A 213,333-nucleotide genomic window follows, 5' to 3' on the forward strand; every position below is an offset into this window, starting at 1 on the left:
AAATATGTTTTGTATTGCAATCCAGTGTGGGCACACGCACACAAACACACAATAAAAATAAAATAATTCCTACTATTACAATTGACATACACATATTTTCTCTATTATTTTATCATATTCTATTACATTTTTTAAAATGCTGTTTTCATACCACCAATTTCATGACACTTAATTGGTCATGGACTAGAGTTTGAAAAACACTGTCCTAGACCATATTTGTTATGGCTGCTGTCAAGAATTTATCATAGAAGATGGGCAACTTAGAGGATGATGGTCTGGAGCACTAGCAATAGAGGCTTTTCACATTAGCTCAGGGTCAGAGATAACAATGGTCTTGACTGGTACTCATGTACTTCCTAGGTTTTAAGGGTTTACATGACGCTTTTCAACTTAACCCTGGAGGGAAAATATTTGCTAAAAGTCATCTTTGGCTCTTTTCTCCTTTTTGTTCCTTACATTCAATATTTCACCAGCTCTTCTGAAATATCTCTTGGACTTTTCCTTTCCTTTCTATTACCTTTGTCTTCACTCCAGTCCAGTACCTTATCACCCAATACCTAGATCATTGCAGCAACCCCTTGTTGCTCACCCATCTGCAACTGCTGCAAGATATATCTTTGTAAAGCATTGTTTCAATTATTTCATTCATTCTGATTAGAACTCCATAATGATGCTGTACTTCCTAACATGTGAGGAGAGCAAACGAGATCAACATTTGCAGAACATTTACTTTATACAAGGAATTGAGTTGTGTTCCTTTTTACTCAGTATTTTCTGTAATTTGGAAAACTATCCTCTAAGATACATAATAATTAGCTTGTCTACAGCAATTCGGAAAGAAACAGAATTATAGTTTTCTAAAAAACAACCACATGGAGCATTTGTCTTAACTTCCTATTGCTATTGTTCTCTGAAAAGTACAACGAATTCAGAGAACAAACACCACAAACCACAAATACAAATATAAATTTACTACCTTATAGGACAGGAAGTCAGAATTCTCACTAAGCTAAAATGATGGTGCTGGCAGGCCTGCATTGCTTCTGGAGGCTCTAAGGAAGAATCTTTGCTTTTCCAGCCTCTAGAGGCTGTCCATGTTCTTGGGTTTATGGCCCCCTACCATCCTTAAAGCCAGCAATCATATTTTTCCAATCTCTACTATCATTGACATCTTCTCTGACTCTCCTCCCTCCCTTTTATAGTCCTTATAAAGGAGTAGAAGAACCACTGTGATAACATTATGCCTACTCAGTCAACCTAGGATTTCCAGCTTCTAGAGGCTGTCCACATTCTTGGGTTTATGGCCCCCTACCATCCTTAAAGCCAGCAATCATATTTTTCCAATCTCTACTACCATGGACATCTTCTCTGACTCTCCTGACTCCCTTTTACAGTCCTTATAAAGGAGTAGAAGAACCAATGTGATAACATTATGCCTACTCAGACAACCTAAAATAATCTCTCCATCTCAAGATCCTTAACTTAAGCACATTAGCAAAGACCCATCTTCCAAATAAGGTAACATTTGCAGGTCTCAGGGATTAGGACCTGATATCTTTGGGGCCGTCATTCAGCCTCCTGCCAGCAGAATAAATGTTCTTTTTAAGTGTACATGAAACATTTATTTAAATAGACCACATTCTGGTCCATAAACCTAGTCTCAATATCTTTTTTAAAATTTGCAATATACAAACTATCTTTTCTGACAAGAGGGAAATTAAACCAGAAATCAGTATGAGAAACATATCTGAAAAAAATCCTCCAAAAACTAAAAGTTATATAGTGCCAAATCATTCCAAGATCAAAAAATAAGTCACAAGGAACATTAAAAAATATTTTTAACTGAAGAAAATGGAAACGCAACACCCACAAAATTTTGGGATGTTACCGAAGTACTGCATTAAATGCTTATATTACATTAAAAGTGTCAAAGTCAAATAAAAATACAGACACAAATCTCTAGGCAAAACATTTTTTCTGGGAATGCACATATATAAAAACAGAATTGCAATTCGGGTCATACACACAGACCAGGGTAGTCTTTGGTACATTCAAAGAAGAAAAGGTTGAGAGTTTTATTAGAAAGAGAAATGTTACATATTGTTTTGAAAGAAAGCTAGGGCCAAGAAAGTTTGGCACTAGCAAAGTTTTGGGGAGCTGGCAAGCTCTGACTGGTGAATGATGGCCGTAGGTAAAACCAATCTTGGAGGCACGGCACGTTGTTTAACAGCTACTAGGTAAACTGGTACTGGGGCTATAGCAGACTGTTTCAGTAGTTAGGCTTGCAGATAATTCTTGGAACTGGTGCTACATTCCCTGAGTGATTTTTCCTCCTGGCCCTTAACTCTGATTTAGTTCAGTATGACAAGAATAACACAAGGTATATAATTAATTTTCACAAAAGAAAGGTCTAAAAATCAATAATCTACATTTCACCTAAAGAACAATAAAAAGGGGGGAAATTAAACTCGAAATAAGTAGTAGGAAGGAAATACTAAATATAAAATCAGAAATCAAATAATTTATATCTCTAAATGCCTATTTTGGGGGTTCATTCTAAACGACCTAAAGAAATTTTTTACCCTTTGACTGAATGAAAAACCTTACCAAATTCATGTGATTTTAGCTACTGGAGACTACCAAGTTCATTACAGCTGAAGCCTAAACTACCCATCATAAAAGCATGTAAATTACCTAGAATAGCCAAAGCGATTTTTAAAAAGAAGAATAAAGTTGGAGGACTTAAACTATCAGATTTTAAGACATGTTACAAATATAAAGCTCTAGTGTTAATATTAGATTTAGTATTAATATAAAGCTCTAATAATCAATAAAGTATGGTAGTGGTATAAGGGCATAGATAAAGAACAGACATACAAATTTGAAAAGAAGATTTCAGAATAAAATATACATATATAGTTGAAAATTAAGTATTTATACCATGGAACACTATACAGCCATAAAAAAGAATAAGACCATATCCTTTGCAGAGGCATGGATGGAGCTGTAGGCCATTATCCTTAGCAAACTAACACAGAAACAGAAAACCAAATACTGCTTGTTCTCATGTATAAGTGGGAGCTAAATGACGAGAACACATGGAAACATGGAGGGGAACAGCACACACTGGGGGCTTTTGGAGAGTGGAGGATGGGAGGAGGGAGAGAATCAGAAAAAATAACTAATGAGTACTAGGCTTAATACCTGGGTGACAAAATAATGTGTATAACAAACCCCCATGACGGAAGTTTGCCTATGTAACAAACATGCACTTGTACCCCTGAACTTAAAAGTTAAAAAATAAGTATTTACTAGTTATTAATTATCAATTTTCAACTATATATATTCTACTTTGGACTCTCTTCTTTCCCATTAACTTCTACATATTATATATATGTGTACACATATATATAAAGTGTGTATATGTATACATATATACTTAATTTTCAACAAAGAATCCAGGACATGTGAATGTGAAAAGGAATGTCTTTTCAATAAATGCTGTTGGAACCACTGGATATTCATAAGAAAATAAATGAACCTAGACCCTTAATTGACACTATAGACAAAAATTAACTCCAAATGAATCAGACTTATATGTAAAAGTCAAAGCTATAAAACTTCTAGATTAAAACAAATCCAAAATCTTTGTGACCTTGAAGTAGCCAAAGTTTTCTGAAATAGGATACAAAAAGCATGAACCCTTAAAAATGTTGACAAACCGGATTTATATAAAAATTTAAAATATCTGCTCTTTGCAGAACACGAGAAAATAAAATACGAGACACAGAATAGGGAAAAAACGTTTCCAATAAATGTGTCATACAGACAAGATATCAGGTTTAACAAATAAAAACAAAGAACATCCACACATCCAAGGGTACACGTGCAGGTTTGTTCCATTCACATTTTGGATACACAACAAATGATTTTTTGAGCCTAAGTTTGTCTCATGTAATATTAGGACCATATATTTACTGACACATTATTCGTTGTTTATCTGAAAGTCAAAGGGAACTGGTTGTCCTGTACTTTATCTGGCAATCCTGCTTACGAACAGTGTGTATTCAGAATATATAAAGAACTCTTGATATGATTAGAAGACAAGCAACCCAACAGAAACTGAGCAGGGGATATGAAGCCAATGATATGCTTAGATGTTAGTGGTGGAGATGAAAAGTTCTAAAACCACTTTGGGAAATAATTTGCCAGTCTCTTATAAAGCTAAACTTATACTAGTCATACGACTTCATAATTTCACTCCTAAGAATTTACCCAAGAGAAATGAAAATATATGTATTCACAAAGACTAGTAGACCGATGTTTACAGCAACTTTATTCATAAATGTCAAAAACTAGAAACAACCTAAATGTCCATCAATGAGTAAGTGGATAAACAAATTGTGGTATATTGATAAAACTGAATATCACAAAAAGAAACTACTACTCATATACACGACAATGAGAATAAATCTCAAAAATATGCTGTGCCAAAAAGCCAAACACAAAAGAGTCACATTATATTAATTATATTGACCCCTCCTTCCCCACAAGGAAAACAATCTAACCTAAGGTGAGGCAAAGCAGAGTCATGGTTATCTGGGTTGGGGAGTGAGGGTGGGAATGAGAGGCAGAGGTGAGATCGAGGCAAAAAGAGCACAAGGGAAGTCTTGGGAGTGATGTAATGGCTTCATATTGTGTGATAGTCACACAATTGCTCAAATCAGTCAAAACTCATCAAAATGTACAACAAAATATGTGCCTGTTTTCCTATAAAAATTATATCTTAATGAAGATAATCAAGAAATAAAGATATATGTCATAAGTCATTGTAATAACCAGGAAAATAAATCTTTCAAATCAGTAGAAGAAAATTTGATTTAGCCAAACAAATGGAGAAAGGTGAAAATACAGAAAATAAATTTGAGCACAGTGGTGCACACCTGTAATCCCAGCTTCTTTGGAGGCTGAGGTGGGAGGATCGCTTGAGTCCACGAGCTCGAGACCAGTCTGAGCAATACAGTGAGACCTCATCTCTAAAAAAAGTGTTTTTTTTTTAATTTGCCAGGTGCAGGCTATTTCCACCTGCTGAGCTGAGGTGGGAGGATCACTTAAGCCCAGGAGTTCAAGGTTACAGTGAGCTGTGATCATGCCACTGTACTCCAGCCTGGGTGACAGAACAAAACTCTGTTCCTAAAAGAAAAATAAAAGAAAATACAGAAAAGAAAGTATGGTAAATAAAAACTGTGAAATGAAATTACAGAAATAAATTTCTACAGTGTGATAAGTGAGTTCATCAAAACTCACTTGGTTTATCAGGAAAATTTGATACAGTTGAACCAGTTCCTTCTAGGACCCTGCAATCTTCCAATTTTCCTTCTACTTCATTAACCTGTCCTTAATCACTCGTACAGATTTCACCTCATCTCCATGGTTTCTGAATATTCTAGTACTCCAGATCTCAAACCTTGAACCTTTCCTCTTCACTGCACTCAATTCATTCTGTGGTATCATTCTACCCCAAGGCTTTAAATACCATCTACAAGCTAACAACTCTTAAATGTACATCTTCAGCAATTTTCCATTGAGCCCTCAACTTGTGTGTCTAAACTGCCTGCTCATTAGTTTCTTCTGAATGTCTAATTAGAATCTCAAACTTAGCACATACTGAGCAAAACCAAAACCCGACCTCTATCCTCCTCTCAGACACACTCTTCTTGCTGTCTCTTGCTGATATTGGCAACTCTCTCCTGTTGCTTAGGAAAATTAAAATCCTTGAAGTCATCTTTGTCTCTGCTTCCTCTCACAACACATCCAATCCATCATCCAATCCAAGCTTTCCAGCTCTGCCTTCAAAATATATTCAGAATTTCATCACTTCTCAGCACCTTCACATGAGCACACTGGTCCAAGCCATCACCTTTCCTCACCTGTATTATTATTTTATCAATCTTCCCTATTTCTACCCTCTAGAATTCATTCTCAACAAAAAAATAGAAAGAATCTGTTAAAATGTAAGTGGGATCACATCAATCCTCTGCTCTAAATCCTGCACTGGCTTCCAATCACAGTAAAGTCCTTACTTGGTTGTACAAGACCATACGCATTCTGGCCTCCCCTGCCTTCTCTGCGTTCATCTCTTACCACTCACCATTCAGTTATTCAATTCCAGGCACACTGGCCACTTCTTTGTTCCTCTAGTTCACATCTGGGTTTTGGCAATAGTTTTTTCTTCTCCCTAAAATTCTCTTTCTTCAACTGGACCCTGACTCACTTTATTACCTCTTTCAGGTCTTTGCTCAAATCCCACCTTATCAAAGAGGCCTTTTCTGATCAACGTCCTCCTCTCACTACTTTCACTTTCCTACTTTATTTTTCTTTATAACATTTATCATATTACTATATATTTTACTTAAACATTTTGGTGGGGCTGTGTGTCCCACCTAGCACACACATTCCACACAACAAGGATTCTTATCTGTGATCAATGTCTGACACACAGTAAGCATACATAAGTATTTAATGAATATATGCATGACTTGGCCTAAAAGCAGAGACATTCAAAATTGGAATTTAAAACATTCAGAGATATTTTCAACAAACACATACTAAAAACTAACTAATATAGAATACTTAAAGTAAAGGAATAAAAAAGATATACCATAAAAATATACACCAAAAGAAAACTTGGCTTCAACTTAAGATGGAAAACATTATAAAGCACTGAGATGGATACTCTTACAAGTAAAATAAGTAACTGATCAAAAAGTTTTAATTATCCTGAATAAATATGCATGTAACCATGTAACTTCAAAATACAAAAAGGAAAAACTGAAATAACTATGGAGAGATACAGGCAGAACAACAACGGAGTTACTAATATTAATGAATATCTTGATTATTAAAGCAAATAAAAAATACATGAAAATGTAAATATGAGTACCATGATTACAAAGCTCATAGTAATAAAAAGATTTCCCGAAATATTTATAAAAATTTCATGCTCTGGGCCACAAATAATCCCAGGAATTCAAACTCAAAGAAACTAAATTCTCTAATCATAATACAATAAAAAATAAATAAAAACCATTAACAGTAAAAAAAAAATCAGAAAAAATACACAAGAAAACAATGTACTTTATGAGTAAAGATTCAATACAGGATGCAGAAACACACTGAGTTATAGAATGATGATTTATTATAGAAGTTAAACTTCATTGTAGTAGGAAGTGCGGAACCAAGTTTCCAAGAGGAAAGTTTGGAGACCAGAGGAGCCCCCAGTCAATCAATCTGAGAAGCCTAGCATATTTTGCCATCTAAATCAGACTGGAAGGGGAAGACTCCTGAAAAGGTCTATGAGAAGCTGTCCTTTTATGTTGCTAACACCTCTACAGTTTTGCTCCTAAGAATCTGGTGATGGATCTGGGATTGCTATTAGTCAATAGGGTCAGCAGTTGGGAAGAGCTGGATGTGAAACAGACAATACTGAAGATAAGCTGGAACCCGATGCCACCTCTGTGTCTCTTTGTCACTGCAGCTAAGCACAATAACTGTCAGATCATAATGACCACTCCTCACTTCAGCTTTCCAAATCTCACACAAACTCCTCTTTTGACCAACTCTAGACAATATGGAAACATACAGGGAAAGGAATTCTGAGAAACATAGTTCCAATTTGACCAAGCTGACACAATGCAAAGTACTACAGACACCGTTCATTATAGTAACAGAAACAAAGAAACAAATGGAATTCAGGAATGAATCTAAAAAGAATGCACAAGGAGACTTCATGGATAATTGTTAAAGTTTAATTTTAGAACGTAAAAAAATAAAATAAAAATAAAATCTCAATAAATGAAGAAAAGATTACAATGTTCATGGATGGAGTGACTTAACCTAATAAAGATAATGATCTTGCTCCAAATTTATCTTCAAATTCTTTACACTCCCGTATTAGCCCATTCTCACATTGTTATAAATAACTAACTGAGACTGGATGGTTTATGAAAAAAGAGGTTTAATTGACTAACACTTCCTCAGGCTGTACAGGCAGCATGGCTGGGAGGCCTCAGGAAACTTTCTGTCATGGCAGAAAGGCGAAGGGAAAGCAAGCATGTGTTCACATGTCAGAAAGGGGAAGAGAGCAAAGCGGAAAGTACTACACACTTTTAAACAACCAGATCTCATGAGAACTCACTCACTATCGTGAGAACAGCAAGGGGGAAATGTGCCCCCATGATCCAATTACCTCGCATCAGGTGTATCCTCCAACACTGAAGATCACAATTTAACTTGAGATTTGGGTGGGGACACAGAACCAAACCCTATCAACTCCCAATCAAAATTCAAAATGAATATTTTAAAGACCCTGACATACGTATACCAACAACTGTGTAAATAACTATTCAAAAAAAAGCTGAGTCAATTTTGATAAGGAAGAACAAATAGGAGGGACTCCAGCCTAGCCTATGAGATGTTAAGATGCACTACAAAGCCATAATAATAAAAACAGTATGATATCGATAGAGGAATTGACAAATAGATCAGTGAAACAGAATAGAATGCTTGCCAACAGGCCAACATATTTATGGAGATGTTCTACATGCTAAATATTATACTATAAATCATTGAGAAAAATGGATTGCATAGTTGAGGGGTTGGGAAAATTGGGGCTTATTTTTTGGAAAAAAGTGGATTTCAATCTTAAAACATATGGCAAATATGAATTTGAGATAAATATTTCAATGTAAAAGGTAAATCTATAAAGTTTAAAAAGAAGAATAATGTCTTTGAAACCTTTAGAACTTAAGATGCTAAAAACATGAGCTCTAACTTGAAAAAAGATGCATATTTATTAATTCACTGCAATTACATTTTTCAGTTCAACAAAATATACTACATACAAGGTTAATATGTGAGTGACAGATTAGTAGACTATATTTGTAAATATCTAAAACTGATGAAGGATTAGTATCCAGAATATATAAGGAACTCCTGCAAATGAAAAATAAAAAGCAAGAAATGTAAAAGAAAACAAACAAACAATATAAATTGGCAGTAAAAACATTCAATATGTAGAGATATTAGCCTCACTCAACATCAGATAAAAATAAAATAATAATGAGATACCACTTTATGCCAAGAGATTGTAAGATTTAGGAAGATGGAAACAGAAATTTCATGCACTGCAGGTGGGAGCCTACCTACAGGGCAATTTCTGTCCATCTGATGACCCAGGATTTCCACTCAGGGGTATACACCTGAAAGAACTGAACAAGGATATGCATTATGGCACCAACTGGGGGCATCTTAAGTGTTCATAACCAGGAAATGTGGAAGGGTATTTGGTAGATGTATACCTTGTAGTGTTATGTACCAATTAGAAATAAAACCAATAAAGGTGTACATAACATATGAATTGTTCTTAAAAAGCATTATGTTGACTATTCTGAAAAAAAGAATAAGCAAGTTTGGGTGTTTTTGTTTTTGTTTGAGATGGAGTCTCGCTCTGTCACCCAGGCTGGAGTGCAGTGGTGCAATCTTGGCTCACTGCAATTCTCCTGCCTCAGCCCCCTGAGTAGCTGCGATTACAGGCACCTGCCACCAGGCCTGGCTAATTTTTGTATTTTTAGTAGAGACGGAGTTTCACCATGTTGGCCAGACTGGTCTCGAATTCCTGACTTTGTGATCTGCCCGCCTCAGCCTCTCAAAGTGCTGGGACTACAGGTGTGAGCCACGGTGCCCAGCCTTGTTTTTGTTTTTGAGAGAGAGTCTCGCTCTGTCATTCAGGCTGGAGTGCAGTGGTGTATCTCGGAGTCAACCTCTGCCTCCCAGGTTCAAGCAACTCTCTTGCCTCAGCCTCCCACGTAGCTGGGATTACAGGCTTGTGCCACCAGGCCTGGCTAATTTTTGTATTTTTAGTAGAGACGGGTATTTCATCATGTTGGCCAGGTTGGTCTCGAACTCCTGACCTCAGGTGATCCACCCACTTCGGCCTCCCACAGTGTTGAGATTACAGGCTTGAGTCATTGTGCCTGGCCCAAGAATAACCAAGTTCTATAGCACAATGCTACTGTAAATATAAAACCCATATGTACCAAAGCAATATATATATTATGAGAATACACAAATCTAAAATGTGTACATCTATCATAACAGCATATTGTACCCCATAAATATATATGATTATCTGTTGATTAAAAATTAAATTAAATTATTTAAAATGTACACATATATCCAAAGATATAGATCATGCACTACATGCTGGTCTAAGGAAATATAAAATAAAACAACATAGAAACCCCTATGGACTGAGGATGAGAGTGTGCCATGAACTGAGAAAGATGGTTAATGCAATTATCTACTCTCTGAGAACCGAAAGAAAAAAATTAATGAAGTGTTCCCAATGAGTGTACTTTTTTTTTCAGTTCTCCAAGGATACAAAGATGAATGGATGAGGGTGGCTCTGTTAAGTTGGAGTACATTTAAGAAGATGAGGCATCTCCCTCATGGTAAAGGAATTCAAGGAATGTGTGAAATATTTCCTTCTTTTTAAGAATACACAGTTATTTGGGGCTGAGATATACCACAGAACTTGAGTAAGACCCATGTATTCTTACCAAATGTATGCCAAACGATAAAAATACAGGATAAAGATGTGCAATCCATGTTCGTGGTAGTGTGGGTGATCACTTGTTTGCCCTGAGAGGCCCAGCAACTTGCTAAGGAGTTGGCTACATATCAAAGACTACTTGAGAACCACCCCAGGCTTCCCTTTTAGGTATAACTAAACAACCACTTACATAAATTTATATGTGAACAAGTTTTCTAAATGAATATGCTTTTGTAAACTGGAAATAAACAGATATTCAATTGTGAGTAGAATTAGACATTTTTTATATGTGTTACAGGTTAACCCTGAGTGAGCCTTGGCAGAAAATTTTTCAATATCTGATGAGGAAAGACTGAAAAGAAACTAGGCTCAAATTCAAGTAAACTAATCTTGGCTGAATGTTGATAAACAATTGTAGGGCTATTCAAGCCCAAATAAGCATGACTTTAGAGAATACACGATTGTGAAGCCATTATGTGACTATTCTGTCAGGTTCATAGGGCCATTCATGCTTCAAGAGTTAGAGCTGAACTTCCCCTCAAGGTAAAGAAAATTCTCATTGAGATCATCCTAAGAATAGGTCAATATAGAAGCATACAATCTTTGCCCAAGACATACACAAAAATGGAAAGACCTCACATATTAATGGATTGGATGAATTAATACTGTTAAAATGGCCATACTACCCAAAGGAATCTACAGATTTAATGCAATCCTTATCAAAATACCAATGTCATTCTTCACAGGAATAGAAAAAACAATCTTAGAAATCCATATAGAACCACAAAAGACCCTAAAGAGCTAAAGCAATTCTGAGCAAAAAGAACAAAACTAGCATCATCACACTACCTAACTTCAAAATATACTACAAAACAATAGTAACCCAAACAGCATGGTGCTGAGATAAAAACAGACACATAGACCAATGGAACAGAATAGAGAACTCAGAAATAAATTCATGTATTTACAGTCAACTGATTTTTGACAGTGGCACCAAGAACATACATGGGAGAAAGGACCACCTCTTTAATACATTGTGCTGAGAAAACTGAATATTCATATGCAGAAGAATGAAACCGGACCCCTGTCTCTCACCATAAACAAAAACCAACTCAAAGTGGATTAAAGATTTAAAACGTAAGACCTGAAACTACAAAACTATTAGAAGAAAACATAGGGAAAATACTTTGGCAGTCATTGGACTTAATATCTTCCTATACTTAATATGTTATTTTTCCCTGGCTATTTCAGTTTTTTCTACTTTTATGTAGTGTTGAGCAGTGTAGGATGTGCCCAGGGATGATTTGCTTTTTACTCTGTGTGCATTGGGTTGAGCTTCTTAAATGTGTAAATTTGGGACGTTTTTCAGCTATTATATTTTTTGCCCTCATTCTTTCTCTCTATGTCCTTCTGTAACTCCAATTATACATATTCTAGACCTTCAACATTGTTGCACAGGTTCCTGAGAAACTAGTCAGTCAATGTTTTTCTCTCTGTTCTTCACATTTGGATAATTGTTATTGATCTATCTTAAAATGTACTGGATCTTTCCTCTATTGCATTGAATCTGTTGTTAAGCTCAATTAGTAATTTTTTTCCTTCAGTTATTGTATCTTTAGCTCTACAATTTCCATGTGGTTCCTTAATAGTCTAATTATCCACTGAAAATTCTTATCTTTTCACTCATTGTGAACACACTTTTGTTTATGTCCTTGAGCATAGTTATAATAGCTACTTTAAAATCCGTGTTAGAGGGTGATGTCACCAAGATGACAGATGAGTAAACTTCAGTTCCCCACAGAGACACTGACATAACTATAGCAATATGTGCACAAGAATACCTTTGTGAGAACTCTAGGGACCAGTTGAAAAGCTACAATACTCAAGCCAACATCAAATCAAGAAGCAATCCCAGTGAAAGAGGTAGGAAAATTCATTGCCTTTTATGCACCCATATTTGACCCTCTCCTACCCAGCATAGAGGTGCCACAGGAAGAAATATTTCATACTAGGGCTCCTCCCTAAGGACAGAACAAAAGAATGGACTGTGCATCCAGTCTTCTTGTTTGTCTGGGAGCTGCAAAGGGACTGCCTGACTTGAAGTGCTGATGGGACTGGCAGCATAGTTTGGAAGCCACTGAAAACAGAGATGAGTGCTGCAGCATGTTACAGCTACAGTTTTGTAGGCATATGCTGGGGAGCAAGAGATTACAGCCTTCTGAGAAGAAGCAGGGGCAAGCACTTTAGGGAATTTAAGACAGCAAAAAGCACATGCACAACTCAGAGAAAACACGTCTCTGGAAAATGTTTCAGAGGTCCTAGAACCTCTAGCAGGGCTGAGAGATGAAGGTCTTCCCCTGCATAAAGCCATCCCATAATGACTGGGAGAGGTGGTTGTTTTTTCTAATGCCCCAATTTCAACAAAAGATTACAAAGCAGACAAAGAAACAGGTAAAGATACCCTGATCAAAGGAACAAAGTAAAACTCAAAAAAAAACTACCCTAAAGAAATACAGATTTATAGTTGGCTGACAAAGAATTGAAAATAACTCTTTCAAAATCCTTGTCACCAAATTTCAAAACATGGTTGAATTAAGCCTCAGGGTTTATCTCCATTGATTGTCTTTTCTCTTGAGAATGGGTCACATTTTTCTGATTCCTTGTATGGTAAGTAATTTTGGATTTTGTCCTGGGTATGGATAATGTTATATTGCAAAGATTCAAGGTTACGTCAAAAATCCTCTAAAGAGGATTGTTTGTGTAACAGGTAATTAGCTTGGTTGAACCCAAACCACAAATGACAGCTCAAAACCCTATTCAGTTATTTCATCCTTAGTCGAGCATCTTTGAGTCTGTCTCACACATACACAGTCCAGGAGTCAGTCAGAGATTTGGGAAGAATTTATGCACAGAATTAGGTGTACTCTCTGGCTCTCTTCTTTCCAGGATTTTCTCCTCATTCTTTTATTTTCCAACACCTGTGGTTGCCCTAGACTTTGGCTTCTGATTCTTAAATCCAGAAATACTGTGGGTTTTCTATTGCAGTTTTAGCCACCCAGTACAGCACTATCTTTGGTCTGCCCTCAGGCTAAAGGCCACATAAAATGGGCAGCTCACCCATGTGGCTCCCGTCTTCCCAGTGCTGACTACTCTCCTGCATGTCTGCTTTTGTTCACTCATCAGTGCCTTCAGGTTGTTGCTGTTGTTGTTGTTAAATATGTATTTCTTTCAGAGTTTACAGTTATTATCTGTGAAAAGACATGGTCCAATAGGAGCTTACTCAACCATGCTAGAAGTGGAAATCTGAGATGATGTGCTATAAAGTACTAAAGAGAAGCACCATATTCCCCGCCACATGAGGCTTCGGTGTTGGTATCAGTATTGACCACCTGTACAGGACAGTTCCGTATAGTAAAGAAGAAATTTGCCAGGGGCTGATGGCACCACAGATGACAAGGAGGATGACCTGAAGGGTCCATCCATGAGAAAAACTTGAAGGGTCTGGTCCTGAGAATTTGGGAGGCAGTGTCTCAATAAATTCCTAATATTAACTAGAGAACACCTTAACAAGGACCCACTTCTGACAATAAGCCCAGATGGAACTTATTCTATTTTAGTTTAGGTCGTACAAGCAAAGGAAGGGAGCTGTATCCTTGTAGATGAGCTGAACTATTATGTTCACAAAACCAGAAATATTGAAGTAATCTCTACTTAAATTACATGACAATCGGATTAAACAGGAAACAAGCTAATGCCAATGTGGAGGACTGCAAATTTAAATTAATATGCAATAAGCAGTATTGGTCTTTCCAACACAGCTATAAAGCTTTGAATCATTACAGACCTTTAGTAATTAACATTTACCTGGCCTATAAACTGAATTTGACATCCCTTTATGTCTGTCTGTTGGAAAGGTTTTATTATTAAAATATTAGAAGTTATATCACTATTAGACCCATAGTCTCCAAATATTTATGTGTTCAATTAATGAGGGTGAATTTTGAAGTGCCAGAACTAATTAAACATATAAAGATATCATAAAAAGTCTACTTATCTTACATTTGAGGAAGTAAATGCCACTTTCAGATGTACAGATGTGGCATTCCTTGTCATCATGACCTCGTAAAAATGTAAAAGTATAAAATGTATAGTCTTATAGACATGTTTACTATAAAGTATAAACATTGAAGCAGAGTGGTTTGAGTATAAAGACCTTGGGTAAGTTTTCCTTAAACTTACTACCTTAGAAATCTAAACAGTTCTAGGACCCTTAGACAAGCTAAGACAGCTTATTATTACATAGCACCACAAAGATGTAATAGTGCAAGTAGCTAAAAGCTCTAAAACCTTACAAATTTGGGGAAAAGTAAAATATCTCAGCATTATGGCTTAGCAGTCAAATGGTATAGTAATATGTGTAATCTGTCACTTTTATAAAAATGATTGAAAAGAAGTGAAATTATTCCAGAAATAATGATGCATTGAAAAGGGAAGGCAGGTGAAATTATTCTGGAAATAATGTATGAGAAGCAGGAATCCCTACACCATTTTATTTGCTTTAACAAATAAAGAAAGAATAAATATAATTGGAAGCAAAAACATGCTAGAGCTGTAGAGAAAGAGAGGGAAGGTCAAAGAGGCTTAGGTATTCCATCATTATTTGAAAGTACTAAGAGATCTTGGAGATATAAGAAAGAGATATTAGAAAGGGGATATAAGAAAGAATTGCATAAGAAAACATTTGTGTGCTTGACAGCCATGGCCTTTCTAGACAGAACATTTTTTTAACCTTCCTAGAATGCATTGCAATTTATTGATTGAGTGAGTAAATTTATATTGAGCATCTACTATATGATATGTTAGAGAACAATAGTCTACAAGAGGGCTCTGCCTTCTAGAAGTTTAGATTTCTGTGGTAGATACAGGCAAGCAAAAGCAAAATTTCAATACCATATGATGGGCAGGTATAGGCGAACTGCCTTGCTCCATGGAAACACATAGGGAGAACACTTAACCAAAGCTGAGAAGGATATTGAAGGAACACTTCACCAAAATAGGCTTAATAGAATATGTTTTAGAAACACAGAGAAGAATACAAAAGAACTGGAGCCTACAGAGTAGATATGAGGATAATGGGGCAAGAGCTGAGGCTGGAGAGAGTGCAAAGCTCAGTCAGTGAAGGATCTTGTACACTATGCTGTGGAGGCTGGTCTTTACCTTGAGAACAGTGGGGAGCAGAGGAAGCATGATCAGATTTGCACAGTAGGAAGATCACAGTATGAAGAATAGATAAGGGAGTGGGGCAAGGCTTGAGCCAAGGTGCTTAGAGAGCTCTTGCAATAAGCCATGGAGAGAGGCTGGTGGGTTTACCAAGGGTAAGAGCAGTGAGGATGCAGGAAAGTGGAAAGATTTGAGAGGTACCAAGGACACAGAACCACCAGAATCTGGTGATTAATGAAATGTTGGGAGTTCGGAAGAGGGAAATGTGAAGAATACTGCCGAAAATGCTGTTTTGGGTCATAAGATGAACAATGCACCAGTTATTAAATAAGGAAACCAAAAAAGAGGGTCAGGTTTAGAATAGACAACTAGAAATAATAACATCATTTTAAGGCATGCTCACTTGAGGCTTCTGTGGGACATGCAAGTGAAGATTGTGAAGACAGAATATAGAATGATGGCTGAAAGAGACAGAGAAAGAGAGACAGAGAGACAGATGAAGCTATGGGATTAGAGGACATCTACCAGGGAAAATATATGGCATGAGAAAGAAAAGAGCCAGAAACAGATACTGGTATGAAACTACATTTCGGAGTTGGGAAGAAATTACATTTCAGAGATGGGAAGAGGGCAATGATCTGGCAAAGAAGACTGAGAAGAAATATCTAGAGAGAAAGAAAACCAGAAAAGGGTGGTATCATGGGAGCCAAGGAGAGTCTTGTGGGAACATGGACGTGTTCAAAAACACTGAGAGAGGACAAATAAAATGGAGACTATAAAATATCCATTAAATTTAGTGACATTTACACAAATAATAACTTCCCTGTGTTGCAGACCAGTGGATTCCTCCTTTATAGAGAGGAAGTAAGCTGTTTTTAATGACTCGCTGTGACCTGCCAGCTGTCGAATTGTTCAGTCTGCTCAGAAACTCCAGCTCTCAGTATGCTTGCCTCTCAGACACGTTAACAAACGCTAGTGTATGTGCACCATCTCAGCATCCGGCATTTGCAATGATCCCACCAATAGCTACAAATAAGCAAATAAAGAAATCCCTCCTTTTGTCAACTGTTTTCTCTTCTTCTTTTCCTCTTCCTGTGATTCTCTTCCTTTTCAATGAGGATTCAGTACTAAGGAGTCTTAGATGTACAGGTTTGGGAAAGCAAAGCCTCAAAATCAGAATAATTCATCAGCATCTAGAAAAAAAGACCAGTGTTTGAACACTGCTCCTATTTTCTACTGCAACTCATCTTTTTTACTATTCTAAAAGTGTATGCTGTGGGCCTTGCTTTTACATTGCAAGAATTATCTCCCTAAGGCTTGCTGCAATGAAAAAGACTTAACCATAGTTAGCAGCTCATCACTGAAAGAGATATCAGGAGGAGACCAATCCTCACCTCCTTATACATACACACACACATACACACACACACACACAAGCACACACACAGTTCTCTTATATCCCATTGCCTACTGCCTAAATCCTCACCTCCTTATACAAACACACACACACATACACACATACACACATACACACACACAAGTGCACACAGTTTTCTTACATCCCATAGCCTACTGCCTAATACATCCTCTTTGGTGAATATTCTCTCTTATATCATAAGTGACTCTTTACTTGCTTGTTTCCCACTCTGTATTTAGGCTTCTTCAAAATAGGAACAGTTTCTTGTACTTGGATCCTACCAGCACCTAACATCATGCCTTGGACATGGTGACTACCTCACATATAGTTGTCAAATTTAAATTTATTTAATGAATTGATTAAAAAGCTTATCAGTGTTCTTTTGGTTCTCAGTTCTTTACAAAGATTAGAAAGTATTACAATTTTTTTCAATTTCTGAAATAAATTATCTCCATTAGAGGCCTTATATAAGGATTTAACTTACTTTGTGGCTTATATCATTAGGTTATATTCATTTTGTTATTTGACTCTTAGTGAAGTGACATGTAATAAGGCACTTTAAATATAAAGCAAATGTTTCAAAAGTACAATAGTGAGCTCTTTGAACACTAGTGTCAGGAAATTCATTGAGCTTTGGGTGCATTTTCTTTCATGTAAATTATATCTTTCTAAAGTTTATTTTAAAAATTACTTTTGAATATACCAATAACTAATAATAAGATTGAATCAGCAGTCAAAAACCTTCCAAATAAAAAACAAAACAAAACAAAAAACACAAGACCAGATGGCTTCACTGAAGAATTCTATCAAATACTTAAAGAAGAATTAACACCAACCTTCCAAAAAATTGAAGAGAGGGAATACTTCCAAATTTATTCTATGAGGCCAGAATTACCTCAGTACAAAAGCCAGTTGAGAAAAGAAAACTACAAGCCAATAACCCTGTTGAATAGATGCAAAAATCCTCAACAAAATATTAGAAACCAGAATTCAACAGCATATTAAAAAGATTATACTACATACCGCATTATACCACAACCAAGTGGGATTTATCCCTGGGATTTAAGGATGGTTCAATATACAAAAATCAAAGAATGTAATGCACCACATTAACAAAATGAAGGACAAAAACTAAGTGATCATCTCATTTGATGCAAAAAAAATTTCATAAGATTTAACACTTTTTCCTGATAAAAATGCCCAACAATTGGTAATAGAAGAAAACTACCTGAACATAATAAAGGCTGTATGTGAAGAGCCCACAGCTATCAGACTCAATGGTGGAAGACTGAGAACGTTTCATTTTTATGATTAATGACAAGACAAAGATGCCCCTCTCACCACTTTTATTCAATGTAGTATTGAAAGTCCTAGCCAGAGCAATTAGGCAAGAAAAAGAAATAAAAGGATCCAAATTTAAAAGAAAGAAGTAAAATTATCTGTTTGCAAAATGTGTGATCTTATATGTAGAAAATCCTAAAGATTCCATACACAAAAACCTGTTAGAACCAAGAAGTAAATTCAACAAAATTGCAAGATACAAAATCAACATGCAAAAAACACTTGTTTCTATACACTAAGAATGAACAACTTGAAAAGGAAATTAACAAAATAATTCCATTTACAATAGCATCAAAAAGAATAAAATACTTGGGAATCAACTTAAGAAGGTGAAAAACTTGTTCACTGAAAACTACACAAGAAATGGAAAAAAAACCCACAAATAAATGGAAAGACATTCCATGTTCATTAATTGGAAGACTAAATATTGTTAAGATATCAATACTAACCAAAGCAGTCTACAGATTCAATGCAATTCCTATCAAAATCCCAATGGTACTTTTTGCAGAAATAGAAAAAAGGATTCTAAAATTCATATGGAATCTCAAAAGACCCCGACTAGCCAAAACAATTTAGAAAAAGAAGAACAAAGTTAGAGGACTTATACTTCCTAATTTCAAAATGTATTACAGAGCTACAGGAATCAAAACAATGTGGTACTGGCATAAAGACAGAATAGATCAATGTAATAGAATAGAGAGCCCAGAAATAAATGATCTTCAGCAAAGATGCCAAGACCACACAATGGGGAAAGGACAGTCCCAACAAACAGCTTTGGGAAAAGCAAATATCCACATGCAGAGAAAATGAAGTTGGACCTTCTCTTACACCTTATACAAAAGCTAATTCAAATGAATTAAAGACATAAACATAAGACCTAAAATTATAAAATTCCTAGATGAAAACGTAGGGGGAAAGCTCCACAACAGTATATTCAGCAATAATTTATTGGCTATAACACAACGCCAAAAGCACAGGCAACAAAATCAAACATTGACAAATGAGACTACAACAAACAAAAAATTTTATGTGTCAATTAACACAATCAACAAAGTGAACAGTAACATACAAAATGGGAGAAAATACTTGCAAATCATGTATCTGATAAGGGATTGATATCCAGAAGATATAAAGAACTCCTACAACTTAACAATAAAATAATAAATAACCCATTTAAAAATGGACAAAGGCAGCACTAGAAACAAATGAGCCATCAAGCCATGAAAATACTTGGAGGAAACATAAATGAATATTACCAAGCAAAAGAAGACAATCTAACAAAGGTTTCCATATGATTTGCACTGCATGACTTTCTGGAAAAGTCAAAACTATGGAGACAGTAAAAAAGAGCAATGGTTGCCAAGGGCTGAGAGAAGAAAGGAACGAGTGAGCAGAGCATGAGGGATTTTCAGGGTAGTGATAATATAGAGGTGGATCACTTCTATTATAAATGTGTCTAAACCCATAGAATATACAACACCGATACTGGACCTTAATATAAACTATGGACTCTGGGTGATAATGATGTGTCAATGCAAGTTCATCAATTGTAACAAATGTACTGCTCTAGTAGGAGAGATTGATAATGGGGAAATCAATACTTGTATGAGGTCAGGGAGTACCTGGACACCTCTGTACCTTCTTTTCAATTTTGCTGTGAATCAAAAATTGCTCTAAAAATAATCTTTTCTTTAATGGGCAAAGGGTTTGAATAGGCATTTCTCCAAATACAATATACAAATGGATCAACAAGCACATGAAAAGATTCCCTGCATCAATCATTAGAAAAATGCAAGTCAAAACCACAATGAGATACGACCTTACATCCAGCCGGATGTCTATTATTGAAAGAAACAGAACATAACAAAATTTATTGGCGACAAAAAGTACTGGTGAAGGAAAAATTGGAACCCTTTCTGCACTGCTGGTGGGACTGTAAAATGGTGCAACTGCTGTGAAAAACAGTATGGTGGTTCCTTCAAAAAATTAAAAATAGAACTACCATATGATCCAGCAATCACAATTCTGGTTATACACCTAAAAGAATTGAATGCAGGATCTCAAAGAGATATTTGCACACCCATGTTCATTGCAGTACTAGCCATGATAGCCAAGGGCCAAAGGCAAACCTAAACACCCATCAATGAATGAGGGGTAAGCAAAATGTGTACAAACAGTGGAATATTATTCGGCCTTAAAAATGAAGGAAATCAGTCACATGCTACAACATAGATGAACCTTGTGAGCATTATGCTAAATGAAGCAAGCCAATCACTAAAAGAAAACTACTGCTAAATTCCTCTTATATGAGGTATCCTAGGTAGTCAAAATTCATAGAAACAGAAGTAGATGGTGGTTACCAGGATCTGGGATGAGGGAAAAGGGGAAGTTGGTGTTTAATGGGTATAGACTTTTAGTTTTGCAAGATGAAAAAGTTCTGCAGATCTAATGTACAACAAAGTGAATATACTTAATAGTCCTGAATTGTACACTTAAAATGGTTAAATGGTTGAGGCGGTAAACGTTATCTATCTGTCTATCTGTCTATATATTATTAAAAAATATATAATATTATATATATATTTTAACCATAGTTGAAAAACAATTACTCTTGCCAGAAGGTAAGAACAGCAATATGCCTGCAAGATAACACAAATCTTGAAATAACAACATGCTTTTTAATGCAATTTGTCCTCCTTTGCTAAATCTTGCCTCAATTTGCACCGCAGAGAGAACTTCCGCAGCCACGCTCTCGAAAATATTCCCTTTTCAGTTACCATTCCCTTTTCTCTACTTTGTCTTCATAACACTTCAAGCACTACCTGACATTAAATTATGTGTTTCTTTGTTTAATTTTTATTGTCTGTCTTTCTATTGAAATGTAGATTCCATTAGGACAGGGACTTTATACTATTTTGTGATATACACAACACCTTGAAGAATGCCCAACACATTGGCAGGCTTGCAATAATTACATAAATGAATAAATTGACATTATTGAGAGAAATAACTTCCACATAAGAAAGGGAAATTTATCATCTAATCCATCTATTTCAATTGCTTTTTACATCACAAATGCTTATAGTATTTCTGACCTGTTTAAATTAATGAAATAAGTAGATTTCAGCATGGCAAATCAATTCATGTAGACAGTTACAGCTCATCACTTTTACACTGAATCAATAAGCATGATCTACAAAGACAGCTAAGGCAATGGAATCATCCATATGGCCAAATGTTATGAATAAATATGTAGTACTTTGATCAGAATATTTTTATTATTAAGATAACTAACCACCAAAGTTCTTATGTTTCAGGCTCTTTTGCAGCTTGGCTACATCCTTTATATTAGGATATTAGTCATTGTCTTTGCTCACTCATTATTTATTAAACTAGTTAAATTGTATGCCACTTAATTGTTTTTCAATCTCCTCTAAAATTTTGGAGCTTCCAAGAAATACATATTAAACAGTAAATATCAGGTGTAGAAGATATACTATTGACTCCTCTGTGTACCTGTCTACTGTAGTTGCAGAAAATATAGTCCAGTAGATTATAGTTTGATGAATGTATTCTAATAGAGTCAGCAAGATCAACATTTGAATGGAACTCTGCCACTTACTAGCTAAGTAGACTTGGGTTACATTAGGTAAAGCTCACTGATTTTTTGATTCCTCAACTGTAAAATGTACCAATAATACCTATGCTACAGGTCTGTTTAGAGAACTAAATAAAATAATATATGTGGCAGTTCCTGACTGCTCAGTGCTCAAGGAATGCTCTGTTTTCCTTAGTATTTTGACCCTACCCTTTTTTTCTTAATTTCAGTTATATTTTATTGAAAATTAGTGTTACTTTAAAAAAATTTAATGTTTATTTAGTTTAGAAGAGATTTTGATATTTTAAGAAATTTTATGATGAATCATTTTACTATGAAAAAAATTTCTTTATAAAGCAATTGTTCACATCTTTTTATATTTTGAAGTTTTCCTTAAATTGATGTATACTTGTATTAAGTGCTTTTAGTCAGTGCTATGTTTCTTCACTTAACTTCCTAATTCAAAGAAATGTTTTCATAGTCTCTGCAAGTGAGTAGTAAAATGAATAATAATCTCTTTATATCTACAATTTTTCTCTCTTGCTAATTATTAATTAAATTTTGTCAGTCCATATTAATTTTTGCTAGTCACATAGGCCTCAGAAGCTATGAAATAAAACTGAACATATCTCCATATCTAGACAAATCTTTAATTCATAGAATCTTTGAATTATTTTCATTACATGGGGATTGTTTTCTTTATACAGTTAATTTAAACAATAATTTTTTTCTTTTACTTTTTTTGTTTGCTACTATTTTACTTCTGTCAAGTAATCAGGAAAATTAATCTTATCATGTTTACCTAATAGACTCTCTTAGGCATCCAGAGAATCTGGTAGATAACCATGCTAGGATGAACGATACTTAATTAATAACTCCATGAATAATCTAAATGTATATTAATGTTTATTAGCCAAGATCTTTTTTACATTTTTTATTATTTTCTTAAATTCTAAGGATGTCAACAGCAATAAGAATAGAATTTCTTTTTGGTTAATAAATAGTACATATGTGATTTGCCATTTTTTATATTTCTGATTTTTCTAATTCTCATTTTCAAACAAGCCAGATAAAATGAACAAGTACATCAGTATTTTTTATTTTACATAATGTCTTCAGCTGTTTGTCAATTCCTGCTTTTCAGCTGCCTGAATTATTTTTCACCCACTTGAGAAGTGACTATAACTTTTTAAAATGTGTCACAAATATCACTAACTTGATTGAACTGAGATTTTTAGTGGATAGACTTCTCTGCAGCTTCCTTTGTCCTCCTCATTTACCACCTCACTCTTCCCCTCTTCAAATCCTTTTTTATTGTCTTTCATGATCTTAGAATGAGAATGCATCTGCATCTGGCTGTCCTTATCTATCCTTGCACTATATCTCTACTCAGCCTCCTCCCTTTTTCTCCTTTCCCAGGACACTTTCTTTTGATTCTGTTCTTTATAAAGACTTTAGATAATTATTAATGTTTGCATTCTTCCTTTCCAAGGGAATTGATATTCTTATGCTTTACTGTAACTAACCTAAAATATTCTAGAATCTTTCTGATATTATAACCACATACTTCTGCCCAAATGTCCCTGAGAAGCTAAACTCTGCTTCATCCACATAAAACACTACTGCAAGTATTTCTACCTTGAATCGAAATGGCTTCACATGAAGATTTAGAATTATTCCATTTTTACTAAGTGAAATAAGCCAGACACAGAAAGACAAATATCGACTGCATAATCTCACTTATATATGGAATCTAAAAAACTCATCATAGAAACAGAGAGCAGAATGGTGGCTACCAAGGGCTGTGGGAGAGATGGGAAATTGAGAGATGTTGGCCAAAGGGTACAAAATTTTCGTAGGATGACTAAGTTCTAAATATTAATTTATTTATAATTAATAGATAATATTATAATAATAATTATTATTGTGACTACAGTTAGTAATAACAGATACTTGAAAATTGCTAAGAGGGTAGATTTTACATGTTCTCACTATAAAAATAAAAAAGGTAAGCCCATGAGGCGATGGATATGTTAATTAGCTTGATTTAATCATTTAACAAGGTTACACACATCAAAACATCATGTGTACGTATAAATACATATGATTTTTATTTGTCAATTTTAAAAATTTGAATAATTATTCTATTTTAGTAATACTTTTCATCCACTTAAGAGTAAAAATAATTTATTTAGGTGACTATTGTTAAGGGAAAAATATTTTCTGCTTGTGAAAACATTATGCTGAAAATTCAGTTTTATCTTAAACATATTTCACACCTAATCTGGCTTTGTCTCATGTTTTACCTGAGGATGCAGTTTCCATGAAAAAACTTCTATTCCCAGCACTTTTGGAAGACTCTTGGCTTATGATAATGTCAGTAAATATTTGCTGAATGAATCAAAAGAAATTGAAAACTAAAATGCAAGGCTACAAATTGATTTCTGAAATGAAGCGCAATTTGTATTTTGACTAACCCTCTGAATTTATTGTTATTTAGACCTGATTCAAAGCTCTTTCTACTTTTGAGGCAGGATAGAACAGCAGTTAAAAATGTATACCCTGGAACAGGAATGCTGGGTTTAAAGTCTAGCTCCCCAATTTCTAGCTGTGTGATCTCAAAGCAATCATGCAACCTCTCTGTGCCTGAATTTCCCACTCTATAGAATAGACATAATAATTGTCACATCTACCTCATACGTTAGTTGCAAGGATTAGATGGATTGATAGATGCAAAAATGCTTGGAACAGCTCCTGGCTCTAAATGAGAGGTACATAAGTTACTGATTGTAGCTACTATTATTATTGAAAATTGGTTGCTATGTTTAACACCTCTAAACCTGCCCAACCTGAGAAATCGACCTTGGTAGTATACAGTGAATGAGGAACACATGACCAGCACTGCGTGTTGAGCACTTCCCTTGCTGTGGGAAACCAGCCGAGAAGGGGCCTCTCATTTCTATGCCTAATAAAGTGATATCTTAATGTATACTTGAGCAAAAATCACGTTTATTAGACTATTTTGTTTAATTTGTCTGATTAAGAGTGTTAAGACTCCATCAGTAGGCATTAAAATGTTTAGATCTTAGGTGTTATATGTTATGAAATATCCAAATGATAAGTAAGAGAAGTAGGAAGAAGGGAAAGAAATAAGTACGGTATCCCTGATGTTTTCCCATGAACATTTGCAGGAGTCTTTCATTCCACTTCATAAGTATGATTAACTTATATGCTTGCTCTGTAAACAAAACAAAATATTAATTTTTGCCTTTTCTAAAGAACTTTTCTTCCCTGTGAAGACATCATTAGAAAAGCAGCTTAAGGGTATCTGTCAAGGTTTTAAGGATTTCAAAATCACCTTTTTAAAAGATATGATGCTTTGTGCTTTTAGGTTGGGGCTCTCCCAGCTCTCTCATGTGAAGGCCATTTTCCAGGTTCTTCCTGAAATCTTTCTGGATTGATGCTTTTGGAAGCAGGTGAGGATATGTGAGCATGAGCAGGTGAGAGGGTGGGAGTGTGCACTGACTCCACGCCTACTACATTAGTCTGTTCTCACACTGCTATAAAGATACTACCTGACACTGGGTAATTTATAAAGGAAAGAAATTTAATTGACTCACAGTTCCACATGACTAGGAAGGCCTCAGGAAACTTACGATCATGGCGGAAGGCAAAAGGGAAGAAAGGCACCTCTTACATTAGCGCAGGAGAGACAGCGCGCACAGGGGAAACTGCCACTTTTAAACCATCAAATCTTGTGAAAACTCCCTTGATATCACGAAAGCAGCATGGGGGAAACCTCGCCCATGATCCAGTCACCTCCTACCAGGTCCCTTTCTCAACAAGTGGTGATTACAATTCGAGATAAGATTTGGGTGTGGACACAGAGCCAAGCCTACCATATACCAACAGCACACGGTGCTTTTCCTGTAAGATATGATCCCTGTGTCCAGCTCAGTCCAAAGTAGCAGAGCCTAATCAAGGATGCCAACTACAATGAAAACAGCAATAATAACAAACTAACTGCTAGAGTACACCAAAAGTCAAAACTCAACATGAATTTTGTGCTATGATCATTAAGGAAAATGCTTTCCTTTCAGTTGCTTCTGCACACGAGGCAGGCTCCACGTATGGGCAGCAATCCACGCTGTCCAATTTAGTGGCCCAAGAAAGCCCCTGTCCCTCACATGCTTCTCCCTGAACTCTCCCTAATATCTGAAGCATAACATCTGCCAGTCACCCATTCCTCTGGATTAGCATCACCGTCTTTGTCACTTTTTCTGTTACTTTCCTTTAGCATAAGAAGTTAAGGGTTTCTATAAAACTGAGGACCTAGAGGTGAGAAGAACACAGGTGAAGAAACATCTGTCTGAACTGGGTGTTGGAAGAACTAAACTCTATGTCACATGAATATTTGGACTGATTCTTGCCACCAAATTCTTGAGCAACTCCAAAAAAAATCTATGACCAGTTCACAATGACACTGAGAGACAGACGCAGCTATTCACAATTTATACAAAATAAAACCACATGAGAATTTTCTTGCATAATTTTCCAATCTATTTTTGAAAGTTTTTAAAATAAATTCTACCATTATTTCCCCAAACCAATGAATACAGGCAAAGCATGTAAGGGAATTTAATCACCTAGCGAAAGTCTTTTCTCATACACTTATTATTCAATAATTTGGACCAGAAAATGCAAAGAAATCACATCCTGCTCATTCCCAGGTCCTCTGAGGCTAAGAGGGGCTGAGGGTGACACTATAACCTGACAGGAGTCAATGACTTTGGGTGTAAAAAAAAAAAGTGCTTCAGTGAAAAATTTCCATCCTTTTTATGAAAAAGGCCTAGGCTAGTGAGCTTTGGCTTTGGATAGAGAGGTTGTCTGAGTGACAGTCATTTTTGGAGAACAGAATGAAAACCACACCCCAGCTGTGGTAGCGGCAGGAAAAAGATATCTTCCCAAGAGAGTTCATTGCTTGTCCATTAGAAGGCTTCAGCCAGAAATCCCACAGTGGAGAAATCTAAACAAGTGTTATACAATAGCTAGGCTCCCCCTGCAGCAACTCCTAATGTGGGCAGAGACAGCCTAATTACCACCCAAGCTGTTCCTATGCTGACTACACGGTGACACGGAGAGAGCAAAGGGAAGGGGAGGGAGAGACATGTAACACGATCTATTATTTTGCAATTAACAGGAGGCTCACTCCCGTCTGTCCACTGTCAACATCTATGCATGAGTGAACACACACACATACACACACACACAGACACACACAGCCGAATCTCCAGAAACCCTAAGTCAGTTTCTCCCCTGCCTCTCACCCTCAGAGGGGCTAGGTCACCTTCTTCTCCTGCATCAAAACCTGGTTCTAAGACCCCAAGGACCAGGGCACCAGGCTCTTTTTTCACCCAAGAGAAATTCAGCTGAGATTTCATTTATGTAGATTTATTTTCCATCATTGCTTCATGATGCCTGTTACATGGTGTAGATTTCATTGTGCCTAATACAATGTAAACTCTATGTAAATAGTTGTTATGTTGTTAATTATCTAATTATATAATACTTTAATATTTTAATCATTTGCAAATGCTGACTTTTTCTCTCAGGTGAGAGAAGAACCTGGCCCACTGGTCCTTGGGGTCTTGGAACCAGGTTTTGATGCAGGAGAAGAAGAAGGTGACCTAGCTGTGCTGAGGGTGAGAGGCAGGGGAGAAACCTACTTCGGGTTTCTGGAGATTCAGCTGTGTGTGTGTGTGCGCACACACACACACACATACATACACATGCGCACTCCTGTGCACATATTTTCAAATGCAAAGGATTAGAAAATTCAAGTATTATATAACTATATTCAGCTTTAATTACAACTACTAATTGGTCGAGCCTCCTAGAAAAACACTGCTTGGCACCAATTCTACTTCACCAGAAAGCAATGCTTATTATCTTATCCATACCAGCTAATTAAGTAAAAACACACTGCTAAAAATCTCAAACAGGCTGGGTGCGGTGGCTCACACCTGTAATGTCAGCACTTTGGGAGGCCAAGGCTGGCGGATCACGAGGTCAGGAGATTGAGACCATCCTGGCTAATACGGTGAAACCCCATCTCTACTAAAAATACAAAAAATTAGCCAGGCGTGGTGGCATGTTCCTGTAGTCCCAGCTACTCGGGAGGCTGAGGCAGGAGAATCGCTTGAACCCGGGAGGCGGAGCTTGCAGTGAGCCGACGTCGCGCCACTGTGCTCCAGCATGGGCACAGAGCGAGACTCTTGTCAAAAAAAAAAAAAAAAAAAGACGTCAAACAGATTAGAATTGCTTGGATAATTGAAATTGTAACGAAAGTGTAAAAAATAAAGAGATTGACAAATATTGTAAAAGAAAATACAAAGTATCATTATTTGTACCTCTCTATCAAACCCCTCCCCCAAAAAAACTACTAGAACAAATAAATTTCAGAAAGGTGGCTGATTGTGAGCTAAATATACCAAGAAAAAAATATTAGTGCTCTTATATACCTATGGATGTAATTGAAATATATACACTTTCAGCCTTCTGCATCTGAGGGTTTAGCATCCATGGGTTCAACCAACTAGGGACACAAAATATTCCAAAAAAATCACATGCCCACACAAAAAATAATACAGCAATAAAAGATAATTACATAAATAAAAATATAACTATTTATATAGAGTTTATACTGTATTATGTATTATAAGTAATCTAGAGATGATTTAAAGTGTACAGGAGGATGTGCATTAAGTTATAAACAAATATAAAGAACTTCAGTATCCACAGATTTTGGTATCTGCAGGAGTTCTGGAACAAATCCCCCATGGATACTGACAGACAACTTTGCCCCTCAGTACGCACACACACACACACACACATATATGTACATATATATGTTAGTAGAAGTATATACATGTATACACACACATACATACCCATATATGTACATATATGTTAGTAGAAGATTCCACTGGAAATAACAAAACATATATAAATTACTTGTATTAATTTTTTAATATGAAGGAACTATATTAAGAAAATGATATGTCAAAGAATTGAATAAATGAAACAATATCCTGTGTTACTAATTATAAACATTATGTTAAAGATATTTATTCTCCTGTAATTAATTTTGGAATTTAACTTAACCCCAGACCTCCAAATGCAGTGGTGCAGGGGTCCTTCAGGAGATGCCAGGTCTCATCTGATAGCTCTAAACACCCACCTGGCCCCAGAGTTGAAGAAGATGGAGGAGAACCTGGCAGGACCAACCAGGTGGAGTAGCAGGTGGTTGACAACATGCCTAAGCTGCAACAGCGCCTGCTGACCCTGAACCAAACTTTTGAGCATACAGGCAAATATCCCTCCTTTACTTTCATCTTCCAAATCTCACACAAAATGTCTCTTCTGGCTCAGGCAAACTTGGAACTATGCAGCGGATGGAATTCTGTCAAATGTACTTGCAAGGAGCTAAGCTGACACAGTGAAAAATCACCACAATCATAAAGGTACAAATTTTTCAAAAATATCAATGTATAGAGCTGGGAGTGTATAGAATAATTTTTCATATGTGGCACTAAAGGCAAAAGATAGGAAAGACTGACAGATTTGACTTCATAAAAGTTATTTTTTAAATCGTTAACAAAAAAAGTAAGCAAACAAGAAAAACATTGAGGGTAATATTTTCAATACAGCGATAGGCAAGTAGTCTATTTTTTTTTTTTTTTTTTTTTTTTTGAGATGGAGTCTTGCTCTTTCCCCCAGGCTGGAGTGCAATGGCGCGATCTCAGCTCACTGCAAGCTCTGCCTCCTGGGTTCACGCCATTCTCCTGCCTCGGTCTCCAGAGTAGCTGGAACTACAGGCGCCTGCCACCATGCCCGGCTAATTTCTTTGTATTTTTTAGTAGAAACGGGGTTTCACTGTGTTAGCCAGGATGGTCTTAATCTCCTGAGCTCGTGATCCGCCCGCCTCAGCCTCACAAAGTAGTCTGTTTAATACTTTTAAAGTTTTCCAAATCAATAAGAGACAGATGAGCATCTGTTATTTTATTTTATTTATTTTTTAAGAGATGGGGCCTCACTTTGTTCCACAGGTTGCAGTGCAGTGGCATGATCATAGCTCACTATAGCCTCAAACTTCTGGCCTCAAGGGATCCTCTTGCTTCAGTTCCCCAGTAGCTAGGACTAAATTTAAAATAAATTTTTAAATTATTTTCAGAGACTGAGATCTTACCATCTAGCCCAGGCTAGTCTCCAACTCCTGGGCTCAAGCAATCCTCATTCTCCCAATGTGCTGGGATGACAGACCCGAGCCTCTGTGCCTGGCCTTATATTTTATATATACAAAGGATAAGGACTGTTAATTCACAAAAGAAGAATAAAAAAGAAGTAAAATGGCCAAAACACACTTTTAAGTATAAAATCCCACTGGAAATCAAGTAAAAGCAAATGGTTTCCCCCAACACATTGGCAAAGGTGTGAAAATAAATATATATTCAATTTGAAGAGGATATTGGAAAAATCAATACTTCAATGTATTCATACATTTTGACCCAGATTTTTAAAATTCTATTAATTTATCCAGAGAAAAACAATAATGGAATGACTATCACATATGCCTAAGAAAAAAAGGTGCCTAATAAATATTTTTGAATAGATGTATAAAAATACTTTTGCAATAAGAATGTTTATAATAGCAAAAACTGGAAAAAACTGAAATGTCCCAGGATAAGGCATTAAATAAACTGTTATCTCCATACAGTGAAATACTGGGTAGCCATTGGAAATTTTCGATTAAAGGTGTGGAACTACATAGTCTATATATAAATAAATAATAAACCATTTAAAAACAATTTATATGATTTCATTTTTTTCAAGTGTTATGTATCTACACATACATACTCACTCTCCTACAATAAATAAAAGTAATGGAAGGATTTTTGCCAAAGTATTCATAGAAGTACTGTCGTTTTTATTTTCATTAAATATGCATTACTAACCTAGTACAAAGAAGCAATAAATGTTATTTTTAAGTACTGGTAAAAGTGTTGAATATTTGATAAAACTTTCTTTCCTCCTCCTTCCTTCCCTGAAATGTCTGTACACTTAGTCAGTGTGTGAAGTGTGAAAATGTTGAAAAGAGAATGACGAATTTAGCTGGAATCGATGGAGGAACCCTTCCTGTAAGAGGAGTCATTTGAGGTAAGTCTTAAAGGATGAGAACATTTTGAATGCAAGGGTAGGGGAAGGCAGGAAACCCCAGAGTGTGTGGGAGAAGAAGAGATAAATTCAGTTTGAGAGGCAGGTATTGAATTGTGTGTTAGACCTGAAGCTGAAAGGTAGCTGGGGTTGAAACCACAGGTAGGCTTCTCCATCCTAATAAGAAGGCTGAATTTCTCCATAGGATACTTCCTCGTTCCACATTGGTGACTCACCTGGAGCAGGGCTTGGGAATTGTGTCTCTGCCTGGAGCTTTTTTTTTTTTTTTTTTTTTTTTTTTTGAGAGAGTCTCGCTTTGTCACCCGGGCTGGAGTGCAGCGGCGCGATCTCAGCTTACTGCGAGCTCCGCCTTCTGGGTACACGCCATTCTCCTGCCTCAGCCTCCCGAGTAGCTGGACTACAGGCTCCCACCACCACGCCCCGCTAATTTTTGTATTTTTAGCAGAGATGGGGCTTCACCGTGTTGGCCAGGATGGTGTCGATCTCGTGACCTCATGATCCACCCGCCTCGGCCTCCCAAAGTGCTGGGATGACAGGCGTGAGCCACCGCGCCCAACCTGCCTGGAGCTCTTTAAAGGGCTCTGAGCCTGGGATTCTTGGGAGAGTTCCATTGCATTGTATGGTCACGGAGATTGACACAGGTGATTTTTTTTTTAATAGAAAAGTGTTATCACTAACCCTTCTCAATATATTTTCTGTCCGCTTATTTTTTTAAGATGTATATCTCTAATCTAGGTCAGAGGAGGAGTGTGGTATGCCAAATTCTTTTGCTCTGGCTAACATGATTGGTAAATAAGTGAGAATTGACACTTTTTTTGTTCTTCTTCATTCCACATATTATTCTTGTATGACACTTTTCTCTGTAATGTGAACATGTCACTCTTGAAAGTAAGCCCAGGCCCATACATAGGTACAGGACCTCATTGCAAAGAGACAGTGCAGCTCCAAATTCGTGGGAATCCATCTCCGCGGTAGATGCTCCCTTCAAAACCCACCCTCCCAATTCTGAGTCTCCATCTGAATATGCTCATAGTTTGCCTATATTGACTAAAATAAGTAGTTATTTCAGGTCAAAAAAATTATTTGTGTCTGTTGTTGTTGTTTTGTTTTGTTTTTTTGAGACGGAGTCTCACTCTGTCGTCGCCAGGCTGGAGTGCAGTGGCGCGATCTCAGCTCGCTGCAACCTCCGCCTCCCGGGTTCAAGCGATTCTCCTGCCTCAGCCTCCAGAGCAGCTTGGACTACAGGCGTGTGCCACCACTCCCGGGTAATTTCTGTATTTTTAGTAGAGACGGGGTGTCACCATATTGGCCAGGATGATCTCGATCGCTTGACCTCGTGATCCACCCGCCTCCACCTCACAAAGTGCTGGGATTATAGGCATGAGCCACCGCGCCCAGCCAATTGCTTTTGAAAAAAGAATGATAACTAGTGTCCGCCCAATTTTATAAAACCAACTGATTCAATCAATTGGGTCCAACTAATTTGTACCTATCTTGAGAAAGGATTCTTCATCATTCATCAAGGGAAACCTCTGTGTTGTCACCCCTTTACAGACCCCTCTGTGTGACAGCACAGGTACTGTGGCTTGTGATGACTATGTAGGACAACATTTAATGCTCCATGTGTACCCCCAGCTAACCGACACTCAGGAGTAGAGATGAATCCCCCCAAATAATTACTGTATTTCCACTGATAAAATGAAAAACGCCATTATCAATGATGCTTCACCTTTAACTTCTAGAAATAATTCCAGAAAATCATTTTTTATTATTTCTTTAGGTCATCCTCCATACTCTTGAAATAATGTTTCTTCTTCCAACATTCTCCAAACTTAACTGACTCACCTTTTGTGTCATTTTCTCTAGTGTTCTGATGCTTGGTCAGTGAATGTAAAACACTAGCTAAAGCTTATATAATAAACAAAGATAATTATTTGAAATAATCTCTTCTAAATTAAAAGTATCTCCTCCAAGTAGAATTTGCTGTTTAACCAAACCACACAAGCACTGAATAATGAGCGTTCTGGTCTGTGGACTAGTCTAAAGGTGATCACTTCTACTGGTTAGTCACTGCTTATACTGCCAACTTATAGTCTCTGATTTCATTTCTTTGTATTGAGGCAAACTCTAGGATGAGAAAGAAAATAGGTTATGAATTCAACTGTTTGAAAATTTTGTATTATGAGCCATGAATTGCAAATGCAAAAAGCCAGAAATACAATGAATAGTGTCTTTAACATTGAAGAAAGAATTGACTTTAAATCTCCTTGTCCAGATGCAGAGCTAATCATCAAAATTCCTACCAAAATTACTTACAACTGTAAAAAACACACACATACACATTTTACACATGTAAATCTAAAAAGCTGTTAGAGGCAGTTATGAAAATTACATGCAATTATCTTGTAACTGGGATTACGAATCAATTTTCCCAGTGTTCTATTCTTTGCTTTCTTACTGCCTTCCAGAGTTTGATGTTTCTCATTTACAAAAAAAGGGATATATTTCATTTAGCAAAAAAAAAAAGCTGGATTTAACTCTATAATTTATAAATATTTATGCATATTTCCAAAGAATCCATCAGCTTAACTAAATTCTTCCCTGATTACTTATAGGTCTAATACATCATGCTAGATTTCACATGTTGCACTTTCACAATAAAATGTTCAGATGAGAAGGCGATAACCAAAACAACCTGACAACCAATCAGTGAACACTCAGAAAAAATAAAACCCAAAGGTAGAGATTATCTATAAAATGGGTGTAGATTTAATTTGAAGGCTGTTTTCTACTTAAAATTTAAAAAGTTGTGTTTAAGGATAAAATTTTTGTTCAGATTTTGCAGAGAGTTAATAAAACAGCCTAAAAAAATGACCAACTGGTGTCAGTGACCCTACCCCATTTCTCTTCCACCTTCACGCACATGGCAAGTGGAACATGAACACTTTGTTCTGCATTGTATTCAAAGATGACACTACTGACAGTGATTGCTCCACTCTCTGTGTGTGACTGAGAAGCCCAATATGGTACCAGGAGTCCTTCCTGTAGTTTGCACATATGAAGCTTGTTGGGAGATTTGTGACTACAGCTGCTTTTAACAGAGCTTGTCATTGTTTATATCTCTGCCTCCAAAATACAAAATGGTCCGTTGCTAGGAATGAACCACTTCATTTCCTGACCGCTGCAAGCCAGACCGTTGTCTCTGTTGTTCTTTCCCAGATGTTCCCCAGCATGGCCATGTTGCTTGAAGCTGTGCTTTGCCTCTGTCTGAGATGGATAAGATAAATTAACTTCAATTATCTGTTCCCCTCTTGTTGAAGATTGTAGGCACTGCAGAGATCTAACAGTAAAAACTGAGAACTAATCCTAAGTACCTACTATGTATTATATAGTGGTGATTAGTGGTAAGCAGAAGACAACGAAGGATGGGGTCTAGTTTCTGCCATCGAGGTACTTATAAGGTGGACACACTCCCCAAATAGTGAAGGTCAGTGAGTGACAGGGCAAGCTGCTTGTCAAGAACTCCTATGGAAGTTATCTAGAGCAGTGGTCTCCAACCTTTTTGGCACCAGAGACCAGTTTCATGGAAGACAATTTTCCCATGGGCTGAGGAGGGGGATGATTTCAGGATGATTCAAGTGCATTACATTTATTGGGCACTTTATTTCTATTACTATTACATTGTAGTATATAATGAAATAATTATACAACTCACCATAACAGAATCAGTGAGGTCCATGAGCTTGTTTTCCTGCAACTAGATGGTCCCATCTGGAGATGATGGGAGACAGTGACAGATCATCAGATATTAGATTCTCATAAGGAGCTTGCAACCCGGATCCCACGCATGCGCAGTTCACAATAGGGTTTGTCCTCCTATGGGAATCTAATGCTGCTGCTGATCTGACAGGAGGTGGAGCTCAGGCAGTAGTGCCAGCGATGGGGAGCGGCTGTAAATACAGATAAAGCTTCTCGGGGTTACCTGCCACTCACTTCCTGCTGTGCCCCCTGGTTCCTAACAGGCCATGGACAGCCCCAGGGTTGGGGACTCCTGCCCCAGAGGGAGAGATCATTTCAGGTATGGGTGTAAAGAAATCCTTCATGGAAGACAGTATTTTTGAAAAAAGATGATCAAAGTGGATACTTTCAGCATAGAAACTGTGAAAAACAATACCAAGTAGTAGCAAATTGATATGTTTTGGGGATGGTGAGTATGCAGGTTTGACCTTAAAGAAAGACTACAGGATATAAGAAAACAAAGTGGATGAAGCCTGGATAGGAGGGTTTAAGCCATTATAGAGATTTTATAAAGGCTTTAAAACTAATTAAATAAAGGACCAATAAATCCATGTACCTAATCCTAATTCTGGCTACTGTGTTCAATATCAACAACTGTGATATTGAAGAAAGGATTTAACCTCTCAAGCACTCGACTTAAATCTGTAGATTAAGAAGGCAAGAATAGAAAAGCAGTTCTAGACATCTGAGTATAGAAGTGTTTGGAAAATTATGAAGGAACAACTATGGCTCCCACAAAAATTTGAGACAGAAAAGTGATGCTGGCATCTGATGGACCTGGCCAGGGATGGTTGATGTCTTGTTATGTACAGAGCAGTCCCAACCTGAAATGTACACACAGCTTTCAAATGTTCCCCTCGTGCATGCGGGAAAAAAACCATTTATTATTATCTGAGCCTAGAAGCCAATTCTGCTTTGCATTAAAATATAAAGTATTTAATCAAATGTTAATACAAAACTTTTCCTAGAAATATAAAGCTTCTTCTTGTGTTTGAGTTGCTAATGAAATACACCCATATCTCTGCATTTTACATTATCATATTCATGGTGATATGTAAGAATATAATTATTTAGACCATATTCCAAAATGCCAATATAGAAGAAGGTATTTACAGCATGAATTTGAATATTGTCTTCATTTAAATACAAACCTATGCACTGTAAGTAGGTGCAAGCCTCAGACTACTTCATAGTTTCTTCTAGTGTAGTTGCACCTATGTTGTCACATTTTGAAAAGCATGTTGCTGATCTATAACCAGAAATACCATTTGACCCAGCAATCCCATTACTGGGTATATACCCAAAGAAGTATAAATCATTCTACTATGAAGACACATGCACACGTATGCAGCACTATTTACGATAGCAAAGACTTGGAACCAACCCAAATGCCTATCAGTGATATACTGGATAAAGAAAATGTGGCACATATACACCATGGAATCCTATGAAGCCATAAAAAAGAATGAGTTCGTGCCCTTTGCAGGGACATGGATGAAGCTGGAAGCCATCATTCTCAGCAAACTAACACAGGAACAGAAAACAAAACATCATTCTCAGCAAACTGTGTTAGTTTGAACAGAACACAAAACAAAACAAAACAAACACAAAACAAACTCATAAGTGGGAATTGAACAATGAGAACACATGGAAGGGAACATCACGCACCACAGCCTGTTGCGGGGGTGGGGGACAAGGGGAGGGAGAACATTAGGACAAATACCAAATGCATACGAGGCTTAAAACCTAGATGACGGGTTGATAGGTGCAGCAAACCACCATGGTGCATGTATACCTATGTAACAGACCTGCACGTTCTGCACGTGTATCCCAGAACTCAAAGTAAAATGTAAAAAAAAAAAGCATGTTGCTTTATTTTAAATTACTTTTATTTCTTCTTATTATTATAGTTGGGAAATTTATTAAAGTTTTTTAAATGATCTGTGTACATGAAAAAACTATGAGTTTTATTTCAGATTTTAAAGAGGGCAGTACAAAATATATGTAATTAAAAGAGGCACGATGTTTGCTGTGATTGAGAATTAAAGGGTGAGTGATCTCTGTGGTCTTCTAGATCCTGTCCTGCTGATGTGAGAGAGTCCAGTGCACTGTCAGATGCTTTGTGTACTACATTTTTAAACAAATACAGCCATAGATTAGTAAATGATTCCTTGATGAACTGAAAGAGCAATGCCAAAAAAAAGTCTATCTTTCACTAACAGAATTATATTTATCCTTAGGATATTTACCATTGGGATAAATGTAAACATGAAATCCTTGAGGATTTTTTAGTAAATTCCTCACCCAAAATAAAAGACTGTTTCCTTTACTTTTCCGAAGTATGCCTCTGGTACCCCGTGCCTCCTACACAGTCACTTACTCATCTGATCATTTTAAAATGATATTTGAAATGTCACAATACATATTTTCTTCCCTTCCCATTCCCACTCTGCTTCTTGCATGACAGCAGTCCTGGCAATGACATTTTTCACCATGTCTTCAGTTCAGCAAACATTGATTTAAGGCTTTACACTTTCAGCATGTCCTGGACTCTCCTCAACACCTGTGGGCAATACCCTGGCCTGCAGTGGGTACAGGCATAACGCAAAGCCTCAGCTGTAACAAGACTTCTGTTTTTTTGCTGGCTGTAGGATGTTTGCAGGGGCCTCCTGGAGATGTTCTGCTAATAATGAGTTACAGGCTGCCTCATCTATCCAGTGCTTTGACTATCTGCCCAATCTTTGTAAGTTTCTAACCTCATGCTTCCTTCTTCCTCCTACTCGATGTCCTTCTGGGAGACATTGGATATGGGGATGAAACATTCTAATCCTAGGGCCTGCGGTCTTGTCAATGTGTACAACCCAGGGGTCTGTTGCTTTGTTTATCTTTCCTACTTGTCTAGTGGGAGGTTTGGCAAAATGGGGAGGCTCCAGATTGTGAGTCTTGGAAAAATATCTGAGTGGTCTTGTTGTTTTTAAAATTCCAGTCATTCATAGCAGACGGCTGAAACTCACTTGAAAATGAAATTGTGTGCTTTGAATATAGCAATCTTTTCACTCTGAAAGGTCTTTCACATTCTATTATATTCTTTTAAAACTGATTGTGCATCAGTTAGTGAGTTCTTGCAATTTGAGGATAGTAACCAAAAGTGTAAGATATCCTTATGTTAAAGAAGCAAAAATGTTATTTCCAAAGCAAAATCTTGTTGACCCTAGGTTAAGCCATGCTTTGTTTTCGACAGACTGAAAAAATTGAAAGAAGAATTTGGGGATAGAAATTTTAGGAATTCCATTTTCTAATAATTAAAATTTCATTTCACCTGGGAATTTATGATTTATTAAAAAAAAAAACCCTAACCAAGTCAGATGGTGTTTTAACATGGATGCAATATGAAGAAAACTGAAGCAAAGATGCTCCTCAATTAAGGATGAGTGTTGTGAAACCTGATTACTTGCCCTGCCTGGGTTAGAGAGGCTTGTAGATCCGGTTCCCAGGCAATAATAATGTGGATAATTAGAGTTAGACTGACTCCTGACCTTTGATGTGGCCACATCTCTCTCCTGAGCACAGAGGCCTTCAAAGGGGCCTGTTCATGGAGGAGGTTTTTGGTGAGGAAGGGGATGGGACATCAGTTGAATAATTTCAGTCTCAGTGGAGTTGTTCATCACAGCTAAGCTTTGTGAGTGTTGGAATGCTGCGTGTGTTATATGCAGGGAGGATCTGAGCTTCAAAAGCTGTAAAACACAGTATGTGTTATCTTACATCACTTCTCAAATCTGTGCAAATTCAGATTTCTCTCTGACAAGGCCTTCCCATTAGAATGGGAAGTTCAAAAGTCCAATGCGGTTTGGATTCACTATTCAATAATAAACATCCCTTGTGAATGAAAAAGTCAAAAGCAATTGATAAATATGCTAGTCCTAAGCATTAGATACAAACCTCTGTCACTTATGAGATATCATTTATCCATCAACTATAATGTACCTTCTTCCTTCTACTCATTTCTTCTTATTCTGTTTGATAGACAATTATCATTACATCTTTATTAGCCGGAACCCCAGAATCTGCAATAAAAGTCTTATGAACTGAAATAGCAACACAATTTGTTATGCACTAAAATTTTCCTCTTTCAGAGAGACTTTGAATTAACACATAACTGAGGTGCTCCTTTGTCTAAACTTTATCCATGGCCATAAAATAGGAAATGGAGAAAGGGCTAGAACCATGTTTTAGTTGAAAGGAAAAAAATGAAAAGTATTCTATAGTTCAAAAGACTTCTTGGGTAGATAGCCTATCACATCTATGCTGGGCTGCAGCTATGGTTAAATAACTAGTTCTCACTGCTAATCTGCAGGGTTGCTTATTAATCACAGAAAGTGTAATCAGTTAACCTAACCAGGAAGTTGATGTTGGGTATCATTCTTCTGCTGTATTGCAATCATTCAGTATTTTCAACAGCTCTACACACACTCAGTTCATGATAGGGCCCTTTCTCATAAGATAAGCATTCTTGAAAGAGTAGCTTGGGAGAAAATAAAAAGCATTTGGAAAAACATATCCACTGACATGACTTTCTATTATGTTAAAGAGTTCTTTATTAAAAAATTAAAAGCAAAGAAAAAGAACAGAAAAAGAAAGAAAAAATAACAATGACAAAATCGTATCATGGTTGTGCTTCTAGCAGCAAAAGAAAACAAGAAAGCCATTGATTTGGAGATCTGGGTTGGAAGACTAGGCAGGACATTGAACCATTCCTTGGTGGAATGGGAGGAATAGAAAAGGTTCTAGGTTGTTAAGGCCATTTAAAACTAGAAAATTCTACGACTTAAACATTTCACATTGACTTGAGCCCCTTCATCATGGGCCAAGTTACTGACGGTGCTTGGGACTGAGCCTGGTTGAAGAAGGGCCATGTTTTCTGGAGAGCAGTTGTCTAGTGAGCAGAGCCAGGGCCAGACACTGGATAGTCAAAACAGCTGGACTTGAGCCTCATCTTTAGAAATAACAAATATCATGAATCCTTGTGCTTTCTGTGTGTCCAATAACAAACCTTGATTCTGAGTTCTTTATTTTGTTGGTTTAACACCAAGTCTTACATTTTAATATAGAAGCAGTAAAAAGGACAGTAATACTGAGAAATCTTGGAGGTTTAAAATATGGATCTAGTGACAAGTTTGATGATTCCATTATTTTTGATATGCTACCACTCTGATCATTCTTACCTTTAAATAAATTACTTATCAAAAAAACACATTTTAGAATTATCAACCAGAAAACAAAAGGCTCTTTAAACTTATGTGCATTTATTGACTCTTTAAGGGAAGAGTGGTGATTACTGTCCTGTCTCCTATCCTTAGTTCTTTCTGATGTTCTTACACTACTAGGTCAACCCGGCACCCTTCCAGGCAAAGCTGGAAAAATCAAGCACTTTCATAATTAGTCCTATTGGAAAAATAAACTTATAAAAATTAGATTTTACTCCAAATTGATTGTAAAATGGCTAGATTTGAGTGGAGTATTATACATCATGACTCCCTTAATTGTACTAAGGAATATTACATTCTGTGGAGTAAGAAATATTTTGAAACCAGAATGCAACGAGAAAGAAAAGAGGCAGAAGTTGTTTCATTCCCCCACATCAGAAAGGAAATGTTGGAAAGGAAATGACGATGGAAAGGAAAAATAGTAGTTATAAGCAAGGATTTTCCTAGCTGTGAGAAATGATTCACTTGCTTGGGATGGTATGGAAGCCATAAGAGACCTAACACTCAAATCTCGCAAAACCTTTGCTTCATAAGAAACTTAGGGTCAGGAAATTTTCTTTGACTTTGAGCTGCATTCAAAGGGTGGGTTTTCAGGTTATTGGGATGAAATCTGAAGGAGCATGACAATTCTTTATGGCTTAGGAACACAAGTCTTCTCTCCCTTTGTTGTTTCTTTCATCTTTTTTGTATTCCATCTGCATTACCTGAGCTTCCTTTCTCTCCAAAAATGCAGTACAGAGGGGAAAAGATAAAAAGCAAATTGAACAATTGCATATTTTTTAATGTTCAGAGGCTTTGAAACTACATTTTTTTCCCCAGAAATGTTTTCAAGGTCGGGGGCCAAAGGACCCTGAGTTAACTCAAAGATTTAGAGCATCCAACAAATTAAACTCCTTCCTTTGGCATGTATGTTAGAGTCTTTGAGTCCTTAATGTAATTTAAAGCAATTGTCCCTGTAGGGAGGTCTAACATTTTGCACAGTTACGTTGTAATAGTTGACCTGCCTGAGGAAACTAGAAGAATTTCAAGGGTATATTTCAAGACTCTGTTTCTCTTGATAATTGTGTTCCAGAGTTTATATTTATTAATATTGCTTTATTTTGGGCAGACTCCCACAGGAAATCCTGAGGAGTGTACGTTTCTGGCATATTTTATCTTAGATAGTTCCATCCCTTTGGTCTCGCACCCTGACTGCTAGGCTGAAGTGTACCTTTGAAAGCCTCTGCTCCTTAATAGAGCTGAGGATGACAACAAGCAGGAACTTCAACACTCTAGGAAGACAATCTATCTACTTTCTCCAGTTATCATTAAAATGTCTTTTAGACGTAGGTCATAACTGGAAACCTATAAATGATGTCTGTGTAGTAAGCACTTCCCACAGAGCTGGAGTCCCAAGTGATTAAAATTTATCACATTGTTCTTATGGTTACAAATACTGCTGATATGTGTCATTACTTAGAAAGTACTATTCATAACATTTTGATTTCAGTCCAAATAGCTTTTTTTTTCTGAATTTCCCATAAAATGCTCTTGATCTTTTTCTAAAAAGGTCTAATCTCCTTCTCCTTTGAAACAACAAAGAAAAGGGGTTGATTGTTCTTTAGTTTAAATTTTGTTTGGTGTGATATATTTATTGCCTGGTGGAGTGCATCTAATTTTCCATTAGCTTTTCTGAGAAAGTAATTAGGACAGAAGTTAATCCTTTGCCACATGCAAGCTCTAAGCTCTTTCATGAATTAAAAATTATGGTGCATAGTGTGTAGCTCTATTAAAATGATATGCAACCACAAGACCTCATATTTGAGCAGTGCTTTTTTTCAGACCAAAAAAATGCACGCTTTGAATGTACAGATTTACTCTTCAATTAGACAACATAGGGTGCACTGAAATGCTCTAGAGTGGGCCCTACATATGATAAGAGTTTCCTAGAACATGGGATAAGAGGGCAGCCTCTATTTTAGTCTCCTGGAAAGGTGAAGATGTAAAGTTCTTTCAATATGATTGTCTAACCTTCATGCATTTTGCCATTCCCCTGGGAGTTTATATTATAAGGAACAAGGTTAGTGCAGCATGTCTCCAGATATTCAGCTCTTGCTAGGTATTTTACCTGAAAAGCAGTGAATTGAACTGGCTTGTATTTATTGAAAAAATAAGACTCAAGGCAACATGCTGTCTGCTTTTCTACCTAAACACTGAATCCCTGAATGACAATTTGAGATGACCCTGCCAGGACAAGTCTTGTTTCAGATTTTTGTAATTGATTTCCAAATTCTGGGACTAAATATACAGTGTAATAATATTAAGATATCGAGAAAGGAAAGAAAGATACTAATGAAATTTAATACCAAGAGTTTCAGCAAAGGAATATATCGAAACTCATATCATTATTTTGACTCCTAACTATAAAAAGTTCAGTACATACATTGCATTCTAACCATTTAACCATCTAATTTAGCTAACTAGTACATACACTGTTGTACTATAATTGAACATTTTACAATACTTTACATGGGATGCTATTTAAAGATATCCCCAAAATTTTACTTTCCTAGTTTTAGAAATAAATGACAAAGTAAAGGCAAACTTCTACATGTGGAGTTCTGGAGTCAAGTGTTTTGGGGTTAAGTAGACAAATTTTCAGATCTAGGATTTTTTTATTTTCAAAACAAAATGTACTAGTTCTTTCCATTGCTGACATAGTTGGCTCCATGTAACTTTTGGAACAAATTTCTTTTTGTAGAATTATCTTGCAGTTTAGAGTCATTTTGTGGTGGGAAAAAAAAGCCAGCTGGTGACTAGCAAAAATGAAACAGAGGGGGTGTTGATAGGAAGAAAAAAAGAATCATAGCATTGATTGTATTAATCTTATTAAAACAAACTCCAAGGAACTAACTTTCTTATTTTCTCATATGGATGTTTTATAGTACCAAATATTCCTAAAAACAAGTGAACAATTGGCTGGGGCTTGACAAGTATTTGTTATCTAGAGGTTTTTCATTGTATGTTAAAAGGCTGGAAAGAGGCAATAATATATAAGTGCAAGGAACACAAAATTCTGATAGCAATGAAATTTTACAGCTAATGTATTCTAAGAACTGCTTTCATCAGGGTTTTTTGTGTATTTTTTGCAACCCATTTTGCCTTTTTATATGGAGTATTACATTGAAAAGGCCTGTATGTGGGCAAGGTGACCCAATAAGCACAAATCAAGCTACATCTCCCAGATACCTACCCAGCAAAATAGAAACTTCCAGTCAATCAACCAGCTGCTTTGTCTATGTAATAACAAAGGGTAGATTGGTAAGGGTGTTTTTTGTTTTCTAATGTCATGAAATTTCCTGAAATAATTGATTGGTCTAGAAGTTATGTACACCAAAAATGTATATAACTATCCTAAACATCCTTAGAATCACAGAATAGCAGATTGGGAAGAGACCACAAAGTTCCAAATCTAGATGCAATATGTAAATCACCTTTCTCCAGCCTCTCCAACAGGTGAGGAATGCTGATGTCCATATCCACAGAATGGCAGACCATTTTATCTACAAAGGATTGATTGCAAGTAAGTCCATTCTTATACGGAAACTTCTATACATTGTTCCTTGCAGAAATTCAACATCAGAGACAATAAACCTTTTCCTCTTTAACAATGAAGCTCTTCTTTTCTCCAGGTAAAACATCTTCTATTCCTGTAGTTTTCCTTCTTTTTTTTGTTTTTGACATGGTCTTATATCTTCTCATCAAGTACATTTTTTTGTTTTTAAAAGTATGCTTTTAAGGTGTAGTATCTAGATATAAAGTCAGTATTTTTTAAAAAAAAAGTTTTGCCCACTATGGAATGTAGATTTGGGGTTATAACTTTCTTAGTCTGGCAAGCTTGCTCTAAAATTGATTCTAAATCCTATTAGACTTATAGCAGCCCACCACTCTCTTGACTTATGTTGAACTCGCTATTATCTAAAAGCCCTAACCCATTGTTTTTCACTGTTTTTCAATGTGAACTATTTTTCCAGTTGCTTTTCTGAATCCAGGTAATGGGCTATGTGTTTATTGCTTATTCCTATTAAACTTTATCCTGTGAGATCCAGCCATTTGGGCACCCTGTCAAACTCATTTGGAGCCTAATATTACCATTATCAGATTCAATAAAACCCCAGCTCATTTGACAAGATGCCTGCCAAATCATTAAGAGAAGACAACCCATTCCAACATGTTACACTCTCCCTATCAAAGATTTGTTTTTCTAACCCCTAAATCATTCTTGCTGAGGTTTAAATCCTTTCCCAGACAAAGCAAAATCTCAAACCATGGTTTAAAATTTAACTTACTTGTTATGAACTCACATCCTTGATTACTAATAGCACTTCATTTTTAAGCAGAAATAACATGCCTACCAAAGTAAAAATAATTCAGGAAAACATAACAAATCAGAAGTCATTCATTATGACCAGCATCTACTTTGGTTATTAATCTGTCTTTATATGAAAGTGTTAATAATGAAATTCAGATTGTGTTTACCACAGTTAGATTTTTGTCTTTCCTTAACCTCATCTAAAGCAAAGAAAGGCTTAAGCAAAGGACAATGAAATACCCTACTAAATGAAAATGAAATGAAATGAAATGAATGAAACTTCTCCAAGTGAATTAGAATTTTTATATCTAACGGTTTTCAAAATATATATGTTATACTATGTTTGGTTCCCATGGGATTTATTACCATTGTTCATTAGATACAATGAAATAATAACAACAAAAGTAATGATTACCATAACTTTCCTCAGAAGCAAACACACTCTAATTATAAAGAGGTCTTTGCATTTAACTTTAAAATGTACAATCATCAAAACACTTGAATGGCCACATGCGTAGGAGTGATAGGTCTCGCACATATTTATGAGCTGCCCTAAATCCTTTCTGGAGTAAGGAGAAAAGTAAACAAAAGATGCAGTCACATATTTAATGAGGAGGGAGAGAAAAATCTAAATTGGTATGCAGTCACTGCTCTCACAAGCCATTTTATTTTCTAAACGTTATATCGAAATGTTTAGATGCTGCCTTTCAACCAATACCACAAATGTAGGAGACATGCTACATGAGCCAATGTTACAGATACCTGGGACATCATTAAGAAAAAAACGCAAAAATAAAATACCTTTTTAAACAATCTGTGACCCTCAAATTTTAAAAATTAAAAAAAATTAAATCTTTTTAGAGATGAAGTCTCATTTTGTTGCCCAGGCTGGTCTCAAACTCCAGACTTCAAGCTATCCTCCCATCTTGGCCTCCCAAAGTGCCGGATTACAGGTGTGAACCACCATGCCTGGCCAAATTTTTAAGTAAATGTAACAGTGGTACCTGCCATCCTCCAGGTGATTCCCACTTGTCCCCAGGCTGTGCCGTCTTCTGTGACTCTGGGAAGAATTCCATGCTCCTGAGTCAGAGTAAAATATCTTTGCTTTAGTTTAGAAAGGATTTGCACAGGGATAATGCAATTTCATCTGTCTTTTTTGCCCCACTTAAAAATTAAACAGGAAACACATATATGCCATATAAATGTATCTGTTTTTTCTCTTGCTGGTTTTATTTAACTTTCTCCTCCCTCTAAAGCATTTCTTCCCTTTCTCATACATTTCTCTTATGGAGAAAAGAATAATCAGACATTAGGAATTAATTTGAAAGTTTGTTATAAGTAATTTTATTACATGACTCCTTGAGCAAAAAAGTACTTTTCATTTGAGACAATGCTTTATTCAAACTGTGTTTTTAACTGATAAGTGGCATATATGACCTACTAAGCCATAGGATAGACAGACATCTATTGTGTAGAGTAAAGCTATTTTTAATCCTATTTACCAGGTATAGCAAAGACCAGTTTCTCCAAGTGTAAGCCTCAACCTGACTCTCTCAGCATCCCTCCTGGTGCCCCCAGCCTTACACGCTACACTCCAATGAAGCCCGAATGCCTAGCATGGCCAGATTTAACAAACTAAATCACAGAATGCTCAGTTAAATTTGAATTTCCAATAACCCACAAATAACGGGTTCGTATATGTTCCAGTTATTGCATAGGATATACTAAGCCATTATTTGTTGTTTAATGGGAAGTTCAACTTCAACTGTGTGTCCTGCACTTTATCTGACAATTCTGCAATCATATCCTCCATGCCACTGTTTCAAGCCATCCTGGGCAGGCTTTTCCCTCCATCTCAGGTGACCTACTGTGCCTTCTCTACAAGGAAGACCAAGCTCAAATGGCTTTTTCTCCTCCTCCATAAAATCTTGGCTGACCTGCTCCACTCAGTCCAAGCAGAGCTGATCATTCCCCTCTTTGTGCCACAACAGTGCCTGGTACGTACTCCATTATGCCCCGAGTCACAACCTGTATCTCACCCATTTGTGTGTGTCTGGATGTGAAGTCAGTGGGACACAGTGTGCTTCACTCAACCACATCCCCAATACCAGAAACTAGTAGATACCTCAGGAGAAATTTTGTATGGGAAAGGAGCAGAGGGTCAGAGCCAGACAAAGCTGGATTTGAACCCAGGATACTGTGCCAATACATTTACACTCTCAAGGCTTAAAGTTCCTTTTCTACACTTTGAAAAAAATAAATAAATAAGACATCCCTGGTGAAGTAACTGTTGAAAATTAAATTAAGTTGTTTATATGTAAGAAACTTGTCACTAAACATAAAACCACCAAAATAGTTAGTTACTTTCAAATCCCATGCTCTTTCCTAAACTAAAAAATCGTTTCCGGGGTTATAATGTCTTTCCACTTAAAAAAACCTGCAGAGAACTTCACTTTTAGTTTTTCAATTAAGCTTTAAATTTTGTCTGATTATGACCTAATATACTTAATAAGAAGGTAAGCTCAACTTTTCATAAGATATCTTATTTGTTCTTACTAATTTACCTGCCCAATTTTCTTCCTTTACAATTAAATGGTACTTCCAATTAGACCATATAAAAAGAGAAAAACTCTGCTCCCAAAAGCTTGCAAGAGAAGAGAGTTTCTAAAAATTACTCTTGTCTCAACTGTCTGACTCACATTTATCTAAAAATAAAAGAAAAGCTAGGAGAAAAAATAAACGAACAGAGGATAACATGCAGCCTCATGTCTCTGAGTCAGATAACAAGATAATTTTTCTGCATGGTCTATATTTCACTTTTCTTTTCAAAATGACCTTTCTACCCCCTAACCCTATCACTAGAATATAAATCCATTAATGAGGAATCTTTTCTTCCCCTGTCCTTTTTCATATCAATTGCAGCAGGACATTAGACTGTTCTTTGAGTTCATTCACTTTATAGCTATTAGAAAGAAAATATAGCCTGGAGACAGCCTGTCTCCAATTGGTTAAGCACAAGTTGAAAAAATAAATTCCTGAGTTTCTTTCATCTGCCACTGATTTTCCATGTGAAACCTAGAGAAGTGTCCAAACTTCATTTTTTAAATCTGTGAAATGGGTGAATCATTAAAAAAAAAACAAAAAACACCTCTTTTAATGTTCATTTTTGGCAGAAAATAAAAAGGTCTTAAAATATTACTGTTTTATACTTAATGATTTTAAAATATGCTTGCTTCACTTTCACTCCCATAGAATTAAATGACACTGCTCATTAGGTGTTATGAAATAATAAAAATAATCATATTAATAAAATGTAGTTGTTAGTGTAACTTTCTCCAGAAGTACTCACATTCTAATCTAACTTCCGAAACTAAAAGAATCACTGAGAAAACTATGTAGGAAACTTTAGAATAAATTGACAGATATCTTAAAAGGTATATGTAGAGTGGTGCCAATCCATTCAACCATTTACTTATTAATTCACCAAGTGTTTAGCTCTGTGACAGACTTCTCCTGAGTTCCATTTCCTCAGTTTCCTGACAATCAGATTGGACTAGGAAATGTATAAACTATGTAACTCAGGGGTTTATAGCTTAATGTTCCTAAATTAATCCTCTGATAATTTTATTAATACTAGTATTCACCGAGCTTTGCTACCTTTCAAATAACATTTGCACTTTTATTGCAGCATGGCCTTCTCCTGAAGACACAAGTACCTTACACTGGACATGTGCGTGCCCAGTTGATGGTTAATGTATGTCAGGGATAGATCTTGAGTCCTCCAACAAGAGTAACAACAAAAGCATGACAATTGAGTTTTGAAGAAGACTTTTTGCTTGAGTTAGAACCCCAAGAAGTCTTTCACAGGCCCCGGAAACTATGTCATGTCCCTCAGCTATCCTTGCTCGAAGCCTTCCTTTTAAAACAGGTCTCTCTTCCCCTATTAAACCGTCAGAGCTATGAGTGCAGGGATCAAGTCTGTTCTTGTTCATCCCATATATTTATGCTTAGCACAGCACCTGGTCTATAAGAAGTGTGCAAAAATGGTGAATGAACTTTGACGAAGCTTTCTCAACACATTATCCCATTTGATCCACTCCTCTTACACCCTCTTCACAAGATCATTTTCAATGTCAAGACCCATAACTGCAGTATACAACATACTCAGCAATCAATGAACAGTCATTTCTCATCGTCTCCTTGCTGTGGGAGGGTGGGGAATGTGACATCACAGTCAAGCAGATGTTACAGTGGGGCAAGAAAAAAAGATGAGCAGAAAGAAGGCAAAGTTTATATGGAAAATATTCAAATCAAAAAGTCAAGTTAGGAGAAAATTTTCCTAAGGGAGCAGCACTGGAGAATAAACCAGCCCAAAACATTTCCAGAGTACCAGTCATATTGCCTTCTCTGCAAAGTAAACTACCAGGGGTTACCAAAAGCTTAAATAACCTCCTGATCTTTAAATTTTCTGATACTAAAGAAGTCTGTAAAGGAGGAGGCTAACCAAGGCACCCAGTTTCTAAAGAGCTCAAGTGCTGGCCTGGCTCTGATGTCCAGCAACAATATCTATTGTCTGCCTACTATGTGCAGTGATGTAGTACATTTCTCCCTCTTCCAGATAGATATCACATTCATAAACCTAAAGCAATGAAAAACTCAAAAGCTTCCCCAGAATGTCTATTCAATGACACTTAGTAAGACATAATCCATACTAAGAAAAGCTGAACAATACTTTCAGATCCAAAGTGTAAGGATCCCATGGGTATCTTGTGTAATTACAATTAATAATTGTATGCAGGTGCACACAACTCTTAGTGCTTTCCTAACTTTTCCAAAACGGCTTAAGAATTTGATCAGGGGAACCACATCCACTCATATACCCTGGAATGTCAATTTGTACTTTCCCTGTGAAGATCTTACCAGTACACAGACTCAGGGGACACACATGGAGTGGAGGGAGAGAAAGAACAAGAACAGCCAGTTCAACCCAGAGTATCAATAGTTGTCATAGCTGCATGTTCTTACATTTAGGTAATTTTTTCCCAATGTAGGAAGAGAGATCTTGAGATAGCAAAACCTTGCCATCAAAATCTAAGCAGAACACTTGGAAGATCCAGCTCAGGCCAGCCTGTGGCATGAGGGAGCCTCTGAAGCCAACCTGGGCCACCCTGTCAGAAGTGCTGTCACTTTACATTGTTTGCAGGAACCACAAAAATGAGACCTCATCTTAACCCTAAAAGGGCGATCCTGATGAAATTCCAGAAGGCAATCTAGAAGAGATTAAATATACTATGACTACACTGCTTGGATTGTTCTGTAATAAGCATGCATCATTTTTACAAAAACAGTAAAAACATTTCTAAAGATAAAAAAGAAAGGAAGGAAGGGAGAAAGAAAGAGAGGGAGAGAGGGAAGGAGGGAAGGAGGGAGGGAGAGAGGGAGAGAGGGAGGGGGAAGGGAAGAAGGAAGAGCACATGCTTTGCTCTTTTATCGTTGGTATTCACAGAAGGCTGGGGATTGCATAATTAGAAGACTTACTGGCCCTTTAACCACATGCTTCACTAAAGCACATCATCATTTCTGAACCCAGATGCTTGATTTCTGAATACTGCGGCTATGGAGGTTAGTGCAGAATCTTGGATCAGCTCTCATCCTCCCTTAGTTCCTCAAAAATTCACTTTGGGTCCGGCAACATAAAGCACTGGTAAAAGGAAACAGAACTTCCTACAACTTCAGAGAAAAAGATGAGAGGGCTCTCAAAGTCTTCTGTGCTAATGGGAAATATTCATTCTTGACCTCTTTTCCTCTCCCTCCCGAGGCTCATGGCTCTTTATAGACACAACTAGGGAGTTTGAACAGTTTCTCTCATATTTCTAGGTCAAGAGAGCAAAGCTAGAGTTGTTCAGATATTTACTGAATGCCTAATAAGCACAAAACCTAGTACTTAGCACTATAGGGATCCAAAGAAATAAAAGATATAGTTCCCACTGGAGCAAGAATTATATAAGCAAAAGTTAAATGATAGATTAACAGCAAAACATGAGATTTAACAAAGTTGTTGCCAAAGGCAAATGTGCAAACCGTGAGAGCTCTTCTGACCAAGGTAACGTATTTAATATACACTGCTTTCTTTAATAATTAATCATGGAATACGAGTATGCACTTTGGTAAAAATAAATCAAAATAAATAAGGGTTGAAAAACTACCTATCAGGTACTATGTTGACGACTTGGGCAATGGAAAAATGAGAAGTCCAAGCTTCAACATCACACATGTTGTGATTTATTACCCATGTAATAAACCTGCACATGCATCCCCTAAATCTAAAATATGAAAATGAAAAATAAAGTTAAATTAATAAATAATTGATTTATCAACATCTGTTACATGAATATACACACATGCACACATGCAATCACCAGTCTGTTAAGATAAAGTTGAAAAAAATCATAAATATCTATGAATTTTAAATATGTAGAAAGCAGAGATTAAGCAAAGATGGCATTTATTGAGCATTTTTACTGTGCTCCAGGTACCGTCCTAAATGCTCTAAATGCATTTTTCTCAATTAATTCTTGTAGCATATTAATGGGATAGAAATTATTACCTTTTATATCTGACTTAGGTTTATTAGAAAGGTTTAAGTAATTTACCTAATATGTCACAACTAACCCCATATTTTTGAAACATTGTACATTACATTACAGAATTGGAGTGGTCAGCGTTGTACAGAAACAACATTTGTCTGTCCTTAGGAAACTTAGCATTTCATAACAAACTCAGGAGTGTCACAGGGTTGGCTTAACTATTCACATAAAAGGACAATTATTATAAGAAAGACTCAAATATGTATTGGTAAATTGGCTAAGGAATAGACTTAACTAAAACAACTTTTTGGAGGGAGGTGGACATTTAAACCAATTTGTAAAGAAAGTCTATGAATAATTCATTCATAGCTTCTCAGACACCTGGTATGTGTAAGTCCAACCCCTTATGATGACAGAAACAGGAATAAAACAGCTAGAATCCCTGCCTTCAAGGAGCTGATAATAATCCGGTGTGAGGTGATGGGATGGTGGGAAGGTAAGGAGGAAGAAGACAGACAATACAATGGGTAGTAAGTCCTGTGATTGAGATATGGACAAAGGGATGTAGAAGAATAGGGATGGAGCCACGAAGTTCTGCCTGTGGGAGCTGGGAATGGCTTCACTGAAGAGGTCATAGCTGATCTGGGTCTAAGTAGATTGGCAAAACTTTGCCTGAAAAATAAGTGGTAGAAAACATTTGTAACAGAGAAGAAAGTAGGTACAAATGCATGAACATTATGAAGCAAGGTTTTCCAAATGAGAAAAGTTAAACACCTCTAAAATAGGACAAAGCCAGGAGCTATTTCAGGTAAGCTTGGCACTAATGGGAAATATTCATTCTTGACCTCTTTCTCTCTCCCTCCAGAGGCTCATGGCTCTTTGTAAACATAACTAAAGAGAGTGAACAGCCTCTCCCATATTTCCAGGTCAAGAGAGCAACCCTAGAGTTGTTCAGGTATTTACTGAATGCCTAAACAACCTTAGAGAAAACAGGGAAATGAGGGAAAGGCAAGACTAGTGAGTGTAAGAAGAGGGAAAAAGGGAAGAATTGTTAAGAAAGTATGGCTGATCACAGGAAACTAGGAAAAACCAATGCTTTTCCTTTTCCACCTAGGGGAAAAAAGTCATAATTTATCCAGTTATTCAACCAGAAACAGAGGTATCATGCATGCCTCCTTCCACTCTCTCATTCCCTAAATCTTATCAATCACTGAGCGTTATCAATTCCACCTCCTAAACCTGTCTCTTGTCTACCGGCTTCACTGCAGGCTCAATGCTACCAAACTAGAACAGGCCTCTTGGCTGGGCTAATGCAGCAGCTTCCTAACTGTGCCCCACCAGTCCATTCTCCTTCCTTTAGCCAGCGTGATCTTTTTAGACACACAAATCCAATCACATTACTCTTCCAGGCACTTCCCAAAACCCTCAAGGTGAAGTTCAATCTGAGCCACGTGGTTCACAAAGCCCAGTGAAGCCATTACTTATTCTGTTCCCCACCCCACCGCCTAGTCCCGCCCTCGCCTACTAAACAAACACACACATGTCATGATCTACTAATGTGGAATTCCTTTCCTTTCCTCAGATATGCCATGCCCTCTCTTCTTCAGACTTCTACTTACCCCGAAGCACTCTCTTCTGCATCTGAAGCACTCTTCTCCAAGTGTCACTTGGCTAACTCCAACTCATCCTGTGGACCTCAACTTACATGCCATCTTTTTCAGGAAGCCTTCCCTGATGTTCAGGGCAGGATTATGCATCCTCCCTTGGCGACTACATAACACAGTGTTCTTTCTCTTTCCCAGCACTTAGAGATGTGTAATTGCCTGCTTAGTGATCTGTGTTCCCAAATAGACCTTAAGTTCCCAAAAGCAGGGCCACATCCATCTCATTCATTATATCTCCCTTAGCAGCTGGTGCATATTAAACCAGGAAGTACATGACTGAATGAATCCTACTCTGGGCCAATACTGAAGGAGGATGAAAGCTTGGTAAACAACAGTGACTGAATCAAATGAGATTCAGTTAGCAACTCTGTGACCAAACCACGCAATTCAGGTTTAATCAGCATTGACTAAGCAGGTTCCAAGCAAAATGAGACCAAGTTGTTTTGCCGACCTGGATCTGACTGTGCAGTTTAGTGAAAGCCAAAAAACTGAGTGTCTATTCAGGGCTGAAAATGGTTCTCTTCCCACCTTGGGTCCAGAAGGTAGGAGTTATACAAATAAAAAAGCTGGAACATGAGGCTTGAGTCAAGGTGGGGGTAAGAAAATGATCCCAGCACTTTGGAAGGCCGAGGTGGGCGGATCACGAGGTCAGGAGACAGAGACCATCCTGGCTAACATGGTGAGACCCCGTCTCCACTAAAAATACAACAAATTAGCCGGGCGTGGTGGCGGGCGCCTGTAGTCCCAGATACTCGGGAGGCTGAGGCAGGAGAATGGAGTGAACCCAGGAGGCGGAGCTTGCAGTAAGCCGAGATTGCGCCACTGCACTCTAGCGTGGGCGACAGAGCAAGACTCTGTCTCAAAAAAAAAAAAAAAAAAGAAAAGAAAAAAAGAAAATGATCTTATTTGGCAGATTGGAGAAATACCAGGCATTGATTTTTAGTTCTCTACCATAAGAAAATACCTAAAAGCAGTACAATAAGTTGTTCTCTATAGTACTGTTTATAACAAGATGTCCCATATTTAAATTACAATTACTTATTAAATTACAATTTATTCCATAAAATAATATGTATTACATACTTCAAAAAATGCAAGAACTTACTTTTATCATCTCCTAAATGTAAATAGGCTCTTTTCCCCTTCCCTCCACTTTGCACCTAAACCTTATTTCATTCTTTCACTGTGATAATCTTTCGTGATGTTTTTCAGAGTCCTTGTACTGGTTTGAATAAAGTGGCAGACAAGGCCAAATGAACTATAGCTACCTACCCTCCATATATAAAATATAAGGCTGTGCATGTGGCATAATAAAAATTCCAATAAATACTTGGGTATTTGGAAAGGCCAGAGGAGTGGGCAGGAAATGACATGAGATAGAGGAATGCAGTGATACCTGGCGAAGGCATCAGGAAGGTCTATTGCACTTCTGTGCTTCAGATCTGTATCTCTGCTGAGCAGTTGTTGATTGGTCTCTTTGTAGCAGCATCTGTCTAGAGGTAAGAAAAGCTGGTCATTATCTGGCTTCCAATTGTGTACAAAGTCTGATAACACTTTCTGTTTTTCAAGAATAATTAAAGCTTTTCTGAACTTTTTTGGGTAAAAGCACACTTAATCATCACGCAGCAAAGCTGGCAGCTGGCCAAAAGCAGGACAATCAAAGGGCTTGCTCTCAGAAAGCCCCAAGCAGATCCCTCAGCTTCGGATAAGTACTAGTGGGAGAAACGCAAGGACCCTGGTTCTGGAAGTCTTCAAAACCCTTCTGAGTAAAAGCAGATCCTTCTACACTTCTGAGTAAAACTTAAGACTAGAGCATGAAAAGGAGTGAAGAGTCCATGAATAATAATTTTTATTTAATAAATAGAGAATATAGAACAGTTTACAGTTGTGAGCCATAAAGATAATTCTTAAGCAAGAATTTCTTTTTTAATTGACTTGTCTGAATATCCGCCCTCCCTTCCCCCCTAAAATAAACCAAAGTATTACTAGCTCTGGCAGTTTTATACTAAAATGCAAGGTTATATTTAATCTGGGAAAACCTAAGATAAGCACATCCTTCCTAATTGCCTCTTTCTAAGTTATGTTTCTTGTAACTCCTCGAGTTAGAGGCTCAAACCATATTTTCAAGGTATTTATCACATTTTATGCCTCTAACTCTGCAGTGTTCATCCTCATGGGGCCCATCCTAGGGAAGGTGACAGAAAGACAACCTAAGTGAATCCCCCCTTCCTTAACAAACCACAGAAGCTGCCAATGCACTGATGTCATCAGCTAGATTGCTTTGTTCCTCCATTGATAATAAAGCAGTCATTTTAGTTTATAATAACTGTGAAAATAAAAAGAAATCAAAGACTTAGAAATGTGTTGGGTGATGGTCACTGGCTCTAATCTTACTGTATGTATGACCCTTAATTAATCCCACTTACCTTCTTGCCTCACTTTGTTCACTTTACAACTAGGTGTTTAGGCTCCTAGAACATTATCAAAACCCCCCACTAAAATTCCAGGAGTTCTTGGTCTATTTTAGAGGTACCTTATTAAAAAATACATAAAATTTGTCCTCCATGGCAAATATCACCTGTTGCCTTCAAGTTTCATGTTTATTTTGCATTTCTTTTTTAAAAATATTCACTTGCACTTTAATACTTTCGTATTTTAATTTTTTAAATGTTGGTCCACCTAAACTTTTTAACATTATAATTTAATGCAAGGCAAAAATTATATAGATCTCAAATATTAGTTAAGTAAACATTAATACATATTTTAAAAACATAAAAGCCTTAAAGAGCTTTGAAATTACTTTTAAGTTTTTAACTTCTAGAAATTTAGCTGAACTGTGAAATATTCATAATGTAGTAAAATAGACTGAAGAGGCAAACACCAAAATCACATGATTTTTTTAGCACACTGGGAAATGATGCCAACTTAGAAAATATAAATTGTTGGGTGACCTATTGTATTCATTTTGCCTACTTTTCATTTGGTACATTATTATCTCTGAGATTTATCGATTTGGCACAATCCACAAATATTATATGAGGAGAGGAACCCTTTCCTAATCTTTATGTCCATGTATTCCTATGAATATCAACATCAAAATGTTACTGTCTTGAGTTCAATCAAGTATTACATTTCCTTTTTGAAAAAACATTTTCTCCATTTTATCTCCTTTGACTCCACTCCAATTTTCTATCCCATGTTACAATAACCCCCACTATTTTGAGAATTTCTGTTACAGATTTTTACCTCTTTGTAGCTCCTGCTTTAATGGAATAGACTTTCATTCATCTTCCTTCAATAAATATTTATTGAATGCTTACTATTGCTAGCCAGTGAATTAGGTGCTGAGGGGGCATAGAGCTAAATAGACACAATCCTTGCCCTCAGTAAATTGACATTCTCAAGAAGCTATCCCTCCTCTCTAAAGCCCAGTTCCTTCATCCATAAAATAGGGTAAAAATAATTACTGCATGAGCTGTTATGAAAATTAAATGAAATTACAACTTTTAAGCACTTGGCAAAATACCTAACTCTCAGTAAATATTGTTTATTCCATTTTCTTTCTTAGGTGCTATAATAGAAGAAACTCAACCACAGACATAATATTTGAGCCATGTCTTGAAAAGGGTTGGTTTTCAAAGGAAGAAAGAACAAGGAAGGAAAACATTCCAGATACTGAGTGTATCCAGTCTGTACATGAAAGAGCATATTACATGCTGTTTTAAAGAAGTAGAAAGCTGCCCCATAAAGCTAGGAAGAACAAGCAGGACATGAAACTGGAAAGCTGAGCTGGTTTAATGAATTTAATCCTGCAGAAAACAAAGAACCACAAGGGACTTTGATGAAAAGAAAATAACATGATTCCACTTGTGTAACGGAAAGATCACTATGGAGAATGGGTTTGTAGGGCAACAGCCCAAAGGGAGTGAAGTCAAGTAAGAGATTCCCAAGATCAGATTAGAGAAGATGATGTCTGAACTAAGACAATGACAGTTACTGAATGATAGAGATTGAGTTGAGAAATAATTTAGAGGCAGCATCTACCATATGTGGTCACTGACTACACCTCGGGATAAGAGTTGACCCTGAGGTTTTCAGTTTGGTGGTCAACCAGATGAATACACCGTTAACTAAAAGAAGAACTACAGAAAAAGAATAAATATATTGGGGAAGCAGAGGATGAGGATTTGGAGAAAGTTGGAGATTGTGGACATGATTCTAGACAGAGAAAACACCAAGAGAATACCAATCCTGAGAGGGCAGGGCAAAGGGAAGGAACCAATACAGAAAGTCTATGAAGAAAGGTTATAACCATAGAGAATAACATATTGGGAGCCAAGAGAGCAGAGAGTTTTCAGAAGGAGGAATTAAAGATTTGTGCCAATATCACAGAGTGGTCAAGTAAGAAAGCTAGGAGAAAGCTGGTTTAATCTTCTAACCCCAGGACTTGGGGAGAGGGAGAATGGACAGTATCCCCTCCAGCTGGGTTTGAGGAAGGGAGTGCCATTAGAGCAAATTCATGTTTTGGGTAAGCTGAGAAGGCAAAAGGAGCACTCTATAGAAAGTTTAACAATCTGGGGGAAAATTAAAGATCCAGTATTGCAATGGACATGTTTGAGAGGAGAGCCAGTGGGTGGAGGAGAGAGAGGTCACTTGACCACCAAGAAAGGACAAGACCATCCTGGATAAAGATAGAGCATGAGAGGATTAATAATGAGGGAATTCTGATTCTTTTTATCTTTGTCTTAAGTGAAATAATTCTTAGCACTTTGATTACCTATCTGATATTACATTAACTTAATAATTTAATACTCTGGCTGTTCTTCAATTCTTTCCTTGTATGTGAAGCTGCTATGCCAATCTAGGCAACAGGGATGCCAACCTCCATAATGAGAAAGCACTGTCAAGTGGGTCCAAGATTCCAAATGCTTTTCCCATTCAAGTTGAAAGCCACTAGTTCCCCTGTGAGCTTCTCAGGTGTCACCTCTGGATGTAATGACAGTTTTGATATGCTACATGGATGCCTGTTTACAGTAGACTCCAGTCATTTTCCCAACAAGGAAAACCTACATCTGCATTCTTTTGATTTAGCTGTTTATCTTTGTAAAACATGTATAGAACCGTTACTTACTAGCCAAGCCAAGACATTATCCTGCAGGAGCCGCCTGAAACCCCACCATAACTGCATTTAAAAAAAAAGAGAAAGAAAGAAAGAAAAGAAAAAAACTGGCAGAGTCTAGGTGTGCCCCTTGCAGTTATTTAATAAGCTAAGAGAGAAGATTGGGTAAACTAGATGTCTAAATTGAAAGATAAAGTTCTGAAAATTGTTTTTGTCACTAGATATGCCTTGTTGAGGGCCCTGTTTTCTTTTGCCAACATGCTGAGTCTAATATTTTACAGCCAGCTTTTTCAGCAGTCCTGTGGTTAAAGAAAAAAGATGGACTGCTAGAGATACCACATTTGGACCAGCTGCAGGAATAACTTAATCAACATGGCCTGAAGGACATTGTTCAAGTGAGTAGTTTGCTCTACTCTCAAATTAGTGAACAAACAGATTATCAAGGCCATTTGTTGATACGCTTACCCTAGTGTGGTAATTTAACGTATGGGTCAAATATTTCTTGACACTCATATCAAAAGGTGGGATCTATGTCCTATCCCCTTGAAACCAGAAAAACTTATGATTGCTTTAGCCAATAGAGTATAGTGTAAGTGATGGGGTTTCCAATGCTAAGTCAGAAACAGCCATACAGCTTCAGTCTGGTCGTCTTGGAACACTTTCTAGAAGAAGCCAAGCACCATGAAATAAGTCCAACTACCCTGCAACCACCAGGCTGGAAAGGCCATGTGTAGGCATTCAGTAAAAGTGCAGGTGAGCTCCTGTTGAAGAGCCAACATCAATTCCCAGTAATATGAGGGAGGCATCTTGAACATCAAGCCCAACTGAGCTACTGTATCCCCAACTGAACTACTGCATCCCCAAACTACTGTATCTCCAGCTGATATCTGCCTGCAACTGCAGAAGAGATTTCAAGCAAGAATCGCCCCTCCAAGCTCTTTCCAAATTCCTAGCCCATGAAATTATGAGCAAACCAAATATTAAGTTGCTAAGTTTCAGAGTAATTTGTTACACAGCCATAGTAATCAAAATAGAATTAGTTACCTAGAAGTGGGTTACTGTTGAAAACAAAAATAACAACAACAAAACCCAAAAAATGTGCACTGACTTTGAGACTGAGTGCTGAACATTCAGCTTGGGTGCTGAGAAAAAGCTGGAAGGATTAAGGAGACTACTGTCAGAAGTCTAATGGCCCTCGAAAATACTCCGTGAGAACTTAAAAGTAATTGAGAAAAATGTTACTAGAAGCTGGAGGAAAGGGGATTCTTGTTCTGTAGTGGGAAAATTTAGCTAAACTGTTGCCTGCAGTAACAGAAAATAGAAAATGTGCCTCAGGAACTGATGGATTTGGCTAAGGAGACTGCTAGACAGAATGAAAAAGCCAATTGGTTTCTTTTAGCCATATATTCATAAGGCATAGATAGAGCAAGATGAGCCAAAGAAGAAAACGTTCAGTTTCCAAGATTATGTGGAGAAAATAGAAAGCAGCCAAGGCTTAATGGACTTGAATACAGCACTGTTTCCAATCTCTCCCAGAAAAAGATTCTAAACATAAGAAAAGGTCTTAGGATAAATATTGAATCTGGAAAAATGTGGTCTTATGGTCAATACGAAGACTATGTTGTGACTGCAATTTTTAAAATTTCGGAATCATTTTAGATGGTACCTCAGAGACATTTTCAAACAAAAAAGCCTTTTAAGTATCTTAAGAATTGCCTGGTGAGCCTTTCTGTTAAATAATAAGGCTTCTAAGACTACTAAGAGTGTGGTCTCATAACCACCTTATAGGGAGCCCAGGGTACAGAAGGACTTGCCTGGGAGAGATCTGCACATGTGGATTTTATCTAATGGAGTGGATTTTAAATTGGTACACAAGAAGCTTACAGAGTTTCTAAAGGAATTGTATAAGCTTGAACTGAAATGAACATAGACAGTACAAAATGGAGGGATGCCCTTGAACAGGCAGCAGACTAAAAAAATGACTCAGCTGCAACACCAGCCATTTCCTGTGGAAAGGAAAGATGAATCAGACAGATAGAAGCAAGATTCTGAGGGCAAACCAAAATCTACAGACAATTAGTCCCAGACAACAGTGCTGATCCCTCATTTAAAACTGGCAATTTGTGCTCAGCTTATTCCAGACAAGCTATAAATCAGTGGCGATGATCATTTCCATTCCCCCCTTTTTAAATGAGAGCATCTCTAAGTTATCTAATTTCTATTCCACCAATTTCTACTGGGAGTGTGGGAGTAGATAATGTGTTCCTTACGTCACAGATCTTCAGATCAGGAAGAATGGTACTCACAGAGCTGAACCCAGGGAACAATATCTGAAGAGACTCCATCCTAGAATTGGTTTAGTTAAGAAGATTCTGAATCTCCAAGCCTGATGCTGAAATGGGATGATACGTGGTTGGGGGGATAAAGAGGAGAAGGGGAATCTTGAGAGGAGATGACTGTATTTTGCATGTAGGAGAAATAAAAATAATTTGTGACCAGAGCATAGACATTGATTGTTTAAAATGGATCCAAAACTTTTTGACAGAGGTAGGATCTTCTATCCAGAGGTAGGATCTATGTGGGTATATTTATGACTATTTCAACCAATAGAGTATGAAAGAAGTGATGCCATGTAACTTCTGAGTCTAGGTAAGAAAATATCATGCAACTTCTGCCTGATATTCTTGGACTTCTCACCCTAGGGGAAGCCAACCACCATGAAAGATGTCCAATTATGCTGAGCCTGTCATGCTGGAGAACTCACCCATAGGTACTCCAGTCAACATCACCAATAGCAAATGCCAGTCATGAGAGTAAGTTATCTTGAACATTGAGCCAAGTCAAGCCTTTAGATATTGGCAGCCTCAGCCAATATCTGATTGCAACCTCATTAGTAACTCCTAAATTCTCACCCTCAAAATATGGAGCAAAATAAAACGAATATTTTAAGCCACTGAGTTTGGGGGGTAATTTGTTATTCAGCAGTTCTAAGTGAAATACCTATAAATATTTTTCAATGATAAATGTGTCTTTTTAGGATGAAAAGTCTTTCTTCGGGTTAGGTCAGAAAGAAAGATCAAATATGTAACATAAATCATAAGACCAAGAGGCCAAACGGAAGTCAGAAATAAAAGCTGGACAAAGTGAAGGTTTAGTTAATGAGAGGATGCATAAATAATGGTATGTTTACCAAATAGAATATTTTGAAACTATTGTTGAAAATTTGGGGCCATATTATTAGATTTGGAAGAATTTTTATGAGGTAATGTTAAATGGGAAAAATAAGACAAAAAAGGATGTTAAATATCTCCCCTCATATATGTGTGCACGTATACATTTGAGTGTGTATTTCTGTGTGTGTGTGGTGTGTGTGTAGAGATTATTTTCTGTGTTCTGTATGTACAAGTGTATATTCTAGATGTATGTGTGCATATGATTTTTAAGCACAGTTAAAAATATGGTAGTATACAAACTAGACTGCCAATATGGCTACCCCACAGTTGGGAGGCAAAAGGTTTGGTAGTCAGAAAGGGAAGAGGGGAAAGGGAGCCAAATAAAAAGAAAAAGAATGATTGTATTATGAATTTGTGGTCAAATATTTATGAATTTATACACTATATATATATGTTTATATAAGTTAAATAATTCAGATATGTGTATGTGTGTGCCTATGGGGACACAGAGCATAGATTATAGATGAAAGTATTATTACTGGCTGTCAGCAAGAATAAAGACAGAAATAGAGGACCAAGATAGTCATAGCAAAACAAAGCACAGAGGCACAGTGTGAAACTAGCTCAATCCAAGCAATAAACACTAATGTAATGGTGACTAATTGAGGAACACATAGATACAGGTCAAAGCAAATATTAAAAGTAACTGGAGTCAAAAGAAAAGAGATACTGAAGAACAAGATAAGAGTATTGGGCAAAAGTACGAGAGCCAGGAATAAGAAAATCTGAAACAATAGAAAAAGTAGGGCTAAGTACTGAGGCAGAGACAAGATTCAAGAGCAAGCAAGAAGTCGGAGAAGAAAATGCTAGGGACCACCAGCCACAAAAGACCTTAATAACTGATACCATGTCTTATCTTGGCCAAGGAACTTACAGATAAAGTTATTTGTGGATTACTTGGGGACAGGCAGTGTTACATAGGAAAAATGTGTCTAATTAGTGACAACTAGAAACTCAAAAGCTACTAGAGTGAAGCAGCTTACTATGGAAATAAGCAGCATTTTCTGAGGTGTGGAAACCCTTCAGAAGAGCTCTGAAATGTGTTTTCCAGAGGCAAGTGCTAGGTTCTGCCTATCTACCCATAAATTTGACAGCAAGAAGAGTCATCACTACTTTCCCTTGAAATTTCATACTGACTTTTGTCCAACAATTAGTTCAATTAAGTCATATTCACTCATTTCTAGGAAGCTCAAATTTCTTTCTCTAGAGATAAATAACACTGTACATTTACACTTACTGTTTGATCCATTTTGGAATCACAAACACGCCAATAAAAACTTTTTGGTCCATATGTCAATTTACTAAGTTCTTCAGGTGGAAATTGTAAGTATAGTAAAGCTTGCATTAGTAAAAAGAAAACTCTCTTTCCAAATGTGTCTATGATATACATCATCCAAAAAAATTATTTCAGAACTGCCTCTCTATGCTAGAGAAAACTGCAAAACTTAGTGGAATAAAGTGACAGGCAAAACTGTTTAGGGAAACTGTCTCCAAATCATTTTAACAAATTTCATACAAACAGAAATACAGCTAGGCCAGGCAGAAAAGAACTAGTTATTCTGACATGAGAAACGAGTTATTCTCATTTCTCCTAGTCCATGAGAGAAAGATCATATTTTCACATCTTTTTATATTTTGTGTTATTGGATTCAAAAACCATGAGACACATGCCAAAATGTTAACAAAGCCTCCCCTAGAAAACAGGAAGAGAGGTAACAGAATTGGAATTCTTATTCTTTATTTCATTCTGAATTTTTTAATTTTTAATGAAGAGCCTCTGTTATTGATGTATTAAAAAATTTTAAATAATTTTAAAAATAAAAACAATCTTATAAGAAATAACATTGTCAATAGTGTAACTACAATACCCTGCTTTCTCTTAAACAACATATTTTTAAATTGTTTCCAGCAAATTGTGTTATGCGTTATAGTACTAATAGCCTTTAAAATTTAGGCAATATTCAATGATGCATCCATTGCCACTACTTGATTTTTGACTTTGCAACAAGAGGTCTTGCCATTAAGGCACATCATTCATCAAAATGACAATTCTTCATATACACTTTAAACGTACGTTGAAATCACTGTCATGTCTTTTTTTCTTACCCTAACATTGATAGGGTAATGTTTTCTTTCCTCTCAAACTCTCTTACAATGCATTTTATTATTATTTTTTTAGACGGTCTCACTCTGTCACCCAGGCTGGAGTAGAGTGGCCCGATCTCGGCTCACGGCCACCTCCACCTCCCGGATTCAAGCAATTCTCCTACCTCGGCCTCCTAAGTAGCTGGGATTACAGGCACCCACCACCATGTCCAGCTAAATTTTGTATTTTTAGTAAAGACAAGGTTTCGCCATGTTAGCCAGGCTGGTCTCGAACTCCGGGCCTCAAGTGATCAGCCCTTCTAGACCTCTCAAAGTGCTGGGATTACAGACATGAGCCATCGCACCCAGCCAGGATGCATTTTTTTATAATGGAAAATTTAAGTCATTTTTTCTATTGGAAATTTGTTGACATTTGGTATAGGTTTAAATTTTTTTTTAGTGAAGAACATATTCAGAAGTTCATGTCAAAATTAGGGAATCCAAATCCAAAATTCAAATTTCAAAAAAAGTCACAGCTCAAACTTGAAATTCCAGATGCTTAAAAAATTATTGAAGGTGGAAAATATTTTTTGTCTCTGAAGGGTTTATTTTTAAGCCTATTTTTCAACTCCACTGAGTTTGGTTTCAAGCCAGTTTGGACTAAACCAAAGTCTGAAAAAGAGTGGGAAAAAATCAGTAATTCAAAGTCATTTCAAACTTGGACATGTGACCTAGCATGACTCATATGGGGAGAGAAAACTGTCCAAATGTCCAGGGCCTTACACAACTCTACATTTTCGATCTTGGCAAATCCTAATGATTCACACTTGGCTTAAAAATATAAGCACATAGAAGATTTCTAAGCCCATACTCAATATAAAACTATACTTTTTATCTATTAAAAAGATATAGTTTGTTTTATACAAACTTGGTTTATATACAAGTTACATTTTTACTCTTTTAAACTAAAACAGATTTATATATTTGACCCAGAGATTCTTCAGAATTCATCTTCCACTAATACAGAGTGAAATGAAGCCAGATAAAGAACATTATTCAAGTGCATGAAAACAATATCTATATTAGAACTGACTGGTATTTGCAGTGGTATCAACCACATATTTATACAGTTAAGTATTCCAACAATACCACTTAAACTGAGCAATAAAAAACATCATTTGGATTTTTGACATTGCTTTCCTAATTCAAATGCAGGGCTATAGTAAAACATAACTATAATCTTTAATTTTTGTGTACTTTTTACCTGCAGTATATATGTTCTATAAATGATGTGTGTGTGTGTGTCTGTGTATAGTGTCTTAAAGCCTGAGTTCAAAATAATAAAAGACTTTGTCAGAGATAAAAATACAAGTTAAAATCCTAGAAGAAAAAGAAAGTTAAGTAATGCCGGGTAGAAACATTTATAAATATACATACATTATTTTATGAAACAAGAAACAGATTTGAGGCCAATGTTTTATTATTAAAGAAATTAAATAGAATTTGTCTGTGGTTGCTGAATGTCAGAATTTACAATGTATCGACATTACTATGTGCACTATGAAAAATGATAAGACACAAAAGATAAGAATTTATTTCAAAAATTCTACATCTGTTTGACAAAGTGGCACATAGATTCATGATAAATTGAATTACTTAGTTTAATCTGCTTATACTAATCTTGCTCACAAAGGATCTAAGATTTAGAAAAATTTAGCTATTAATAAATATAAAGTGTTTATATTCCATATTCTCCAAAGGATTTGAGAGAGGGAAAGTTAATAATAGAGCCATGTTTATAATACAGGTAAGAAATTATACAAGGTAAAATGCTATAAGTTCCAAATGAAAAGAATAGACAATAGCAAAAGGGGAAGAGAAACAACAGCAAGACTGACACAATACGATTAACTTATTGATCCAAGTAACACCTCATAATAACAATTAGCACTTTATAGTCATCATTTCATTAATTGTCTCATCAACAACCACCTTGGGAGAGCTTATAATTATCTGTGTTCTGGCACAGCCAGAAACTCAGTGCAGATTGTCTTCTAGGTCAAAAGTCTGAGCTCCATGCATTAATTAAGCTATTACACAACCATATCTATTTTATGTCCATCTCTGGTTTGCAAGGCCTCTAAAACATTTAGAATCTCATCAGTACTTTTCCTCTGGTGGCAGGGGTACCACAAGAAAGTAATTATCCAAATGAACTCAATTTTTTTTTCCAATGATCATTGAATGAACAGTGCCAAGCCACTCTAGAAATCAGAGTCAGATGGGCATTTTGTGTTTCTTAGGAAAAGTAAAACCAGTTTTAATGTTGACCGCTTGTCAAATTGCATCACATCAGGAATATACTTTTCAATGATAGGCAATACTACACATGAGAGCTGCTGCCTCTCTTCCAAAGACAGTGGTGTTGTCACTGTTTCTTCAAGATACCATCCTGGTGGAAATGTTTCTCACTCTGATCCAGGCCGTGAGGACATCTTCCAGGCATTGAATATAAGCAAGGTTGTCCATGACTGTGGGAAAGGTTGTCAGTTCTGGGGAAATTAATTCTTATGAGAGAACTGATGTATACACATTATTTCAAAGCAAGTTAAAGATTCCTTTTAAGGATTCTGGATTCATTCCTTTCATCCCTGAGAATGCGAACTCATTTCTGGTATTTAAAAGAAGTGAAACTTTCCACATGAAACTACATATTTTCTTGTCTGGTTTGTCTTTCTTTTACAATGACTGAATACCATGCTAAGTAAGTCAGTGCTTCTATGAGATGACTGAAAATTATAGATAATCACAATAAAACACTTTTTAAATTAGCAGTGATGCCTAAATTTAGACTAATTCTTGAAATTAGAATAAAGTAGTTCACCAAGAACATAGGCTTATTTCAAAATTTAGGCTTCATTTAATTTTTTATCTTAAAAAATAACATGTAAGAGTTGGAAGGTATTTATTGGTACTGTTACATTTACTGCAGGAATGTTTTATGTGTGTACTTTTGGAATATTATATGCATAACATAAGTCTATATCAGAAGAAAGGAAGGGAAAGAAAAATGAAGGGAGAGAGTGAAGGAGAAGTTGAGGGGGATGAAGAAAGAAAAGAAGAAAGAAGAAAGAGAAGAAAGAAGAAAGCAGTGAGGGAAAGGAAGAGGGAAGAAGAAAGGGAAGTGGGTAGGGGTAAAAGACAAAGAGAAAGAATGTTGAAGAATTTTAGACAAAATTACAGACTACTTTGACCACACTTGGAATCCCACCTCCCAGTCTCCCCTGACGGAAAGTATCCCCTTTCATGGGTCTGATGTGTATCATTCTAGTCCACTCTGAAGTTTTATGTTTGAGATTCAGTCCATCATACTAATCACATAGGCAACATCATTTGATGAGTCACTTTGTCATTCTGCATCATGATTTGAGTACATTTTTGTAGGTTGTATGTGTCTAGGAATTTATTTCTTCTAGGTTATCCAATTTGCAGATGTATAATTGTTCATAATAGCCTCTTATGATCCTTTATATTTCTGTGGTATCGGTTGTAATGTCTCCCTTTACATTTCTGATTTTATTTATTTGCATTTTATTTTTTCTTAATATGGCTAAAGGTGTGTCAATTTTATATTTTCAAAAACAACTCAGTTTCATTGATCTTTTCTATTGTTTTTCTAGTCTCTGTTTCACTTATTTCTGCTCTACTATTGTTTCCTCCCTTGTACTGACTTTGGGGTTAATTTGCACTTCCTTTTCTTCTTGAGATACTACTTTAAGTTGTTAGAGATCTTTCTTCTTTTTTGGTATAGGTGTTTAGTGCTAAAAACTTCCCTCTTAGAACTGCTTTTCTGCATCCCATAAGTTTTGGCATGTTGTGTTTTCATTTTCATTTGTCTCAAGATATTTTTTAATTTTCCTTTTTTTTTTTTTTTTTTTTTTGAGACAGAGTTTCGCTCTTGTTGTCCAGGCTGGAGTCAACTCACTGCAACCTCTGCCTCCCAGGTTCAAGCGAGTCTCCTGCCTCAGCCTCCCAAGTAGCTGGGATTACAGGCATGCACTATCACACCCGACTAATTTTGTATTTTTAGTAGAGACAGGGTTTCACCATGTTGGCCAGTCTGGTCTCGAACTCCTGACCTCAGGTGATCCACCTGCCTCAGGCTCCCAAAGTCCGGGGATTACACAGGCATGAGCCACTGCACCCAGCCTAATTTTCTTTTGAATTTCTTCTTTCCCATTGGTTGCTCAGGAACATGCTGTTTAATTTCCACCTACAGAAGTGCCTCAGTATCTGTCGGGGATTGGTTGCAAGACCCCAATGGACACTGAAATTTACAGAAGCTCAAGACCCTTATACAAAATGGCATAGTATTTGCATATAACCTCTGCACATCCTCTCAGATACTTCAAATCATCTATAGATTACTCACAATACCTAATTCGATGTAAACACGATGTAAACATTTGTTATGCTGCATTTTTTATTTGTATTACTTTTAAATATTTTTCTCTGTATGTTTTTGATCCACAGTTGGTTGAATCCATGTGGAACCCACAGATAGGAAAGGCCTGCTGAATTTGTGAATTTTCCAAAATTCCACCTGTTACTGATTTCTAGCTTCATTCCATTCTGGCCAGAAAATGTACGTGATATGATTTCAATCTTCTTAAAATTGTTAGGACTTATTCTGTGGCCTAATATCTGATCTATCCTGTAGAATGCTCCATGTGCACTTGAGAAGAATGTATATTCTGCTGCTGTTGGATGGAATGTTCTGTATCTGTCTGTTAGGTCCATTTTGGTTGCTTAATATTATAGTTAGCACCTTTACATCTACATCCTTAAATACTGATTGCTGTAATTTTCCTTTTCTGCACTATTCTGATCCAGTTTTAAAGTCAGTTTTTACTAACCACATTTCAAAAGCCAAACAGCTATTTTTCTATTTTCTGTAACAAGTCAAGGAATTTGGTAAACCTCATCTAGAAACTTTCTGGGCCTGAGGCTTATAATTGGGAGTGAGTGGGATATTTTTCTTCTACTTTGATTTTTTTAATGGTTATTAATGTACTCAAGGTTTTTTTTATTTCTTCTAGTGTCAATTTTGGCAATTTATATTTCTGTAATTTTTCAAATTTGTTCACATTTCTTTATAAATACTTTTACTATATTTCCACGTTTCATTTGTAGTTATTTATTCTATATGTAATAACATATCCTCTCTCTCTTTCTCATTCCCTTTCTCTCTCTCTCCCAAATCACTCTGATCAATGCTTTGCATATCTTAGTAATGTATTGGTTATAGTACTCCATTTTTTTTTAATTTTTTATTTTACTTATTTATTTATTTATTTATTTATTTATTTATTTATTTTTTGAGACAGTCACCCAGGATGGAGTGCAGTGGCGGGATCTCAGCTCACTGCAAGCTCCGCCTACTGGGTTCACACCATTCTCCTGCCTTAGCCTCCCGAGTAGCTGGGACTACAGGCGTCCGCTACCATGCCTGGCTAATTTTTTTTTTTTTTTTTTTTTTTTGTATTTTTAGTACAGACGGGGTTTCACCATGTTAGCCAGGATGGTCTCGATCTCCTGACCTCGTGATCCACCCGCCTCAGCCTCCTAATGTCCTGGGATTACAGGCGTGAGCCACCGCGCCCGGCCAGTACTCTATTGTTTACTTATAGTTGTGTTCTCTATATCCCTGATATTTACATGTATCTTTTCTATATTTTTCTGTCTTGTTTACTTTTTTAAGTAAAACATAAAGAATGGTCACATGAGCACACTTACATCACTTCCTAGCTTAGGAAAGTAAACCTTACTAATAGAATTCAAACCCGTTTGCTCTTCCTCAAAGAAATTTTCTATGCACCCACACCAGAGCGAGGTACTATTCTGAATTTTCTGTGCATCATTCCTTTGCATTGCTTTATACTACCACTATGTACATAGATTTTCCTGAGCAATGTATAGTGCTGTTTTGCCTATTTGTAAAGTTTGTCTTATTGAACCTGTATCTGTGAGATTCATCCATGTTTCTTGAATCATCTCCCAAATACTGGAGGCACTGGCTTCTCTGCCTTAGTGTCTCCTATTAGGGGAAACCAAACTAGGATGCTTTCCACTACCAGTGCACTTAGAGATCTTTTACATTGTTTATCATAAAGAAGTGTTTAATATTTTAATATTTCTGCATCTTGTGAGATGATCCTTCATCTCTTATTTGAAGAATTAAACTAATTCCTCTTTTATTCTTTTCATTATTTTATTTTCAATAATCCTCTTATTCCTGGGAAAACCCAGTTTAAACTTGATCTAATTTTTTATTTTTTTGATAATATTTTATTTAGCATTTGACATCTATGATCATAAGTGAGATTAGCCTGTAATTTTCATTTCTAGTATTTTCCTTATCCAATTTAGGTAGCAAGGTTATACTAGTTTCACATAAAACCATTAGAAGATGTCTGACTTTTTGATCCTCCAGGAAAAATTAGGGTAAAAATGAAATCATGTTTTTTGACTCTTTGATTTAAATTACCTCTGAAATCATGTGGAACTGGCTTTTGTGTGAGTACATTTCCAATCTTAATTAAACTTATATAATGAGAAGAAGACTCATGCATTTTATTTTGTCTTGAATTCCCTCTTAAGCTGTAGCTTTTCTAAGAAATTCTCACTTTATCCAAGTTTTTGTGTTTGTCAAAAGTTAATTTCATAGTTTTATCTTTTTAGTCAACAGTATCTATAGCTGTCTTCTTTTTCATTGCTAATATTGTTTATTTGTGTTGTTTCATATTTTCTGAGAGCCCAAAAATGTCTATTTTATTAGTTTTTTCAAAAAATGAACTTTTGCCTTAGTTGATTCTCTCTACTGTATATTTGTTTTTCATTTAATTAATTTCCCCTTATCTTTATAGTTTCCTTCCTTCTGCTTTCTCTGTGTTTATTTTGTTGTTCTTCTAACTTCTTAAGTTGCTTAGCTCATTTATTTTCAGCTTTCTCCTTTTCTAGTACAAGCATTTAGAGCTGTAAATTCACCAGAAAGCATGCTTCAATTGTATCTTGCAATTTGGGCATGTATTTGTTATTATTCACCTTTGGCTATGAGTTATTTAGAAATGCTTTCTAAAATTAATTTTCAAAGATATACATTTTTCCTATACAACTACTTATTATTGATTTCTAACATGGAAAAATGGTCTAGATGATAAAAATTCTACAAAATTGTAGATACGGTTGATTTTGACAACTCTTCCTTGTATAATTGAGAATATGGTTTATTGGGTAAGGTTGATTTTGAAAACTGCTCCTTGTATAATTGAGAATATGGTTTATTCTTTCATTGGGGGTCATTTTTCTTTCATCTCAAGCTTGCTAATGATGTTATCTAAACTTTTAATACACTCATAAAAATGTTTTGCTGCTTGATTCATCAGTTACTCAGAGGAGTTTGTAAATTCTTACACTGTTATTGTAGATTTGTCCATTATGGCCTTATACATTTTGAGGCTATGCTAAAAAGTTTACAGGTTGCAATTAAATGTTTATCATCATATAGCAATACTCTTTATGCTTAGTGATGTTTTGCCTTGAAGACTATTTTGACTGGCCTATCTCTCCACCATGATGTTAGTGAATTGGGGTGTAGTATATCTTTTCCCCTTTACTTTTGACCTTTCTGTGTACTCAAAATTTAGATGTTTCTTTCATTCTCCTTGACAATCTATAACTTTTAACTGTCAAGTCTATTAAATTTATAGTAATTACTATTACTAATAGATCTAAATTTATTTCTACAATTTTGTTTTGTGCTACATCTCCTGATTTTGCAATAGTTTTCTTTGTTCTTTCTTTTGGTCTAATTAAGTTTTGTTGTTTTACTCCAATGCTCCAACACAGTGTATCTAGGTGATGATTTTTTTTTAAATGTATCCTATCGGAGATTTCCAAATGAGCCACATTTTTCATTGGTTCAGAAAGTTCTGCTTGGACATCACCTTTCCATCATTCTCTATTACTGGATGTCCTGAAATGTGGAAGGACAAGTCTACCATCCCCAACTTTCATGAGTGAAGGCTTTCAGGCCTGATTACTCATGTCCTAGTTCAGTTGTGGCACTGTAATGAGAAAAGTCATAAAACAGAAGAAAAGATCAATTGAGATATGCATTTAAGGTTTGTTAGGCATTTGAGGAACTATAGTGTCTCCTACAGCTTTTCTGTGTTAAAAACAAAAAGATCCCTACCCTCACACTGACCCATTTGCCACAGCCACCATTAATTATACTGTGACAGATACAAGTGATTCTATGAAGGAAACAAGGAAGCTTCATGTTCAATATTAAGTGTTAGGGACATGTGATGACATCTGTGGTCTCTCATAGACTGGGAATTAAGAGATGTGGTTTTTTAGGGCACACTTCTGTCATATGCTACAACTTTGCCTTGGCCCATAATATACCTTCTCGGCGCCTGTGAAACATGTCATCACTGTATTTGGAAGATTAATAGATTTGCAGATTCACAACCAAGAAGTGGGATGGAAAAATCTCTACAGAGCACTTATAATATGAAAAGCATATTCATTATTATAATAGGATTTGGTGACTTCGTATTGCTTTCATAATATGAAATAGAGAGGGTGGATTTGCCAAATTCCTCTTGCATGGTGAAGGCAGTTGGCAGTCAGACTTTTAGTTAAAACTCTAAACCTGGTAAATAATCAGGATTATTTGAGAAGGTTCTTACAAATACTCTGAGGTGACTCTCACCGTAGGCTTTAAATATCATCCATCCTCTACTCCAGGCTAAACCTTTCCCAGTTACCTTTGGTGTATTTTCTTCATCGCTCTTTCCACAATATGTGGTTAGATTTTTGTTTGTTTGTTCATTTCTTTTAGGACAGTCTTCCTCAGTGGACTGTGTGATCCACAAAGACAGAGATGTTGACTGTTATTGTCTTCATTCTGTACATAAAGCTTACCCTAGGGCCTAGAACCTGGTAAATGCCCAATATATATGTGAAGGGATGAAGGAATAATTTCTTCCAACATTCCTGTTGGATTTCTGTAACAAATCCACTCCTGCAGCAAACTTATTCCTGGACATCCAGGCACTTCCATACATCCCCTGAAATCTGCGTGGAGGTTCCCAAACCTCAATTCCTGACTTCTCTGCACCAACAGGCTCAATGCCATGTGGAAGCTGCCAAGGCTTAGGGCTTGCACCCTCTGAAGCTATGGCCTGAGCTGTACCTTGGCCCCTTTTAGCCACATCTGGAGTGGCTGGGATACAGGACACCAAGTCTCTAGACTGCACACAGCAACGGGGACCCTGGGCCCTGGCCCATGAAACAATGTTTTCCTCCTAGGCTTCTGGGTCTGTGATGAGAGGGGCTGCTGCAAAGGTCTCTGACATGCCCTGGAGACATTTTCCCCATTGTCTTGGTAATTAACATTCGACTCCTGGTTACTCATGCAAATTTCTGCAGAGGGCTTGAATTTCTCCCCAGAAAATGGGTTTTGCTTTTCTATTGCATCATCAGGCTACATATTTTTCAAACTTTTATGCTCTGTTTCCTCTTGAACACTTTGCCACTTAGAAATTTCTTCCTCCAGATATTCTAAATTCTCTCTCTCAAGTTCAAAGTTTCAAACTTTCCCACATTTTCCTGTCTTCTTCTGAGTCCTCCAAACCATTCCAACCTCTGCCTGTTACCCAGTTCCAAAGTAGCTTTCACATTTTCGGGTATCCTTATAGCAGCACCCCACTCTCTGTCGTACCAATTTACTGATTCAGTCTGTTCTCAAACTGCTATAAGGACATGTATGAGACTGGGTATTTTTTAAAGGAAAGAGTTTTGATTGACTAGTAGTTCCACAGGGCTGGGGAAGTCCACTGGGGAGATAGAAGGGGAAGAACACATGTCCTTCTTCACAAGGTATGAGGAGAAAGAATAATGAGAGCCGAGCCAAGGGGAAAGCCCCTTATAAAACCATCACATCTCATGAGAAATTGCTATCACAAGAATAGCATGGGGGAACCACCCCCATGATTCAATTACCTCCCACTGGGTCCCTCCCATCACACATGGGGATTACGGGAATTACAATTCAAGATGAGATTTGGGTGGAGACACAGCCAAACCATATCAGTGTCCATGATGCAAAAATGTTTTAAATCTCAGTTGAATTGTGAACAAGTGGCTTTATCTACCAAGATGTGAGATATTAAGACATTTTAGACCAGTGCCATTCTTGTAGTCTTAGAAGACCCTGGCCAATGGGTGCCAATCGAACTTGAATCTTATAATTCATGAGCCCCCAAACTATGAACTATAGTCAAAAACCATGTCAGGACAATCATCTGGGACAGTGGTTTTCTGAATGTGTCAATAGTGGTTAGGATTCCATGGATGCCTCGGGATTTTCTGTATGGGTGAAAAACACAAAAACATGAGGACCAAGATGGGGGATCCACTTCCAGCTGCAAGCACATTAATTCCTTTGTTATATGGTTTATAGACTGCAGTTACAATTCAATGCCAGTTTTTCAAAATTCTATTAGCGAAAGAAGGTATTAAACTTTGCTTTAAGGTTTGAAAGTTACAACTGTAAGATGTCACAGCTCCTTTGTTCACTGATGGTGACTACATAACTTCACCAGTAACCATTACTGAATTTATTAATAAATACTACTATCAGCATATACACTACTGCAAATAGAACTCTTCTCATGTTGATTGTAGCCAATTGGTGGAGGACACCTAGAAGACATTCCTTAGAAAGATTCTGAGCCAGGCTGGCTCAGCAGAAAACAGGGCCAGTAATAATGTCTACCATGATCTCAGGAAGGTATTGTGTATTTCAGACTCCTATTCTGGGTCATCTGTGGAGAATAGCTGGCCTGAGCCTGTGCTGCACAAAATATGAATTCCAACATGGTTATTTTGTCTCTATGAAAACCATAACTTAATCTCATAATGATTTTTTATTGATTCCGTAAACTAAGCTCCAGAGCCTCCACCCTTCCCAGCCTCACTTCTGCTGCTTTGCCAGACTTGACCTTGGGCACACAGTTATCATTTACATTGGTAAATGTTAAGAAACAATTGAAGAGAGAAACACCCTGACTGTGTTCTGCACAGAAAGGAGTATTAACTTGTAAATGGGGAGTGATGTGGCTCAGATTGCCAAAGCAGTTATTAACTCTTAGTCAACCTTCCAATCTGAACTCTAGGGAAGTCACTCCTGACTCCAGGCTGATGAGTGATTTCCTTTACTCCTCTGAGTTGAAAGTTATATATGTGTATATGTGTGTGTGTGTGTGTGTGTGTGTTTGTGTATGTGTGTGTGTGTGTGCATGGATGTGATCAAATATGTCTGTCCTACTAAGCTGTAAGCCCCAGGAAAGTCTATTTTTTTATATTTTTAAAATTGATATGTCATCATTATACATATTTTGAAGGTACATGTCATATTTTGATACATTGTCCAATTATTACATCAGGGTAATTGAGATATCCATCTCCTCAAACATTTATCTTTTCTTTGTTTAGGAAACATAATCCTTTTCTTCTAGTGATTTTGAAATAATATAATAAATTATTGTTAACTGTAATTTCCCTACCATGTTATCAAATGCTAGAACGTATTCCTTCTATCTAACTGTACTTTTGTACCCATTAACTAACTTCTCTTTATTCCACCTTACTTTCCTTCCTAGCCTCTGGTAGTCACCATTCTACTCTCAAGGTCCATGAGATCTACATTTTTAGCTCCTACATATGAGTGACAACATGTGATGTTTGTCTTTCTGTGTCTGGCTTATTTCATTTAGCATAATCATCTCCACTTCCATCCTTGTTACTGCAAATGACAAGATTTTAATCTTTTTTGTGGCTGAATAATATTCCATTATTTGTTGGTCCATTGATAAACATTTCATATTTTGAATATTTTGAATAGTGCTGCAGTAAACAGGTAGCCCTTTGATGTACCTATTTCCTTTCTTATAGATACATATCCAGCGGTGGAATTCCAGGATCATATGTTAGTTCTATTTTTAGTTTTATGAGGCAACTCCATATCGTTTTTCATTTTGGCTGCACTATTTTACATTTCTTCCAACAATGTGCAAGTATTCCAAGTATTCCCTTTTCTCCATATCCCCACTAGCATTTATTAATTTTTGTCTTTTTGATAATAATCATTCTAACTGGGGTGAGATATCTTATTGTGGCATTGATTTTGATTTCCCTGGTGATTAGTGATGTTGAACATTTTTTCATATACCTGTTGGCATTTGTATCTCTACTTTGAGAAATGTCTATTCAGGACTTTTGCCTATTTTTTATTTTTATTATTTATTTGCTTATTTTAAACTTTTATTTTAGGTTCGGGGTACATGTGCAGGTTTGTTATATAGGTAAAATCATGTCATGGGTATTTGTTGTACAAATTATTACATCACCCACATATTAAGCCTACTACTCAATAGTTATTTTTTCTGATGCTCTTCATCCTCCTACCCTCCACCCTCAAGTTGGTCCCAGTGTCTGTTGTTCCCCTCTTTGTGTCTGTGTGTTCTCATCATTTAGCACCCACCTATAAGCGAGAACATGTGGTATTTGGTTTTCTGTTCCAGCATTAGTTTGCTAAGGATTATGGCCTCTAGCACCATCTATGTTCCTGCAAAGACATGATCTTATTCTTTTTTATGGCTGCATAGTATTCCATGGTGTATAAGAAGCACATGTTCTTTATTCAGTCTCTCATTGATGGCCATTTAGGCTGATTCTGTGTCTTTGCTATTGTAAATAGTGCTGCAGCAAACATACGTGCATGTGTCTTTTTGGTAGAACAATTTATATTCATTTGGGTATATACCATAATGGGATTGCTGGGCCAAATGGTAGTTCTGTTTTTAGCTATTTGAGGAATTGCCACAGTGCTTTCCACAATGGTTGAGCTAATTTGCACTCCCAACAGTGTATAAGGGTTCCCTTTTCATCACAACCTTGCCAGTATCTGTTATTTTTTAACTTTTTAATAACAGCCATTCTGACTGGTGTGAGATGGTATCTCATTGTGGTTTTGATTTGCATAACTTCAGTGATCAGTGATATTGAGCTTTTCTTCATATGCTTGTTGGCAACATGTATGTCTTTTTTTTTTCTTTTTTTTTTTTTAGATGGAGTCTCACTCTGTTGCCCAGGCTGGAGTGCAGTGGCACCGTCTCAGCTCACCCCAACCTCCTCCTCCCAGGCTCAAGCGATTCTCCTGCATCAGCCTCCTGAGTAGCTGGGACTACAGGCACATGCCACCACACCCAGCTAATTTTTGTAGTTTTAGTAGAGACGGAGTTTCACGATGTTGGCCAAGCTGGTCTCAAACTCCTGACCTCGTGATCAGCCCACCTTGGCCTTCCAAAGTGCTGGGATTACAGGTGTGAGCCCCCGCACCTGGCTGGCAACATGTATGTCTTCCTTTGAGAAGTGTCTGTTTGTGTCCTTTGCCCACGTTTTAATGGGGTTGTCTATTTTTTACTTGCAATTCAAGTTCCTTAAAGATGCTAGATTTTAGGACTTTTGTCAGATGCATAGTTTACAAATATTTTTCTGCCCTTTATGTCAGTTGTCTGTTTACTTTGTTAATAGTTTATTTTGCTGTGCAGATGCTCTTTAGTTTGTCAATTTTTGCTTTTGTTGGAATTGCTTTTGGCATCTTCGTCATGAAATCTTTGCCAGTTCCTATATTTAGAATGGTATTGCCTAGATTGTCTTTTAGGGTTGGTATAGTTTGAGGTTTTACATTTAAGTCTGTTGTCCACCCTGAGTTGATTTTTGTGTATGGTGTAAGGAAGGAGTCTAATTTCAATCTCCTGCATATGGCTAGCCCATTATCCCGACACCATTAATTGAATAGGGAGTCCTTTCTCTCTTGCTTGTTATTGTCAGCTTTATCAAAGTGGTTGTAGGTGTGTGGCCTTATTTCTGGGCTCTCTATTCTGTTCCATTGGTCTATGTGTCTGTTTTTGTACCAGTACCATGCTGTTTCTGTTACTGTAGCCCTATACTATAGTTTGAATCAGGTAAGGTAACATAATGCCTCCAGCTTTGTTCTTTTTGCTTAGAATTGCCTTGGCTATTTGGGCTCTTTTTTGGTTCCAGATGAATTTTAAAATAGTTTTTTCTGGTTCTATGAAGAATGTCATTGGTAGCTTGATAGGAATAGCATTTAATCTGTATATTGCCTTGGGCAGTATGGCCATTTTAAAGAATTTGATTCTTGCCTATTCATGAGCACGGAATGTTTTTTCATATGTTTGTATAATCTCTGATTTCTTTGAGCAGTGTTTTATAATTGTCACTGTAGAGATATTTCATCTCCCTGGTTAGCTGTATTCTTAGGTATTTTATTCTTTTGGGGGCGGTTGTGAATAGGAGTGTGTTCTTGACACTTGACTTGGCTGTTGTTGGTGTATAGGAATGCTAGTAATTTTTGTATGTCAATTTTGTATCCTGAAAGTTTGCTGAAGTTGTTGACCAGCTGAGGGAGCTTTTGGGCTGAGACTACAGGGTTTTCTAGATATAGAATCATGCCATCTGCAAGCAGGAATAGTTTGACTCCCTCTCTCCCTACTTGGATGCCCTTTATTTCCTTCCCTTCCCTAATTGCTTTGGCCAGGATTTCCAACACTATGTTGAATAGGAGTAGTGAGAGAGGGCATTTTTGTCTTGTTCTGGTTTTCAAAAGGAATGCTTCCAACTTTTGCCCATTCAATATGATGTTGACTGTGGGTTTGTCATAGATTGCTCTTATTATTTTGAGGTATGTTCCTTTAATACCTACTTCATTGAGAGTTTTTAACATGAAGCGATGTTGAATTTTATCAAAAGCCTTTTCTGCATCTACTGAGATGATCACGTGGTTTTTGTCTTTAGTTCTGTTTATGTGATGAAATCATATTTATTGATTTGTGTATTTTGAACCAACCTTGCATCCCAGGGATAACCTACTTCATAAGGGTGGATTGGTCTTTTTGATTTGCTGCTGAACTTGGTTTGCTAGTATTTTGTTGAAGATTTTTCCATCAATGTTCATCAAGGATACTGGCCTAAAGTTTTGTTTGTTGTGTCTCTGCCAGGTTTTGGTATCAGGATGATGCTGGCCTCATAGAATGAGTTGGGGAGGAGTCCCTTCTCCTCAATTTTTTGAAACAGTTTCACTAGAAATGATACCAGCTCTTCTTTGTACATGTGGTAGAATTTGGCTGTAAATCCATCTGGTCCTGGGCTTTTTTTTAGTTGGAAGGCTATTACTGATTCAATTTCAAAACTCCATTATTTGTCTGTTCAGGGAATCAATTTCTTCCTGGCTTAGTCTTGGGACAGTGTATATGTCTAGGAATTTATCCATCTTTTCAAGGTTTTCTAGTTTTTTTGGACAGAGGTGTTCATAGTAGTCTCTAGTGGTTGTTTGTATTTCTGTGGGGTCAATGGTAACATCCCCTTTGTTATTTATAATTGTGTTTATTTGGATCTTCTCTCTAGTCTTCTTTATTTAGCTAATAGCATATCTTTTTTTTTTTTTTTTTTTTTTTTTTCAAAAAACCAACTCCTGGATTCACTGATCTTTGTAATGGTTTCTTGTGTCTTTACCTGCTTCATTCAGTTCAGCTCTGATTTTGGTTATTTCTTGTCTTTTGCTAGCTTTGGGGTTGATTTGCTCTTGCTTCTCTAGTTCTTTAGTTCTGATTTTAGCTTGTTAATTTGAGGTCTTTCTAACTTTTTGACGTTGGCATTTAGTGCTGTAAAGTTCTCTCTTAACACTACCTTAGGTGTGTCCTAGAAATTCTGGCATGCTGTATCTTTATTCTTATTAGTTTCAGAGAACTTCTTGATTTTTGCCTTAATATCATTATTTATCCAAAAGTCATTCAGAAGCAGGTTAATTCCCATGTAATTGTATGGTTTTGAGCAATTTTCTTAGTCTTGATTTCTATTTTTATTACACTGTGGCTCAGAAGAGTGTTTGGTGTGATTTCAACTATTTTGCATTTGCTGAGGATTGTCTTATGTCTGATTGTGTGGTCAATTTTAGAGTATGTGCTACATGGCAGTGAGAAGAATGTCTATTCCGTTGTTTTAGGGGTGGAGAGTTCTGCAGAGGTTTATCAGATCCATGTGATCCAATGTTGAGTTCAGGTCCTGAATTTTTGCTAATTTTCTGCCTTGAAGATCTGTCTAATACTGACAGTGAAATGGTGAAGTCTCCCACTATTATTGTGTGGGAGTCTAACTCTCGTTGTAGGTCTCTAAGAACTTGCCTTATGAATCTGGGTGCTCTTGTGTTGGGTGCATATATATTTAGTATAGTTAGGTCTTCTTGTTGATTTGAACCCTTTACCATTATGTAATGCCCTTTTTGTCTTTTTAAATCTTTGTTGGTTTAAAGTCTGTTTTGACTGAAACTAGGGTTGCAACCCCTATTATTTTATGATTTCCATCTGCTTGGTTCCATTTGGATTTTCCTCCATCCCTTTATTTTTATTTTTATTTTTATTTTTTTGAGACAGAGTCTCACTCTGTCATCTGGGCTGGAGTGCAGTGGCACAATCTCAGCTCACTGCAACCTCTGCCTCCCAGGTTCTAATGATTCTCCTGCCTCAGCCTCCTGAGTAGCTGGGAATACAGGTGAACGCCACCACACCCAGCTAATTTTTGTATTTTTAGTAGAGACGGGGTTTCACCATGTTGGTCAGGCTGGTCTCAAACTCCTGACCTTGTGTTCTGCCCACTTCCACCTCCCAAAGTGCTTGGATTACAGACATGAGCCACCATGCCTGGCCAATCCCTTTATTTTGAGCCTATGGATGTCATTGCATGTGAGATGGGTCTCTTGAACACAGCATACCACTTAGTCTTGCTTTTTTGTCCAGCTTGTCACTCTGTGCCTTTTAAATGAGGTATTTAGCCTGTTTACATTCAATATTAGTATTAATATGTGTGGATTTGAACCTGTCATTGTCTTGTTAGCTATTATGCCGACTTGTTTGTGTGGTTGCTTTACACAGTCACTAGTCTATGTACTTAAGTGTGTTTTTGTATTGCCTGGTAACAAACTTTCCTTTCCATATTTAGTGTTCCTTTCAAGACATCTTGTAAGGCTGATCTGGTGGCAACAAACTCCCTCAGATTTTGCTTACCTGAAAAGTATCTTATTTCTCCCTCACTGAGGAAGCTTAGTTTGGATGGATATGAAATTCTTGGTTGAAGATTTTTTTTTAAGAATGTTAAATATAGGTCCCAAATTTCTTCTGGCTTGTAGGGTTTCAGCCAGAAGGTCCACTGTTAGCCTGATGGGGTTCCATGTGTAGGTGACCTGCTTTTTCTTTCTAGCTGCCTTTAACATTCTTTCTTTCATTTCAACCTTGGAAAATCTGATGATTATATGTCTTGAGGATGATCTTCTTATGTAGAATCTTGCAGAGGGTCTCTATATTTCCTGAATTTGACTGTTGGCCTCTCTAGTGAGGTTGGGGATATTTCCATGGATGATATCATGAAATATATTTCCAAGTTGTTTACTTTTTTCCCATTCCTTTCAGGGATGCCAACAGTTCCTAAATTTGGCCTCTTTACATACTCCCATATTTTTTGGAGGTTTTGTCCATTCCTTTTCATTCTTTTTTCTTTATTTTTATCTGTCTAATTTCAGAGAGCCAGTGTTCAAGTTCCAAAATTATTTCCTTAGCTTATTCTGCTGTTAATACTTGTGATTGCATCATGAAATTCTTGCAGTGTGTTTTTCAGCTCTATCAGATCAGTTAGGTTCTTTTTTATACTGGCTATTTCATCTGTCAGTTTCTGTATTGTTTTATTGTGATTCTTACTTTTCTTAGATTGGGTTTTGCCATTCTCCTGAATCTCGATGATCTTTGTTTCTATCCATATTCTGAATTCTATTTCTGTAATTTCAGCCCACTCAGCCTGTTTAAGAACACTTGTTGGAGAACTAGTGCAGTTGTTTGGAGGACATAAGACATTTTTGGAGAACTAGTGCAATTGTTTGGAGGACATAAGACATTCTGTTCATTTGAGTTGCTGGAGTTCTTGTGTTGGTTCTTTTTTTATCTCTGCATGTGGGTGTTCTTTAACTGCTGGGCTGCCTCTGATCGAAGTGGTCAGGTGGGGTCAGGATGGTTGTGCTGGAGTCCCAGGTGAGATGGCCCTACCCAGTGAGGAAAAGTGAGGACCAGAACCTGCATGGAGAACTGTCGGCCTCTTTTCCGTGAAGTGAATGCTCTCTGCTGGGGGTCCAGACCAGCTCCTGGTCCCTGTGGACTCTCCAGAGCCTGGCAACAACAAGGGCAAGGGTTGTGAAAAAAGCAAAGATGGCAACCCACCCCTCCCACTGGGAATTGCAGAGCTGCTACTGTCTCGACTGCCCCAGCAGAGTGTGTCTGGAGACCCAGGACCCTCCTAGTGAGGAGATACAAGATCTGGGGCCCATGTAACAAAAAATCTGCATGCTGGGGGTCCACTCCAGTCCCTAGTCACCTTAGATTTTCCAGCACCTAAAGGTATTAACAGTGAAGGCTGCAAAATAGCAAATATGGCAGCCTTCCCCTTTCTCTGGGAGCTCTGTCTCAGGAAGGTACAGACCTGTTGCCAACCTAAACACACCAGTAGGGGTGGTTGTAGTCCTCAGTCAGGAGATTCCACTCAGTGAAGAGAAACAGGATCTGGGACCCCCATGAAAAAGCAGTGTGGCCACTCCTCCGTAGAGCTGTTGCACTGTGCTGGGGGACCACTCCAGACCCTAGTTACCTCAGACTCCCTAGAGCTTGAAGGCAACAATGGATTAGGCTGTGAAACAGCAAAGATGGCAGCCCATTCTTCTCCCTGGGAGCTCTATCCCAGGGAGGCTCAGAAGCACTGCCAGCTGGAAAACACTGGTGGGGGTGGCTGGTGACCCCAGTTGGAAGGTCCTACCCAGTGAGGAGAAGCAAGTTCAGGGATCCATGTAAGAAAAGCAATCTGACTGCTTTTCCTACAGCAGCTTCACTGAAGGCAACAAGGGCTAAGGCTGAGAAACAGCAAATATGGTGGCCTGCCTCTCCCTCTGGAAGCTCCATCTCAGGAAGGTGTAACACTGCTACTGGTGGCTGGCTGTAGTTCCAAACCAGTGGGTCTTATCCTGCAAAGTACCATGGAAGTGGGTGGGGCCTGAAGATCATTGCTGCTCAGCCCTCTGGATTCAGCCCCTTTCCTAGGAGTTTTTAAAGGGGTCTATCCTCCTGCTTTGCCACAGTTGCAGCCACTTTTGCTAGGAAGCTCAGATATCTAAAGCTCCCAGGGCTCCAAGTGTGCCTAAGCAGCTGCTCTGCTGAGACTCCACATAGCTCTTCGTGTCAGACAGCAGGCCCTGGTGGAATGCCTTCACAAGGGGATCTCCTGACCCCAGGGTTACAAAAATCCATGGGAGAAGCATGGATCTCAGAGTCACTCACTGCTTCCTTGGGTAGGGGAGACTCCTCTGGCTCCATGTTGCTCCTGGGTAAGCAGCCATCCTGCCTTGCTTTTCTCCATTTTCTATGGGTTGAGTTGTTTTCTTGATGAATCCCAATGTGTGTACCTAGACGTTCCAGTTCAAAATCCTGTATTTACTCATGCCTTCTATTTCTCTCCATGAGAGCAGCACACATTAGCTGCTTCTAGTTGATCATCTTGGCCAGGCTCTTATTTATTTATTTAAAAATGAGGTCTCCCTCTGTCACCTAGGCTGGAGTGTAATGGCATGATCGTAGTTGATTGCAGCCTTGAACTCTGGGCTCAAGTGATCTTCCTGCCTCAACCTCCCTGAGTAGCTGAGACTACAGGTACAGGCCACCATACCCAGCTAATTTTTTTTTATTTTTTAGACACAGGGTCTCACTATGTTGCCCAGGCTGGTCTCAAACTCCTGCCTTCAAGTGATCCTTCCACCTCAACCTCCTGAGCAGTTGGGATTACAGGTGCAAGCCACCATGCCCTACACTTTTGCCAATTTTAAAATCAGATTATTTGTTTTCTTGCTATTGAGTTGTCTGAGTTCCTTATATATTCTGGTTATTAATCTCTTGTCAGATTAACAGTTTGAAAATATTTTCTCGCATTCTGTGGATTGTCTCTTCACTTTGTTGATTGTTTCCTTTGCTCTGCCAAAGCTTTTAGCTTGATATAATCCCAATTGTCTATTTTTGCTTTTGTTGCCTGTGCTTTTGAAGTCTTAAACAAAATATCTTTGCCCAGACCAATGTCCTGAAGCATTTCTCCAATGTTTCCTTACAGTAGTTTCACAGTTGCAGGTCTTATATTTAAGTCTTTAATCCATTTTCAGACAATTTTTGTATATGGTGAAAGACAGGGATCTAGTTTCATTCTTCTGCATATGGATATCCAATTTTTCCAGTATCACTTATTGAAGAGACTGTCCTTTATCCAGCATATGTTCTTGGTACCTTTGTTGAAAATGAGTTGGCTGTTAAGTGTGTGTATTTATTTCTTGGTTCTCTATTTTGTTCCTTTGGTCTATATATGTGTTTTCATGCCAGTATCATGCTGTTTTGGTTACCATAGCTTTGTAGTATAATTTGAAATCAGGTAGTGTGATGCCTCCAGCTTTATTCTTTTTGCTCAGGATTGCTTTAGGTATTTGGAGTCTTTTGTAGTTCCATACAAATTTTAAGGTTGTTTTTTCCACTTCTGTGAAGAATGTCATTGGTATTTTGATTGCATTGAGTCTGTACATTGCTTTGGGTAGTAGAAACATTTTAACAATATTAATTATTCCAATCCATGAGCATGGGATATCTTTCCATGTCTTGTGTCCTCTTCAATTTCTTTCATCAATATTTTATAGTTTTCCTTATAGAGATCTTTCACTTCTTTATTTTTATTGAGGTAACATATACATATATAATTTACATCTTTAACATTTTTAGTGTATGGTTCAGTGGTAATAAATACATTTATATTGTCTTAATTTCCCTCCTCTCCCTTTTTCCAAGCCTCTGATAACCACCAATCTAGTCTTGTCTTCATGAGATCCACTTTTTTAGCTTCCACGTATGAGTGAGAACATGCAATATTTGTCTTTCTGTGCTTGGCTTATTTTACTTAACATAATCACTCTAGTTATAACCATATTACTGTGAAGGGTAGGATTTTATTCCTTTTTATGACTGAATAATATTTCATTGTGTATATATACTGCATTATCCATTTCATCCATTGATGGGCACTTAGGTTGATTTCATATTTTGACTATTATGAATGGTGCTACAATAAACATAGGAGTGAAGGTATCTCTTTTATATACTGATTTCTTTTCTTTTGAATATATAACTAGTAATAGGATTACTAGATCACATTGTAGTTCTATTTTTAGTTTTCTGAGAAACTTCCATACTGTTCTTCATGGTGGCTGTACTACCTTACATTTTTATCAACTGTGTATGAGGGTTCTTTTTTCTCCACTTTCTCACCAGCATCTGTTATTGCCTCTCTTTTTGGTACAAACCATTTTAGCTGGGGCAAGATGATATCACATCGTGGTTTTGATTTGCATTTCTCTGATGATTAGTGATGTTGAGCATTTTGTCAAATACCTATTGGCCATTTGTATGTCTTCTTTGGAGAAATGTCTGTTCAGATCTTTTGCCCTTTTTTACATTGAATTATTATTATTATTATTATTGCTATTGAGTTGTTTGAGTTGCATATATATTCTGGTTATTAATCCCTGGTCAGATGAATAGTTTGCAAAACCCCCGTTCTGTGGGCTGTCTCTTTGTTGATTGTTTCCTTTGCTTTGCAGAAGCTTTTTAGCTTGCTATAATCTCAGTTGTCTATTTTTGCTTTTGTTGCTTATGTTTTTGAGGTCTTAAACAAACAATCTTTGCCCAAATCAATGCTTTACAGTGTTTCCCCAATGTTTTCTCTTCAATTAGTTTCATAGTTTTAGGTCGTAGATTCAACTCTTTAATCCACTTTTATTTGATTTTTGTGTGTAATGAGAGGTAGGGGTCTAGTTTCATTCTTCTAAATATAGTTACCCAATTCTTTGGTTAAATTTATTCCTAAGCATTTTATTTTTCGTAGCTATTATAAATGAGGTTGCTTTCTTAATTTCTTTTTCAGATTTATTGCTGTTAGTGTATAGAAATGCTGCTGATTTTTGTATGTTGATTTTGTATCCTACAACTTTACTAAATTTGTGTATCAGTTCTATGAGTTTTTTAATGGAGTCTGGTTTTTCTAAATATAAAAGTATGTCATCTGCAAACAATAATAATTTGACTTTTTTTCAAATTTGAATGCCTTTTTCTTTCTTTTTCTTGCCTAATTTCTCTGATTAGGACTTCTAATACTATGTTGAGTAAAAGTGGTGAAACCAGTGCAGTATGATATTAACTGTGTGATTGTTATATATAGCCTTTATCATCTTAAGGTATATTGTTAATAGAATCGAAAACAAAAACCATATAATTTTTTCAATAGATGCTGAAAAAGCATTCAATAAAACTCAGAAAAGTCTATTTTGCTCACCATTTTACCTTCAGATTCTTGCATAAAACATCTCATCATACTTATTCCATCCTCTGAAGAGTTACTTCTACTAACTTGTTAAAATTAAACCTTATAAAGTGCAAGGGCAGACAACAGAAGGAGAGAAGATGACAACAGAAAGAGTCATGACAAAAGAGGTGGAAAATAAAAGTAAAAGCTTTACATGAGAACCTCATCTACCCACCAGAGCTTGTTATCTTTAAGATCAAGAAAGATTGCTCCAGAGTATGACTGGGAAAGCCTGAGCCACTCCATTTTAAAACCACCACTAATGTTCAGTTTTGTTGTTTCTCTAGAAGAACTCCCAAGGGCAACTCTGACCTTAGGTTGGCTCCAGACTAGCTGTCTAGACCTTGAAATTTTCTGATAGCCCCTCTTACTTTCCCTGAGCAGCCTAAATAGTTCCCAATTTTTCCAGCCTAGCAGCTCCCTATTCCTCGGCCCCATACCATTCTGTTGGAGTTACGCAACAGGAAGTCTGAAGTCAGGTTGGGAAAGAGATAAGCAATACCAAGAAAGTGGTGTCCCAGATGCCAAGAAATAGAGGTGTTTTAAGGAGAGAGTAATGTAAATATAACAATGAATAGAAATTTTATTAAAAGAGATAAAAAATAAACCACCAAAATTGAATAAATAATTAGGGTCAAATGATGATAAGGGAGATGAAGAAAATGAAACAGGGATGGGGAGAGAAAATGGCCAAACAGGAGGACAGCAATGTGTTGAATCATGCAATTAGGGAAGTCCTCTTTGAAAAGGTGACGTCTGAGCAGAGATCTGAATTATATCAAGAAGTGGGAGAAGAGCATCAGCATTAAGCGAAGAGGTGTGGAAAGGCTCTAAGGCAGGAAGGAGCACAGATGGTTTGAAGAATGTCGAAAAGGTAAGCACAGCACAAGCAGAGGGAGTCAAGGAGAAAGTAACAGGAGAGTTTGACCACACTAGATAATGCAGAATAACGGGCTTTATTCCAAATGCAATGGGAACCAATGAGAAGCTGATCACAGAAATGGCACAGAGGAAGCATGAAGCCCAGTGAAGAGGCTATGGTGGGAGGCCAGGCTTAGCTTGACAGTCAACTGTTCCAGAATGGGTGGGAGCAGTGACAACAGTGAGAGGTGATCAGATTCAGGATGTATTAGGAAAGCAGATCCAACAGCGCTGGTTAATGGATTGGGTATGGAGGGTAATAATATAAAGAATTATGTTTTGGACATGTTAACATTTGAGATCCCAATTAGACATTCAAGCAGAAACTGAAAATAACTAGTTACACCCACAAATCTGAATTTCAGGAGGGAAGTCGTGACTGAAGAATATAAACTTGAGCATACTGAAGGTGTTTAAAACTATTACACAGGGCTGGGCACAGTGGCTCATGCCTGTAATCCCAGCACTTTGGGAGGCCAAGGCAGGTGGATCACTTGAGGTCAGGAGTTTGAGATTAGCCTGGCCAACATGGTGAAACATCATCTCTACTAAAAATACAAAAATTAGCCAGGCGTGGGGGCAGACGCCTGTAATCCCAGCTACTCAGGAGGCTGAGGCAGAAGAATCACTTGAACCTGGGAGGCAGCTGTTGCAGTGAGCTGAGAGCTGAGATCACGCCACTGCATTCCAGCCTGGGTGACAGAGCGAGACTCCATCTCCAAAAAAAAAAAAAAAAAAAAAAACTATTACACAGAATAATGTCAGCTAGGAAAAGTGTGCAAATGGAAGAAAAGGAGAGCTGAGGCCTGAAACCTGAGGTGTGCCAACATTGAAAGGTCAAATTTGGGAAATAAGCTAGTCAGGGGAAGGAGCAATCAGTGAAGTAACAAATCCCAAGAGAGCGGTGTCATCTCAGATGCTCAAAGAAGGAAGTGTTCAAAAAGGTGAGAGTGGTTTACAGTGCCAAATGTTACACAGGGCACAAGCCAGGAGGTGACAGAGAACTGACCTTTGTCTTGTCAAACTGAGAGGTGAGTGGTTTTATGAACAAGAGCAGTTTCTGTGAAATACTGAGGGTGAAAAGCTGATTAGAGTAGGTTCAATATATTAAGAATATATTGAGTATACCCAGTCATGGTAGGAATTTTACTAAAGAAGAGCAAAGAAATGGGCTAGACATGGGTATGTGGTCAACAGAGGGTTTTTATTTCAGACAAATGGCCTTATACTTGAAGCCTCATGGGAATAATTTAGTTAGAGAGATAAAATAATGATGCAAGAGAGAGATGATAGTTGTGGAAGAATGGATGGGACCAGTGACCTTAGAGGAGCACAGAACTCCTCATTTTAACAAGAGAAAAGTTGATATACAAGCACATGTAAAGGTTGGTCAATTTGGTGATGCAAAGATGAGGTCATATTCTTCTGAATGCTTCTGTTTTCTCAGTGAAATAACAAATGAGGTCACCAGCTGATAGTGAAGAATGGGAAAGTGAAGTTGAAAGTTTGATGACAGAGGAAATGATATCAATTTGCCTTCTCAGAGATGAGGAAAGCAAGTACACCAGGGAAATGGAGTAGGGCACACAGAGATCACTTTCCCTGATTCCTTTCACGGCTCACGGCCAATCCTGAACAGACTGCCCACTTCCACAAATACATGATTGTTTTAGAAAATCTATAGAATCATCCGTCAGAATTGAGATGGGTTTTGAGTAACCATTAGCCTCAATTTACTCATTGCCAAGTGCATAGGAAACTTGCTTCTTCCTAGCTTATGAAAAGGCACACTGATCATATGAATAATGAATAGGAAATCCCTTGAGAGGAGAATCATCTTCTGTACGTCCAAGACAGAGGTGGGATCAGCCAAATATCTTTTCAGCAGAAGGAGTATCCTTCTCTTCCTGAGTGAAACTGACTAGAGATGTGAAGTGAACAAAAAAAAAAGTAACCTTTATTAACACTAGTGTATCAAATTTTTATTTTTCATATTTTTCATTTAACTAATGAGGCATGTCATGATTCAATTTCCAGCTGTTGACATTAAGGTTAAAATGAAAATGCATTTGAAACAAGTTAGGGAACTCCATAAAAGGCAGATTAAACCCCAGTACTATGTTTTGTCAGCTTTTGGGGGCCCCCAAATAATTGAAATGCAGCAGTTACTGTATTAAATTTAGTTACAATCAAAATAAATTTTTACACATAGAGCCATCCAGCCAAATAAGTCTAAAAGATAGGGAATAATATGATTAATGCCTTCTACATTTTTTACTTGTGGTTATATTTGGAAGATTTGAAATAAACCAGTGTCCATTATTTCTATGGAAATATGTGAGAATGTAGTTTTTAGAGGAAATCTGCCTGATTTAAATAATGAACAGACATGATATCTTTCTGCTGGGAAATGAAGAATAACTTGAGGTAAGAAGCAAACACAAAGAGGGTGTGTAAAGCCAAAGACCCATAAATGTCCGCTGAGTTGTTTGTAAATATTTTCTTTACTTGTCTGATTTCTCTGTAACTTAGCAGTGTTATGAGGGAAATGGCCAAAATTCCTAGAAACTACATTATACATACACACACATTCAAGTTAGCAAATCTTACAATCCCCTTGGCAAACCCTTTATGTTTTCCCTTTGGAAATATGATAAACTTGTTTATTCTATTTGTCAGTTTTCCGTTTCTGAGTTTCTTCATTGAATTTGTTATCTTCATTATGTAACCAAGCTGTCCCAAGCATTCTATGGCCACAATTGCAAAGAGAAATTAAGCATATGCATAATAATAAGGAATAATAGTTTGCATAGCACAAGGTTTTGTTAATTGTAAACAAGATGAAGCAGTTATTTTAGCTTTAAATCATACTACATATTACTTAAAATATGTCTTCTGAATTGCCTTTAGGAAGTACATTTTTTCCATCTCTGTGTAACAAGATGGAGTTTTTCCTGAACTGCACTGAATGTCACATTCTGATGCTGGGATGTGAAGGTTTGGGAGAAGACTGGCACAGTATGTCACTGATATGGTTAGGCTTTGTGCCCCCACCCAAATCTCATCTTGAATTGTAATCCCTATAATCCCACGTGTCTAGGGAGAAACCTGGTGGAGTTAATTGAATCATAGGGGCAGTTTCCCCGATGCTGTTCTCATGATAGTGAGTGAGTTCTCATGAGATCTGATGATTTTATAAGGGGCTCTTTCCTCCTTGCTTTTCATTCTCTCTTGCCTGCTGCCATGTGAGAAGTGTCTCTTCCACCTCCGCCATCGTTGTAAGTTGCCTGAGGCCTCCCCAGCCCTGCTGAACTGTGACTCAATTAAACCTCTTTTCTTTATAAATTACCCAGTCTCGAGTATGTCTTTAAAGCAGTATGAAAATGGACTAATACAGTCACCTAGGCTGGAAACCCTGCAGACTCAACTCTCTTGGCCCTCAGGTCTGCCAGAGAGAAAATGGTATGAGCGTGCAACTAAGGCAGGTGAAAGTAGCACAGGGAAACCAGACTGGAGAAACCATAAGTCAGCTAGCCATGGTACTGGAGACCCTGTCATTGAAGGACTTTTTTATTTTAGTAGACAAAAATGAAGATACCACTAGAAAGACCAGAACATCTGTGTTTCAGTGACAGTCACAGTGAGACTACTAAGCTCTCCTGTTCTCTCACTGGGACAACAAGAAGTAGGACAGACTCACTGGACTATATAAAAATTTCAGGGAGGATCTCGAAGTTATTGTTGGAAGAAGATCTCTGGGAAAGAGGTAAGACATTCTCTTATTGGTAGACCACATGCTCAGTCATTTAATATAAATGCTATATATCCCAAGGTGAAAAAAGAGATATCATTTATATCTGCTACCTTAGAAACACAGGGAAAATAAATTCCTTTATTATAGTAATTCAATAAGGGTCTAATAAATAGATTCTATCTAGATTTTGTAATACATCAAAAATAGGATTAAAGAAGTAGCACCAACCTTCTGAATCATGGTATTAATTAGATTTGCCTCTTTTCTTTTAAGGAAAAACAATTCTTTGCACATCATGACCACTCAACATTTTTTAACTGAAGTATTCTGAGATTTTAAAGAATTGTTGAAACATGTTGCATTATTCCTAACTAACCATCTTGTCAGCTATAAAAAAATCAATCATCAAGTTTAATAAGAATATTGTTGAGTAAGTCTTACAGTTCCTTGAGAAACATTTTTTTTTGCATCAGAATGAATCTTTACACTTAGATCTGCATATAATTTTGAGTTCAAAATACTTAATAGACTAATTAAATGTATACATTTTCTTGAGTATACAAATTAGAAAATCTTTGGATTAAGTCAATAAATTATTTCCAAAAGATAATTGTTAATGTGTGCTCAGTATTTTAGGAAGTGCTTTCACATACATGATCTCATTTGTTATTCATGACAACCTCATGAGTTGGGAATTTCCGTATTTCACAAATAAGTTAACAAAGCCTCCAAGAAGATAATTAACTAAGACATTAGTAAGAGGCTAAATGTGGTTTCTTTGTATCCAGATGCCATATCTTTCTTATGTTAATGCATAGTCTGACATAAAATAATGCTATAAATGTGTGGCAAAATTAAAAGGAGAACATAAGCATCCTTCTTGTAATCCCAGGGTTTACCCAGTCATCTAGCCTACCTTGCTTTTAAGCTACCCATGAGTCCTTTTGCTACATGACATTTCATGGATGATCAACCCTTGCAGTGGGTCTGGATCTCTACAGTCAACATCTAATAGGACAGCTTCCCTGTCATATTTCTCTGGCTCCCTGCCACATGTTTACACCTGATAGCCCTATTCCACTGGTCCTAGCTTATTGACCCAGGGGTAAATATCTTCTTCACGTTGAGCCCATCAAATTCCTTCTAACTGAAATTTGGAATTGGGACCATAAAAGAAATAATCAGTGTCTCCTTTACTCGACCTAAATCATATATATCCTGAACCATGGAGTGACCAAGTTCCTCCTTCTGGACTACAGGAAGAAAGAAACACATATATGAATTCCATGAACTTATCCTCCTAATAAATCCCACTTTTTTTCTCAAACCAGAGCTGCCGAGATTTTATTATTTGTAACTAAAATCCCAAATAATGTATCTGATAATCCACTAAACTCATCTACTCATCTTCATCACTTCATCCTCAACCCTTGAGCAGAACTTCCAAAATTCATTTAGGTAGATGATTATGAGCAGACGATAAAAATTCACTTACTATAAACTGTGAGAATTTTTAAATTGAAAATACTACAGATGAATTTGTGGTAAAGAATTTAGCCTTGCCCAAAGAGAGGTCTGGCCTTGTCCATGGCTACTTGGAAGGAATCTCTGAGCTCCTGGAATGTCATGCTCAATAGGAGTGTCTTTGTTTGCCTGGCAGACTTGAATCACACTGGATATCCTGACAATTTGATTTAGAGTGGGGGCTGGAAACACCAGGTAGCCTTATTAGGCTACTGATTGAGTTAATAATAACAATGTCATTAGGGTGGGGACTTTGGGTCATATGGTATCGATTGACCTCTGGAGAGACAGGAGACTGAGATCAGCTATATGAGCAATCAGTCATGCCTATAGGATGAAGCCCCAATAAAAACTCTGGACATCAGGTAAACCTCCCTGACTGGCAGTATTCCATGCATAGACACTCATTGACACTAGTGAAATAATGCTGTCCTGAGTCAACCACAGGGAACAACTGGAAGCTCCCTCTTTGATGTACTCCTATACATTCCCCATGTGTCTCTTCCTTTGGCTGATTTTAATCTGTTTCTTTTCCCTTCCAAAAACTATAACTGTGAGCATAACAGCTTTTAGTGAGTTCTGTGAGCCCTTTTCACAAGTTATCAAACCTGAAGTGGTTTTGGGAATCCCCTGAATTTGCAACTGGTATCAGAAATAAGGCTGGCCTTGTGTGCACTGATCCCTCTAACTTCACAGTTAACTTACACAATGGATGACCCTACTTTACTAGACAAAGCAAGCTGTTTTCTATCACTTCTTTTAAAGACTAAGAATAGTCCTCAAGTCTATCGGCAGTCTAGAGATCCAGAAGACTGCATTTTACACATGCTTCTACAATTGACTTGATAACTGTGTTCACTGAATGTGTTACATTTCTCTCTGATCTTCTTGACTATAATGTTCTTGAAGACAGAAACTGTGTCTTCTTACTCATTTCAGCTCTAGTTCCTAGCATAATACAGATACATAGGTGGCATTTAAAAATGCCAAGTGGCCTGTGGATGGATGACTAGAAGGAAGAAAGAATGGATAAGTGGATATATAGATGAGTGGTTGGTTTCATATCACAATCTTCTAGAGTTACAGTTAGATGTACAATGACCCAGTGAAATTCCTGTGAGGATCAGAATAAGAGCTCTCCTCTTTTACTTTGATAGCCAGGTTTATAGAGGAGCTTACCAGGGAGTATTAGGGAAAGCCTGCCCTATAGTTCTGTGTTTTTCCAGGTTCAGAACCAACCTGAATAGTGTGAGAAAATTGAGAATTGAAACCAAAATCACTTCATGGACACCATCCCCAGGCATACCCGTAAAGAGATAATTCAGTCCTGGACTTTCAGGAAAATGCCTAAGTCAGCATTGAAAAACATTTGCGTTGATTTTTTTAAAGCCCTGATATGTAACTATTTTCATTATTACCTCCACTAGCTCCCATTAATTTGCTGAATATGTCATACATTCTTATTTACTTCTCATGACAACCCAATGGCTTCAATATTATTAGTCCTGCCCTTAAGAAGCGTATACCCCAACATGGGAGGAGAAGAGGGTGCACAGAGGATGGTCCAATGCAAGCTGTGGAAAAGGCTGAGCAGCAGGAGAAAGCATCACAGGGCTCCTTAAAGGTCCCTGGTTAATGTGGTCAGGGAAGATTTCCTAAAGGGAATGGTATAGAAACTCATGCTTGAAGACAGGGCAAGGGGTGGCCAGGTGCAGTGGCTCATGCCTGTAATCCCAGCACTTTAGGAGGCTGAAATGGGCGGATCACCCAAGGTCAAGAGTTTGAGACCAGCTTGGCCATGATGGCGAAACCCCATCTCTACTAAAAAGTACAAAAATTAGCTGGGTGTGGTGGTGTGTGCCTGTAATCCCAGCTACTCAGGATGCTGAAGCAGGAGAATCACCTGAACCCAGGAGACGGAGGTTGCAGTGAGCTGAGATTGCACCATTGCACTCCAGCCTGGGCAACAAGAGCAAAACAGAAAGGAAGAAAGGAAGGAAGGAGGGAAGGGGAGGAAAGGGGAGGAAAGGGGAGGGAAGGGGAGGGAAGGGGAGGGAAGGGGAGGGAAGGGGAGGGAAGGGGAGGGAAGGGGAGTGGAGGGGAGGGAGGGAGGGAGGAAAAAAGAAAAGAAATTAGGGTTATTTGGGCAACGTACTCCTTTTTTCCTATAAAGGAATGCCTGAGACTGAGTAATTTCTAGGGAAAAGAGGTTTCTTTGGCTCACGGTTCTGAAGGCTGTACAAGCATGGCACCCACAACTACTCAGCTTCTAGTGAGACCTCAGGAAGCTTTTACTCATGGCAGAAAATGAAGAAGGAGCAGGCGTGTCACATGGCAAAATAGGGAGCAAGAGAGAGAGAGGAGGAGGTGCCAGACTCCTTTAACAACCAGATCTCATGTGAACTAATAAAGCAAGAACTCACTCATTACCAAAAGGGTGGCAGGGATCTGTCCCCACGACCCAAACACCTCCCACTAGGCCACCTCCAACACTGAAGATCACATTTTAACATGAGATTTGGAGGGGACAAATATCCAAACCATATCAGGCTGAATAAGCAGAATGAAGAGAATCAATATAAAACAGAGCATATTAGCCCAGTTTGGATGAAGTATACAAGTGAACATTTTGAGCCAGCTCTCTTTCTCTCAGTAGCTATGTAACTCTCGCTTTCCTGAGCCAAACTTTTCTCCAAATATCTATATTTATAAAAATAACACCTACCTCAGGCAGTTGTTATGTGGATTAAATAAGGAAATAACAGAGTGGTGCAGACTCAATAAATACATGTTGTCTTTTGTTAATGGTGTAGTCATAGGAGTTCTCAACCAGGGACAGTCTTCTTCTCCCTTCTCCAAAATTTGTGGACATGTTTATTATTTTATAATGCCCAGAGAGTTCTCCTGGCACTTAGTGGATGGGCTCAGCGTGGCTAAATGCTCTATAATTCCTGGGACATTATGGTTCAACCAATAATATTCCCTCCCAAAGGCCAATATTGTTTGCATTAAGACACGTGGGTAAGAATAATAGAAGAAAAAGCTGGAGACATAAAATGAGACTAGGTTACAGTAAACTTTGAATACAAGGCTACAGAGTCCACTTTGATAGATAAGGAGAAGCCACTGAACTTAAGCAGGAAGTAATAACACCAATGCTTTCAGAAGGCTAATATAACAGGGGCTGGCAGCATAGACTGAAAGTGAGGGAGGCTGGTGGGAATGTTATAAGTTAGCAGGTGCTCACCATTGCCCCTGCATGAAGCACTAGAGGATTGTAGTGAACCGAGATCATGCCACTGCACACCAGTTTGGGAAACAGAGCAAGACTCTGTCTCAAAAAATATACATATAAAATGAAAATTTAAAATAAAGTAAAAAGTCTGTGAGGACAGAGAATATATTCATCTCCTGCACTTTATCTTCATCACCTTCTATGGTATCTGGCACCTAACTAGTATGCAACATTTGCCAAATAAAGATATAGCTGAAGCTATAATTGTGAAAAAAGTTATCTCAAAAATAACTATTTAAAAAAAGATGTGAAAGAAAAGTATATTTCAACAATAAAAAATGATTACTTATTATTATTATTGCTGTTGCTACCATTTGCAGAGCACCTGTTACCTAATCTTCACAACCACACTGCAAGGTTGTAGATCTTATTAACCATAGTTTAAATAGGAGGGAAATTGTACCTCTAAAATTTACACTACTAAAATTTAGCATTTAGCCCCCAACCTTTTGACTCCCTATTCCAAAATCTTTCTAGAACATTAAATTCTCTTCAGTGAGGGAGGGATGAGGAACCCTGACTATTGTGTTGCAACGTAGAAAGAGAGAGAACACATCAAACAGTTACAGAGATAAGTCAGGTGGCTTGGCAGGTTTAGCTTTCTAGGGTTACTTTGGCAAATGAGCAGATCTGCCTGAGAATCTAAACCACCCCATATAACAACCTGCATTGAATGTCAACTTAGTTGCTTCATTCAAGGAGCCTTCCCAAGAGAGATCCCAGCTGTTGCTGCTCACCTTAGCTTGGCCACTATCTTGCCTTAACTTTGGCTGTTCTGTTTCTGATTGAAATTTCTGGCATACAATGGCCCATTACCTGTCTACCTTCTTCAGCAGCCGCCTCTGCTGATGTCACATAAATGCCATGTACCTTTCAACAAAGAAGAAGATGGGTGCCTCATCAACTTAGGCTTTTGCCCATACTTCTAAGGTTCACTATGTGAGACCTCTAGAAAGTTTCCTATTGATTTTAGCTTCTAAAAATCTCTTGAACCTCTGTACTTATCACTTACTCTCCACCGCTACTATTGACAACTCTCCCCTGCACCATTTTAATAGTCCCTGATATGGTTTGGCTATGCCCCACCCAAATCTCATCTTGAATTATAATCCCCATAATCCCTAGGTGTCATGGGAGGGACCCAGTGGGAGGTAATTGAATCATGGGGGCGGCTTCCCCCATCGTGTAATTGTGATAGTGAGTGAGTCATTACAAGATCTGATGGTTTCATAAGCATCTGGCATTTCCTCTGCTTGCTGGCATTCATTCTCTCTCCTGCCATCCTCTGAAGAGGTGCCTTCCACCATGATTGTAAGTTTCCTGAGCTCTCCCCAGCCATGTGGAATTGTGAGTCTTTATACTGTGAGTTATAAAGAAAAACCTATTTTCTTTATAAATTACCCAGTCTCAAGTATTTATTCACAACAGCATGAGAATGGACTAATACAACTCCTCATCTGGCTTTCTGTCATCCACACCTAGCTCCCTCTCTAATTTATCCTCCACAATATAGCCAGAGCAATTCTTTTTAAATGCTCATATAGTCTTTCTCCCTTTTTTCTTAAAATACCTTAAAAACTTACTTTGGGCTTAACATAAAATCAAAATATTCAGCACAGTTTCAGATCCAACAAGATCCAGACCTGGCTGAACTCAGGGGACACAGCCTCCCTCACCTTCTGTGCCCTGGGCATATTGGTCTTCCTTCAGGTCCTCACAGATGCTGTGCTCCTCATGCCAGGACCATGGTACACATTGTCCTGGCTCACTGTGTGCCTGGTTGACTCCTACTCATCCTTTGCATCACAGCTCAAGGGTTACTTCTTCACAAGGTTCTTCCCAATTCTTCAGCCTCAATCAGGTCTCTCAAGACTCCCAACTTATTTCCCTCATCATACAGGTCCCAATCTGTGATTACATAGTTTTGTGTGATTATTTCTAATTAATGTCTAATTCCTCCACTATTATATTACCAGTACCAGTACAGTGCCAGCTGGGACTCAATGAGTATTTGTTGAATGAGTAAATGAATGAGTTTACAATTTCAGAAAATAGAATGTGTTACCTTAGAAGAAAATCCACACTACGTGGAATGCTTCAAAAAGGACATGCAGTTTTGAATGATTTCATAATATTACTTTGTTTTCCACTCCATGAGTAATTTCATGTTAAGTAAAAATATTCTGTGGTTGAAAACTCAATAAATTAGTATGATTTACAATAAGAACAACAAAAATTTAACTTTCTAGTATTGATGAGGTTCTTTTCTGAGTATATAACTTTAAGCTGATTTCTATTTATTAGTAAAAAGATATTTTAATGTGCTTTTCTGCTTATCTAGATTTACAATATTTAAAAATGTTTGCTCTTCAAGTTTCATTTTTTCCTTTAAGGATTTTCAATCCAAAAGTTTAGTAATGAAGCATATATACAGTTCATGAACATGAACATATTTTAAGACTTTTGGGAAACACTCAAAACAAAAGCTATTTTGAGAATTAGGAAATAGCTTGTCTGAACATTGCCAAGTGCATTTGGAATAACCTTTTTGTGGGATGCAATAAAAAAGAAAGACGAAAACTTCAACATTCTCAGTTCAAGGTTACAAGGGAATGTGAACAAAAAGTGTTTCTCATTCTGTTAACGTTTGGACACACAGAACATAAAAACAGTGTCTTCTTTCATTTAAAAAAATTTGAAACACACACAGGGAAACTTTGACCTTCTTGCCTTTTAGCTTCTCTGAGAGAGTTCTGCATAGATTTTGACCCCTTTTTCTCCTGTCCAACTTTTTACTGTGTATTTAATGAGCTTTGGATACCTATGCATCCCAATATATCCATAATGAGTTGGCAGTGGGAGAGGAAGAACAGGCCTGCAAATGCTGCTTGTATGATGGACAATGCTGTTGTAATGTCAGGACTTCCCTCTCAGCTGCAAACTGAAGGAGAAGGAAAATGTTTCATTCATGACACATTAAACACAAATACCATTTTTATTTGTTTGTTTGATTGTCTTTATTTTTGTAGAGACAGGGTTTCACTATGTTGCCCAAGCTAATCTTGAACTTCTGTTCTAAAGCGATCTTCCAGCCTCAGTTTCCTGAAGTGCTGGGATCACAACTGTAAGCCGCCATGCCCGGCCAAAATACCCTTTTTAAAAATAGAAGGGTGCTGGCAGAGTCAGACCAAACAATTTGTCAAGGCAACAGCAAATTTTTAGGCAAAGATGACTCCAGCTCTTAAGAATTAGGAACCTGGCCAGGCGCGGTGGCTCACGCCTGTAATCCCAGCACTTTGGGAGGCCGAGGCTGGCGGATCATGAGGTCAGGAGATTGAGACCATCCTGGCTAACACGGTGAAACCCCGTCTCTACTAAAAAAGTACAAAAAATTAGCCCGGCGTGGTGGCGGATGCCTACAGTCCCGGCTACTCGGGGGAGGCTGAGGCAGGAGAATGGCGTGAACCCGGGAAGCGGAGCTTGCATTGAGCCAAGATCGTGCCACTGCACTCCAGCATGGGCAACGGTGCAAGACTCCGTCTCAAAAAAAAAAAAAAAGAAAAGAAAAAGAAAAAGAAAAGGAATTAGGAACCTTATTCTGAACATCTGTATCTTAATCAAATGTTTTACTCCATAATTAAAAACTCAGAGCCTCAGGTACTATTTTGTTCCTATGCAATCTGCCAACTAATGTAATAGTGTTATAAGAATTTTAAATAAGTAGATAAAATAAATTAAGGATTTAAAATAAAATAAAAATGTGTTTCAGGAGTGGTTGCAGAGAGAAAGAACGTTACAGTCTGGACCCCAGACCCAAAGGTAATTTAGAGTTTAAACCAAACATAGTGTGGCCGGCGCCCCTACTGGACAAGTGAGGCACTGCACATGCAGCGGGTTGGGCCTGGGCAATACCTCCCTACCTGGAGAAGTAAAAATTCTCGCATGCCAGTGGCGTGCGTCTGAAGTCCCAGCTACTCCGGAGGCTGAGACGGAAGGATAGCTTGAGTCTGGGAGATGGAGGCTGAAGTGAGCCGAGAGTCCCCCACTGTGCTCCAGCCTGGGCGACAGAGTGAGACACTGTCTCAAAAAAAAAAAAATGCCAGGACCTGGGCCCTAGAGTCAGGGTGTTTCCTAGAACCACAGTGCCAGCATGGTGCAGTAGAACAGAACAGTTGCAGAGGGGAGAACTGAGACTGAAGAAGAAATCCAAAAATTGTTACTATGTACTGGATTAAAAGGAATTATCCTGTGAAAGCAAAGACTCCCAGCTTGTGTCTGTCTTGGAGCCGACTGGACAGTCTGCCTCTTCTTTGCCTAGTGCTTCCCCTTTATAGCATTTGGGCAAACTTTCTCCTGTAAAAATACATCTCAGTTTTTAGAAAAGAACTTTACAGCAAATAATCCAGCTCATTCATTATGACCTAAACCCAGACATGAGGAAAATACATTTATTCAATATGGTACCAAATATTATTAAATGTATTTGTATTAGTCCATTTTCACACTGCTATAAAGAACTTCCCTGACGCTGAGTAATTTTTAAAGGAAAGAGGTTTCATTGACTCACAGTTCTACATGGCTAGGGAGACCTCAGGAAACTTACAATCATGGCAGAAGGGGCAGCCAGCACCTTCTTCACAAGGTGGCAGGAGAGAGAGAGAAAAGCCCAGGGGAAAGTGCTGTTTATAAAACCACCAGATCTCGTGAGAACTCACTCACTGTCATGAGGACAGCATGGGGGAAACCGCTCCCATGATCTAATCACCTCCTACCACGTGGGGATTATGAGGATTACAATTCGAGATGAGATTTGGGTGGGGGCACGGCCTAAACTACATCAGTATTAAATATGCTACTGAATAGAAATAAATAGACTTATTTAGTATACTATTAAATGTGTAAGTCAATACACTTATTCCATGCACTATTAATTTTATAAATTAAAAAATATACTACAGCAAGAGGCTTAAAGAAAGCTAAGTAATTTTTTTAGAAAATCTGATGACATTTTACTTATAATTCACAAAGCACAAACATTGTGTATAGCAACAGAAGCAAGCTGTGATAGGACAGAGCTAATGAAAAACCAACGATAATCTCAAATTGCCCAAGAAACTACCGCAACTCATCAAAAATAGAGTATCTTCCCTAATTTTAGCCTTTTTGGAAGTAGCAGTAGGCTAACCTCCTTCAACTGATGAGAAAACCATAGCCCAGCCTCCTGGGATCACAGCTACTTGAGCAGCAAAACAAGGAATAGAACTCCCGTCATTTTCAGGCACCAAAAATCAAGATCTTTACTCAAGATACAGTCTCCACCCTATGAGTTTGCTCCCAGAAATCTCATTTTTCTAAAATCTTTCCCATCTTTGAAAGTGGTCATTAAATCAGCTACTTTTTCAGACTTTTGTAGTACATAGTATATATCTGTTTCTACTTTAATTATGTATTAGTATTTTAATGATTGAATAATTAATTTTCATATGAAATAAATAAGTTAAAATCTGTACTGGTTAAAATAAATTTATGTAATCAATAGACCTGGACATTTTAGTCAGTTAAAAGCAATAGCAATTTATTTCTCACATATGTAGCAGCAGAGGGCTGGTATTCATACTAATGGGCCTCTCTCCTCAACCTGCTGTGTGGCTCTCCTATCTTCTAGTGACGCATTATCATCTGTATCCAGTGGGCAGAAACTGGAGAAGAGCATGGAAAACCCCACAGGTGCACTTATAAAAAGCCTCAGCCAGCCCAGATGTGACACAAGTCACTTTCACTCAAAAGCCAAGGAAGAATGGGAAGTGAAGTCTTAGCATTTGCCTGGCAGTATTCCCTTCACTAAAGCAGAGGAGAGACTGGACTCAGGTAGATAGCTGACAACCACAGCCATTCTCTCAAATCCAGTACTTAAGGCTTATGTCTTAGTCAATAAGGTAAAAAGAAAATCAATAAGGCAAAAAGTCAAATCTCAGAAAAATGCTGAGGTTTTTTTCCTTGTACTTACTTAATCCACCCATTATTTATTAAAGGCTTGTGCTGAATGCCATATTAATAAATCCTGGACTTCACACAACTTATATAAATTAGCAAAGAATATAAGACTGTGCAATTAAAGTTACACAAATAAGATTTTTTTAAATCAAAAGCATACTCAGATTGAAATGAACTTTCAGTATCACCCAAAGCACAAAATTACTACTTAAAAGAAAGTAATCAGTCAATAATACACATTCCCTGAACATATGGTTTGCACAAGACACTGTTCTGCAATGCTCTGAGTACACACAAGTATAGTATTTGCATCCTATTAGTTCCTCTCTAATTGTGGAACTAATCATTGAAGGCAGTCTACGATTTCTTTTTCAATTTTAAAATCAGCAATGCTGCTGCCACACCTCTGAGGTAAGGTCATTTCCTTGTTATATGTAACCTTGCTCTCTTTTCAGTTTTTAATTCTATTTTGATTATTTTTATTTATAGAGTTCACCTGTCCTGAACACACTACTTCTTCATCAAATATATCAGGTATATATAATCCAGTCTTTGTCTCTTCTATCACCATGTCTTGTAGACAAAGCAAAGAATGCCACAGTCTTGGTCTAATTACAGCTTAGCCTAATGAGTACATGCTGAGAGGTGTAAGCCCAAATCAACAGGCCACCCACCAAGAGAGTAAAAAGAAGACCCTGAGTCCTCCCACAGAGACCTGGAAGAGCTTCCGATGGAAACAGGAGATAATTGTGTTTTGCCATTGGCAAATGCATATAGCACCTAGCACAGCAACACATATGCTTTAGTGTTTAATATATATTACTGAAAGTGTGATAACAAAAAGAAAAATAGTGGTTTGACAGACATACAGCCCAGTGTCTTCCTCCATACTTTCTCCCCATATTTCTAAAGGAGGAATTCTAGGAAGAAACTAGTGGAGAAAAAATATATAGTCACTTACATTAGGCCACTTATATTTGACTGGGGCTTTTCAAACTAAGATTCAAGACACATTTAAATGAAAAGGTTGTGAGCCTCTAAGTGGATTTTAAAACATTAAAAAATGTATACCTTTTTTCTACTACCTTGTAATGCTCTAGGCAGTTTTTCACTTCACAGAATTCCTGGTTTGTTTTTAATGTTAAATTTTGCCAATTGGAAGCAAGTAAACACTTGCGGATGTGCTACAGATAAGTGAGTCTCGAATGGGAGCTGATAGAAGAATATCAGAATCTGTGCAGAGATAATGGAGCTAGGAATGTGTGGTTTGGAAAAACTCCCCAAAATGATTCTACAACTCCCCCACCCTCATCCTCATTTAGAACTACTGTTTGAGCTGTTACTTATAATGAGATCAAACTGCTGTCATAGATGTGGAACACCAAGACAAGTGGCTAGAAACCTTGTACATGAAAACAGCGGCCCACCCAAAGTTTGTCTTTTCCTAGGAAGTTATAGAGAAATGAGGAGGTATCAGAAGAGCAGTCAATAAAAGAAAAATTTCTTTAAAAGACATATGGGTGGGATGAGAACGAATGATTCTTACTTTATCTGTAGAAATTGAATTTTGCTGCAACTAAGAGAGACCTGGAAAATAGTGATTTACACAAATAAAATTTTGTTCTGTCAAGAAAACTGATATTCAGCAGTCCAGGCTGATGCAGTGGCTTCATGAGCTCTTCAGCAACCCAGGCACCTTCCAGGTCTTCTTTGCCAATTCTAGTGCTAGTAACTCCTTCATCTCATCATCCAACATGGCTACCAGAGCTCCAGACATCACGTGTACATCTGAGTTCCAGGAAACCAGACAGAGGGAGAAAAGAAGGGCATGCACGCTCACTTTAAAGAAGACTTCTAAGGAGAACCACCTAAAATTCCCCAACCTAGTCCCAAAGCTCACTTGGCTGCTTTCAAGCCTGGAAAATGCAGTCTTTAAGCTGAAAAATGCTATGACAAAATCAGGTATTTATATTAAAGAAAGGAGAAGGATAATTGGGAGATAACAGTTTCTGCCTTAGAGACCTTTAACAACCTCAGAATCAGTCATAAAATTAAATGTATATGACATACATGTAAATTAGAAATACATATGAATTCGCATTCATTGGAAATCATTTGGAAAAAAGCTAATCCAAAATTTGGGGTTGTATGAGATTTATATCAATCAAATGTCAATGTAAAAGACTGACATAAAGTCGGTCAGGTTAGGATCAATAACCGTATTTTCTCCTTAGCAGTAAGTCTCATTCTTAGTCTCAGACTTTAAATTATTTGTAATTATTTTTTCATATAAATTCAATGATTTACCTTCAACTTTTTCTAAGCATCCGAAACTGACCTGAAGCCCTGATGCTTCAAAGTTAACTTATAGTTCTGTGATTTGTCAAGTATAAAACAGGACTTTCTCCATTGTTTCAGATAAACAATACATTCACGTTTTTTGATAATTAGGTATCTCCTATATGATTTTCACAACCTAATAATTAGTGACTACCCAACACTAAACAAGATCTTAAGAATATAAATAGTTCAATAGATGATGGTGAGAAGAGTGATATTAAAGATAATAATTTATAAAGGTAGCATGAAGCCAAATATTAAACAAATAAATAACAAATTTTTAACTGTCTAATATATTTAGGGACTTTAATGAGTGATTAGGTCATCTTTGATATGAACACATCTTAATTATTGAAATAATACTCAACAAACTGCTTCCTTACTCAATTTGGCTTTGTAAATTTTCATTAGATTTGAAATCCATATGGATGGAACTCGCAAGAAAAATGAGTTTAATTGAGGAGTTTCAGTGAAAGAAAATGCTTAAGAAAAAAGAAATGAATTAAATAGAGCAACTTCAGTGCAAAAAGCTTCCAGGATCTTGTCCTACACCCTACTCACTTCCATTGACATACCCTAGCCTTTGCCATTACCAATTGCAGCCTTTCTAGAATCTCAATTTTAAGCAGCCCATTCTCTGACCAACAGCTTCTGTTTTTGCAATGTATTCCTTCTACTTCTCCAACTTCACCAATCCATTCACAGTACCGCCTTCTCACTGTCTCTCAGTGCCCCCAGTTCCTCACATCTCTCCTTACCCACCTAAAATTCCATGGTTGTTCACTGTAATTTCTCCCCTGAATACACCCCCAAACACTTCATCCTCCTTTGCCTTGCTGAATTTGCTAGGAAAACCTCCAACCATGGTTATATGCATCTTTCCATCACTCCACACTTACATTACATCCAACTGAACATAGATGGAGAAAAACACACAACTATGCCAAATCTCTAGCAGCTCTTTCCCCATCCTCACTCTCAGTGGATGACCTGGCTTCCATTTTTAATGAAAATAACAGAAGCAATCAGAAGTTCTACAAGCTCTCACCCCACACCCATCTATATCCTCATACTTTCCTTCCCATCCTCTTCCTGTAAATGGACTGTATGTGGTCCTTCATCTCCATTTGTGTACCATATCCCATCTCTTCTGGCCTATTAAATGACATGTCTCCAGCAATTCTCCCTCCCTCTTCTGCCTTATCAACTGTTTTTCCTCTCTTGGATCATTTCATTAGCAAATCAGTAGGTTTTCACTTTACCCATCTTACCAAAAAAAAAGCAAAACACAAACAACTTTTTGCCCCATTTCCTTCCTCAGTATATTAGTCCATTTTCATGCTGTTGATAAAGACTTACCAGAGACTAGGAAGAAAAAGAGATTTTAACGGACTTATATATATATTTCCACATGGCTAGGGAGGCCTCACAATCGTGTCAGAAGGCAAAGAGGCGCAAGTCACGTCTTACATGGATGGCGGCAGGCAAAGAGAGAGCTTGTGCAAAGAAACTCCCAGTTTTAAAACCATCAGATCTCATGAGACCCATTCACTATCACAAGAACAGCACGGGAAAGACCTGTCCCCATGAGTCAGTCATCTTCCACCAGGTCTCTCCCACTGCCTGCCTCCCACAACACATGGGAATTTTGGGAGCTACAAGATGAGATTTGGATGGGGACACAGAGCCAAACCATATCACCCAGCTATCACTCTCTGCTCCATATTACAGGAAAACTCCTTGAAAGTGTTATCTATATTTGCTGTCTCACTCTTCTCCTGCCATTCCATCTTGAACCCATTTCATTCAGGCTTTCCTACAGACCACTTTGTCCAAGCTGCTCCTGTTAAGGTCATTGGTGACCTCCACATTGCTGCATCACAAAGTCAATTCTCAGTCTTGACCTCACTTGATGTATCAGTACCATATGACAAGCTTATCATTCTTGAGATACTTTGTTCACTTAGCTTCCGGGATAATATGCTCCCTAATCTTCCTCCTCTTTTACTGCTGCTCCTTCTCAGTCTCATTTGTTCATTGTTGGAATACTCCCAACCTCAGTTCCTGGGCTTCTTATACATCTATACACTCCCTTGGTAATTTTGTTCAATCTCAGGCTGAAGACTCTCAAATGTAGATCCTTATCCATGACCTCTCCCTTGAACTCCAGCTCTTTATAGACAACCAGCTACTTGACAGCTCCACTTGAATGTCTAATAAGGCATCTCAAATCTCACTTACCTAAACTGAAACTCCTGGTCTCTCCATACACATCCAACACCTGCTTTTCTAGCAGACATCTCCATCTCAGTTAACGCCAACCCTATCTGTATTGGTCAGGCTCAGCTGGGTTCTGCTGAAGCAATAAACGAACTTAACACTGTACCAGCTTCCAAAAGCAAAGGTTGATTTCTTGCTGCATATCTTCTGCCTGTCTCCTATAGCTGCCATCCACATCAGCTTTACTCCAGGAGCCAGAATGACAGAATAACCTTTATCTGGAAAATTACTGGGTTTGTGGCAAAAGGAAAAATGACACACGAACCAAGTGCTGGCTCTTAAAGCTTCTGACCACTTCTATTGGTCAAGCAAGTCACATGGCTTCCCACTTTCCACAGGGCAGAGGTGTATTGTCCCCTCACGGGAAAGGAGCCCAGATGGAGTGAAACTAAAATATTTGGTAAACAGTAAAACAGTCTACCACACTGGTCCCCCAGTTGCTCTGGCTAACACTCTTGGCTCCTCTCCTGTTTTCAAATCAAATCCATCAATAGATCTACCACCTCTAGGTTTGAGCACCCTGGTCCATATGCCATGTACAGATTTCTATCTGGTCTTCCTGTTTCTACCCTTTCCCCACTAGCCTATTCTCCAGATAGTGGGCAAAAGTGAACATTTTATATATTTATTTATTTATTTTAGTTATTAAAATGTGAGTTTAATAAATTATCTTCTTTTGGAATTCTACAACAATATTTGATAATTTTTTTCAACTTTTATTTTAGAATCAGGGATATATGTGCAGGTCTAATCATACCTTTGTAACAAAGGTATGATCTGAGGTTTGGAGTACAAATGAATCCATCATCCAGGTACTGAGCATAGTAGACAATAAGTGGTTTTTCAGTTCTTGCCCCTCTTCTTCCCTCCTCCCACTTGTATTCCCCAGTATCTATTTTTCCCATCTTTAAGTCCATGAGTACCCAATATTTAGTTCCTACTTATAAGTGAGAACATGCCGTATTTGGTTTTCTGTTTCTGTGTTAGTTTGCTTAGGATAATGGTTTCCAGCTGCATCTGTGTTGCCACAAAGGATATGATTTAATTCTTTATGGCTGCATAGTATTCCATGGTGTATATGTACCACATTTTCTTTATTCAGTCCACCATTGATGGCCACCTGGGTTGATTCCATGTCTTTTCTATTGTGAATACTGCTGCAATGAACATATGGGTGCACGTTTTCGGTAGAACCCATGGGTATATGTACAGTAATCAAATTGCTGGGCCCAATGGTAGTTCAACTCTTAGTTCTTTGAGAAATCTCCAAACTTCTCTCCACAGTGTCTCAACTAATTTACATTCCCACCAACAGTGTATAAGTGTCAAAGTGATCATTTTAAAACACAAGTCAGATTCTGTTGTGCTTCTTCTCAAAAGTGTCAAATGGCTCCCCCTCTCACTCAGGGTAAAAGCCAACATCTCTCCAACAACCTTGTAAATTCTGACATGATCCTTTCATCCATCACCTCCCTAACTTCATTGCTTCTTCTTCATCTCCAGTTCACTCTCTTCCAGCTATGCGGACTGCTCTGCTGTCCTCAAACAGACCAAGTACATTCCAGCCTCAGGACATTTGCACTTGTAGTTTCCCCTTCCTGGAACGTACTTCTCCCAGATTTCCATATGGCACATCTCCAATCCTCTTCAGGTATTTGCTCAGATGCCACTTTTTCAGTTTGTCTGTATTTGTCAATCAATTTAAGATTTTACCCCCCATCCCTCACCCTGAAACTCCCCCTTCTCTTTCTGTCTTAATTGTTTCCATAGCACTCATCCCTGTGCAATTTTCTGGTGTATTTTTTTTATTGTCTCTCTATTCCACTAGAATATAAACTCTTTGACTGTATGGATTTTTGTCCATTTTATTCATTATTGTAGCCCTAACATACTTTATCTGGATCAATTGACAATAAACATTTATTTAATGAATAAATTAGTGAATGATTCAAACTATAGAAAGCTTTGAAAAACTCAAACATAGAAAGATGTAACTTAAAGAAACAGAAGAAAATATAGTAAATATTAATAAATATTGTGCATTCACACAAACTCAAGAAGCTTGCTGGGTTATCTGTCCCAAACTAGAGAAAATGAAAAGAATCTGAGTGGGGAAATAACACTAAGGAAAAGCACTAAAAGTGTTACTTCTAAAACTATAATATTAATGACCAAGGCAAAACTCTAAAGTTCCCTGTTTCATTTATTACAAAATGCTTAATTTAAATTCCAATTTGAAAGTATATATATTTTAACTATTTATCTCTGCCAAAGCAAAAATGTAGTAGACTATCTCATAAATAGCTGCGCCACTCTAAGTGGTCAATCAAAATTTACTTCACTTCTGATTCCAGACTAAAAAGAAAGCCTTTTGGCTAGATTAATTATCTGCATCCTAGGCTGGTATTGTCTTAGAGCAGGGTTTCTCAACCTCAGCACTATTCACATTTGTGGGCTAAGTAATCCTTGTAGGAGGATACTCTTTGCATTATAGAATGTTGAACAGCATACCTGGCCTCTACCCACTAGATGCCAGTAGCACTTCCCCAGTTGTGACAACAAAAAATGTTTACAGACATTACCAAATATCTTCGGGGTGGAGGAGGGAAAGGGACATAATCATCTTTTCAGAACCACTGCCCTAGAGTATTACAATGCCTATCAAGGCAGCATTCCTGTATGGTTTCAGGTTGTGACCCATAAAATGCTCTGTGGGATTATTAGGAATTATTGCACCAAACTAGGCAAGCAGATTCTAAAAGTATGATTTGGGGAAATAATGAAAAGGTTCCCCTTGAAATAAAGCACTCCTGATTTTTTTTTCCTTAAAATTACTTTCTCTTGGAAGTGTAGAAAGATGTTGCCTGGAAGGCGTAACTTATTATTAAGGCATATTGGCCATTAATGCTTTAATGATGGTCTAGGAAGAGAGCTCAAAACCAAGAGGAAAGACAAAAGAAGTTTTAACAGAGAGAATGAAAGAAAATTCTAGAACATGAGATGGAGGCTCTACAGTGGGTAATCTTATTTCAGGAAATACATGAGGTTTCTGGCCTCATGGTAAGAAGGAGAAGATTACTCTCTGAGGGAAAATTCTGCATGTCAACAATGTATTTAGAAATGGCTCTGCTAGTAACCTCAACTGAGGAAAAAATAAAACTGAAGTGATCAATTAAAACTAATATGATAGTTTTTAATCATTTTTAAATAACTAATTTTATTATTTTTATAGTCTGTACTAACATTCAAGTTTAAACGAATTGAAAATTAAATTATTCAAAACTAACAGGAACTCTGACATAAATACATTAGTCAAATCTGAAATACTTTTGAAAACTTTTAAATGAACTCAACTATCAAAACTTTTTAAAAATATCTTCTTAAGCCTTTTATATCTAAAAAAAACTTTTGTTTCCCTTTTCTGGCAACTGGTAAATTCTCAAACTTAATGTTAAAAAAAGAAATGAGTAAAATAACTGATTATGCCAGAGAGGAGCCCTTCCTCTGAGCAGAACAACCAGCAATGCTGGCTCAATTCTTCTTCTGGAAACCACAAATAAGAGTTATTAGACAGATATTTAAAGCATTTGAAGATTTTCAATAAATCAACTTTTAGCTCTTTATAAAGAAAGTATATTATCAACATCAGAGAAATGCAAATTAAAACCACAATGAGATACCATCTCACACCAGCAAGAATGACGATTATTAAGAAGACAAAAAATAACAGATGTTGGTGAGGATGCAGAGAAAAAGGAACTCTCATACACTGTTGGTGGGAATGTAAATTAATACAATCTCTATGGAAAACAGTATGGAGGTTTCTCAAAGAACTCAAATAGAACTACGATTCAATCCAGCAATCCCACTACTGGGTATCTATCCAAAGGGAAATAAATCAATATATCAAAAAGATACCTGCACTCATATGTCTATTGCAGCACCATTCACAATAACAAAGATAGAGAATCAATCTAAGTGTCCATCAATGGATGAATGGATAAAGGAAATGTGGAATATATACACAATGGAATACTACTCAGCCATTTAAAAAAAAGAATGAAATCATGTCCTCTGCAGCAGTGTGGATGGAACTGGAGGTCATTACCTTAAGCTAAACACTCCAGGAGCAGAAACACAAATATCTCATGTTCTCACTCGTAAGTGTGTGCCAAAAACAAAAAAAAAAAATGTGTTAACGTGGACATAGAGAGTAGAATGATAGATAATAGACTCTTGGAAGGGTGAAGGGGTGTGAGGGAGGATGATTTGGAATTAGTTAATAGGCACAATGTACGTTATTTGGGTGATGAATACCCGAAAAGCCCTGACTTGACGGCTACGCAATCTATGCATGTAACAAAATTGCATGTGTAGCCCATACACTTGTACAAATTACAAGAAAAAAATATTATTAAATTATTGATTCTGTATTTCTTTCTCTCCAATGAAGACATTCTAGCATTGAAATATGTATGGTTCCTATAATTTAAATCCATTTTTCATTCTACATTGTAACTGGAAGAACTGGTGTAAATAAATCTAAATGCACACATCATTAGAAACTTTATTCCAGTTTCCAGAGTAATTTAAATCTTCTCAACTCCACCTGACTTTGTACTAGAGCTATATTCAGGGAGTAGAATTGATTTGTTTCATTTTTCTATCCTCATACTGAAAAAATACACAAATTAATTACAAGACCAAAAGTAAAAAGTTAATGACATTTTTTAAAACTTCATGTTATCTCTTGAGTCCACAAATTGGATAACTGTTCTCTAAAATTAAATACTAGTCACAATTATATGTACCTTAAAGTACTCTTAGACTAACATCTAAATAGAAATTTATAAGCCAAAAGAATATTTGCCTTCATCTGTTTTAAAAACTCTTAAAATATGCTTTTGTTTAATATATGCCACTTTGATATGTTTACCTTTTTTTTCTTTGAAATGGAGTCTCGCTTTGTCACCCAGGCTGGAGTGCAGTGGTGCAATCTCACCTCACTGCAACCTCCAACTCCCAGGTTCAAGCAATTCGAGTGCCTCAGCCTCCCAAGTAGCTGGGTTTACAGGTGCATGCCACAATGCCCAGCTAATTTTTTTGTATTTTTGGTAGAGATGGGGCTTCACATGTTGGCCAGGCTGGTCTCAAACTCCTGGCCTCAAGTGATCTGCCAACCTTCGCCTCCCAAAGTGCTGGGATTACAGGCGTGAGCCACCGCACCCCAGCCTATGTTTACATGTTATACTATAGTTAGAAATTAGTTTTAAAGGGAGAAAAAATATAGCTCATCCATCAGTAGTGTGAATTAAGGCTTTCAGTTTAAGAAGAAAACTATGAACACAGCCCAAGCTCTCAAGTATCCATTTACAGAGGATCTTCCATTTTTCTGCCAAAGCTGATTTTTTTTTTTTTTTTTTTTTTTTTTTTGAGACGGAATCTTGCCCTGTCACCCAGGTTGGAGTGCAGTGGAGCCATCTCGGCTCACTACAAGCTCTGCTTCCTGGGTTCACGCCATTCTCCTGCCTCAGCCTCCCGAGTAGCTGGGACTACAGGCACCCGCCACCACGCCCGGCTAACTTTTTGTATTTTTAGTAGAGTTGGGGTTCCACTGTGTTAGCCAGGATGGTCTGGAACTCCTGACCTAATGATCTGCCTGCCTTGGCCTCCCAAAGTGCTGGGATTACAGGCGTGAGCCACCGCGCCCGGTCTCAAAGCTGATTTTTCTAGAAACTGTGTTAAGAAACAGAGCAAAAACAAACATGCAGTAGTTTCCTACCAAATGGCTTACAATGTGCATATTCTTGAGTGATTTTAAAAGTCTCAGCTTTTATTTAGTTGTATTTCCAACTGTTTAGTTAATCTTTATTGACTTGTGCATAACTCTCAGGAATAGGAATGTATCTGGGAATGGAGAGAAGTTTCCTGGTGCACTCAAATGAACTGTTTACTTCTTTTGCTAACTCTCACATCTGGTTAGGGATCTAGCAGTTTCTAAGGACCAAAAGAGTCACCTGGAATACTGTGCCCAGGGGAATGGGTTACGTTGTTTGGGTATGTGTCCTATTTGAATCATAGAAAGAGCTTTCTTTGTTCTATTTTAGTTGATACTAGCCAGTTCTATTGCTTGTCGCTAGCATTAAAAACTAAGAGCCCTGAAAAAGGTACACAACATTCCGTAAGAGAGGAAGAATGAACCAGACCAGCCATGAGATGCGTGGCACAGTGCAAATACAAGTTAAGAGGGTGCTGTGACTAGCTGAATACCAGAACCAGTAAGGCAAAGGTAGTTTGGTTGCATGGTGACAACATATTTAAACTCAAAACACTTTAATCTGAATTATCAATACGCACATCCTTGCCAAGCAAAAGCAAAGCATAAAACAAAAATAAACTTGTGCTGTGTTTCCTATCTCAGATAATATTACAAACTCAAGCCACTTTATCTCCAATTTCTAGCTCCCTAGACCTTCACGGCCATTAGTCACCATGTGTTGTCTATCATACCTCAAAATGTTTATCAAGTAAATACTTTCCTCTCCATTTTCATTGTCACTGCCTTGTTTTCAGCTTTATCCTTTTTCCAGTCACATATCACGACAGTCTCCACCACGCAACCTATACTCCTGCTTCAATAGACTATTTGCATGTACCAGAAACACCAAGTATTCTCTGGCTGCTCTTTGAGTTGACTCTGTGTTACCTCTATTCATCCTTCAAGATCACCCACACCCCTTAATTCCAGAAGAATTAGCCCTTGTCTTTTTAGCATCCTCCTAGTCCTATATTGTCATAGCATTACCACGTGCATTACAATTAAAAGACGATAATTTGTATCTCTCCTAATACAAAATGACTTCTATTGGGGGCAGGACTTGTCTTATGCAACTTTCTATATTTAGCCCCTTTAACAAAGCTCAGCACCTGATTTTAAAAAATCAATAATTCGGTTAGTTTAAATAATCAACTGACCACAGAACAACTGATTAACCAATAAAGCACTTAAAATTAGCAATTTGAGGTAAATCTATTCATTGATAACTTACATAAGATTTAGTTTGGTTTCAACATTTTTCACAATCTTTATCCATGCTTTATGATGCCCTCATGGGTATCAATTCATGTTAGAAGAAATCAAGGAAGAAATTACAGTAAAATCTTCATTCTTATCATGTGTGCTTGATAAACCACCACGTTCCTCATCTTAAACAGCAGGTAGTTCCTGGGGTCATGGACCTTACACCATCTCAGCATTCAAATGAGTATTATTCAAAAAAAAAAAAAAAAAACACAACTTCACACAACATTTGGACAATGTCAGAAAGAAAAATTGACACTAAGAAAACAATAAATTCACTTCCTAAATGTTGAACCTGCTCTTAATTTTATATTAACTTTTATTTCACCAAATAGAAGAGTTTTTTGTATGCCATATACATTTATATTTTCATCAAGAATAAGAAGCATCATTTGGCTAGAACTGTAATTACATTTTCTTTTCCTCAACATGATAAAAGTGTTGAAGTAGTTTTCCTAAGTGCTGTATAAAACCAGTTAAGAAACCAGTTTCCCACCCGCTTTAGACTTTAAACGATGAGCAGCCAATATGAAGTTCCAAATATATACAAAAATTATTTAAGAATTTAAAGAGTAAACAGACAACCTACAGAATGGGAGAAAATTTTTGCAAACTATGCATCTGATATCCAGCATCTATAAGGAACTTAAAGGTCTAATATCCAGCATCTATAAGGAACTTAAACAAATTTACAAGAGGTAATAAACAAACAACCTCATTAAAAAGTGGGCAAAGGACATGAACAGATGCTTCTCAAAAAAAGACACACGTGGCCATCATATGAAAAAAAAGCTCAGCATCACTGATTATTAGAGAAATGCAAATCAAAACCACAGTGAGATACCATCTAACACCAGTCAAAATGGCTATTATCAAAATGTCAAAAAATAACAGATGCTGGCAAGGTTGTAGAGAAAAAGGAATGCTTATACACTTTTAGTGGGAGTGTAAATTAGTTCAGTCATTGTGGAAGATGGCGCGGTGATTTCTCAAAGACCTAAAAGACAGAAAGATCATCCAACCCAGCAATCCCCTTACTGGATATATACACAAAGGAATATAAATCATTCTATTATAAAGACACGTGCACGCCTATGTTCATTGCAGCACTAGTCACAGTAGCAGAGACATGGAATCAACCTAAATGCCCATCAGTGATAGACTGGATAAAGAAAATGTGGTACTTATATACCATGGAATACTATGCAGCCATAAAAAATGAGATCATGTCCTTTGAAGGAACATGGATGGAGCTGGAGGCCACTATCCTTAACAAACTATCACAGGAACAGAAAACCAAATACCGTATGTTCTCACTTTTAAGTGGAAGCTAAATGATGAGAACACATGGACACGTAGAGGGGAACAACACACACTGGAGCCTATTGATGGTGGAGGGTGGGAGGAGGGAGAGGATCAGGAAAAATAACTAATGGGTACTAGGCTTAATACCCGGGTGATGAAATAACCTGTACAACAAACCCCCATGACACATGTTTACCTATGTAACCAACCTGCACATGTACCCCTGAACTTAAAAAAAAATTATAATGTCTGTAAATAATAGTAATATTTAACATTTAATACTATTTTATTACGAATGTCCTTTAGTTAATTATTTTTGGCCTCATTTTACAAATGAGGAAAAATAAGGAAAATAAAAGCTAAATAATGCGGGCACTGTTACACAACTAGAAGGTGGCAGAGCCTGGATTGAAATGCAGCTATGAATTCCAGAGTCCATGCACCTAATTGCAAAGTTTTGTAAGGTAAGTGTGGGAAAAGGGTAAGAAAGAGGAGGGAAGAGATGCTACCAAGCAGCTTAACCAAATTGTATTATTTAGTAACAACATGTGTTCTCTTTCAGTGTTTTTGTTCTTTCTATATTTAAACACTCCAGTGTAGTATACGTATATGGGTGTGTATATATACATATATAGAGAGAGATATATATATAGATATATATATAGATATATATATATATATGCACACATTTATTTTACTCTGAACTATCTAGGATTTTTTTCTAGAAAGGAAAAATATACAAATATACAAAATGTACAAATACATTTTGAAGAGGAAAACAGTTTTAAAAGACTTTTAAGTATTCTAGAAATCTTAGAAATGACAAGTTTAGATATCATGAGATTAAAGAGAAATAACCGTGATTTTTTAAAAATGATCCTGGGAATGAAAGAGGTGGGTCTTCAACACACTAACATTTAAATTCTCAGCTTCAGGAGAAATTGAGTTTTCATTCATGCTCTGAACCCTCTTCCCTTAGCAATGAAGCCTCAGCATCCCTTTGCTTCTCCTGTGCCCTCAAGTGAGAACTGAGTTATGGCTGGCTGTCTCAGGAAGAAAATAACTATTACAAGACATAAGATGGGCTGGGGTGGGGGAGGGCTAAGGAAAGGCCTGCCATTTAGCTTGTAAAGTGCAGCAGCTGTGGCCTGTTTTCACTAATATCGGACATGTTTCTTTGGCCACTCGCCAAATTGAGCTGTACCCAACACTTCTCCCATCCTTCCTGTGCCTCCAGGATCCTTTGTAAATGCTACTTGAGACTCCAGTCTACTCCAAATCAGTCCCCTTGGTTCCTTCCTCCCCTTAATGCACAGGCATCCCACCCTAATTAATTAACACAACACCAGCTTCATCCAGGACCTTCCCACACTTTGCCCCTTCACGCAGCCCAGAAACATCAGCACATTCCTGACTTCATCACTTGTCAACTCCCTTTCTGTTAAAGACCAGTGTCCCCTTTCGCTGACCTGGCCTCTGATTTGATCTCACTTTAAAGTACCCCACTTTAAGAGACAGTAACAAATGCTGCCTTTTTCCTGTTTGGTTTGTTTATTCATGTTCACTCAGTCTATTATAATTAAAGACCAAGGGAATTCTAAGAAGAGCCCAGGAAGATGGTTTACGCATTTGATATGTGGATAAATCCAATACTGGATTTGCAACAAAGTTCACTTCACCTATTGCTAACTGTGTGAACTTGGGTGAGTTTCCTAAGCTCTTGTCATTCATTCAAATACTTATTGAGTGCCTGTTACTATGCCACGTTCTATTGTAAATGCTGATGCTGCAATTTAAACAGGGAAGCAAAAATACCTGCCCTCCATGATGTTTATATCTTAAAGAGGAAAAGTAACTGTTAATAAATAGGTGGATTTAAAAATATAGACATTTAAGAAAAAATATAAGGAATGAGAGAAGAAGAATAGGGAGTGTCAAGATTAGGAGTAGAAAGGAAGGTAGCAACTTGGAATAGACTAGTCCCTAACTTCCTGATGCGATGTTTCACCAGGCCTGAGGTCATGCGGATAGCTGAGAAAAAAAACCATTCCCAAAAGAGGAAACAGCAAGTGCAAAAGCCCTGAGACAGAAGAGTGTTGCCTGGCATGTTGGGCAAAGAGACAGCTATGGCTGGCAGAGAACAAGAAAGCAGCAGCAGGTGATGTCAGAGTAACAGGGAGCTAGAACTCAGAGGGCCTTGTACATGATAATAAAGAATGTGGATTTTACTTTGATAGAAATGGGAACTCACCAAAGGATACTGAATAAGAGTAACATGATTTGATTTACCTCTAAAGAATCTCAACTAACTCCTCTGTAAAAGAGTGTAGAATGTATAATAACAAGAGTGGTGAAGACTAGCCTGCCTGCTCAAATCCCAGTGCCACCACTTACTACCAGTGTGACTTTAAGCTAATTGTTTAACCTTCCTAAGCTTTGATTTTCTCATTTTTTCCTTTTTTTTCTTTTTTACAGAGGTAATCAAAAGTGTTCTCATTTTTAAGGTGGAATTGATAGTAGTTCCTCTTTTGTAAGGTTAAGAAAAAATAAATCAAATAGTGAATACTGAGGTGTTTAGAGCAGTGGATGCTACCTAGAAAGCCTGAGACACACTGATATTATCAGGCTGGTGAGAATCAAGTTCTATAATGTATGTGCGGTATTTGCTTGTGTTGTCCAGCCTAGTGGCATAGTGAGCACTTACATGTCATCTACTATCGGTTACTAGCATTACCAACTACTAACCCACTGGCTGTTTTAAAGTAATTTTGTACATTTAAAAATTTTATAATATACCACCTTAAAAGAATCAGAATAGCAAAAGTTCACAGATAATTTTCAGATGTCTCTGAACCTTGTTATTCAAAGTACTCTGCAAAGCACTAGAAAGGCATATGTACTTGGGTAAAAAAGAGAGTAAACACACACACTGTCTCTCTCTTTCTGTTTTATCATATATATAAAATAAAACAGAGATATACATAATTATCTATATATTAAACATATATATCTTTATGTATATATCTTCCCCTTTAAAAATTATTGATATATGTAGAGAGAGAATTTTATAGATAATTTTTAAAGAAGGGGAAATTATCTATATATAGATAATATTTTAAAGAAGGGGAAAGAGTTAGTTAAGACAAGTTTCTGTGTGTTGCTGACCCCTGTTGGGTGGAAAAATTAAAATTGGTCTTCTGAAAGAAAGAAAAGTGAATTCTCAACTCCCTGTACATTATCCTGACCGGGAACCTACTCTCATCCATTTCACTGATTCCACGTGTATGGCCATGGATGGGGACATTGGAGGCCTACTGGTTCTTCGAAGCCCTGCTTCATTACCCAAATGTTATGCAGCTCATACCTCATTTCTTTCTTGAGACCTAGGCTACCTTAAACTAAGAGGGAGGATCTCATCTTTCTTTCCCTTGCCCACCATACTCACACACACAGACATACTGACATACTCCCAAAACAAACACATGTTCCCCAAGCTTAAGTCTCTTAGGAAACAACCACATATCCTAATCTGGTCTTGATAGTCAGCTCACGAGAACAAAGGAGAGGAAGATTAATGTAGAAACCTGCACTAAAGGCTGAGTACAGTGGCTCAGGCCTGTAATCCCAACACTTTAGGAGGCCGAGGCAGGTGGATCACCTGAGGTCAGGAGTTCTAGACCAGCCTGGCTAACATGGCGAAACCCATCGCTACTAAAAATACAAAAGTTAGGTGGGTGTGGTGGCGGATGCCTGTAATCCCAGCCACTCGGGAGGCTGAGACAGGAGAATCGCTTGAACCCGGGAGGTGGAGGTTGCAGTGGGACGAGATTGCACCACTGTACTCCAGCCTGGGCGACAGAGCAAGACTCCGTCAAAAAACAAACAAACAAAAAAAAAAAACAAAAAAGAACCCTGCACTAGAATAAGTCCTAGTTCTTTCTTTTCTTTAAAGACAGACAAAATGCGATGTTTTAATTCTCATTTTACCTAATAATAAAGAAAGGATGTACCATTAAAATCAAGTAGGAAATTATCCTTGTCTTATTGTCACTTTTTAAAAAATTGTGCTATTCTGCACAGACCAGTTTCCCTAGAATGTTCCCTTGCTGACCTTTCCTCTAGTAGTATCAGTTATACTGAAAATCAGTCGTACTCTTACTTTATTTTACTGGGCACTATCAAACTAACAGAAGAGGTATATAAAGGCAGGGAGAACTACCATTGATATAAGGCCTCTTCCGGACCGAAACGCGCAGCCGCACCTCTCTGTTCCGGCAGGTGGAATAGGCCCCCGACCTGGGATCTCTACCCAAAAGGAGGAGGTTAGAACACAGGTGTCCTATTCCCTTTAGTCCTCCATCCTTTACTAGATAAAGCTGCGCGATTAGAATAATAAAATGCAGCCGGGAGAAATTGTTAACGCTTGTAATCCCAGCATTTTGAGAGGCTGAGGCTGAAGGATCGCTTGAGTCCAGGAGTTCAAGCCTGCAGTGAGCTATGATCGGACCATTGTACTTCAGCATGGGCGACAGAATGAGACCCTGTCTTTAATAATAATAATAATAATAATAATAATAAATCCAAAACATCAAGAAATTCGGTGTGCCCTTTTAAAATACACTTAGAAAGGGAACAGTTAGAAATCTTAATTTCAGGGATACTTTACTCCTAAACCTATTCTTTTTGTTTTTGCAGAGATTGACCATGCCTACAATGACAACTGGAAAACAGAAATGAAACCATATAAGCCAAGCACTCACGCAATCTTTGTCCTCCCAGTTGACTTAAGAACACTTGCGAAGAAAATGTGGCGTCTTTAGATCTCAGGTAAGGGATCCGGAGCACTGTTTTTCCTGATACACCTCCATCCTGCAGGGTAGTTGGGAGTGAAGTGTGCTGAGAAGGAACAAGTTGTCCGCTTTAACTTGACAAGGCACGGCTTCCCCCGCCTCCTACTTGAAGTATTCTAGTTGCTGAAATAAATGTTCAGGTGTTTTGGGTTTTGTCTCTTCCAGCTCCGCCCGTCTGCGCCTCTCCAGCAGAGGGCGCCTTTTCCACTGGGTCTCACTGTGGGCTGCTGGGAGTTTTATTCGGTTTGGGCCGGGAAGGAGCTGTGTTGGATCCGCGCCCCCTGCCTTGGTGCCGCCTCTGGCCCCCTGAGCCGTGGCCCATCCCATGCAGAATCAATCGGGGCTCCTCACTCCCGCGCCTGCTCCCCGGGGGCTGAATCCGCCCGCCCGGGGGCCAGGTGCCGGTGAGATCCCAGGCGCTCCACCAGGAGGCCCTATCTGGATCGAAACTCGCACTCGCCCCGCCCTTTTGTTACCAGTTCTCTCCGGGCTTGTGGAAAGAGTTCCCCAACCTGGGATATATACCCAAGAGGAGGTTAGGACACAGGTGTCCTATTCCCTTGCATCCTCCATCTTCTCCTACTCTGTTACTCTCCTCTTTTGTTAGTTTGATGGTGCCCAGTGAAATAAAGCAAAAGAATACAACTGATTTTCAGTATAACTGATACTACCAGAGGAAAAGTCAGCAAGGGAACATTCTAGAGAAACTGGTCCTGTGCAGAATAGCAAAATTTTTTAAAAAATGACAGTAAGACAAGCATAAATTCCTACTTGATTTTAACGGTACATCCTTTATTATTAGGTAAAATGAGAATTAAAACATTTCATCTTGTCCGTCTTTAAAGAAAAAAAGAACTAGCACTTATTCTAGTGCAGGTTTTGTTTTATTTTGTTTTGAGACAGGATTTCGCTCTTGTTGCCCAGGGTGAAGTGCAGTGGCGCGATCTCGGCTCACTGCATCCTCCGCCTCTTGGGTTCAAGCTATTCTCCTGCCTCAGCCTCCCTAGTAGCTTGAATTACAGGCATGCGCCACCATGCCCGCCTAATTTTTGTATTTTTAGTATGGACGGGGTTTCACCAGGTTGGTCAGGCTGGTCTCGAACTCCTGACCTCAGGTGATCCACCTGCCTCAACCTCCCAAAGTGCTGGGATTACAGGCGTAAGCCACCGCGCCCGACCTTTTTGTTTGTTTTGTTTTTGCTTTTGTTTTTGTTTTTGTTTTTTAGACGGAGTCTCGCTCTGTCACCCAGGCTGGAGTGCAGTGGCGCCATCTTGGCTCACTGCAACCTCCGATTCCCGGGTTCAAGCGATTCTCCTGCATCAGCCTCCAGAGTAGCTGGGATTACAGGCACCCACCACCACGCCCACCAACCTTCCCCTTCTTGCTGCAATCTCACCAAGACCGCTCTTGTCTCCTAAGTAGCTTTGGTCTGCCCCTTTCTTGGATTCTTTAAGATCGGCAAGGAGCGGGGAGAGAAAGCGTAGCTAGCCAATAAGGAAACACGAACTGAAAAGTATTTCCGAAACATCACTCCTGTCAGCGTTATTAGAGTACTGATGGCCCATATTACGATGTCGCTGGTTGTATGTCTTCCCCCGCACAGTGTCCAGAGCACCGTGAGGACAGGGCTGCTTTTACTCTACGTTTGCATCCTCAAAAGGTACAGCACCCAGCCCAGTGCTTGGCACAGAGTCTATTGATGATAGATAAATAATAATGTACGTCGAAATTTGGATGAGGGTTCTCATTTTTGTGTTCTTACTTTTATTTGAATTTGACCTTATAATTAGAAGTGCAGGGGACAAATATTTGCTACCATGTTGAAAATGTTAATACTATAACCCTGCTCATTGATACAAATATTAGTAAGACTATGCTAGCTAAAGCATCTGACTACATGTTGATTGTTATCAGGATAGTGATGGAGTATTTTTGCTTTTTAAAAAATTTAAAGCTTTCCAGAGAAATCTGTCAAAATAGTTATCATTGCATCCTAACACCTTTTATTTTTTTTCGGGGGGGGGCCGGGGTGGTGCCTAAAACATCAGAAATTTGTTGTCTTACCATTACAGAGACCAGAAGTCTGAAATCAAGGTATCAGAGGGACGTGCTCTCTTAAAGGCCCTAGGGAAGGATCCTTCCTTCCTTCTTCAAGCTACTGGTGTTTGCTGTCAGTCCTTGCCATTCCTTGACCATAACTTCAATCTATGCCTCCTTCTTCACATAGCCTTCTTCCCTCTACTTCTGTGTCCAGATCTCTAGGTGTGTAAGGACACCAACCATTGAATTATGGCCCACCCTAATCCAGCCCCACTTCACCTTAACCTGATTATACCTGCAAAGATTTTATTTTTAAATAAGGTTACATGCACAAGTCTGGGTAGACATAGATTTTGGAGGAACACCACTCAACCGAGTACAACAATTAAATTTGGAGATTTTAACACTCCAGTTTCAGTAATCGACAAAATAGACAAAAATCAGTAAAGATATATCAACCAACTTGATCTAATTGACGTATGCAGAACACTATAACCAACAGTGGCAGAATAGTCTTTCTAAGTGCATCTAAAACATTCAACTAAATGAGCTATATAAAAACCAAATGACAATCAGTTCCACAGGATTGAAATCATACACAGTATGTTTTCTGACAATAGCAGAAAGAAAACAGAAAACACAAAAAGAAATATATAAAAACCCAAAATACTTGAAAATTATAAAAAAATCTAATAAGACATTTCTAAGAACTTTGGAATTCTGCAACAAACTTCTCAATTTCTCCTGTGTGCAAAGAAGACGTCAAAAATAAAATTAGAAACATGTTGATCTGAATGTGACTAAAGACAATGAATGTAATATCTGTTTTTTATAAGCATACCTGGAAGACTGGCATGTCATGAACATTAGAAGTCAAAAACTCTTGAAGGGATGAGGGTATGATGGTGTCATACAGCTGCAGTTAGATAACCTACCTTTAGGTCAGTTGCTTGTTTTAGACACGCTCTTATTTTATTAATATATTGATTCCTAAAACTCAGTACCTCTACCTGCCTTCTACAGAAGTAAACAATCCTTAGATAGAAGCAACCAAGATTTTCGAGCTTTCAACTACTTGAGGAGATTTTAAAGGAAGTTTTTAAAAAATTAAATATATGTATATCCTATAGCATATACAGTGCATACATACAAATCTGCGAACATATATCTATATTGGTTTGTCACAGGGCTTTCTAACCTGTGACCTATAAACTTAGAGACATGATGAGAGCTTTACTGAATATTCAGATTTTTCCATTGTGTGTGCGTTTTTCTGGAGAAGGCTATACAGCTTTCATTAGATTCTCAGAGAAACCCATGAACCCAAAACTTTAAAAACTGGTCGTAAAGACGAAAGTGTATTTCAATACTATTCTTTACTCTTGATAATAGCTCTCTAATAGGGACCCTTTAGGGTCTTGGTTTGTTATTGAGATTTTGGATGCCCAAGTAGTGAACATTGCAAAACATTAGGAATAATCCTAATGCCAAGAATGACCAGATGTGATAACATAACACATACTAACTGTATGAGATCCTTGATGTGTTTAAAATTTAAGTAGCATTATATCTCTTTACAGAACTAGCTTAAAATTAAAATGGAAACAGCTTTTATGCTGCCTCTGAGGCCAAAAATATAAATTCAACTCTGCACATTTTTTATTTGAAGGCATTCACAAATGACATGCAAGGAATAAACGCTGGCCAAAAGCCATAGCTAAGCATTGTGTTAAAAAAAAAAAAAAAAAAAAAAAAAAAAAAAAAAAAACCGTGTGTGATTTTAAGCCGAAAACTATTTAGGAGTCGGTTTCTCATGTCCTAATTATTAAATTAGGAATAAAACCAGGAAAAAGATGTTAAAAGTGGTATGCTTTAAGTATTAAGTATTCTCTTTAGGTTTAATAACAACTTTTAAAAATCAAACAAAATTGATCAACAGCCTATGTAAACAGTCATGCAGGACTGAAGAAGACTTCTCTATTTAGATTAACAAGAAAATGGTGCTAGAGGCAGCTTGGTGAGACACTGAGAACTAAAGTTAACAAAACAAATGTGTACTGGGAGAAATGATTTACACACATGTTCTGAATGCTTCTCCTCAGATTAATATTTTCCTTCAAATAAAACTGGTCAAGCTCAATAATGCAGCTATAAAGATGAATGTACAGTAAGCAAGGCATTTGGTCATTCAGAGCCAAGATATGAGTTATTCTAGAAAAGTATCAAATAACCAAAAGTACTTTGGAATCTCTAACTATAGCATGTATAACATTTTTTGCATGTATGACAATGTATAATGGAACCTCCAAACAAATCCAAACTTACGATGTCTTCAAGATGTAAGTGTCAGCATTATAAAGCATGGGAAAAGTAAGTACTTTATTTGGCATCCCATTTAAACCATATATGGCTTTTCTTTGCCTCTTGAGTAAAATGTCCTGCCATTTACCCTTAATTGTCATGCTAACATCCATCTCAGAATCCGCTTCCATCTTGGAAAGAGGTTAATAAGATGAATAGGTATTTCTAACAAATCTTGATAATTTGCTTTCAGAGGGGATAGTCTAGAAATAACATCACAGCTAAGACATCCTCTTGACTTCGAACTCAAGTCAAGACTTAGCAATGCATTTTTCACATTATGGATTAAACGTGCTTTCCTTCAGGGTGCTGTGAGAGTTAAAAATCAAGTATCAATAACTATATAAATGAATATAAGTGGAAGGTTTATGAGTCAAGGGAAAAAGACACTTAAAAGGCAGTATTACCTCCTGCTGTCTCAAATTGGTCTCAGGAAAGCCCAATGGACCAGAGCCATCTCCTCTGCTGCTTTCTCTTTTCTGACTATCCATGTATCATAGGATTGACAAATCCACATTCTTAAGCTGTGTTTCCTAACTTAGTCTGACACTAAGTGCTCCAAGCTATTGTTTAGGAATTACCCTCTCACTATAATAAGAACTTCATTATTACTGAATAATAACTCAGTAATGAGTTTTTTTATTCTTCAGTAATGATTCCCAAATGACATAGAAGTATAGGAAGAAAAGAAGCATTCTGAGAACAAGACATTCTGAGAAATGGTGATCCTAATTACTATCAATGAAGAATCATGCTCCCACTGTTTCATTGTTTGGGGCCAGTATACACAAGTTGCTAATTCCAAGGCCTACGGGGCCAGGTGGTTCTTGTGAGGTCAATGGAGAACAAAAGTTTGTGCCCCTCATAAAATGGGCAATTCGTGTCCCATTCCACGTGTTACCTTAGGAAAAGAACATGAAGTATGGCTTTTCAAGATTTTTCTCAAGATAACTTAGACATCTGGATTTTTATGTGAATACTCCTGATTGTTAAATGCAGACACGAATCCCAAATTCTTAAATATTCATAGGCCTGCAGACCTGACATAGCAGCAAATGTTTCACAAATCTGTGACCTCTAAGAAAAGAACTTCTTAAAACCAGGTTTAGCCATGTAGCCATGTGAACTTGGACTCATGACCTCATAGCTAGGGCTTCAGTGACCTCATCCATAGGATGGAGTAGAAGACTTCCCTAGCAGCAGCTCCAGAGTTCTTCACAAGATGAGCACTCAACAATTCTTGAGTTATGATCATCCTCCCCACACCCAATTTCAGCTCTCAGATGAGGATGTGGCTTCTGACTTAACTGCTGACAAACTATAAAGTGTACCTCAATCTATCAAGATCCAGTGTGGCTAGCTTTCTATACTCAATTCCACAACACGAATTATTTTTAAAATTTATTGTACTTATAAAATCAATTAAGATTCACTGCAGAAAAATTACTGAATACAGATATACAAAGGGAAATCTCCTTAAAACCCACCAAGTACCTTGATGTAGATCCTTTTAAATCTTTTCCTACGTGTATATTGTTTTTAGAAAAATGACATCATATCTAATGCATTTTTTGTAGCCTGCCTTTTTTACTGAATGTATTTACTCAATAAACACTGATTCTTTAGAGAAGTAGAAATATAATTCTTATAAGATTAATTTTAATTCGGGCTGGGCACAGTGGCTTACGCCTATAATCTCAACACTTTGGGAGGCTGAGGCAGATGGATCACCTTGAGGTCAGGAGTTCAAGACCAGCCTGGCCAACATGGTGAAACCCTGTCTCTACTAAAAATACAAAAAATTAGCCGGGCATGGTGGCGCACACCTATAATCCCAGTTACTTCTGCCTCAGCAGACTGAAGCAGAAGAATCACTTGAACCAGGGAGGCAAAGGTTGCAGTGAGCCAAGATCATGCCACTGCATTCCAGCCTGGGTGACAGAGCAAGATTGTCTAAAAAAGAAAAAGAAAAAGATTAATCTCAATTCAGTTTTTTCAACATAAGCACAAATATGTCCAATTTGTCATGAGTATAGGGTTTAGGACTAAAAACACAGAACTAAACACCAAATGCAAAGCAATTCTTCCCAAAAAAATAGCTTTCCCCAAATCACTCAGTAATTTCATGATAGAATTCCCAAAATATTAAGAAATCTAGGACTATTGCCCTGTAATAATAAGGCCCTCAAAATCTAAAGAAAGAAATAGATCAAAATACATTTATTATTGAGATGTAAGGACAAAGTATTGGAGACTATAAGTTAATAGTCTGAATAATGAATCTAGAGAAAATAGGAGGAAAACGATGGGGGTCACTGCAACCAATTCTGAAAATTCTAGAATGCGTATGTGATCGAAAAGAGAAAAAATAAGTGCAATTCATCTATATTTATATATTTAGATAATATATTAATGTACATTAAATAGATTTAGATAATGTATTAATATTAAATATATTTATATGTTTATTAAATATATTTATATTAGTATTAATATATACTAAAGTATACATTAATAATATAAGTAACATGCAAAGTATATTGAACCCTCTACTAAATCTCTTAATTAAAACCTAACTGTTTTATTACTTTAGGATTCAACAGCTGTACAAATTTAAGTTCACATTTTCCTGGAGGACTTAATTAGTGAAATAAATGACTAGCAGACTAATTCATAGTAGAGAAATAAGAACTCGGCATTTTGGAATGTGGTATCTTTGTTGAATCTCCCTCTGTTCCTTGGCCTTCTCTTGCAAAGTCTGACAATGTTACAAAAGTACATAGCCAAGAGTGAGTGAGGCACAGAGCAAATGTGAAAAACTCTCTTCTATTATACAACAAGACAGTGAAATGTTTTTCTTAGAAAAAAATTCTCTCCCTACCAATAGTCCCAAATACTAATGCAGACTTTATTTCCAAATAAGTTTCTTATGTCAATCTGTTTTAAACAAATTCTGATCACTTTAAAAGCAAAACTTGGGAGAAAATTACATGTTAGTGGGTTTGATCTGTTCAATAGTCTCACAGTGTACTCTCAAACTTGGTTGAACCAGGATTAAGTTCCAGTAGTCTTACAAAAAAAAAGACACACAAAAATCTACTAAAGATGCCATATCACTAGTCTTATACTCATAATGAGAAATTATTAGGCCCATCCAAAGATGATAGAACTTTCCATATTTTTAGTCGCTTCATGTTTACAAGTCACAGATAAACTTCCCTGCAAGGCATCCTGTTCTCCATTCCTGAGATTAAATAAATCAATAATAGAAATCATCTTGCAATACAGATGCTTCCTTCCCCAACCGAAATATTCTTATAAAAATTTAACAAGAAAATTTTCAAACATCTCATAATATTGTTTTTACAAAGCAACTGTTAGTTATAAACAAGTCTTTTAGGTCTCAAGGAGATTTAAGATACTTCAAAGGCTTGATCTAAACCCTCTAAATCCAGGTTGCTTTCACATATTTTCTAAAACATAGTATGTTAAATTTAATGTTTTAAAAAATGTTTTAAGTGTTTTGTTATGCACTGGAAAAATTTAAACAGATCTTATTCTAAGAAATTAGCATTTTCTGGAACTTCCATTTTTACTAATTCCTTTCTTTACAAAAAATAAAGAAGCAAGTACCTATGTTAACTGTTTTTCTGTAAATGTTTGCAAACTTATTAAAGAAATAACACATCTCATCTACCCAAGGCAGTGTACATTAACATATTTTTATGTACATTTAAAAAAGAAATTCCTCACAACCTAGTTGTTGCAGATGTTCCCCTTGGTGACTCTTCTTATCAGGAGAGAGACTGATCTGTCTTCTTTTAGTATATCCTATAGGTCAGTGGCAAGAAAAAACAAATAAAGGCCATTTTAATAATTATTAGAAGCTTGTACAAATATTAACTACAAAAACCTGCTATTCTGAATTGTTCAGTTAATATTGAATGATACATAATTTTTTAATTCTGACTTGAATAATTTATAAAAACATACATAGTGGTATTTTTTTAAACTAAAAGTTATAGTATACATTTTTTTCCTGTCAGCTCTAAGTGATGGTGTAGATTGGGTTCACCCTGACAGGTTTGGGTTATCTGAAATAAAAGTCACAGTTTCTTAGGGCGGCATTTTTTATTTCATAAGAGTGATTCAATTGAACTGAATAATTTCTCAGCTTTCCACTGTTCTTTCCTAGGAAAAAAGAACTGTATACAACAATAATTTATTATTTCTTGTTTTAGTACATATTTTGAAAGTTTTACAACCCAAAGGAACACAGATAACTCTTTAAAGTTCCATTTCCTCTGAAATAAAACAATGTGTAGCTCTTGCCACCGGCTGGACATATTTCCCTCAATTTCAAAATAAAAGAAGAAATGTTGGTCTATTTGTTATACTTGTTATTATTTCTGTTTATCCATGCAAAGTAGCAGAAGTTTAAGAGGCATTCATTTATACCAATTTTGCACAATGAGATCCTGTAATCTTTCTGTTGTATGTGTAATGTATAGAAGGTGCTCATTACTTAGCACATTGAAGAGGCAACCATTAAAAAAAGAAAGATAGTCATATTATGACATTTAATCAGAATTGAGTCATGGTTATAATCATCTGTTACTTTATGCTTCCTGAATTTCCAAATTGTTCCAAAATAGATTAAATATGCATATTTTTAAAAGAAGGAAATTAGAATAATAGTTTTTAATGTTCCAAGGACTTGTCCATTGATGTCCTAGCCCATCTTTTAAATATACAAAGACAATAAAAACACAGGAGTAATAGAAACCAAAGATATGAGCTCTTTCCTTGAAGGAAAAATTATGTAATTGATTTTCAGTTGATATTTTGTAAGGATTGCTGCTAAAAGAATACTGTACTATAGTGAAAACTGAGTTTATTCTGTCTCCTATTACAAAATTAACAATTTAATAATTTTCTTTCTGTTTATTCTTCTAACAATCCTAAATATGAAATTTTATTTTGAGCACTATGTACCTAATTTTGTTAGTTACTACAGAGTGGCAAGTTCAAGTTCTTTTATATCTCCTTTTTTCACACACATGTGCACACACAAAAGCAGAGTTGTATATCTGAACGCATAGTAATTATTCAAGCAATCATTGGACATTTACTGGGCACTCATGCTTTTAGACAATAATAGAGCTCAGGTTCCTAAAGTGAGAAGATCAGTGTTTATGACAGTTGCTTTGTCCTCTGTATTTTCATCAAGATCCAGCCCCCGCCAATTAACACAAAATCTACAAAAGAATTAAACTAAAACATTTTAAATTCCCAATGAGATACGTGCTCATCTTCCAAGTATTCATTCCCTCTTCCCTAGAACATGAGCCTTGAAAACCTGTACAGTAAAAGAGCCCAAACTGTTTAACTGTCCAGGTAGTAATAATAGTAACTTGTATTCTTATAGTGCAAGGAAACAAGAGAGAAGATGATAAAATGTAAATTTCCTAATTAGATTCAAAAGTCCATGATAAATTTTTTCTTCCCTCCTGCAAAGACAACAGACATCTGGATTTTTTAGTATATTTATTCCATCATTCATTCTCTTATTTATTCACTTATCTTTGTGTCTTTTAAGTTTAACTGGAAACCATTAGACAGTCTATACAATGGTTTTAGAAAGTGATTTGCATACTACTAATGTCAAAATACCTATAGTTTAAAAAGACACATGCACATGTATGTTCATCACAGCATTATTCGTAATAGCAAAGACATGGAATCAATCTAGATGCCCATCAATGTTGGACTAGCTAAAGAAAAAGTGGCACATATATACCATGGAATACTATGCAGCCATAGCAAAGAATTAAATGACCTTTGCAGCAACATAGACACAGCTGGAGGCCATTATCCTAAGTGAATTAATGCAGGAACAAATAACCAAATACCACATGTTCTCACTTATAAATGGGGGGTAAACATTGAGTGCAAAGAGGGAAACAACAAACATTGGGGCCTACTTGAAGGTGGAGTGGGGGAGGAGGGAGAAGTTCAAAAAACTACCTTTTGGGTACTGTGCTCACTATCTCGGTGACAAAATCATTTATACAACAAATCCTAGCAACATGAAATTTGCCCATGTAATAAACCTGCACATGTATCCCCTGGACCTAAAATAAAAGTTGAAAAAGAAAAAAAAAAGAAAACATAACCCAATTAATTTGGCTTAAAAGAGTTACAATACCAAAGTAACTTTGACCTCCCTAGAAAATTCAGATGGAATAGTTTCTATCATATTAAATATCCACCAACTAATTTATAGTGTTTGTAAAATGCTATGCACTTATAAAAATCACAGAAACCTCATTTGAACACTGATTGTTCATTTATAACTTTTCATCATTTTTTTCAAAAGTCATTATTAAAGAAGTGTTTGTTTTCACACACACACACACACACACACACAAAGATTAATTACTGTATTCTATTAGTTACTGTATTCTATTCTGAGGACAGTTTGTCAAGATGCTACTTGTCCTGGGATATGTAAATAACATATTTATGTTATAAATTGCTACTTGTCCTGGGATATGTAAATAACATATTTATGTTATAAATTTGTGTCATTAAGAAGATAAATATGCACAGCTATAAGAAATATTAAGCTTATTTATATCCATGAAAGAAAGTCAGGTCTCTTTTCTTGCAAAGAAAATTGCTAGAGAATAATTGTGCAACGAAGAATCCTATGTCTGGTGTGCCCAAGTACATTGTCAAATAGTTCCGACATTCTTCATTGCACCAAAGAACCTTCCTACAGTATTCAACACCCAAATATCCTTGGTTCCATGTAGAAGCACACTTGGAACCAAGCTTTCCAACACTTAAGGGAATGTTTGCTGTGTAGAGTATCTTTTGAAGTGCTAGTCAGGACAAAACAGTAAAAAGCTTTAGCCATTAAGATGTCAACTGAGTGAAGTATCCTCACCTGAACTCCATACTGCAAGAACCATGCTGCCATGTTTAAAATTCTGACTCAGACAACTAACCGTACCCAATTTCAAAACACACTTCTTGCCTATACAAGTTTTTAAAAAGAGACTTCAAGGTAAGGGATAAAGCTTGCATCAAGGTTTAGAACATAGATGCATTTAATCAAGATCACACATGAGAGAAAGGGAATTGGAAAGCTCTAAAATCCTGTTGAATCTTATTGCATTAACTGTACAGCTTACACAGTTCAGGAAAGCCCATGTTCCTTTCAAACAAAATATAAATACTGGATCTGGATTGCTGAGATTATAAAAGGGTCAATGACATCTTTTTCAGGGGTTATTATTTTAACCCTGATGCCATAGCTGCCTGAATAACTAGAATCTATCTAAGATTCTTTCTTGCTAATTGAAAGAGATCTACTTTATTTTATTTGAAACATTATATATGTTGAGATTTTTGGCCAAGCGTAGTGGCTCACGTCTGTAATTCCAGCACTTTGGGAGGCCGAGGCAGGCGGATCACCTGAGGTCAGGAGTTCAAGACCAGCCTGGCCAACATGGCGAAACCCCATCTCTACAAAAAATACAAAAATTAGTTGGGTGTGGTGGCATATGCCTGTAGTCCCAGCTCCCTGAAAGCTGAGGCAGGAGAATCGCTTGAACCAGGGAGGCAGAGGTTGCAGTGAGCTGAGATTACACCACTGCACTCCAGCCTGGGTGACAGAGTGAGACTCATCTCAAAAAAAATACAAAAAACAAACAAACAAAACAAATGATATATGTTGAGATTTTTGCAAAAGTGTTGCTGATCCTACCAAAGTAAGTTTTCTGAATTATCTGCAGTTATTAATGTGTATTAACTATGTAGTAATAACCACTAGCTCTATAATTAACTCTGCGCAATGTAAACTTTAATTCAGTTGGAATTACATTCGTTATTTCAAAGATAGTGAACTGCTGTGTGCTACAGATCATGTTCCGTGTAATTTTTGAGTTCCAAAAGGTCTCAGATAGTCTAAGAGGTGCTAGGTGAATCTGTGTAATAAATAACACTTTTATAATATCCTAAAGCAGAGATTTTAATAGCTATAGTTGGAAATCAATAAATATCTGTTGGATGAATGTATAACCCCTTTTTACAGAGAACATGTATAAGTGCTAACAGCCATTCATACAATCCAATATCATACCATGTTATGTCCCTGGAGTTCTACTTTGGAAACATTAATTGTTTTAAAATACATGGTGAGCCAGATTCATCACCATTGCAAGACAGAATACCAGAAGTATTCTGCTAAACCTCCTAAAAACACACACACACAAACAAAAACAAATAAGCCTGCTGCCATAGAAATTAGATATTCCTTGATAGGATCAAACCAGAAAAAGGTTAAAGAAGCTATGCTTACCAAATGGAATAGAACACTACCTAAAGTGTAAGATGCATATTCTATGGGAATACAGATGCTCCTTGACTTAAGATGGAAGTTACCTTCCGATGAACCCATTGTAAGCTGAAACTATCATAAGTTGAAAATCCACTTAATAAGCCTAATATGCCAAATAGCATAGTTTAGCCTAGTCTACCTTAAGTGTGCTCAGAACCCTGACATTAGCCTACAGTTGGGCAAAATTATCTAATGCAAAGCCGATTTTATAATAGAGTGTTAAATATCTCATGTAATTTATTGACTACAGTGCACTGTGTAGTATCTGTTGTTTACTGTTGTGATCGTGGCTGCCTGGGAGCTGCAGTTTGCTGCCACTGCCCAGTGTCAGAAGAGGGTATCATACTGTGCATTGCTAGGCCAGGAAAAGATCAAAACTCGAAATTCAAGTGTGGTTTCTACTGAATGTATATTGCTTTCACACCATTGTAAAATTGAAAAATTGTTAAGTTAAACCATTGTAAATCGGGAGCCTTCTGCATAGGAATTACAATAGCAAGCATCCAAGAGTTAGGGATTAGCAGAATCAAAAAATAATCATCCAAATTGTACCAGATGGAAAGTCTATAAGCAAACATAGTTCCTAACACTTGAAAGTAACTTAATTTGGTTAATTACATTAATTTGCCTAACTGCAAACAAAACAAATATTTTTCTGTTTTCTAGATCCCTTGTTTCCAACTGGTTCAAATAAATAGACAACTCTTCATTCCGATGGTACTTCTTAGAGATAAACCACATGCATGTATCAGAGAAAACAACTCTCAGCCTGGTAAATGAACAGGAAAAACTTGGGTTAGAATTCTATTTCTTTCAAGGTAGAGAGCAAATTTTCATAATCTCACATGGACATACAGACCAAGCCATGCATGGCACTATCTACACAATCAAGGCAGAGAACACAAAAACTTGGATATGAATGTTCACAGCAGCATTATTCATAATAGTCAAAAAACGGAAACAACCGAAATGCCCACCAACTGATGCATGAATAAACAAAATGCAGTGCATCCATTCAATGGAATATTATTCAGCCATTAAAAAGGATAAATTACTGATACATGCTACAACATGTATGAACTTCAAAAACATATGCTAAGTGAAAGAAGCCAGCCATCAAGGACCACAAATTGTATTATTTAATTTATATGAAATTCTAAAGTAGGCAAATCTGTAAAGACAAAACAGTTTAGTGGTTGTATAGGGCTGGGGTCAGGAGAGGAGAATAGGACTGACTGCCAGTAAGCAAGAGGTTTCTGGTGAAACATGGAGAGGAGGCTTGAATAATTATCTGAGGTTAGATTTGTTATTTGGAGGCACCATTACCTACTTAATTTCCTACACAACTCAAATTCACTAGAAAACTACTGTTGGCTGTACTTTTTTGATAATGTAATTCCTGTATTTCAAAACTGTTTTTAAGGCTTTTCTTAATCTCTCCCTTAAAAAACAAATACTGAGACAGTTACAAAGTAAAATAGACTTTTTAAAATTTTACTTTCAAAAGAAGATAATCAAGTGATACAATCATCACAGTTGGCATTAAATTATTGTTTTGATCTTAATATTTTATTCCCCATTCATTTGTTGTTGCTTTTTGTCTGTTCTAATGCTATAAAAACTTACCTCAGCTTTAACAAAATGAAACTTTGTTTTCATGCTTTATTAACCTGAAGCTAATAATTTTACCTTAGGTGTTATCAAAAAGTGACTTATTTTTAGGACGTTAATATCTCAAACAACAGTGTTATGCTCTGCCACCTACCAAACTCTGGAGTGAGAAAATCCAATCAGTTTAACTGACCTTGCACAATTAAACCATCAAATACATTCCATATGCGGGCTTGGTGGCTCGTGCCTGTAATCCCAGCACTTTGGGAGGTCGAGGCAGGTGGATCGCTTGAGCCCAGGACTTCAAGACCAGCCTAGGCAACATGGTGAAACCCTATCTTTTCTAAAAATACAAAAATTAGCCAACCATGATAGTGTGCTCCTGGGAAGGCTAAGGTGGGAGAATCCTTGAGACCAGGAGGTTGAGGCTGCAGTGAGCTGTGATTGCACCACTGCACTTTAGTCTGGGTGACAGAGCAAGACCCTGTCTCAAACAAACAAAAAATCTATAATGGACAACTTAGAAATCTAATTGGATAATCCTAAGAAACTCCCTCCTGCTCCTAGTTCCTCCCTCAAGTTCTCTAAAAGGTTCAAGAAACAACAATTATAACACTGACATCTAAATGTAATTTGTAAAGTATTTCTTATGTTCTCCCTGGTATTCTCCTTAAAATCATCCTAGCTTTCCCAGAACCTAGACGATATTGTCTTCTAGTTAAAATTTTCATATGCTGATGTTTTGTGCCATTTCTGTTTGGCAGAAAAGCAAACTGGAAAACTTGATAAACAAGAAAGACCTCAAGTAACAAAAATTATATGTCATTCTTGGCTCAACTAACAGCTCCAAACCTCTGAAATGTGGTAGATCTTTTTCCAAAGGAAGATCTTACTAACTCTCAGTGTAAATCTGTACCTTATCTTTATCACTGTTTAAAATCCATCTCTAAATAACATAGGCCAAGATCTCCAAAATCGATAATGGGGAAACTGCTCAACAGCATTCCAGAAGTTCTTAACCATAAGAGTGATGCTATAGTAGAAAGTAAACCGTGAGGCATCATGCATCTTGACTGAAAATTCCACCCCACACCCACTGAGCTAATCTGGAGCTGCCATAGAAGACAGGGAAGTTGGAAGTAGAGACCTTTGCGTAGGCCATCACCCCTCGCCATCAATCAAAAGGAATTCTGTGAGCTTATACTGAGAGCCTAGAGCTCTGATCAGCAGCACAAAGACAGAGCCAGGCAGAAACAACTCCAGAGCCACATCTCCTCTGAAAGACAATTGTCAGGTGAGATTTTCAAATAAAACCACTGGGGATTATCCACTATCTCCCCAAGAAATTCAAATGTTTAGAAATATAAACACAGCACATACTTTTTTTCAGTATTTTATAAAGTTCAACAGTTTTGATGATAATCACATGTATGCCAAATGATTTGTAAAGTGTAAAATTTGAAAAAGATCAGATATTAAATAACAAATTGAATGAGAAAATACAACAACAATAAAAAAAAGTTTTATGAATGGACTACCAGTTTTTGCTTTTTTGAAAAGAAATATTACAATAAGGTTATTTGCTCAAATAAAACCTACCTGACACTCTTGCAAATGTTTAGGGAGGGAAAGTGTGTCTCCCTTTATATTTACTGTTTCTCTCTGAAGCCAATTTCATTTTTTCAACATCCTGGCCATCTGCATTCATATAAAGTGGTTATTTTCATGGATAATTCACCTTATATATGAAATATAAAAGATATCTGGAACAAATTCATTGCAAAATTGATGTTACCTGTTAAATCTTCCTAGTAGTTTGTTTTCACCAAAATAAAATGAGTGAGATTTACTGCTTTCCTCTGATTTTTTTTCTACTTCAGTAACAGTTTTAGAAGCAAGTGAATAATTATCTTTTACTTTAGATATCTTGAAATTTGCTTGAAGTCATTCTGGACCCCTTTACAAAAGCTACCTGAGGACCAATCCTGGGGCTCATATTAATTTTACAGACGTCGGGCACCCATGGTTGCCCCGAGTAGGGGAGGGTGGAGTGCGCGATGCCACGTGTAAGTTAGCAATCATCGGCTCTATTAAAGCGGTTCCATATCTTCCAGCCCCGCACTCATGATTCACAGTAATGCCTAGTGTTAGCACTCACTAATCGACAATTTGATGGGGAAGGTGAGGAGGAAAACGACCCTGGAAGCAGAGTGCTGGTTTCACACCCGCTGGGTATCTGTTACATGTGAATTTCCTCTGGCGCCAGCAGGTATTTTGAGCAGGCATCTAGAGGGATCCCAGAGGGGAAAGATGGGAGTGCGTAAGATGGAGCTGTAAGCCTGCGGATCAAAGCTTTAAATATCCCAGAGGAAATCGGTAACATCCGGATTGATTGGCCGAAGGGGTTTAAGTGGAATGGGGAAGATAATTCGAATTTCTGAGGTTTAGAGGAGCAGGGGAAGAGGGTGGAAAGGTAGGGAGTAAACAAGATCTCAGAGGAGAGCCCACATTAGACAGGCGCACATTGAAGATGGGAGGCTTTACCCTCGCTTTTCACCCTGGGAACCCCAGAAGGCAACTCCAGTCAGCAGATAGCGCCAGCGTGCAGGGGATGGGCTGCGACCGCTCCCAGTGACCCCACGAAACCCAGAGGGGAGGCTGAGGCTCTGAGGCCAGCCAGGGGAGCTGACCATCTCGCAGAGGCCGCGGCGAGTCTCCCCCGGAGGTCTAGGAGGTAGAGCCATTAAAGCCAGGCTGCCCGCTGAAACGCACAGTAAAAGTGACTGCGATTTATTTGGATTAGTCAGTATAAAGGTCTGGGGAGACAGCTATTTATTCGATACGGGACCTTGACAAATTGGGCAGTGCAAGAAAGGACAGTCCCTCTGACCTCAGGGGGTGCTGGGGCGGAAGGTAGGAACCTCCCACCTGCTCCTGGCCCCAGGGGGCGCGCATGCCCAGCGGGAACGCATCTTCACCTGCGGACGCGAGGCTGCAGCGCCGCCGGCCCCAGCCAGCCAGGGTGCCCTCTCCCGGCTTGAGGGGTTCGTATTGCTGCCTCCAGGCCTCCAAGGGAGATTTCCGCTCACTCTCTGGCAGCACCTTCTCCCCAGCTTCTGGGACGGTCACCAAATCTGAGATCCTGCCCGGTTACCCTGCAGGTGACCCAGTACCCCCGAAGGGTCCACCCGGATAAAAGTCGTTTGGTCTGGCAGCATCCGGGTCATATATCTGAGAGGTCGTTTAGAAGTCTTTTTTTTCTTTAAGCGCTGACAAGTGATTTGAACGTGAAATTTAATTCCACTTAATATGAAATGTAACTAAAATATACTGGTTCTTAACAGCAGATAACCCTTGGTGTCTCAGCGACTCTGCAGTAGATCCGCTCCAAAACCCTGCAAGCCTTGCTCCTACAGCTCTAACGTGAAAAGAACAAACCACTGCCACATTCATTCGTTCTGTACTTCCGAACTTTATTTATTTCTGTTGTTAGTGTATTAGGTGCTACATTAAAATCCTTTAAAAACAAAGACATTTGTATTAAATATCTACGCACAAACATAAATAGGTAAATTTCTAACTGCTATGCAATCAAAAGGAATTATTTTTCCAGAAGTCTATTACTTTCAATGTAATTTATTGCTGCCTCAGCTTTAAGGCCAATGCTGTCTTATCAGAATATGCAGCCTTAGATACCTAAAATACGTAGTTCTGAACAAGAACTCCCCGTTGATAACAAGGAAACCTAATCACTTTGCTTTCAGGATCTGAAACAGCACTTTTTGGACAATATCTAAAAAGCCGTGCATGAAGCAGTGAGGTTAATTTGTTTAATTGTTTGCTTTTATTTTGGTTAAAGACCTAAGACTGGGAGAATAAATTGAATAAAATTCTTTCTTATTCAGTAAAAGAATCAGATCCCTTGAGTTAAAAAGATGAAAGTTCAATGTGGCCAGAAGATGAGGGTTTTAGCCCTTTTGATGGAGACTATTTGAACCTGAAAATTTTGCGTGGCTATCTATCTTGCTAAAAGTCAGGGTGAGATAAAGTGTAATCTGGCTCTGATTTCTGCTGGAAAGAAAACATTGAAATGACTGCTCATTTATCACTGTGCCCACCCTCCCCCTCCTCCGCCTTGGTTTAATTGACAATGTAACACCGAGCTGTTTGTGTCTTCCCTTGACTGCTGGAAATGAAACCAATCCGGTTGAAGGGAGAGTTCTAAATTATCGGGTTTATTATGTAAAGAAATTATAAGAAAAAAAGTAGAGGAAGTAATTGTAAAAACGCTACTGTCTGCATGAACACTGGAGAACCATCTAAATTTTGTGACAATTCATCAGGCTTTCCTTCTTGTATGGCTGCTTGGAGAATCTGCATATATAGGTTCCCTGACAAAAGCAGCTATTTAAGAGTTTAGTCAAGATACTATTTGTGGTTCTGTTGTTAAACTGATTGCAAGACTACCTACTTAATGATTATGGAAAGCAAAATGATCAGTCCAGATAGTTATTTTAGCCAAGTAGGCACAGTATTAATTTCTTCTAAGTAGATGTCTAAATTCACAAAAGAAAAAAATAACCAATATGCATATATATTAAAATTCAATCTCAATTGTAATCATTTATGTAATATTATAATAATAATAGGATTGTCTTTCAAGTGGTCTAATTGGTCAAAATTTCCTAATATGTAACACCCAATATTGACAAGAATTCAATGAAACAGCCACTCCCAGATACTGTTTGAGAATATGTAAATTAGAACAACCTAGGAATGTCCAAAGGTATTAGTAAAAGAGTTTAAAATGCATATACCCTTTAACTTTAGCAATTCTATTTCAGGGAATTTATTTGATAAAAAATAAGGATATACACAAAGATTTTACTTACAGAATATTCACAGTAATAAAAAACTAGGAATAAATATATACAACATAAAAAATTGTTTTGTCATCAATTATGTCATAGAAGAAAATTTTATGACATCCAAAGATATTTATGATGTTAGATGACAAAATGGATTATCATAAAATATAATTCATCTTTTGTGAAAAATAAAGTCATAAAAAAGATCTGAGAAGACATATATAGAGGTGGTTTATCACAGGATAATGATGTTCTACTTTTTTGTTCAGAAGTTTTACATGTATATAATTTTAAAATACAAAATGATTATATGATAGAAGTATTTTTCCTTTATCCATGTTGCAATTTAAGTTGTTAGCTTTTTTCTTATTGGTTTGAAAATTTCTTGATAGATTAAGGAAATGAGCTGTCTTTCTATCATATATTTCCAAATGTTTTTCTACTTGAAATGTGTCTTTCTATTTTGTTTATTTTTACATGTATATGTAAACACATTTATCAATCTATTCTTTCATGGTTTTTAGGTTTTACATTTGCTAAGAAAGCTCCCTCCTCTGCATACACACACACGTGATAAAATTACACTTTATAAAACTTTTCTCACTTCTCTTCTAGTACTTTTATAGTCTTAATTTTTTACTTTTAAATCTTCAGTCCATTTAGAAATTATTTGGGTTCAAGCAGTGAAGTAAGGATACAGTTTATTTGTCCTAACACAATTTATGGAATATATTTTTCCATTGATCTAAAATATCAGCTATCCCATAAATTAAATTTTTATTTATATTTGAGTTCCTAGGCTCTTCACATTGGTTGAATAATGTGTCTGTTTACTCAGGTGTCAACACATAATTATTTAAATTAGTATATATATGTTAATTTATGACATCATTCCTCCCTCATTACTTTATTACTTATTCTTTTCTTTAATGTTTCTGGCAATATAAGAACAAGTGTACCTAGCTTTAAAAAATGTACATATATTACGTTTGGGATTGCATTGGATTTATTAATTAGATAGGGAGAATTGGTGTCTTCAAAATATTGAATCTTCTGACCCAAGAGCAACTGTGGTTTTATGGCAGAAGTTTTTTTCCCCAAGTTATAAAAATCTTCCTCAGTGAGATTTAGATTGTCCAGGAAGAAGTATATTATACTGATTAAGAGCATAGACTTATGTTTATGAGACCTTGAGTAAGCTGCATAAACACTTTGTACTTCCATTTTCTCACAGACAAAATAGAAATAACTATAGCACCTGCCTCAGAGAGTGGTAATAAGAATTAAATGAATTAAAATAATGTAAAGTTCCATTCAAAGCACTTAAACAATGTTTGGCACCTTAAACAATGTTTGGCACTAGCAAATGCTCCAAAAAAATTTCTTCTTATTATTAGGTCCTGAGCATTGCTTTTTGAGTTTTTTTCTAAATATTGTTTCCTTTGTTTTATTGTTTTATTATTCTTATCCCTTCCATAGCTTTTAATTGATTCTCTTCAGTTATCCAGGTATACAGGTTTATGATCTGAAAACAATAATAAATTGTCCTACACAGTTTACTAATTCAATTTCTTCCTCTTGTTTACTTGCCTTGGCTAAGACTTCCAGAACCATAATAAATAATAGTAGAGATAATATATCTTTTGTCTTTGACTTCAGTGAGACTGTGTCTGGTGCTTCATCATATGTTTTTGTGATATTACCAACATTTCTATTTAGTTATAAGATTTTATTTTATTTTTATTTACTTTTTTAATTTTTATTTTAGGTTTTGGGGTACATGTGAAGGTTTGTTACATAGATAAACACGTGTCACATGGGTTTCTTGTACATATTATTACATTACCTATTAAGCTCAGTACCCAGTAGTTATCTTTTCTGTTCCTCTCCCTCCTCCTACCCTCTACCCCCAAGTAGACCCACATGTCTGTTGTTTCCCTCTTTGCATTCATAATTTCTTATCATTTAGCTCACACCTATAAGTGAGAATATGTGGTATTTGGTTTTCTGTTCCTGTGTTAGTTTTCTAAGAATGATAACCTCCGGCTCCATCCATGTTCCTGCAAAAGACATGATCTTGTTATTTTTTATGCCTGTATAATATTCCATGATGCATATGTACCACATTTTCTTTATTCAGTCTGTCATTGATGGGCATTTAGATTAAGTCCATGTCTTTGCTACTGTGAACAGTGCTGCAGTGAACATTCACGCGCATGTGTCTTTATGGTAGAATGCTCTATATTCCTCTGGGTATGTACCCAGTAATGGGATTACTGGGTTAAATGGTAGTTCTGCTTTTAGCTCTTTGAAGAATAGCCATACTGCTTTCCACAATGGTTGAACTAATTTACACTCCCACCAACAGTGTGTAAGGGTTCCCTTTTTATTGCAACCTTGCCAGTATCTGTTTCTTTTTTTTTTTTTTTAACTTTTTAATACTAGCCATTCTGACTGTTGTGAGATGTTATCTCATTGTGGTTTTGATTTGCATTACTTCAATGATCAATGATATTGAGCTTTTTTAAATATGCTTGTTGGTCAGATGTATGTCTTCTTTCTTTTCTTTTCTTTTCTTTCTTTCTTTCTTTTTTTCTTTTTTTCTTTCTTTTTTTTTTTTTTTGAGACAGAGTCTCGCTCTGTTACCAGGCTGGAGTGCAGTGGCACGATCTCGGCTCACTGCAACCTCTGCCTCCTGGGTTCAAGTGATTCTCCTGCCTAAGCCTCCCGAGTAGTTGGGACTACAGGCACACGCCACTCCACCTGGCTAATATTTTTATTTTTAGTACAGATGGGGTTTAACTATGTTGACCAGGATGGTCTGGATCTCCTAACCTTGTGATCTGCCTGCCTCGGCCTCCCAAAGTGCTGGGATTACAGTCATGAGCCACCATGCCCGGCCCATATGTCATCTTTTGAGAAGTGTCTGTTCATGTCTTTTGGCCACTTTTTAATGGGGCTGTTTGTTTTTCTCTTGCAAATTTGTTTAAGTTCCTTATAGATGCTAGATATTAGATCTTTGTCAGATGCATAGTTTGCAAATATTTTCTCCCATTCTTTAGGCTACTTGTTTATTTTGTTGATAGTTTCTTTTGCTGTGCAGAAGCTTTTAAGTTTAATTAGATCCCATTTGTCAATTTTTGCTTTTGTTGCAGTTGCTTTTGGTGTCTTTGTCATAAAATCCTTGCCCGTTCCTACATCCAGAATGATATTGCCTAGTTTGTCTTCCAGGGTTGTTATAGTTTTGGGTTTTACATTTAAGTCTTTAATCCATTTGGAGTTAATTTTTGTATATGGTATAAGGATGGGGTCCAGCTTCAATCTTCTGCATATGGATAGCCAGTTATCCCAGCACCATTTATTGAATAGGAACTCTTTTCCTCATTGCTTGTTTTTGTGAGCTTTCTCAAAGATCAGATGGTTATAGATGTGTGGCTTTATTTCTGGCTCTATATTCTATTCCATTGGTCTATGTGCCTGTTTTTGTGCCAGTACTGTGATGTTTTGGTCACTGTAGCCTTGTAGTATAGTTTGAAGTTGGATAACGCGATTCCTCCAGCTTTGTTCTTTTTGCTTAGAATTGCCTTGGCTATTCGGGCTCTTTTTGGTTTCATATAAATTTTAAAATAATTGTTTCTAGTTCCGTGAAGATTGTCATTGGTAGTTTAATAGGAATAGCATTAAATCTGTAATTTGCTTTAGGCAGTACAGCCATTTTAATGATATTGATTATTCTATCCATGAGCATGAGATATTTTTCCATTTGTTTGTATCTTCTCTGATTACTTTGAGCAGTGTTTTGTAATTCTTATTGTAGAGATCGTTCACCTCCCCAGAGAGTTGTATTCCTAGCTATTTGTGTGTGTGTGTGGCAATTACGAATGGGAATGCCTTTCTGATTTGGCTCTCAGTTTGGTTGTGGTTGGTGTATAGGAATGCTAGTGATTTTTGTACATTGACTTTGTATCCTGAAACTTTACTGAAGTTGTTTATTAGCAGAAGGAGCTTTTGGATCGAGACTATGGGGTTTTCTAGATTCAGAATCATGTCGTCTGTAAACAGACTGAGTTTGACTTCCTCTCTTCCTATTTGGATGCCCTTTCTTTCCCTTTCTTGCCTGATTGCTTTGGCTAGGACTTCCAATACTATCTTGAATAGAAGTGATGAGAGAAGGGATCTTTGTCTTGTGCTCGTTTTTAATGGGAATGCTTCCAGCTTTTGCCCATTCAGCATAATGTTGGCTGTGAGTTTGTCATAGATGGCTCTTATTATTTCGAGATATGTTCCTTCAATATCTAGTTTATTGAGGGTTTTTAACATGAAGAGATGTTCAATTTTATCAAAAGCCTTTTCTGCATCTATTGAGATAATCATGTGGTTTTTGTCTTTAGTTCTGCTTATGTGATGAATTAGATTTATTGATTTTTATATGCTGAGCCAACCTTGCATCATGAGATGAAGCCTACTTGATCATGGTGGATTAGCTTCTTGATGTGTAGCTGGATTTGGTTTGCAAGTATTTTGTTGAGGATTTTTGCATCAATGTTCATCAAGGATATTTGCCCAAAGTGTTCTTTTTTTGTCATGTCTCTACTCGGTTTTGGTATCAAGATGATGCTGGCCTCATAGAATGAGTTGGGGAGAAGTCCCTTCTCCTCAGTTTTTTGGAATAGTTTCTATAGGAATGGTACCAGTGCTTCATTTTACATCTGGTAGAATTCAGCTGTGAATCCATTAGATCCTGAGCTTTTTTCAGTTGGTAGGCTATTTATTACTCATTCAATTTCGGTGCTCATTACTGGTCTGTTCAGGGAATCAATTTCTTCCTGGCTCAGTCTTAGGAGGGTGTATGTGTCCAGGAAGTTATCCATCTCTTCTAGGTTTTCTTGCTGGTGTGGTTAGAGGTGTTCTTAGTAGTTTCTGATGGTTGTTTTTATTTCTGTGGGGTCAGTAGTAACATTCCCTTCATCATTTCTAGTTGTATTTATTTAGATCTTCTCTCTGTTCTCCTTTTTTAGCCTAACTAGTGGCCTATTTATTTTATTATTTTTTTCAAAAACCCAACTCCTGTATTCATTTATCTTTTGAACAGTTTTTCCTGTCTCAATTTCCTTCAGTTCAGCTCTAATTTTTGTTGTTTCTCATCCTCTGCTAGCTTTGGGGTTGATTTTTTCTTGCTTCTCTAATTCTTTCAGTTGTGAAGTTAGGTTATTAATTTGAGATCTTTCTAACTTTTTCATGTGGGCATTTAGTGCTATGAATTTGCCTCTTAACACTGCCTTAACTGTGTCCCAGAGATCCTGGTATGTTGTATCTTTGTTCTCATTGTTTTCAAAGAACTTCTTGATTTCTGCCTTTATTTTATTATTTACCCAAAAGTCATTCAGGAGCATGTTGTTTAATTTTCATGTAATGTTATGGTATTGAGCAATATTCATTGTGTTGACTTCTATTTTCATTACACTGTGGTACAAGAGTGTGTCTGGTATAATTTCACCTCTTTTACATTTGTTGAAGACTTTTTAATGTCCAATTACGTGGTCGATTTTAGAGTATGTGCCATATGGTGATGAAAAAAATGTATATTCTGTTGTTTTGGGGTGGAGACTTCTGTAAACGTCTATCACATCCATTTGGTTCAACCCTAATGTTAGGTCCTGAACATCTTTGTTAATTTTCTGCCTTATCTGTCTAATACTGTCAGTGGAGTGTGGAAGTCTCCCACTATTACTGTGTGGTAGTCTATGTTGCTTAGAACTTGCTTTATAAGTCTGGGTACTCAATTCATCAAGAAGAACTCATTATCCTGTGTTGGGTGCATATATATTTGCCATATGTAATACCCTTCCTTGTCCTTTTTTATCTTTGTTGATTTGAAATCTGTTTTCTCTGAAATTAGAATTGAAGCCCCTGCATTTTCCATTTCCTTTGTAGATTTTTCTCTACCCCTTCATAGAATGTCATTCCCTCAATGGGGTTACTATCCCTTCACTGAGTGTCATTATGTGTGAGATGTGTCTCTTGAAGACAGCATACCATTGGGTCTTGCTTTTTTATCCAGTTTGCCATTCTGTGCCTTTTAAGTGGCTCATTATGCCTGTTTACATTCAAGGTTAGTATTGATATGTGTGGATTTGATCCTGTCATTGTGCTGCTAGCTGGCTATTATGTTGGCTTGTTTGTATGGTTGCTTTACAGTGACACTGGTCTGTGTGTCTAAGTGTGTTTTTGTATTAGCTGGTAGCAGTCTTTCCTTTTTATATTTAGTGCCTCTTTCAGGCTCTCTTCTAAGGCAGGTCTGGTAGTAATGAAGTCCTTCAACATTTGCTTATCTCAAAAGGATCTTATTTCTCCTTCACTTAGGCAGCTTAGTTTGGCTGGATATTAAATTCTTGGTTGAAGATTTTTTTCTTTAAGAATGTTGAATATAGGCTCTAATTTCTTCTGGCTTGTAGGGTTTCAGCTGAGAGGTCTACTGTTAGCCTTATGGGGATCCCTTTGTAGGTGACATGCCCTGTCTCTCTAGCTGCATTTAACATTCTTTCTTTCATTTCAACCTCAGAAAATCTAATGATTATGTGTCTTGGGGATGATCTTCTTGTGTAGGATATTGAAGGAGTTCTCTGTATTTCCTGAATTTGACTGTTGGCCTCTCTAGCAAGGTTGGGGAAGTTTTCATGGATTCTATCCTGAAATGTATTTTCCAAGTTGTTTGCTTTCTCCCCCTCCCTTTCAGGAATGCCAGTGATTCATAGATTTGCCCTCTTTACCTAATCTCATACTTCTCAGAAGTTTTGTTCATTCTTTTTTATTCTTTTTTCTTTATTTTTGTCTGTCTTATTTCAGAGAACCAGAGTTCAAGTTCTGAGATTCTTTCCTCAAATTGGTTTATTCTGCTGTTAATACTTGTAATTACATTGTGAAATTCTTATATTGTGTTATTCAGCTCTGTCAGAACCATTGCTTTCTTTTTTATACTGGCTATATTGTCCTTCAGCTCCTATACTACTTTATCATGATTCTTGTTTTCCTCGGATTGGGTTTGGCCATCCTCCTGAATCTTGATGATCTTTGTTCCTATCCATATTCTAAATTCTATTTCTGTCATTCCAGCCAGTTCAGCCTGGTTAATAACTCTTTTTGGAGAACTGGTGTAGTTGTTTGGAGGACATATGACACTCTGGCCATTTGAGTTACTGGAGTTCTTGCGTTGGTTCTTTGTCATCTCTGTGTGTGGGTGTTCCTTTAACTCCAGTGTAGATTAAGTATGGTCAATAGACTTCTTTTTTGGACGTTTTCACTGGACCAAGGCTTTGTGTAGGGTCTCTATTTGAAGCTGACTTCTTGCCTGTGGCTTCAGAGGTATGTTAGTGAGGTATTTTTGGTGTTGAAGCCTTGGGGTGTGATCCAGTGGGTGACACTGAGGCATATTGTTCAGTTGGTAGACTCTTGCTCAGTTATGTGGCTCCCCTATGTTTCCTCACAGCTGCAGCCATGTTCCCTCTCGGTTCTCTGAAAGTGTGGACTCCTCTCCCCCTTGAGTGCTGCCTGTAGCTCACAACTTGGCACTCCTGGGCTGCCCACTGTAGCTCTGGGACAATCTCAGTGTTTATGTTCCTTCCCCAGCTTAGAGGCAGCAGAGGAAGAGATCTTAGTAGTGGCTGTGGCCATGGGCCATTTGGTTGTCTCCTGGGGGCTCCACCCCAGAAAGATGCAGGTCAGCAATCACTCAGTGTAGTCAGCAAGATGGAGGGTTTGTGCTGTGAGCCCAAGCCAGGGGTTCCTTGTCTAGTGATGAGCTATGGCAAATGTGTGGGACTTATGGGAAATGGACTGGCCTCCTCTCCTTGGGTTGACTACAGCTTGTTGGAGGTATGGATAAGGCACTTAGGGTCTTTGCTACTTCATTAGTCTGAGGTGGCAAGGGAAGTTCCACTGCAGGGGGAGTGGCCAAGAGGCTTTCAATTTCCCCTGGAGGCTCTGTCCAGATAGTTGCTGAGTTGGTGTTGGCTCAATAGCTCTGGCAGGAGGTGGCTGGAGGCCCAGGACTAAAGGCCTTGCCTGGTAAAGAGTTATGGGAATAGCCACTCATGTAACAGTCTGGCCACTTTTCTGTAGGGCTTCTGTGGTATGCTTGGGGCTCCCTCCAGTCTCTAGCCACCTTGGATTTTCCAGAACCTAGAGGTGTCATCAGTGAAGCCTGCAAAAATGTAAAGATGGCAGCCTGCCCCTCCCTCTGGAAGCTTTGTCCCAGGGAGGTATAGACCTATTGCTGGTCCAAAGACACCTGTAGGAAGTGGCTGGAGACCCTGGATGGGAGGTCCCGCCCAGTGAGGAGGAATGGGATCGGGACCTACTTCAAAAAGTAGTCTGGCCATGTTTTGCTAGAGCATCTATGCTATGCTGGGGGTCCACTTCAGCTCCTGGTCACCTCAGACACTCTGCCTAAACAGCAAAGATGGTGGCCTATCCCTCCCTCTGGATGCACTCCCCAGGGGAATTCAGGTCTGTGTTGGCTGGAGAGCCTGGGCAGGGGCGGCTGGAGGTCCTGGTTGGGAGGACCAGTCCAGTGAGGAGGAATGGGATTGGGCACCCACTTAAAGCAGCAGTCTGGGCATGTTTTAGTAGAGCGGCTGTGCTGTGCTGGGGGGATCCCTTCTGCCCTGAGTTGGCTCAGACTCTCCAAAGCCTGAAGGCTGGAAGAGCGAAGGCATTGGGGCCAGATACCCTAAACCATCTCTCTGAAGTTCAAGGTTCCACAGATGTCTAGGGCAGGGGTAAAATGTTGCCAGTCTCTTGGCTAAAGTGTAATAAGGGTCAGCTTTGCTCCCATTCCCAACAAGTTCCTCATCTCCGTCTGAGGCCAACTCAGCCTAGACTTCATTGTCCAGATCACTTTCAGCATTTTGGTCAAAGCCATTCAGCAAGTCTCTAGGAAGTTCCAAATTTTCCCACATATTCCTGTCTACTTCTGAGTTCTCTAAACTGTTCCAACCTCTGCCTGTTACCCAGTTCCAAAGTCACTTCTACATTTCCAGGTATCCTTATAGCAGCACTCCACTCTACCACAACCAGTTTACTATATTAGTCCATTCTCACGCTGCTATGAAGAAATACCTGAGACTGCGTAATTTATAAAGGAAAGAGGTTTCATTAACTTACAGTTCCGTAGGGCTGAGGAGGCCTCAGAAAACTTACAATCATGGCAGAAGAGAAAGCAAATACATCCTTCTTTACATGGTGTCTGGAAGGAGAAGAATGAAAGAAGTGCACAGCAAAGGGGGAGAGCCCTCACGAAACCATCAGATCTTGTGAGAACTCACTCACTATCATGACAACAGCATGAGGGAACTGCTCCCATGATTCAGTCACCTCCCTTGAGGTCCCTCTCCCCACACATGGGGATTACAATTTGGATTACAATTCAAGATGAGATTTGGGTGGGGACACAGAGCCAGACTGTGATGGTTAATACTGAGTGTCAACTTGATTGGATTGAAGGATACAAAGTATTGATCCTGGGTGTGTCTGTGAGGGTATTGCCAAAGGAGATTAACACTTGAATCAGTGGGCTGGGAAAGGCAGACCCACCGTTAATCAGGGTGGGCCCAATCTAATCAGATGCCAGCATGGCTAGAATATAAACAGGTAGAAAAATGTGAAAAGAGAGACTGGCCTAGCCTCCCAGCCTACATCTTTCTACCATGCTGGATGCTTCTTGCCCTTGAACATCAGACTCCAAGTTCTTCAGTTTTGGAACCCAGACTGTCTCTCCTTGCTCCTCAGCCTGCAGACAACCTATTGTGGGACCTTGTGATCCTGTGAGTTAATACTTAATAAACTTAATAAACTCCTATATATATATATACACACACACATATATATACATATATACATATATTTATATTCCATCAGTTCTGTCCCTCTAGAGAACCCTGGCTAATACACAGACCATAGCAATGACTATGTGATTTTCCTGACATATGAATATAATGAATATGTTAATAGATAATAGAGTCCCTGATACTAAAACACCATTGTTTTCATACACATAAAAATGTATAAATGTACTTATATATATCATATTAGTCTGTTCATATGCTGCTTCATTCTTTTTATAAATATTTTGGTTAGGATTTTTGCAAAGATTTAGATGAAAATGGACCACAGTTCTTGGATATGGTGGATGGTTGGGTATACGTATGCATAGGTTCAAGTGTGCTAGCATTCTTAACATTTGGTATCAAAAGCATGTCAGACTAACATCCACTGTAACAATTTGGTAGTAAATTTTTGGGGTATTAGATATAAATATCTAAGTATGAATAATTTTAATAAACTAGTAGTAATGTATGTACCATTTTTAAAAATTTTAACTATACTTCAGTTAAAACAATTTATATTTCAAAATTATGTATTCAACTCTTGAAATTGTTCACTATTGCCACAAGTGGATATATATTAAACTAATAATACCACACTGGACACTGTATCTCATACCCTAAACCATAATGATATATATCTAATCAATAACCAATGTTATTTCTTTAAATAAATAAAAATTTCTGGCAAACAACTCTGTATCAGCCCACTCTCTGTCTCCTTGTTTTTGTCTTCACAACTCCTCTTGCAACTGCTGCTAATCAAAATGTAGATTCCAGGCAACTTGAGTCTTTGCTCTCAGGTTATAATCCTTAAACTTGACCCAAATAAACTGTCTACTTATAAAAAAAAATTTGTTATCGATGTTATACTCACTTCATGAAAATAATTTGGAAACTTTCTTTTCCCTCTATCCTCTGAAACTGTATAAGTAATAATGGAGTTATCAGCTCCTTAGAGATAGAATCCCATGAAAAAAACATCTAGGTTTCTTGCTTTTTTGATGAGGGGACAGTAGAAAGTCTTGACAGCTTTTCAATTTTTCTAAGGACTGTTAGGGGATTTTTTTGGTCTCTTCTAGTTTAAGTTTTGCTATATCATATTTTTCTCCAAAATGATCTGTGTTTACTCTTTAAGGGGAAATTTCTTTACAGTAATTTAGTAATTAAAGTAATCTCTTTAAATTTTTCTGATTCCCTAATTACCTGTGATAATTTTCCCTTTCTACTTTCTAACTTGTATCGTATTTTAACATTTAAGAACAGTAATCCTGCTCAGTTTTCATTTATTGATCTAAGTAATAGCAGTTTGGTAAAATATTTCATGTAGGTCTTCTTTACGAGATTTTGCCTAACTACTAAAGAACCTAATGAAAACAGCTCTAAGTTACAGAATACCTTTTATGTGCCAAGCTCTCCAAAGCAGATTTTATATGTATTTTCCCTTTTAATCCTCACAATAGGAACTGTTGGTGTCCCTACTTTCCAGATGGAGAAGACGAAGCCCAGAGAACTCAAGTAAGTTTTCCAGTGAGGAAGTAGCAAAATGAGCAAGTTTCAAACATTGGCAGTCTGACTCCAGGAAAGTCTATACTCTTTATACTGTACTTCCTATCTATCATGTTTGTCTTATAAGTGAATTTTAGTACTAATATGATCGCTCAGAAAATTATCTACAAAAACAAGTTGCATCTTCATAGCAGGTAATAGTAACTTTTCATAATATTAAACCATGAGAAAACGCATTGAAGGCACTACTCATTTCTACATATTTAAAACACTAAATAAATAAGTATATGTGCCACACTCAGTCTATCTCCCACCAAAAACCAGTGTTGGTTTTTGCTATAGTTTTAACTTTTGTGTCTCCCCAAAATTCTTATGTTGAAACCTAATCTCCAATGCAGTAGTATTAAGAGGGGGCTTTTAGGAGGTGGTTAGGTTATGAGGGCTCTGCCTTAATGGATGGGATTTGTGCCTTAATAAAAGTAGCCTGAGGGAGCCTCCTTGCCCCTTCTGCCTCATGAGGACACAGAAGGTGCCATCTATGAGGAAAAGACACCAAATCTGCTGATGCTTTGATCTGGGACTTTCCAACCTCCAGAACTGTCAGCGATAAATTTCTATTGGTTCTAAATTACTCAGGCTAGGGCATTTTGTTATAGTAGCCTGGATGGACTGACACAGTTTTCAACTTAAATGCAATGGAAAGGAAAGAGTTTAAAACAGAAGACTGGCCTAATTAGAATTGTGTTTCCAAAGATGATTTTGGCTGCATCACAGAGAATAAATAGAGGTGAGCAAGAAAGGATATGGAGAGACTTCTCTGTACTAATTCAGTTGCAGTTATCAGGGTGAAGGATAATGGTAGCTTCAACATTAGTGCTAGCTAGAAAGATGAAAGAAATGGATGTATTCCAATGATTTTTCAAAGGTAGAGTTAAGAGAAATTGGTGATGGATTATCTAATATGGAAAATGAGACAGGAAGAAGTATCAGGAATCCATCCTGGGTTTCTATCTCCTATAGTCTGCGTTGCTTGAGAAGAATGAAGCTTGCTTGCTCTATGTCCATGGCCTGTACCCCTGGGAACAGGAGTATCTCAATTTTTAAATTCAAGAAAATAGAGACATAATTAATAAGTTAATATACATATTTATGCAATTAGTAGATATCTACACATATTACAAAGATACTAAACCAAGTCCCTAAAATAGTTTGAGCATCCCAGCACTTTGGGAGGCTGAGGCAGGAGGGTCACTTGAGGACTCAAATTCAAGACCAACCTGCACAGCACAGCAAGACACCATCTCTACAAAAAATTTAAAAACATCTGAAAAAGGGCTAATATCCAGAATCTACAATGAACTCCAACAAATTTACAAGAAAAAATCAAACAACCCCATCAAAAAGTGGGCGAAGGACATGAACAGACACTTCTCAAAAGAAGACATTTATGCAGCCAAAAAACACATGAAAAAATGCTCATCATCACTGGCCATCAAATAAATGCAAATCAAAACCACAATGAGATATCATCTCACACCAGTTAGAATGGCAATCATTAAAAAGTCAGGAAACAGGTGCTGGAGAGGATGTGGAGAAATAGGAACACTTTTATACTGTTGGTGGGACTGTAAACTAGTTCAACCATTGTGGAAGTCAGTGTGGCGATTCCTCAGGGATCTAGAACTAGAAATACCATTTGACACAGCCATCCCATTACTGGGTATATACCCAAAGGACTATAAATCATGCTGCTATAAAGACACATGCACACGTATGTTTATTGTGGCACTATTCACAATAGCAAAGACTTGGAACCAACCCAAATGTCCAACAATGATAGACTGGATTAAGAAAATGTGGCACATGTACACCATGGAATACTATGCAGCCATAAAAAATGATGAGTTCATGTCCTTTGTAGGGACATGGATGAAATTGGAAATCATCATTCTCAGTAAACTATTGCAAGAACGAAAAACCAAACACCGCATATTCTCACTCATAGGTGGGAATTGAACAATGAGAACATATGGACACAGGAAGGGGAACATCACACTCTGAGGACTGTTGTGGGGTGGGGGGAGGGGGGAGGGATAGCATTGGGAGATATACCTAATGCTAGATGACGAGTTAGTGGGTGCAGCGCACCAGCATGTATACATATGTAACTAACCTGCACATTGTGCACATGTACCCTAAAACTTAAAGTATAATAATAAAAAAAATAAAAATAAAAATAAAAATTAGCTAGATGTGGTGGCATGTGCCTATAGTCCTAGCTACTCACGAGGCTGAGGCTGGAGGACCACTTTAGCCCAGGAGTTTAAGGCTGCGGTATGCACTCCAGCCTAGGTGACAGAGTGAAACCCTGTCTCTAAAACATAAATAAATACTTAAATTTTTGTTGATAAATAAGTAAAATAAAATAAAAATGAATTAGTTTGAACAATTCTAAAAAGATCCAAGAATCCATCTCTGAGAGAACACCAGTCCATCTAACAAATAAAGGCATTTGGAAGTTTCTCTACTAAGAAATATTTCTACCACAAGCAGATAATTAGGAAGTGGTGTGAGGCAATGGAGAAATATCACTCAGAAAGACTTGGATTTCATCAGCTTCTCCCTGCTTTGAAAGAGTGAACTTGAGTAAATAATCATTCTAAGTTCTGGTTTTATGTGTGTAAAGGGAGATATTATCTACCTAGAAACATTATTATGAGATTGAATATGATGATGCATGTAAAGCCCTCAACCCACCTGGCACACAGTAGATCTTTTCCTTCAAATTAGAGGGTTTTTTGAATTGCTAAATTTGCTTTTAATAAGCAAATAATTAGTGAATGTAAAACAGCTAGTCCTGCACACCTTGGCACAAATTATTTTACCGTCTTTTAAATGAAAATAGTACTTTTGGAGGCTAATATTGATGAAATGAGCTTGTACTCTTGTAAATACTTAACACTCGATGCAGAAAGAATTGTTACAAAGGATCATATAAAATTTATATTTGTATGAAATTACCAAATGTGTTGAAGAAATGTAAAATATAATCTTATCGCAGTGAAATATGGCCATTAAAGAGGCATGGGATCCAGATTTTTCAAATATATTTCTTTGCTTTGAACTTCTTTAAATGTCATATGGTAGAATTGTGTTTTTATATCTGTCCACATGTATAACACAGCTCAGTAGTTTTATCAAAATTATGACAATATGGATCTAATTCTTTTATAGCAAAAATTCAAGTATTTTAAAATCTCAAATATTTTGATTGCCTTGAAATTCACATTTTAGACATTGTTTATTAAAATACATCAATTCTATGGATTTTATAATCATTTTGTTATACAGAGATTTCCATGGTAACTTTGTTTGCTCAAGCACATAGAATTGGGATTGATAGCTGACAATTCATTAAAAGTTCACATTATACAGAGAATGATGATTTTTCTAGAAAGTTTAGATTAAGGTATACAACTAAATACGTGAAATAATATATTTTACTTTAAAAATGGCAGAAAAAGACCTCTAACCTGGAACATACAGGAAACACAAAATAGAGCATGTAATAATGAGTTAATACTTATCCAGTACTTAAGATGTGCTAATTTGTGTGTGTGTGTATTTGTACAATCTCACATCATCCTCAAAACAAGCGTATGAAGCTACATAGGTTAATTATGCCCAAGCTCATGCAGCCAGAAAGGAGGAGAATGATCTGTTCATCTGGCACCAAACCTAGCTGTACTATTCTGCCTCTCATAGATACTCATTTCTCTCCAGCAGCTAGTTTACTGAAAGAAGAGGAAAGTCACTATAAACTAGGGATCCCTTTTCGCTTCAGACCTGGCTATTTTGCAGCCAAAAAAACTCAATTGTTTTATTTAAGGCACAAATCTAAATTGATAAAACAGACTAAGATAGGAAAATGTGACAGTTCAAAGCATGTGTTAAATGAGAGGAGAAAATAAATGCCCATTCAGCATTTCATCTGTTGATTTGCAGCTTGAAAGTACAACCTGCTGGCCTAAACAAGATGCTGTGCCTTGTATTTCAACCCAAAGAATAAGATGGAGATGGAGATGAACAAGAGGCATGCAAATCATAAAAGTCCACAGAATCTTGTACATTACTTGATACATGGAATGTACTAATAAATATTTGCTAAATGAAAAAGGAGCTTGAGGGGCAGGCAAGAGGCATGAGTTGTTATAGGTATTGATAGCATTATTTTATATATTTAAGGAGAGTTCTGCTTGGACAGGAATAACTCCTATTGTTTGTACTTTTTATATTGATCAACTTATTGATATTATGGTTTTATTAATGCAAACCCTACTTATACAACTAATAAATCAAAACATATAATTTAACAAAAAATTCCCTAACATTCAGTAATAATTTCAAATTAATTCAATCAAAATTCTCTCAAATATTTCACTGAAATCCCAATTATTTCTTCTTATCAAATAGCCAAGGCTTCCTTCTCATCAATGATCAATGTTGACATGGAGGAGTTAGTTTGAAAGAGAAAGTAAAGAGCTTAGCTTGGGGCATGCTGCCTGTGAGACAAATGCATAAGGAAATGACCAGAAGGCATTTGAAGATTCATTTCTGAACTGCAGGATTTAAATCCAGAGGAAAAACCTAATCGGACAACCATACATGTACAACTACTAATTAAAGACTTGGAAATGACCATGACCATTTAATGTAAAGAAAGAAAATGAAAAAAAAAAAAAACAGCAAGAGAAACTGAGAACACATTTAGGTAGTTTGTGTAAGAGGACCCAGTGAAAATAAAACAAGTGATCAAAGATAATGTGAAAACAATATAAGGTGTGTAGCGTCACAGGATCCAAGCAAAAGGAATATTTTTAAAAAAATAGAGAAAGTGATATAGCATTATTTGAAATAACATTTTAAAAGTTAACCTAAATGCCTATCAATCAGGAAATGATTAAATTATGATGTAATACCACAGTATATTACACAACCATTGGGAAAGGTAGATCTATGCTTGCTACGATGGAAAGATTCCCAAGCCCTATTATTAAATCACAGAATAATACATACGTGGTTAAGTTTCCAAATATGTAACAAGAAAATTTAAAGCATTATACAATATATGTAAAATATATACTCACACACATGTCTATATCTCTATATTGATAGATGATAGATATTCATAGACCAAAAGTATTTGGTGGACTTTAAGATTGACCACCACATGGAGAAAAGAGGAGGCGTAGAACAGCAGTGTGAAGTGGAACTTTCTCATTTTGATTCTGCTTTATTTGAAGCTTTACCATAAAAAATATACTTACGCACTCTTTGTGTAAACTGGTGGTAAACACTATAAAATGTTTATAATAAATCAATAATAAGTCAGCTACCAATGCTGTACGAAAAAACCAAAGAGGATGAAAACCAAGAAAAAGGCCATTGGTATTTTTCATTAGAAATGTGACACTGGCCTTACAAGAGCAAGTTCAGAATACTGGGAAGGAAAGAATTCTGATCACAAGAGTGAGTATAGGTGAAAGTGGGGGTCAAAGATATGACATACTCAAAATATTCATCTGTGCCTGGGGGACTATAGAGAACAAGTAATCCACAGATTTGTTCAGGTTTATGTCTGTGCTGTCCAGTGGGCCTTTCACACCTGCAAACATTTTGCTGGAGCTGCAAGAGAAGAGCATTCCCTCTTCTTCCCACCAAGGCTATGCCTGGGAAGAGGTCTGGACCATCAGGCAATGACTCTAACGCCATTTGGAGCCTGACAGAGAAGTCAACCAGCAGAAGGCAGAGAAGGCCAGGCACAGTGGGTCACGCCTGTAATTCCAGCACTTTGGGAGGCCAAGGCTGGCAGATCGCTTGAACTCAGGAGTTTGAGACCAGTCTGGCTGATATGGCGAAACCCCATCTCTACAAAAACTATAAAAATTAGCCAGGCATAGTGGCATGCACCTGTAGTCCCCTCTACTTGGGAGGCTGAGGTGGGAGGATCGCTTAAGCGCAGGAGGTTGAGGCTACAGTGAGCCGATATTGCACCTGCTCTTCAGCCTGTGCAACTGCAGTGAGCTGTGATGGTGCCACTGCACTCCAGCCTGGGAAACCAGTGAGAGTCTCTCTCAAAAAATAAAAATAAAAAAGAAAGCAGAGAGAAATGTGGACTGATTTCTTTTTTTTTTTTTTTTTTTTTTTTTTGAGACGGAGTCTTGCTCTGTCTCCCAGGCTGGAGGGCAGTGGCGCAATCTCGGCTCACTGCAAGCTCCGCCTACCGGGTTCACGCCATTCTCCTGCCTCAGCCTCCCTAGCAGCTGGGACTACAGGCGCCTGCCACCACGCCCGGCTAAATGTGGACTGATTTCTAATAATTTAAGCTCTGTAGTTGGCAACTATATCCTCCGACCTTTGACGTATACGGGCCAATAAATTCCCCACTTCTTTCTTAAATCAAAATGGGTTTTCTGTCACTTGATGCAGAACCCATCCAAAAGGCCTATTTTTATTTGTAACTCTAAGAACACCTTTCAATAGATAGTGAGTTTCACAGATAATCCAAAATATTTGGTATGGCTATTAATTTCAGTGTCTGTCCCATAACTCTCACCAGTACAGCTTGCTAACCAACACTGAAATAACATTGAGCGTTTTGAATTTCACCTCCTCTCCTTCCCTTTCCCTCCTTTCTAATAGAGGTGCTTTACGAGTAGTGAAAAATCCCAGAGGGTGAATGGGAAAAATAACTTAACAATCAGTCCCAAAGGCTAAAGTGGTAAACCCCAAATATATTCAGTCAAGTTGGTAAAAAAAAATTGTTTGGTCTCACTGAAGTTATCACTTTCAACAGGTTACTATTTCTGGCATATGGCTGGAGAGTGGATTGTAGATTTTCTTTTGAATATTAACAATGGAAATATTCAGTACTATGAAAGAATGACTATCATCACCATAAATATAAATCAGTTTTCTACATTATTCCAGAAGGTATAAATTAATGACTTTATAAAACTTATGAGGTTATATTGAGTTTCATGGTTTTATATCATACAAGTACATAATTACATAATATTTGATCCACACAAACACCTTAGCCACCATTCATTTAAAACACCCAGAACCACCATTCAACACAAAAACTACATTGCCAACACCTATAAATCTATTGTTGTGCTCCTCCAATCACATACCCCTAAAATCCCCAGATAAAATCACATTCTGAATTTTGTTTTCAACAATCCCTTATGTTTCTAGATAGTTTTATCACATACAATATATAATATACAATCATATTGTGTGTAGTCTGTGGCTTGATTTTTCATTCAATATTCCTATGATTAAGCACGTTTCTATGATTCATCCATGATGTTGAATATAGCTGTAGTTTGTCTCAATATCCCTGGTGCATAATATTAAGCTTTTGCTTTCTATCTTGTGTTGTTGCTCAATTTTTTCCTCCTTCTTCATACCTAATGTAATCCAAGAATAGAAGCAGAAATAATATATCCAAGCCAGTGTCTGCATGAAAAGATCATGGTAGTAACATAGTTTCTGTCTGAGGAATTACTGATAGAAAGAAAAATTTGGTCTATCTATTACAACCTTCCCACAACAAATTACAGTGTTGTAGAAACTGGAAGAACTAGTCATCACACTCCACTATGGTTTTCAGAAGTGAAAGGACAATACTTATTTTGTTTCTCTTTAAAACACTTAATATATAGTTCTTAATACTAAAGTCAAAAACGCTGTCCTTTAGCTGGGTTTGTGTTTCCATAATATGCCAACTATCTGGTTAAAAATTGAAATTCAAGAATACCAAGCAACAATTAAAAGGAACAAAATACAAATATATGCCATCATATAGATGAACCCCAAAAACATGTTAAGTGAAAGAAGGAAGATACAAAGGATTACATACTCTGATTCATGTATTTTATAATTTCTATAGTATGTCTAGAAAAGGCAAATGTTTAGACACAGAAAACAGATCAATGATTGCCTAGGGCTAGGTAAGTGAGGATTAACTGCAAATGGGCAGGAGAGAACTTTTGGATTAATGGAAATGGTCTAAAATTGGATTGTAGTGATGGTTTCACAACTCTATAAACTTACTAAGATCATTGAATTGTAAGAGGTAATTTTATGGTATGTAAGTTATACTTCCATAAAGCTGCTAAAAAGTGAAATTCTGTCATAATATCTCTAAAATACTTTATTTTTTCTTTTCAGTCAATTAATGCTATCTATACATTGTTTGCCATTTTGAAGAAAGACCTCCAGTGTGCTAAATTTTAATATTTACATACTCTGTTTATGTGCCATATTGAAGTGAAACTAGAATTTAAAAAACACAGCAATTTGAGAAGACCTGCTGATGAAGATGGTATCTGAGTAAGAATGAATTGAACCACTTGCTAAGGGGCCTAGAATATGGCATTGGAAAGATAACCACTATTCCACATAGAAGCAGAGAAATCCTACAACAGCAGCAGATTTCCCAAGGGATCTTATGTCACGATGAGGAAGGATTACAGGAAACTTCTACTAACACTTTATTTTCCTTCCTGGAGCTTACGGAGAGGTTTCAGTAACTTGGTAGACAGGTCAATAGCTACTTACACTATAGAGTTACCCACAGCCCTCATGATAACTTATGCCTTGCCTACCTTTTTAAAAATCCTTTTCCCTTTTGTCAGAGGCATTTAAGTTTTTTGTTTCCACAAGTTTACAGTTCTCAGTCGAGTTTGGTTGTGGAGTGGTAGCTGTTAACTGAAGTTAACATTGTGCATGTCATCAAAGGAAATCAACTATAGAAACTAGAAATAAAAAGATAATTTGGACAAAGTGATCACACTCTTTTGGATGTAATTGTAAATGAAACAGAGCATGTTTACCTCAATCTGGCCCAGACCAAAAATTAAAATATGAGAAAAGAAAACTAAAATATTTTAGAATATTTAAGAACTTACAATGATTGTGAAGCAGAGGAAGGAAGGCAATTATTTACATAATTTAAGCTCTTTCCCGAAATACCAGTTTGTTATCTTTATATTTTTGAAGAAAAAAATTGGCGTGGATTATCCTAATGATGAAAATTCCTCTGATGGTTTTGCATATTTAGAAACAATGTAAGCGAAGCATGTTAATGTAGTTTATTTAACATTTCAGAAACAAGCAGTCAAAAAAGACATCATCCCTCTCAACATTTTCCCTGTCGAATTATTTGTGGGATGATAAAGTATGCTGCCATCTTACAAATAGCCATCAGCCTAGAGTATACTACATTTTTCTTTCATGTCACAAAAACAATAGTTTTTGAAAAATAGATATCGGTCACTTGATGTAAAAATTCATGAGTACTCTAGGATGTGATAAAGAATGTTTTATTCCTATTTGTCATTTTGTATAGGTGAAGGACAAAAAAATAGCTGCGGACGCTTTGAGATAAAATTACTCTTTAACTCGTTTCACATGGTATGTGTCAGTAACACTTTCAGTATGAAAGATGGAAGCCCCTTACAACGTGAGTTGTTTTTATATGTCAATGTTTAATTTTTGTAAAAAAAAAAAAGAAAGAAAAAGAACACGTCTTACGAAGCATATTATATTCATGTTGTCTTTTAAGGATTTTTTAAAAATTTATAACACAAATTGGAAGAGCCCAAGGGAAAAAGAAAAGACATCTGTCTGATCAAGAGACTTTTCCACAGTGAGAAAAGTTATTAAAAAATAAGGGGGAAAAATGGAAATGCTGCCTAACCTATATGGTTTATGTAAAGTTTCTAAGGCTAATGCTTTATTGCTTGGGAAGTCCATGAAGCTTTTGATCTAATGGATAAAAGTCCACAAGGCATGAGAAGATAAACTACAGTTATTCTAAGATTATTCATCATTAAGATACTGACTTGAACACCTTGTAAAAGATAATTAAAGGGAGAGAAAAGGATGCAAAATAATTGGAATCAAGTAGAGTCACTTGGTAGTAATAGAAAAGTTGACGGTGAAACATTTAAGCCTTTCAATGCTTTTCTTGACGTAACAATAGATTATAATTTTTAAAATTTCTTCTTAAAGACAAAATGATAAATAATACATGCAATAACTGGTTCAGTTCTCAGATGATTTTTTAATACTAGAAATATATATGAATATGAATGCATATATGAAAATTAAAATAAACTGTATATATTTAAGTAAGACTGAGACGGAGGCTTCATGATTCTATTACCTGCCCCCATTTAATGGGAAATCATATGTAAATATTATTATTACAGAGACATGACTATTTATTCCTTCTTTCTAAAAGTTTAAAGTTTTTATTCAATAGCATCATTTTTCTTTTTTTGAGACAGCCTTTTGCTCTGCCACCCAGACTGGAGTGCAGTGGTGTAATCAGAGCTCACTCCAGCCTCAAACTCTTGGGCTCAGGTGATCCTCCTGCCTCACCCTCCTGAGCACCTGAGATTACAAGTGCATGCCATCACACCCAGATAATTTTTTTATTTTTCATAGAGACAGGATCTCACTTTTTTGCCCAGACTGGTCTCAAACTTCTGGCCTCAAGTGACCCACCCACCTCAGCCTCCCAAAGTATCAACAGCATCATTTTAAAAAGCATTTTTGTTTATTTGGTTGGTTTGTTGATTGAGGGCTTCCCTCATCAGCAATAGAAAATTTGGCTCCATTTTCCATAAAAGATCCAATGCAAGTCTATGTTTTTTCATGATGCAAACATATGACTATCATCTTTTACTCATTTTCAGTTATTATTATTATTATTTTGTTATTGCTGAAAGTCTTATTTTCTATAAAATCTTACCCCTAGCCAAAAATGGAAATGGAAAAAAAAAATGTAATGTTACTGTTAAAAAGGGCCTAAGAGACAGCAACAACTACCGTTACAGCAACCACCAGTATTTGTAAATGTTTACTACATGTTAAGCACTAAACAAAATCCCTTTATATGCATCATCTCAATTAGCCCTATGGAACCCATCCCTGCTGTCAGCACATTAAAGAGGACACTGAGACCCAGCGAAGTTAAAGGGCTTGTCCAAGTTCATACAACTAGTTAGATGTATAAGCAGAACTTGGACCTCATCCTTTGGTTCACAGTCCAGGAGTATTTTCCCACCACAATAATTTAAGAGAAAAATATAAAATGAACAAAAATCATAATTCTATTAAGGACTTTCATGTTTTAAAATTTGATAGGATGTAAGCTTTATACTTTCCATCCAACATTTAGTTTACTCTTCCACTCAAATTCATTTGAGAAGTGTGACTCCTATCCTTCCTGGGCAAGTTATTTCACTGTAGATGGCTTTGCAATTAGATTGAGAGGAAAAAGAATTTACTTACTCATGTGAGAGGAAGAAGTGTAGTATCTGCTTAACATTCTAGCTTAAAATAATGCTGACTTTATCTAAAATATGTCACAGTGACCAGTTGAAAAGACCCCAGTACAGTCAATCAACTAACTGTTTGTTTTGTCTATGGAGTAACCCACCAAAATCATTTGGCAAATGTTATTACTAAATTGATCTAACCCATGTCTATTGCTGTGTGGGAGCGATGTGGTGTACTCAAATGCACTAAATAAAGAATTCCTAAATTCTTCTACTAATGGTTCTTTAAAATTGATTTAGAGCTTCTAACTAAAGAATAGTCCTCCTCTCTCTTTGCAAATTTTAGGAATGAGAATCAGATGACCTCCCTGCCCCCATCATAGATCATGAATCTAGATGTACAATTCATCCTAATGATTCCTCAAAAAGGAAAATCAAGACAGCCAATGCTTTAGGTTTATCGTTGTTACCATTATTGCCAATGGTATAAAATCTACAGTAAATCTTCAAATGAGAGAAGAATCCTAGGCATATCTTCTCTTAATCTTGAATAGGTAGAAAACTGGGAATAATAATAAAGAAAAGACATTTTTTGGTTATAATTTCTAACAGTGAATTTTATGGGCTGAATTGTGTATCCCCAAAATTCATGTTGAAGTCCCATCCCCCAGTGTAACTGTATTTGGAGACAGGACTTTCAGGAGATAATTACACTTAAATGAGGTCTTAAAGGGGGTTCGTAATTCAATAGGGCCAGTGGTGTTATAAGAGGAAGAGATTTCTCTCTTTCTCTCTCTCTCTGTCTCTCTCTGCCTGTCTCTCTGTATGCACTCAGAGGAAAGGCCATGTAAGGACACAGTGAGAAGGAGGCTGCTAAATGAAGTTAAAGTTAAAGCTAGGAAGAGAGCCCTCACCAGAACCTAATCATGCTGGCACCCTGATCTTGGGCTTTCAGCATCCAGAACTGTGAGAAAATAAATTTCTGTTGTTTAAGCCACACGGTATTTTGTTATGGCAGCCTAAGCTGACTAAAAGAGCACACTACTATCAAACCTTGAAAATATGTCAGGCTGGGTGTGGTGGCTCATGCCTGTAATCCCAGCACTTTGGAAGGTCAAGGCAGGAGGATTGCTTGAGTCCAGGAGTTTGAGCCCAGCCTGGGAAATATAGTGAGACCTCATCTCTACAAGAAATTTAAAAGTTAGCCAAGTATAGCAGCACACACCTGTAGTCCCAGCTACTTGGGAAGAGGAGGTGTGAGGATTGCTTGAGCCCAGGAGGCTGAGGTTGTAATGAGCCAAGATTGTGCCACTGCACACCAACCTGAGTGACAGAGCAATTTATTTTAAAGAGCTGCTCTCAACTCTTATAAAACAACTTGGAGGGCTTTAGTGAGTGCCAATGATTGTTAGTAAATATAGCCTATACATTTTTATTGGTCTAGCCTCAAAAACAGTAATTTTATAAAGCTGTTGTTTTGAAGGTAAGTTAATGACAACATTAGTTGGAATGCCTCACACTGGTGTGTGACCTCAAACATGTAGCCAGAGGTGAGTTGTTAAATGTTTTTCAACTGATTCTGAGCTCCAGATAAGACCTGAAGCCCACTAGCACTAGATTTTGACTAATTATAAATTTCACAGAGAACTGTCATCTGCATAAAAACAATGAAGCTAGCTTATACAGAAAGTAAACTTTATATCGGGGTCAAACAAAAGACTCAGGTCTTTACATTATAGTTAATTTTATCATTTATGCTATAAATACACTAGCAAATTCTGTGAACTGGCTCCTCTTCTTTTTTCTAATAGATTCCCCCTAACCCTAAGTTTTAGCACGGCATATTTAGAAACCATACTTCCAAATTCCCCTGTATCTAAAGAGGCCAATGGATGGGGGTGGAACTTATATGTATAATTTTCAGATCCCATTATTACAAGGAATCTGCTTGCCTTCCGTCCTCTTTTTCCCACTTCCTTGGGGCTGGTGAAGGTAAGCTGGCTTCACTCATGTATGTCACCCCCCAAAGGATGAGAGAGTAACAAGGTAGAAAAAACGAGGATCCCTGGGTGTCCTTATGGAGCAGAGTCATCCACTTGCCTAGGTCTGCACTGATATGAAAGAGAAAAGTAAATCTGTGGCTTGTCTGAGCCACTCTGTTTTGAAGATTTGTTAGTACTCTAAATAATTATTATGCTTTACAGTTTACTGTGTACCTTCCAAATGTTAAAATCTAAAATATCTGACATTGGGGACTGAGTAATTTTTTAAAAAGATAAAATATCCATCCATTCATTCATTCATTCTTTCATTAATTTGACAACTATTAAGTACATATTATATATTAGCCCTGCTTTAGGTTCTGAGTACACAACTGAGCAAGACACATCAAGTCCCTGTACTCGCGAAGCTTTCATCATAGTTAGAGAGGGGTTGGCAGAGAGATAATAACAAAGTAAACAAAATTTAAAAAAAAAATAATTTCAGAACATGGTAGTTTAAAGTGAAGGCTCAAGAGTCAGATTGTCTGTGTATTAGTCCAGACTCTGGCATTTATGCACTGTGGTAACCAACTTCCAAGGATGACCCCCACTCAACCCCCCACCGCCCCCACTGAACCATACCTCCTGGTATTCATGCTCTCATACAAGCCCTGCTCTTCAATCTGGGATGGCCCCAGAACTCACTTTTGACCAGCAGAATGAAGCAGAAGTGATGTTGTGTAACTTCAAAGGCTAGGTCATAAGAAGACTTCTGTCTTGCCTCTGGGTCTTATGGAATGCTCACTCTGAAGGAAGCTGGCTACTGTGTTAGAACTTCAGCCACCTAAGATTGTCAGGTTGAGGAAGCCACATGGAGACGCTGTCTGGAGAGAGATGCCGGCCCAGAACTAGCTGCTCCTGCCATCCCAGCTGAGGCCTGGATGTGTGAATGAAGAAGTCCCCTTTGATTTCAGCTTGGTCCAGACTTTACATGACTCTAGCCAGGTAAGATGCCTTCTGGCTGCAACACCATGACAGTCCCCACATGGGAACCACCCAGCTGCTCAGTCAACCCATAGAACCAAGAGAAATAATAATAACTTAAGCCACTAATTTGGGTATTACACAGCAATAGACGACTAGAACACTAATTTTATGAATTAAAGAAGTTTGTTAATTTATCTGTGTTTCAGTTTTCTCATCTATAAGGTTCCTACCTTATAAAGTTGTTATGAGGGCTAAATTTGTTAAACTGGAAAGGGCTTTAGAACAGTGCCTGGTATGTGATAAACAGTAAATGTTAGCTACTGCTTTTTATTATTAATAAATAAAATAGAATCATGGAACAAAACTATTCTTCATTGGATGCTCAGAAAAGTTCTCACATGAAAATGACAGTTGAGCTCAGACCTGAAATCTAAGGGCTCAGCCATGCAGAGAGCCGGACAAAAACATCCAAACTGGAAAACCAGCAAGGCAAGGGTCCTGAGGGAGGAATGAGTGTTGTGTCTTGGAGGAGCACAGACATGGCCGGCGTGGTTAAAGGGTAGCAAGCAAACCAGAGCCATACAAGCCACAGTAGGAAGTGTGGATTTTATATTAAACACAATGAGAAGCTTTAAGAGATTTTAAGCAGGGGAATGACTTGAACCACTGTATAGGCAGCAGATTTTAAGAGGACAAGAATGGAAACAAAAAGACCATTTAAGAGACTGTTATCACCTGAGTGACTTTAGTGACTCGATCCGGTGTTTAGCAGAGGAAATGGTGAGAAGAGGGCAGATTTGGGGATATGTTAGTTGAATGAGTGGCCCTCGGATGGCCCATCAGGTTTCTACGGTAGAGATGAGATTTTTATTTTAACAAAGTCCTTCTGGCTATTACATTACTTAAACCATCTTAGACAGGGTTCTAAGCATTATATCCCAGGACAGCTCAAGTCTATCTCATTTTGTATAATTTCGGGATCAATGGTTACATATTCTAAATAGGGAATAACAGAATAGAAGCTTTCTCACATTTACTATGATTATTCAAACAGCAAAAACCATTCATGGCAATGTGACTCAGTGGAAGGAATAATACGAGGCAAATCAGGACACAGGGTCAGGTGGGCAGTACTGTCCCTGATACCTCATTGGAACAGAGTTTGTGATTATTTATGGCCTCCTTGGTCCCCAGCCCCATCCAATTCTGACAAACTATTACTTTGTGTCTATTTTAAACTGCTTCATCACCTGGAAATATTTCATCTTCCTAAAGTCAGGATTCACACTCAGTACTTTCCTGCTGGTCCTAAGATCTAAACCCTGCCACTCTTGTCTCCTCAAAGCTGAAAGCACCTGCCACCAGGAAATAATCCCAAAGAGGTAATCACCCGAAGGAGCCTTTGATTCCAGTGCCCATACTCTCCCAAGCTGACAGGAAGGAGGCTGACAGCAAGTTGGCCTGTATTGTTTTATGCCCATCAATAAACTATATTTAACATATAAGTGCATTACAGAGGTCTCCCATACAACCTAGAAGATTTATTCTTTTTGTGAAAACTTGGGAGGTTTTGCTTTCGAGCTTTATTTTAAGGTACAGAATAGTCATCACTCAAGCCAGTTTTTCTAAAACTTTATTACAGGGGAAAGCCTCTGGCATACATTTCTAATACACTGTTCATTTCATGTGGCAGCTCTTTCTTTAGTAGTGCCAACAGAAAGGAGAGAAAATACATGAAATGAGAGAATGGAGGCAAAAGTCCCTGCATGGTACCTGACTCAGGAGTCGCTCAGTCCTTTTCTCTCTCTTTCCTAACACTGACAGGGTCTAATAAAATTATTCTAGTATTAGAAAACTTAGGAGGACATTAAACTGGCTTTGCAAAATTTTTAACTCTCTTTGTCTGCCCGAGTTTTCTCTGGCCCACTTACACCTTAGGGTAAACTCTGACTTTCAAGTGCATAGGCTTGGCTGCTTTCAAAGCTGTATTGTGGAACATGTGAAATGCAAGATTAACTCCTGGATTCAAATAACCATGCAGAATCTTTCCCTAGACTTTATTGTTGTTATTTGCCACCTTTAAATCTTAGCAATGTGGCGTCTTATCTACAATTCACTGAATTAAATGTGAAAAGAGGGGGTTAGGGTATAGTGAACACGTGGAAGACTTCTAATTACTGAATGGATTTATACCATCCAGGATTTATACCGTCTCCCAGCTGGTGCCAGGTAAAGGTAGCAGCAACACCCAGCATCACTGTTATTGACCTTCTTAGCTAGCCACCAAGCTCACTAGTGCCATATTCACTTTGGCTGCCAAAATATAACAGGACAGCACCACTATAATTTAGAACGAGCAAAGAGAGGTAATGCTCACTTTATGAAATAAGGTTAAAATTTAATGAAACAAAGTCAGAGTTTGATAGGCATATAAGTGGGAGATAGACAACAATCAATCAGCAGCAAACAAAGGGTATGGAGATAATTATGTAAAATCAAAAAAGAGGCACCTGGCTGGGCACGGTGGCTCATGCCTGTAATCCCAGCACTTTGGGAGGCCGAGGTGGGTAGATCAGGAGTTTGAAACCAGCCTGGCCAAAATGGTGAAACCCCACCTCTACTAAAAATACAAAAATTAGATAGGCGTGGTGGCAGGCACCTGTAATTCTAGCTACTCGGGAGGCTGAGGCATGAGAATCTCTTGAACCTGGGAGGCGGAGGTTGCAGTGAGCCTAGATCGTGCTGATGCACTCCAGCTTGGGTGACAGAGCAAGACTCCATCAAAAAAAGAAAAAAAAGGTATCAACTTGCATAGAAAGTTGGCAAATATTTGAAGTGGTGGTAGTTACCATCAAATAAAATGAATAAAACATCTGGAGGTGCTAATTAGAAATGAAGAAAAAAGAGAATGGGCAGTTTTGCCAATTTGCCAGCCTGTGTCTCCTGACCATATGATGAGGAGTAAGAGAAAAGGATTAACATTTAAATTTAAAGGCATATTTTTCCCCTGAGAAAGATTATGTAATGGCATATGAAGTCAGTTCAAAGGAAGCCTATGATGTTTTCCTTCTCATAAAAAAGGAAGCAAATTATTCCATCCAAGTGCAACTGAATCAAATTTGAACTTCCTGTAAATGTATCAGCTGATAAACCAGGATTTAAGTTCAAGGGTACATTCCATGCCTAATCTTCATTTTACAGCTTTCAGAGATAAAATTTCCTTAGCACTAAAATCTTTCAAAGATAGTCTCTCTTGCAAAACAAATTGTTAGAAGTGAGCAGCAAATTGGCCAGATGCCTCTGGGGCATAACTGTTTCTTAAAAATCAGGTAAGAACTTTTAGAAATGATCTCATACTTTCAAATCACGAGTTTTCTATTTCGTGCTTTGAAACAGAAATGGTCAACTTACCAAAAGGGTTAATATAGCTTCTCAAAAGTGCTTCTCTTCTCACAGAATATAGTTTATATTTTGGGAGAATTTGGCACAGCTTAAGTTACAGCTTAACTGACTTGCTCAGTAGAATCCAACAAGAAGTCATTTCCCCCACCCATTTGTCCCTAAGTGTTTATTAGCAGGGATAGACACAAAATTTTAAAAGAAAAAAAGTATTTTTCATATGAATATTCTTTCTCCAAGACTTCATATCAAGATACATAAGCAACAGCATTCTTCGACTCTTACTCCCAAACTGGAAGCCATCTTTTACAGAATTTTAGAAACACTCCAAAATTTATTATCAGCCCACTAGCCTTTCTCAGCCCAAATGTCTTACTGCAAGATAAATGGACATGGGACTTAATTATTTCTTATATGGCTATGAAGAAAAATAATTGCTAAGCCTAAAAACCAGCCTATGACATGAGGCTAGTTTTACATGCTTCCAGAAATTGGTACTTTTAAGTTTCCAACATTGAAAAATATACAGACAACAGAAATCTTTTCAGTGGTACATATTACCATGATTTTTACTATCTCCCCAGACAGCCTGAGCAGTCCATTAACTAAGGTGTAACAGAGACCCAGAGCCAAAAAGAAAAAAAAATGGCTCCAACAAGAAAAATCACAGCTTAATGTATGTAGTAAGGCCATAGCTTGGATTTATAATAATTATCACATTCCAGAGCCCAAATTAATTATTTGTAGTTATTTTGCAGATATCTTAGTAGCTACACACACACACACACACACACACACATTTCACAAAGTATTGGCCAATGCCCATTTTCACATAGCTCTTTAGTCTAAAAATAACTTTAACTTTCATGTTTTACCAAGACTAAGAAAAGGGAGAGCAAATCAAAGGAAACTAGTTGAGGAATTAGTGAAGAAATTTTTAACAGGCCTGCTGGGTGTTCTCTTACTGCTGTCTTGAGCCTCAGATTAAATTATTATACTTTCTGTGTTGTAGTACTGGGTCATTCGTATGTGAAGACAAAGGCAACTTCAACTTGATATTTCTGTCATCCCTGCTGTGGGAAGAGTCCTTTTCCTGGTTTATAACATCAATCATTCTCACAATAAATCTTAGGGTGGATGTGGTCATTTAAATCTCCACCTGCACAAACAACAGAAAATAAGAGAGCTCATAAATCTCTACACTGGTGATTAACAAATTTTGGATCCTCAGCGAAGATATTATGGAAGAGGGGTCGCTAATTCATTAATAAAGACTGATTTGCTGACAACCTGTTTAGTTTACAGCATAGGGGGAAAGCAAACAAGACCCTGCTAGCAAAACAAAACGTTAGAGGTTAGTGAATTCCCAGCTGAGCCTAGGATTAGAGATATGATATCTTAATGTAGGAGAAGCCTTCAGACCCTAAGCCAACCACTCAGAAACCACTCTTACATTTTGCTCCAGCCCCTCAACTTCAATGCCTACCTGCAAGGGAAGAAAACCTGGCAAAGAAATTGTAAGAGAGATTTATGCCTTCAGTCTCCCTGGTTTCATTGCACCAATTTCATCCAATCCCTAGGTTCTGGTTCCCTGTGCTTTTTCTACCTACTTCCCAGGAGACTTTCTTGTTCTCTAGGAAAGGTGGTTCGAGCTGGGGTTAAAGATGGAAAAGAACCTTTCTCAAAAGGATAATCTTGCTTTGTGTTGCGTAATGTCAGCTTCATGTGAGGAACACTGGCACCTAAGAGGCTGGAAGAAGACAAAGACAGCAGCATTGAAAGGGACGCGGTGCATCACAAAAAGTGCCAGGCAAGGTGATGTCTGAGAGCAACAAAGACTCTCAAGGCAATATTAAATGCATTTCTAGAAAAGAAAAAAAACCTAGGGGAAAGTTTCCATTTATTAGGAAAAGATGATCAACTAACATAATGTTTTCCACACACTCATACTGCCCTCTCATTTCCTACCCACTCCCACTAAGCTGTGTGTGGTTGGGTTTGAGTGTGCAAATCAAGTATGTTTGTGTACACATAGGCAGTCCTTTGATGTCTTGAAAATGACCAGGTGTAGGTGAAATGTTTTATACTTACTTTTCCATCACCATAAAGATTCTAGGAAGCACTTGTCTTCATTTATCCCGGGGAAGGTGGAAGATCTCGGTAAAGCCTTGGAGTCTTATGAGGTGTTGGCAGGATGCGGTTGATACTCCCTGTATTTTAATTCGTGTTTTCTTGGGAGGAGAGAGGGCATGGAGTGTAGGTGGAAGGCCCAGAAAGAGCCAAACGATCTAGTCGTTTTTCTAAAGTTCTCAGTAACAACCAGTTGTGACGTCTTAAGAGGGAAAGAAGGCCTTTTACAGATGGACAGAACATGCTTCTTCTCGGCCCCGGCCACAGTTGGGAGAAGGTGGCTGGTAAGTACATGATGCAGTTGACTTGATTTACGTTACAAGTTGCAAATCAGGGTCTGTGCATTGAGTTTCCCTCCGGTTGTGAAAGGGGTCTAAGCGCTTTGCTGGGGCCTGGCAGGCCCCTCCCCTGGGCTGCAAGGATCCGCCCCTCTATTCCCCAGATAAATTCCTAGTGTCCACCAAATTCCTCAGCGCTCGCTCACCCTCCTCTACGGCCACGACTCTGGGAGTGGGGAAACAGAGAGCCGGTTCCTCTGCTGCAGAAGTCCTCGGGGTTCCTTCTCACAACTCTGCGAAGGGGAAAGGGTTGTGAGACCCAACCAGACCCTAACTCCAGCTCCCAGCAGGAGGTGGCTGCGCCACACTCGGGAGGCCTCTTGGTTTCAGGGTCTCTCTGTCTCTCTCTCACCCTCTTCCTCTCTTTCTCTGTCTCTCTGTCTCTCTCTCTCTCTCTCTCCCTCGTCCACTCCCCCAAACATGTCCACCGGCTCCCTCAGCGATGTGGAGGACCTTCAAGAGGTAGAGATGTTGGAATGTGACGGGTTGAAAATGGATTCGAACAAGGAATTTGTGACTTCCAACGAGAGCACCGAGGAGAGCTCCAACTGCGAGAACGGGTCTCCCCAGAAGGGCCGCGGCGGCCTGGGCAAGAGGAGGAAGGCGCCCACCAAGAAGAGCCCCCTGAGCGGGGTCAGCCAGGAGGGGAAGCAGGTCCAGCGCAACGCCGCCAACGCGCGAGAGCGGGCCCGCATGCGAGTGCTGAGCAAGGCCTTCTCCAGACTCAAGACCACCCTGCCCTGGGTGCCCCCCGACACCAAGCTCTCCAAGCTGGACACGCTCAGGCTGGCGTCCAGCTACATCGCCCACTTGAGGCAGATCCTGGCTAACGACAAATACGAGAACGGGTACATTCACCCGGTCAACCTGGTGAGTGCTCCCGGGGCTGCAGCTGCAGTCCAGGCGCGCCCGCACTCCCGCCTGCGGTGGGCGCGAGTGCGCGCGGGGCTGGGAGTGGGGGTGTGGGCGCGGCGGTGACTTACACACCTCGACCACCGCGGGCCTAGAGCCTCCAGGGACCGGAGGCGGGCGGTCTAGACACGGCCCTCGCTCTCTGCCTTACCAGCCCCCGGAGCGGGAGTGATTTATGCGAGGGTTTGACGTGGCAGCCCAATTAAAGGTTTGCAAGTGTGTTGAGCTGGCACAGAGGAGGGGATCCCCCGCTCCCGCTCCATAGCCATCCTCCCTGGGGTGCAGTGGCTGCTGCGGAACTGAGAACACTGACAAGACGCTGCGAGCGGACAGGCATTTTGTTAACCCTTTTTTCTTCTTTTAGCAGAGAGTGGAACTTGATTTTCCTTTCCTTGTAAATAAAAACACCCAACTCCGTTTCTTTCACAAGCATATTTAGGACCATTGGATAAGGACACATCTATGACCCCCAAATTGTCCATGTAAGCCCTTAACCACTTAAATATTCTGTGCTTCTCCTATAAGTGGATTAATATTTTTAAATCCCAGAAGTTCTAGTAATGATCAGCAAAATCAGTAAATCCTCACTAGTATGAGTGTAATAAATACTAAAATAGGTCACTCTCATCCAAGATTTAAGAAATGTTACCTTTTATCTTAAAAAGTAATGCCCATTGAGCCTAATTTTTTAACACAAAAAACTGATAATCACTGAGTCTACTTTTTTCTCAAATGTATTTTACTGTTTAAGAAATATATCTTAATTTTTTTCATTTGATTTTATTTTAAAACTTCTAGGATCTAAAGAAAAACAATAACAACAACTTACTAGGATCTCTGTTTGTATATGATAAGAATGAGAGATTTTTCCTTTTAAAAGGCAAGTCTTATCAGCCAGCACTAGAGCAGTAGTGAGAGGGGTCTGAATTGTCTTCTCACCGAATTGGTTTCTGGAATTGCTGGAGAAGAAGATGCAAACCCACATTTTGCCATGAAAAATGTTTTCTCTCCAATTGAAAGTTTGGGGTTTTTCCCCCCCAGTGAGTAAATAGCTTTTTAAAATCTTCACCTAAAATGAAAGTGTTGCCTCGAATATTTACAACTGCTACTCTCTACATCTTTGAATAAGAAACTTAAATGAGCTTTATTACAAAACAGCCCGGAGAAAGGAAGAGAAAGCATGCTTTCTCAGTCCAGCATGAAGACGATCTTAAATTAAAAGTCAATGTAGTATAGCATTTTTTTTTTTCCTTAAGAGGTGGTGATTAATCTAGAAGCTGTAGTCAAAGCCGGTGTTTGAGATGGAAGAAACGAAAGTCGGACTAGGGAAATAGATGGTGATGAAAGGCGATGAAAGCGACAGGGCCCTGAAACCCCACCACCGCCTCAGAAGGAGGCCAGGAGGGCGCTTCGCCCCGAACTCGGTGCCCAGTAGGCACAAGGTCGTTCTTGGCTTCCCGGCTCAGACCGCCAAAGCGTCTGCCTCCAGGCAGTGCCACAGCACCACCCACTCTCGGCTTGCCCAGGGCTTCCTGCATTGAGTCTCACAAGGAACCCAGTATGAGCCCTTTTGGCTCTCGTTCTAAAAGGCCACCACCAGCACCACCACTACCTCGAGCTGTGACTTGGCGCCAAAGCAGCTATTTGCTTTATGCAGCCGCGGGGTGCGCTAGGACCGGGAGTAAATTGCAGAGATAACCGGTCTCTCCAGCGCACCGCCTGCCCCCACCGCCCCCCTTCCTTTCATCTCAGGCCCCGAGTCCACCCCACCCCCTCCGCCACGGCCACTTACCTCCTCCACCCTCTTCTTTCCCGCAGACGTGGCCCTTTATGGTGGCCGGGAAACCCGAGAGTGACCTGAAAGAAGTGGTGACCGCGAGCCGCTTATGTGGAACCACCGCGTCCTGACCTTGGAGGTGCGAGTCTGGGAAAGGCGCGCTCCCGGGGGGAGCGGGCCCCGGGAAGGCGACCCCTGCCCTCAGTGCTCTCTGTCTCTGCTTCCCCCTCGCAATGCTCCTCTCTCTGTCCCACCCCGCGAGAACACTTTACAACGACGAGGAGATTCGTTTCCAAACCAGAGGAGATCAATTGTACTTACAAAGATTCCCATCTATTTAACTTTATTAACTTCTACCGTGAATGACTCTGCAAGCCTTGCTGGTCCAAGTGCAATATGTAATTATAAATATATAAATAGATAAGAGCCTATCAATGTATCTTTTGTACAATATGTTGTAAAATGTAGATCATAGGATAGCTGACTTTGACAGTCACATTTATAAAGTAATTCACTTAAAGATATATATTTTTTTCAAATAAGTTTTGCTACTTTTGAAAATAAATCTTTCTTTATATTGCTAAAAGCTCTGATATTTGGTGTGATTTTTAAAAATATTTGGAATAGGAAAGTGGGAAACTATGGGGAAGCTTGATAATGAAAATGGTTCTTTTAAACCTCGATCTAAACTTCTAGAGATAGAAGAAAATTGCATATGAGTTTCATAATGAAGATGCAGATTATGTTTTATACTGAAACCTTAAAAAAGAAATATGTCGGTTACTTTTAAGGCTAATAGAAATTATATAACTGTAAACAAAGAATGGGCAGTATTAAAGTTATCCACAGTTACACAGTTCAAGAGTAAAACGCACCAGAAAAAGGAAATCCAATTTTCATGGATTCCACCGTATGACTGCTGACACGGGCGAGAAAGTAAACTCCACCTTTTGTCACCTTCCAGGTGTGAGCATAGCTGCAAACTAGTGAAGAAATAATAGAAGCTATGAAAGATGTAAATTCCATAACCCTTAGGGTGTGTTTCAGGATTTTCAAAGCTCTGCAACATACATTATCTACATTTCTTATTAATAGTCCATTAATTAATTCTAACAATAAAACCGCATGCCTGCCTTTTGGTTGCTGTTAGCGGGTGCGTTTAGCTCCCGCCACGACTTCCGGCGGACTGGGTTTAATTTAAACATTTTCCAGGCTACGGAACAGCTCCTAGGGGAAGATTAAGTTGAGATAAACAGAGAAGCAAGGCCGAGGAGCCTGCGACCCGGCTCCCTCACTGCCCCAGCGCAGCCCGCGGCGGCCGATGCGCCAGATGCCACCGGGGCTGTTTAATGTTCGGGGTTATGACCGCAGTGTTTACAAGACGTCTTCTGTTATTTATACTGTTATTCCTCGCAGAGAGCCTTGAAACTTCCGCTTCATTTGCTCTTTCTTTTCGATTTTTTACCCTTTTTTCTCGGCTTAGTTTGGTACCTGGAGCGAGAGCTTCTCCGCCCTTCCACCAACCCCACAGGCCGCTTCGCGGGTGGAGCCCTCTGCCTGGCCATGGAGGAAGGATCCCGCTAGGCTGGTCCCGACTGGAGAAGCTGCTCTGCCAGGTGTGCTCTCTGTCAGCGATAGTGACCTCATTACCAAGGGGTGGTGACCACATTACCAGGCGCAATTCCCCATTCTCCAAGGGCTGAGAACTTCGGTGACTTCATCCACCTGTCTATTTGCACATGGAGGACTTTTCAAGATGTCAGGATACCCTTCCATCACCCCACCACCGCCACCCCAACTTGACTTTCAAGAACACATTTCAAGCTCTGGCCAGAGTCCCGTTCCTCAAATTCATGTGTTCTCTCCTTTCCACCAGAGGGTTAGAGCCCATGCCTCAACCTATCCAGAGTTCAAATCAAAGAGTCCCCAGTGTGATTCAATTGTTTGCCTTTCACGTTTCGCAAATTTTCCAATCTCCCACTCACGTTTTTACAAAACAAATGCTCTAAATTCTGAGGATTCCAGGCAGGTCATCCATAGAGAAATAACTTTTTCTTGCTCATTCCCTTACAACCCCAATCTATACATGGATTTTTAGAAAGTCTTCATGGCTATCTATAGTTCCCTACCAATAATTTGAAGCCTTTGCTTTAGGCAGGAGGCATGTGGCTATGAATAGGGAACATGTAGATTTGACCCTGGTTCTGCATCCAACTAGCTGTTTCTTGAAAGAGCCTGGATCCTCAGTTTTCCCATCTCTGCAAGCAGGGATAACGGTAATGAGAATGATAATAATCATTATATGCAGACCTTCCTCTTTCATCTTACAGAGGCTTAGTGGGGCTCAAATGAGATTATATCTGTAAAATCCCTTGGTAAAGGAAAAGCTCCGTGAAAATGTCAGTTACTTTTACTAAGTGGCGGGTCGTGAATTATCTGTGCCTAGACCCAAACTGAAAGTGTCTCAGGCAGGAAGCTCCAAGGGGTGTATGTTTATAGCATCCAGGCAATGATCTTTTTTTTCCACAAACTAAAATACCTCTTTTTGGTATCTATTGACTCTTTCTCTCTCTCTTTCTGTCTCTCTTTCACCTTGCACCTCTCCCTAATGCTCTCTAAATTTGTCCAGAGCTTTCTTTTTCCTAGAAATCCAGAGAGCAAAGTCAGAGCCTGGCACCTGCAGATAGAATGACACTGGTGTCTGATGGTGAGGCTGCCCAGTCCCATCAGGAGCCTCAGCCAAGGAGGGGCCTAGGCTCACTCAGGTCCCCATAGTTGTCCATTGAATGGAGTGAGGATCAAGGTGGGAATGACTGGGTGGTGGCTGCCACTAGCCCAGGAACATGACAACACGACCACACCACACATGCCTCCAACACACACCCACAGTCTAAACATCTCTCCTTCTCAGTGAGCCCTTCTCCTATTCCAGATCATCAACACACCCACACCCACCATAGGTCTCTCTCCTCCAGTCTTCCCGGAAGGGTAAAACTCCCAGCCTACCCTGCTCCAGCTCCAGCCCAGGTAGTTGGTGTGTCTCAATATGAATAGGGGGTGAGTAGCTTCATAGAAAGAATGGGGAACTCCCTTGGCCTCAAGCCAGTATAGTTTGGAAGTTGGGGGTCGGGGATGTTAAGGGTGGGGAGTATCCTGCCTGTGACCTCTAGGTTATGAAAACTATCTTAGAAGGTGCTTTTAGAAAGAACCAGGAGAACAACCAAAGCAGCTTACAGACGCCTGAACGGAGAATGAAGTGTTTCAAGTAAGCGAGTCTGCAAGTTCTCAGAAGCAGACAGATATCCAATCTGGACTGCAGCCAGGGAAGTCCTCTCTCTCTCTCTCTCTCTCTCTCTCTCTCTCTCTCTCTCTCTCTCTCATTGCTTGTGTGACTTCACAAGCAACTCAGGATCATTCTAGCAGTCTTTCCCACTGTCAAACAGAGACTTCATTCTAAAAAGAGAAGTGATAAACAGAGCTCCAGCTCTGCTGGCTCTATATATTTACTGATTAGTGGAAAGCACCGACCAAGGAGCCTTTTAAGCCAGTGGTTCTTCAGAATCACCTAGATGCCTCCACCCTCCAGAGATCCTGAGTCCAGGGGTCTGAAGTGGGGCCCCAGGTGATGTCATTGCTGCTGGTCCCAGGACCACATTTTAACAATCAATGTTTTCAGATGTCTGATGAGGAACACTACTTAATGCAGTGGGGAAGAAAAATGTTTCAGAGGAGAATTTTTTCTTAAAGAAGCTGCATATTCTGGACTCTAATTTAGTTTAATTCACTCCAGGATGGCAAGCAGTGGATTCCTAATTCTTAAATGCCATTCAGTCTGGACTTCAAATCACTTGTCTTCAGAAAATAAAAGATTTGTTCCACCCGGGTGTGTGGACATGGATGCGCTCATCCTGTGTTCTCAGACAGATTTCAGTCATTAGATGATGTTTTTAAGTCCTGAGTGGATTAAAGCCAGACTTCTGTTGGCTCCGTTGCGACCTCTAAGGGAGAGAGAAATCTGGGCTCCCTGGAATCACGTCCCCTGCAAGAGAGTCCCTTGGTCCATTCTCGGGCCAGAAAAAAATCTCCCCATCACTCCAGTGCGAGTGGTTGGCCTTGCTCTGGTCCGGCACTGTGTGCGTCGGGAAGTCGGCCTGGAGTTGGGGTTGCAGGGACGCCAGGGCTGGTGGCGAGCGCAACAGGAGTGCGTGGAGAGCTCGCGGCCAGCGGGGAGCTGAGCGCAAAGGCGGAGGAGGGAAGCAGCCTCTGAGGCTTCCCCGCCTGGAAGAAGAGTTTTTGGAAGTAGGCGAGACGGGGAAGGAGTTCTGAGCCTCAGTCCGCACAGCCTCCTTTCCGTCCCTTTCCGGGTGCAATCTCCGGGCCAGCGGGTGCTTGTCCCGCTGCAGATCCGCTAGCTCAGGGATGAGGCGCAGGGCAGTTTCTGGGTTACGTCCCCACACCGCGGGGAACCCAGGTGCGAGCGGGGCGCAGCTGGCCTGCCAACATCCTTTCTTAGCTTTGCATCCTTCGCTCCAAATGCTGGCTCTGCCCTTGGAAACTCGCTGGTTGCCAGCAGCATTCTTCAGAGTCCGCCGGGCTTCCTTCAGGCGTTTGGAGGAACACGCCTTTGATCTTTGGGTCTGGGCAGGCTGCGCGGGCCCACCCTCCTTCCAGTTCACCGAAAGATTAACCACCTCCAAGGACTATTTAAGAGCCCCTCTCAGGGCCGAACGGGGAGAAAGGGTGGGAAAAGGAGGAGAGCGCATCCCTTTAGAATGCCCCAGAGTGATGAGAACAGACTTCTCAAAAACAGTGTCGGGGTCTTTTGTACCCAGCACTCAGTGTAGTGCCTGACACCTCAATAAATGTTGAATCATGAATGAATCATTAACTCTTTGAGGCTATAAGATAGATAAGATAGAGAGTAATGGGGCAAAGTGACAATGGGCTGTTGTGGTTAAATTGAACTTGAACTTGAACCTCTTACCTTGAAGTCTGGGCGCACATTTGAGAAAAGAATAAAGCAAGTAGGTATGATGGGACTGGGTGAAATCAGGTGGTGGTGGATTGTTTGCAGCACTCACGAAATATGCTCTCTCCTTTTCCAGTAAAATATATTACTAGATGTTAATTTACATGGCCCGTAGACTAGAATCATTAGTTTAAAATGTGCTTTGATAATGAAAATGATTTGAGACACTAAGCAGATTACATGACCTTATTTTCAAATTAATCCAGTTGGTGATGAGGAAGTAATGTATTGCTTTTCACAGATGTAGGTGAGACACTGGTATAGTGGAAAGAGCTTTTGACTGAGTCCTTGGACAAGATACTAGACCTTTCAGGACCTTGGTTCTTCCATCTCTTTAAAATAGGTATAATAATGACTACTTTTGTGAGATAATGTGTAATTGGACAATGCCTGGAACACAATAGACACTAGTTAATATTGGGTTCAAGCAATTCTTCTGCCTCAGTCTCCCAAGTAGCTGGGATTATAGACATCCACTACCATGCCCAGCTCATTTTTGTGTTATTAGTAGAAACGCGGTTTCACCATGTTGGCCAGGCTGGTCTCGAACTCCTGACCTCAGGTGATCCACCCGCCTCGGCCTCCCAAAGTGCTGGGATTACAGGTTTGAGCCACTGCACCTAGTCTTTTTTTTTTTTTCTTAACAATCATACTTATCCTCCCTAAAAGAAAAACTCTCCCTTTCTGTACAGTCACAACACTTCTGACACCAAATGTATGGAGTTTTCCCACATACAAATGGATTCTCCGATTCTCTATGGACACCAACTGGGTGTCCTACAATTCAATTCTGATGCTAACTCCTTGCTAATTTGCTATAACAGCTCACAAACACTTATTTACAGTTACTAGTTTATTATAAAGGATATCACAAAGGACACAGATGAACTAGTTTATTATTTACAGTTACTAGTTTATTACAAAGAATAGCTTATTATAAAGGATATTGCAACAGATACAGATGAATAGCCAGATGAAGAGGTATATAGAGCGAGGTTTTAAAGGGTCCTGAGCATGAGATCTTCTGTTCCCATGGAGGCAGAGTGTCCCACCCTCCCAGTAAGCAGATGTGTTCACCAACCCAAAAGCACTCTGAGCCTTGTTGTTTAGGGGTTTTGTGGAGATCCCACTGCATAGTCATGATTGATTAAATAATTGGCCATAAGGGATTGAACTCAAATTTCCAGACCCTTTTCCCTCCCTAGAGGTGAAGTGGGGCTGAAAATGCCGACCCTCTAATCACAAGGCTGGTTCCTCAGGTAACCAGCCGCTATACCTTAGCTGTCTATGGACCATGCAGTGATTCCAGCCACCAGCCATCTCATTAGCATGCAAAAAAAAAAAAAAATTCTTATCACTCAGGAGATTCCAAGGGTCTTAGAAGCTCTTGTGCCAAGAACCAGGACAGAGACCAAATCTATATTTTATATTATATCACCAAATAATATTCCCCTTGAATGAAAGCAATCTAAGACATCTCTAAACCCAGAAGAATTTTTTAAAACTAACTGGGTCATATAGTTACAAGTAATAAAAATCCATACAAACTAGCTCCAATAAAAAGGGGAATTAGGTATTGTAAAGATAGTCCAGAGAATCTGGCTGACATCTCCTGGCAGAAAATAAATTGTAACAAGGAATTAGGGAATATCCCCTGGGAAACTGAAAAGTTAGGAGTGAAACTCTCTCCTCTCTAGAGCTGGAGCTCTCTGGGCCCTTGTCTCTGTTTTCTCTGCCAGTCTTCTGCATTTTGTCCTCTGCAACCTAATTTTCTGTGCTGGCTCACTTTCAACTGCTTCTGAACTATCTATTTCACATAGATTTGGTTTATTAAGTTGCTGACTATGGCCCCAATTCTGCAAGAACTGAATTCAGTTGCAAACTCCACTATCCAAAGCTTACATCTCCATATCTTTTGAATTTGAATTTTCAAGATAGAGGCCACTATTGACTTCATCTAGAGGCTGTGGTTAGATGCTCCAGGCAGTTGTATGCCTCTTATCCCATCAGCTGTAGTTGGCTGGAGATGGGTTGGCTGTTGGCTGGGGCAGCTTTTTGCAATGGAGGCTTTGAATGCAACAAGAATCCCAAATCGGTTTGCTACAAACATAATATAATGCCATAAGGGCTGGGGTGTCTACATATGGACCACCTGGGTTTATTCTGCTACTCCAATGGGGAGCAACATGCTTTTGGAAAAAGGTCATGTTCTCAGGTCTTATTGTGTCTATGATGTGGGGAAGGAGCAGAGATAACAACAAAACAAATTCATATAACCTAAATGATCTACTTTATGGACTAGAACAATCTTATTGAGGAAATCACTAGCACTTTTTAGCCAGTAAAATGTTATTGTAAGGCACATTTAAGAAATACCAGCACAGACTAAGATTTCTTAATTTTTTTCATCCATTTGCATTCATGAAGCACATTTATAGAGGCTATCATATTTCATCTTCAAAACAACCCTGACCCAGAGGTATTATTATCCTCACTTTTTTTTAATAGGGCAACTGAAACTCAGAGATGGAAAATAAATTGCCAAGAGCTATATAGTGAAAAAGTGGCAGAAAGCTGAGTATAGAATTCTTTTATTTTGTTGAAACTACCTTGAATGTAGGAGGGTCGCAGAATAAAAGAAATTTTAAAAACTGTAGCCATACAAAGGAAAGAAATACTTCCAATAAAAGCATGACATTAAGCCTTTTTAAAATTAGAATTTGTATTTTATACTTACTTAAGGATCTCTTTTAGACTTATTTATAACTTTATTTTAATCCTATATTGCCATTAAGGATACATAAAAGGAAATTATAAGCAAAATAAACTAGTTAAAGTATTCCAAAAATTATTTTATATTCAGAGCCTAATTCATTCTGAATCATTTAGTCAATCCCAGTCATGAAAGTCTTGTGACTTTTTATTACGTAACAGTTTTTGTCGTAAAAGAAACCATCCTCAAACCCAGTGGCTTAAAAGCAATAAGCTTTAGTTGTTACTCAGGAATCTGAGTTAGTTAAGAGGCTCTGCTGATCTGAGCTGAGCTCTACTGTTCTTGCTGGGGCTTGCCCATACATTTTTGGCTGGCTGTCTATTTGGCTAGGAGCTAGCTGGTCAAGAACGGCCTCACTCACATGCCTGGTGGCTGGCCAGTTATTGGCTAGGGTATGAGGAAAACCAAACCATGCTTTTTTTTTTTTTTTTTTTTTTAAGACAGGGTCTGGCTCTGTCACCCAGGCTGGAGTGTAGTGACACAATCTTGGCCCACTGCAACCTCCACCTCCCGTGCTCAAGCAATCCTCCCACCTCAGCCTCCCAAGTAGCTGGGACTACAGGTGCATACCACCACACCCAGCTTTTTTTCTTTTTTTAGTAGAGACAGGGTTTCACCATGTTGCCCAGGCTGGTCTCGAACTCCCGACCTAAAGCAACTCACCTAGCTTGGCCTCCCAAAGTGCTGGGATTACAGGTGTGAGCCACTGGCTCCAGCTAAACCATGCATCTCTAATCATCCCATAGGCTAGTTTGTTCTTGTAGCAACTAGGGAGGGAACAGAAAGTCATAAGGCCTGTTGGACCTAGCTTTAGAACAGGTATAGTGCCACTTCTGCTGTGTTCTATTGGCTAAAGCCAGTCACAAGGGCATCCAGATTCAAGAGATAGGGAAATAAATTTTACCTCTTAATGGGAGAAACTACAAACGCACTTTGCTTAGAACATGGAGACTGTGTAAGTGTGGAAATTTAGAACTATTTTTATAATTAATCTACCACATAAAAGTTTTTTTAAAAAATTCTTTGGCCCTTCTGAATAATTTTCCACTTTGAAAGGTCAATATCTAGTGATTTACCACCCAATTTTATCTTCTGGTTTATTAAGAACATTTCTTAGAAGAGTTCTCTGTTATCTCTGTAATTTTCTTCCAAGCAACTGATACCCATTCTATAGTTTTAATATTGACTCTTTCTTGATATTTTTGGCAGGGAGCATAATGAAAATAGCAACATAAATTAGTCACACCAAGCTTTCTTTTACTTATTCTTACAAATTTGGAGGTTTCCCCAACCCCAGTTGCATTGTTTGGCCTGTGTAGTGGGGTAAATGGTGGCCTCAAAGAAATCAGATTCTAATTCCTGGAAACCGTAAATATTACCTTAATTGGAAGAAGGGTCTTTGCAGATATGATTAACGATTTTGAGATGGAGAGATTATCCTTGGTTATTTGGGTAGGCCCTAAATGCCATCACAAGTGTCCTTATAAGAGAAAGGGAGAGGGGGATTTGATGCACAGAAGAGAAGATGGTGATGTGAAGACAGAAGTAGAGATTTAAATGATGCAGCCACAAACAAAGGAAGAGTAGCAGCCACCAGAAACCAGAAGAGGCAAGGAAGAGATTGTCCCCTAAAGCCTCCAAGGGAACAAGGCTCTGCCTACACCTTGATTTCAACCCAACAAAACTGTCGTTGAACTTCCAGCCTCCAGAACTAAGAGAAGAGTAAATTATTGTCAGCTGAAGGCACCAAGTTTGTGGAAATTTATTAAGGCAGCCACAGGAAACTAATACAGCCTGTGTTAGGCAATCCTTTGCATGTATCTCAGTAACCAAATATCACAGGATCATCTACTTATTGTTTACTTTTTTTCTTATGCCCCAGAAAGCACTTTGATGTTAATTTGTAAGAAAATATGGAATTATGGATATTCTTCCAATGGCAAATGCCTTTGTTACTACACATTATTTCTCTATTTCCATTACTTTCTATGCATAAAATAACATTTTTTCAATATGGAATCAGAGCATAATCTTTGTAAAGACATTCTTAAACTGCAGTTGAATCCATTATAGCTCTGACAATACAAATCGCTGAAACAAAGAGACCAATGTTAAGATGCATCCTGATTTTAGAAATGTGAAAATGGGCCAGGCGTGGTAACTCACATCTATAATCCCTGTACTCTGGGAGGCCAAGGTGGGTGGATCACTTGAAGTCAGGAGTTCGAGTCCAGCCTGCCCAACATGATAAAATCCCATCTCTACTAAAAATACAAAAATTAGCCAGGTGTGGTGGTGTGTGACTGTAATCCCAGCTACTCCAGAGGCTGAGGCAGGAGAATCACTTGAACGCAGGAGGCAGAGGCTGCAGTGAGCTGAGATTGTGCCACTGCATTCCAGCCTAGGTGGCAGAGAGAGACTCCATCTCAAAAAAAAAAAAAAAAGTGAAAATTTGGGGAGAAAATGCATCTTAGAATGATGATAGATGGTAACTCATTTCACTCTGAGCTGGACTCTACTGTTCTTTCTGGGGCTTGCTCTTATATCTGTGTCTGCCTGACTATATGCATCATCATTGAGTGTCCACCGTATACATGACCCTGTGCTACACATTGGAAATAGCTGAATTAGAGGACATGTTCCTGACTTCCAGCTTGAGTATTCCTCAGAAGACCCAATCACTTTTCTGCAAGGACCTGGCAGGGGAGGGCAATCTTGTGTTCTGAAAACTGCCAGCTGTGCCAGTTTCCACAAGAGTCAGCTACCAGGACATGCTGGCTGCCCCTGCCGTACTCTACCACTAGGCTACTGACACCTCAGCCTGCCATTCATGCAGCTAGCCCAAAATGGAGCACTCCCACCTGCCTCTATCCCAGACTAACCAATTAACCAACGGTGGGCAAGTATCTGAAGAAGTGATTCCAAAAGATCCCTCCCTGTATCTGAGGTAGTTGTCCTGGAGGTTTTTATTTTCCCAAGGTTGAAATTGGACTCTGGCCATTTGGAGATGAGCTATATACGGTGGGCCATCATCCTGCTACATGGATATGGGCAGCCATCTTGTAAATATGTACTTTTGGTCCTAAGTGAAAAAATTTTTAAATATGATAGATGTGTTCACAGAAACTTACCTCTACTACCGGAAAATCAACTCAAAAACTATGAATGATAGACCATCAGAGTGATAGCTGAGCTAATTTTTCATTCCCCACCTACCAAGGCCTCTGCATCATCTTAGGGACCATCCCCTCAAACAGTTCATCAATTTTCCAAACCTTTTTGTCTCTAGAACCTGTCTTTTGCTTTTTCTTCTCTTTTGAATCTTATACATTAACTCATAAGTTATATGGTACTGAATTCCACTATCCTTCTCAATATCTCATATCAGGTACATTCAAATGTATTAGAATAAGTTTTTTAAAAAGTAATATTTCCTTTTTTTGGGGGGGGGGACGGGGTCTCACTTTGTCACCCAGGCTGGAGTGCAGTGGTGCCATCTTGGCTCCCTACAGCCTCTATGTCCTGGGCTCAAGCAATCCTCACACCTCAGCCACCCAAGTGGCTAGGACTACTGTGTGCTACCTTGCCTGGCTAATTTTTTAATATTATTTATAGAGACAGGGTTTCTCCATGTTACCCAGGCTGGTCTCAAACTCCTGAGCTCAAGCGATCAGCCCACCTTGGCCTCCCAAAGTGCTAGAATTACTGGCGTGACCCATAACACCAACCAAAAAGTGGTATTTTCAAAAGCTCATAGATAGACTTGAGCTTGGAGGCTCTGCCATCTAGCTGCTCTGACCCCAAGCAAATCCTTTAATGGAAGCTGATCATAATCCCAAAAGACACAATCCCAAATGCTATAAACCTGAATGTTGGAATCCCAAAAGATCAGAATCTCAAAAATATAATTCTGAAAAAAAATTTAATTTTTTAAAAGATTTTTATTTATACTTTAAAGAGGGGATTTACTTGAGAAGCATAAAAATGCAACAGAAGGCTTCATAGGCCACTTTACATAATAAAATAAGCCATAATAATGTATATATTTTTGCAAACATAGACACTCAGGCATACTAGCGACAGTCACATGGACAAAACAGTTATGAGCAGACAAATTGTATTCACAAGGAAGTAGGTCAGAAAAGGAAATGGATCAATGCATATCACTATGGTGGGTAGTTGAGTGTACCCAACTTTATAACTCTGGCCATCTGAAATACCATGATGAACAACCATAATCTTCTGATAAGATCAATTGAAAACCTCAATGGGTCACCACCACATATACAGTTACCCTAAGAGCTGAGATCTTGAGAAATCTTACCTTTCACAAATGCAGATGTACAAAAGAACATCTATTCATTTATTGAAGAAGTTTTAACATTTTTATGTACATGCACAATGCTTACACACAAAGGCAACATTCTGATAGTGCAGCTTCATGGAGTCAAATTTGCAAAACATGCATAAAACAAATTAGAATGCTCTAAAAGTCTCTACGATTTATACCGCCAATATTGGAAATGATGTGAAGATTAAATACATAGCATGTAGAATTACAAGAAATAATGCTGACAATTTAAAATAGTGAAAATTTTAAAAGAAAGGAAAAGCAAATTTAAAAACTAAAAAGAAAATTCAGCATGTAAACAAGTATAATATAGGGATAGATTTGGGCAATTTGCATGGAGATGGTTCATAAGAGCTTGTCAAATATGATCCAACTATCCTGTGATGGTGATTTTTGGGATTTTTGGGATTTTGGGATTTTAGGATTTTTAGAGTTTGGGGATTTTGCTCTTTCAGGATTTCAACATTGACGATTACAGTGTTCAAAAATGTGTCTTTTGGTATTATGATCCAAACTGTCACTTAATCTCTCTGTGCCTTGGTTTCTTCACCAGTAAGATTTCTAAAGTTCCTTCTAACATCAAAAACAATTTTTTAAGAGTTACAACTCTAGAGAAAAATCCCAAGGTTTTTGAACCAGACTGTTATTTGGTCTGATAAATACCCCACCCGGTCTCAACTGTATGCTATAGGAAGTCTTAAAAACTAGTTAGGACCAATACCAAAAAGAGCATGAAATTGCTTCTAAGACTGTCTCTCTCTCATTAGAATGAGTTCCTTCTCCACATTCCATAATATTTAAAGAAAATCCTGAAACGAATTATACATTCACATCTGTTTAGTTACTGTTATGACCCTAGGTCTGGGACCCATCTCCACTTTGCTTATGGCTGCATAAGCAAAATGGGGCTGAGAAGAGAAGGATGATGTCCCTCTGTGAGAAGAGAGCATGGTACTCCGAGAACTTGCTAAACCTTCAAAACATTTAATATTTTATCATATGTTATTTGTTCCATCTACAGTTTAGCTAACCATTCCATGATTTCCAGGTATTTAGGTTGTGTCTGATTTTGCAGTTTTGCTTGGGGCTGGGATGCCCATCTTAGATCCTTGTCTCCATCTTCCAGAAGTAGACTTCTGGGCCAAAGATCACGACCAGTTTTAGGATGTTGATACACATTTCTAAATTGCTTCTTATTTTATACCCCACCAGCAATCACTTAGTTCACTACTGGGACTCAATTTTTAATTTAACTTTTTTTTTCTCTTGCCATAGAGGGAAGTCTAACCATTCTGCAGGTTAAGAGAATGATTGACTGAGATGAATGAGTTTATTTCCTCTCCACTAATTCATACCATGACCACTTTTGGATCAATTTTCAACTTTTTAAAAAACGTTCTTGGGCAAAGACTGAAGGAGAACATGAAACAATGAGAACAATTAAAACCACATCTGTGGGGGAGTGAATAAACTGGCTTCCAACTTTTTGTTTTTCCAGTCCATCTCTAAGAACCTTTAAAGACACAGTACACCATAAGAGGCTTCTACCCCCGAAACCAGAAACCCCCGAAACCAGAAACGCCCAAAACAGATCGTTGCCAAATTAAAACAGATTCTGTTAACTAATTTGGTTTTCTAACCATAAAAATCATTATGATTATTTTAAAGCATTTGGGAAGAAAGGGTTTACTTCCAGAGACATAGAGGATAAACATAACAAAATTAGGTTAATATTGTATATGCAGTTTATATTCTACTTTTGTCACTTAATATTACAGAATAAGCCTGTTGCCACTTCATACAATTGTTTTGGAAAACATTATATCAAATATTTTTAAATATCACATTTAATGTATAAATAATTATTTTTGGACATTTAAGTTGTTTCCAATCTTTTCTATGATAAGTAATTCTGCATTGGATATCTTCATACATCCTTAATCTTTGATTACCTCTCAAATTCTTTTTCTTTTTCTTTTAATTTTTTTGTTTGTTTTTTAAATTATGTTTTTTTATAATGGAATCTTAGTAGTAATTCTTTAAGAATACATATTGCAAAATTGCTTTACAAAAGGGTTGTACCCATTCAAACTCTCACCAGCAGTATACAAGAATGCCCATTACACTAAACCCTTATAAACACTGAATATTATTCTTTTAAATCTTTGTCCAAGATATTTCATTGACTTCATTGTTATTTTTCCAGATTGTTTTCAAATCAGGTTTTGGGAACTTTACTTATAGATCTTGTACTGAGAAAGACAGACAGAATGGGAGAAAGAAAAAGAAAGAAGGTTTCCACTCCCAGAATTGTCCCAGGATTGCTCTGAAAGGCAAGTTACTTCCCTTTGTGGCATTTGAGTTGAGTAATTGCTGATTTATATGGTCAGCGGGAGTTAGACACCACCACCCCACCATGTGGTCTGGTCACGTTTGCCTCTTGATGAACTTTACCATTCTGAAATGTTGAGAGACATGTAGAGCAAAGGCTCAGTCATGCTCCTTGATTTGCATGGACTCAGAAGTCCTATGAGAAATAACTTGAGCTCTGTTTACAACTAGAGGTAAGAGATGTGCAGACCTGAGAACCTGTGTATCCCCAAAGGAAACTGGAGTGGAAGGGGGACAGGGACGGCCTCAAGAAAAACACCACCATGAGTGCAAAGGAGTGGAGTGGAGTGGGCCAAGCTGCTCCACAAGGTCTGGATATTGAAGAGGGCATTTGTTCCAGAGAGAATGAGCAACTGAGTCAATCATCCCCTAAATCCTAAACTAGCCACTGAGAGCTGAAAGAACAGTGTCCCAGGAGAGCAAACTGCTGTGCTGTAAGAACTTTCTTTTAAAGAGAAGTCACCGAAAGCAGAGATTTCCTATAGCTAATGGGAAAAGAACACCAGGAAGCTGTTCCCAGAAGATCAGCAGAGATAGGGGCAGGAATCCACAGGATAGGAGGGAGCTAGCTGTCCCAAAGAAGCTGATGTTGTTTCAAGTAGAAGAATGAAAGCTTTCAACAAAGCAGGAAGGTAAGAGGAGCCAAAACTCACCCAATGGAGTCAGAGCCACCACTTTGATTACTTTAAGGGAGTAGCTCCAAACTTCAACCCAGCCCTTGCCCCTTATTCCTCAGGGATTTTTACATTCAAAATGACCCTAGACAGGGTCATTCTCTTAGGAATTCATTAATCAAAAGGCCACAGCTTGGCAGTCAAACCAGTGGGTGCTCAGAGCATTGAGATGTGTGGGGTGCAAAGGTGAAAGATTATTCTCATCAATCAATAAAGCCTTTTTCATCTTTATGAAATTTATGGGCATGTTCTTATCTGTCTGGAACTGTACATCACATTGTTTATATAGGAAACATTTTTGTTTCTCAAATGTAAAACATGTTGGTTATTATAAATTCCAACTTTATAGATACAATTTTGTGACGATTGTTAATAATGGAGTGTGGATCCTTCTAAATAGTTTGCTTCCCTTAGAGAAAATGTAAACATATAGACTAATAAGAATATACAAACAGATATATACAAACATACATACAGTACAAACATGTGAATATTACGTTGATTAACAGCTTCAACTTCATATGAATAATTCATAAACCAGTTTCATTTTTCTATAATCCATGCTATGTCAAATCTCCTTTCCTTAGTGGGGAACAGATCCCTAATAATATCTTGGGCTGATGCTACAGCATTTACAACACCTTATTATTAAGAGACAAATTCAATAATTTCCAGTTGACCACTCAGATCTCATATCTGATGTAGATTTCATCTCCTCCACTTGCTGTGGGCCATCCCTCCAGGGACCTGCAGTGGGTTTGCTCTTCAGCTTCTCCACCAAATCATTCACTTCAGTTGAAGAGGAGGACAAAGGAGTCTGGAGTCTAGCTTTTTTTTTTTTGATGGTCTGAATCTGTTGCCCAGGCTGGAGTGCAGTGGTGCTATCTCAGCTCACTGCAACCTCCACCTTCCGGGTTCAAGCAATTCCGAGTAGCTGGGACTACAGGCACCCGCCATCGCACCCAGCTAATTTTTGTATTTTTAGTAGAGACAGGTTTTGCCATGTTGCCCAGGCTGGTCTGAAACTCCAGACCTCAAGTGATCCTCCTGCCTCAGCCTCCCAAAGTGCTGGGATTACAGGGATGAGCCACTGCGCCTGGCCAGGAGTGGGACTTATCTTTTCCTTTACCTTATTCAAGGTCTTCTGTGTCTGGTGTTGGGGGTTGAAGGGAGTGTGAGAGAGGATTTGTCTTTATTAACTGCCCACGGGCCTGGTTCGCTGTTGGTTGTTGCTGCTTCTCACTTGCTCTGGCTAACTTTTAGATAGCGAGAGTCTAAAGATTTTCTCTCCTGTGGGCTCAACAATAAGTTCTGCAGGCTCTTTTCCAGAGGGGAATGCATTGAGAATGGAGAGGATGCCTTGGAGCCACCCTTCCGCACAGCTCTCTGGAGTGGAGTTTGTCTCTGTATCTTTGTGTCTAGCTTTCACAACCCCGTCAGCCTCTGTGCTCTTGCCATCGGGGTCTCCTCACCCCCGGTCAACTCTGATCTGTCTGCCGTTTGTCTCCAGTTCTGTCTTCATCTGTTCATGTAGATGCATAGTTGATGAAGCAACTACTTAGGCTAAAATCCAAAAAATTCCTTTGGGGAACAAGATGCTAGTTTCAGATTTTTTTTTTCAGATACCTTCAATGTCTTAAGCAATTATCATGCCCCTCTTTTCCTTACTTGATTTGTGTACAAGGAGAAGCATCCCCTGACCTTTTTCCGTGGGAAGTCAATGGAGAATTAACAGGGTTTTCATGTATACCAAGAACATCTGACTCCACAGATTTTTTTTCCCTACCTTACCACTGTCCAAGGTCTCCTATTTATAGGGCTATTGGGGAGCACTGAGGCAATGGTTGAGACTGCAGGAATGAGGATGCCCAGGGATAATGAGTGGAGGTAGTAGTGAGAATTTGCCTAGTTGCTTATAAGCTCTAATAGTGTTGTCAGCCCACAAATGTTTGAGCTTTCTTAAAATAGGACACTTGATGCCTCTCTGTCCACAGTTTATAGCCTTAGGTATCAATTTTAAGAAACCTGCAAAGCCCCACTCAACAATTTTCATTTTTAAAAAAATGAGAAGGGCCAGCATAGTGGTTCACACCTGTAATCCCAGCACTTTGGGAGGCTGAGGCAGGTGGATCACTTGAGCCCAGGAATTTGAGACCAGCCTGGGCAATATGGCAAAAGCCTATCTCTACAAAAAATACAAAAATTAGCTGGGCGTGGTAATGCATGCCTGTAGTCCCAGCTACTAGGGAGGCTGAGGTGGGAAGATCACTTGAGCCTAGGAGGTGGAGGTTGCAGTGAGCAGGGATCAGGCCACTGCACTTCAGCCAGGGTGACAGCGACTGTCTCAAAAAAAAAAAAAAGGAATGTGCTACATATCCTATTTCGTTGCTTGTTTTTTTTTTTAAAAATAAGACTGGCCACCTATAATTTCATTGTATGGATACCATAATTAATGTATTTTATATATATTTAAACATTTCTCTATTTAGAGAATATATATACATATATTATTTATATCCATTATTTATAGCTAAATTGCTTATTATTTTCCCTGTTACAAACAACGCTAAAGTAAACATTTTTATTCTTAAATCACTGATGTTAGTATTTGTATACAGTAGATCCTTACAAGTAGGATTCCTGATCTTTTTGAATTTTGGGCGTTGCTCTCCTCCAAATTTGAAAAAGTTCATACTCCCAGTATTGAGATTTCTTCACACTCTTGACAATATTAAGTGTTACCAAATTTTTAAAATTTTCACTAAGGACATCTGCTTCCAGGAAACTGAAGTAGATGTATTTTTCTCTATTCTGACTGCTAAGTACCACTAAAAACCCTGAACATAATATATATTAAGCAAACATAAGACTCTGAAACCAGCCAGGGACTTTGGAATCTGAGGAACACATGGAATGATTCCATTTCAGTGTCAGTGAAGACCAAGTGAGGAAACTGAACTCCCATCCAGCAGTAATAAGGTGGCCCCTCCTCTCCCGGCTAGGGTGGTATTAAATGAGGTCTAAGGGAGAGTCAAGACCATCACCTAGCAGTAACAAGGCCCCCTTCACTGCACTGTCAGTGGAGACGATACAGAAAACAGAATTCCTACCATTGTCTACCCCACCCTCAGGTGTCACTGGAGGACAAGCAGGGCACCTGGACTTTTACCTCGGCCTGGAAGTAATAAGGTGGCTACTACTGGACCCTGCCAGAGGAGTGTTTGAGAAAGCTAGCTAAAACAGAAGTTTTAAATAGAACACACCATGTCATGATACAAAAATGTTCAGGTTAAAATTAAAAATTATACTAAGAAACAAGATCTCAAAGTGAATGAAAAAAGACCATCAATAGATGCCAACACTCACATGACAGAGCTGCTCTAATTGTCTAACAAATATTTGAAAGCAGCCGTGATGAAAATGCTTCACTGAGGAGCTACAAATATGGTTGAAACAAATGAAAAACTGTGAAGCCTCAAAAAAGAAATGGAAAGTCTCAGCCAAGAAGAATGGAGAAGGAGGAAGAAAGGGAGGGGAACGAGAGAGGAGGAAGAAGATATAAAGAAGAACTAAATGGTAATTTTATTATTTCATCTTATCCTATTTTATTTTTGAGATGGAATCTTGCTCTGTCACCCAGACTGGCATGCAGTGGCATGATCTTGGCTCACTGCAACCTCTGCCTCCTGGGTTCAAGTGATTCTCCTGCCTCAGCCTGCCATGTAGCTGAGATTACAGCTGCCTGCCACCACACCTGGCTATTTTTTATATTTTAGTAGAGACAGGGTTTCACCATGTTGGCCAGGCTGGTCTCGAACTTCTGACCTTCAGTGATCCACCCATCTCAGCCTCCCAAAGTGCTGAGATTACAGGCATGAGCCATCACACTTGGCCCTAAATAGTAATTTTAGAACTGAAACATATAATAACCAAAATATTAAGCTCAGTCGATGGGCTCAGTGGCAGAATGGAAGGGACAGAGAAAAGAATCTGTGAAGTAAAAGATAGGACAATATAAATTACCTATTCTAAAAAACAGAGAGAAAGTACACTGAAAAAAAAATGATTAGAGCCTCAGAAATCTGTGGAATTATAACAAAAGACCTGTTGTTTGTGTCATCAGAGTCCCATAAGGAGAGAAAAAGAGGGCAGGACTACAAAAGTACTCAAAGATATAATGGCTGAAAACTTCCTAAATTTTCCAAGAAACATAAAACTACAGACTCAAGAATGTGAGTGAACCCAAAACAGAATAAACCCAAAGAAATACAAGCTGAGATATATTATTATTAAAATTCTGAAAACGAAAGACAATAAAAAATCTTTTTTTTACTATGCTTTTCCTTATGTGGGTAAACAACTTGAATAACAATGTATTTCTCATCAGAAACAATGGAAACCAGAAAGAAGTCACATGATAATTTCTAGGTGCTGCAAGAAAGAATTGTCAAGGCAGCATACAACGCCCATAAAACATTTCTTTCAGGAAAGAAGGGAAAAATAAAGACAATCCCAGATGAAGGAAAACTAGGAGAATTAAGTTTTAATTAGTAGTTTCCAGCAGACATACCCTTAAAAAATGGCTAAAGGACTGGTCACGGTAGCTCATGCCTGTGATCCCAGCACGTTGGGAGGCTGAGGCAGGCGGATTGCCTGAGGTCAGGAGTTCGAGACCAGTCTGGCCAACATGGTGAAACCCCATCTCTACTAAAAATAAAAAAAAAAATTAGCTGGACATGGTGCCATGCGCCTGTATTCCCAGCTACTCAGGATGAGGCAGGGGAATTGCTTGAACCAGGGAGGTGGAGGTTGCAGTGAGCCGAGATTGCACCACTGCACTCCAGCCTGGGTGACAGAGCGAGACTCTGTCTCAAAAAAAAAAAAAAAAAAAAAAAGGCCTAAAGTAAGCTTTTTTTAAGTAGAAAGAAAAATGACACAAGAAGAAACTTTGGAACCTCAAGGAGAAAGAAAGAACAAGATAAGGAAAAATATAGATGAATACAATAGACTTTTATTCTCCTCTTGAGTTTTCTAAGTTATGTTTGAGTGTTGAATCAAAAATTTCTAAAACACTGTCAGATGTAATTCTAAATATATGTAGAGGAAATATTTAAGACTGACAATCATATTGCAAATGAAAAAGGGGAAATGCACATAAAGAGCAGTGAGATTTTTATACTTCACTTGAACTGGTGAAATAATACCAGTAGACAGTAACATGTAAGGTAATGCCTAGAGAAACCACCAATAAAATGATACAAAGAGATGCACCAAAAAGCACTATAGATACTATAGATAATAAAATAGAATTCTAAAAATATTCAAGTAAGCTACAGGAAGGCAGGGAAAAAAACAAAAACAAAAAACTAGAATAAACAAAAAAGTAAAATGACAAGTTGGGCATGGTTGCATATGCCTCTAGTCCCAGCTATAATACTTGGGAGGCTGAGGCCGAATGATTGCTTGAGCCCAGGAGTTGGAGGTTTCAGTGAGACATGTTCATACAACTGCACTCCAGCCTGGGCAATAGAGTGAGACCCCATCTCTAAGAAATATTAAAAATTGAAAAACAAAATGGCAGACTTAAGTTTGTTACATGCCAGTAATTACATTAATGTAAATAGTCTAAATATGTCAATTAAAAGACAGAGATTGCCAGAGTGGATTTGAAAACATGATCCAACTACATGCTGTCTACATGAAAATTTAAATAAAACAATACAGATAGGCTAAAAGTAAAAGGATGAAAAAAAGACATAACTTGCAAATATTAATCAAAAAAGCAGAAGTGACTATAATTAATATATTAAAAATAGATTTTAGAGCAAAGAAATTCACCAGAGACAGAGAAGGATATTATATAATGATAAAATGGCAATCCATCCAGAAAACATAGCTTAATCTTAAATGTATATAAACCAAAAAACAGGTCTAGAAAATATGTGAAGCAAAAACTGATAGAGCTGAAAGGATAAATAGGCAATCTTTAATTATAGTTAAAGAATTCAACACTCCTCACTCAATAATTGACAGAAAAACTAGACAGAAAATAAGCAACGATATAGAAGAACCTCAATAATAGGATGTATTCCACATTTATAAAATGCTCCACTCAACAACAGCAGAATACATGTGCTTTACAAGTGCATATAAACATATACCAAGAAAGACCATGTCCTGGATCTTATGACAAGTCTCTCAACATATTTAAAAGAATTAAAATTGTGTAGGTTATGTTCTTTGACCACAACAGAATAAATAGAAATTAATAAATGAAAGATAACAGGAAAGTCATCAAACACTTGGAAATAAAACGAATGACTCTCTTCCAAATAACCTATAAGTCAAAGAGGAGGGAAAATAAAAAATACATTAAACTGAATAAAAATAAGAATACAACATATGAATATTTGTGAAACACAGCTAAAACAGTGAGAAGAATATTTGTGCACTAAATTCATATTTCAGAAAATAGGAATGGTCTGAAATCAATAACCTAAGCTCCTCCTCAAGAACCTAGGAAAAGAAGAACAAAATAAACTGACTGCAAGCAGAAAGAAGACAGTAATAAAGATAAAAGCAGAACTCAATAAAATTTAAATCAGAAAAATAAGCAAAAATCAATGAAACAAGGAGTTGATTCTTTGAAACAATACAATGAACAAACTTCTAGCAAGACTGACAAAGTAAAAAAGAGAGAAGACACATTAAATAGAGAATACAGCTATACCTGCAGAGCTCAAGGGGATAAAAAGGGATTACTGGACACAACTCTACAGACACATACATTTGACAACTTAGATGAAATGGTGAAAGACTGAATGATTTCCCTCCTATTATCAAAAACAAGGCAAGGATGTTAGTCATCACCACTTTTGTTCAATATTGGGCTAAAAGTTCTAGGCAGTGCAATAAGGCAAGAAAAAGAAATAAAAGTCATGCAGATTGGAAAAGAAGTAAAACTGTCCCTTTTTACATATGACATGATTGTCTATGTAGAAAATCCCAATCTATAAACAAACAAAATCTCATAGAACAGAACTCACAAGAGAGTTCAGCAAGGTCACAGGATACAAAATAAACACACAAAAGCCAATTATATTTCCATTTACTAGCAATAAACATGTAGACACTAAAATCAAAAATACAATATTTACAGTTACTTATAAAAAATTAAGTGTAACTAACAGAACATGCACAGCACCTGTATGCCAAAAATTACAAAATGTTGATAAAAGAAATCAAAGACCTAAATAAATACAGAGACATACCACGTTCATGGATTGGAAGATTCAATATCATATAGTAAAAATGTCAATTCTCTTCCAATTAATATATAGGCTTAAAACAAGTACTCTCAAAATACCAGCAAGATTTTGATAGATGTAGGCAAGATAATTTTAAAATTTACATGGAAAGGTACAGGATTAGAATAGCTAAAATCATTTTGAAATAGATGAACAAAATGAGTGGAAGCAGTCTACCTGATTTTACAACCTACTTTACAGCTATAGCAATCAAGGCAGCATGGTACTAGCAGAGGGACAGACACATAAATCAATGGAGCTGGAATAGAGAATCCCAAAATATACTAACACAAACATGTTCAACTGTTTTTTGACAATGGAGGAAAGATAGTCTTTTCAATGAAGGATGCTGGAGAAAACGGACGTTCACAGGCAGAAAGAAAAAAAAAGAACCTAGACTGAAGTTTTCTACTTTATACAAATTTAACTTAAAATGGATCATGTACTTAAATGTAAAATATAAGACCATAACACTTTTTGAAAAAATAAAATAGGAGAAAAACTTTGTGATCTAAAGCCAGACAAAGAATTCTTAGACTTGCATCTACTATAGACTGAATGTTTATGTCTTCTTAACATTTTTGTCTTGAAACCTAATCATCAGTGTTAAGAGGTGAGGCCTTTGGAAGGTGATTATGTCATAAGGGCAGAGCCCTTGTGAATAGAATTAGTGCATTTATAAAAGAAACCCCAGAGAGCATCCTCTTCCTTTCCAATATGTGAAAGCTCAGGGAAAAGACAACATCTACAAACCAGGAAGTGAGCCCTCGCCAGACACCAGATCTGCCAGTGACTTGAAATTGGACTTCCCAGCTTCAAGAACTGTGAGAAATAAGTTTCTGTTAAGCCACCCAGTCTACGGTATTTTTGTTATAGCATCCTGAACAAAGATAACACCAAAAGCATGAGCCATAAAAGGAAAAAAAATAAATTGGGCTTTATCAAAGTTAAAACTTTTACCTTTTGAATGACGCTGTGAAAAGGAAGAAAAGACATGCTATTGAGTGGAAGAGAATATAGTTGATCCTTGAATAACAGGTTTGAACTACATGAGTCCACTCATACACATTTTTTTTTCAGTAAATACCACCAGCCCTCCATAGCCACAGTTTCTTTATTCACAACTAAACACAGTTAAAAAACACAATATTTGCAGGATGCCAAATCCTCAGATATGGAGGGTTGAGTTTTCATATCCAAGAGGTAGGTTCTGCAGGGCTACTAGGGGATTTGAGTATGCATGGACTTTTGGTATTGGGGATGGTCCTGGAACCAATCCCCACTAATACTGACGGACAAATGTACTCTCAGACCATATAGCCAACAAAAGACTAGTATCTAGGATTTATAAAGAACTCTCAAATCTAAATAGTAAACAAACAATTCAATTCAAACACAGACATGAAGAGACATTTAACCAAAGAAGATATACAGATGGTAAATACGCAGAAGAAGAGATATTCAACATTATTAGTCATTTGGGAAATGCAAATTAAAACCACAATAAGGTGTCACTGCCTACCTCTCAGAATAGCTAAAGCATTATTTAAAAAAAAAAGTAACATCAAGTGCTGGTGAATATGCAGAGAAATGGATCACTCACACATTGTTTTGGGGAATGTAAAATGGCACAGCCATTCTGGAAAAGTTTGGTAGCTTCCTCTAAAACTAAATATGCAGTTACCACGCACTGCCAGTCATTTATCTCAGAAGACAAAGACTTGTGTTCACACGAAAACCTGTACATGAATGCTTATGGAAGCTTTACTAATAATAGCTCCAAAAATGAAAATGCTACAACTATCTCAAAATTTAAAGTTTGTTTTTTAAAAGAGCGAAACGGAGGTTCAGAAGTATTAAATAATTCATCTGAGGCTGCCCCACTAACAGGATTAGAATTCAAACTTCATGGCTAAACACACTGGCACATCTATTACTCCGCAGTAAAAAGGAATGAGCTATTAGTTCGCATAACGATCTGGATGAATCTATAGAGAATTATCTAAGTGAAAAAGCCAATCCCAAAAGTTTACATAATGTATGATTCCATTACTTAACATTCACAGACGAAGAAAGGGCTGCTGTATTGGCTGAAGTAATTTATCCTGATTATCAAGGGGAAATTGAGTTGCTACTATGCATAAAAGTAAAGAAGAATGTACAAGAGATACCCTAGTGCCATCTCCTAGTACAGCCAATTCTCGTTATTTGTGGTAGTTATGTTCCAAAACGCAGCTGCAAACACTGAATTAGCAAATACTGAACCATTGCTCCTAGGATGTGTGCTCATTCATATATGTTTCATATTTACGCAAGCATATCTCACATAGATTATAATCTTAACTCCTCAAAACAGTTGATCCTTGTAGATTCTATTTTATTTTACAAAGGTGGAAATGCTATCTCAAAATTAAAATTTTGTTTTTTAAAAGAGTGAAAAAAAGGTTCAGAAGTGTAAAATAACTTGCATGAGGCTGCCCCACTATCAAGGTTGGAATTCAAACCTCATCTGACTGACCCTAAAGCTGGAGCTTCTTGCACTACACTGCACTGCCCCCTACTGGCTGCATCCTCTGGTCATGGCTGTTTGAAAGCTGAGACAGGAAAGCAGAGCATTGTCTTGTTAATAACCTCAGCAGGAGACATGCTCTGAATGTAGTTGACTCAAATTTTTCTCTGCTCTGTGTACGTCCCTTGAATAACCAAGAAACCCTGCATTTCAGACTTGCCTAGCCAGCACCCACAATCACATAAGCCGATTCCTCGCAGTAAATTTCTTAAAATATGTATTTCTCCTACTGGTTCTGCTTCTCTGGTTGAAACGTGACTGATATACAATGGAAAAGGGAAGTAAAGCTCCAGATGGAACTTACTAATTAGCTGTAGCTGACTTGAAGAAGTGCAATTGTCATTGATTGTCCAGGTGGGCCCAATTCAATCACAAGGGTCTTTCACTGTGGAAGAAGGAGGCAGAAGAGTCTTTAAAGATAGAAAGAGACCACAGGCCAAAATGCTGGCAGCCTGTAGTATGTGGAAAAGACAAGGAAATAGATTCTTTGTTAGAGCTGTCAGGAAGAATGCAATCCTGCTGTATCTTGATTTTAGCCCAATGAAACCAATTTAAAACTTCTGACCTCCAAAACTGTAAAATAATAAATTTGTGTTCTTTTAAGCCACTTAATTTGTGGGAATTGGTTAGAGCAGCAATGGAACTAATAAACCAAAGCTATGAAAGCTGTCTTAAAATTTTCTTAGAATAAAAGAGTGAAAAAAACCATACATCTAATGTATTAATATATATAAATGATTTATGTGTTTACATGAATATATGTTTCATTTATAAAAACATGTAAACATAAATTTTGACACAAATTATAACTAATTTATGTTTTATAAAAGAAATTCAGAAAAGAATTACCATTGGGATTAGGCTTTATGTAAGAGAATGTTCACACTGAAGTTTTTGTTGTGATAGTACACTATAACAGATGTAAGATTCAAGACAGAACCCCTTATGAATAATTTGTAAAGAAACTGGTCCAAAAATGGCTTCATGACCCTTGAACTCCTCAACCAAATCAAGAATAAAAAGGGAGAGGTAAGTGTGGGGAGAAAGAAGATTTTTGTGAGAAGAATATCTTTGAAAGAAGATATTGTATGTGGTATGGCGCTGAGCTGCGAGCCCCATTTCACTCCTATCTCGAGGGGGAAGGAGAGACCTGCCATTTCCTGGGGTGGGAGAGATTTCCCAGGGATGATTCCTGCCTGAGGCCACAGAGGCTCAATTCCTTTGTAGCAGAGCCAGGAGAGGAAAACTGTGCTGGGATCTATGGTCATGTGCCAAATAGCGACGTTTCAGTCAATGATATACCACATATACAACAGTGATCCCTCAAGATTATAATACCATATATTTATGGTAACTTTTCTATGTTTAGATACACAAATATATAAAATATATAAATCATGTTACATTTACATCATGTTACAATTGCCTACAGAATTCAGTACAGTAACATGCCATACAGGTTTGTGGCCTAGGAGCAATATATACCATATAGCCTAGGTGTGTAGTAGGCTATACTATCTAGGTTTGTGTAAGTACACCCTATGATGTTAACACAATGGCAAAATCACCTAACAACTCATTTCTCAGAAGCTGTCATCCACAAGAGAGCAAGCTGGCACCAGGTCGGCTTGGCGCCAGTCCAAGCAGAACACTTGGGGAGGCAGAAGAACCCAAGCAGAAAGTTAAAGCCCACAGACAGAGTCTCAGGGGGCCACATGAAGTGGAGATGCATCTGTCTGGGGCGAGGGACAGTTCCCATAAGGAAAAGGTTGGCTCTAAACATCTGCAGATCCAGAATACATGGAGCCAAATAATAATGATACCCTGTTCTAGTAAGATACTTCCTTTCCCCTTACGAGTCTCCAAACTCACCCCTTCCTGTTTCAACTTTTGGTGGTCAGAAACTGGCAAGATTAGGGGTAGAGGAAGAGAAAAAAAAGGAGAGAGACTAAGATGAAGCCAGCTAATGCCCTTTTCCCACTTCCAGCCTCAGGCAAATCTGTGCTGGCAAGCTGAGGTTTAACACAAATAGTTCAGAGTTTCTATTAATATCTTGAATTGGACTTCATAATTACTGAATTGAAACTCTATGACACTTAGAATTGTCTACTAAGAATTAGCACAAAAAGTATGGGACCTGCCAAATTTTCATTCAGGGGAATAATAATAACTTCCCCCACTGAACCCTTTTTAAAGAGGCAATAGGAGAATAGATAGATAAACAAATAGGACTGGGCATGATGGTCCATGCCAGTAATCCAAGCATTTTGAGAGGCTGAGATGGGAGGATTGCTTGAGCCCGGGAGTTCAAGACCAGCCTGGGCAACATAGTGAGCCCTCCACCCCCATCTCTACCAAAAAACAAAATTAGCTAGGTGTGTTTCTAAATAAATAGATAAATAAAGTTTTGGGATTACCTCATCCTAGCAGTTATATTTATTACAGGGACTTTCCATTCCTCACAGCACATTTCTGTCAGATTGGAAAATCAACACTAACATGTTTTCCCTATGATCCCTGTTTCTGTTGCCACAAACTGGATACCACTTCAGTTATCAAAGTCTCCTCTCTTATATCCACCCATTCAGGATCTCACGTATTTTTCCTTTACGTTGTTTTGTACAACTATTCCTTCCTTTCCATTTCCCATCCTCGTGGCTCTATAGGTCCAAATTGCCTCATATCTTGGCTACTATAATCATTTTCTCATTCGTGAATTTGGTTAGGTCTCAGAATCATGCCCCAATCCAATCTATTCTACACTGAAGCCAAATCTTCATGAAAACATGATACTCCTCGATGTTTCTTTGCCTGGCATTCGAGGCCTTCCATGCTCTGACTTTACCTTCATCTCAATGTTATTCCTACTTTTTCCCCATCAAATATGTTTGTTGGATAAATGCTTAAACCTCTGCATCTTTTCCTTCTGCCTGGAATATACCCATGATTGTGGCTATATTTCAGTTTTGTAAAATTCCATCCTTCCTTCAAGGTCCAACTCAAATGCCATCTCCTCCATGAAGGCTCTCCCAATCACCTTACCAAGAAGGTGTAAGCTGTCGTGTGAGTGAGATGGATTCTAGTATGGTACAGAATCAGTTCATTAAACCAACTCATAACTGGAAGAGGCATAACATTTGCAGGCTCCTATCAAATTGATTTGACCATTCAGCGAAATTTATACATCTGAGCCAAGGATAGATTAATAAAAGGGACGTGACTCACACAAAGAACCAAAATCTCCATTATGTATTCAAAATTTCCCAGAAAGATATGAGGGACAAAGGAAATTTGGTCACAAGAAAGCAGAATAGAGTTCTACCCTATTAATGGTAGAATAGAATTCATTGGGTTTTTACAGAGTTGGATGAATGACCCACCTTTGCAGTCAGTGTCCTGTCAGAGGGCAGAAACCAGAACGTAATTTGAATAAATTTAATTTTAAAAAGTTGACTACTGGCCGGGTGTGGTGGCTCATGCCTGTAATCCCAACACTTTGGGAGGCCGGAGCGCATGGATCACTTGATGTCAGGAGTTCGAGACCAGCCTGGCCAACATGATGAAACCTTCTCTCTACTAAAAATATAAAAAAATTAGCCGGGCATAGTGGTGTGCGCCTGTAATCCCAGCTACTTGGGAGGCTGAGACAGGAGAATCGCTTGAACCCAGGAGGCGGAGGTTGCAGTGAGCCGAGATGGCGCCACTGCACTACAGCATGGGTGAAAGAGCAAGACTTCATCTCAGAAAAAAAGAAAAAAAAAAAGTTGACTGCAGCAGAGGATTAACTATAAAGGGAGAACCCTAGGGATGAGTGAATATACCCAGCGAGGGAACGAAGTTGGAAAAGAGGGCCCCTTCCCAAAGGTAGGATTCAGACCTCACTGGAGAAGTTCACTGGAGAGAGGAGAGGTTGCTGAGTTGATTGAGGCCATAACTGTCCCACAGCTGGTCTGAGCAAAGGCTGGCAAACTAGAATTTCAGCTAGAGCTAGCAAGCAGGAAACTGCCTATTGGGGTGCAGGCTGGCAGAGGCTGGCAAGCTGGGAACCATGGCTGGGAATTACTGGGAAATTGCCCTCTAGGGTTTAAGGGGAAAGCCACCCACAAAAGGTGCCACACCTAGGAAGTCGCTGTAAAGCCACCTGAGGAGACGATGGATGGAGATCTCCACAAGGGAGTGGCTGTGTTCTGGCCACCAGATGCTGCTGGAGGCCACACCTGCTGCAGGAGCATGGTCTGCAGGAGCCTGCTAGGAGGAGCACAGTGGGTGAGGCGGTGGCTCATGCCTGTAATCCCAGCACTCTGGGAGGTCGAGGCAGGCGGATCACTTGAGGTCAGGAGTTCGAGACCAGCCTGGCCAACATGGTGAAATGCTGTCTGTATTAAAAATACAAAAATTACCCGGGCGTGGTGGCAGGCATCTGTAGTCCCAGCTACTCGGGAGGCAGAGGCACTAGAATCACTTGAACCCGGGAGGTGGAGGTTGCGGGGGGCCGGGATTGCACCACTGTTCTCCAGCCCTGGGGACAGAGCCAGACTCTGTCTCGAAAATATAAAATAAAATAAAATAAAATATAAAATAAAATAAAATAATAGAAAAGTAAAATCCTGCTAGGAGGGGCACAGTGGATGAATTCGAAAGAGGAAACACTTCTCCTTACAATGTCCCTCCAGCGCCCTCTACTGATAAAGTTTAGCATCGTGCCAGCTGCAAAGGAGGGATGCTGGTAGAGACTGGCTCCAGAACAGTGGGTTTCCCGCTGAACAGGCAACCAGGAGTGGATTTGGAGCTGAGAGGCAACAAATTGATAACTGGAACACTGCCAAATCATTTCCTCCTATATTCTTCTTTTTCCATTCATAAGTCAAAATGGATTTGTTAGTCCATTCCCAAATTCCTAAATCCCAGGGTTTCTCTAGACACCACCATCAAAGAATTCCAAGGTAATAAAAAAAACTTATTGAGGCTTGCTCTAGGATAGGTGTTTACATACATTATCTCCCTGCTGCAGTGGTAACATAGTGAGTGCTATACTTTTGGTAAGCTGTCTATAAGTACTTGCTACTACTCTTATTATTTATTTATTTTTAAAGAGTCTCACTCTGTCACCCAGGCTGGAGTGCAGCGGCGCAATCTCGGCTCATTGCAACCTCCGCCTCCCGGGTTCAAGCGATTCTTCTGCCTCAGCCTCACTAGTAGCTGGGATTACAGGCGTCCACTATCACTCCCGGCTAAGTTTTGTATTTTTAGTAGAGACGGAGTTTCACCATATTGGCCAGGCTAGTCTTGAACTCCTGACCTCGTGATTCGGCCGCCTTAGCCTCCTAAAATGCTGGGATGACAGGCATGAGCCACCGCGCCCGGCCCTTATTCTTACTTTACAATATGAGAAAACTGAAGTTCAAGAACTCACAACTAGTAAGTGATGAATCTAAAACTCTGAATGTAAGATCATTTGACTAGAAAATTGTTGCTCTATTCACTAACTCAGGACGAACTTTTCACCAAGGGACTAATTTTTTAGTGTGATGTGCTAAGAAATTCCAAGTTCTAAGCTGAAAATGTGGTGCCTCAACTAAGGTCCTGCCTTTGAGAAATCCTGCAGGCATTCAACTATTGCTTTCTGGATGACACATATTTTTTGTAAATGTCTAAAAAATGCAATAGAAGTTAAGCTTTTCTCTTTAATTTTCATTGTGAGTGTGCTCAGAATCTAGCTGTATTCACATCTCTAGTTCTGAGTGATTCTATTAGCCTAGAATTTATGGAGTGCTGAGTAAATGCTAGACACTGTGCTAAGTGCTGTGCATGGCTTTACCTCTATAATCCTTGCCACAACCCAGAGGACAGGCTATTTTTCAGATGAGGAAACTGAAGACGGGAGGGGTTCAATAACTTCACCAAAGTCATCATCTAAGTGGTGACACTGGTATTTTAGTCCAAATAAGTCTTACTCCAGGACTCAACTTTTTTTTTCTTTTTTTAGACAGGGTCTCACTCTGACACCCAGGCTGGAGTACACGATCTCGGCTCACTGCAACCTCCACCCTCCTGGGTTCAAGTGATTCTCCTGCCTCAGACTCCCAAGTAGCTGGGATGATAGGCGTATGCCACCACACCTGGGTAATTTTTGTAACTTTAGTAGAGACGGGGTTTCACCATGTTGGCCAGGCTGGTCTGGAACCCCTGACCCCAATTGACCCACCCTCCTTGGCCTTCCAAAGTGCTGGGATTACAGGCATGAGCCACCGCGCCTGGCCGGCTCAACATCTTGACCATGCCATGAGGCCAGGGCCCAATCTAGTCACCTTTTGCTTCCCCTCTGACGTACAGTTTTCTTTGTTTCCAATACTTTAGATATTTAAGCTTTAAAAATATAAAATGAGGCTAATATATTTTTCAGCTGCTTTCAATTAATAAAGGAAATTGCTCCTTTGAGATTATTAGGCTGTTTTAAGAATGTCAGGCAATTTTATAGGGAGCAGCCTATTTCTAATTCTTTTAGATTAGCAGAGGAAGAGCCGCTGATGTGTTGCCTCCTGCCCGTTCTCACTGATTCTGGGTGAAGTAGTGCAGATATGTGGGTACATGCCATGAGCAATTTGTGATTGTCTAGGACAAGGATAGCAGCTGCTACAGTATTTTTGGTGGATTGATCTTTCATTGCCTTGCTTCTTACCCTGGGTCAGCTTGCTGGAAGCATCACATCTACAGAGTGGCTTTTATGAAACTCGAGCAGTGAGTTCACTTGTGCTTCCCTCTTATGTTTAACAAAAATATATCTCATGCCCATTTCTGTGACACTCAAACTAGAATACAACTTATGTAACTACTGAAAGCAAAACCTATTTAAATATTGACTTCTTAAATACTTGCTTCACTTAGCATTTTTTAAATTCGGTTTAATTAAATAATCTCATGTATAGAACATGACTATCACACCAAAGCTATCTGATGGTAAAAAAGATTGGAACACAAAAAAAGAATGTTAATAGTGTAATATCCCATAATATTGGTTTACTTAATTTGATTTTATAAAATAAAATTAAACATATGTAGGTCTACTTTTAGATAAAAAATATTCCTAAGGGCCTTCTATAGACCTCTCAATCCACGGACATCTGTCAATTATAAAATCTTCCTAAGTTTTAAGGCAGCTGCATGGCTAGGTCTAATGGCTGTCCAGGAGTTCCTGATGTACCATAAGGAGGATTTCAGAAACTTGTAGATCTCACCGAGTCATGACAGCAATTATAAACGGTTGACAATTACTGTTCTAATGAATGGACATTCACCTTTCGTAAGCTTCCCAATTCTTACGCTTCTCTGTATAAACCCCTCCTTCCTGTTCACCTGTTACACCACATGGTGGCAGCCTTGTCTCTCATTTCCTTTTCTGTATGTTCACAACAGGGATCTTGACTGCTGCTGTAGGTATCCAGTTAGGGAAAAAAGGAAAGGAAAATCCTCAGAAACCAAATAGGCAGAACCATGCCCTGGAGGAAACTAGTAGAAAAAGTGGTATTTTCCTTATTTGTAAAACTGAATTAGGTGATTTGTAAAGTTCCGTCTAGCTTTAATTCATGATTCAAAGCTGAATTGATAGCAAAGTTGAACCTGCTAAGATTGGGCTTACACGTGAGAAGAGGCTGGTGGGCCAAAAACTTCATGGGCAAGCTCAGCAGGCACATTCCAAAGAGTGGTGAAATAGTAAGAGAAAGTGCAGGCTGAGGACGCTTCCAGCATTTTCCAAATGAAAGGTAGGAAAATAACGACCTCATCAAAACTCTTTGAAAGTATGAAGGTCTCCAGGACAAAAAAAAATTAAGAAAGATTATGATGGAATTTATGAATGAGCTAGAAAACACTGGTTCTGTGTTTAATTTCCATACCTTAGAAAATGTGCTAAAACCAACTCTTATGCATAAAACTGCCATCTCAGAAGAAAATTAGCATCAACTCCTAGTGTAAGCAACTCTGCTTAGAGGAGAAATATACTACCACCCCCATCCAACTAAGGCATAGTTTCAGGGGGAAAAAAATACTGATCAACAATATTGTAACTCCTCTGGAGAAAAAAATAAGTTAAAAGAAAGGTAGCCAACTGCATAATGTCTAAAAAAAAGGGGGAGATCGAGAAGAATTTTGTCTTCTGTAATATTGTTCAGGAGAGAAAGTCATGTTCACTTTGCCTACAGATTTTGTCCATTTGAGATCTGTGTACTTTTAAATAAGATACTATCCTTGTTCAATAATGCTTGCCACTGAAAATATTCAAGTATTTTTCCACGGATGAATTTCCTGATCACTGATGACTTTTGTGATGGAGAAAATATCTTAGCTTCAGTATTTATTTGGAGACGATGTAATCAAGTGTTTCAGAGCAGAAGTTTTAGAATCAGACAAAGCAAGCTCAAATTGTTGTCCTGACACTTGCCCAAGTTACTCAACCTAAAACTTTTCCTCATCTTTGTGGAGATACAGATGTAACACATAGGGTTGCTTCTGAGACAATGAATATAAAGTGCTGAGCCCAGTTTCTGGCACGTGGTAGATATATGACAAATGGCAGATAGTGATACTAATGACCAATTATTTCATTGAAGTTTTATTAGTTTTGATGGATATTTTTAATTGATTTCATTGGTTTTTCAGACAATACCATCATGTACTAATAAAAATCACTTAACTCTGCTTTTATTAGTTAGTAATCTATCAGTTTTTTTTCTTATCTTACTGTATTGGCTAGAACTTCTAGAACAAACAAGGAGAAATAATGGTGATCAGAGAAATCTTTGTCTTAGCTTTACTTTAACGAATGTGCTGCATTGACAAATAATACAACAGGAAAGACATCACAAATGACCCAAAGTCTCACTTTTCACCTATCCCATCCCCCTGCATCACATCAAAAGAAAACACTATCCTGAATTTGGTGTTTATATCTTACTTTCTGAAAATTTATTTTTCTGAGGGTTTTTTTGCATTGCTTCAAAAGAGCTTTTGCATATATGTTCAGTTTTGCTTGTCTTTGAGCTAGTATCATACTCTATGTAGTTTTTCCCAGTTACTCATCACTCTCAATATTAAATTGCTAATATTAATCCATGTAATTGCTTCCAGCATTCATTTATTAATTTTTACTGCTATATTACATTCCTTTGTATAAACACACCACAATTTATGCATTCTACTTTCAAGAGACTTTTGGGTTACTTATACTTTTTGCTATTAACAACGGGGCTGTGAACATTTTTGTATATTGTCTCCTGGTGAACGGGTTATTCTGATTATTTCTAATGACATGAAATTGAGCATGTTTCCTTACTTTTTCTTTACATGTTTATCATATTATTGTGTTTCTCCTACATAATGCCTCTTAATGTCTTTTGCCCATTTTTCTACTGGGTCTTCTGCCTTTTTCTTATTCATTTATGGTAGTTTTTCACAGAAACTGGACACTACACCAACCCTTTGGCATTTATGTAAGTTAGAAATACATTCTTCCAGTTTGTGGCTTGTCTTTTCACTTTATCTAAGGCGGGTTATTTTTTTTTCATGGATTAAGGATACTAATGTTGTATAATATAACTGTTTTATGATTGATACTTTTTGTATCTTATATAAGAAATACTTCCCAATCCTGAGATCATATTCTTTCATATTTTCTCTAAAAAGTTTTAAATTTTTTCCTTCTTACTTAAGTCTTTAATTCACCTGAAATTAATTTTTCTATCTGATGTGAAGTAAGTGTCCTATTTTACTTTCTATATAGATAACCAATTTTCCCAGCACTGTTTGTGAAATAATCTACCCATTCCCTACTGGAATCACCGTATAACCTCTGACATACATCAAGTTTCTATATGTAAGTGAGTCTGATTTTTGGCTCTCGATTCTGTTTTACTAGTCAGTGTATTTATTTAATCCTACACCAGTGGCTCATCCTGCAGTCATATAGCTTTTAATGAATTCCGCTCATTGAAAGAGCAAGTCTTTCTTCCCAACCTTTCTTCCCAACCTTGATCTTCTTCAGGAGTGTTTGTCAAGTTCCTCTAAAAATCTTGTTGGGATCTAGACTGGAATTTGTACTGAATGTATAGATCAATTTGAGAAGAAATTTCTTTAAATATTGAGTTTTCCTATCTATTGAAATAGTATATCTCTGAATTTATCTAAATCTCCTTTAATGTAACATAATTATCTTATTACATGTATTCCTAAGTACTTTGTTTGTTTTGTGGATTCTGTCAATATCATCCATTTTTGTAGTATATTCTCTCAACTATTAGTTGCTAGTTGAAGTGGACATAGTGAATTGACCCTCAGTTTTATTACCAGCCTTTTCCAGAGTCACCACCTGATTGCCACTGTCATTCCCAGAAGAGGATGGACAGCTAAAATCTACATCTTGCAGTTTCTCAAGTTAGTTTAATCTTTATGAATAGTTTCCACCAATTATATACATTTATGGGAGATTCGGAAGGCAAAAGTAAGACAGAAATTGGCTGGGCACAATGGCTCACACTTGTAATCCCAGCACTTTGGGAGGCAGAGGTGGGCGGATCACTGGAGGCCAGGAGTTCTAGACCAGCCTGGCCAACATAGTGAAACCTGTCTCTACTAAAAATAGAAAAAAATTAGCTAGGCGTGGTGGTGCACACCTGTAACCCCAGCTACTTGGGAGACTGAGGCATGAGAATTGCTTGAACCCAGGAAGTGGAGGTTGCAGTGAGCCAAAATTGCCACTGCACTCCAGCCTAGGCAACAGAGTGAGACTCTGTTTAAAAAAAAAGTAAGGCAGAAATCACCTTTCTGTTGCTTCAGTGGTTTTCGGCAAATAGGCAAGGTCACTGAGGTATGAAATTTGTCTGCAGCTCTGTTCTAGGATCCAGTCATATTTCACAGGTGCTGAGTTTGAAAGGCAACTGAAGAAGTGGTTTTCTGATTTCAGAGTCCTGAACTGCAGCTTTAGAGATTGCTAGGGTCTGAATGTTTGTGTCCTCCCTACATTAGTAAGTTGAAACCTAATCGGCAATGTGGTGGTATTAGGAGATGCGGTCTTTGGGAGATGATTAGTTCATGAGGGTGGAGCCCTCACGAGTTGGATTAATGTCATTATAAAAGAGCTACCAGAGAGCTTCCCTGCCTTTCCCACCACATGAGGATGCAGGGCCCTCACCAGGCACCGGATCTGCTGGAGCCTTGATCTTGGACTTCCCAGCCTGTGAGACAGACATTTCTGTTGTTTATAAGCAGTTTGTAGTATTTTGTTATGGCAGCCTGAGCAGACTAAGACAGTGCTATATTCCTAAATGACAGTGGCAGTCTTCTGATTCTCTAAGTTACTTACTGTTGTCTTCTTTGAAGGGTAATTTCTGTTTTTCTGAGATTCACGCTGAAAAGCCCAGATCTTCTAATGATTTCATAAGCATCTAATCTCGTCTATTAAATCTCTTTCTATTTAAATAACTTAGAGTGGTTTCTATTTCCTGGTTGTTAACTAATATATAGGAATACAACTGATTTTTATATTTATATATTCATTTTTTAAAATGTAACAACCTTGCTGGACTCCTTTTTTTTTTAAGTGCTAGAATTACAGGCATGAGTTACCACAACCAGCCCTCTTTTTAAAAATTTTAATTGTTTACCTATAATTCTTTTGAATTTTCTATGTACATGACCACAGCATCTCCTAGCATTGACTATTTTTTAAAATCTTTGTATCTTTAATCTATTTTTCTTGCCATACTGAACTGGCTAGTACTCCAGCAGAGAGCTGGTTGAAATAAAATAGAAGTTTATTTGCAAGTGTCTATTTTAATCTCATTCTTAAAAGGGAAGTTTTTGGTATTTCACCATTAGGTGTGATATTTGCAGTACAGTTGTTATTATTATTTGAGAATAATCTTTATCAGTTTATGAAAGTTTGGTTTTATTTCTGATTTTGTAAGAGTTATGTTTTAAATTATAGATGCATATTAAAATTCATTAAATGCTTTCTGTGTGTCCATTGAAATATTCATCTAATTTTCTTCTTTAATCTATTCATTTAGTAGATTACAATTATTTATTTCTCATATGAAAGCAACCTTACATTCCTGGGATAAACTCACTTGCTCATGGTGTATTAACTTGTTTATATATTGGCTAATATGTTAGGAGCTTTTCTGAGGTATAATTAGCATAATAAACTGCACATTTATTATTTAAATGTGCAATTTGATAAATTTTGATATGTGTATACACTCATGAAACCATCATCACAAGCAAGATAATGGACATATTCATCACTCCAAAAAGTTTCCTTATGCCCCTTTATAATCTCTTTCTCCCACCCTTCTTTTTTATTCCTAGGGATACACTGATCTGCTTTCTGTCACTATATATGGGTTTGAATTTCCTGGAATTTCACATAAATGAAATGATACAATATGTGCTCAGTTTTGCGTGACTTCTTTCACTCAGCATAATTATAATTATTTACAGATTTGTCTATGTTTTATTGCCTGTATCAATAGTACATTCCTTCTTATTTTTGAATAGTATTCCGTTTCATGGTGATAACACCATTTGTTTAACCATTCACCTGTTGATGGATATTTGGATTGTTTCTTCATTTTGGCTGTTACAAATAAAGCTTCTTGAATATTTGTGTACAGTCTTTGAATAAACATGTTTTCTTGTGTTTTCTTTTTTATGGGATATCCAGATAAACATATGTATTCATTTCTAGAAGTAGAATGACTGAATCATATGGTTGGTATAGATTTAACTATTTAACATACTGCCAAACAGATTTCTTTTTATTTTATTTTATTTTATTTATTTATTTTTTGAGACAGAGTTTCAGTCTTGTTGCCCAGGCTGGAGTGCAATGGCCCGATATTGGCTCACGGCAACCTCTGCCTCCCGGGTTCAAGCGATTCTCCTGCCTCAACCTCCCGAGTAGCTGGGATTACAGGCGTGAGCCATCACGCCCGGCTAATTTTGTATTTTTAGTAGAGACGGGGTTTCTCCATGTTGGTCAGGCTGGTCTCGAACTCCTGACCTCAGGTGATCCGCCCACCTCGGCCTCCCAAAGTGCTGGGATTACAGGCGTGAGCCACCTCACCTGGCCTGCCAAACAGATTTCTAAACTGATTTTTCTATTACGTATTCCCAACATCATTGTATAAAAGATCCAGTTCTTTCTCATCTTTGTTAACACTTGATATGATCAGTTTTTTAAAAACTTTATCTATTCGAATAGCTATGTAGCAATATCTCATTGTTGTTGTATTTGCATTTCTCTAATGACTAATGACAGTATCTTTTCATGTGCTTATTTGCTTTCTGTATATCTTCCTTGGCAAAATGTCTATTAAAATCTTTCGCTCCTTATATTATTGAATTTTTCTTTATATTTGAGTTTTTAGAATTCTTTATAAGACATATGATTTGCAAATATTTTCTCCCAGTCTGTGACTTATCTTTTCATTCTCTTCACAATGTCTTCTGAAGAATAGAACATTTTAATTTTGAATAAGCTCAGTGTATTAGTCTATTCTTTAATGGACAGACTTTTGATGTCATATATAAGAAATAGTTGTCTAACCAGAGGCCATAAAGGTTTTTCCCTATCCTTCCTTCTAGAAATTTCATAGTTTTAGGTGTAGGATCCGTTTTGAATTAATTTTACATATGATACAAGGTACGGATTGGATTGAAGTTTTGTTTGTGTTTTTGCATGTGGCTACCAAATGATTCCGGTGCTATTGTTGAGAAGATTATCATTGTTCCACTGTTTTATTCAAGAATTTTGCATTATGATTAAAACTGGCTGGTGGCCGGGCTCGGCGGCTCATGCTTGTAATCCCCGCACTCTGGCCCAGATACTACGCTCTTCCCATGGTCTTCACAACCTACAGACCAGGAGATTCCCTCCAGGCCTACCCCACCAGGGCCCTGGGTTTCAAGCACAAAACTTGGCAGCCATTTGGGCAGACACCAAGCTAGCTGCAGGAGGTTTTTTTCATACCCCAGTGGCGCCTAGAATGCCAGTGAGACAGAACCGTTCACTCCCCTGGAAAGGGGGCTGAAGCCAGGGAGCCAAGTGGTCTAGCTCAGCAGAACCCACCTCCACGGAGCCCAGCAAGCTAAGATCCACTGGCTTGAAATTCTTGCTGCCAGCACAGCAGTCTGAATTCGACCTGGGATGCTAGAGCTTGATGTGGGGAGGGGTGTCTGCCATTACTGAGGCTGCAAGAGGCGGTTTTCCCCTCACAGTGTAAACAAAACTGCTGGGAAGTTCAAACTGGGCAGAGCCCATCACAGCTCAGCAAAGCCACTGTAACCAGACTGCCTCTCTAGATTCCTCCTCTCTGGGCAGGGCATCTCTGAAGGAAAGGAAGCAGCCCCAGTCAAGGGCTTATAGATCAACCTCCCATCTCCCTGAGACAGAGCACCTGGGGGAAGGGATGACTGTGGGCACAGCTTCGGCAGACTTAAACATTCCTGCCTGCCAGCTCTGAGGAGAGCAGCGGGTCTCCCAGCACAGCACTCGAGTTCTGCTAAGGGACAGACTGCCTCCTTAAGTGGGTCCCTGACCCCCGTGCCTCCTGACTGGAAGACACTTCCCAGCAGGGATCGACAGACGCCTCACATAGGAGAGCTCCGGCTGGCATCTGGCTGATGCCCCTCTGGGATGAAGTTTCCAGAGGAAGGAACAGGCAGCAATCTTTGCTGTTCTGCAGCCTCAGCTGGTGAAACAGGCAAACAGAGTCTGGAGTGGACCTCCAGCAAACCCCAGCAGACCTGCAGCAGAGGGGCCTGACTGTTAGAAGGAAAACTAACAAACAGAAAGGAATAGCATCAACATCAGCCAAAAGGACGTCCACACAGAAACTCCATCTGAAACTCACCAATATCAAAGACCAAAGGTAGATAAATCCACGAAGATGAGGAGAAACCAGTGCAAAAAGGCTGAAAATTCCAAAAACCAGAAAGCCTCTTCTCCTCCAAAGGATCACAACTCCTGGAGAGCAAGGGAACAAAACTGGACAGAGAATGAGTTTGACAAATTGACAGAAGTAGGCTTCAGAAGGTGGGTAATAACAAACTCCTCTGAGCTAAAGGAGCATATTCTAACCCAATGCAAGGAAGCTAAGAACCTTGAAAAAACGTTAGAGGAATTGC

The 213,333-nt window shown here is 38.0% G+C and overlaps 1 protein-coding gene and 2 long non-coding RNA genes across 5 annotated transcripts; 2 read left to right on the forward strand and 1 right to left on the reverse strand.

Moving 5' to 3' along the window:
- Window positions 1–29,466: 29,466 nt before the first annotated feature.
- LOC109027348 (uncharacterized) lies at window positions 29,467–173,159 on the reverse strand. 2 transcript variants are annotated; one of them, XR_008681183.2, is made up of 6 exons: window positions 173,075–173,159; window positions 127,658–127,732; window positions 54,483–54,575; window positions 45,840–45,915; window positions 35,138–35,193; window positions 29,467–34,689 (listed from the first exon to the last, which is right to left on the reverse strand). It is a non-coding gene; the product is annotated as an uncharacterized lncRNA (long non-coding RNA). The 2 variants fall into 2 exon arrangements; XR_008681182.2 differs by having other exon boundaries at window positions 54,483–54,579.
- LOC109027349 (uncharacterized) lies at window positions 103,017–135,769 on the forward strand. The gene is made up of 3 exons (XR_002006510.3): window positions 103,017–103,605; window positions 119,345–119,476; window positions 132,975–135,769. It is a non-coding gene; the product is annotated as an uncharacterized lncRNA (long non-coding RNA).
- TCF21 (transcription factor 21) lies at window positions 170,170–173,671 on the forward strand. Of its 2 annotated transcripts, none has more exons than XM_063707881.1 (2): window positions 170,170–171,240; window positions 171,650–172,002. In XM_063707881.1, exons 1-2 carry the CDS (start codon window positions 170,791–170,793, stop codon window positions 171,719–171,721), a joined length of 522 nt encoding a protein of 173 aa, XP_063563951.1. In that variant the 5' UTR covers window positions 170,170–170,790; the 3' UTR covers window positions 171,722–172,002. The 2 variants fall into 2 exon arrangements, with proteins under 2 accessions (XP_063563951.1, XP_004044754.1); XM_004044706.5 differs by lacking the exon at window positions 171,650–172,002 and adding an exon at window positions 173,101–173,671 and having other exon boundaries at window positions 170,176–171,240.
- Window positions 173,672–213,333: the final 39,662 nt, after the last annotated feature.

Source organism: Gorilla gorilla, chromosome 5, assembly GCF_029281585.2.
Source record: "Gorilla gorilla gorilla isolate KB3781 chromosome 5, NHGRI_mGorGor1-v2.1_pri, whole genome shotgun sequence".
Classification (NCBI taxonomy): Eukaryota; Metazoa; Chordata; class Mammalia; order Primates; family Hominidae; genus Gorilla; species Gorilla gorilla.

What these genes read in the sequence shown, in the direction of transcription:
- TCF21 (XM_004044706.5), top strand. Translation starts at nt 170,791, where the DNA reads ATGTCCACCGGCTCCCTCAGCGATGTGGAGGACCTTCAAGAGGTAGAG. An exon ending in ACATTCACCCGGTCAACCTG is followed by an intron (nt 171,241 to 173,100) that starts GTGAGTGCTCCC and finishes TCTTTCCCGCAG; the next exon opens with ACGTGGCCCTTTATGGTGGC.